The 265449-nt window shown below is 40.0% G+C and overlaps 6 protein-coding genes and 2 long non-coding RNA genes across 14 annotated transcripts in view; 3 read left to right on the forward strand and 5 right to left on the reverse strand.

Moving 5' to 3' along the window:
- Window positions 1-844: 844 nt before the first annotated feature.
- DCTD (dCMP deaminase) lies at window positions 845-60732 on the reverse strand. Of its 3 annotated transcripts, XM_075751950.1 has the most exons (8): window positions 60215-60732; window positions 58809-58987; window positions 45518-45620; window positions 16942-17053; window positions 15409-15544; window positions 5744-5860; window positions 4107-4203; window positions 845-2139 (listed from the first exon to the last, which is right to left on the reverse strand). In XM_075751950.1, the coding sequence occupies exons 2-8, from the start codon at window positions 58825-58827 to the stop codon at window positions 2061-2063; spliced, it is 663 nt and encodes a 220-aa protein (XP_075608065.1). In that variant the 5' UTR covers window positions 58828-58987; window positions 60215-60732; the 3' UTR covers window positions 845-2060. The 3 variants fall into 3 exon arrangements, with proteins under 3 accessions (XP_075608065.1, XP_075608066.1, XP_075608067.1); XM_075751951.1 differs by lacking the exon at window positions 58809-58987 and having other exon boundaries at window positions 60215-60731; XM_075751952.1 differs by lacking the exons at window positions 45518-45620; window positions 58809-58987; window positions 60215-60732 and adding an exon at window positions 21282-21399.
- Window positions 59812-163670, forward strand: WWC2 (WW and C2 domain containing 2). 3 transcript variants are annotated; one of them, XM_075751941.1, is made up of 23 exons: window positions 59812-60308; window positions 95357-95466; window positions 109508-109711; window positions 110703-110779; window positions 115428-115507; window positions 118871-119000; window positions 119654-119800; window positions 120785-120858; window positions 125538-125780; window positions 130759-130848; window positions 132226-132695; window positions 136336-136459; window positions 138986-139066; window positions 139150-139236; window positions 142361-142553; window positions 144234-144398; window positions 145145-145260; window positions 146270-146462; window positions 148412-148576; window positions 151759-151851; window positions 152948-153190; window positions 158862-158989; window positions 160997-163670. In XM_075751941.1, exons 1-23 carry the CDS (start codon window positions 60178-60180, stop codon window positions 161061-161063), a joined length of 3411 nt encoding a protein of 1136 aa, XP_075608056.1. In that variant the 5' UTR covers window positions 59812-60177; the 3' UTR covers window positions 161064-163670. The 3 variants fall into 3 exon arrangements, with proteins under 3 accessions (XP_075608056.1, XP_075608055.1, XP_075608057.1); XM_075751940.1 differs by having other exon boundaries at window positions 59814-60308; window positions 132226-132839; XM_075751942.1 differs by lacking the exon at window positions 59812-60308 and adding an exon at window positions 60825-61010 and having other exon boundaries at window positions 132226-132839.
- An 895-nt stretch (window positions 163671-164565) lies between these two features.
- LOC104637141 (claudin-22-like) lies at window positions 164566-165222 on the reverse strand. The gene has a single exon (XM_010304523.1). The coding sequence runs from the start codon at window positions 165220-165222 to the stop codon at window positions 164566-164568; it is 657 nt and encodes a 218-aa protein (XP_010302825.1).
- Window positions 165223-166449: 1227 nt separating this feature from the next.
- Window positions 166450-167103, reverse strand: LOC104637133 (claudin-24). The gene has a single exon (XM_010304513.1). The coding sequence runs from the start codon at window positions 167101-167103 to the stop codon at window positions 166450-166452; it is 654 nt and encodes a 217-aa protein (XP_010302815.1).
- Window positions 167104-218449: 51346 nt separating this feature from the next.
- Window positions 218450-223500, forward strand: CDKN2AIP (CDKN2A interacting protein). 2 transcript variants are annotated; one of them, XM_075751935.1, is made up of 4 exons: window positions 218450-218797; window positions 218912-219042; window positions 219746-220111; window positions 220154-223500. In XM_075751935.1, exons 1-4 carry the CDS (start codon window positions 218574-218576, stop codon window positions 221395-221397), a joined length of 1965 nt encoding a protein of 654 aa, XP_075608050.1. In that variant the 5' UTR covers window positions 218450-218573; the 3' UTR covers window positions 221398-223500. The 2 variants fall into 2 exon arrangements, with proteins under 2 accessions (XP_075608050.1, XP_075608049.1); XM_075751934.1 differs by having other exon boundaries at window positions 219746-223500.
- A 12419-nt stretch (window positions 223501-235919) lies between these two features.
- On the forward strand, window positions 235920-241218 carry ING2 (inhibitor of growth family member 2). Its single transcript, XM_075751936.1, has 2 exons — window positions 235920-236358; window positions 239949-241218. The coding sequence occupies exons 1-2, from the start codon at window positions 236169-236171 to the stop codon at window positions 240617-240619; spliced, it is 861 nt and encodes a 286-aa protein (XP_075608051.1). The 5' UTR covers window positions 235920-236168; the 3' UTR covers window positions 240620-241218.
- A 4005-nt stretch (window positions 241219-245223) lies between these two features.
- LOC142601747 (uncharacterized) lies at window positions 245224-253033 on the reverse strand. The gene is made up of 4 exons (XR_012835336.1): window positions 252869-253033; window positions 251055-251145; window positions 247582-247706; window positions 245224-245311 (listed from the first exon to the last, which is right to left on the reverse strand). It is a non-coding gene; the product is annotated as an uncharacterized LOC142601747 (long non-coding RNA).
- Window positions 253034-256748: 3715 nt separating this feature from the next.
- Window positions 256749-265449, reverse strand: part of LOC142601748 (uncharacterized) — a 20967-nt gene continuing 12266 nt past the window's right edge. Inside the window, exons 9-10 of one of the 2 annotated variants that reach the window (XR_012835337.1) lie at window positions 265013-265218; window positions 264086-264294 (exon numbers count right to left, since the gene is read on the reverse strand). This is a non-coding gene — a long non-coding RNA (uncharacterized LOC142601748). Of the gene's footprint in view, window positions 257300-264085; window positions 264295-265012; window positions 265219-265449 lie in introns of those variants that run through there. The other variant, XR_012835338.1, reaches the window with a different exon arrangement.

Here is a 265449-nt window from a genome sequence, read left to right on the forward strand (position 1 = left end):
ATATGCTTTTTCCCTTTCTATAAAGTTGCCCTGGAAATCAGAGCCCACTTACTAGCCTGAGTCAATTGACAATTACTCTGAAAGCTTGTATATGTGGCTCTGTCACATCAAAAACTGATCAGAAGAAATCTAAAATCCTGTAATATTCTCCAGTACTGCTCTTTTGTTACAGAAACAGGAAAGTCCTGGGGAAAAAAAATCATTATAAACCCCCAGTACATTCCTAAAAAACACCTGGACATTGGTTCAAAAAACTCCTGAGTTTTTATGCACATTATACATTCTATTATCCAAGGCCTGACATAAAATACTTAAAGTAACCAGAATCACAATGCATATATCTTTTAAGTCTGACTTAGATCAGCAATTATCTATGGAGAAAACAGCAGTTTTTCTGCCAAAACCAAAAATTCTGCTTCTCTTCTTCCCCTCTGTCCCATTGTCAGACCAGTATAACTCAAAATCCTTCTACTTATTAATTCAGGCCAAAGAAAAAGATGTGCATAAGCTGTTTTAGTGACATTTTATTAAAGTAATTTTTCAGGTTTCACCCTCCCTCTCCACATATGTGCAAATTTTTCTTCTGGCAGTAAGCCACAGACCAATTTTGAGGTGGAGAAACAGTGTAGGAAAAAAAGAGAAAGTCAGAAAATTACTTTATAAATGGACACATCTTATAGTACATTACAATGCTCCCTTTAGTAGCCAAATGGTTCATGAACATTATACTTTATGTAATATCACAAATGCACAAAATATGCTTTGCATATGATTGCAAAAACAGCAGCACTCTGGAGCCAAGCACACAGCTTAATATTATAATAATGAGTCTACTTCAATGTAGTGGATTTTAATAAGACTTTAATAATACTGGTATGAAGCCAAATTACATAATGTCCCAAAATATGAAACAAAGCTTTTATAGAGAAAATAAAAGCTCATTGAAGTACAACTACATTTAAAAAAAAACCAAACCAACAACCACCACCAATGTTATCTAAACAAAGCCATTAGGCATATTTAATTTAAAAAAATCAAATTAGAGAAAAGAAATTCAAATGTATTCCCAGATCTCAAGATAAAATTAAAAAGGATATTATTTTAGGCAACATTTATGAAAATGAAGGTACTACGCCAGGCACTGGGAAACAAGCTAACATCATAATTACCTCTTTTGGCACAGATATGGATATGGGTTGACTATCTCCAATTTCTCTCAAAGGACAAAAATTATTCAGTTACCTTACAGGTTGACTGAGCTATGTTGGATTGTCTTGCAACAGCTTAGACCAATAAAATAATTTCCTTCTGCACATGAAAACCAACTCCAAGTAAGAGTCCCAAAGGTAAAGAGCCAATGATTTCCTCCTTCAACTCTACAATTCTGGGGCCTTGGGGAAAACAAGGACTTGAAAGCACCTGTAAAGCTCGGTCTGGCAGAGACCATTCTCAGAACAACTGTCCTCTCTCACCCCTCCTCAGCAATTAAAAGAAAAAATACAGTATTTAATTTGTTGGATAATGCATGCAGAATATGCCACATTCTTTAAGCTGTATAACCTTATAAATACTAGTGTTATGCCAGTTGGAAGATTATATTTGCATGGATAACATTTTTGTCCTTTATTAGGATCAACTATTTAGATCCATGTATCCAATAGAGAGATCAACAGTAATTAGCGTATTGCAATGTACTACTGGCTACAATAAGTACCACTGTTAAACCAGGTATAAATCAATGCTGACAGCCTATCAGAGCATGTGGCGATGAATACAGCAAGAATCAGAACAGTTTTCTTTACATACATTATATTGTCTCATCTACACGTCTCTAGACTTTTTAAGCAGTTTTGATAAAGGCATTAAAAAAATGTAAGTAGATTTAGATTCCACATGACAAGATGAAGTAAGGGGGACATTTTATGCCTTGGATTTCTTAGAAGTCTTACTTTAGCTACAGAAGCCATTAAAAAAGTTGCTAGTAACTTCAAGATGAAAGGCATTAGCAGCTTTTTAGAAAAGGATAATCACAGTCTTCTAGAGACTTAATGAGACTTAAATCACAGAAGCTTTTGACTTGGTCTGCTGTTAATTGAATCAAAGTCGATGATGATCTTGTTACACTTTGGCTTGAATTCCCTAAAATAAAGAAAAAACCCAGATATTAGTTAGTGAGTAGTTAAAACATTTTGCTTGCTTTAGCTCCAGCTAAATTTTTGAAGGAATAAAAAAAAAAAAAAAAAACCCCCTCCTTGGATTCACCTAGTTTTTATCTCTATGGAGCCAATTCATAGTGCACCACACTGAGAGAAACCTGGACAAGAAAGACTAAGACAAAAAGACACATGGGGTTGGGTTAGCCTGTACATTCTTCAGCTATTGGAGTTCATAAATTACCCAGGAGTCAAAGGACTTTTAACAACTCAGCTGCAGGTGGTGGCATCATGTTACCGAGGGCTGGGATTTTTTGTTCATATATACTTGTATTTCAAATAGTTTATATATATTTACAGATACAGGTACACATATATGTATCTATAAATATATACTGGATATGTATTATATAAACACATATATGTATATGTGTGTATATAATATAATGATAGTTGGAATATATTTTTGATAAATATTTTGATCACTTTTTTCCTGCCAAGTTTTCAAAGAACACTTTCCAAAACTTTGCCTCAATATATTAAAATTATTTTTTTGTGCTAGGGGAATAGATCACATTATGCATCATACTGGGGAAAACCCAAACTAGTTAAGAGGAAATAATTTGAAATTTTTAACTTTAGAACTGTAAAATTAATACTGCCACAAAATGTTTCCTTTTATTATCATTACAGCATCTGCTACAGCAATTAGCAAAGAAGGTATTTGGGGACCGAGCACATATTTTCCAGTCTTCCAGTAACAAAGGATTATGTAAATATTGTGGATTTAGTGCCTAATTAAGCTCTGCAGTTCAGTTCAAGAGATTCATTAAGTACCACCTACATCCTTAATAATCAATACAAGAATGAATAACAGTCAACACAGAAAAGCACATGCTGCTGACCATAGAAGCTCTGAATACTTTGTCCAGAATAGCCAATCTGAAATGCAAGAAACATTTCTCACCCTGGAGAAGTTACAAGATTTGACTTGCAAGAGAATGATTTATGCCTCTTGGTCAAATAGTCTTAGTAGACAGGAAATACACTGAAGGACTAAAACTAAGTTTCAAGTACTGCTGTGTTTTTCCATGGAAGTTTCTTAGCCCAGTAGGTAGCTTTCATCCTAAAATTCTATCTGTCAGAATTGTTATGTTTGCAAATTTTTCAAAGTCTTTATATTAATATTGTAAAACTTTTTTGAGTTGCAAAGCCTCCCTGACTGCATAATTAGCCTCACCCACAGCATGTTATTGCCATCAAACTAGCTGTTGAACAGATTGTCTTTAGGAATCTCTGTCAGTGTCTGTAAAAACCCCACTCTTCAAACATTTTTCAGATTCTTATTACTTTAGGCAAATATTCCAAGTTTTATCCTTTTCTCACAAGAAAAGCTGACCAAAGAAGACTGGACAGCTATAGGCACCAAGAATTAATTATGGGTGGCTGGTTTGACACCTTCCCAAGTTGACTGCAACAAAAAGATACTAAACTTTCAATAAGGATCAGGTAATCAAAAAAAAAAAAAAAATCAAGTCGTCATTTCAGTCCAACTCATAGGTTAATTCAGGTTGTCAGGGGCATCAGGAGGTCATCTAGTCTAACCTCCTGCTCATAGCAGGGTCATCAATGACTCTCCCAAGTACAATGTAACAAATAACCATCACATTAACAATTTCACCTGCAGTTCAGGAATGAAATTAATATTCCAAATGGACCATTTTCTCATACAAATATTATGAAATTGAAATTTAATCACACACATGGCAAAAAGAATGGTGCAACAATCTGTCAATCCAGTATCTTTTGCAGGCATACAGAGCAAGCCACCTACAAACACTACCAAAGAATAAAACACAAAGAAGAAAAAAATTTGCCCTGCAGTTGGTCTCTTTCACACACCATTTTCTTTCTTTCCAAAATAAAAATAAAGTTAATGCAAAGTTCTCTTACCTGTATATAATACCTGCTAAATCAAACATCCGCCGTGCAGCTGTCATTTCCATAGTGTCATGATACTTGTCAGACATAAAAATAACTTCTTTTATGCCTAAAAAACTCATATAGAAAAAATGTTAGAATTACACTCAAAAAAAAAAGGTAATGTCATATAAGAACTAGTGCACAAAATCAGAAAAGGCAGCATTCATCCACATACTCTAGAACTCCTTTGTACACCCCTACTTCCCAAAATACTATAGATTGTACTTGAGAATAAGGCTAAGAGCTGTTTTGGAAGACAGTTCTTTCAAAAATGTTGGAAGATTTTTTTTCCAGTTTCACCTAAGTTTAACTCGGAAAACCAGAACAAAAACCTCGCAGTCAAAACCACAAGATAGACAGACTAGAAATTAAGCGTTTTTGCAAAAGTAATTGAAAACTTACCTTTCTACCTCTCTAATATAGATAAACCCCTCTCCACAAAGAATTTAAACCCCAAATCCTGTTCCCTTTCCCAACGCACAGCTATAAAAGGATGCTTTTTCCTTTTGTTCTCTGTTTTATAAATAACTCCCAATCCTAGGTTCAAATCCTCATAAATGCATGCTGTCTCAAATTGTTGAATGATCTAAACTACTACTTAAGCAGGAGAGAAGTGTAAAGGCTGACCCAAGAGAATTCACAAGTGTTTCAAAGCCTATCAACATCTTACTGTATTTACCAGACAACATAAATATCAATACATTGCAATTTAGTGCATACTGAAGTGCATAAGGATGAGTGACTACAATGAGAACTAGCAGACAATCTACCTTGAAGACCGTTGGATTTTGACTCTGTAAATAAATGCAGCACAAATACAGAATACCATCATCATTCCCCCTTCACCTCTCCATTTCAAACCTTACTGACCAAAATGAAGCAACATTCTGTTTGCTCCCTTTTCCTAGATCCCCATAGCCACTAGTGGTGAAAGAAACTCCCCAGAACAGCAATCCATGCCAAGATCACAAGTCTTTACTCAATGAGCAAAATATATGCTACCTTAAGCAGAGATTTTTACGGAACTGAAGCCTGCTGCAGATATGCCTAATCTGAAAAAAAGGCAACACATTTAGGCCAGCACACTTGCTGCAGTGGCACAGATTTATAACAATTATAATGAAAGACATAATTAAAGTAGGATCATAGAAGTCTTGTGACATTTATGAGCAAAGATATTTTAAAATCTTCAAATATCTACCATGCATCACATTCAAATTAAAATTTCATGTATATACTCCCAATGGACCTTTTGTCATGCAGAAGTTTATTTCTTTCTGCCCTACTCTATTCAATGTGTCAGAGCACAGTAAAATTGACAGTAATTATATGCAAAGCCTGTGTTGTTCTTTGGCAGCTCCTGGTCTAAGAAGTTACAAACCTAAATTAGAAGCACGCTTAGAATCACAGAAGATGCAATTAGCACTGGAAGAATTTGGCACCATTCAGATGCAAAAAAAAACCCCACAAGTAGCATCTTATGAAGTTGACAGTGCAATTAATTTAGATCTAACAGCAGCAATTTAACATCAAATACATCCGTGATAAGATATCAAGGAGCAGGCAGCACTGCAACCCTGACAAATCAAGCTGGCACTACTCCTTACCTGCCTGGATGATGAGCTTTGCACATTCATTACATGGAAATAAGGCAACATACATGCTGCAGCCTTTCACATCAGCCGAGTTTTTGTTCATGATGGCATTCAATTCGGCGTGGCACACTGATTCAAAAAAAAAAAAAAAAAAAAATTCATAATACCATTCATTAAAATAAATCAGTCAAACTAAAATTAAAGTGTTACAATATAACTGCTTACATCCTTTCAAAGGCAAATAGCTTGCACAGCTTGTCATAAAGGGCAGAGGACGAAATAAAAGCAGAAATACCAAGATCAATGAAGGTCAATTGTTCTGACCAGGCTGCCGATTAGTAATGATATCATTAAGCGCATTAGCATTGCCATTTGCTAACACCTATTGCAGGCAACAAAGCCGTAGGCTGTGGGCCAAGTAGTTGCAACTACCCTAAGTGAAGCAATATCTCACAGCTTCACAACTCTCTAGAGTATCTAATTGCCAGTATAAAACAGCTCATTTATGTGTTTACATGCACAGATAGGAACAGTCTTATGGTTATAAGAGTGCACTGTGCGCTCTTAAAGGCAGGAGAATCGCAAAGTAAAACTGAGCCACTCTGTCCTCTGGGTCTCAGAACGGCTCAGCACTGCTGCATGATTCTCTCACCCCAAAAATACACAAGACACACTCAACCATAAAAATGTCCCAGCTTTAATATTAAATTGAGTTTACTGCTCATTAAAAGGTGCCAGACTTCCCAAGCAGGAAAACAAAGTCCTCTATGTCTCCATGGATTTGAGATAGGCCAGGTAGCAACAGACTACCCTGCCTTATTCCACCATAACACAACAGCTCTTTCTGGACAGATCGCCCCTTAGGGTTTAAGTTTTTATGCTGTACACATCAGATTATCTAATGTGTTACCAACACAGGTGAGAAGAGCACAGTTTCTGTCATCCACCATGAACCTCTGAAAAAAACATCAGGATCTCAGAGAGAACTTCCTGTTTACTCCTAGGAATGACAGCAAGTTGCATAATTTATATACCTACCTACTAAGAAACTGCCTGCTGCCCTGACTTACTTCATAAACAGGTGCTGAAGTGTGGTGTGGGTTTGAGCGCATCTAGAGACCTGCATGTGCAGGCAACATTAAGAGGTTTTCCACTGTTTTTTTTGAAGAATGGATTTGAAAAAAAAAAAGTTTTCCTCTCCCCTGCATACATGGGAAAATTAAAATAGGCAAAGTTATGAGCACAAGTTCATAGTATACTCGCTACTATGTACTGACCTCTGTGTGAATGATCTCACCACACAAAGAATAACTGAGTGCAGTACATTCAACACGCAGGAATCCTTGCTGAACGGAAATGTTTTCCGTATGCGCTAAATGTCTACATGGAATTTTCTATATAGTGGCTAATGCACTATAAATTTACAACCTAACTTACAGAACACAAGCTTTCCCATGTAGGCAAGTCACAAAGGACCAAACACTTGCTAAAGAAAGCTATCGACTTCTACAAGCAGTCCCCAGCAGCACCATGCTGTCCACGTACTTTCTCATAAACAGTAAAGCCAGAAACTAACATAAAAAATAGGAAATTAACAACAAAAAAACCCCACCTCAAGCACTAGCACTTCAAGGTTTCTATTACTACTATTATTGTTTCTATTGCAACTGTAATTGGGTCACACTATTTTAACCATATGCCATTAAGCATATGGGATGTGCAATTATATGAACCTATACATTTAGAAAATCCAGAAAATACATTTAGCTCCAAGTACATTACTGAGTTGCACTAATCTTATGTAGCCTTCGCAATAAATAGTCAGAGAATTATTTTTCTGGGGTTACAGAGGATTGAGTGAAAAAGAGTGTCATTATTTCCACAACTGGAAGTAGGTTATGTCAACAGGACAGAAACATTACTTTTAAGTTTCTTTGAACAATATACTTATGTTCTAGGCAGCAGGCTAAAATATGGAAAGCCTCCAGAAAGAAGGATGAAGGAATGGTTTCAAAGGCTCACTGAACTAAAAAAAAAAAAAACAACCAACCCTAATTCCTTCAGTAAATATTTTTCCTTCACTAAAACTCAGAAATCTTCAGCCATAAAACCAGACAACTTTCATTATTTGTACTGCAACAAGTTTCCTTCCTGCGCTGATGAGAAAGAAAGCCTCTTTCTGCAGATTTCTACAAACTTTCAACAACAAACCTCTTCCCAAGCAAAAACAAGTTCAGGCCAAAAATAACTTATAGAAGATAATCAGCTGGAGCGAGGGAAGGGAGAAATTTTGCTTCCTGATCATCTTAACACAATCTGAAATTAAGAACAATTACGACTTTCCAGTGCAGAAAGAAGACACAGAGACAGTTAATAAGGAAGAAACAGAGACTAATCATTCCGAGACAAAACGTAGTGGGATCTCTCTGACAAACCCAGCAGGCTTTCATTTCAAAACCAAAAGGAGGTAGGTTTTTCATGCACACTGTAGCCTGACGAAGTATTTCTTACTGCACTGCAGAAAGTAGTAAGGGACTAGAAGCTTGCATTGATTCCACAAGCCATCTTTTTCCTTCCAATATTTCTTTTTTTTTTTTTGTCTACTGGGTTATTAAATACAAACCTATTTTGGCTCATTTGTTGGAACTTGGAAGAATATTCTGGGGAACTATCATTACATGTGTCTTTGTTTTATACATTTCCCTAGACATCTGCTACTGGCCCCTGTAAGGGATATTATGCTAGATGATCCTTAAGAAGGTATTTTTAGGCTTTGTCCCATCACTCTTCATTCCCTCTTCCTCATATTCCCCTCTCTCTGGCAGATAAGCATTGACTCTCAACCGATTTACAGACAAGATAGTCTATTATCCCCAGATTTTTCTTACAGATCTGCCCAGTTTTGTACAGAGTATTAATGTGAGACAGAAAACAAATCCAGGAGTCCGAAATCCCTCATGTTAATAACTAAGTAGTTCACATTTGGGGTGTTATGAAGTTTTCTAACCTGTTAAGAGCTCCTACTAATAGTTACGTGTTGTTCTCTCTCAGACAGTAAGAAGCTAATTTAAAATAACCTTTCACAGGTGCACAGTATTCAGAATTCTGAAAACCATATATTTAAATAGACTAGTAAAACTAAGAATTTTTACAATACCCTATGGGGACCCCTGGTGTTTTGGTTTTTTAAAAAATAATATTCACATATAGCCAACATAATATTAAGTCTGCAACTCTGGTTTCCATTCTGGAAAAGTGGCTTGAAAAGTATTCTCGAAAGACTTCATTAGCCGAAGAAATAACCGTGCAATGAGAAGTTAGTGTGTGCTCTGACATTCCCACCAGCTGCTACTATATTCACGAGAGGGGAAAAAAACCCCCAAAACAGAGGAATGACTGCTTTATTACTGGTAGTATTAATTGCTAGGGTTTCTATCTTTTCTCATTGCATGCTGCTTTGTGTTGCATGTATGAGGAAGGACTCACCCTTAAGTCAACCTGTAAATAAGAACCCCCTACTTACCCTATTAATGGTCATTTTTCAGGATTAACCACTTAACATGAACATGCTCTTACTGGGTTGCAAAGTCAGAAGTACTATTCCACCTACTAAAAGTGTTCTGACTAGTGATTTTATAAGAACCACAGGACTAGTCAAAGTGTTTCTTAACACTGTTTAAAGGCTTAGATGCTTGAAGAAGAGTTTGGAGTAGGGACCACCATAACATGTCACCTTTTAAGAAGCAACCAAAGGAGGGGCTGGGAGGAGTGACCTTTCTATGTGATCAATTACTAACTGAGCCAGACTAAGAATTTTGAGAAATTATGCACTAAATATGGTGTTACATTCAAAAGAATACATTTAAATGCATATAGATTGTCATGCAGCAAGTTTTGACTTATTTAAGTTTTTATACTGCCAAGTTAACCACCTTGACAAATATTACGGGTTCCCAATGCAGATATATGGAAATAGCACTACTATTATATATAAACCTGCACAAGAAATGGATACAGGGAGTTCTGTAATTTGGCCCACTTCCCAGTTTTTTGGTAAAATCTTCACCTTTACCTTGTTCATCCTTTGTCCATCTCATCTTTGTCCAAGCTCCACCTACCAGTTTTCCTTTACTCACTGGACCCCTGACACTGGACATAGCAAGGATCACAGAAAGGACCAAAATATTGAAAGGAATGGGGGTCTGGAGTGACAACCACTGCGGACAGTGGCTGACAAATCTGGAATCTGTAGAATGACATCAATCTTTTTCCAACTTTTGTGAAAGTGTGAGGATGGTTGCTGGTCACTGCATTTAGGGGAAGGCAGGACACTGATGTTGGGGGTGACACTTTCCTCAGCCATTCCTGCTGCTCTCTTTCTGGCTCTGCAAGCTGGAGGAAGAGCAGTTGCTGTGGTCAGGGCAGGGAAGCAAGGATAACACCATGTCATGGTTTAACCTGGCTGGCAGCTAAAACAACCACACAGCCGTTCGCTCACTCCCCCTCTCTAGTGGGATGGGGGAAGAGAATTGAAAAGAAAAAGGTAAAACTCGTGGGTTGAGGTAAAGACAGTTTCATAGGACAAAAAAGGAAGATAATAAAAAAAATCACTGGAGTCCTAGCCTCTTCAGATTGCTGTCAGAAAAAGGGACCAGCCCCAGCCTCACTGCTTTCTTCTGTGAAAAAGAACCAGGAAGTGAAGATGGGAACCACTCAGCCCATTTATGAACATCACAAAATCTGCTGAGGGCAGACCAGAGGAGCCCTTCTCAAAACCTGAGAAGCATTAGCTAATCCATGCTATTTCCCAGTTCCTCCCATCCTGTTCCAAGTTTGTTCTACTCTCAGCAGAACACAGAGGCGTTTCTTAGTGGGCAAGCAGAACAAGAGAAATTATTCTTGGTGTTTCCAAATCTGCAAACTTTCTAGAGATTTGATGTATGACACCACGATTGGACAGAAATCCATGCAGGACAGGAGTGAATGGCTGTAGGTGGAGACTATATCCTATAGTTCCCCTTTCCAGCTGAAGCCTAAGCTTTGCACTGCCAATTGGAGAGAGAGCATCACGCTTCTTCATAGTGCCTTATCAAGTTTTGTGCTGTCAAAATAACAGCTTCTACAAAAGTAACATTTGCCTGAATATCTTTGAGTGTTCATCTCTCTAAAAAATTGACAAAAAGCTCAGAATCCTAACATGAGGAAATGTTGATAACAGTTTGTTTCATTTTACACAGCAGGTACTGTTCAATTAGAGCACACTTTTTGCCACAGCACATATTTTATCGTATCTGAACCTGTATAAATATTTGTAAGCATATTTACTCAATATTTTCTCTATTGCTCAGAGGTTTCTAAATTTGCCAGTCATTTTAATTTAAAACTCTCTTAATTAGAGACTGGTTGTCAAATGGATGTTCTTAGATTACAGTGGAGACAGAGGGCATAACAGGAGCACAGCAACTAGCACTAGTGGGAAGACTCGTGTTAATAGGAGAAAAATGTAGTATTTTAAATGATGGGTGAGAGGAAACTGAGCATCATCAAATCCTTGGATTCATCTAACAGAAACAGAGGGCACTCACTTTTGACTCTGAAAGCCAGAATTTTGTCTAATTATTAAGAAGCTTCTGCACACGGTACTGAACACAATACTTAGGAAGAGCTTTTAATAACATCTCAGTAAAGTAGGTATTCAAAACCGGCCTTCCATTTCTCTCATGCACAGAAACATCCTGTCACTGACTGGCAGCCTGGAAAGAGCCAGTTCCAACATAACAAAAGCCCAGTTTTGTGCTTTGAAAAATGGCATTCTGCAAAACACCCAGTGCTTTCTGACATAACAAGGCTATACTACTAAATTGTTAAAATATACACTACAGCTAGACAGAAAAAAGTTTTAATATCTGCTTCAAGAGTCTCATAAAGAATGCATAGTATCAATACAGGTGATCCACATCACTATTCCTGTAATATCCAAATGCCTTGCAAACATTTGCATCCTCTAAGGTAAAATGAGAATTATCTACCACATTTTGATGCTTTCTTTCAGTAGCAACTCAGGTTACACTTTGATATGGGTAAATACAAATTTTTTAACCAAGCATGACCCTTTCCCTAACATTGATTTGAGCAGAACCCACTCTTGAGGGTGCAGGTTAGATATGTACAGTATTTTGCAGCATAGATAACTGAAACACTGGTGAATTCCAAGCCAACAAGTTTCAAGGTACAGTAAAATTTAAGAGTGACAGGACTTGTTTAGCCTTACAACAAAAGTTCAAAAGGTTATTGTTATCAGTCAATGCACAGAGGAAGGGGGGAAAGGAGGAAGGGTTAATCACAGTGAATAAGAAAAGCTAAAAGAACAATGCCAGCATGTACAAGAATGTATAAACTAAACACAAATAAATTTAGGGTGAAAACTGGAAGTTTTCTAGCCATGAAAGAGTGAATCTGATCAGAGCTGTGGGATAAATGCATCCATCTGTTCTGCTGGAGCTCAATAAATTTATTACAGGATCATCTAATACACTTCTGCAAAGATAGCCTCTGGGTCCAATCCCTTGCTATGTCTATGCTGCTAAACACAGACAGGGCCAGGGACTGACCCTTGGCCCTGAGGCCAACTGGTGTAGACTGGCACATGTTCATCTTACTCAGGGCTCCATCAGCATTACATAGCACTTGGCCCTGGGTTTCCTCAAGGCTCCACGTGTCAAGAGTTCCACAGCACCACATACTTATTTTGTATGTCTCAGTTCAAAGTGCATAAAGAAGTGAGATGACTTCTTTGCAGCCCACCAGAGTGGTATTTTCACAGCATGAAACAGAGTATGTGTTGCATATCCTCCTGTATGGCCTGAGGGAGGGAGGAGGGTTAAGCATACAGTCTCAGTAGGCTTTGCGTTATAGGACTATACAGGATGACAGCCTTCTTACAGCCTTTTTTCCACCCGGCCCTCTGGAGCAGTCTTTGAGTGAGCCATTTGAAGAGCAATACTCAGGCTTTGTTCTGGGGAAAGCTAGTCTGTGGTCCAAAACAGATGGGAAGTGAGCTGATGTTTATGCCTAACCTACAACAGTACATAAAGCCAGGAGGTCAGCATTCAGATCCACGCCCAGCCCTTTTCTGTAGCTCTGCAGATGCACAAAGTAGCTCTAGAAGACATCGTCCAAGTTAGCGTTCATGCACAAGTACCATCAGCTTTACCTAATAAACTACATTGCAGCTCTAGTGATGAAGGTGCCAGCATTCCCATGATAAGCTAATGGAGCACACAGTAAGATTGTACCATCTCTGAACAAGCTAGTCAGGAAAAAACAAGGATAAAAAGTTAATTTACACAAATGCTGTGATGATTAGCAAAAGCGGAAAGGAAAACATGACAGTTTAATGAGATTGTAGCAGCAATTCTATGTGTCTCTGCATCTACCAGAATTTTTTAAAGCAGAAGATTTTTTTTTTTATATATACTTGTCTGGTCTGTCAACTGTGCTATCAAGATTAATAAGAAACTGCTAGAGTTTAAATGATCTGTGAATTACAAAATAGGTCGTTTATTCATCACAGCAGACACTTTATGTTACAAAGTTGTGATTTTTTTAATGAGGTGAAGATTCCTGGGGGGAAGGGCAGTAGTTAAACCAACTCCTAGAAATGAACTCCTCTCTCCAAGCTGTTAGATTGGTTAGTGCAGTTTTAAACATCACATATTAGAGATTTTTACTTTACTCCACATCTTCTGGAGTCAACTAAAAACATAAATAAATTCTCAGGTCATCTTGTACAAAGATTCCTCACAAATTCACACAGCATTTTTAGTTTAAATTGGCCAGCTTAGATTTGAGTGCCTGGAACACGCTCAGGTCCCAGAGAACACCCGCACTGATCTTAGTTCAGAACTGAGACCTTACAGCAGCATAAAGATACAACCAAAATCAATATTCTGTTTTCAGTACTTTATATTTAATCAATGGGGTAACACTTGTTTCCTCACCCTATAAATAACAAGCAGTCATACCAAGTTGTACCATTATGGTACCGTCATTATATGTAAAACCAGTGCTTCTGTGCTTTGCAGCAGACTTAAAATTTGGCAGGAGCTGGCCCTTGTATTGGGAATACATCTCTCACGAAAAATATTATGAAACTGTCTCAAGCTTAAGAGTTAACGTTAGAGGTTTTATTATAAATTGGTAAAGTGAACAAGGACAAAGTACCAGGTTTTTAACTCAAATATGAAACTGATGAATTATGTGCTGAGCCACTGCATATCATCTTTCACTTCAATGCTATGGGAAACCAGAAAATGTAATGCTGGTTTTTAGAGAGCTCTAGGTGAACACAGGGAACGTCAAAACTCATGGAAGTCTAATTTCTGTATCAGACCAATTGTTAGAAGTTACAAGTAAAAAATAGAATTAGTAAGCAGAGATAAATACTGTACACTGGAAAAGACTCAGTATCTCTTCACAGAAGCTGAACTCTGGTGCTCATTTCCCCCCACCCATGCAGGGGGAATGGAAATTTTTTCAGAGCACTTGTTCAGTTTTGTAATTCTTCCCCCCGCCATTCCTGAGCCCAGGACAGGCCTGAGATGCAGGACAGGATGAAGGAGCTCCTAATACCCATTTTTCATGTGCCCATGGCTCCTGCTATGTTGGTCTCACCCCACAGAGGAGCAGCCAGAGCAGGTGTGGAAGCAGAAAGATGAAGGGGGGTTTAAGAGAGCATACACTCTCTGCCTCCTTATCAGTCCTAACCACAATTTCCCCCCAACATCAGCCATTGCGGGCCACAAGGCACCTCTCAATTTCATTCCCACATCCAGCAGACAACACTCATGGCATGAAGCCTGAGGCAGCCCAGCAAGTTGTCTCCTTGATTCCTGCAAACCACGCCTGGCCCAGAGGAGTAACTGTACAGCCCTTTTGATAGGTGCACCAAGATTCAGAGAGGACCCTTCAAAGCAGGCTTGGAGAAGGCCAAACTACGCTGCTGCAAAGACAAAGGATCCAAAGCAGCACTCAGCCACATTTACCATGAAACTGTCCTTGCTTTTCATTCCTTTTGCCCATTTAGTAAATGTGAATCAAATCAGAGGCTGAAGTAAACAATCACCTCACCCATAGCAGGGTAGACGCACTGCACACCAGATGAGGCAAAAATTACTTGGAATGACAGAATGTAATCACATACTTTAAGACAAACAAAATTCAGCTCCTTAATAATACGTATTGCTTATGCCATCACCACCTGAACACTGGAATTTCCCACAACCACTGGAGTTTACAATTTGAATACCTGTATTTTAGACCCAATTATTTGTTTTGCATATACATGCTCTCTGTAATTTCTGTGGAGATGAACACGCAGAAGCAGCAATCATCTGCATACACTGCAACTGTGTGCTAATGAGCACACAGTTAAAAAAGTTTAAAAGTTTTCACTCACAATCCAAAATGGCTAATCATTTATGAACATACTTCACCAGGAAGTCAGTCCTTCATACTGTTCTCATTTCAGAGCTGTGATTTTTAACCTGATGTGCCACATATGGGCACATTAACAAAATCAGGTGAGTGCAAGAAAAAAACTGATCAATATTTTACCAGCTGAACTTTCACATATACAGACATGACAAGTCTGACTCATCAACCACAAGAAGCCTTACCATAAGGATATTTCGTGTCTAGTCTATGTGCTGCTGTTCTTGTCCAGGGTAGCGCATCATCGCTGCAGCCATTAGGCATCCCATTGTATCCAATTCCAACAATCTTGTTTTCTGAATTTACAATGCAGGCACCAACCTAAGTAAAATCAGATTTATATAGTACCAATAGCATGCAAAGTGATGTATCAACAAGAAAGATGAGACCTGAAAAGTCAGTGCTATGATTTTCATTTAAGAGACACAAGCTTCACGTCATATTAAGCCACACCATCTAGTAAGCAAGGCTACAATTGTACCTAACCGGTGGAGTTTTAAAATAAATTGGGGCAGATGCAACCCTACTACTCCTCTGGTCATGCAGTCCCCATCCCAGCCTGCCAGCACTGTTCCCTGGCCGACTATGAAGTGAACCTAGTTCAGAGAGCAGAACCGGGACAGAACTAACCCTACTAAACATCAGTTTTCTGTCAGTTCAACTCCCCAAACTAACTTTTCCAGCAGCAGTACAAGCAGCAGCAGCAAAAGAAAAGGTATGGAAGATGGAACAGAAATGCAGTAGTGTTGACCGAGGCAGAGACAGGCTCACAAACCTTTGTGGCTTGTTTACACAAATGTGCACCAAAATACCAGACCCTTTAACTCCCACTCTTTATTACTTCAATTCAAGTCTGCACAGGAACCTTTCTTACAGAATGATGAAGTGTCCCATTTTTATGTTTTCTGCCTATATTTTAGATTTATTGAAATGGCAATAATACTGATTTTAATTCACATAATGTGTGAATTTATCAACCAGCTCTTGGGTAACAAAAATTTAGCCCTAAGTGAATAATCTTTGGAGAACTAAGAGCCATCATGTACAGAAGCCAGCGAGTAATTGAGCAGACTGTTAACAAGCATTTTACGCCATGGCTTTGCTGGGATTTGCTTCCTGAACTTTTTCACACAAAGGAAGACTAACAGGACGACTGGGTCCTGCAGAACAGCATGTTTCTGAAAACATATCAATTGCCTCAAAACAATATTCAACAGAGGCACACGAAAGAAGCAAAGAATAGGGACAGACAGGGAAGAGGAGGAAGGGGAACCTGTGGGAGGAACCAAACTAGAAGAAAACTTCAGTCAACCCAAGAACAAACAAAAGGAATTTTTATACTCTTAGAGGTGAGGAAAAAGAAGTTATAAAATGCTGTGTCTTAAAAAATTACAATCTAAAACTTTCAGTAGTTTACCCTCCTCTAACAGTAACTATATTTACTGGAAAAAAGAGAGAAAATGCATGTGTTATTTTAACCTCCAGATGAAAAGAAGATTTACGAAACTCTAAGCCACAAATGTACACACAGAATTATACACATCAGGTCAGGCCCAATAAGAGAATTCCTGTACCAAAAAGTGCTGACTGTATCAAAAATTGAATAGCTATATACTGAAATAACTTTTAATAAGAAATCCCTGAAAGTGCTACATGTGCATCTGATGTGATGTGCAATACAGATTAGGTTATGTTATTCTTATATGTTGCTTTCTTACCTGAGAACTTGGATCCTTGCTTCTTTGTGCTGACAAAAAAGCTACTGCCATAAAATATTCAGGCCATTCCAAATAATCCTCTCGTTTTTTGCAGGATGCTTCATTGCCGAAACTATAGTTTATGGAAAAAACCAGCCATCAGCAAACAACACATAGCTAGAGTTATTACAGATTGTATTCTTTTAAGGTGCACAAGTTTAAAGTAACCAGGATCAGAATCTGGCTAAGAAGACGGCACATTCACTAATATTTTAACAGTAAAACCATCAGTGTTATGTGCTTTCCAGGAACTTATATATGCAACATTTCCTTTCAGGGGAAAGGCATCCAAGCGAGGTTGCAAATTTCAGTTTTAGATAAGGCAGCTGAGCTATTCAGAGCACTGAGCTATTCAAAGACAGAGCAATTTATCCTTTATAGATAACACCTTCTATATTTCTTAAGATTCAGGTATATCATGTACTGGCATTCTTTTCAACCAAACAACATAATCTTTTTTATGATGACTGCAATAACTGCAAGCCTCTAATCTAAGCTATTTTGTACTTCTGCCTACGACAAGTGCTCACTAGATTTCTATTTGGTAGCTTCCTGTGCAGTCATTTGCTTCTGCCTGTACAGTTATTGCCATGAGTTTGCCTCTCATTGCAACACTTACCAGCAAAAATCTGAGGCCATTCTGATAGTCCCCTGCTAAATTTCTCTTGAGATTATGTCCTATGAAAGCCCTCTAAAAACAGAGAGGAGATGGGTTCAAGAACTTCTCCCTTAGATATAATCTAAAAAAGTAGCACAAAAGGTTGCTTCTTTCCCTGCACTGGGGGATTTATTTGAGGGAAGGAGGGAGGTAGGGGGAAGTGATGCATCATTTTCTCTTGCCTGCTTATGGTTGAAAGACTGCTCAGACAGTGTAAGATGCAACATGGGAATTTCTGTGCTTTTCAGCTCAAAGAGAGGAAAGACAGACATCACTCTCTCCCTCCCCCCTGCCCCCCAACATATTTAAGCTTTGCAAATTTCAAGGAAAAGATCAAATTCAAATAAATTTCCCCAAACTCTCACCTATCATTGCTACACTTGAAAACCAAAACAACGGAACATCTCAAATACAGTAATTAGCCTATCAAAATACAAGGGGCACAGTACTTTTCTTGGGCTCCTCTTACCAAGGACTACAGCTTAAGACTGAGATGCCCTTCTAGCAATGTACAGCCACACAGGAAAATACATTCTAGGTAGCTGCAAGCAGCAAGACATCTCCTAGCAACACTAGTACCAGCACCTTCAGAGGACAAATAAATATTAGAAGACAAGAATTTTGTTAATTATTATTTTTATAACCAAACCCACATATTAGAGGCTTGCAGTTAACTTGTCATAAAGAGGTTACGCTATTTGAGTGAAGACAGTGTCAGCACATGCTAAAAGCGTACTTTAGAAACCTACAGGGTGCTGTTTACCAAAGGCAAATTGCTGGATTTGAATAGTTCATATATGGCATGTTACAAGTTAGCAATTTTGGTTTGTTCTTGGAATGAATGAGGATCATCTTTAAGGCCATCATTTCAACCCACGGAGGGAGAAACATACACTCTTGGTGTAACCAGCACACCTCACTCACACTTTGACAACATTGTAAATAGTGCCCAGAACTGTCAATTGTCAAAGCAAACACACAAATCAAGTATGTGATTCTGGGAGTGCCCAAACTGGCTTGAATCATTGTAACTAAAGGGTTGGGGCTATATCATACTAAGGAAAGTGTTCTTCAGCAGGAAGAAGAAATTAAAGATATGCCCTCATACCTCTCCGTGCCAAATTGCACTTTGACAGGTTAACTGAAATGCCAAGAACATGCTTCAGCTAATTCAAGTGATTATTTAAAATATCTCACAAAAGCAGATTTACAAAATCCAAAACACCACCAGACTTTAAATGATCTAATACATTCCTGACTATGTGACATTCACAGTGATGTCTTTGCAGAGGTACACAACACACAATGCAGAACTACACCGAATAAAACATTCTGGGGAAAGGGCTCCAGAAAGACAATAGTACTCTGAACTAGAGGTCATAAGATCTCCTTTTGTTAAATTATTCCCTAGCAACCCTATTTATTCAAAACACAACAAAAGCTACTATTTACTTTTCTCATAAATACAGAACTGTATGTAAGTGGAGGTCCCTCAGAGTACCAAATTCACAGGGAGAAGAGCATATCTGAAAAATGAGCAGAAGGCTTAGATCAAAAAGAACATAAAAAATCCCCTATTTAATTACTTCTACTTAACGTCACCGTGTTTGGCAAGATAATTCCCTCAAGTCAGTGCACAGGAACGCAAGAGTGTGAAATGGGTATAAAACACTTAATTTCTGATTGAGCAGAAGCCAAGGCCTTGGCTAGCAGTCAAGCACACACAGGAAAATTAAGTTGATGGATTTGGGGCAGTTGATCATCTTCCTTAGCTCATTTGTAAGTTCTAGAATTGCATGAATGAAGGCTACTCCAGAATATTATAGCTAGCTATAAAATAAGCAAATAAGGCTTATCCTTGTGATAACTCATAAGAATTTACGAATAAAAATAATGGGAACTGAAAGCCATAAAGATAACACTGCTCAGGAAGAAAGGGAAAAAAATATCCTTAAATTCTGGAGCGATTAGCAGTCTGTAGAAAAGTCTGCATAAACAGTATTTCAAAGGAAAATAGAGAAAAGGATTCTGCAATTAGAGGACAATGCCTCCCTTTTCAGTTCTTTTTCATGCATCTAGGCTTCAAGTAAGCTGTAACATAATCGGAAAAAACAAATTTCATTCAGCTACTAAAAAAAAGTCTATCTTAATGAAAAATTTAGTTGAGAATCCTAAAACAGAACACATCACCTCAAATCTTTTCATAGGACAATTATGATGGTCAGCTACACAACAAAATAGTACAACTGGGGAACTGGTGGGTATCAGACTTTTTTCTCTTCTCCCTCTTTTTCCTGTTTCCTTATCTCCTTAAGTTTTTTTTTTTTCCTTAAGTTTTTCCTGTTTTTTTATCTCTGGTGTCATGTGCATTATGTCCCTACTGTATTGTAGCAGTTTTTTTCCCCAGTATGAAGTATGCTACTGAAGATCAACTACCAATATTTTGTCACTCAACTCAAAGAATTTAAGGTAACAAAAAGAGGTAGAGCACATATTAAGAATAAAAATAAAACATTTTCAGCAATGCTTTTGTTCCCCAAAAGCTAAACAGCATATGTGTTCTTGATGACTTTCAATACTAGCTTCTTTTTTTAGTCTCATAATTTTGTTTATGATTGCTAGTATGTCAAATGAACGTGGCATTTGTTTACTTGAGTCTTGTGATCTTTCCCCTCGTATAGGTACTGAGATACGGTCATTACCTATTCCTTACTGGAAGGTAAGGTTTTGTGAGAGAGAGAGAGAAAAATCAACCTGAAAGATAACCCACCAAGCCTGTAAATATAAACACTTTGTGGAAATACAGAGCCCGAACTGAGCAGTACAAGAATATTTACCTTTATTGAATGTATTTCGCTTTTACAGCATCACTTCTTTGACTTTAATAAACCTCATATTGCTCATGCCGGTCTCCATTTCAGGAAATAATACAAGATATCCTACCTGCTTTTTTTCCTATCCCCATGATTACAAAAAATAACTAGAACAGGCCATACCCTCACGACAGGGCCTTCAGAGGCTTCACGAAACGCCTCCCCGCGGCGTTTCCCCCCGCACGGCCACAGCCGGCGCCGCCCGGGCCGCCCCCACGCACGGGGAGCCCCTTTGCACCGCGGAGCCTGACCTCCACGGGGAGCCTTCCCACAGCAGCCAGGCGCGGGGTAAGCGCCCGGCTGCCTCTCCCGTTCCACCCTGCCCCGCTTAGAGCCCCCCAGCCAAGACCGAACCCGCTGCGCGGCTGCCGGAGGAAACCAGCTTCCTCGAAAGCAGCCGGACGGTGCCCGCGGCGGATGCCGCCGCTCCCCACCACCCCCCCGCCGGGGCCGGCCACGTGGCACAGGCCGCAGCCGGCGGGACCGTGGGCCCGCCGGCGTGGCTGCCGGCCCCCCGCCATCAGGGGTGAAGCCCCCCAGGCGGGAGCGGCTCGGCCCAGGAGGGAGAAAATTTAGTCAGTCAGGAGTGCGAGAGGGAGCACGGTGCCAGTGGAACCGGGAACCGCCAGCTGACGGGCGAGAAAAGCTTGGAAACGGCATCACGCGGGCCCCCCCACGCACCCGCGGCCCCGCCATGCCGCTGCCCCCTCAGAGTAGCCCTCGGCGGCAAGGAGGCGAGCCCATGCGCGGGCCGGGCCCGGGCAGCGTACCCGTTAAGGTGACGGCTGGGGTGATGGCCGCTCATCCCGTCGCGGCCCCGATCTCTTTCGCCGCTTGGCGCCAAAGCGGCAGCGGGCGGGGAAAGGGGCGGACGGCGGGGAGGAGCGCAGCGGGGGGGGGGGGGGGGGGGGGGCAGGAGGGTGCCGCGCCGCCATGTCGCGCCGCGGCCCCCGGGTGAGGGCGGGCGTGGGGACACCGACGGCCCCCGGGCCCCGACAAGCGGGTGGGAGGCCGGCGGGCCCGTTTTAATGCACCTGCAGTGCCCGGGAACTGATGTCGCTGACCTAGGGGAGGCCACTTTAACCCCTCGGCTTCGGCGAGCCCCCGCAGTACTTTAAATGAAGTTACTTTAATACACGTTCGCGTCGTTTTCAGTTTTCTGACAGATGCCGCTTCAAACGTTATGCTTTGACACAAGAATGCAGGTTTTCGCCCAGCTCACGCTCTTGAAGTAAATGCTATTTATTAAAATTTGGCATTAACATATTAAAATGTCCAAAAATCTTTTTTTCTCTGGATATGAAATCGATGTGGAAAGTGAGTAATGGTATATTAATACCTCCAGCTGCTGCCAGGTTTTAGAAGTCTCCCAGGATGCTCAGGTAGCTGAACATATATATATATACAGCCCACTACAGTGCAAAATAAGTGGTATAATAATAAATGTTGTGGTGTGTTTGTGGCATGGTGTGTTTGTCCTCCTTCTGTGAGGAGCTGCCTACCCTGGCTGGCTGGTTGCCACAGGGGCCTGCCTTTATGGAAGCACTCAAATGGCACAAAGGTACAGATGTTTGCTCCACGGGACTGCAAGACATCAGGTGAAGACTGCCCAAACCCAGCCGTACGTGTCCGATTCGGTTCCCACTGGAGGCAGTGACAGGTGCAACAAATTCGATGCGAGCAACGATGGACAAAAGGAAAACACTTTGTCTTTGAGAGCATCCCTGAGAGGGATTTGTGCGCACAAGCCGTGCAGCTCGCACTTGCATGTGTGCTGCACCATTGATCTGAACGTGGTCACCAGATGTGGCTGAGATAATGGTTTCCTGCAGCCTGGTCAAAAATCTTCCTCTTCATCTAGGAGGATGCTTCGGGTTAGGAAAAAGGACATTTTTGGGAAACTGGGCACACAGTAGTCCTCTCAGAGAAGCTGTCTTTATAGTTCCCCCTTGCTGGCCAGGTGCACAAGTGAGTACACCAGGTAAATTAGTACACCAACATGTGTGCAAGACGGCTAAGTCAAGGAACTGGCCATGCTCATAGCTATTCTTGATGCTATGCCAAAAGAAGCCTTGCAGTGATGAAAACAGAGGAACACACTGCTAATACATTTTCATATTTAGATTGCTGTATCAGCTATCTTTTTTCTTTTTGAAACTGACAAACCATCTAGTATGAAAATGTTACTTTATTTCACAGATACTCCTATTCAGTTGTAACCAGAAAACTTGGCAAAAGCAGCCTGTTACAGTTCAACTGACAAGTTTTCCAGCCCTCAGAGTGGGAAAACATATAGCTATTTCAGTTTGCAAGTCTTCTATTACCACAATTTCATATGGACAACAAATGTTCATGTACGGTTTGTTAATGAATGAAAAGGAACAATTTAAATGCAAGAAAAAGAAAAGAAATTTAATGAAAGTAGCATCACTCAGGAAAGCATAAGCCTGAAGGTGAAATGAAAGGCCTGATTATGGTTGATCACGAAGAGAGTTAAAGAGCACTCATTTAATTAATCTGGAGAAAAAAAATAGCATAATTCAGTTCAAAAAGTTTTCTACTATCTGAATATGTTTCTGCACTCTTGAAATATGAATTAAAATTAATAGTGCTACAATTACCGATGCCAAATTTGTTATTTTTCATAATTAAGATTGTGAGAACAAACCGTAACAACTACTAACCTTTAAAAAGCAGAGCTTATATGCTCATACATGGTGAATGACGGATTTTCTATTCTGTGAACACTGATTAGGAGTTCTTACAAACTATTCCCTTCCTCTGAATTTATCATGTTTTCCAGCTAATATCTATAAATTAGCCAGAACAAAATTCAAAATAATACAATCCCCATTTCTCAAGAAGAAACCAAACTAAGATTCTTGTTCCCTTCTCCTTCTCTCCTATCATAGAAGAAAAAAATATACAATGCAAAATAACTGCTTATATTAGTAAGCCACGAGGTTTTAAATTTTGGAGTGTGGTTTTTAACTTTCTATAAAATTATGTAAGATTTATATTATTTTTGAAATGCAAAACTTAAATGCTTTCGTTATGCTTAGCAAATAAGTTTCCATGATAATTTGAAACTACTCTTATAGCTCCATCTGTTAAGTCCACAACTGTATAATCTTTTAATCTTTCAAATGTTATTGACTCTTCTATCTTGTTCTTCCTCAAAAATCAGACCAACAACATTCAGCATTTCTAATAATGCAGCAGTGATATACAGCCTGAGAAGGAAAACTTTTGGTGAAATTTGAGTTACTAGACTCCTATAGTGTTGCTAAATGACACATTTTCTGGAAACATAGCTACATTTTGGGTTTCTCCTGGTTTTTTTTCAGAATTATACTGAAAACTCTTGTGGCCAAGTTGTGACTGCTCTTCTGGCAATGTCCTGTGGAAGCGGTACCTGGCAGGACATGCACACATCAGAAGTAGATTATATGACTACAGATATCTAGAGAAAGTTACACCTGGATTAGGTGAGATTTAGACCAGGATCCTGTGGTCTAAACATAGGGTTGCACTGAGGGCAGGTAGCTTGACTCGCTACAGGTGTGGGGCAAAGTCCTGCTGCCTGACAGGTTCCATAAGACTTCTCTGGCAGCTGTCTGCTTTGCAAAAGCAGCAGCTCCTCTGGATCTGCTGTTTGAATCCTCCTCTCCATTAATTCTGTCTTACACTGCAATCTAAAAGATAATTTGCACCCTTCACCTGTCTCAGGACCATTCAGGTCTCTGTGACAGAACTGGAGTGCTCTGACTCAAAGCCCCGGTTAAGACAAGCATGCACTCCAATAGGCTGAATTTCTTTTAATTTTGTATCTGACACTCTAGCCCTGTCCTTCCACATTCCTCTTTTATTCCACAAAAGGAGGATGTAGGTGAAGAAGCATGGAATGCCTCAGGTAGTCTTTTATAGGTTATTTTTGTTTGTCCCTCATTTCCTAGCTGAAAGTCCCAAGCATGGATTACCATGACCTTGTTGTATAGATGTCAATAAACAATCTGAGATGATTAGAAATATTTTAGATGCTTTTATTAATGAGAAGGGATACAAGTTTGAAAGACATCCTAAATATATAACCATCTGTCAAGATGCTTATATTTTTAGCTTATTGCTTATGAAATTTTCACATCATCTACCTTTTGTCAACGTTGATAAAAGCAACCTAAGTTGAGTTTGGGCAACCCCCAGGTTTCAGACTCCCTCCTCACTTTCTTGCTGCTTGCCAACAAACTCTTTTGACTTTGTTGGCAAGCAAGATCTCTCCCCAAATGTGTAAGTTGTCACTCAGAGAGTAATGTTTGCTATTTGCCAGGATATGGAGTATGCAATTTGGTAGACCACCCTGAAATCACTCTCAAAACTTAAAGGAAAGTAAAAAGCAATTGCTAATGAGCTGATGTCTTTTTCTCTGATAGAATTAATTTTTTAGGAACTAATTACTGGATTTGAAGAGAAAGACAAATAAATAAATATGACAGTGTCTTTATATCTTAACATCTGGTTCTTATCTGTCTTTCAGAGAAGTATTGCTCGCTGACAGGATAATTTTCATAGTCAGAGAAAGCAAGTCTCATCTTCCAAATACTTTTCCAAATAGGAACTTCTACTTGAGTTAAACTTTTCCTCCTATACTTGCTTACACACTGAGAACATATTAAGTACAAATGCAGCTGCTGGTATATGCCACAGTTCTCAAATTCTATAGTTAATTTAATCAAGAATATGAATTTGTGGCCTCCTCACTGATCAAATGACATTTGTTGCAATGTCAGGCTTTGTTCTGTGAACAAAGGCCTATTGATGGAACCCTCTCCTCTCCTCTCCTCTCCTCTCCTCTCCTCTCCTCTCCTCTCCTCTCCTCTCCTCTCCTCTCCTCTCCTCTCCTCTCCTCTCCTCTCCTCTCCTCTCCTCTCCTCTCCTCTCCTCTCCTCTCCTCTCCTCTCCTCTCCTCTCCTCTCCTCTCCTCTCCTCTCCTCTCCCCTCCCCTCCCCTCCCCTCCCCTCCCCTCCCCTCCCCTCCCCTCCCCTCCCCTCCCCTCCCCTCCCCTCCCCTCCCCTCCCCTCCCCTCCCCTCCTCTCCTCTCCTCTCCTCTCCTCTCCTCTCCTCTCCTCTCCTCTCCTCTCCTCTCCTCTCCTCTCCTCTCCTCTCCTCTCCTCTCCTCTCCTCTCCTCTCCTCTCCTCTTTCCTCTTAGATTTCAACGGCTTATGTATTACCTTGCCTTTCTATAGCAACTGTTCTTGAAAACCAGAATCAAGTGCTGGATTTAAGTTTTCTTCCTGTCCAAGTTAAGACACTATTTTGAGTATCACATTCTGTCTTCCAGACTCAAAATTTTCTACAGATTACTAACTCCCTAAATCAAAGACTCCCTAAATCCCGCTTCTCACCTTGGTGAACAGCAATTAGCGTTTTCTCTGAGAGCTGTCTTTTATTTGCACTTTATTCTGACTGGGGTCACAAATGAGTATATAAATAATACTCTTTAAACAGTCTTCTATTCCATTTTTAACATTACAGCTATTTTTCATCTCTGCTGAAGTTTTTATAAACATATTTGTTTTCCTAATTTTGACTGTTTTCTTCTTTTATTTATACTGACGGTTCTAATTATAGGCAAATATTATCTTCCCAGTACCCTGATCACCTCGCCATTTCTTTGATACCAGTATATTCTCCACCTAGATTTGTTCTTTCTCTATGTTATTTGCTGATGCTTTCTCTGTTTGTTTTTTTAATGTTTGTATCTATGTCTCTGACCAGTCCTCTACTTCTGAAACTCCTTCTTCCATTTATACCTGCTCTTGCATCCAAATTCCCTGTTTTATGCAAGCTAGTACAATTGACAGGACAAAGACAAGTGCTAGAAAAACAGAAGATATTGCACATGATCTTTTCTCCACCCAGGACTGGAAATCCCAGATAACCTTGCTAAGTTGTCCTTTGGAAAGTAACCTGAGACATAAAGTCTCAGTCTGCAAGTCTTCTGGAAGCTCAAGTGTTTTCTTCCAAAATATGAATTACCTTCTTTGCCCACCCATAGTAGTCATGATCACAGCTATTCCCTAATAAGAAGTGAGAAATTAATTTTCTGCATTCAGTATAAAATTTCACTCTTGGCATGCTGCTTCTGTACTCAGCACCTGCCTACATACTTCACAGCTTTCTATTTCTTCTGTTACCTTCCCCTGATTTTTCAAGGCTATTTTTAATAGCTAAGAAGATAATTTTCTATTTCCATCCCCTCTGATTCGGCATGATTTTCCTATCATGATGCAGTAGCTTTTCACATTACTTCCATAAACTTTCCCTAACTCCCACCATCTGTTGCAGTGTATCAATTTGCAAAAACTCCAACTGGACAGTAACATTACCTATAATCGCTACAGACACATTCTGAAGAAAGAAACCTTTACTCCTCCATTACACACATATAATGTTGAATAGATGTATCCTTTCATATCTGGGCAACTAGTTTGTTCTTTGCAGTCTTTTTTTTTTTCTTTCCTTCTTGTGCTGATACAAATTCCTTTTATGCTTGTCTCCTTTAACCTCAGTGGAGTTTCTCTCCAAGTTTCTTCTTGCTCCTTTCAAATTTTTCTTTGTGTATGATAAGCTTTAGATTTCTTCTATAGAGAGTTTTCCTATTTTTATGTATAATTTCCTGTCATTTATTTTAGCTGTATCTTTAGATTTTGTTATTATGGTGTGATAATACTTAAATCTTCATATAAGAGCTGATACACAGAATCATTTTCTTACATCTTTATATGGGATTTAGTATGGAAGGTTTTAAGTAAACGCGCTAAATCCATTCTGCAATAAGAGATGAATTGCCCTTTCAGCTAACCTGTGGATTGGGGTAAAAAATAAAAATAAAAAGACCCAATCACCCTGCTTTTGTCCTGTATCTCACACCTCAGCATGAGGAGATCCCTTTGACCTACTTGCCTTTGAAGTTTGCCAATACTCCCATTTCCCCAAATACCCACTGGCACCAAAGACATTTTCCTTCCTCAGTAATAACTGCTCCATTCCTAGGATGTAGCACCAAGAGAACTGTGAAACAGGCGGCACCAAGCCTTCGTTTTGTAACATCCTGAGTGTTAGCTTGGCAGCAGGGCAGAGGGAGCTCAGGTGCCGCTATCATATACTATGTGACTTCTTTTCATCTCTTCCGACTAAGTTCTGGCTGTTTCCTACATTCATTGAACTAATTACAGAAGAGCAGCTAACGGGCATGCTGCTTTAACTTATCAATAATGAAAAGTGAGCTGGAGCTGTCAGGAAATACATTTGACATCCCAACGTCTAAGAACAGGAACTCTGTGCTCCCTCTGTAGATATGAGGGGAAATATAATCATTAGTAAACCTAATTTATTTCATAAGCAGAGTTGGCAGTGTGATTCCTTTTCAAGATTTGCTGGCACTTTCCTATTATGAGATTCTGCTTTTAGTTGTCTACATCAGACAAACATGATTTGTTCAGACTGAAATAACCCAAGCTGAGCATTTGCTTCTACTAAGATTATTTTTTATCTTTCAGGTTGTATCCATATTTTTTATGCTATTGTAACTTTAAAACCATTATAAATAAAAGCATATTCACATTAGGAAGGTATCGACTCAGATGGCACAGACAGTATATGGTAAAAGAGGAATTCTAGCATGGAGCCAGAGCAGCTTTGTGCTATAGAAAACAGATGATTAGGTAAAGAAGGCAAAGAGCGGGATGTGATCTTTGAAGCAGGAATCATTAAGGAATTCAAAGGTGGACGGGCTATAGAGTATGGAAAGAGAAGACAGACATTAGTTAAATATTTCCAATTCTTATTTCTCAAAATACAACAGAATATTGTTAGGATTCAAAGTACTGAAGAAAATTGTCTTTTGAAGCCAGCCTTCACGGCAGCCTAGAGAGATAAATTAAATAACAGATGCACTTTATTTTTTTTTTAAACTGAGGAAGCAAAAGGGAACTGAAATGTGATATTCTTCATTTAGAGGAAAGTAAACTAAAAAACTCCTTATTACTCCTACAAAAAACCAGTGGCTTCCATAGGGACAGTAACAAGGAGAACTGGTTATTCTTATTAGTACAACTTTTTACGATAAAAATGTTTCCATGCAAAGAGTCTGTTAAATTGACTTTAATGTTTTTTAAAAGGATTAGAAAACAGAGGATTCTTGTTGGGAGATATTATATGGGTCATTTTGTTTGTGCATTTTGCGTTAGAAAATTCTTCAAGGTTTTAAACAGTGCTTCAGCTGATTTGCAGTATGAGAACCTCAAATTAGCTAGCTCAGTGCAATCAATATCGAGCAGTATTTTGTCTCTGAAAGAAATTCAGTCTGACAGAGAAGAGTAGGAGCAGTGTAAGGAAACCGAGAATCTGACTAAAAAGCTGGATACAGAAATTCCCTGTAAAGCAGTACAAATTAGTTGATGTCACCAGAGCAAGAAAACCATAGTGACAGAATAAAATGTTATCCAGGTTCCAGAATACTTTATTATCACCACCTTAGGTCACTAAGCTTCACAAGCTATATCCATCAAGTTTGATAGCAGTATATATACTCACAGCTGAAGCTGGAAGGTGCAGTGCTTTAATGTACTAACGATTTACATTAAGGCACCTGGGTTCAAAGTCAGTTTATGACAAGAACAAAATGGGTTTGTTGGTCACAGCCTGCTCTCTAGTGGACAATTGCACATAAACCTAGCCCTGAGAAGAATCCCAAGAATTAGATTTGTTGGCCAAGACATATGGTGAAATTAATATTCTCTGAACAACACTATTAAAAATAAAATTAAACTGGATATCTGTGCTTTCTGTGCTATTCTGACACACTGTAAGATGAGACATTTCCATCAGCATCTCTTAAATACTGTATTCAGTATTCTTGTTACCAGGATCTGAAAGGATACAACAGAAGGGGAAATAGTATAATGGAAGGCAGCAAAGGCAATTAGATGCTTCCATGTTAGGGGAAAATGAAGATAAGATGACACACTGCTATAACAGACATTTATAATGTTTATGGCTAGGTAAAATACTTGTCTTTACCCTTTTTCATAACACAAGACACTGAGAAACAAAAAAATTGACACACATAATAATGATAAACAGAAATATTTTCTTGATACATAATTAACCTATAAACTCATGTCTGAAAGACATCTTAGAAACAAGAACTAAATAGGACTTAAAAAAAGATTATCCTATTATATGAATAAGAATAGCAAGAGTTATGTTAGATAGTATTAAAATGTATGAGGGATATAAACTCTCATGATTCAAGATATAAACCAAACATAAATCGCCTAGAGCATGGGAAGAAACTACACCCACAGATGTTTTATTTCATTAGTGTATCATTCCATACAATGGTTATATTCATTTCAGCAGGCAGGCAGTAGAATGCTGGAGTCTTAGATTTGTGTAGTCTGCGGGATTTCCTAGGCTTCCAAGATAAGTTCCTTAGTGACTCATTTGCAGAAATCAGCTGCAAAAAATTGTCTGGAACTCTGACCCCATTTCAGGTTATTATCCTTTACATTGTTTAACCTTTTATTAGTCAAGAGAACAATACTCATTGATATCCAAGCATTTACAATTACAATCATATGCCAACTAGAGAGGCCAAGTAAACATTTTATTGAGTTAAAGTTTCTTCAAAACTTTTTTAAAATATAAAAAAATTATGTTAGTTATCACTAGTTTATAATTGACCATTACATATTTTATATATGTATATATAAAAAAATTAACATATATATACACTAGATTAACACAGTTTTTTACAGTCTTGTGGTTTATCCTAGTCTAAACTGACCATTCCATTATTTTTCATCATGTCAACTACCTCATTTATTTGCAGAAATGTTCGAACACTTCTGCATTTTACAAGCCTACATTTCAAGCTCAAGATAAATATAAAATTCAATTCTTATCCAAATAAAGTTCATCTTATGGAGTGGCTACTGTTTACCATGTTCAAAATACTGTATTTCTAGATTTTACATAGTGATGATGATGATGATAATAACAACAACAGTCTCTTTTTCAGTCTCTTAATGTCAGAGCAGCCTGACATTGATTCCAAATTTAGAGATTCATCATTTTTTCTAAGAAAATAGTTTTGCCTTCAATTTTGCAAAGAAATGCAACTCCAGATAGACTTTAAAGTGCAATTTATCAAACATTAATTTCCATTGCTCTCTCAATTACTAATTATACTATTAGTTTATCAAAGCTCTTCTTTCTATGGTGCTTTCATAATTACCACTTCTGATTATTTTATTTCCCATCTTCTGATAGTGGATGGTTTACTTAAAGGTTGAGCCAATAAATGCTAGTGTGAAAATGTGAGCTATCATTTACAGAAAAACGTTTTTTTTTTAGACTTGGTAGATAAAAAGTGAATTTTAACTACTTTTTAGAAGTGAACTAAGTGAATCTGAAAGGCTCTAAAATCACAAGGCAAATAAAGTCCAATCTTAATTTACTGGAGAAGGGAGCTGACTCATAATCTCTGCTTATGTGACTATGACAATATGCTTCGATGAGTAAATTCTCACTCCAAAATTATGTATTTATGGAATAGCTTGACAAGTATAATTTCATTGAAGATAAAAAAAAATAATTAGAAATGTTAAATAGGACCTAAATTTGTCAAGCATAATGCAGAGGAATGAAACAGCTAAGACTCATATAACTTCAAAAGAATTTGAATTATGCATTTAAATTCAGACTTGTGGCATGAACTAAGATAATTACCAGGAAAATAGCAGCTTTTGCAGTCAATAACAGACACTGGTTTGAGTTTGTCAATTTTTCTGAGCTGACAAATGAAAGATGATGGCTGCAGAAATGAGCTGCAGATTATATGAAAACTACTATGGTCCATAAGAGCTAATGATTTTATTCTCAAAGCCTGGAGCAGTAAGAAATATTAATAAAGCTATTTATATTTAGCTAGTTGTAGTGTATCAGGTACCCAGTAAAGAAAGGTTTCTTGATGGAGGTAGTCTTCTGTTTCCACTTGGCATCAAACACAGCTTTCTAAAAATGTTTTCCTGCTCTAATCTCCTGATAATTCAACAGCAGTAGCACCAAGAAACCCCTGTCAGAGTACTGACTGCTTGCACAGAATTTCTGTTGTACTCATGACCACCTGCTGGCAAGTACTAATGCACAGAACAAAAATAAGTAAGATGGCTATAGCTCAAAATGGATAGTGCTGGAAATGGGATATAGCAAGTGTCCTGGTGAAGGAGAACTCCCACCTATAATAGTGGTGCGTCACTGCTAGAGGACAAATAAATAAAAACCAGTATTTATGCTATGCACGATATTAATCTTGATTTGTGATCTTACAAAAGAGCTTAAAATCCTTTACTTTCTGCAGAGCAGAGATCTGTGCACACTAAAGGAGGAACATACTGTAACCATGACTATGTATTACACGGATATAAATCACTGAATGACAGCTCAGGATCAGCCAAAGCTGATCAAAGCCTCAGGAATCTTATCTCCCAACTTCCGTGGGAGCCCATGGTGACAAGCTTATCTCTGATCCCAAATTTAGAATATGTCAGAATGGGTTAATCCTACATGTTTATTTTCATATTTGACAATATTTTTTAAATTGAAGTGGTAGGCAGGACCTGAGCTTTCAATTTTCTCACTGGTTTCTATCACTTGGAAAGTGCCATGGCAGGAAGGAAAGTTCTAACTTTTGGATTTCAGCTGAAATCTTTTCAGCTTTTCCTCAGCTCTTCTTCAAAAGGTTTCTGAACTGGGTTGCAGAGAAACATGAGTAGCAAAGAACCTTAGAAGTCTGAAAAAGTACCTTAGGAAGTGAGAAGAATCCCAGTCTGTTGTTATTTTTACACCTCATTATTTTTAAAAGTTATTGATTTTGAATGCCATAATTGAAGTCTCTTAGCCATGATACAGATTTCCCAGAGCAGACAGCCAGTTCCGCTATACTAAGAGGTATGGTACACTATACAAGCGGACTATCACCCTAAGCAATGGACCTTCCCACTAGCCTGACCGGCGGCTGAGTTACCTGAGATATGCAAGGTCCCTTGTGTGAGGCTGATGAGAGGAGAGCCCTACACCTTCCTTCTGCACAATCTTGTAATCATTCACTGCAATCATCACAACTGACTTCTACAAAGAGGCTTCAATACTGAGCCATTCCCTTTGGTTCTGCTGACCCAATATGCACAAGACTCACGAAACAGCTAGGTCACTGAACAGATAGCGTGACGAGTTGTCCCTCCTGCCTTAGCAGGAAAGCTCAAGGCACATGCTACTATATGTAGCCTTACTGTGCAGAGCATCACTCTACCATTGTCATTCCAGATATGATGTCAGAGAAGTCCAGTCGCTCCCCACTGCCATGATCCCAAAACATCAGTAAGAGTGCCACAAAAATACAAATAGGGACAACTGTTTACTGAAACCAATAGTGGTATGGGGGACAGAAGCACAGGGCAGCTGCATGAATTAATTATCCATAAGAGTAGGGGAAAAAGCAAGGGCAGGTAAGAACACAGAACGTCCTAGAAGTGCACATGCACATGTCACCCCATATCCCCCCACATTTTTATTTCTTCATTCTTTACAGACCCAGCTCTGAGGAAGGGAACCCTGCCAGGAATCTCCAACAACTTCTAGACTAGATAGATCATGGTGAAGGAACAGCTGGGGCTTACACCCAGGCACTTCTTCCCTACAGTTTTGGTTTAATTCGAAAAAGAGTAATGAAGTTAAGAAAGAAGAAATTTGTTAAAATGAAGTGAAGGGCAGCTCAAAGTCTCAACTCTGTACAGACACCAAGGAACCTATTTAAGGATATTGTAGTAGAAATACATACTTTCTCTTAAGAAAGACTTCAGAGAGGGCAGAAGGAAGCTGGTGTACCAGCAGGGTAAGTGAAGTTGTTAGAAGCAAAAATACATCTTTGAAAATGCTGAAGTCATGTTCAAATGACACAAGAAGAAAGACTTACAAACTCTGGCAGGTTAAATGTGAAAACATAATAAGGCAGACCAAAAAGCATCTGAAGAATAACTAACAAAGGAATCAAAACTAATAATCCTTTTCTCTACAAAACACATCAGGAGCAGGAAGTTTGCCAGAATCTGTAAGGCCAGTTGGTTTTCAGGGCATAAAAGAGTACTCGGAGAAGACAAGGTCGTTGCAGAGAAGCTAAGTGAACTCTTTGCATTGGTGTTCACTGTGGAAGGGACTGAGAAGATTCCAAAACCAGAACCCTTCTTGGCAGGGGACTCATCTGAAGATCAGTCTGAAATTGAAATTACTGTAGAAGAGATTATGGAATAAATAGATGAAGTGAAAATCACCAGGACTGTATAGAATTCACTCCAAATTTCTAAAGGAACTCAAGGACGAAAGAGCTGAATTACTCACAGCAGGGTGTAACCTATTGCTTAAAATTGCCTTGCTTCTGGAAGGCAGCGGATGCGACATCAATTCTTTAAAAAGGTTTCAGAGAAAATCTGGGTAATGGTAGGAATGTAAGGCTGATGTGTACTGGGCAAATTACTAGCAACCATGATAAGGAAACAGAATTAGGGTACTCCTGGATAGATCTGATTTGTTTGGGAAGAGTTAGCATTCTGTTGAGGAAAATACTGCTTTACAATTCTGATAAAAGCTTTCCAAAGGAGCTAAAAAGGATATGGATAATAAGGGGGTGATGATGTTGATACAGTCTACTTTGATTTCCAGAAGACATGAGTTCAGGTTAGAATTAGGGTTTGCTAAACTGGTATGTGTACAGGGATGGTGAGACTGAAGGTAGAAGAAAGACCACTGAGGAAGTGCAAGGCAGGACTCGGACAGGGGTTAGAGGGAGAACATTATGGGAGGGCATCCTAAGTGTGTTCAGCCTGGCCTGGCATTAGCCTTGGGGCAAGACTGAGGAGAAGTAGTTGGAAAGAGCATGGCATTTGTTCCCAGATGGATGAAAAGGCCCAGAAAAGCACAGATCTCTTACTGGTAAAATGAGACACTATTCATTATGTTATTCTTTTCAGTGCATTCAGATATAGTTCAGTAAATACGATTTTGCCAAAACTATTAAAAAGGCCAGAGACTCCACAGTGACCTGACAGTGCAAGGTCTCAGGAGTTGTCTGGGCTTGTCCTGACCTGAGCTGATTTTAATTTGGTTTTTTTCTGTGTATGACAAGTGGGTATTGCCTAGCTGGGTTGAGCTTGGTCTGTGGATACTTTATATGGTAAAAGCCTAACTACTCCATTGTAACAGTGGATCTTTACATTGAAAGGGGCTGTGGGAGGCTATGGGGCAAATTTCAGACTTTAGCAATGAGAAGAATGTAGACTGTAGTAAGAAAACACAAGCAGAGCCCAAAACAGAGGGGAAAGAAACTCCAACTGTGAACATCAAACTCTTCCCAGCAAAGGACACAGGAGGCCAATGACTCATAACACCTCCATTTCTGATGTAATCTTTTTAAGGAAGATGGAAGTTGTCAACCTTAGGACCCAGTGGGACATCCAGAATGTGAGCACAGCACCAGAGAAACTGAGTAGAAACAAAGAAGTTTATATACATCAATTTTAACTGTATTGTTAATGTATTCTTTCTGTATTAATAGGGTAATTTGTACCATTAGTTGTTAAAACATTAATGGGACTAACAGTACATTCTTACCTCCTCCTTTAAGGCATGATCCCTTTAGCCCATCACAGGATTTGAAACCTTGGGTTAGGGCTAGTCCTAAGGGCTAGGGTTAAGGTTTGAAAAACCAGAAAGCTTACAGGGGGTGATGAGACTGATGGTAGAAAAAGGACTCCAAGGAAGTGCAGGGCAGGTGTCCACAGGGTTCCCAGGGAGAACATGATACAAGAAGCCTTAAGCATACTATGAGGCTTCAACCTAAGTCTAGTGTTAGCCTTTGTCAAAGTTCAGAAAAGGTAGTTGAAAAGAGTGTGCTTCTTGAGTCAACATGGAAGAAAATGTCTAGAAAACAGAAAAGACCTATCACAGCTAAATTCCAAGACAGTATCTGCTATATTACTCTTTTGGGGGCATTTAAACCTGAGCTCTGACTAGGTTATGATAATGTTTGTTTCAGTGCAATGCTGACAGGGCTGGTGGGACTGAGAGTAAGAACTGGAACTCATGGGAGTGGAGGGCAGGCCTTAAGAGCTTCCTCAGGGACAATATTAGACTAGGGGATCCCGAACATATCTAAACAATGAGGGCATAAATGGGAAGCTTCTTGCCTGGATAAATAGTTGTTTAAAAATAAAAAAGAGAGCGTCAGAGTAAATGGTCAGTTTTCATAGTGGAGGAGGTCACAAGTAGAGATTCACAGTGGTCTGCCTGAGATACATTCTTCAGCATATTCATATATTTCTTTGAAATGGAAGCCAATAATGAGATGACAGTGTGGGCTGCTGATAGCATAAAATTAATGGTTAGAGGGACAAAGGTTTGTTGTGAAGAACTGCTGAAGTTCCAGAGACTGGTAAAGTCCCTAACATACAATACAAGCTATGTCTCATCTTTGAAGGGAGCGGAAGAGAACATGCTAGGAAGGATACCCACTGGTCCAAGATTATGTAGAGGGAGATGTCAAGTCCGTCACTTCACTATTTGGCCCCACAGTTACAACTATATCTAGAGTGGTTCAGGAGCCTTTGGGCTTGCGTGGTCCAAGAGATCAATTGTCATGATGGACAATCACCAGGGGCCAGAAAACCTCAAGAAGCAATGGTAGAACACAGCCAGTGTGGTAAAAGCATTAAGTCATGTGAATGGCTAGAGAACCAGTCCTCTCTGCTAGAGTCTGAGGCTGACTACCAATTTGTGAAGTTGGCTGTAGTGGTCAAGTTTATGGGACCATGTTTTGCATATGGAACACGACTATGTTCTCTCTGCATGGAGAGTCACAAACTCAGGCTTTGGTCTTCTGATTTCATGCAGCCAAAGAAAAGATGCTCACATTTTTCTGTTTCTTTCTTGTCATTATTTAAAATCCATATAAATTAATAAAGCACAAAAAAAAAGAAGTATGAAGTATGTAAGGGAAAAAAAAATGTTAACAAAAGTCTATATTGCCCTCAGTGTGCCCACAAAATTTTCAGTGAAGTCAAAAGAACAGCATATGGCAAAAGTCTCAAATCAGCCTTTTTTTTCCACCATGAATCCCTGTTGAATTCATAGGGGTTTCAGTGGCAAGGAATTTTAAAGGAATTCCAGTTCTAAATATATAACAGACTAAAAGGTTGGAACAGTAATTCTTCTTCCATCAAATTTAATGGGTACTTTTTAGATTTAATGTGTTTGTGACATTTTTGCAGACTCATATTTCCTTTGTTGTCTTCACATTGCTACAAAGTCGCACCCCAGGGTACTTTATGAGACTGTAACTGATGTAAAAACTTGATTGGCAGATTTTTGTGTGTAAAGTATATGTTTCATGGCATTTTAAAGTCTTGATGAAATCTACTTTGTTCTCTATTAGGCTGTAGTTCCTTTCTGTTATGTGAAAATGTATTTTTGCATTGGGTACAATACCAAATACATTGCTTTATGTACTGCCAGTAAAATGTTAAATATTGCTTATGGCATTATGACAGATATCTAACAATACAAAAGGAACATTTCTATTTTGGTAAACTGCCCAGATCTTCCATGCAAATAGAATTTTTAAAATTTTGGTGTGAAGACTGCCAAAATGGAAATAATGCACAACAAACTAACTTAATTTCTTTGAGGAAATGACAATAAAAGTAGACCACAGTAAAGAAGTATGTATTATTCACTTGGATTCCACGGAAGCTTTTAATCCAGTACCAAATATGTTATTAATGAATAGAGTAGGAAGGTAAGGAAGTAATACTCAACTGGATAACAAACTGGCTTGCTTACAAAGCCAAGGAATGACCCTAAAATGTAAAAGGAAGATGACAAATGCAATGCCACAGAGCTTAGATTTAGGTCCTCATCTTTGTTATACTAATGAACTGGAAAACTGGCAGAGCTTCAAGGTGTACAATGTGATGTCTCAGGAATACAGGTAACAGCTGGTCATGAACAAAAAGGAGGAAAATATAGTTCAAACTGATTAGAAAAAGAAGTGGATATGTATATGCCACAGAAGTGAAAAGTTAAAATATATAAAAATAAGCGTAAGGCAGTTAAGTAACAGAGATTATGCCCTAAATTATAGGCTGCACTGAGCATGTCAAAGGCCTGGGAGTGTTCAATACAAAGTTTAAAACATCAGGTAATTAGATAAATGATTATATTAAATTATGTTCAAACCATTTGGTAAGAATTTAAAATACAGCACAAATACAATTAGCCATTCGATATCTGGCAGCAGCTAGAAATGACAAAAAATATATGCGGAAGATGGAGAATGCTAAATCCAGTCTCATAGTACAAAGGAGTGTGAAAAGAATCGAAAACTAGAGTATTAGTTTGAATCTGTCCCAGGAAGATAAAGATTAACAGTTCTTTCCATCCGTTGACTTGTTTGGCAGTCTTTGTGCAGTGAACTGGTAATTATGCCAGCAGACACATTAGTGAGTGACAGAATTGCAAAGTGAATTTTTCTCTTGTCTTCCAGTTATTCTCAGAAAATCAGGAGGAGGTATATAGGTAGACAACAGTACTTGCTGGAAGACTGCTGTGATACTTCTGGGAATAAAGAGGGATTTAGTGCACGGTATTTCAAAAGTGCACATATCGAGCACTAAGTGACGTTCTTCATTGCAATGCTTTCTAACTAGTGCAGTATATGCTAAATTCATCACTGCTGTGCTCTCCTTGCACTTTGAGTGTTGCAGCTGGAGTTCCCCCTCCCCCCAAAGGTGCACACTCAAGAACAGGGAGTGGAAGCAGTGCTGTTGCTAACAAATCCTCCATTTACATCAGTCACATGGAGGTTTAGTCTCCCACCTGCCTTTTCAGTTTCCAAATGCAACCTTTAGGAGAAACAGTTGCACAAGATTAACAAGCTACACTTCACCACATGTGCTGGTTTTGGCTGGGACAGTTTATTTTCTTCCTAGCAGCTGGTATGGGACTGTGTTTTGGATTTGTGCTGAAAACAGTGTCCATAATACAGGGATGTTTTCATTACTGCCAAGCAGCCCTTACACAGAGCCAAGGCCTTTGCTGCTCCTCACACCACCCCACCAGCGAGTAGGCTGGGGGTGCACAAGAAGTTGGGAGGGGACACAGCTGGGACAGCTGACCCCAACTGACCAAAGGGATATTCCATACCATATGGCATCATGCTCAGCTTGTAAGTTAGGGGAAGAAGAAGGAAGAGGAGGATGTTCAGAGTGATGGCATTTGTCTTCCCAAGTACCTGTTACACATGATGGAGCCCTACTTTCCTGGGGATGGCCGAACACCTGCCTGCCCATGGGAAGTGGTGAATGAATTCCTTGTCTTGCTTTGCTTCCATGTGTGGCTTTTGCTTTACCTATTGAACTGTCTTTATCTCAACCCATGAGTTTTCTCACTCCTACTCTTCCAATTCTCTCCCCCATCCCTCTGCAGGGGAGTGAGCGAGCAGCTACGTGGTGCTTAGTTGCCAGCTGGGGTTAAACCACAGCACTGCATCTGACCATAATCATCAGCATCAAGATGGCTTATTCTTTTGACAACAGCAGCTCACAAATAAACATTTGGCTGAAGTTGAATCAAAGAAATAAGTGATGCTACTTGAAGAGCTCAGAGAGGCACTATGTCTACTCTGACTGAAAATACAAAACCGTAAGTGGCCAACTCAGTCCATAATTAGAGACTGTGGATTCTTACATCTTTGCATCTGGGACTAACACTTGTTTGCAGGCAGTTGTCTGTTGAACTGCGCTAGATGACGATCTTGCTTTATTATTCATACTTCAGTTACCTAGATTACAGCAAAGCAGTGTGAAACTTGCAGCTCTCCAGAAGCTCTAACCTGTTACTCATCTTCTGAGAATCAGCATCAAGTCTGGACACATAAAACTCATTCTCCACTCTCTGTATAGCTTCTTTATAGATTTGAAGTCTGAAGATCTGAGATCTCAGTATTCTGCAGCCTCGAGCCAAGATAACAGAAAGCTAGAGGATGAAGAATGTGAGGTTATGGCTTGACAGAGTTGCTTCTTTGTCAGCCTCTATCAGGATAACATCTACCTGTATGACAGACAAAATTCTGGAGGGACTGAGGGTAGGGGGAAGAAGAAAATATAGAATCAATTCTTGCAGAAAGAAAAGACTATCACACAGGGTCACCACCTTCTGTTTCATGTGCAAGACCAACTAAACCATAAAACAGACCCCTCCTCAACAAAGTAAAACTAAAAGATGACTAGTTTCCCTAGTATTCTTAGGACAGAGGTTAAATGAGGATAGTCATCTCACCTCATTATTGGAAGGAATTAAAATAGTAAGACAGTAAATGCACCATAAGAAAATTAATAGAAGTAGAATAAATAGGTCTTTTTTTCACAGTTAGTTCTAACCTTTACTACCTAGACCAGTAGAGCTGCCTTCCTACTGATATCAGATGCCTATGGAGAAAATAGGACTGAAAGCAGTGATTGTGGGGGATCCTTTCTCAGAAGCTTTTGTGCTGGTAATCAAGGTACTGAGAAGAAAATAAATCTCCTTGCCCCATCTGAATCCTTCTCACAGCAAGGGGATGAACTAATCTTTGCCATGCTGGCCTGTTCTGTGTTGGTCTTTGTAAATCCTCTGCGTTATTAAATCTTTCTAAGTCAGTATGGAGAGTGTTCATGGTTTTCTTTTATGATTCTCTTGCCTATGGCTGTTCTTGCTTAATTCTTAACATATCTCAGATATTTTCATCATCTTACTGGGTGATGGTAGTATAAAGGTGCTGTCAAACTCTCTGATGAATCTTAGATCTATACTCATATCTAATATTTTCATAAAGAATTTTTCCTCAAAGACATTCAGATATCCACCTTTGGTAGATTTCCAGATTTTGTATCCACATATTAAGATGCAAATTATCCCTACTCTCCATCCTTAAAGCAATATCCTAATGCTTCTTTTCATAATATCGTCAGTTTCTAACTTTTGAATGCACCGTTTTGCAATACTAAAGACCCTTTTTGGTAGAATATGCAAAATAGGGCAATCTGCTGTTAGCAAGACTGGCATCAGTGGTATTATTCCTACTCTTTGAGAGCACAATGATGAACAGAAATAGGCCCAATGCATTCAAGAATATTTTCTTGGGAACCTGTTCTGTATTTACATTTAATTGTTTCTTTTACAAAGCTTTCAAGACATCCAGAAATTTTTTGTAAGTCTTTCTAATAGGTTGGAAGAAATATAATAATGTTTTTAATAGGCATGTAGTGAATGAAGCTATGAAAATGAAATGAGGGTAGAAGCAAAAATGGAAGCAATCTTACAACTGTACTCTAAAAAAGGGACTTACTGCGAGTTCTTTGCTTTATGTTATTATATGGAGAAGAATTAATATATCAAACGTACTTATTGGTAGCTCATTTATAACTAAATGGTCATCAGCTATGGTCTATATGGTGGTCTTGAAGACTGTATTTTATATTCTCTACTTTTATGAACAATCTGTTTCATCCCTTTAAACCATAATTGACAAAAAAGATGTTTCATCCATGATGTTTGCAATAAAAATAATATGGCTTCAGGCATCAACTAACAACATTACTTTCCGAGCACAGGGGAATCATTAATCTTGAGAGACAATCAACTGCTAAATCAATTATAAAAATATAGGTGCTTTCAGTTAGCTTTAATTGTTCATTATAACAAGAAACTCAAACACTTGGTATAGCTGCCTAAGGCACCAGATAAGCAAACCTATGATGAAGTTCCAATAGTTTGCATGAAAGTGAAGCTAAAATATTTGAGTAAATCTTATCTAGGAACAAATTAATAAAGCATGGGTTGCCATACCCATCATAGCTACATCCAACCTCTATTAGCCTCCTCCATTTCTTAATTCCACTGAATTTTGAAGCACTGAAATGTAGTGGTAGGTCCTATTCATAGCATTACCATAGTAATGGTTTTCCATAGACCTGCCTCACTTTATTCTTGTGGTCCACCTCCCTCCCCTAGGAAAGAAAAAGCACCACCCACCAAAACCAAAAAACAAGCCAGAAATGCAAAGGAAGAAAAAATTAGCTGATGTGGATGGGGCATTACCAAGTCCCTGTGAAGTCTATAGGCCGCACCTCAGCCTGCTGTACAAGATATTCTAGTTGCAAGCAATACTGAATGAATTTTTCCAAACATTACTGCAAATCACAATATTCCCTTTAGATTATCACTGACAGAATTTTAAAATATTTACATTATTTATCAGCTCCTGCATCTCCTCATCTAAATGTAAGCTGTAATCAATAAATCATCAATACCTCACTACTGCTTTATTCTGTGGGATCTAAATTATGCAGCTTTCCATTGTTTATATATATGTGTGTGTGTATGTAATGCCCAGCATTTCCAAATCCATCAGAAATAAACTTATTTTTAATCAATAAAGGTGCACCTGTCATTTGGGAGCTGTGACTACTTCTATATACCGAGTAATGAATTTAAATAGCATAGGATAAAATGGCAGAAGTTGTTTATGCATTCCAACCCTGCTCAGCCTTACTACTTTGAAGATGAACAGAACTAGGTCCAATGCTTAGCCAATGATTTTACTTTATTGTGAATTGTACACTTCTAGCTCTCCTCATGTGTCCTGAGAATCAAGAGGGCTCAAGATCTCACTCTAAGACAGAGAATAGAATAGAATAGAATAGAATAGAATAGAATAGAATAGAATAGAATAGAATAGAATAGAATAGAATAGAATAGAATAGAATAGAATAGAATAGAAGTTAAATCTCTCTCAATTTCTGCAGTGGTTTTAAAATGATAGAATTGTGGGATGTATTACTACCACAAAGTATCTTCCCCTTCCTGATTGTGTAAGCTTTGAAGTGATTAATAAGGAATGGTAAAACTTAATAAAAACAGAGTCTTTGTTTTTCAGTAAAATGCTTCCTTCAGGAAAGGTGAGATGGTTAATGAAGCAAAAGTAAATGTTGAAAATATAGCTTGGCATACTTTCTATAGTGGAAGTCATGCGAGGCTTGTATAGGCATTATGCGGCTTTTTTGAGTACAGCTATACTTCACCCACAGACTTGAACGGAAGTTCAGTTTACTTAGGAATCTAATTAACTTTATTTGAAACCACAGGGGAAAAAACCTTTAAAACTTCTTACTATTACCCTCAAACTTATTTTAAAGGTGTCTTTTGATAAGAAAAACTAACCCATTAATCTGAATGACAATTATTACTGTTCTCAAAACTAAACCACTTAAAGAGTCTGGGAGTTCTTATGGAAAAGTTTAAAACTATTGTACTTCAAATTAAATTTGAAGGTATTGCATATTGAGTTGCCTTTTTTTCCCTCCCATTGTTTTTAATTACTAGTACATTTGCATGAAAATAGGATCTTTATTTCTTGAAAGCTCATCTGCTCCTGCTGCTTATTCTTCATTGAAGATGTCACATGCAAAGGGTTAGATCTTCAGGTGAGGTAGAAGCAAGAGCAGATGTGCTTAGAAGAAATGCAAATATTATTTTTAATAAAACAGAAAAAAATATTGAAAATACATGCTCTGAAAGCAAAATTCCAATCTTTCTTCCAGGAGATACCGATTTCCCTCCAAACAAATGTAATTCTGAACTTTAAAACTGAATATAGAACATGAAAATACAATATGAAACCCTAAAGTTTCACTAGATCGCTCTTTATTCAAAAAAGCCCCCTAATTTGACCCTCATGCTCTGACAGTACAATAAGGAAATACAAGGCCCAGGCAGTCAGGTTCCTTTAAGCCCTCAAAATAAGACTTTTCCTATACAAAAGTTTCTAAATTTTGATGGTCTTTTCTGAAACAAATGGCTGATTTCTACTTGAAGAGAGGCAATCGTATCGTAAAAATCAACCAGTGAAATACTTATGCCTTAGTGTGAACAAACCATGAGCAGCCAATACTGAATGAACATGAACTACCTGTTGGCTCCTCCATGTGCAGAGCCAGTTGAATTACAACGATGCAACGCTTTGAGGGAGTTTGCACCACCATGTGTCTGTGCTTTCAAAGAGAACTGAAGGTATTTAACACCGTATTTAATATACGACCCCTGCTTATATTTCTTGATAATATAGCTTCATTCCAGCTACCAACAAAATTCAGTACATGAAAATAGTAATGAGAGCCTGGGCTGTATTAGAAGTACGAAAAAAGCCATCAAAGACTCACACACGAAAATAAAACTGTTCTCCTTTAAAAGAGCTATTGTGCTCTACCAAATGTTATTGAAGATTAACTGGTGTTCAGATGGCTGTGCCCAGTTAGGTAATAAATGTGGTGGTTATGTTTGACGGTCATTGCAACTGCCTGCTGCCTATCTGGGAAGCATTCTGAAGTTCATCATACTCTGGGCACCAGGCTGGTGATGGCAGTAAATGAGCTGGTTTTTATCAAGTGTTCCAAAACTGTACACAAAAATTTGGCTGTGTAAATAATGTTTTGGAATGACAAAATGGCACTAATGATTTCCATGGTCAGATCACCAGTCCGTGTAGGGTAAACTAGAGGCAGTGCTGCCTTTCTGCTGAAAGGGGGCACCACTTCATTTGGGAAGGGAAGGGAAGGGAAGGGAAGGGAAGGGAAGGGAAGGGAAGGGAAGGGAAGGGAAGGGAAGGGAAGGGAAGGGAAGGGAAGGGAAGGGAAGGGAAAAGAGGGTTGGGTTTATAACGTGAGTCCTGCTAAGAAAAATACAGCTCTGACAAAGCTCCAGAAGTGGTATTTGACCTCATTTCTTCTGGTACAGAAAATGCCACAGAGGCAGAGGTGAGCCCAGAGAGTATTTTACCTGCAGCCAGGAAAAATTGACAGTGCACTCAGATACTCAGATTCAAATCTGCAATACAAATGAATTGCTACTAATAAAAACAAAGCACAGAGTCCCTTTTACATTGTTTTATCCTGTTTAAAAGACAAACATTTGCACACTGCAAGCCTCAAATGGATAAAAGCTACCATGAGAACTTATAAGCCATCTGCTAGCTTCCTAATGAAGCCAGTAACTATTATTGTTTACAGTTGAACACCGGGGGTCATGTGTATTTGCTGTAATGAAAGAATCAATGCATCACTGCAGATGCTAAAAGAGAACTTTTTTTTTTCCAGACGGCTAATTATAAATACAATAAAATAGCAAATTAAAAAAAAATCTGTTCATCTCCATAGAGGAACAGTGCTTGGCACACCAAACACAAAATGCAGCACTGTTCTGTTTTCTAGTAGTCTCTGCTTGACAGACTCGGCTTACAGAAACATAATCACAAGAAGTTACTCTTCAATACTTAACAAATAGCTGATCACCAAGGAATGTTTAGCCCCTAATTCTCTAATCTTTACAAACCTCCTACATTATTTAATTGTATTGTTTATCTGAATGTAATGATGAAGTGTGCATTAGCAGATATCTCTCTGTTGCTGTTTCACACTGTTTCTCTTGATTTAAGAAGACACCATGGCATATGAAAACTTGAGCTATTAAAAATGTTCTGAATTTTCTTGGATTTCTCAAATGTCGGTTAAAGAGAAGCTGATACATGGCAGTGATACAATCGATTTCTGGCTTACTATTTCATCACTTAATATACTTACAAAAATACACAAAAACTTACACAGTAATATTAATTCCCAACATTTAGCAAAAACAAATAATGATAATAATTGGGTCTCTGTACCTGATGGAATTCTTAAATTTACTGAAAACAAGCCATTCATTTTGAAATCTTGTTAATGGCCTTTATTTGCTGTAAAAAAAAAAGTGACTTAATTTCAGGAAATTTCCTAAAGCCTCTAAATCAAGAGAGCTTACTTGCTTTGCTGAGTCGCAACACTGCAAATAACTCCTTGTTGTCCTCTGATACTGCCAGGGCCATGGCGCAACCTTCTTGCAGCTCGTACTCTCCTCATTCCACCTGCAGCATACACGGAGGTACATAGCTATCATATAGCTAAAATGCAGCATAACATTGTAGCTACATGGGTTGCAGTAGACAGGAAAGCTGTATTATTGTAGGTAACAAATCAGTAAACCCATAGGAAAGGGAACAAACAATATTCCTCTTTTACAATAATAAACTTATAGCAAGTTGTACTCAAGGCAGAAATAAAGCAAGCCGTCAGCAGGAGAATACTGCTTTTTTAAATTTTGTCTTCATATTGTGGTGATGGCCAGGGAGAGTTAACACCAGGTAAACCAGAGTGAGCAGAGTCCATTCGCGAGGTCAGAGCACAGAGGAGCATCCCTGGGAGAGACCTACTAAGTAACCCTGCTGCTAAACCTCCTGCATGTCACCCGTTCCCTGCTCCTGGTCCCACACGCCTGCATTGTTGGATGTGACCGCCTGTATGTGGTGCAGGGGCTGGAAGCAACCCCTTGCTGCGGCCCCCTCCTTATCCGATGGCCGCGCGCCCGTGGACAGCATGCAGGGGCAAACCTGTCGTGTGAACCGCCGCACGTCTTCCGGAGGTATGCAGCTGCCATGAGCCAGTGGCCTCAGACCACGGGTAAAGAGAAGACGGAGGGACCTGCTTAGCATCCAAAGCTTTGCTTTGTTTTGGCGGACCTGGCTGGACCCCTCCAGAGAAAATCAGTGAAAGAGCCGAGTGACTGGGGTACAAAAGAGGATGAGGAGAATAATATTGTTTCAGTTCCTACTTGGACCAGGTTTCCATCTTTGTGGAACTAAGTGAATAACTTAATTTATATGTCTTAATTCTCTGTTTCATAAAATGTCTGAGATATAATATTTTCTTCCCTAAACCACAGGCAAACATGTATGAATATACTGGCTTCCCCAAATTACAGGGGAGTTGCAAGAATTAATTAGTTAATGTTTGCAAAGTGCTTTTAAGGCAGAAAGCAGTCTATAAATGCTAATTATTAAATCAAAGGTTTATCTGACTTTATTACTAAACCACTAATAAAATAAGTTACATAGCTGTTGCAGGATGGAAAAGGCACTTTTACTGTCTAAAAGATATAAAGGTTTTAATTAGCAAATGTTTTGAAAGCGCTTTGCTGAGGGAAAAAATGCTAACTGTTAATAAAGGTTTTCCCTAATGAAAACAGCTACAAAATATGAACTCCTGGATGCTACTGTAACTTCTGCATATATTATCTAAAGTTTTGTCCCATGACAACAATATTTTTATTTCAGGCACAATTTTTGTAATATTGATGAAAAAAATTGTGGTTATGTTTGTCAAATAAATGTTCAGATGCAGCAAGAGATTAAAGGTATCATTCTTACCAGAGAACAGCAAAACCTAATGTATTGTCAAATTATACATATATACACATACCATTACTTTTGCTATTTAACTTAAAGTTGTATTTTGCTAAGCTTCCAAGCTTCTGCTAATTTACAAGGTTCAGCTCTTCCAAACACTCTACTGTACCTGCACATCAGTGACCTGTTATCTACATGTTATCTTAAAACCTAAGCATGCAAACAGATTTTAAACTTTTACGCAGAGGCAGTTAGAAAGACTGAATTCTGAAAGTGCCTTAAGCCTTCTGAAACACCGTGGATCTTTAGGTTCGCATACTTTCATCCTGCCAGGAGAAACGTTTTGTTCACCTGTTTGTGACACACGTTTCCCCTCTGGATTTAATAATATAAACCCGGGTATAATAATATGAACATGTTGATTTATTGATATGAGTATAATAATTAATGTATTAACATAATTGGTTCTGATTCATCCCCTTCCTACATACATTTTAGATATAAACTTGCTTTTAGAGCCTTCCAGAGTCATATTATTATTATTTCAAAATTATCAGACGGTAACCAGTATTTCTCAAGTGCCTAGGCTAGTTGTTTGAAAAGAAGTTTGAAAGTAGATCTTGATACGCTTAATACCTGTTGTAATGTCTGCCTGTGGCTGTAGAAAACATGAAACCTTGAGCAATAAGAAAAGTCCTATCAATCTGCTTTGCTGAGAGGCATGCCAGCATCCTCCCTACTTAAAGCTGTGCTGATGGTGGGAGGATGAGGATGCAATCAGCCAGGCCCGCTCAGTGAAGCAATGCAGCCTGGCTGCCAAGGCAGAAGCTGCCCGTGTCCAGGAGAAAAAAATACCTCGTGCTGTCCCTAGTGCTCCCAGCAGGAAGGAAAGGTCCAGGTGGTGCTCCTACAGAAACCAAAGGGCTCTGCTGCTTTCGGATGTCACAGACCAGTGGCTCCAAAAGGTCCCTCTCAAACACCCCTGGGGGAGGCGGTAGTATGTGTTCATTAATTTGAGCCATAAATCGCAATTTCATATGGCAGGAAAATGTCCAGAAGATGATATGCTACAGGAAGGGGTTATGTCCATTTCTGTGCTCTTACTATAGCTCTTCCAGGCAGATGGGCAGAGTCAGAGCAGCAGCAGGAGTGATAAACCTTTATCACTGCACCGATTTGTCAAGCTGTCCCTGAAGAAAAGATGACTGAGATTTTGTGGAAAGGGGGCAGGGTTCAGGGCTGGGGACAGGAAGGGCCATCTAGGAATAGATGGGAAATGAAAAGTGTTCAGGAGACTTCTTAAAATGTCAAATGGGTCTTCAGCAGAAAAAACTCAAGATTACTGAATTTCTCTAAGCCCAGGGTTTTTTGAATATTTTCTTGGGTTGCAAACTTATCTTAGAAAAGCATAATTATTATATCTTTACAAAACAATTCCAGACTAATAAACAGAGAGTCCAAATTATTTTGTAGTTAGTGTAAAATTACACATTGTGAAATAAAGTACCATGACATAAAGCAAGAGCAGTAGTGCTGAAGTAAGGTCCTGAATGACATTTTTGTTGTTATCATAACTATTAGCCCTTGTTTTTTAAAAATTATAGGAAACTGCATGGCCTTTCTGGAGAACATTTATAGATTTTAAGTTTAATGGATAGTATTAACATTATGCTACATTAATTAAATCAAAATGGATTCTGCTAAAATAAATGTATACATAAATCCTTGTTTGGAAAACCTTAAAATGTATGTCAACTCCCACAGAATAATTTTGATGGAATCAGAGCTCAAAAAGACAGGTCTACCTTCAGTCCTGTATTTTGACTTTGTGTAGTTTAGCTTTTCACATTCTGATATCACCAGTGGTACTGGTCCATTCACGGATGGTAACAAAAGAATTAGAAATAATGAAAAAAAAAAAAGCAGACATCCTTAAGATATACTTCTGGCTTGTAGCTGGGGAATAGGCACATTAAGCATTAATAAAATACGCCAGTTATCTTTAGAGGACAGTGGCCTTAGTCCTGGGAATCCCTGTCACAGAAGAACAGCTTAGGTCACAGTAGCAATCCTTGGACACAAGTCCCAGTGAGGTGCTGCGGCAGAAGGAGATAATCCAATTTATGGCCAAAAAACTGTGGAAACTATAGTAGAAGTGGATAGATGCCACATATCCCTATACTTGGCATTAGTGTGACTATGGCTGGGAAGTTAGTTCTATTTCACAGAATCACAGAATGGTTTGGGTTGGAAGGGACCTTAAAGATCATCTAGTTCCAACCCCCATGCCATGGGCAGGGACACCCTCCACTAGACTATTTCTGCTATTTCAAACTGAAGAGAGACCTCCTTTAACTGGAGCAGAGTCAGAGAAGAGAAATTAAAATGATTAAGGGACTGGAAAGTGAGCTCTATAGTGAAAACTTACCAAAGAGGAGATAAAGAAGTGATTTGATCATATTATGTACATTTGCAAAATAGAAATAGTCATTTGCACTTGTGCAAGATGAGATATAAACACATCTGATAAAATACAAGAGTAAAGAATTCTGACATGGAAACATTTACCTCTTTTCTATAGCTATGCTTAATTCTGCTATGTATGGAGCACTAAAATTAAAATCCCATATTTGAAGAGGATGCCAAAATCACCTGCTTGACTTGCTTCAAATAAAAATTCAACAGTTACTAACATTCAGGTCTTTGGGTTTCCTGCAATCATTTGAAGGCAACCCTAACAATGATTTTTTCTATTTGGTTAGGTATTCCATTATCCTTGCTTACTTTAGTAATGTAGTTTTCTTCCTACCTGCTATGTGCTTGCTTTCAGTAAAGTCTGATCCTGTGACTTGTGCCAGAACAATTTGCTTATACAGGTAGACAGATTAAAAATACAAATAAGCCTAGCTACACATTGAGACAATCTCACATCTCAGAAATCATGTGTAACAGTCCACGTAGATTATATCCCCGTGCTGATGAGGAAAAGCAAGGCTTTGCAGAGGTGAAGAAGCCCTGTCATACCCCCTAACTGACACTGTTTGCCCTGTACTCGGCTAGATAGCATTTGGAATAGGGGATCATGTGAAGACTTTAAATCATTGGACCAACAGGACTTCACTTGGTGCTGCAAAAGTTATCAACTGTCAAGTAAAGCAGCAGAGAAAACATAAAGTTTTGACATGCTTATTACAGATTGTCTTTCATCCATCATTGTTTGGCTTTGGGGGTTTTTGCTGTTTCTTAGTTTTCTGCAGGTCCTTTAGTTCAGTATTTGACATTGTTTCAAAAAATATGACATGACAAGACATCTTAATAAGTCTGTCATGATGATTTGGTGTATTTGAACATATGAATCCTCTGTAAATAAAGTGAAGGGATATGAAAGAGAATTTTAGCTCTGCAAGTCTGGTTTAAGGCCTTTGATTTTACTTTGATTTGGAAATGTCATGGTTCACTGCAAGCTCACCAGAGTGAGTTTAATGGATTAGAATATGTTATTAAAATGAGATTGCTGGAGAAGCGTATTCCACAGATGTGGAATACTGAGAAGGGAGATTAAACAACATGAGTGGCGAAAGGCCTCCGCTGCATTAAAGGGCAGTATACACTACTTTTTCTTTCTTGCCTTACAGGATAAAGGGCAGGAGGAGGTTCACCACAGCAAAGTTTTCTCTATTTTCAGCTTCTCTTCATTGACGTTGATAATATCAAAAAATCTCTTAAAGATACATACAGAAAAACATTCATCTTTCATGTGGTGTTATGGACACAAAATGTGCATATACGTGCCTTTGAGCTTTTTTTTAATGTTCGAGATTTTTTTTTCTGAAACATGAAGTTGAGCCCAGGAAGAAGGGAGGGCTGGGGGAAGATGTTCTAAGATTTGGGTTTAGATCTCATTACTCTGATTTGATTAGTAATAAATTAAATTCATTTTCCCAAGTTGAGTTCGTTTTACCTGTGATGGTAATTGGTGAGTGATCTCTCCCTGCCCTTATCTTGACCCACGAGCCTTTCATTGTATTTTCTCTTTGGTGGGCACCTGCCATCCAGCCAGGGTCAACCCACCACAGCGTAACTTGACAACGGCTCTTTCCCTGCAACTAGTGTAGAAGGCACATCGCTTCCAGGGGCGATGATGGCCCTCAACCTCCAGTTCCTTCTTATTCTTCTTTCAGCTCTCACCAGATGGAGCTGCTGATGTGGCTATTGGTGTTTCAAGGCCACCCAAGGACATGCAGCATATTCATCTCTGCTCAGAGTCCCTCCTGAGCAGAATCCAGGGGTGAGCACTCCTGGTTTGGCTTTGAGCCTATTTTGCTGTCTCACAGGAGTGGGATGGTTTGAGTGGCAACCCCAGCCACTGATTCTAACAGCAGCTGTCATCGTTGGCAGCGTGATCCTTTGCTGGCTATTCACAGCAACAGGTATTACTACAGCCAGACAAGACCATTCCAAGGAGTGGGGCTGTGGGATGTTCCGGACAAGGGAGCAGCATGGTTGATGTAGGTATGACAGCAAACATTGGGGAGTGCAGCTGCGTGAAGTAAGTCAGATCCATTAGCGTTCACTCTGCTGTGGCCCTGGCCCTGGCAGATCAGAGCTGATGGCTGCAGAGCATTAGGGAGGGCAGGTGTAAGAAGACAGGAGGTAGGAAGGGAAAGACAAGGAAAAGAGCAGGAGCCAGCACCTGCCACAGAAGGTGACAGTACCTTTCCTGCCCGCACCCCCACCAGTGATATATCAAAAATTACCATGAATCTTGATTTAAGTATATGGGGTGAAACTAGATGGAAGCTGTAGAACAACTAACCCCCGTTGTGCTAGATTTTGAAGATACACTCCACTCTACTTCCTCTGGTTGAAAGGCCTAATTCTGCAATCTGAAAAAAAGCCCAAATGAATTGTTTCCGAGTTCCTGGAGTGGGAAGCAGGCTGACACATAAGAGTATTGTACTTCTTTCACATTTGTTGTTCTGAAAAAAAAGTATCAATGGTTAAGTAATCAGAGTGTTTCTGACCTAGTGTTTGAAAACACCATTTTTCTTCTTTATATAAACAAACACTTTTATTTGTTTCTATTATTGAAAGGTGGCATATTGAGTTGTACAAACATGTATTAATGCTTCCATAGAAGAATCAAGGTCTTTCGTGAGTGATGATGTCCACAATACCACTGAAGGCTGCAGAGACTGCAGTCCTGAGGAGGTTTCTCTCGTTTGGATTGTCTAGCGAGACTAAAGGGCGTCACTGATTCTAAACACCCGGCTGCTTGCTTGCAGGGGCACCTCTGGTCTAGAGTTAAAGGAGCAGTTTGCAGTGTAGTAGTTTCTTTGTTTTGGTATGTTTGAATTACGTGGCACGCTTTTGTGCTCTTCAAAGATGTGGAGAAACAGCAAACAGGAATCTCATGAAATTCAACAAAGAGAAATGGCAATGTCCTGCGCCTGGGGAGGAATAACCTCATGCACCAGTACGCGTTCCAAGCCAACTGGCTGGAAAGCATCTTTGCAGAAAAAGACCTGGTGGACACAAAACTGATCATGACCCAGTAAAGTACCCTTGCAGCAAAGGCAGCCAGCTGCATTCTGGATTAGTAGTGTTGCTGAGGTGATTCTTGGTGATCGAGGGAAGTGATTCTTGCCCTCTACTCACCACTGGCGAGGCCACACCTGGAGTGCTGGGTCCAATTCTGGGCTTCCCCCTACAAGGGACATGGACATGACATACTGGAGAGAGTCCAACAAAGGCCCGCAAGGATGACTAAGGGACTGGAGCACCTCACGTATGAGGGAAGGCTGAGAGAGCTGGGACTGTTCAGCCTGGAGAAGACAAGGCTCAGCAGTATCTCATCAATATATGTAAATACCTAAAGGGAAGGTGCAAACAAGATGGAGCCAGGGTCTTTTCAGTGGTGCCCAGCGACATTACCAGGGGCAACAGGCACAAAATGAAACAAAGACGCTCCCTCTGAACACCAGGAAACACTTTTTTCCTGGGAGGGTGACCAAGAACTGGAGCAGATTGCCCTGAGAGGTTGTGGAATCTCCGTCCTTGGAGACACTAAAAAACTATCTGGACGTGGTCCTGGGCAACTGGCTTTAGGTGGCCCTGCTTAACCAGGGGGGGTTGAACAAGATGACCTCCAGAGGTCCCATCCAACCTCAACCATTCTGTGATTCCTTTGGTATAAGCATCAGCTATATATCCTTTGGCTTTACATTCACACCTTTACAGAACAGCTGATTATCAGCAACAGCTCTGGCATTTCATAGTCTGAGGATTATGTTTTAATACTTAAATTCTGCAGACTTTGCCTAGCTTCAAATTATTTTCTTTGAATTATTGTTTAGTGTAATCTTTTTATGCTATTGGAGGTTGTTTCTTTATTAGTGTGTTTTATTTATGAACACACAAGTACAGCTAACTACAATTTATGCTTTTGCTGTGTTTCTCCACCAAGAAATTAAAAGGAGAGAGCTGTTGAAATACTGTCATGTGTCTCATATGTGGACCTAAGTATTTCATAACATATGCTTGACCATATGGAATTGATAACTTTTATACATGACATTTTACCTGGAAATGAGATACTGAATAAAAAGGAATTTTTGTATGAATTATAATCTTTTCCTTGCGATAAGAAAACTTACCCCAAGTATTTCTGAGACCACATATTGAAATAATAAAAATGATACAATGCAGTTCAACAGATTCAGCTCAGGAGCTGAAAGCATCCTATGTTCTAATTTCTATCCTAGTTCATTTAGGTATTTTTTACTCCATCAAGTCACTTAACACATTTTTTTTTTATGTCCACTGCAAAGCAGACATAATAATATCATGCTGTGTTCTTTCATTGTTTTTCAGTCCTCCAAAAAAGTGCACACATTGGGATTGTGGGTGTTGGATAACTGGACTAGAATGAAAATTGCCATGGAATGATTCATACAATTTAGCAACATCTCTAGCAGTCTAGCAGTACGAAATCTTGGTATTGATGCATTAGTCCTATTTTTGCTATAAATGCACAGGTTCAGATTTTATTTTTGCAGCATGGTTTTTAGCCTCAGCTAGAATAAGACAGGACTGAGGTTCCTTTGTTGTTGGCTAGGATAGATGTCAAAGTATTTCGCATTCACGCAAAGAAACTGTACTTTTTTGAGGGGAAAGAAAAGATGGAAAGTGTGAAAGAGAAAAGCAGCTTTTTTTTCTTTTCATGTTATAGTTAGGCAGGTTTGTACCTGTTTTGTGTTTCAAATATGATTTTTCATTTGTTAAAAGCAAGGTTCCCTAAGCCTCTTTATCAGAGGATCTTTTTTTTTTTTTTTTTTTTAAAAAATGCAGGTGTGAAACACTCAGTCAGTTAGTCCAGTCTACTTAATTTACTGCATTGTGTTTCTGAAAGTACATGGATGATACAGAAAAGAAAGGTACTTCACGATGTTGTTGCTAGTACATTCTTTTGTATTTCATCTGTTGCTCCCTTAGATACAACACAGCAGATGTACATTAAGTCCTTTCTTCTGGCTGTGGTGGGAGCACTTACTCCCTGCACCAGTAGAGAGGGACTATTAAAAGCATTAGCTCTATAAACCTGTGTACTTGTGTACTACTTGATGGTGTATTTTAAATACTTGAAGAAATTAATCACTGTTCTCCACCAAAGGAGCTGTTATTGAGAAACTCCTTCATTCTTCCCTCCCTACTGATGAGCAGAAACCCTCTATTGCTGGCCTACTTCCATCTTACATGCAGCCAAGAGAGAAGACCAGGCTCTTGGGAACCTTCTTGGCTTACCAGGCATGCTTTTGTGGTTCTCCAAATTCATTAGACACCACTGAATAGACGCTGCAATTCCACAGATATAGTGAAAAGTAGGAAAGTTAAATTTATGTCTACAAGTATCAGAGATATATTAAAAAATACAGGGAGACTGTTTCTATGGAAGATGTATCATCAAGACAACATACGAAGACTGCATCAAGATATTCTGTGGGAATATGCCTCAGAGGCTAATTTGGACCTCATCAACCCTCAGGTTTTTGGAACAACCAAAATTCTCCATCTTCTTTTTTCTTTGTCCACAGAAATATCAGCAGTATGAATCAGAGTTAACAGAACAGAATGCAAAGTGAGTTTAATGAGTGGTTTAGGGTCAGTCTGAGATGTTACCATGAAAAACATTACTCACATTTCCATAGTTAGGTTTGAGGCAAAGCTCTTACCACATCATTTCCACTCTACCCTAAACTTTTAATCAGACTAACAATCAGTTAAAATTGTTCTGTGCACTTATTTTCAGATTTATAGGATTAGAATTATGTCTGCAAGGACTTTAAATGTGTAATTGGTCATTACTTTCTCCTATGCATGCCTGAAGGCAAAAATAAGGCAAAAAATCGGGGTGGGGGGGAAGCTAGTCATATTAATTTGAAGCAGAACCTGGTATGGTCTTTTTCACTGATAGTCTGAGAAGTCTTTGTATGACATCCTAATTTAGCAGCAAGCTGTCCAATTGAGTATCAGTGGGAAGAGCTTGGAGTAAAGAGAAAAGCTGAATGAGCATAAACCTTATCAAAGATGTTCTCTGGCTCCATCGCTTCTGCAGAGCTTCATCACAAATTCAACCAGAAACAATATAATTCAAAGATCTCTTACTCTCAAATGTATACATGCATCAGAAGCTGACAACAGTATAAGTAGCACTCCTCCTCCTTTCCTTTCTCATGCACATACACTGTTTTTCTTTACAAGGACTTTTTAAACCTTTTTTAAAACTAAAAATCTCACAGCATAAAGGAGTCCTATTTTTTGGTGGCTTTTTTTTTAATGGAAAATATAGCTGTCATAAAATTAACTGTTGTTAAATAAATAAATATTTATAATGCTGAAAATACTAACTATTTTTTAGAGTTCTACAGTAGCTATATGTGAGGGAAGTCAGACTTGTCCATATTTGGACAACAATAAACACTGTTTTAGTGTCTAAAGAAATCCAACATAACCAATATATATTTTCAAACATTTTTGTCAGATGTTTTTAGAAATTAATTCTGTCACAACACCTCATAATTCATTTTGCACCCAAATTCTGTTTGAAAGCAGTGGAGGCTGAACTATGTAGATTTTCAGGGAGACAGCTGTGGCTTTTGATTCAGAGCCATTTGTGGATAGTACAAGTTAAGAGTTGTAACAGCTGTAAATTTCTTCAGGGATGTCACTCTAGTGGATAATCAAGTTAAGGGAGTCTCTTGTTATAGAAGGACAGGGTAAAAACTTGCCTTTTTTGATCACAGTCAGTCCCAAGAACAGATTTACTGTGAAAAAAGAAGCAAGCAGAGAGTATCAGGAGATTAACTAGACTAGTACAGACAGTAGGGTATGCTTCTTGTTATGTGACGGGGCACAACCATTTGCTTTTGCAGACCCCCCTTCTGGATTCAGCCACTTCCACACTTGTGTTTCAAATTTTCACCTAAACATTTTTTCTCCTAGCTGATAACATTAAGTAGAAAGGACACAAAATAGTTATGATTTTAACTCATTCCTTTAACTATGCACTACTTATAACGTGAACTTCTCCAGACCGGTTAAAAATGCATATGCAAAGAAAAAAGAGAGGAACAATTAGCTCCTTTTTGTTGAGCATTATCTTTTTATTTATCATACTTACTGATAAATACTTAAGTCATGCCATAGCTACATCGTTCCATGCTTTTGGACAACTCCTTCATATGCACCCTTCTGTGTTTTGAATAAAGCATGCTTACATCTTCTGAACTATGCTGTCTTATGCAATTAAGCCAAACAATCTGTGGTATGCTGTCAGCTGACAGCGTCAGCACAAAATGCTAGGCAGGTTATCAGTTGAGATGTAGGAGGTATACTTGCAAAACCACTTTTAGTTAGAATTTATAGCATATTTTAGGCTAAAAAGGATCATTATTAACATGTTCTGCCTTCCTATATTAGACATACGAAAAAATACTAAAGTATAGTGGAAGAAATTATCTCCTACCAGTCCAAATTGCAAAAGAGCAAAAACCAAGAGGATAATTGGATTCTGTTTCGTACAACTGCAGTCCTTCAAAGCTAAATGTTCTCACTGGTAATATTAAAGGTCTGGCATTTATTTACACAAATATTACCTTAATTTTTGTCAGTCTGACTTCAAACTATTGTCATTCCTAAGTAGCCTTAAACTGGCATTCTGGACTGTAGACTAACTATAAATACAAACACAATGAAGTACTCAAACAATGGAAAATGGAGGGAGGAAGGGGAGAGCCTAACACTTACCATGCAACAGTTTATATTTAAGTGTAAGTACATCTGTATATGCACACACAAGCATATATATAGAAATCAGATAATTATGCAATGAACTTAGTATATTTATTTCCAAAAATTAAGAACTGCAATTTTGATCTATTTATGCAAATGAAGACATTGACCTTTTCTGATGAGAATTTCTACCCTGGTAAAGATGGTTGTAGTGGGTCTCATCTGACCAATAAACAAAGATGTGGTTCTGACTGCCTTGGTGGTGACACAAGTGTTTGGTATTACCTCAGGTGTCATAATTAACTTCAGGGGAAGTACTGACATAAATGAGGTTTGGTTTGTATCACAGATTGGTATTACAGATTTTTCTAATCTCATTCTTTTGTGTGGATTATTTAGAGAGTAGGAGTATAGGAGCGCTGCTGTATAACAGGCCTGCTTTTTCAGGATGAAGAAGGCTGTATCATTACAAAAACTCCCTGTTAATACCAAAGATAAGTAACTGGCAGCTAGTTTCAGAAAGAAAAGTGTATCTTCTATAGCTTTTTATCAGCTTACATAACAAAATGTCTTACTGATAACTCAAACTGAACTTTAAAAAGGAGAAGAAAATCCAATTTATCCTGCCCTACAACTGCCACATGGACTTTCTCACCTATAAACAAGATTGTAAAATTACGGTAGACAATTTAAAAGGACACAAATGTAAAGTGCTTTTTTTACACTAATGGAAAACAAGACTGGACTTTATAAACCAAGCAGCTCATTGAAACTTAAATATTCTCAATGAAAATAAATGAGTCTGTCACTTTAATAGGCAATGATTCTGTTGCTTTCCCTAAGTCACTGAACTCTTACAGATAACCAGAAGTTAGAATGGCTCAGTTTTTCTCCACTGTTAACCACCGGGGCTTTACTTCATGTATGTAGCTTCATGGCACATTACCTTAATGCAACACATATAAAATAAAATCTTCAAGATAGTCTGGAGCTCAACATACAGGTATTTTGGGGAGGCATATGAGCCATTTACAGAGATAGTGTTACAGAATAAGTAGAATGATTAAAATAATAATAGTCTTAGCTCTACCAGATTGGCAATTAGCTAAATTAAATCATATCTTGCTGGTACTTTTTTCTATTTAGAAGCAGATGAAACAATGGAACTTAGATACCTGTAAATTAGTTACTGGAATGCCTGTCAGCTATACAGCCTCTGAAGTGGAATCCAAAAACTTGTTATAGACTGAACAAGTCCAGTACTTAGTACATGTAAATTGTCTCAGAAGAATAAATCATAGAGCTGAATGCTAAAGATAACTATAACAGAGTAGATAACCATATTAAAAAAACAAGGACAGCTCTGGGACTTCCTTTCCCACAAAAATTTTATTATTTTAAACCAGTAACTTGAAGTGAAAAAGAAATAAAACATTCTAAGAAACAGGGACTAAAAATTGGGTTACCTAGGAGTCTTAGCCACTAGACTAAGGAGTCATATTCCCCCACAGATGCTCTACTTCTGGTGCCAAATCTTGGGAATCAGATACACATGCAAATTAATAGAGCTCATTAGGTTACCTTCTATCAGTTGAACCATGGTAACCAGCCTGGAGTACTCTTCTGTAGCAAATGCGAGATAAACGCACAGTAATTCACACCTGTTTTCTATACTTAATGTGACTTAGCTTGCCTGCTTTTTAGGCCAGAACAATTCAGGGCACAAATGGGGTGTGTGCATGTATTCTCCACTGGTGCTTCTGTTAATAAAAAAAAAAAAAAGGCAGTAAGTTTATGTATTTCCAGGGTTAAAGAAGGCTTCCCTTTTTTATTTAAATTTTGAACTCGGATATTTTAAATGTCAAGGTCCTTTCTAGGAACCCTTGAGCCTCGCTGGAGTTTAGCGGGAGTTCACAAGGATGTGAAGCAAGGGTAGTGAGACCTGAACGCAAGGGAAAGGAAACTCTCTCACACCGCCACGATTGACGGCATGGAGGTAGGGGTAAAACTGCCCTTTTCCGCGACAAGTTCCCCGTGCCCCCCAGGGCAGGACATCCCCCACGTCAAAGTCTCCTCCGCCACCTGATGCGGGGCCGGCAGCAAGTTCGCAGACAAAGGGACGCGCCGCCGGTCGGTCACTGGGCCGGCAGCCCTTACGCCGAGGCGCTGCTTCCCTCGCCTCACCGCGCCGCAGCCTTTTTCGCGCTGCTCTCCCCCAGTGGTGGTGGCGGCGGGGGGGGAGGGAGATAGATGTGCTCCTGTACCCTCCCAGCTGCCCAAAAAAGTCGCGGGGACGTGGCTGGAGTGCTTAAGCGCTAAAGGCGCGGGGGCGCCGGCGGTTGGCAGTCTGGCCTGCGAGGCCGCCGTTCCTCTCAGGTGGTTGTTTCCTACCGCCACACCGGCCGAGCCCCGGCGCGCCGCAGGCAGCGCTCGTTTGGAGGCAGTGAGGAGCACCCCCCCTGCCGCTTTCCACCCCCTTTCCTGCCCCCTGCCCTCCGGCCTGGCCCGCGCCCTGCCCCGCTGGACGTTTTCCGTCCCGGATCCACGGCCCGGGCCTGCCCAGCCCGGCGGCGGCAGCGCCGGCAGGGTTAACCCTGAGGAATGCGGCGGGAGGAATGTGCATGCAGATGAGATGGATGCTAATCTCATGCTAATGAGCGGCGGCCGCCTGGGGCTCAGCCGGGCTCCCCGCGCCCAGACGGCAGCTGGGCTCCGCCGGCAACCCTGACCCGGGCTGCCGCGGCGCGGGCAAGGCGGCAGCCTAGGCATGGTGGACTGAGACCCGGCCGCGGAGGAGGGTTTTCCTAAGCTTCCGCGAGAGGCCCGCTGCGTGCTCCCCCCTCTCCAGTTCCCGCTCCCGGCCCCTTCCCCGTCCACCCGGCTCGGGTGGGGGCTTTTCCCGCTTCTCGTCTTTCTGTCCCTATGGAGCAGCTACCCCCGCCACCCGACCATGCCTAGGAAAGCGGGGAATGGGCAGCTCCCCTTACCCGATGGCTGGGAGGAGGCGAGGGATTACGACGGTAAAGTCTTCTACATCGACCACAACACCAAGCAGACCAGCTGGATCGACCCTCGGGACAGGTGGGTGCGCGGGCAGGGAGATGGCGAGGCCCGGGGGGGGGGGTGGTCAGACCGGCGCTGCCGGGCCCCTCGCCGCTGGGACAGCTCCGGCGCGGAGGGACGGGACAGGGCGGGGGGGGGAGGCGCTGGAGAGTGCTCCTCTCGGGACTGGTGAGCGGTAGGAGGGCAGGAGAAGACCCAGTTCGCAGCCGGGCACGCCGTGCCCTCCTTCCCATCAGCGTGGGTACAACCTGTTTTCAAGCCTGCTGCGAGAGTTGGTATTGGGGGTAGGAAAGCCTGTAGAGTTCTTCCCGGAGGCGACGGGGGTCCCTGGCGTTTGGGGAGTTCCCGACAGGTACCGAAGTTTGCGAGTCTCTCCCAGACCAGAGGCGCTGGCTCTTCGCCATCCCTCTACCCCGGGCGCCGCGGTGCGGGGCCGCGTCCCTCCCGGCGCAGCCTCCCGGCCGCCTGTCCCTCCCGTGCCCTCCCCCCCTCCAGCCCCTGGGACCGCCTGCCCCGCGGCCGGCCCGGCCGTCCGGAGAGGTCTGCGCAGCTGGCAGAGAAGGAGCTGGGGCTGCAGGAGGCCTCGTGTGCTCGCTAGGCCTCAGCAAGCCCAAATCCTCTCAGCCCCCCGCCAGTCGGAGCTCGGAGTGTTTGCTGCCCTTTCCAGGTCTATGCGCCGTAAATCGGCAAACCTCCTTTGAAAGCGCTTCGGTGAGCGAGGTAACCAGCTCAGAGGCTTCTCGCCCAGAAGTCACCAGGGCAGGTCTTTGTACTGGGGAGGGATTCAGCTCTTTGGGTGACAGACGCCCAAGATATGTATTGTAAAACGTATATTTTGTCCAAAGTGGTCCTGAAAAGTAATTAAAACCCAAAACTTTGTGTGTATTATAAAACACAATGTTGCTATTGAAAACAGTGCTGTCTAATTATCAAAAACTTTTAAAAGACATTGTAAATTTATGGCACAAGCTGCATTGAATTATATATGAAGGCCTTGGTTTATATTTCTCTGGTGAAATTAGAAAAGGTAGTCGTGACAAAGCTTGATGGCTGTTAAGTTGCATAGGAAAAGTTGTGACAAGCATCATATGCTGTGTTAGGCCTACTTCTCTGTCCTACTTGCTATAGCAGCAAATTCCAGCAATGACAAACTTAATACCTAAATTCCTTTGTATTTCAAAACATGTTAAATACCTTGTAAACATTAGCGAGGTGGTAAAGTATATAGGACAGTGTTATTTATTGCACCTGGCTTTCTTGGGTGATTTTCTTCTTTTTTTTTTTTTTACCGCAGACAATAAAAACTTCCATTTTTACTGTCTCTAGATATAGTGGACTTGAAGTTTTGGACTTTTAATTTGTGTTTGCAAAGCAGAATACAAGATTGTACAATTGAGGTAAAGGAAAAAGTGACGTTGGTGTGTACTTGTTACAATACCACCTCATGAGTATACTAATTTAAAATTTTTTTTACACATTTTGTAGTTCTGAAAAGTTCAAGAGTATTCACGTTTGGTGGTAAAATTTGAGTCTTCGCTCTCATTAACAGACTAGACAGCTAAGTGAGTAATACTTGCGTGTTTGCCATCCTATAGGGATAGGATAAATATTATTTCATTAATATCTTGATTACAAGTGAGAGGGAAATCAAGCCCTGAGACTTGATAGCTTGTAATGAGAACTAAGAAAGTAAAGACCTTTTTCAGAAAGAGTGGTGTTTGAAATAATTGTTAACCGATGTCAGTTATGCAAAACAAACAGATTTTGCTGTAGGTGCTTGAGAAAATCCATGCTTTAGTGTATGTGGCTCAACTGTGAAGCTGAATTGCCTGCACAGAAGAGACTGGCAAGTCCATTTAATGTGCAGGTTACAGTATTTGTATTTACAATATCCATATTTAAAGTCTGTATTTTTATTGATGACCTGGTTTGGAAAAGTGAATAAGAAATATGTGAAAGTCTCCTGATGACTTTGCTCTAGATTCCATTGTGTCTTCCAGGTATTATCTTAAATTGTCAAAATGAAGATAAGGGATGCTACAGAAAGACTGAAAACACGATCCCTTGTTTGATGATATTTTAGGCCTTCTTCTCTGCCCCCCCCCCCCCCCCAACTATTTTCTCTGATGGAGGTCATAAAGTTTTCATAATGTCCTTGTGGAATATAATAGTACATGGTCTCCTAAAATCTTTCATTGGTAAAGCAAGTGTAGAATAGTTAAGTTTTTACCAACAATATTCCTTCTGCTGCTGTTACACTGCATTCCCTGGATGATTACACAGAAAAGTCACACTTGATGTTTTGAAATAATTTTTATCCTCTTTGATTTAGAAGATACAAATACTGAAGACTAGTGCTATGAGACGACAGCCATATGTCTGTGGGTTGCCAGGTGTGTTTGAACACAATTAGGAACCTCTTTGTTCCTGGTTTAAAGTATGTGTGTCTAGAAATAAGCTGATGCTTGAAAATACCATATTTCAAAGCTGCTTAGAAAATTCTGTGTGGGGTTGTTTGATTTATTTATTTTTTAAACATAGTGATGCTTTTTCTTACGCGTTTTTCTAGACTGTTCTGATAGTACGTGTATTTGTTACTGCTTATGTGGTGCAGGTCTGTTAATATAATGATACCCTTGTGTACAGCTGTGAAGAAAACCTCACATCAGCTTCAAGCTTGGGGCTCAGTTTTCAGTTTTGTCCACTTCATTTATCTGAGTAATCCCATTGACATTAGAGGACCTCACACTTGTAAGGGCAAGAGTGACTTGGCTTGTTGTGTTTTAGAAGTGTTGTGGAAGCTATTTGAATTGCTCTGTTCTTCAGGAGATTTTAATGTTTTGCACTATTCAAAAGTAATTTCTCTCTCCAACCACTTCGGGTACCACGTTGATTTGTTTTGAAGACTGGTGGCCCAAAAGAGAGGGTACTTTAAGATACAAAGTCTGAGAGAAATGTAAAGGCAAGAATGTGGGAGTTGTAGTAACATTTTCACTTGCTATATAGATGTTATTTCTTTGTTTATGACTCCTCCAAGCTACAGAAACTGAGAACTCATTGATCTTGACAGTTCTTCTGAAACTAGTTTATTGTACAAAGGGAAATAGCCTAAAATATAAATTGTATCTTGCAACTACTTACAAAGTTATAAAACTATGGTCATAACTATGGACCGAAGAGGACAAGCCAGATAAAAAAGTGAGAAAGGTTAGAGGAATTCATACTTCTCTTTGAAGTTCCCTTGAAACTCTTTCAAGTTCCTGGGATACTGAGTTACAGTAAGGTGTTAGTGTGAGTTTTTTGGGTTTTCTTCTGATAGACAGTTAAGAGGGCCTTGGGCTGGAGACAGAAATTTGAAAAGGAAAATTTTTTTGTTTTTCCATCATTCAACGCATTTGAAGTAGGCCTTGTGTTTGTTATATTTCTTAGTGGAACCAACAGACTAGAGCACCGAGGAGGAGTGGAATAGGAGATAGGAATCTCAGTACCCTCAAACCTTCAGCAGCTGGATGATGTTTGGGTTTCTCACCAGGAATGCGGGGCTTCTCATGTCTTGTTACTACACAGTAAATTGTCCATGCTCCACTACTGATCACCACTGACCCAAAACAGATTTTTTTTTTTTATAGCTTGCCTACAGGTGATCTTTATTTAAATGTTTATCTGCACTCCTGTCAGAGTGGTAAGAAATGAACTGCTAGGAAAACAAAACTGTCCTTTCTTTCTGCTCCCTTTTCACTTCTCTTTCCACTGAGGAGAAAAATCTGTTTAAAATATATTTGGATATTTGAAGTAGTTCATAGTATACTTTTGCTAGAAGGTTTTTAGAGTACTTGCTAACTATATAACCAAGAAAGTGCTTGAGAAAGACTGGATGTGCAGAAACCAGAGAACTTTCTAAGTTAAGAGATTGTGAAAGAGTTTTCTTTGTGGTGATGTGGAGAGGGAATGCAGTTTCCATTGCTGCTTTCATCTTTTGGGGAGGTGAAAACACTACAATTTTTTTTTTCATGGAATTCTGTAACTTGTGCAAGATTTGTCTGAATTAGAACCTTTATTAGGTTTCAGCAATTAAATATTGTATGTCCTTTTCCCTTAGAAAGGAAGGACACTCTGTTCCTTACTTTTTCACTGGAACTTGTTTTCTCTTATTCTGTGAGCAGCAGAGGCTGTGAGGAGGGAAGATGCTGAGGTTGAAGTTACTTGAGCAGGGGGACTCTCGTCCTGTCTCTTTCCTGGGCACTAGGGTAGCTCAGGGTGTGTGGTAGAGGGCTTCTGGTCACAGTGGAGACTTGGAGAAATAGCAGGCATATAAGATACTGTTTTGGTACAAGTTAAAGGCAGCAAATAAGAGGCGAGCAGAAAAGGGAATAGCGTGATGGGAGGTATCATCAGAGGTTGGAAAATACATTTGAATTGATTCTTTTTTGCGTGGAAGTAAGCTGTGTTGTGACAGATGAGTAGAATACCTTTTTACTATCTGAAGTGGCTGCTGTCTGAGACAAGTACAGTTCTGTGTGAAATTGGGGATTGCAGGACTTCAGCTAAAGCAGGAAAAAATTCTGAAATGTTAAAACTTCTGGGTAGGTGGGAGGGAACAAAATTTAGGCAAGCAATAGGAGTAGGATTCGTCTGTCCTTTGAAGAATAATAATGTTTAATTGAAGTGTTAGTCATTACATTTTGAAAGGGATGGATCTTAATCTGGTTTCAAAGTGCAAATCTCAACATTGCTGATTTAAGGTTCAACTAGAGCAACTACCTGATGAATCCTTTCTTTAGGTTGCTGCTTGCCAAAAATGAATTTAATGCCAAATCATCACTGAAAGTTTCCCTTTCTATTTTCCCTTGCATCTTCTTTGTTTGCTAGTAGCTGAGGGGGGAGGGGGACTTTTATGTTTTCCATGGCGTGGAGTTGTTAAATGATTGTCTCAAGATACCTTAGGAAATTCCGAGCTTAATAAGAAATAGTCACCTGCCTGTTTTGGAAAATGAGTAGAGGAGCATTTCATGACACTCCAAGGTGTACAACCTGCAATAATCCTTTAGGGAGCTAGAACAATGATTTTTTTTTCCCCAAAAATATCTTTTTCTGCCTTGTTTAATCCTGTAGTATCATTTGCTGGTTTTTATCCTAACTCCACATAATTTCTTCCTGTCTCCTTGTCTGCTCAGGAATGTGCATATTCCCTGTGAAACTGTCTGGTATCTCATTCTGGTTTCAGGTTGGGAACTGCTTTTACTTAATTGATGTATATTTATTCAAAATAAAACCTGTGATGCAAGTACGGAACTCACAATGAAACACTAGCTGTGTCTGAACTTCTGACACCTTCATTTGTTTATCTAATATAAAGCAGAATTCTAATATTACAGTGCTAATATAGCTGTGATAGCATCAGACAGTGTTAAAATACGTGGTGGTGATTGTGTATGTGGGGTTTTTAACCAGTCTGTCATTCGCTTGGGGCTATGTGTTGTTGATTTTAGCATTAGTGAAAATGACTATGGTAACTCTGAGATAACACCTTTATTCTTCATTTCTATGGGAGTGATTGGCCTGCACTATATCTTTCATCTTGGAGCATGCAAAGTTAACAAGTCAGGAAATGCTGCAGAGTATTTGCTTATGTGTGGAAAGTATGTACCATTGGTTAAAGCCAAGGACTGTGACCTGGTATGTAAAGTGGGGCGAGTGGTCTAGATTGTGGTTTATCCAGACCCATGTCTGTAGTACTTGCCTACTGGAGCTATTTCAATTAAAACCTATCTTGACTTACAAGATAGTATTACTGTAGTTGTCGTGTACATTACAACATTTAATGAAGTTGTATGCATGAAGGAAAATAGACCTTTTCTCAAATGAACAGAGCTGATCTGTTTGCTAGAGATCTACCATTTGTTCTACCACAATATGGTTAAATGAAGGAATCCTTCAGAACTATCTTGTATCTTCAGAGAAGGGGAACTGGCTTTACTTTGAAGTAATGGCTGTGAAGAAGCTTTCATTTTTACAGGTAAGGCTCAATATAGAGATCAAATAGGACAAATTATTTACAATTTTAGAGATCTATACAGATCAGATTTGTTTTCCTCCAGTTAAATAACTTGTCTTCAACCCTTTGGTTAAAATTCTATGCTTTGAACATCTTACTAGAGTAAGATAAGAGAATTTTTTCTACTTCCACTTACTAATGTTTGTAACGTCTAGGGACAAGTTGAATTTTGTGAAATAGGTTTTGGTTTGGTTTTCTTGCTACTCTTTTCTTTTTAGCCTAAAAAAAAATGTTATAGGTATTTGAGATTTCACGATTTTTGTATCACAGATGACTAAAAACTAGAATAATACTTATGGAAGTAATGGAAAAAGATTGAAAATGGACCAACATACAGTAATATTTCCATGGTAACACATTTTCAGAAAGGCACAAATAGAAACAATGCCGAGATTCAACAACTGTTATGCTGGGATGTGTAAATTCTTATTACAGTGACCTGTAAGGGAAGTGGAAAAGGGTTGCAGAGTCCGCTGAGTCTGGACTGTGTCATGGTTCTGTTTACCTGTCCCTCTCCTGCCACCAAATAGTAAACTGACCCCAGGAGAGGATTTGGCTAAAATGAAATCCCTTGGGTTTAGGGTTGTTTTCCAGCAGAACTGGCTCATTGTGTCACTGAATGGTTACTAGTGCTGCTGTGAGACAGGAGTCTAGAGCTGCGAGCAAAACGGGAGAGCGGTGCTGTAGAAACCAAGATGCAGATCACTCCTAGCTGCTATGGAACTGTATTCTTAGGTGCCCATTTCTTTTCCTGGGTTTCTCCATTGTTTTATTGTGTGTGTCTTTGTGTTCACCTTTACTGCTGGCTCACAGCAAAGGACAACTGTCACAGACATCTTGATCCTAAACATGTGTTCTGTCACCAAGAAACCTTTATGATGTTACAAACTTTTTACTGACTTTTAAAAAGTTTGTTACTGTGAAGCTCTTGTTGCAAACAAATTTTGTCATTGCACAGTTGCAGAATTAGATCCTGTTTTCCAGGAATATGCTGCTGTTGACAGTATGCTTGTGAATAATTTCTACTGTGTGTGAAAGTAGATCAGAAACTCTTTGACTTTGGTGCATTTTTTTCCTAATTATTCATAAAATGTGTTTTAGACTCTGATGCAAAGTATCTCGCCAGAATGATGGTGTAATTCAAGACTTTGTTTTGTGTCATACTTTTTATTGTATAAAGCAAACTGGAGTCATTTGTCCTCATGTATTTGAGGGAGTCATCTGTATGGACAAATTGACTTGTCCTTCATTTGGAAGGAGCAGCTAGTGGCTGAAAAGAGGAGTGATACAGTAGATATGGTTTCCCTTTTGTGTTGCTTAAGTATTTTGTAGGGTTTTGCTTTGTAGGTGTGGGGCTTGGGTCTTTTTAAATAGCACATTTTGAGTGTTGCTGAATACTATTGCTCTTTCCAGTGACTTTTTCTGTGCAAAACCATTAGTGATGGTGAAGTTCCTACCTGATGAAGTCAATTTCTGGCTCTTGTTTGTAAAAGGTAATGAAGGACTTTGAGGGACAGAGTGCTTTTCTCTTCCCCCTCCCCTTCTTTAACTGTACCTTTTTTAAGGCTAATTTGCTTTTGGAATTTTTTTCTTGGTGAGGACTTCTGGGCTAGAGGCAGTCTGTCAGTGGTATGAATGTATTCTGTCAACTGAAACAATCATTTGCATCTCATAGAACAAGATCAGATGCTATCCTTTGAACTTGGATACTGTTTGTACTTGAAGAAAGGCAACTTTATCTCATCAACTCTGAATGCATATTGTATTCAAAGTAATTGAGTATGTAAAGACATATTGTCTTGGGACAGCAAACTCAAATTTCTGCATACTCTTGCTGCATGCTATACAATACTGTATGTTGGACCTGCTTTGGTATGTCTGTGCTATTTTTCTCAATTCATTAAATCAAACTTCAATCTTTATTTGAAAAACAAAGAACAACCATACTGGGATGCCTTCCACAATATGCTGTTTGTTCTGATAATTGGGCTTTCAGTGACTAGAAATAACAGTTTAATTTTTTTTTTCCTTTCAGTATAGAGGAAAAGATCTAGAAGAATCTGTATTTTAACTAAATCCTGCTAGGACACTGTCTTTGTATTAGCAACTTTATTGTGTTGTTAATGAAGGAACAGTACTTGATACACCTATTGTTTTTTTTAAAAGTACTTTTAAGTGCAGATAAGTGTATCTTTCAGCCTATAGGTCAGACCTGTGAAGAATTCTTACTCAGATCAAATGCCTTGTCTTTCGCTCTTACAAGCTTACTTCCCTCATAGAGCTGGGAATGTCTGACAAAGATGCGGGTATTTTTAATCATGTGGCAGATGAACTTTTGATATTCTGCAGCTTGTATACAAGCACGTCGTGCCATATGGCCGTAAGTATGCCCAACACATGATGAATGGCTCCTGCCTTTTAGCTGTGTGGCAGGCGTATGTCGTTGTAGCATCTTGTCAAGTAACAGCGTTTGACCAAAGCACAGGTGTCCCCTGTCATATAGCTGCATGGCAGTGTTTTTATTGGAATCACACTGTGGAGGAACAATTCTGGTTGCTTCTGTTTGTCACTCTCTGTGAGACTTCTGGTCATCAGAAGACAGGGTGATTTGCTATGTGATTCTCTAACACTTCCAGAAGAGGAGGTATGGCCCACTTTAGCTGAAAAAGTGGGCACTGTAATCTCACTCACTGTCTGTGGTGGATTGCAGAAAATTGTTAGGGAAAGACATTTATTTGTTCTTGTTGAGGAAACAGTGGGGTGGGTTTTTTCCTTTGTTTAATACTGTCAATTGTTAAACTCTAGTTTAGTCTAGAAAAGTGTGTCTCAAGGCCTAATGAGATTGAGAAAGGTCTTTCTGATTGAGAAAGAGTACTCTTACTCAAAGCCTAGTGCCTTCATTCTTAATTCACTTTTCCTTGATTATGCTAAAAATGTTTATGTAGACTTCCAACTTTCTTTCTCTTTACCAGTGTAAACAAGATTTCTCTATGAAAACTCTTCATTCTTATTAGAAATAACCCTGTGCAAAACTTCAGTGGGTTAATAAATAGTTACTGTGCATCAGAGAAAGATGTGATTCAGATTTATGAACCAGATTTTTTAAATGCTGTTATTTAGCAGATGATTACAGTCTCATCCTGTGATTCGATTCATGTCCGTGAGAGGTTCTGGCTGCATAGGACCTCTAGGTGGGTGCTGCTGTCCTTGTTGTAGCCTGACCATGGCGTGCTGGTTTTGGCTTCCCTTCCACAAAGGTCCAGTGGAGACCAGTTGTCGTGGAGAAAGATGTGTAGTGTAGTAAGGCTGGAGTAGCTGGGAACTGAACTAGGGAGGAAACATTAGCATGTTTTTCTTCCTTTGGGAGGGCAGTGGGGAAAGCGGGATGTGCGATGGAATCTAATGGACTTTGCTTCTGTGAAATAGTCTGTGGTTACTATTGCTTATAAAGCTCCTTTGACCTGTATTTAGTCTTTCATGTTTTTGTCCGAGATGTGTATGATACAAAATTTCCTCGTGAGCTAAGTGACATTTCTTTTCCATAAATTGTCCATTATTCAAGTGTACTTGTACTTCTCTTGTGAAATGCGTGTTCTTAATTGGGGTTTGGTTTGTATTTTAAAACATTTTGGCTGTCTTGAGTTACACTGTGAACACCCAGCTTGATGTATCTTTGTATATATCGTTTTTTGGTACAGCACTGAATAATGTAATTTAAATTTTTTATTATTTTGAAGAGATACGGCAAGAATCCTGTGAGAAACTCATGACCCTTCAAATGTTTAGGAGCTTAGTATCTTACTTTCTTTAGCAAGTGATGGGTAGGAACGCATTAACATTACTTCTGTTCTTAATATGTTGTTAAAACTTTGACAGAAGTTAGGTCATGTCCTGCCTTAAAGACTGTATGGGACTTAATTATGCTTTTTCTATACTCTTGGGTATGTATTCCTAGGTGTACCTAAGCCCACTGTCCATCCAAATATGACCCCCCCCATATTCCCAAGACCTATACAATGTGTACTCCGTGTATTCACATATTGCAAAAAAGAAAAATCAAGTCCTTTTCAGCTCATTCTGTCAGTGCTGTCTTAACACATTATGCCATCTTGTACAGCAGTTTGTGATAACTTTTCAAGTATGACCTTGCAAATGTTATGTATGATTGTATTTTTTCTGAGGCATTGCATTGATTTTAATCACATTCCCAGTAATGGACAGCTGTATTGTCTGTATGATCTGACCCAAATGGTATTTTGTTTTTCTGTTTCTTGAGACTTTTAGTGCAAAGCGCAAAGACTTACCCTTACTTTTTAGTTTGGACAGAGTTGTACAGTGGTGAATGATTCTAGTTTGGAGTGCTGTGGACTTCTGAGACTTGCAAAATAAGCTATGATATGAGTTTAAGGCACAAAACTATTCAGTACTAAACTCTGCAGTGAACAGTGACAAAGTGCCAAAATTTGAATTGGAATGTCCATAGAGTTGGAGTGAAATAGAGACAACAGGATACTGCTCAGATGATGTGATCTCTGAGGGTCTGACTTGAATTTCACCTTTCTGAAGTAACTAATAGTGTTCTCTTTTATTTACTGGGTTGGAATGTAGACATGTAGAGAAGTCACAGAAATTGAGGTCTTTTCTTCTATGTTTCTGTATCTTAATGTTCATGGACAGAGGGAGTTTTGCCATAGTTTTTCATACTTCCCACATTCTTTTGCAGTTGCCAGCTTTGTTTTGCGCAGAAGTGGCAGGCTGAGGTGGTGTTTTAGTGGGTTACAGCATGAAGAAGGATCGTTTGGAATGGAAATACTAAATATTTAAAATATATTTTGGTGAAGGATCCGGTAGTAAATGATTGTACATAAGAGGTTACAATTCAAGACAGCAATCTGACAAGGAGTAAAGACCTCTTTCTGTCATGTTGTGAGTATTGCAATGTTTGAAATGAACTGTTAACACATTTACAATAATTCAGTGAATAGTAGAATGCTATGGATGTGAATAATTATCTGAGACCCTGCAGGACATTCCTGAAATAGTGTTCAAATGACTAGAGAAATTATGGGATGCAGCAAAGCACACAAACATCGTAAGCCTTTTAGTCAGGCTAGTGTAGTCAGTGGTTTACTACTGCAGTAAGTAAGGCTTAAGATGCAGGAACTTACATGGTAAACAAGTTTCTGAGCTTGGCACGTTCTTTTCTGGTTTTCTTCGGTTATTTGTAATTCCTAGGCTCTCTTTGTATCTACTCTTTGAGAGAAAGACTTCAGTGAACTAATGTTTGAGATTTGCTAAGGAGTTGCTAATTGATTACACTTCTGTGTTAGCTAAATTAATGATACTGTGGTCTAGAAGGCAAATTGCTTATACAGAAACAAATTATTATGGTGATACGGATTAGGCTTTTTTGGTTCTTGCTTATGTTCGTTTTCTTGTCTGGTGGCTGTTCTGCCTCACTTGCTAGCATGCCTTATGATGATCTAAAATGAGCCATGGACTTATGTGCTGTGGCAGGTTGCTGATTTGCATTCAGCACCTGGCTGGCCCTTTTGCTCAGAATACATGAAAGCCATCAAAACTTTATTTTATTGCCAAAATCTTGCCTGGAAAAATAAGCTTTGAGGACAAAGTTAGAACAGTTAAGGGTTTTGTCTTAAAAGTCTTTAGAACCTTCTATACTTGATATTTCATGTCCTGTCAGTCAGATTTTGCTGAAAAGTTGTAAAGTATCTTCTTTCTGGTCATAGTTGTGGTACCTAATGTGGCTAGTATTTTAAAAATGTATGAAGAGTATTAGAAAAAAAAAAAAGGGAAAAAACGGAGTAGTATTTCCATAACTGACACTTCATTTTTAATTTTATTCTTGATTTGGCAGGTGTACTAGATAGTTAAGCAGCTTTAGCTAGCTGCCCGAAGTTCTTGTGCAGAACTTTCACTGGAGGTGTCTGGTGTTGAGGGGTGACAGTACTTATCAGAGGACACTCCTTGTGGCAGTACTTTCATTGCTTGTTAAGGTAGTAGGTTTCTAACAGATTTTTAGGGAATAAGCTCTCATTAATAACTACTTTGTAATACTTTACTTGAAAAGCTTTTTAAAATGGCCGGTATTCGAACTTTATCTGAGTGCTCTCTCTTTCCTTAGGCGTGAATAGTACCATCCATTTGAGACACTCAGTGACGTTTAAAACTGATGTTGCAGTGGTGATGAACACAGTAATGTTCAGATACCTTGAAAAGATTTCATGTGGCCTTGGTGATGGTGATGCCTTGATGGGGGGTATTTTGATTGCATGAAAAACTATAGAAAAACTTAATATTTAACTTTAAACATAGGATGATTGGATACTTGCAAAAATTTTGAAGGACAATAAGCTTAAAGGAAGTCCTTACTATTTCTCAGCCTTTTAGACCAATACATGGAATTCATCCCTCTGTTGGAAGTCACCTGTGCAGATGCTTTATTAAAAGCAAACTATATTGTAAGCAAAGGAACTTGTGAAACCTGATACACTTTTTTCCTGTAGATGTATTCTTTGTGCTAGATTGCAAGTTCTGATTGGAGGTATTCCACTGCAGAATGTTTATAAACTACTTTCTTGGGCTCTCTTCTTCCACTTTTCATGTCACGTGAATACTCTGAACTAGTAAAAGTTGAACTAGCTGGTTTTATACTCTTGATAAGAGAGTTACAGGGACAGAGAGACTAAAATGTGCTATATTGGAATGGGAATTATGAGGGTAGTGTGAGGTTACTAGTGGTATTTTGCAGTATGACAACAGTAACTCAACCACTGTCCACTTTAGTAGTGTCCATAAAATGATCTAAAGCTTTGTTTTGCTCTAGCTATCCATCCTACAAGCAAAAGTATAGAAATTAAATTTCTTCCTCACTTTGAAGACCAGCTGTGCTCTATATGGTATTGATATAGATCTCCAACACCCAGGAGTTAGCATGTACTCCTAATAACTTGAATTTTAGAATTTGATGAGGAAAATGCATATTACATCTAGTGACTGGTTTATTAAAGATACCTGTGTATGGGCTATGTTATTTGCAGTGTAATGTTAAAGTTACTACTACTAAATGGACTAGAAGCATCTAGTTACGATTCTTTTTTCCTGTTCCTTCAAATGTGACTTTGTAAGGGACATTTTAAAGTTTGTTCCAGAAGGCACTTTCAGAGATGGATGATTGAAAACAATTCTCCTGAATGGCACCTTGCTGTACTTCACAGATCATAACAGCTTTTATTCACCACTGTGATTGTTTTTTAAATTACTACCTGTGGATGCATATGTGAAAGAATTGGCCTGCTGGCTGCATATTTGGTTTGATTTGGGGCTATCTTGAAGTTGCCTTTAAATTACATGGGGTTCTTGATGATCCTAGCATTTTCTAATCTTTTGTACTGCATGGTTTGTTTTGTTTCTTAGATTCTTGCAATTTTACGAAGAATTGTAATTCTATCTTAAATTTTTTTCTTGTTTGAAAAAAAGTGTGTCATTTCAAACTAAGATATATAGAGATGCTTCTTTTAAAAGTGATAAAGATGCTGCTTATTTTGCATTATTCTTCCACTGGAAGCCTTAAATTATGTAATGAATAATTATTATACTAATAGTTGCTGACAGACTGGAAACTAATTTATAAGAAATACATCTGTCCCGGGGAAGGCTCCAAGTGACATCCATAAGTGGTGTACAAAAGTAATACTGTTTCAATACTTTATTGAAAATACCAATATTGCAGTAGTCTGCCACATGTTTTTCCACAGGTGGATATTTCATTGGACTGTCACTAAAAAGACAGGCAGAAGAAAAGAAAGAAAATTAATGTCATAAGACAAAGTGACAGTTGAAGTTGGTTGAAATACTTGAATAAAAAACTTTTTTTAGAAGTTGCAGTTGATAAGTCTGTATAAAATGTTCCAATTTTCTGTTTTGATGAAAAAAGTTTTGTCAGAGGCCCTTTTGGGAGTGTAACACTGGGAAGATTTTTTTGCTTGTTAGTCAGGGTACTTGTCTGGAATGTGAAAGAATCAGATTCCAGTCCCTTTCCTGGCTCAGCATGACTTGGTGCTATTGAAAAGCCATCTTCCCTGAATGAATGAGACCAAGAGGTACCTGAACATCCCAGGCCTGTTTCCTGAACTGGCGTAACCCAAAGCAACAGGAAAATCTAGGTTTCAGTTCTGAATATGGAACACTTTGTTTTTCCCCCCAGAAAATTTTACATGAGTAAAACAAAACAATGCTGTAGAAATTCCGGTGAAATGTAATTGTTGTCCTCTAGATAGCATTGAGAGGTGTGCCTATCACTAGAAATATTTAACCAATCAAAGACTATCTGTAATCTCAAAAATCTGAGAGGAATTTATGATCAACAGCAGTTCCCAGCTTCAGTTGCCATGTCCTGTGTGCCCTCTGTTCCTAGAATTTGATCGTTTCTCTTTTCATTCAGAAAATAGCTCGAGTGAATAGGCAGAAGATAGCAGTGTGATGGAAAGAGTGGGTCTTAGTGTGTTCAAATATATCACTCCATCTGTATGAATAGTATGGAATAAAAGGTAGGTAAGAGTGATGGCAGCAGGAGAATGCAACATTTTTCAATGCCCCGAAGTCCACAATACATTTTAGCTTGTTGGGCAGCTTAACAACACAACTAGGATTGTTAGCGACTGGCAGGAGGAGCATTATTTGCTCTGTACAGTTTGTGTTAGTTCTGCCCCAGGCCACAAAGACATGCTTAGCCAGGCCTTCCCAAAAACAGAGTTCAGAAGTCCCTAACTACGTTTTGGGCTACCTTTTGCCCTTGGAAATTGCCTTCCCTCTTCTGTTTTTTCTCTTCCCCTTTTTCGGCCCCCCCCCCCCCCCCCCCCCCTTTTTTTTCCCCTGAGGCTTATAGCACCTGAAGGAAGCAAATCAGAAGGAAACAAAGACATGAATGTCAGGATTGGAGTGTTTCAGTCCTTGTATTGTCTTAGTGGGGAGTTTGCAGGCTACAGACATTCCCCCATACCTCAGCTGAGGGATTTCTCTGACCATTCTCTTCCTCATTCTGTACCTAGCGACTGCAAATCATACTCTGCAAGCTATACTCTGTTCCACTTTGCTCTACTGACAGACTTAACAGTCTCTGCCTAACGTGAGTATCACAGGAGCGTCATGCCGCATGAATCATTTTGCCTGTGTACCTACTGCCTGAAGCAGTTATCCATACTGCAGCAGGCTCTCAGTTACAACCCATTCACAAGTATTTGGGCCACCCATAAAGGACTTTGATCATAGCCTAAGCATAGTGAGTATCAGTACAGTAAAGGTCCTTTGGACATCAATTAAGCTTCCTAGTCAGGTTTGTGAAAGGAAGAGATTTTGTCTTTCCAGAGCCCAGTAAAATGATCAAAAATTGCTCTGGCCTGCTTTTTTCAGCTGGCACAGTGGATTGCCATGCTCTATCAACCAGACTAATTCTTTGGCTGCCAGTGAGGGTCACCAAGCACTGCTGCTTCTTTGCGTATCTCCCAGCAGCTGGCTTTAGAGGGACAACAGGAAGAACGATCCAGGCATGGAAAAAAAAGACAACATTGTTAAGTTACTTTGCAAAGGCCATGTATTTCTTCTGCAGGCTCTGGTCAAACAAAGCCAAATGTCATTATCAAAACCTAAATGTGACAGGTTTTTTAGGGGTTTTGTTGTGGTTATGGATACTAGGATTCCACGTAAAAGATGTCTGCTGTTACAATTAGATTCTTGAAGGCAGAAATCACTTCTATGTGGTATGTCTTGTATGTGTTGATGCAGAAATGCTAATAATGGTGGAAATACTGCAATGTTAAGAAATGAGGAGTACTGTTGCTCCACTGGTACCCAGAGACCCAGGATATCTCTAGTTCTTCAAAGTGATATTGCTACTTATGTAAGTTTATATAAACCAAACCAGAGACCTTGTTACAATCTGTTTATTATAAATACAAGTGAATAGGAATACAATGACTTTAACACAGAGAAAGTAGTAAGGTGAAGGAGAGAAAATGTGATAGGCAAAGTTAAATGCTTTTTGTATCTTTTGCATGAAGCAGTGAAGTCAGCAAAAAAAGATAGACCCTTTCACCTGGACTTCCAATAAAGAACAGCCTTTTCTACTATTTGTTCAGTGTAAAACCGATGAAACACAGGAGTTGGGTAGGGAGAGGATAGAATTACTATATACTGAAAAAGTTAGCGAAGAGCTATGCAGATCACCTTTAGGAAGGAATACAAGTGCTTTATTTTATTGCAAAACTCTACCTTTCTTCCTTACTGTTTTTGCCTGTAAAAATTCAGTTCTTTATAGCATGGCACAAAAAAAGATGCTTGGTATACGGACAACTGGAAGCATGAAATTATCAGTCCACAAGTGGGTTGAAAGTGTTTAGAACTAAATGTAGAAGAATGGAATTTTCATTAAGCAAGCATGCAACACTGATGATTCCTCTTAACTTCTACCATTTCAAAGACTTGACAGAAGATCAAATCTCTCTTTTTATGGCTGATTTAAATCAATCATTGTTCTGTCCGGCAAAATTCCAAGCCCACATTTGAAAGCTCTTTTGAGAATTATTCTTCCCCCACCCTAGGCTCTATCTGCCAGATCAGGAAATTCCAGCTGCTTCTCTTAAACTTGCTATGGAATCCCCAGAGTCTGAAACACAGAAAACAGATTTTTTGCTGGACTGTGTATAATCACGATCCTCTCTTTCTTCCCTAACCTTTTCACATACTTTCTAAAATAGAATTTTAGCCATGTGTAGTGCCTGCAGATAAGCTAAAATAGAATTGCATGGACTGTCATGAACTTGGAAATCTGTCCTCTTGTTAGGTCAGACTCCATGCTTGTACACATTCTGACTGACTGTTAATTTTTATTCTGTTTGTTCTCATTGCTTTACTTAATATACTGTAGAGCACAGAAATGCATGCAGGCACCTAATGGCATTTTCAACAGATTAGAAGTTTGACTCCTATTTAATTACAGTGCACCTACTTTTAAGGTTTCCAGTGCTTCTGGAAATTGTTTTAGATGACTGATTTTTATAGGAGGAGAGTCAGAAGTCTTGCCTCCAAATAGATACGTTTTGTTTTAAAAGCTTGAATGATACATGAAGTAATTTCCCAAAGGAACCTAAGGATATCATGTAGAATTGGAGGAAAAATAGTATTTCAAAGTATTAATATTTATGTTAAAGATTTTTCACAAAAGCAACTGATGTAGATTGATTTATGAGAGATAGCAAGAGACCTCCATTGAGAAGTTTAAAGAGATTACATAAGTAATTGGATAGTAGAGATTTCTATCTGGACTATCTCCTAAGAGCAATCTTCTCTATTCAGTTTAAAAGAATAATAAGTGGCAAATGGAGATGTAATGCTTATTTTGGCAAGGAGCAACTGCATATTCCACAGCGTGAGCTAATGTTGAGGTTTTTCATTACTCAAACTGTTTAAAAACTTTACATCTAACAAAATACTTAGTGATTTTTATGAAGTAATCATTTAAAAAGACTGTGTCTAAGAAATTCCACAATTCTGTGAAATTGCAGTTTTCTAGTCAGCTGAATTTGTTGAAACATTGCTTATATGGCAACTTGCCTCTTCCAGTACAAAAGATATATACAGCATGGGAGATTACTGTTTAATCAATTGTTTATGCTTAGGTTTTGTTTTTCTATGAAAGTGCCTCTGCTCAGTATTTGAGACAGTATTGTAGTTTTCAGTGTCATTAGCAATTGTTTTTAAACTCTCTACACTAGAGCCTCAATAAGGAACTAGTTTTGGCTAAAAACGTCAAAATGGCGAAAGTAAAGCCTCTCACAGAAGGACAAAATATTTTTTTTAGATTTTATTTTGGCAAATGTGAGAAAAGTCAGGTAACTAAAAGTATTAGTCACATACAACTTTGCTTCTATCCTTGTTGAAGGCAATGGCAAGGCTGCCTTTGACTTTGGTGTAGAGGGAGGCTGCACGTGCAAAGTCTCCTTGGCTTGTTCTGTGAAGTTGTGTATCTGCAGGATCGGGCACTTCACTGATTTATATTGTTCTAATTTGAAATTCAAGTAGCCAGTAGATGAAGGTATTGCAATAAATAGAAATTTTCCTAATTGCCCAAGCATTTCCATTTCATAATATAACAGGAATTAAACTCTGTTCTCTGTAAGTCCTTCCCTTTTCTCAGAAATAGGGCTTTGCAACCAGTTAAGGTTCATTGTTGGTCCAAAAAACCCTCAACCTACAAAAATCAGTCTCCTAACTTCCACCACATAAAAACTGCACAGGTAGTTAAGCCCTTCTTCAATTTTGCATACTTAGTCTTATCTGTCTGTTTTAATAGCTTAATTGTAAGGTGGAGGAGGAGTAATCATGTGTATTACAGTACTGCCTACAATCTCCATCGAGAACCACGGTTTCAGTGTTTGTTAGGAACTCTGTTTTATGACTAGTTCATGCAAATCTGAATTGGGACTGCAAGTGGTTCCACCCTGTCTCTTTCATTGGCATTCGTACCAGTAGTGAACTGGTTAGGCAGCTAGACTGGTTTGACAAAAAAAAAAAACCAAAACCCAAAACATTCAATCTCTGCTACTAGTTTATTTCTTTGAACTGACTTAATATGGAGTGAAATGAGTGCTAGCACAAGTAGAAGAGAGGAGACACGAACAGGTAGAGGAAGAGCAGAACTGTGATAGTCGGGTTAGATCCACTTAAATTGTTCTGGAACCTCAGTATTTGGTGTGATATAGGCAAGTAACAAAGATTATTTTTCGGTAGCCAAGATACACAGTTATGGGGTTCTAAGCTCTGAGAAACAGAAGGCAAGGCAGGAGTGAGTATATATGTATGTATATGTGTGCACATGGTTTGCAAGTGTAGAGATAGCAAAGATTTGAAAATGATATGCAAAAAGCGTGGTCAGCTGTGAGATCAGAGTTACTCAGGTTAGCTTGTGCCACCACGTGCCTGTCCTCATGGTAATTTTTTTTTTTCCTTATATCCAGTTGTTTCAATTTATGCCCACTCCTGCAAAGGGCCTGACACAGTCATCTTGAAAACTTCCTCATAGGTAGACCTCATAGGTCTGCTGTTGCATCCCCCTGAAGCTGCCTCTTCTCCAGTCTGAATAAACCCCAGTCCCTTAATCTTTCCTTACAGGGCAAGTGCTCCAGCTCCCAACCGTCCTGGTGGTCTTCCCCTGGACTTGCTCCAGTTCGTTGAAGTTTTTCTTGCCTTAGGAGACCAGAACTGGATGCAGTGTTTGAGATGCAGTGTGATGAGTGCACGGTAGGGGGGGTAATCACTTCCCTTGATCTACTGGCCACTCTCTTGCAGATACAGGAGGCTGTTGGCCTTCTCTGCAGCCAGGGCACTGGATCACTGCCAGCTCACCGCCCACCAGCACCCCAGAGCTTCTTCCCAGCAGATCAGTCCCAGTCTGTATTGCTGTATGGGCCATTTCCTTCCTGGATTGCAGGACTTTGCATTTGTTGTTGCTGAATCTCTGAAGGTTCCTGTTGGCCTTCTGAAGTCCTTCTGAATGGTGGTCATGTCCTTGACAGTGTTGATTGTTGCCCCCCAGTTTGGTGTCATCTGCAAGTCTGATGAGAGTGCACTCTGATGCCTCCTCCAAATCATTGATTCAGATGTTAAACAGGAGAGGTTCCTCCAATAATCCACTTCTTACTGGCTTCCGGGTAGAATACAACCTCTCACCCAAAAGAAGGCAAGCCTGGACTGCAGGCTGCTGTTACAAAACCAGGACAGATTAAGAGAATTGGCACCATGTTTTTAGTCAAGAGTGGAGACTGGCTATGACTTCTTTCTTTCAACTCAAGGTGGAACCTGTTGCTGTGAGATTTGTGGGAGCTGTACTGCGGAAGTAACTTGTAACTCTCGACTAGGTTAGCTTTCCAGTTTTTCTAAAATTCAATATTGACTGTACATTATTTGCCATAAATGGGATTATTGTAAATCTAAGAAATGTCAACTTTAATATTTTGTCTTAAAAAAAAATATCCTTTGTGACTGTAACTCAACGGAAGAAAAAAGTTAAGAAAAGCTCTAGTAACTTATTATAAAATGTTAAATAACTAAATGTTTATTAAATAAGAATATATTAAGGGGACTTCAAAGATACCTTTGCTTATGAGTTGCAGTAGCTCTGTAATGCTCTCTGTAGTGAGGTGAAGTATGTGCACAAGGCCAAAGTCTTTTTTTTTTTTTTTTCTTTTTTCTTCCCGCTAGGAAGCATTCTCTTCACTTTCATCATTGTAAATTAACTTTAGGATTTGTCTATTATGTGTTCCTTTCTGTTGCCAAAGAATAAAGATTGTGGCATACTGTTGAGCTTTGCTGTTATTTTAGTAGTTATCTTGAAAAGTATCACCTCTGTTTTTTTGTGTTTGTTTTGTTAGTTTTGTTGGGGTTTTTTTAATCATTAATGTAAAGGTCAGTGTCTTCTGTGTAACTAGAGTCTTTTCTTTGAATTTAAGATGAGGTACTGTATCTGATGTGGTTTCTGTCTTTGGAATTCCCATTTCCAGTCATAACAGGATGGGGAAAGGAAGGAGAGGCAGATTTCATTGATCTTTCTGCATGTGCTAGAAGAAGAGTGAATTTAGAATAGAAACTCGAGTAGGAAGATGATTACATCTGGAATATTGTGTTTACTGTCACTGTTGATCTATTCTCTGTATTTTTTTAACTCTGGTTTTGAAAGCAGTTGCAGTTTTGACCTCAACAAAGTGCTGTGGCAGTGAGGTCCAGATATGATTGTGTGTGTACAGAACTTTGTTTTGAACCTGCTCTTCTGTACTTTCTGCATGTACCTCCTCTGCATGTACCTCCTTGTAGTGTGAGAAATAGAGAATAAGTGCTGCTTGTTCCTTTCCTTGTATATAATATTTCCACTCTGTAAGCAACTTCCAAGATGAATAATCTTTAATCTGTTCAGTTACACATACATTCTATATCCTGATTACCATTGCCTGCTTTTCTGTGTATCTTGGTCCATGGTTTTACTTTGTAGATGATGTTGTGGTGTGTTCAAGTACAGGGCTGTCAGAGCTGAATGGAGTATTAAAATATATCACACAATAGCTTTATAGAAATTATATGGTGATGTTTTCTGTTTTGTTTTATATTTCTTTGCTCATAACTTGTAAATAAGCTGTTTAGTGTTTTGGCTTCTGATAAATGTTGAGCTGATTCGAAGAGCCATCCACAAGTTGAATGACTTGTGGTGTTGACAAAAATACTTAATGTCTTTTGTTCCAGTTAAAAGTAATTCAGTGGTACAAAATCTCTTCATAGATTTTTGTGCATAACCTCTTCCCTTTTTAAATTTTGAGTTTCTAAGTGCTAGCTTAAGCAATTAAATTTGAAAATGTGCAAAATAACCTTGTTCTGGTGTTCTCATCTTCTTTCCACTTGTTGCATAAACTTTCACAGACAGGAGTGTTAAAACGTTGCTGTTACCTACTCCTGGGAGTATTGTTACTATTGTTTTCATGTTTGTACTCTTATTTGAAGAAATTATGATAATTTACTCTATGCTATTAGAGACCACAGCCAGGGACTAGGTTTTAATATGTACTGCGTTCTCTGAAGTAATTATTTAACCTGGATTAGAATAATCTTTTTAAACCAGTGATGCAAACTGCTAATAAACTGAAGAGAGTGCATTTCACATGTGGGAAAGGTAGACAGCTCTATTCTAGTCTGGTAAGTAGAGCATTAGCTCATCTGGCAGCTCCAGGCTCCCTTTTACAGTGTCTCATAGAATTCCTCAGCAATTTTGCAAATTACTGCCTTGGAAGTATTTCCCCTGACTCTGAACAACTGTTTGTGCCAAATGCAAAGAGGGATGTATGATAAGCAATTGTATGCTGGGGGTAGAGGAAGGGCTTATAAGGGTTCAGTACTTTGCCTTTCCCCCCCCCCCCCCCAAATAGCCATCCTGCAATAAATTGTGTATGTGCTGTATTCCTGCTAGTGACTACTAGAAAATTTACCACATTTATTACAGGTTTTGGGGTGTTTTTTTTAAAGGCAGTTTCTGGGAGTGGGTGTGTGGGCAGGAAGTCACAGCAGAACACTTAGATGTTTCCTGTTGGATAATTGTTGCATATTTCCCATTCCTCAAACCTTACTGCCACTGGGAATAAATGTAATCTAAAACTTGAATGCAATTAATATTGTGAATAAAGAAATCTACAAAATGTAGAGGTGCATTGATTTTGTTTAATACTATTTTGGGAGTGTCTTGGAATATACAAAGAAAGGCAGTTTAAGTTTAATAAGAGCATTGTGAACTATCATTATAGAATCATAGAATGAATCATAGAATGGTTTGGGTTGGAAGGGACCTCAAAGATCATCTAGTTCCAACCCGCCTGCGGGCAGGGACACCCTCCACTAGACCAGGTTGCCCAACACCTCATCTACAGTTCTACATATTAAAATAATTAGTGGGAGGGATTAAATGTAGGCCAGAACATCTCTGAAATCTTACAATTGTATTGTTACAATACTGTGATTTTTGCAGTACTCTGATACTTCAGCATCTTGCACATTTAAGTTCAATGTTAGATTTGTATGAAGCAAACATACTTGCTACAATTCTTACTTGTTATTTCAGTTTTGTCTAGTTTTACTAATATAGACGTCAGGCTGTGGCTTCCATCTCTCTGCTCTCAAGAATGTAAAGATTTTTCTAGTGGCTGTATTCTATGAAAGCATAGCTGATTTTTTTTGAGGGAACTTTCTGAGCTGTTTGCACCAGGATTGGTGGACTTTTTTATGGTCTCTTATTAAAATACAGATATAACTTCCTGTTCCTTTTTAAATATTATTTTGCTGCTTGCAGCCATATAAAATCAGTGATGTGTTTGTTCCTTATCTATGTAAAAAATTGTTAATACATTTAAAGATTTCTCATACTCCTGTAGCATCTGGAAATAGAGTTTACCAGTGCCCAGAGGTTGGCCAAGCATTTGAGCTCTGATCTAGCTCAGTCTTTTTGCAACAGGAGCTGCAGTGTACTGCAAAACATGTAATGATTTAATAAAGTATGCATTGAAAATTGTTACAAAACAAGCGATTGGATGCTAGCCTAGAAATTGGGACATAAAGAAATTCAGTACTGAGAATAACAGAGTGGGGTGCTGTGTCCCCTTGGGCACAGTTTGTAACTGCATTGCAGTGACCTTGGACAGTTAAGTTTGCTCTTCCCTGCTTCTGGAATGATTGGTGTACTTGGCTGGAGTGCTTCACAGTGCTGAAGTTGAATGTTTGTGAGGTTATTTGAGATGTTCAGATGGATGGTACTTTTCAAAAGTGCTTGTCACAGATTTAAGTTTCCTGCTACTGAAATTGGTAACACTCCTGCTGACTTCAGTGGGAGCAGAGTTAGGTGAGGAGAGTCTTTAAATATCCTGTCTATAAACCCAAAGGTTCCTTGCAGTGTAAGCGTTTGTTTGCAGGAGTGAAGGGGAGTTCACAGAACAAAATTTTCAAAATCATTTTCTATAGCTGATGAGGTGAGTAGTGGGGTGATTTGGCGTGTATATGAAATTACAGAAAGCAGGATGGGGAAGGGTTAGGGATAGGGAAGATCTTTTACTGCAGACCTTAACTATCATGATTGTTTTCTGGTTTGGACTGCGTTCTTTCTTTGAATTTAATTTCTCTTTCCCAGATTTAATTTTCACACTACAGAAATCTCCTATATTTAACCCTTTAGTAGTTAACTATCTGCCATGAAGTCTGCTTTTGATACTTAGTGCCTGACAGATAGCCAAGCTGACAAATCATCCAAAATAACAGAATAAATGTTTTAATCATTTATTATAAGTCTATTTTGATTTATTCTAATAAAGTATTCAAATCTATGGACATTTTCCTCTCATTGTTTTTTATATCATGGTTCAATTAAATGGTAAGCGTTTGGGGACAGCTGTTGCTCCTGCTTGCATATGGAAATTATTGTAGTTTGTGCCTTTTTTGAATTTCACAAACCAATGTTTGACTGGGTTTGGTTTTGGGGGTTTTTTTGGGTTGTGGGTTTTGGTTTTTTGTTTGTTGTTGTTTTTTTTTTTTTTAACTTGTGTATTTGTAAGGGTACATCTTCCTATTGTAGAGGAATAGCTTGACAATAGATGTGTGAAATCAGAAGCAGAGTGGTACAAGACAGGTAAAGGAAACATTTCCAAGTTAAGTTTGCAGGTAGAGATTGTAGGATTTGGAACACTTGAAATTACTGGAAAAATATCATGGTGTTTATGCACTTAGATTAAGACTAATAGCTAAGGTTTTCTTAACAGTGTTCTCAATTGATGACAACGTGGTTTCCCTCTATCAACAGTGTACAGTCATGTATATACAAATAACCTATAGCAACACTGCACATAATAGCCTTTTCATAATGTCACTGTATTTGAGCTTTTCCGAGGGAAAGCTCAAAGGTCATGTCGTTGGTTTACGGCTGTGGAATTATCCCTGTGCTAGGGTATGGTTATCAGACATTCCTCACATTCCAGGTGTCTAATATTATAGTGCTTACACGCCAGCGCAGGACCAACTGCTGTGTCAAAGAAAAACGCGGGAGAAAACATTCATGGCATTACCCATTTCACTCCTCTGCCCCCCTCTCTTGCCCCCTAACCTTTCAAAATGTCATCTTTGCATTGAACTTGGCAATGTTAAAGGGATAAACAAATTACAAGTAGTGATTTGGTTGGGGATTTTTTGCCCTACAAAAACAAATAGCTTAGTGTGCTGAGCTGGAAAATATTGGTTCTCCTTTTCACTTAAATATTTTGTTTCTTTCGGTACCTTCAATGATAAAATGATGTAGAAAAATGTATAGCTGTATTCAGTGTGGGCTTTCCTTCACCGATGGTAATTAAGTGGAAAGCCAAAACAGTTTATCATAATCAAAATAAAAAGGAAACAAAAACTCCATGTCAGCAGGCAGTTTGACCTGGTCCTGCAACCAGTGGGTGTGGGTCCCTTCCTTCCAAAAAGCATTCTTCCCCTTCTGGGTCTCAGCTATTCAGTTTGTGTGCCTTTTCAGAAGCACCTGTGAAGGGACAGAGTGAACTGACATTGAGCTAATATTAACCCCTTTGTAACCGGGAAGAGGCAATTACGGCTCTGCTATCACGTATGTTATGGCAGTCATTAACACCCACGTAGGGTCTTGTGGTAAGCTGGATGGAAGGTAGCATATTCCCTCTGCGCTCACCTCCCGCTGTCTTCTACCTCCTGTACTGAAGTCTTAGGCTGGGTGTGCTCTGCTTGCTTCCTTTTGTGTGTGTGTGCATGTGAGAAGGACGTCGGTTCCTCATTTTGGGTTTCTTCTGTGGAGGAAACAGGCAAGATCTTCAGAGGATCTGAAGATTTCCATCCTTAACTTTCCTGTATAGCATACAGCTTGGGGAGTTTGGGGATGTGTGGGATTTTTGAGTGTTTAAGATAAGTCTTTTAAAATAAATACATTAAAAGGATAATATTTTTTTAATATATTGCAAGTGCTTAATTGCTGATGATTTTACAGGACACTTGCAAAACTTTGAAGTAGGAAGGTGGTTTTTGGCAAAGCTGTGTGTGTTCTACCATATAAGATTTTTTCTTAATTTGTTTTGTTTGAATTTTTTTCCTCATTTGGTTACTTGGTGGTTTTCTTGGGTTTTAGTTTGGTTCAGTACTTTTGTAGATTTTACTGGCCCCTCTAAGACAAAAATCCTCAAATATATGCCATTTATTTGTCTAAAGAGATAGCATTCATTCTGGGGGTTTTTTTGTTCAGATATTTTTATTATCAGGTTGTGTTTTTTAAGACTTACTTTTGCTGTATTAGAATAAGTGGACTCAAATTCTTTGCAATTATAAGTAGATTTTTGTTATAAAGAACTTGTACAGTGCATCTTTTCTAGTAAATACGTGGCTGTATTGGCTTAAAGTGGTCAGTTAGTAATAGATATTGGAACCTAAGAATTTTTGTGAGATTTCTGGTTTTTGATGTTGTACAAGTTTAGTAAGTGATGTATAAATATATTGAATTTAGGATTCTTTCGTTGTAATGAGGTTGTAGAAAGGATGGAATGTTTTCATCCTTGCCCTGGCAGTTCAATGTTTAACTAAATTCAAGGAGAGTAGTTCCTGGAAACATTTCAGGAATGGAGAACAGTTTTCTACTGTAGCTAGTGCTTGTCTCCCAAACCAGTCATTGGGGAGGTTATCAGTTTGTTGTTTCTAAGCAGTGCTTACTGAATATGGTGAGCAGTTGTGTGCCATGGTACAGTGTATGAAACTCTGAATTGGCCTTCAGGAAGGCCTTTTGCAGTAGCAGTCAGGACCGACAATGGGCTGATACTGCCATTTCACATGGTAGTATTAATGCAACTGTCTCTCTAAAGAGCTCTCTAACAGAGAACTGAGACACCATTCAGCACACTGCCCTTTGCAGCAAAGCATTTCAAAGCAGCCTTGAGTACTTTGCCGAAATTACAGAGAAGAAACACCTTACTGAGTACTCTAAAATGGTTTAAAAAGCCCCAAACCCTATGAGGATGGAAAATTATTAGATTATCGGTTTTGCTTGATCTTTGTGTGCTTCCTGAACACAATATTGTGTTCACCTGGGCTGCTGGCTAGCTAGACAAGAGTCTTTTAATGGAAATTGTATTTTTCAAAGTCTTAGATGTTCCCTGAAACGTCATTGAATGCAGTCTAGTCCTATCTACGTGAACCCACAGCTCACTTGTAACGTGGGAAAAGTTGTAAGTCACTGACAGTACAAATTCAGTACTGGACACTAAGTTTTTGAGCTTGTAGAATAGTTGTGAGAGCCCATTATCCCAGTAGTATACACCCAAATAATGTCTAGCTATTTGTGTTGCTGTAAGGTGGTGAACTTGTGTATGTCTCTTAGTATAACCCCCTATCTGCATGTGTGTACATTTTCATTTGCCAAGAAAACCCTCCAAAACCCAAGAAGTGTATTTCTTTAAGGTCTGCTGCCTGTCATAGGCATTCAAGACATTAAAAGAATCATAGGAAAGAAATTGCAGGCTATTAAGAATGATACTATACCTGTGTGGTTGTTTTTTTAGAAAACTAGAATCAGTGCCCAAATATCTCAAGTTTCCATTCTTTTGATAAAAATTCAACCATTTTACCTATCTTTGTATTACCAGGAGCAAAATGATCTGAAATCTGGAGAACAGGTGAAAATTCATTAAATGTATCCAGGAAATACTTGCTGATGGAGTTGTTAAATCTTTGTTTCCTAGAAGTGTATAACTCCACTGTGACTTTATTCTCTGCAGTTAGTTTTTGAGTATCCAGTTATGGTGCAAAAAGGTGAAGGTATGGTACTATCAGTGTACTGGTGACTGCTATGTGTAAATGCTAGGACCGTGGCTAGGAATGTGCAACTGTAAACCTATACTGCTGTGTGCATGCGTGTGTAATGCAAAACAAGCAGCTGAATGGTGCACGTGCTAGTGGCTATAGGCATAAAGCAGCGTAATTTAATTTTATTGAGAATTTTTCATCGTTAAATAATGGAGTGACGTTTAGTTTGAACCTCTTAGTAATTCTGTATTGGTGTGGAATAGGTAACATGCATGTTTATAGTCTTAAATACAGATATTTGTTAATGTTTGGTTGCACGCATCTTGTGAACAGGGTAAATGGATGCGTGACCTTACCACCATTTATTTTATACCACTATTCTAAAACAGGGGCTGCCACCATGCTACTCCTTATTTGCTGTGTTCTAATGTGATACTGACATTCACTTAGTTACTCTTTCAAAATAATACCTTTATACTTTATTACAAATAAAGTGGCAGTATATCTTAATAATACCCTTATTAAAAGAGAATGTACCTAAGCAGTACAAAGGTTGTACATAATGTTTTGGCCTGAACGGGAGGCACTACTGTGTTAAGAACATGGTGTTTAGGAGCTGAAATCCTGTCAACAGACTTATGAATGAGCATTTTGGAGAGAGAGAAAAGGTGTGTGGGATTTGCTAGTTCATACAATTGAATGAACAAAGAATATGGCAAAAGGGTGTTTTATGGGCATGCAAATTCTGCCCCTTTCTACAGGTAACTGGCCCGCTTACCACTTTTGAAGTTAGGAAAGTGACAGCAATATTATTAGTAGAAAGTAAATGCATGTTGTTGCAGCTTCTGTAATTTGTAGAAGAGAAAATTGTCTTCCTGATGTAATTGTAACTTTCATGCTGTTAATGGATACTGACCTCAGCTATAGGTAGCAGCAATGCCTCTCTTTAACTCTGACCTGCAACGTGGAGCTACAGCTTGATCTCTTCTGCCATTCTATAATCATTCTCTTGTCTGGTACAGTATTCATCCTGCTCTAAATTTAGTTATCTTGTATAGGCTAAGGAGCATTGCATTCAGACTTCTTCTATAGTCACTAGAAAAAGAGGGAAACCTTCAATGTGATTTATCTTCAGTCTAAACAGATGTGCTGAATCAACCTCTCTAGGGAACCTAAAGGAGTAGTTCAGGTTAGATAACTAACTTTTGAAGTTAATGAGATTAATTGCACCCCTGAGTTTTATATAAGAAATCCATCTTGGGTGCCTGAAGTGAGTAAAATCCATGTTTGGGAGGATATTTAGGATGGGATTAGAAAACATGTTTATAGATCCTTCAAAGTCACAATGCCTATAATATTAGAAAGTTGGGTAAGAATTGAATTGATTTTAAGATCTAAATTGAGAACTAAATTCAGGAGTTCTAGTGAAGAATTTTAGAACATTTTTCTTCTTCTATTTATACATTCCTTTCCCTGATCAGTTGATTGAAAGTTTTGCGTTTGATGGTCTTGAGCTACTGGATCAAAATAAGAATTAAATACTTCCAGTCGTCCTTTTGCAAAATAAGAAATTAGCTGACGCTGACCATACGTTCCTAGTCTGTGTCATTGTGCTAACTGAAAATATTTGTGGGGAAGTGCTCAGAGGAAATTTTTTGTGTTACTGTTGTATTATGGTTTTGGTAAGTCATCTGTGCACCCTTCTGTAATGGTGTATGTAGTTAAATGAGCCAGATTCCAGGTAAGTGTGCGTATGGTCCTTCCATCATTGAGTTTCTTCTGTTATGTTTTAATAAATGCTCATTCCTGCACATCTAAATAGTAACTTATGTTTTGTCTTCTCAATTTCTTCTCCTGTGGAGAAGAGGTATATTTTTCGGAACAATTCTTGTCTAGAAAAAGTAATAGGGAGTACTGCATTGTAAGAGAAAATAAATAATGTGTAACCTACATCATTATATATGAGAATTAATGGATGTAAAATTTAATCAGTACAACACTTCATGTAGGTGTCACACAAGATCTTGCTACATGGCAAAGAACATGAAGTCATTTTGGGTAGGGGAGAATTAGAATTTGGAGAAAGTTTTCAAATGCATGTTGAAGTTGCTGTAGAACCTGAGCATTGACCCTAGCTATAATTGAATTCAAAACTCTACATCTTGACTGTAGGTCAAGCACCACACAGCAAAGGATGTATTCTTGCAAGTAACTTTGAAAGAGATTAAGATGAACCTGTTCATAATTCTCAGGTATTTATGTACCCTCTTACGAAGCTGCATTTTCTTCCTTTCTAATTGAGGAAAAGAAGTCTCAGGTTTGTTGTGGGCTTGTTTAGGGTTTTTTTGTTGGAGGTTGGTTGGTTGGTTTGGTCTTGGTTGGTTTAGGGTTTGGTTTTGGTTTTGTTTTGTTTTTTTTTTTTTTAATGTCTCTCATGCCCCTCTTCCCCATCCCATTTTCTGAGATCTACCTACTGTCACCTTTCTCTCTTCCCCACACCCTCCACCACATATATTATAAATCACAAGAAATCAGTCTTACAAAATTGATGCAGATAGTTCTACCTAAGGAAAATATGTCAAGCTGTACTCACCTAGTCCTTCAGAGTGTGGATAAAATCAGGTCTTGAAGTATGCTAAGGAGATCAGTGATGCTGGTATCAGCTGAGTTTAGAAGAGAGTGGACACTGAAGTCCAGAGTTTCCTGTTGATAAAGTAGAGTCCTAATCATAATATGGATAACCTTTTGTTCAATGTTACAATTTATTTAATCCTGAACGGATATTGGAGAGGAAAAAAAGGAGTCAGAGAAGGAATGTGGCAGAATGCAGCATTACTCTTGCGTAGAAAAATGTGTTGAAAATTGTGTGTGTATACATACATATGCATACATGTTTTTAAGCACATACACATTGATAATCTCAAATCACAGAAGTGTGAAATACCGTGGGTTGTCCGTATCTTGACAGAAAGATAGCATTCACTAGTAAATTTATCATTCTTGTGGACCCTGACTTTAGGGAGAAACCTTTCTTGTATGTATTTGTGTGGTCTAGGGAGTACATCAAGCAAGAAAGTGCACAAAGTTGTCCGAATGGAACAATACTGCACTGGCAATCCATCAGTCTGTAGTTATGTTTCCATTTTAGAGTGTCATCAGCCTCTTTATTAATTTTAGATGCATATACAGAATTACAGGCATGGCTGCAGGTGCAATAGCAACTTGATGATAACACATATATCATTGTAGAGTCTGCATTTTAAGATCTTGGCTAACTTTTTAAAACTTAAAAATGTGGCTTTGAGGTGGTAATACAGCTTCTCATTTTGTAAACTGTATTTGTCTCCTAGGTTTCCCAGGGCAGCTGTGAAGTGATTGGCAATAACATAATTATATACTGTTTACATAATGGAATTACAGATTGCTTCCTGGTTTTCTTAAGAGTAGCCACTTCTCGTTACACACACCTTCTTCTTGTTCTTTTGGTCCGGGGAGTACACTTCAAGCCGTATGCTGAAATCGGAGTGTTGCAGCCATGTAAGGTTGAGTAGATAAAAATGTTATATATGAGCTAAAGGCTAATAAATTAGTCTGCACTTGGAAGGAGTTCTGTAAGGTTAAAAAAACTGAAAAAGTGCCCATAGGTGAGAATACTTGAGCTTAATGATATGCATTAACCCCCCCCATCTTTTGTTAACTAATTAAACTTCATAGTATGCTAAATGTGGACTATAAGTCATCCTTTTTAGAGTATTGGCATTCTTTTAAGAACATGTAAATTGATGACTACAAACTGAGAAAGTATTATAAACTACCTCAGAATATCAGTGCCTTGAGATGCACCACTTAATCCTCTGTTACAGTGCAATAAACCTCATTTTTCTTGGGTCACAGTTAATGAATGTAATGGCAGTTTGTCTATCATAGGTTATTATGTCACAGATAATGATCTTGACACAGGCAAGATTCCTTCGGTCTTGCTCCTAGGTATTATTTCCTTTCCAATTGCATCTAGTAACTCTCTTTGCTTTCATATTTTCTCTTGCAAATTTTCTCTTGCATTTTACTTATCTTCATGTCATGTTAATCTCATCCACTTGCTGTATGTATTTTGAAAGTAAATATTGTTTATGTTGGGACAGTTCTGAGGGCGTAAAGCGGTCTAATATAATCTTGTCCTGATTGTTGCTCAACTGTAAAAGTCCATGTCAGGCTTAAAAATCTTACCCTATTAAAAGACTCTGGAACAAAAGAGATTACCGTGGGGATGTAACACTCTTGAGTAATTGTGATCTTGTTATGTACAAACCTTTTCATGTTTTAAAGATCTAGTCAGGAGCAGTTCTCCTGACATAGTTCAGATCTTAAGGCTGCAAAATGTCCAAGCATGATCCAGCAGAGCAGAATTTGTCCAGTACTGCCTGTATTTCAGGGCCTCTGTCTTCCTCTTCTTCTGTTTAAGGTCCAGAGTGGGTCACTCAAGTAGTTTTCCACAGTTTTTTAGAGTTGCTTTAATTTATGGATTGTCCAGGATGAGAGAGCGGCTGCTATTCATTCTCATGGTGTCTGATTTCTGACAGGTGATAACACCTGGACAGAACATCCACATGGCCAGTGTGATCTGCAGTCTAACCTACAGAATGAGCTATAATAGTAAGAAGTCAGTATTTGATTAAAAATAAAATTGGTATGGAGTACAGATGAGAAGTCAGGGTAATACTGGGATTATATCCTTCCTGTAGAAGTGGTTTGAAAATCACATCTTGTGATTGTTCCTAACTGTGGTGTGTATCTTTGAAAATATTGAATGCATATGCGGAGTTCTAAATTAATTTATTAGACACCATCTGGGCATGTTTATACTAGTTTGTAATGATTCCTACTTTGCTATATAGTATTTCAAATATTTTTACTACTTGAACACAAGGCTTGTGTTTTGAGTTAATATTATAACATTAAGGATGACATTGAGTTTTGATTTTTATTCAGTTTAAGAAATATTTTATGAAAATCCACATTTGTAATCTAATTTGAGGTGGGACTTTCTTCACAGCAAGATGCGCCCTAGTAGTTGGCACAGGTTCATGACTAACGAAACTCACCAAAGGGGCTGATGCTTTTACGTGATTGATGCTTCCTCTGAGCAGTAGTGGCCTGGGACTCTCTGACACAGGTACCCTGTGTTCAGTCCACTGCATGCTGCGGACAGCCTGGCTGAAGCTGTGGTTGTGTGCATTATCCTGGTGTTGAAAGGTTTCTTCTGCTTTCGTAAGAACTATCTCTTTCTGTCTAGCTGTTACTATTTGCAAAACAATAATCTTTGAAGTGATGCTAGTAATTATGTATAGGTAGCACTTGGGCAGGTGTATTTGATATGGCAGTGCTAGGCAGCTGCAGCTTTGCAGGTCATCTGGTAGCCTGCTGAGCTGCGTAGCAGCCATCCTGGCCACGGCAGCACAGCTTCTGCTGCCCTGAGAGGAGGAGGAGGAGGGTGAGGAACAGAGTAGCAGGTCTCAGCTGGGGCTTCTGGAGAGCTCCTTCTGAGAGCAGCCTCACTCAGAGCAGTGCTGTGTCTGGATTTAAAAATGTATGTTAGCAGTGGGAGAGGATCCAACAGGTAGGCTTGGCTTACTACAGACCTGGTCTCTCCCTGGAGATCGCTGGGCAGCTTACCCCAGTCAGCTTCAGTGGGATGTCCTCTCCTGCATTGTAATGAGGAGGATGGGTCATGTCCATTTAAGATTTCCTTCAGAAAAGGAGCTCTTGGACTCTGAGTCAGCATATAGTGGGTTAAGGTTGAGAACGAGAACAGGTACTACAGAAGCTGCTACACCTTGTCACTCAACTGAGAAAAGGGTCTGTGGCTGGCCATTTTCGTGGAGAATCTCTCCCAGTAAACAGAAGTTTTGTCACAGCTTGCTTGTGCTGCTTATAATCCATATTTTATATCCTAGTGATCCAGATGTAATTCCACATCGGTAATCTCACCTGAATTTTCTAAGAGCTGTCAGTGTGTTTACTGGTTTTGCATAGCAGTTTCTAAGTGGCAATAAAATAGTGAACTTATTTGTGAATTTGTTCAGGACCTCAAAATTAAGCATTAGTAGCCTTCATAGGATTATGTTGTAAACTTTGAAGAAATAGGAGGAAGTGGATTCATGCTTATGATTTAAAGAAATAAATCTATCCACACTCTGCTGAGATTTTGGATTGTAAGAGATTGGTTCTTTGTAATTTCTGCAATCCTAGTTTGGAGGAATAAAGTGTTGCCCTACTTAAAGAATTGATAGGTCAGATCCATCGATAGTAATAATATGTATTTGTGACACAATGATTTCTAAATCAAACTTGTACTCAAATTTCTATTTTCTCAGCTGTAAGAAAAATTTGATTCTGTAGTTTTGAAAGGTGTTTTCTGTGCAGCATTTTCTGCACAAGAAAACCCATTCATTTTGTACAAAGTACAAAAGTAAAATGTACTATTCTTTTTTCTTTCATTCCTCACAAAAATGTTGATAAACCAGTTTCTTTTGGTCACAAACTAATTGAAGAAAAATACTGAAACACAAAAAAGCATATGTGAATTGGATTGTTAGCTTTTTATTTGTATAGAAAGATGAGAGATGAAAAAACAGTCTTAGGTGATAGAACTTAAGCGGCAGTGAGCGAAGGAGGTGATGCTCGTGTGTCCCACAAAGTGCTCTTGATAATCCTACTCTGAGGATTTTTTTTTTTAAACTCTGGAGGTGTACTAATCTTACTGTCACTGTGGTGACAATACAACCTTAAATCTCTTGTTCTTCCTATTAAATATGTTGGCATTTCAGACATGGCATTTATTTGTGGGTTTATCAACAGGAAACTCCAATATTAATTTGGTTTTTTTAAAAAGGCAAAAATATGATGATGTAAAGCTTTGCTCAGCTTCAGTTGTAAAAAAGTCCATGTATTATTGTTATCAATCTATTTCTTGTAACAGATAGTTGCTCCATTATTAAAATGAAAAACTTTAATTGTCTGTCTTCCTAAAAAGGCACCATGTGAACATTTGAAGGCCCATTAAATGTTACTTATAAAATGTCTACTCTATGTACTCTTCCACACTGGTGCTTATTTTATTCAAGTAGGTGTATTGGTAAGTGCTGCTAACTGCATCTTATATGATTGTATTGTCTTTTCTGAGTTTCCTGCCTATGGTCATTAGAGAAGACGACCTTGAAAGTGCTCTCATCACAGACTCAAGATTGAAGGGTCCAGTTCTTCTGGAGAGAAATAGGAGTGTAGTGGGTTGTTTGGTTTGGGTTTTTTACAAGCTATTGGTTATTGTTTAATTTTAAACTGTCAGATGTGAAAGATGTTGCAGCGAATTTCTCGCTTGAGTGCCTGTACTGAAAAATGTTTGCAATAATTTATATTCTTGGAGTTAATGAATTCAGAAGGACGGAATAGGGGAAAAAACAATCAAGAGCCCAAACTTTAAGAGGGAGAAAACAACTTGCTCTCCTTTCTCCCTGCTATCTTTCTTTGGCTTCTGTCATATGAGGAATTGATATGAATAACAAACATATGCACAAAAGAGAGAAGAACTATACCATTAACTTGTTTCTTTTGGTTTTAGGTTAACAAAGCCCTTGTCATTTGCGGATTGTGTTGGGGATGAACTGCCATGGGGATGGGAAGCTGCATATGATCCTCAGATTGGTGTATATTATATTGATCACATCAACCGTAAGTGTATTCTCAATTTCCTATATTGATTATATAAGAAGGCTCATCATGGTTAGACTTTCCTAAGAAGCTTTTAAAGCATGACTGAGAGTAGGGAAACATTGATCATGAGAGAAGTGTAGTTAAAGTAACAATTTCTGATTTTTCAGTAGACAAATTATCCTGTTTGCGTGCATGGGTTTGTTGGGGGTGGTTGCAGATGTATTATGGCTCAAAATTACTCATATGACTCTTCATCTTTTCCTGCGGAAGAAGTCCATGTTACATTTAGTAAATAAAGATGCCTTACATTTGTTGGTATCTGTAAAGTGTATGGTGTTTGGTGGCTATTAAATATGCGGCATTGCACACAGGTAGAGACGGTCAGATGCAAATAACAAAAACTGGCTTCAGTCTAATTACTGAAAGGAGCTATTGTAGATGAGGTAGTATGGAGTAGAGGGGGTATTTGTAATGTGTATGTGAGGTCTGGCAAATGTACTGTAGTTCTAAGAATGTCGTAGAATACATTTCAGACTATAAGTAATGCTATATTTTGTAGTAATTGGAAAGTGAATGGGGAATCAAAATGCTGGGGAAAATTGCCCTTTGGTATAACATTATTGGCTTTAAAAGGCTTACAAGAAAATCTGCTGATACAAGATGACTACATCTGTTTCTACATATATTTTTAATTGCATGGGAATTATGTCTAAACCATACAAAACTATAGCAAAATTTGAAACACAGTGCTTGTTTGACTTAATGAATATATTCCTGAAAGCTTTTCTATCTTTTTATGTGTTCATGACTTCATATTAATTGATACCTTTTGCTATGTCCTCAGAAATAATTTTTAATAACCTAATAGAAGTGATTCCATTTGAGATCAATACCTGATTATAGGTGCCTGTATCTGTGCTAGCAGTGCTGTGTACTTACTTAAAAAATAGTAAGGTGTCTATGGCCTTTTGAAATGCTTTAGGTTAGCAGGTCACACAAGGTCAGTAAATATGGCATGGACAGTAAGAGACCAATGCTATTCTGGAACAAAGATGAAGATGAGGCTTGTTACCCTGTGGCATCTCAAATGTATGGGCGAGTGAATCAACTCTTGAGATGTTTAAGCTGCCTTTGTAGTCAATAGGTATCTAGTCAACACACCCAATGTAATGTAAAGTGTGATGTAGCTGCCTGGTTGAGTGTCTGAGGATGAGCTGATCTAAGCTCCTTTGGTTGGGTTGGACTGAAACTCTGATAACTAGAATGAGATGTTAGACATTACTGTTCTTATTGAACACCTGCAGATAGACACCTAATCTTGAACTGAATCCCATCCAGTAACCTCAATTGGGATTTTATAGGCCTGCTTTACTGGAATAACCGTGAGAGTCCTGATCTTATGTGTAGCATTTCTGAACTTAAAAAATTAGACACATACCTGATTGAATTCAAAAGATGAAGAAAGAAGTTAACAGGATGATGAGTTGCATCAATGAGGGCATTACCAGCAGAGATAAGAAGTCATTATCCCATTCTACTCAGTGCTTATCAGGCAACACCTGGAATACTGTGTTCAGTTTTGGTCTCTGCTATACAAGAAAGATATGGACAGGCTGGAGAGAGTCCAGAGGAGGGCCACCAGGATGATCAAAGGACTGGGAAGCCTGCTGTATGAGGAACGGCTGAGAGAACTGGGTTTGTTCAGCCTTGAGAATAGAAGGCTTAGTGGAGACCTCATCACCATGTTTCCAGTACTTAAAGGGTGACTACAAAGAAGATGGAGATTCCCTTTTTACAAGGAGTCACATGAAAAAGACGAAGGGTAATAGATGCAAGTTACTCCTGGGGAGATGCCAATTGGACTCTAGAGGAAAATTTTTCACAATGAGAACAATCAACCATTGGAATAATCTCCCCAGGGAAGTGATGGATTCCCCAACATCGACCACTTTAAAGATTTGGCTGAACAGGGTGCTGGGCCATCTTGTCTAGACTGTGCTTTTGTCTAAACAGAGCTTTTGCCAAGAAAGGTTGGACCAGATGATCCTTGAGGTCCCTTACAACATGTATTCAAAAGAAAAAAGAAAGATTTGCTTCTGAATCTAAACGCTATTATAAGAGGAAACTGGTCTTTAACTTCTGTTTTGGCCAAAACTGGAAAACTTAGAGCTATAAAATTTTGAGCAGGCAATCCACATTTCCGGGTGTTTTGAGAGTACTGCTCTGATAATCATGCTCTTTTATTCCATACATACTCAAAATTTTTAATCAGTTCTAAAAGTCTCAGCCTTTTAGTTTTGTTGCCTTTTTTTTTGGAAAGAGATTAAATATTTTCCTTATGTTTAAATGCTATTTGTGTGCATATTTGTGAATATTATAGCTGTTTGTGAGTTGAAGTTCTGCTTCTCACATGTGTAAAATGTTGAGGCCTGGACAGCATTGACCTGGAATTCTGTTGACAATTGTTATTATACCGCAAACACTAATGCTTCACTTCATAGAGAAGAGTTGTGTATATCCATCTGTACATGTGTCTTTCTGTGGCCGGGGCAAATAAGTGTGATTAGCTAGGTTTCTGTATATTATATTAGTGTGTATGATGGATGACAAAGTGATGTGCTTTGGTATACTTAAAATGGTTTCCATCCATTGTTCAGTAGTGCATTTCGTTTCTGTTATAGTAATGTATGTGTTGCTTTGTAGCAATTTCAGTCAAACTTCTTATTTCGTAAAGTGGTATATTTTAGTTTTGTATACTGTATTTTGTGCAGTGTTTTGGTGAGTGTACTCTTGAGCTGCTGGGAGGTAAACTGCCTAAGTGTCTTATAAGCAGGTCATTTGTCTGATGTGCCAAAAGTGGAGATTATAACTTCTACCTTATCTGACTGGAGTGCATGTGTTTTGATGGCATTGAAGTCTCTAGTATGGATGTCGCTAATAATTAGGGAGGAAAAAGCCTTTCTAGAAAGCAGGTTTTGCACCCGCTTATGGCTTTATTGGCAGTGTAATAATTCAGATGTGTTGAATATGCTTTTTGGATTTGAAACTGTTGAAATTCTGTCAGGACAGTGGATATGATAAAGACGACTCCTTTACTCTTTCATCTGTATAGATTATAATTTTGTTAATTCTCTCTTTTACTGAACAAAGAAAAACTGCACCTACTGCTAGGAGGACTAAATGGATAGACGCCTGAAAAACAAATTGGATAGTGGGATTTCAGGACCCGTAAATGGCAGCTTGAGGTGATAGTGCCTTGGGAAGAAATCTGCTCCCGTGTATTGAGAAGGGAGAGATGACTAAAGTTTCATGTTCAGTGCCTTCTGGCTGGATTTATTTCAGCAAAATGTTTGAGGGAAGGCCCATTGATTCTCTCCTCTTGCGTACCATAATTAATTATTCTGAGCAGCTTCTCTATCTGTCCTCTTTTTCATTCCTTTTTCTAGTATTGTTCCTATTCAGTGCCTCTGTACACAGCTACATTTGATGCAACTGTGAAGTTTCAGGTTGTCCACAGAACTTGGAGCTGTTGTAGTAACACTGGCTAATCTTGTTAGATTTCTCAAACAATGAGCAGCAGGCTAGACCTTAGCACCATAGACTGTAAATTCAGATGGTCTTACTCATGGTTGTTCCCTCCTTTTCTGTTAAAAACTGAAGGCTGCAAATGCTAAGGTGAAATTTACATTAGTGTTCAGTGTGGGACTTAGTCTACTCATCCTGAAGGTATTGGTAGAACTCCCACTGATTTCAAGGAAACAGTACTAGACTGGAGCTTGCAAAGTTCTAAAAATTCTACCAAATCTCTATAATGAAAGGTTAAATTCTTCAAAAATTGTTTAAATCAATTTTTTTAAAATTAATTATATAGATAGCCGAAATATTTATCTTAGTCCTTTACTTTCCCTTCTCCCATACAGACCTGAGAAAAGCCTACTTTCCTTAGCTGCTGGTGGAAACTCAATTTCTCCTCCACAGAGGGGTAAGAGTTGGCTGTGAGCAGTCTGCAATTGTAAACACTCCTTCAGATTTGAGGAACTTGCTTTTGGTGTCAATATGTTTAAGTATAATTTTGGTTTTATTATCATCACACATTTTCTATAATGTTATATATTTTTGAGTGTTTTTCAAATACAGAGTTTTTTTCCCTAGCTCTTACTGATTGCCTTAGAGCTTTCGCATGATCCTTTTGGATGATGTAACCCATTTTGAGAAACACTAACTGAGGTCATTACTTTATGAATATATTACCCCAATTAGGAGTTTTAATGTGATGCTTTCAGCTTCAAGGGAGACCAGATTACAGGCCATCTGGCAAGGCAGAACATGCATATGATGTGGGTAGCTAATACCATAAGAATCTAAATACTTACCTCGTGGTTCAGTAGCACGCTTTGTTAGAGGGATGACTGAAGGGATATTATTTGGTGATCAGGGACTGAGGAGTTTCTTTATTGCAGGTTCCTCTCACTGTGGTTTGGGAGAGTCCAAAGATCTCAGAGCTTATGCTGTTCACTCTTAGAATCGTTATTGCATATATGTACTCATGTATTCATCTACTTCAGCTGTCCAGTTTACTAACATTTACTAATTTTGCTAAATAACATGATTAGGAACTCAAGGCAATACCGAAAATAACACAAACGTATAACTCTATTTCATGTATCTACAGGCAAAGTCATCACTTTCACATTTTTCCACTTCTTCTGCAGGGTTTTCAACGTCAGGCATTAAGTGGCTGACATGCAAACATTTATACTCCTAGAGCTTGGATCTGCAAACACTTTTAAGCTGATATAATCTCTGAAAGAATTGGTCCTGCTCTATTGCTACCTCTGGCCTTTTGTTCTGTCCTTGCAATGTTTTTGCTTATACTGGCGTGAACATTTGCGTGGCCAGACAGTGAATCAGATCAGGGAGCTGATTCGAGTTGAAACTAATCCGGTATGGGGGAAAAAAAAAAAGTTGCTATTTGTTCTCCTTTCCACACCCTTATTTATGCAAGCATGAGGGGGAAGGTGACCTGGGGATATGAATGAACAGTCAGGTGGAAGAGACGGGGGACAGCTGCTTTTCATGGTAGCACTGGTTAAAGATACTTTGAAATGACACCCTTGAACTTTCATCTGTTCTGTGCCCTGTGCAGGCTTGCCAGGAAACAGTTTTGACTCTGAGGCCATGATTTCCAGGTGTACTTCTCAAGTGGTGGTGGCAGCTGAAGTAGCAGTCATTGCTAGCTCTGATTCCTGTTCCCACGTTGTATCAGCATGATGATATGTGGTAAATATGGACAATGGGGAAGCGCTCCCCTTCTTGAGGTGTGTGAGTTGTCGTTCCCCACCTCCTCTTCCTTCCCCCAGATGCTTAGGTTTTTGGATCTGGATTGTTGCATGGGGTGTGTGTGGGTGAGCAGCTGTGGACGTAATGGGAGCAAGAAAGGGAAACTTCTACTTCTGGCTTGACATGAATAGTCTGAGGGAATCCTGGGCTGGAACAAGTTCTGCCTTGCCTTCAGCAAGTTATATTCCTAAACAACTTAGCCATTTTACTTCCAGTTTTTATTTTCAGGCTCAGGAATAACCAGGCAAGTGGTTGTTTTCTTCATTGCATCTGGTTATCCTATGAAACACGTACTCTTCTTGTAGTAATGTAACAGAAAGGAACTGAATGACAGCATTTAAAAGATAAGGATAGGAAGGAGTAACTACTTCCAGCCCAGTAGTATTTGAGACCATCACATCACTTTCTTTTTGCCGCTCTGTACTTTGTATTCAATATGATGGTTTTTTCCCTGCCCTCCGTTCCAGGCACTTTTCTTCAAAACAGAGTTGGACATCTACCTTCTCTGTTTCTGCAGCTCCTCCTTACTTAGTTTTAATTGTCCAGTTTGGAAGCATGAATGCTCCTTTCTCAGAGACTGCTTTCTACTACTGTTTCATCCACAAAGAAAAAGAAAATTGAGTCAGAGTAATGCTAACGCATCAGGAAATATGGAGGTAGAGGGATTTGTGTCTGCTTAGCTTGAGAATAGGTTTCACTGGAGGTTTCTATTTCCTACTTGGTTTCCTTCCTTCTTAAAGTTTCAAAGCCTAGCTATTTACCCACACTGTGTGACACTTACAATATTTTAACTACAGGTATTCTATTTCTTGTTGTAATCTTAGACTTTCATGCCAGTTTACCCTGTGCAACTGGTTTATCTAACACAGGGATTTTTATGGATAGACTGACTCTTCCCTGAAGCCTGGGACTCTAGCACATCTGCATCTATGAAAGTATGCCAGACTGTATTTTCAGACAAGGAAGAAGTCTGAAAATCCCACCATGAGTCTGCAATTACCATTAGCTTGAGGGAATCAAATGGTGTATCACGATCATAAATGTGCAGTTTGTTCCCATGACCCATCACCATCTTCTAAGCAAGTGGTGACTTGCAAGCATTTGGGAAACAACTTTGAAGACTCTTTACTGTCAGCAAACGCACATGGTGAAAACCCAAGTGCAGTATATCTTATCTTGAATCTTGTTTATAGGTATCTTCTCTGCACCCTAGCTATAGGAAGGGATTAGAGTAATCTGGTGCATGCTGGCTACAGAAGGAGGGCTTGAGCAATGAAGGCTCTGAATTAAAGATGATTTTAGCTGCTGACTTATGGAAAGATCATACTTGCATATTTTTCTGTCTTAGTTCTGATAGCCATAGCAGTAGAACGTTACCTACTTACTGGGTAATGTAAAGCAAAATGCTTAGAAGTTTCTACTGCATTTGAGATATAAAAGCATATGCTACCTGGTATATAGAGGAAACTAATGTGCCATAAGGATAACATGTTCAATATTTCTTTTGTAGAAATCTCTGAATAAATATTTCTTGGAAATCTGCTCATGCTTGCACAGTATATCTGGAAAACATTCTCATTTTCTCTCATTACTCAAATTCAAGCGCAGAATTATTTTATGGAAAAGTGAACAAGACTTCTGGAAGAGAGGAGGCATTTTTTGTGTGCAAGTTCTATGGCAAGAAACAAACTGTAGAGAGCTCGTTTCAGAGCATACTCTGAATAACTTTATTTTCCTCCACGTCTCTCTTTAGAACCTATATTATATCTTATTATGTGGTAGAATGTGATTTTCTTTGAGTATCCAGTAATGTTTTAGATCATTTTTAAGACACTGTATATGTCATCTTGTTGGACTGCATGGTCTTACTGACACTGCTCACTTTATTTTTATGTACCTATTGAACAAATATATCAGTGTGAAATGATGTAATGTTTGTGAATTTTTCCTCAAATTTTGGGGTACAAATTACTTTTATTGTGGGTTGAATTGTCTGTATTTTTAAAAGCAGAGGGGAAAAAGGAATAAGAAAAAAAAAATGCATTCAGAAAGCCTTGGGTATGTAAACACTAAAGTACATTCCTTAAGCCAGTCTAGTAACACTTGATTATTTTCCCTGGAACTAGTGCTAGTACATTTGCTCATTTGCTGTTCATTAAGACTTGCATTGTAGTTGACTGCAATATTTGTTATGCCAGTTGAAATACAATGAATACTAGGACTCTTTTTTTTCCCCTAAGTGTATTTTTGTCTGATTGCAGGCAAAAGTACTGGAGCCTTGAAAGCCAGTTTGTTTATCAATTAAAATGGGATCTACTTGTAGAATAATCATATCCATAGTGATTATGTAATGTTGTTGATAAAATTGCTTTCACCACCCACCACTAAGCTAACTTGTGTTATCCTGTGATGGTTGACATCAGGCACCATTTTTCCTCTTCTGATGTTGTATGTCGAAGGGTTGTTGATTTTGTTTGTGCCATCTTGAGGTGTTTTTGTGCAAGATAACATTGAAATCTTGACTCTCCTTTGCTGCGGCTGCCCCCAGTTCAGCTTGCCTGCAGCCCTTTTCCAGGGGCTTGCCCTCAGCATATGGTAGACTGCTTTCCAGGTATCCCCTCCTTCTCAGACCACCTCTGTGGAGTAGGATGTAATCCTATCACAGCAAAGGCATTGGAGACTGTTCAAAAAAACCAGTCAGGATTTTGCTTGCATGTTTTATTCAGCCGCTGGGGTTCAGGGTAAGCACTAGTGATGAGGGATCCTGCACGTAGTCAGCTATTGGGTTTGGGGTTTTGAGGCCTGTGTTACTCTCTTGAAGGTGGCGTTCTGTTTGGTTGGAGGTAGCAGTCCTGCAATTATTATGCAAGATAACCAGAGATGTCGTGTAATGGAGTTATCTTTTCATCACTTACTATTTCAGGCAGAGAAATTACCACCCTGACACAGAGTGTCTAGCTGAGTTGTGACATGGTGCAGCCCAGAGCACAGCCAGCTGTGCACGGCACACTTCTGCGTTGGTCAGAAACACTCTATTTTCAGGCTCAGCCGCTGCAGTTTTGCCGCCTCTTGTCTTGTATCGTAGTCCTGGTTTCCACATCTGGAAACTCGCCTGTAAGTTAGTATGTGAAGGAGAAAGCACATGGTATTGATGAATAGATCCATGCATGAGTAGATCCACAAAGTAGACTTGCTGCTGCCAAAAAAGGATGTCTAGTTCCTTCCCCAGCTGGGTTCTCCTTCCTCCTTTATACTGGCTCATTGGACCTCTGGTAACATGGCACAACTCATAACCTGCCAGAACATGATATATGTGCTTTTATGTTATCTTCCTGGAGCCGGTGAGTGTTTGGCTGGGTTTAGTGCATCAAATAGGGTTTGTGCTGTGTTGAGTGAGCACCAGAGACTGTGCAAAAGAGAACATGTGAATGTGTAGCGTTGGGGAACGTGGGTTGAGGTGACATGGTGGAAACCATCACTACCAAAAAGGAGGGCTATTACAGCAGCTCCAGCTGTGGCACACAACGTCCCCCTGCTCTCCTCCCTACAGATCTCGGGCCTCTGGTCCTCATTTCTAGCCTGGTCAACTAGTTTCCTTTGGAATAGCCTCTCTTCTGAGATAGTGATTCTGCTACATTTACAAACTGGAATAATATGGGCATGTGTTTAAACAGATGAGAGTTCTCTCTTTGGGATGAAAAGTATAATGTCATGATTTTGTCTCCTCTTGCTATGTATGTGTCCTTCTCAAGTACCAATCTAGCATCTCTGGCATTCTTTTTAGTGGGACCTCTTGAGAGGACTTGTTCTCTGTGTTGCCTAAATGCAGTGTGTCTGACTGAAGGCAGCTTACATGTGGGTCATTCTAGAGCAAATCAACGCTATTATTTTGTTTGGCATGGGGAGATGTTGGAAAACTATTGCTTCCATGTATTGTTAATCCTGTAGTAAAATGTCCAATTCTCTCATGTCTAGCAGTAGGGCATCAGGGAGCCATTCCCTTCCCTGTGGGATTTTTCTAGTGGGATTTTAATTTCATGTATTTTAGGGAAATACGATCTACTGCTGATAAGGTAATAGTTTCCTTCTGTTCAAGCAGACTGTAAAAATTTGGCAGAGCTTCTTGATAGCAGACAGGAACACAACATATGAAAATAACTTGTTTTTAAAAAATGGCATGCCTGACTATTGCCTGTATCCTATATATAATATGTATCTTATGTATATTTACACAGGGCATGCATAACATTGCTGCCCTTGAAGCAAGTTCTAGCCAAAGGAATAAACAAAACTTTCAAGGTGTAAAGTCAGTCCTGGCATTTTGGTTTTTGAATTATTGTTTAAGTGCATCAAACCTGGCTGGCAGTGAGCCAGGAAGAGCGTGTTTCTTGAACAGCAATATGATTAAAGCCAGCGCAGCTTGCTCTTCTGCGTTACAGGGCTGTGATCATTTCAGTGCACAGGAACGTCCTTGGGTGGAGTGTGCCATACTGCTGCTTGTGCGGTTCCGCTGGGTGAGACCTCAAGTGTTTTGTGTCTCTCAGAATTTCCCCCCAGCATGGCTTGTCACTCAGATCTTTAAAAATAGGAGGAAATAAATTGCTTATTTTTTTTATAAATGTATTAACTATGCACTTGCAGTAATTTGTTTAAAGTTAAATTAATTGGGTTTAAATCAAGATCTCTTAATAGAATTGAGTAATTTTGATTTGCAAGTGACTTTGCCAAATTACACTAAAACCAAGTCAAATTAGGAATGTGTAGCCTGAATATTAGGTGTACCACCACCTCCCTCATTCTGTTACTATGGATCATTATTTTGCATTGTGATTGGTCAGAGGAAGCTGATACGTGAAGATTTTTTTAAAATCTAAGCAGTGGTCTTGATAGAGCCTGATGTACAACAACTCTTAGTTGTTTAAAGATCCATTTAAAGGAGATTACTTCCGATCTAAGTTTATGCCATGGAAAATGTTGGCCGGTTTCTTAATTTTCCCTACAAGAAACAGCTGAAGTCTAGAATTTCACTATCTGGTGATGCAGAAAGTGTTGGAGAGGTCATGCTCAGGGAGGTGGTTTGTTCGTTCTCTACTGCTGATGATTGAAGTCCAGCTGGTGTTTCCTAGAACAGGTACAACCCTACAGCTCTGTGTGGTGTTCATAACCAGCGCTTACTCCTTACCTGACCAGCAGAAATAACATCTCCCCATCTGCCTAGCTACCGATCTCTTTGTTGCATGATTTGTATCTGCTACAGGCAAGGTTGTAAGGTATCCTGTTGCAGTCACCAGTGGAAACATTTATCTGCCCTAAAAAAGGAATGAGATCTCCCAAGTTTATTTTACATCACATGTTGAATTATAAGGGTAGGAAAATGTTTGGATGTTCTTTGTGGTTTAAATCTCAGTCTTCGGTTTAAGCATGAAGGGCTTCACATCTCATTTTCAAATGTTCAGCAAGCTGCTCCTGCAATGACGTGTATATAACTATCCCAATAATATTCTTGTATATACAAGTTTGACCTGAACAGCAGGTGCTTAAAACGTTCTTGTCCAAGGAAAAAAAAATCCTTATCTTTTTGAGGCTTTACCCTGAGAAGTATAAATATTTGGTTTTGAAAGGAGAACTCTGCTTTTTCAAAAAAAATTTATTGGCTCTTGGAAGGTACATGTGCTCAAATGAACGTACTTTTCAAAATGCAGCACTACAGTACCAGAAATATTATCCATAGTTCTTTGTTTTTTTTCTCTGTGGGGAAAACCTACTGATTGAAATTGAGATAACTGAAAATTATAGATGATCAAGCATATGGTGCTGTTACAAAGGCACACACTTTTATATATATATACACACACATACACGTATATAAAAAAAAATACGTTAACAACTTGCCAAATGATTGATACCATTTTTTGAGTTTTCCACTTCATAATATTTAAGAAAACAGAGTAAAAAATACTCCAGAGTCTTCTCTGCTTGGTGAAAGTTGAGTAACAATTCTGGGGTAGTCATTCAGTGCTGGTTTGCGTTTTTGAGGATTATGTATTTTCCTGACTAAGCGTTCGTTCTGGAATAAATACATGCAGATAGAATTGGCTGAGAATAGTTTGGCCAGACAATGTACCTACACAGTCAAATACCCAAACCTCAGTAAGCTGAAGTTACAGTGTGCAATTTTTAAAATGCAGGGTCACTTTTAACTCGTTTATGACTATCAGTATAAAAGGTGTCAGCTCATATAATCATAGTATTGTTTTGCACATGCAGCTTGGAGAGGCAAAAAGAAAATATTTGATTGTATTTGTCAGCAATACGAAATAATCTGCTGATGATCAGCTTTGTCCTTCTCTTGCAGTCACAAGGACAGGGCATCTGTAGGCCACATTTTAGGACTCTGCAGGCTACATTTGGTCTTTGGGCTACATGTTGAGCAATCCTCACTTAAAACCTACAAGGCAATTACCTGCAACATGATCGAAGATGAGACCTTCCAATCTTGTAAGATTATTCGGTGGCTGCTGGTTTCACTCTTAAAACACAATCACATCATTACATTCTTCTAAAAAACCAGCATAACTGCATTTATCCTATTTGATCATTGACCCATGAGAATCCTGCTTCATGCTCTTCATCCTGCTTCACAAAAAAGGACACCTCTGGAAACCAGCACTTCTTGTCTTGTGTAAATAACTGTGAATGTGGAGGTGTGTTAAAGCACAACAGCAATAAGTGGCTGCAGATAGGGACATATGTTGACCGTTTAGGAGAGAAAAGGTATCGATTTGCTGCTTTGTGTGCTGATATCTTTGTGGAAAAGAACAGGTAGCTATAAACATGGATATATGTGTGTGTTGGTAGCTATAGGTAGCTTTTTGGAGAGAGTGTTCCTGTTGGGGTTATTGGAAAACCAACTGTGTATAAAGCCTCTCTGCTTTAATCTTTTATACACCGCACTTGGGTTTGTGAGTTATACTCTCTGTGCATCCATTGTGTACATATAAGAAACACCTTTCCCAAGTAGAAATACAAAAGCTTGTCATGTTTGTAAATGGTGGAGGGGGTCACCAGCATGGGGGAGGGTGTGTATGTGTATTTATGTTTTTAAAAGCATCAGTAGTTCTGTAGACATTGTCAGTTTAGGATTCTACGGGGTTACTTTTATGGGATGGTTCCTTTTATTTGCATGTCTTTTAGTTTGTGATACCAAAAAAGGCTTTGAAAAAACTGATAGTCAGTGTGGGAAATAGTTATTAAACAAAACCTGTCCATATCAGCTTTTGCTGTTAGAAAAATCTGTTTTCATATATGGAGTTGAAAGATTGCCTTCTCCTCAAGAGTGCACTTCAGCTACAGTTTAGAGCAATCAGGTTGGTTCAGCTGCAGTTCTTCCCCCCACTGCCATGTCTTCAGCCATGTGTTCCCATTTTTTCAACTCAGAGAACTAAAGTGGCAGAACTCTAACCCAGAGAATAAAATTAGTTCCTCCTTTTTGCAGAAAAATTCTGAAGTAAATACTTTGCACTTAAATACATTGGTACTGAATGTTACTTTTTATCTTTGAGATCTATGTAGATTTACAGTATGTAACTTACAAAGAAAATGGTGTCATGCATGTTTGCATTTAGATTTCAAACTTTTCATGTCTTATGAGAATGTTTGGTTTTGTACTTAGTGCAGCTTTAAAGGAAGAATACTCATTGTACAGCTTCAAAAAGTGCTGAACTAAGTCAGGATATACTAAGATAAGATTGAACATTCAGCCTTCTTCCTCTTTGCATATTTACATTTTAAAAAAAAATCTTAATACCTACAATTAGATTGATCTCATCACATACTTTCTTAATATATACCACTGTGTTACGTCTGATCCTCTTGTCAGCACGTTCTATGCAAGTCTGTCATCTGTGTGGCTGCTGGAGTTAAAATAGTTGACCTGAAGCCCTCTGTGAATTAAGAGCCTGTTCCAGTCTACTCATTTATATTACCTGGGCAGTCACTGGAAAGAAGTAGACACCTCAAAAAGGCAGTTTGGTCCCCTGTATCTTTGGGTTCCTGTCTTCGATGGAGTGAAGTGCCCTCTGAGGGGGCTCTCTCTGTTGACCATAAAAGGAAGTTGTATCTTGGATCAAATGCCTAGCAGGAATGGGGATAGAGTTAGGTGAGATGATCTGGAGAGTTAATGTTCTGTTAGTTCAGTTACAGGGGAAAAATAAAACTCTTTTCCTAGAGGGAAAGGAGAAAGAGAACCACCATAAAACATGAATAACATATGACTGTAAAAATTAATGAAGTGGGGAGGAGGGGGGGTTGAAAAAATGTAATAGCTGAGATTACTTCTCACTTTTGGTCACAAATGCATTTAATTTTAAGATGTTATCAAAAGACTTTATTGATCCAATTATTTCCGAATACTCTGATGCAAAAAATAGGGGTTTTTTTCTTGAGTTAGGATATTATTAAGTCAAGGGATGTGGAATGATCTAAATAATCATTTACCTATTGTACCCTCATTCCTGATTTTGCAACTGATCTCTTAAATACTGTTTCTTACACTGTTGTGGCAAAGAAAAACTTAAATAAAATTGAGCATCTGCTTAGTAACCAAAGACAAGCTATGGTTTACAATTCTATAACTGTGGATTACAGGCAAAGAAACAATTTAGTTGTCAACAGATTTCAGCAGAGGTCTCTTTAAATCCTTTCTTTTTCTCCTATAAAGAAACAACACAAATAGAAGATCCCAGGAAACAATGGAGGCAAGAACAAGAGAGAATGTTAAAAGATTATCTTATGGTAGCCCAGGATGCTCTCAGTACTCAGAAGGAACTGTACCAGGTGAAAGAACAGAGGCTAGCACTTGCACTGGATGAGTATGTACGGTTGAATGATGCCTACAAAGAAAAATCAAGCTCTCGTACAAGCTGTAAGTACAGTAGAGAATACAATGTAACTTCTTTGATCTTGTGCCTTGCAGGGGATCCTGTTTCTCTTTAGGATGAGTTTTCAAGGTTTGCTATGAACACCTTGTACTCTGGCTTTTTTAGAGGTAGCATCCCTACTTTTTTTTTTTCATAAAAAAATTTTCTGCTGGAGAGAATCCTCTTCCCTCTGATACAATTGAACTCCTTTGAGTTGTGGTTTAGAGCAGTTGCTTCTGAAATCTATGTTGTCATGCAGTTTGTCAGAACAAAATTCTGTCAAATCTTGGTTCAAAGCAAATAGGATCTCTTGCACCTTTTGGCTGCATACTGAAATGATCCTACTGTGTTGATGGGTGTCTGCAGTAGACCAAGAAGGAAGTTTGTTGCTGCTTTATAAAAATAGCATACAATAATTTTGTATCCCATGTACAGTGATCAGTGGTGAAGTAGAGATACATCTTACAATGTTGGACAAGGAATTGGCATGCAGTAAAGTGCTGTGAGAGGCCTGTCGTTGGCCAAACATCTCTCTTAGAAGTAGATGGTGTGATAAAAGTAACATGTACAGCTGTGGAAAAACTGACTGGCAGACCTCTGAGGCTTCTCAATAAATCTTCTTCTGCTTTCCAACAATCTCCTTAGAAATTACAACTTCCAGGAAGAGGTGATCACAAGATGGCTCAGCTAGAAGAATGGGGACAGGGATAGAAAGCCAGGGAGAATGAGGTGCTACATTAGGATCCTGGGATAGGCAAAGGAGGAGAGATGCCAAATAGTGGTAGGGGAAAAAAAGGGGAAAGTTTTGTTTATTCCTTAATTATTGCCATCCTGCAATACTGACTACTCTAAAAGGATATAGGGGTTTTTTTTAAAGTACTATATGTTTTTCTGCACTTTGTAGTTTAGATCAATGTGGATTCATTGAGGAAGGGGCTAATTAATGATTTAGAAGCACTTCAAATATTTGTCCTTTTTTGTCTTTTTTTAAAAAAGTATTCTCAGGTTCCTCATCAAGCACAAAGTATGACCCTGACATTCTGAAGGCTGAAATCTCCACTACAAGATTAAGGGTAAGAGTGCTTAACTCATATTCATTTCTATTCTGTGTGCAAAGTTTATGACTATAGAATGCAAAGCTTGAACTAGCAGAGGTATCTTGTACCCTGATACTGAAACCTCCTGATACTCTCATTAAATACCATTCTGAGGTTTTTAATGAGTTTTTAAAGCTGTCTGTTACTTTCAGATAACACATTTTTGGGAAACTTTGACAGATACTCTAATTAGAAGTGGGCTTAAATAATCTGATAACTATTTTCACTTGTATGCTTTTGTTTTTAAATAGAAGAGTAAAAAACTTCAGGTGAAAACAGAATAGCAGTAGGCTATTCTGTGAGCTGCAGCTGCAGCTAGATGACTGTTTCTACACTGTCTTCTGTGAGAAACGTACCATTAGCTACATGAACTGCCTCACAAATTTCTGTTGGTTTAAAAAACACTTTTCAATAATGGTGTGAAACTTTGCTCTGTTTTCTCAAAATGGAACAGTTCAGATCAAGAATGAAGGTTTGTGTTAGCATTTAGAAATTGCTAGCGAGCAAAAATCCATTATTTGGTCAACTGTTCAGTATGGTCACTAACACTCCATGTAGGAACTTTCATTCACAGATTAGTCGCTACTGAATTAATCTTGTATAAGAAGAAATAACGTGTAAGAGATTTTAAATCTAGGGAGTTCATTTATTTAAGCTGTGGCATACAATGCTCTGTGGATAGCCTGGGCTTTCTGCAGTTAGTAATGAAAAAAATTAGATCAAACCACACAGGTTAAAAAGACAGCACCTCACAGCATAGTCCTTCGATGAGGGCTGGAATATAGACTCGGAGGGAGCAGAATCAGCACAAGCGACAGCAGTTACTCAGCTCTTCCATTGCCCCCTCCTGGTTTCCACACAGAGCAGCACTCATAGAAGCCTCCCAGAGTAACATCCTCTTTCACCTGCAGTAAGAGTTATGGTTAGGAGTCTAAACAACTAATGTTTAAAAAGAACTGTGGAATAGGTCATTAAAATTTTAAATCCCAGTATAAATCAGGGATGGAAAACACTGTAAAACTGGTGTCCGGATGTTGCCCTCCTGACTGTACACCTGTTCATCCTTTCCAATCTCAATTTGTAGTCCCTTATCCCTTAAGAAGAAGGGAAGGCAGTTAGTGAGAGAACTTATTTCCACCCTGGAGGAGGTGGGAGGAAAAATTTTGGAAGTTTAGTAGGGAGAATCAACAGCAGTAAGGACCCTGTCAGGAGCAAGAATGAAAAGACAAGGTGAAAGCCTCTTTCTAAAATGAGTGGAGCAGTAACAGATGTTCCCTTTGGCAAGGGGATCACGGGTATATTGGGGAAATTAACAGTGTTGTTGAAGAACAAAACACATGACCAAATTTAAATATAGTCACCTACAAGTTAAAGAGGAGAAAATTCAGACATGGTCCTGTGCTCAGTGTTTCCTGTTACTTAGCTCTTATCACCTCCCAGCTGAAGATGCAGAAACACTGAATCACCTCTTGGCTATACATGTACAATTCATCCACTCTCTGAGGAGAGAGGCAGATGCTTTAATCACAGTAACTCATTTTTTGGAGGTGCTGTCCTCTCTTCGTTGTTTCTCAGAGTCAAGGATCCTAACATCCTGCTGGTTCCCAACATCTGATTTATTGGCATTGCAAAGTCCAAATGGCATACATGCCTAAAATAGGTGACCTGAATCTTGTCTGCAGAGTTTAGAAGGGTGCAGTCCAAGAATATCTGTATCAGCACAAAGTGTGTTGTCATCCAAAGCCACTGGATATGAAAATCATTGAGATAAGAAAAAATGAAGCCCTGTGATGCTAGGGCTGGGAAGTGGTTTTCATGGAAGATGGCAAGAGAGGTATGAATGTTATCATAGTTTACCCTTATTTGAATGTTTGAAGATGCTTGCTAATATGCCACCTTTTTGGCATTTTACAGTATATGCATGTGTGGGCTTAATGGGAAACAAAGTTAGTCATTAGTAAGCTGCTAGCCAGCTAGTTAGAATTTGGACATTGTTTAGTGACAGTTAGGTCAGATGTACTAAACCTGTTTCTCTCTCTCACTGGCTGGGGCTTACTGGTATCATCAGGTTAATGGTGGCTGGAGGGGGAAACTCAGCATTCGAGGAAGTTCTGAATTGGCCTTTGGCCTTCTCCTTGTTAACTGTGCTTAGTACCTGCATGTGGAGCCTTTTGGATACATGGAATCACCCATTGCACAATAGGTCATAGAGAAAATCTGACAGAAATCGGAGAGCTGTTAAAGGAAATAAGCAGGAAAAGAAAGACCTTTCTCACAATATTAAAATTGAAGGATCTGATCCTCCAGTGGACTCTGAGTGGGGCCATTTGGGGTCTTAATTACTCTATCAGTAAGATAATTAAACAATACAAAGCATGTGTGATCACAGTATGTTTTATGCATATGCAGTGAGTAGGGGATGCACCGTTATAAAACAGCAAGAGGGTTTTTATGTCATTGTTCCATTAGTACTCGAGTGCTGGGAATAGAAGGGGGTTAGCAGAGGAGCCTGCTTGAAGGTGCAGTTAGAAGGAGGAAGCAAGAGACCTGTCAGGTGACTTAAGATGATGTACAGAAGCAGTAGGAAGGAGGTGAAGGGTAAAACAAATGAAGAGTTGTGGAAAAAAAAGGGAATTACATGGAAGTTTTGAAGGAGAAGACAAGGAGCACAAGAATAGTTTAATGCCAGTATAGTGCAGTAAACACAGAGTCTATATTATGATGTAGGTCACGTCCTAGGATAATGTGCCTAACTCACATTTCTTGATAATGAAATGATGATGAATTACAGCAGAGGACACTCAGAAGATGATCTTGAGGAAAAATGTAAGGGGTTTCTGAGAGATCCAATCCTTTAAGTTGAAATCAAGTGTGCCTTCAGCTATTACTATAAATTCACATTTCTGATTTTAAAAAAAAAGTTTAGCCATTCTGTTTCTCAGAGAAGTTGAGACTTCTTTCATATTCTACACATTACTTTCCCTGGAACATAGAGATGATGTCTGTTCATTTTCTATAACCTTGACTGGAATGCTTGAGAGATTATTCTTGAGGTTTTTGTGCTAGTCAGGGAAGAAATAGTTAAGGAGCGCTGAATGCGTACTTAGAGTCATTGCCTGTATTTATCATGCTAACTATTCATTATGGTCAAAAGAAAAACAGTTTTCTGTCAAGTAAAGCAACTAGCGATGATATTTTCCAAAAGCCTGAGTCTAACCCCTCATCTAGAGAACAGATTGTGCTTTGGAGAAAATGGAGATTGAAAGCATTTTATTTCTGTCACAGAAAATTCATTAGCCAGAAGCTACAAACTTGAATGTCTAAGTATCATTCACAAACCCATGTGAGGAACCCCGCAAATCACTGGAAATTTTAGATGTACAAAGCATTTTAAGTCTCTTGTAAAGCTACAGCAGCTGCTGATGCTCAGTACTTTTAGTCACATCTTTTAGTCACCTGACATGTTGGGAATCTCACTGGGGTTTTTAAACTTTTTTTTATTTGAAGAATAGCACTAAGAAGTCTTAAGGGGATTTGGATGCAAAAAGTCTTGGAGACATATTGAAATTAATTTCAGTTTAAGCAGTCAAAATTCTTCATTTTAATATAATCCACTTTTCAAAAGAGTTGAATATCTGAGGACCTATATGAAAACAAGCAAGAATTTCACAGTGGTAGGCGAGAGCAGAGGACTTCCAGCAGGCTTTTCCTTTTTTTCCACTTTACTGATTGGAAAGTTAAAAAGCCTAACAATATCTGGCTAGTATGTAGAGTGCAAATGAGCCAGATATAGATGTATAAATACCAAAATTTGGGACTCCACATTTCTGTCTCTTTGTGTATGCTGAGGATTAATTTTAATGTGTTAAAGTACACTCCTTTATAGGTGGTCCAGAAACTTTGTTTTAGTATATTTGGGAAGTATGACATAACTTAAGTGGAGGAATTTTTATTTAATTTTGATTCATAAATATTCTGTAGTGTACTTATATTTGCTAACATCTGAAATAGCAATATTAAAAAGCAATTGAGCATGCAAATTTAGGGAAAGTAGGGAATGTTTTGCCAAAGACATTTCTGTTAGACACATATATTTGCAATCCAAATGTGTTTAGTGATTGTCATCTTTGAATTAATGAATGTGAATTATATATTTAAGGATCCAGTTTCTTTAAAGCTTTATAAGAAAGGATGGAGTAGGGAAAAAAGAGTCCACACTGTCTTTTACAGTGCAGATGACTTGAGAGCTTCCTGGAATGAAAAAGTGAAAATATAATAAGCCTAAAAATAAACAGGCACGTCCCTGTAGGACAGTTGGAATGCATGCTTAACAAGTGAGAAGTAAATTACTTGTTAAAGTTCTCTCAGGTTTAATAACACAGTGTGGTATCAGTACAAATAAGGAATGTGATTTAATCTGCTTGTGTCCCTTTAATACTAAAGCATGTTGCCCGTAGACATCAGGAAGAGAACAGATCCTTTTGTTTTTAATATGTGTCAATAGAGCAATTTACTCTCTTTTTTTGTCTCATCTGATGTAGGGAATACATTAATTGTTCAAAGCTATGTGTTACGCCATTTAAAAGAAGAATTTTCTAACTCTTGCTTTGATTTAACACACAAGGTTAAGAAGCTGAAGAGGGAACTCTCTCAGATGAAGCAAGAGCTGCTGTACAAGGAGCAGGGCTTTGAAACACTGCAACAGTGAGTAAAAAAAAAAAGTTGGAACCAACTTAATTCAGTCACCTGATTTCTTTTTTTTGGAATGGAATTGAATCCATCTTATGTGAGAGAATTATTGGGGGGGGAAAATGAGAATCTAATAATTCTTTTTTGTTGTAGTTAGGAAGCAGGAAATCTGTAGAAATGGCAAACCTATTGTGCAAGTGTTAACATGAGAAATCTGTTCCCCCTGCTATTTTTTTTTTTCCCATGAGATAGCTTGTGCTGCAAAGAGGCAGAAAGAAAGGCAGTGGTTAAGGGTCCCAAGGAAGCATGTAGCTGCTTTGCATGTCCCATTTAAAAAAATTGAAAAAAAATGAAAAAGTAATTAGGTCTTTCCTCCTTTCCCACCTCTGAGCTCAAAAGAGAGAAGGGTGCTGTTATCTGAGGTATAAATGGTGCACAACTGTGCAGAGTTTGAAAGGAGTCATAATTTGAGGATTAGAGACCTGACTTTGTTCCAGTTGCTGAGATGCCTGGTGTCCAAAGGGCTGATGCTGAACTAGGTGAGTGTTCTGGGTATTTAACCAGTTGGATTATTAGGGAGTGATTTATTTATTTATTTATTTTTCAGTCCGAGCACTCCCTGCTGCTCCTGACTTAAAGTTGGGCCCTAACAAATTAAGCATTACTGGAACTGTCACCGCAGAGAACTTGCTGCAGAGGAAACCTTGCTAACAAGCATGTTTTTCTTGACTAATGTTAACAGAAAATTTATTAATGCTAGTTGTTTACTGTATTGTGGTATGTACCCATACCTTAAGGATACATCTACACAGTAAAACGCTGAGCTGTGTGTTCTTAGTACACTAGTTCCAGTAGCAGAAACAATGTTGCAGCATTAATGTAATATTGCCTGGATTCATTTACCTTTTTTCTCAGGACCTCCTGTGTATGGCAGTGTACTGTCAAATAAGTAATAATCTCTATCCTGGAGAGCTTGCAGAATATGTAGGGAAGATGGACAAAAGGTGGGAGAAGGGAAGTGTATTTCCATCTTCCAGGTAGAGTACTAAAATGCAGAGAAGTAATTTGCAAATGATGACAGAGCATCTGTTTGGAGCTGAGAGATTGGAGTTCAGTTCCCAGTTCTAACCAAAACATCTTGTAGGCTATTGCCTCTGTAATTTAGTAGCTCATTTCTATACAGAAGGAATTTTTTTAAGTGGGGGGAAAATATTCTGGTCCAAGAAGTGGCCAATCATAATTAGAGACCTGTCAAAATGGATGAAAAAATTTTTTTTCTGGTATGAAGAGTTTGAAGTCAATTGGGAACTGAAAACCCTCAGCACCTTAGGAGGATGTCAGTCAAGTCTCTATCCTCCTTCATTTTGACTAAAACAGAATTGTAAGATTTGTTTGTTATTTAAATATTTAAAGACTAGCAAGGAGTGAAGGGAGAAAAGAATAGTTGATTGAATTTATTTAACCATAAATCAGATTTCATTTGAAGCAAAATTTAGAAGAAAGACGTATTGATTCTAAAGCTTAAGGTAATAAAAACTCATGCTGCTGTCCCAGGATTAAAGGTTAGCCAATCATGCTGGTTTTATTATATTAATTCAACAATGAAGTATTGTTTCAAAGCAGCTTGCTCACAAGCCATTTTGATAGGAATCCAAAGCATGTTTCAGAAACTGTCAACAGCATTCCACAGAAACACAATGGACGTTTGTTTTTAAAATTCAGTCAGCCACTTTCAAACAGTACTAATCCCATTAATTTAAAACAGGAAGATGGAATATCTTATATGTCAGAGATCCTTCTTGTCCATCTTAATTATATACAGAATAAAGCAGTTGTGATTTGAATGTGGCACATCATATTACTAGGCAGCATGTGGTGTATTACCCAACTGTTCATTCACAATTGCAATTGTTGGCATATCTGTATCTATTTGACCTTAGCAACCTGATAAGTTACAAAAATTGAGTGTTGTCAGACAGTAAGTGTGTGCCTACTTATGAAAGAGTTTGAGGAACTTTCAAGCTGAAACAAATATTTCTTTGAATAGGAATCTGAGTGCTGAGTCACATAGGTAATTTTCTTACACAAATGCAGTTCTGGTTTGCACAAAAATTGAAATGTGGAGAAAGGAAAATAGACGTGCTCAGATCTTTAAAGACCACTTTAGAACCTTGCTATCTTTGTGCACAAAACTGGAAATAGAATACTGTTACAGGTGTTTTGTGCAAGTTTGTATTCTTGCAGGAGATGCTCAAGATAACTTCTATTCATTAAAATGTTTGTTCATTCCTCACAAGGTTAATGTCTTCTAGCAAAGATGATGGATGATGATAAAAACAGAAAACCAATTGCCTTATAAAAGAGTGTATTCTCTACTAGACGCTTGACTTTTGTGAAGATGGCTGTTTAAATTTTGCAAAGCACAGTTGCAGTCATTTCTATGATGCTATGAAATACTCAGTTGAACTAGAGATTGGAGAAATGTGTTTACAAACTGTATTTCTTGACATAAATATGTTATGAAATATCTTTTTCTAAGTTTGAGGGCTTTTTTGGTTTGTTACTTTCACGTTACAGTTTTTTAAATCATTGATAGTCCAGGAATTTAATACATTGTCTGATGTATGACATATGGTATTAATTATCCAGAGATTTTGTGAATAAAGAGAGTCTGGTGACTGGCTGAGCAGAACAGCTGTTCTAGACTGTTAATGCCTAGGATTAGGGTAAATAAGAGGGAAGTTGAGACAAGAATGGAGCTGGTTATGTTTCTTCTCTGCAAGGCTGATTAGTACCAAGAAGCCTGCCTGTCTGCCCACGTCATGATGTGGTTCTTGGGAGAGGAATACTAGTACTAATAAACTCTGCTTCTGTAATGATCACAGGTTAATAGTATGAAAGGTGTACCCAAAAGCTGTTTCTATGCTGCAAAGAGTTATGGTGGGGATGGGAATTTTGACAGCGTTATCAGCCGTACTGCAATACTGCTGATTGTGTAGGAGTCTTTAGTGCTCTGTGCCCCTTATGTCTTTAAGACTGGATCAACTAGAATTGCTTGTGGAATCTCTGCCTTTGGTAAGGCCCCCATGGTTTTTAGCCGAGGTGGTTTTAAAGCCAACAGAACTATTTTTCCTGATGTCAGCAAAACCCATCCACTGGGCACTGTGTATGTGTTTGACATTTTTGCCGAGGATTTAGTAGTAAATACCTTAATGGAGACTTCAATGTCCTTTTTTCCTCTTTGCATGTCTGTTATAGGAAATGGTGTCTCTTATCTCCTTCCCTTCTGTTCTCTAACTATGCTTCTGCCTGAAGCAGAACAGCAGATATGTTAGTATTATTTTCTGTATCCAGTATTAATACTTTCTCTTTCCACAGAATTGACCAAAAAATGTCTGGAGGCCAGAGTGGGTATGAATTATGTGAGGCCAAAGCCATCCTGAGTGAACTGAAGTCCATCAGAAAGGCGATAAGCTCAGGGGAGAGAGAAAAACAAGATTTAATGAAGGTATTTTGAACAATTGACGTAAGTTTTGTGTGGATTTGTTTTAACATGAGTAATTTTCCTGATTATAAATACTCTGCATTTTATACTTTTTAAGGGGTTCTCAAAACTCTTTGAGCCAAACTGGTATTAAAATTAATTTTCAGAAGCAGCAACTGAAGTCTGTGACTTTCCTAATTCAGAAAGCCACTGTATGTCAGTCAGACAATATAGATTTTGAACTTGTATGTAAGGTAAAATGCAGATATTCTGTCAAAACCACAATTTAAAATATTAAATGGTCAAAAGTGAGAGATATGTTTTTGAGATGCAAGGCCATTTTTTAAATTGGTGAAAGTTTTCCAAATCTAAATTGCCCTATTTCCTTTTCTGAAAGCAGATCTTCTTTTTATCAGTCAAGTATTTAATGGGTTGACAAGTTAAACAAAAACAAGAGAGACAAAACCACATGAGTAGTTTTTATATTGTCACAGGTGTTGGTCACCCTTAATGTCACCTACCAAGTGCTTGGCTGAAAGGATAATTTGCTTAATGTGAAGTAAACCCAGAATTTTTGTACTGGAGTCTTCATGTAAACAGCTTTTGGAGATAAACTGGTATAAATAAGGTAAAGTGCAAAGGAACTTTAACACCACGTCCTTCTGTTTCCTGGACAGAGTCTTGCTAAGCTGAGAGAGAAATTCAGTCTTGACCAGACCATTGGAACATCTGAACCAGACTTGAGTTCCAGCTCTCTGAACTCCCGGCTGTGTTTTTCTAGACAAACTCTGGATGCAGGGTCTCAGACTGACATTTCTGGTGAGGTGAGCTTTTTTCCATTTTATGAAATGTAAAGAGAAATTGAATCAGAATGCTGCGGTTAATGGAATTGGAATCAAATGGTTGTTTACTGTTGCTGATGGGGGGGTGTGTGTGTGTGTGTATATATATATACACACACACGTTTAAAAGCAAATTACTTAGGATCAGTTATCTGATTTCCCCCCCCCCCCCCTTTGAATTTTAAGTCAAGATTCTGATGAAATTTGTTTGGCATGAAGCATTTATGACAATTTGATTTAATCAAACAGTTTCAGTACAGTGAAGATCAGCATAAGTAGATAGTATATTTTGAATTTGTCTATAGGATATGTTTTACCGTACAGACTTAATTCAATATGAAGATGTTTTTAATTTTCAGAAATAAGATCTTGGAATTTAAATGTGCACTTTAATTTCATGCAGCTGAAAAACGGTTAGTGGAACTACTTGTTCAGTGATTCATTAAAATTTTCTCCCTTTCACTGATGGTGTATTTACATACACAGAAAGCTGTGCTTAATTTTGGTACCTTTTTTGAAGTTCTGTGAGCTAAGTTAATAAGGAAGAGACTGTACAAGGTTTTCCAAACAAAGAGCTAAGTTTGTGTTTTGTAGCAAATTTACTGAAGTCTTTAAAATGCACTTAGTTCTAAATTCTGAATTCAGCGGAGTTCAAAGTACGAGATCAAAATTTTGGGTGCAATCACTGCAAGACTTTTTTGAAAATGCTTTTGATTTACTCTGATGGAATACGGGCAGTTGGTGGTACAGTAGTTAAATATAGATGAACTGGATCAGAAGAAAACAGCATTCTTCTGTACATCTGAGTAGATTCCTAATTAGGCATTTAACAGCAAGTATGTGGCTGCAGGTGAGTGTGGTTTTATTTTTTAAAGTCATAATTTTTCTAGCCTGTGCATAGGTTTTATTGACTGTTACCAGTTTTAGACAATAAAAAAAGCTAATTTATTTTTTTTTCCTCAACAGGCTGGAGCAAGAAGTAGATCAAATTTAGCAGAGAAGGTCAGACTCAGTCTTCAATATGAGGAGGCAAAAAGAAGGTAATAGTGTTAGTTGCTTTGCTGAGTTATGGTCGAGTTGGGCAGGTGTCCGACCTCTGCAGCACTAACACCGTGCTCGCAGTGACATCTAGTGGACGGCTCTCTGGAGGCACCGTGGGCGTTACTAGCGTCAGTCTTTTCCTTCAGAATGCAAGCAGACTTTCAGGAGCAGTCGGTGCTTTTGAACAGTAGGTTTGACATTTAATGCGAAGTTAAATGTGTTAAGAAAGAAAATGCAGACAGTGACAAATTAATGGCAGTTCCAGGATTCATAGAATTGTTTAGGTTGGAAAAGACCTTTAAGATCATCAAATCCAACTGACCTAGCATTGCCAAGTCCACCTCTAAACCGTGTCCCTAAGCACCACATGTACATGTCTTTTAAATACCACCAGGGATGGTGACTCAACCACTTCCCTGGGCAGCCTGTTCCAGTGCTTGACAACCCTTTTGGTGAAGAATTTTTTCCTAATACCCAATCTAAACCTCCCCTGACACAACTTTAGGCTGTTTCCTCTTGTCCTGTCACTTGTTACTTGGGAGAAAAGACTGACACCTCCCTCACTACAACCTCCTTTCAAGTAACTGTAGAGAGCGATAAGGTCTCCCCTCAGCCTCCTTTTCTCCAGGCTAAACAACCCCAGTTCCCTCAGTGGCTCCTCATAAGACTTGTGCTCCAGACCCTTCACCAGCTTCTTGCCCTTCTATGGATTAAGGGAATAGAATGAGCTGGCGTTCCACTGAAAGGAGTCGCTGGGTTATTTATGTCCATTATATCCTTTGGGAATCGTCATTTCAGTTTACTATACCACTGAAGGCTCTTCAATTTTAGAGTTGCTTCAGATTTCTAGTGCAGATTTACTAGGCTTAATTATTTCTTTTTTCCCTGGACTTTTGATAATTTAAATACTTGTTATCACTATGGGGTTGCTTGTTTTAATGAATTTAACCTGAGGAGAAAAGAAATCAGGAACTGCTCCACTGATGAATGTGGAATACCTTTTAAATGAAGTTCTGCAGTGGTAGCTCATGAAAGCGGTGCCATTTTGATGAATTGCCACAGCACTGAAGAATGGGCATCAGAAAGCAGAACATTCAGGGTTACGATGACATGTCTTTCGGTGCACCAGAAGTGCTGCATAATATAGGGGGAAGATTTATTACTTAAAAAAAAAAAATGGGGAGGGGATATCTCTCTATTAATAATGTATTACTTGTGTTGTATTATTTTCTAATACTTTTCACAAAGTTAGGTGTCAGCTATTCAGAAACCTTACAGGATTTATTATGAAGGTGCTTTGTAATTTAAAGGAAATAGAAATCTCAAACGTTACCCCACACCCAAAGTTCTTTTTTTACTATAAAGAACTAAACAAGACAATAAAATAAAAATAGCACTTTCCCCCACATGAAAACTGTGCCTAAAATGCCGTTTAACCTGAGATTTAAGTATTATTTCAGTTGGAGTACTGTGGCATGGTCAATTAGAAAACTAGGAAAAGAAATTTGCAGCTTATAAGTACAAAGTAAAGACATAATTAATTTTTGTGTTATAAAGGCAGGAGGCTGCACAACCAACACTTTTTGCCTAATTTGAAATATATACGCTCCTCATGCAGAGTAGTAGCTACTATCCTCACCAGTAGCAACAGTAATCCTTTATATTCTCATTACGAGTCATAAAACTTTACTATATAATCAATGCATTCAACAGAGTGCTATGGCTATTGTGTTTGTTCAGGATTGAACATGTATGATTTTGGTTCAGAATCATCGTGTACATAATTATAAATGTCAGCTGGTGTTTTAGATGCAGATAGATGGCATCTTTTTCTTAGACATAATTGATCCAAAACAGATCATCTTCTGTTTTGACTATGCCTTGATACCAAGAAGTCCCAGCATTGTGTTTTATCTCTCCTTTATAGGAACAAAAAATTTCTGGCAGTAAGTCAGTTTACAACTTCTATCTTAAAAACAAATACAAACAAACAAAACAGTGTTCAGAGTGTGGAGTACTGCAGCACAAGATCTCACTTTTTCACAAATTAGCTAAGAACGCGGGTCGAAATTTCAGTAGCTCATGTACTTACCTTTGCATAACTACATATTTCTTCTATATAACATTAGTGTGTTTCAAGGTTAAACTATCTCATTTTAAATAGTATCTTTATTCAGTTTTACCTGAAAACTGCCCACTAATGAATATTCTTTTCAGCGTTGAATAAGACAATCATACACCCTGAAGACACCCTTGAAGTCTTTAAAGTGTTTGCACATACTGGTTTTATCAGTCACTACAGGGTTAACTTAATAAAGCGTACATATCTTGGAATAATGAAGATACATACCAGTTTGCACATAAAGTTCAGTACCTAATTATGTGCCCCCTAATTATTACGGTCATTGTAATCATCACTATAATAAGTATCAACCATCTTTTCTGACATACTAAATTCTTAGTTGTTTTGTGTAAAACTAACTAAGAGAGAGGATCTTGTAAGTGAACTTCTCCACTTGAAAATTATCAGATAATTTTGTATGTTGCGTATTTTATGTTGCTTAGCCAGCAGAATGTCTTGAAGAGGTGGAATGTTGATGTTAACTATGCTAAATTCAGTTGCAATTGTTATTTAAAAGGATCTGATAGGGCATGCTGGGTAGGACAATCCTACTTTCCTGATGTGGTGAAGAGCTGGCTAATATTCCTTGTTGACCTGTTGAGCAAGGACTTCCTCAAAAGAGTGAGACCAGTTCAGTTTTCCTATCCATTTAGTCCTCTGCCTGATGAAGCAGCTGAAAGGACTGTCAGTTATGGTAGCAGAGAGTTGTCTGTAGCAGAGGGAGCAAAAGAACTGTTTGGAGACCACCATCCCATCCTATAAGCCATCGAACAGCTGTCAGTAGCAGCAACTTCCAGAACAAGGTTAGCTAGAACCAGTGACCTGGAGATGAAACTCTTAGCGTTTCATTATCCAGCTGAAATTAGTCGGCTGTTTTCCCTCTGAGTACTGCTCCTCTAAAGGACTGTTGAACATAAATGATGTATGGAACAGCTGCAAAGTATGTTGAAATGCTTCATTTCATCCCACCATTTGGTTATGGCAGCACTGCTGATTATATTTCTGTTTATTTTACATTGTTTTTCTATGAAAATACCCAGAGTCAAACTTGTTCTTGCAGGGGTTTGGTGGGAGTATGGATTCATTTCATTTTTGAAGCTGTTGTTTTTTCATTGAGGTGCAGATGAGAAGGAAATGTTACCTATGGAAAAAACAAGGGGGGTGGTTCCCCTTAAGTTGCTAGTATAAGCAATGGGATAGTTAGAGTCAACATTAACTATTTTTAGCTTTGACGATAAATGTCTTAATGTGCTGTAAAATTAATACTGGCAATGCAACATAAGCATGATGCTAATAGTTTTGTTAATCACAGAAAACAAACTGGAAAGAAGAAAAAAGATTTCCCAGAAATCTGTCAGAACCGCAGAAAGATTATACATACCAAATTATCTGTGTGTACTTATGAAGTATGGCATGGGTCATCACCTCAGGTAGTGCCTGGTAACATTGAAGTTGCACAGACTTTTAACAGTTGTTGAGCTGACTTAGGTGTATTTTACTCTGGCAGTTACAATTAAATGTAACAAATCAGTTCCTCTTGCTCTAGATTGTATAGGAACATCTTTCTATTTTGACTTCTCCTTCCTCAGCCTTTTTTCCCAGGCTACAACGGAGAGGTGCAGAAGGCTAGGAGCTGTTACATAGCTCAGAGCTTCCATACCTTTAGCTATACAGCTGGTTCAGGTGTGGCTAAGGCTGGAAGTGACTGAAAGTTACCATCTTGTTAGATATGTGGCACCTATAACGGGAATTTTTAGGTTTTCCCAGTGGACAACGATCTTTATTGCAAAACATGCACTTTTTAAGCTATGCTGCTGAGCCCATAGACAGAATGATTATGGAGACTGGAAATAACCTGTCTTGATCAGGACTGAGCTATAGTACAATAATGATGTAAGGGAGTTTCTGTTTCCATTAGATGCATGTATCTGTGCAATATGTATGGATAACAAAGTCTTGGGTGCCATAGCTCTGTGATTTGACATCTGCAATGGGAACAGCAGTTGCACAAACTCAAACTTTTGAGTTAATCTCCTTTCTCTTTAGGTAGCCACTGTCCTATTGGTTTTTATTTTAATCACATAGAGCAGTGCTTTTTGCCTTTTAAGATTTGCATACATGCATGCTGCTGAAGTGAGCGCCTTGCTATGGTGCACATTCTTTCACGATGGTCATTAGTGTTTCTGAGGAGCAGTCAGCCTCCAACATCTTAGGAGAAATCCATCATACTCCTCAATGAGTAAAGTGTAGTGCCACTACTATGTTACCAGACAGATCACTTTCAATAAAGCTTGTATTAATGTTGTGACTTCAGCTCAGCATTGGAACAGGAGCGACTCATTTTTAATGCAAATGCATATTGCTGTTGGCCAGGATAGGCGGCTTGCTTTTCTAGCGTAGTCTGCATTCTTGTGAAGCAAAACTAATTATAAGTATGACTTTGAGTAGAAAATGTTGTTATATCCTGATACCTTTCAAAATACTGTATCGCTTCTCTCTTTCCTGGGATTTGTGTGCTGTGCTGGGCTCAGACAAATCTGCTGTATTTTATTTTAGCATGGCTAACTTGAAGATTGAACTCTCTAAGCTAGATAGTGAAGCCTGGCCTGGGGCACTGGATGTGGAAAAGGAAAAACTGATGTTAATCAATGAAAAAGAAGAGCTTTTAAAGGAACTCCAGTTTATTACACCACGCAAACGTACTCAAGATGAGCTTGAGCAGCTAGAAGCAGAAAGGAAAAGGCTTGAAGAAGAGCTGCTGTCTGTAAAAAGCACACCTAGTCAAGCACTTGCTGAAAGGTGAGCGGTTGTCTTTTACTAATATTAAATGCTGCTTTCTGGAATCTAACCTTTGTACTCATTACAGACCCTGAACTATGCCTTGATGGGCTGTTTTCTTTCAGTAACTATTCTATGTAGAACTCAATTAAATTTGTTATTAGCCCACTGAGCAGAAACACAAAGAAGTCTTCTGTACTGTGAGAGAATCGGAACACCCTATATGTGCTCTGCAGTATCAGTTGCTCTGTGTTTGTTACCAGCATGAAAATGCCTGTGACAGATGTTGAATAACTGAGGAATGTCAACATACCAGCAGGAGGGCAATACATCGTTCACTCATTTCTGATAATAGCTGTAAACTATTTGAACTCAGGTTACAAAGATTGTCTTGATTGTTGCAATATCTGAAGCCTTTCATTGTGAGTTTTATTACATACAAAAATGCAACCAAAAGGGGAAAAAAAATAAGTTCAGAGGAGAAGTGTAATTGCTGCAAAACTTTCCTAACTTGCTGCTACCTAACTGGTAACCGAAGCAACTCCCACAATAAATTGTTTTAGCCAGACTGAGTTCAAGAAGATCAAAGGTGACTGTCACAAATGGACTTTTCATCAGCTGTAAGTGGAAATAAATTTATGGGGACCTCTAGCACACATAAAATGCAATAACTACAAAATATCATTGGGTGTATTGGTGTAGTATGCCTTATTGAAGTAATATAATCAGCACTGTAAGCCTTTTCTACTTCCCTCTGCTAGGAAACACCTGCCGTTGCTCCGGTTTCACTGAATGGCAAAATTCCTGTTAGTAGCATTAGAAGCTGGGTCCCAAATTGTAGCTGAGTAGTGAGGAAATTTTTTTGTTTACAAAGTATGTATGTGTGTATTAGGCATGATTTTTTAAACATATTTGTACACTTTAGAATAGTTTAAACTGCATTATGTTGATAATCCAAACGTGCTTTAGAAAAAGGGTTATGACCTACTGGAACTATATTTTTACAGAAGTTACCTGTTTGTGTTAGTAGTACCTAAAGTACCATGGCTCCGTTGCTTTCTGACTTCCATTAATAAATGGAGAATAAGGGGTCAAAAATAAAATTACAGTCACAAATAAGTAATTTGAATCTAAGATTTTGATAATATGCTGTTGTAAGTAATAGCTAAACCTTGATTCATGCTGTAAATAGGTAGCTTAGTCTTGTGTTTTGGATTTGCTTGTTTAGTGCCAAAGAATATTCTGTACCTCATCGTTTTCTCATACATGTCAGATGCCAAACTTGGAGTACCAAGGGCAAGTAAAACTGTCTTCCACTGTCAAGAAGAAATTAAACAGATTATTGAAATGAACTATAAGCAATTATATATGATTATAAGAAATGAAGCAGGTTATTTTTCCATGTATAGTGGCACAGCTAGTTCTTAGAACTTAATTTTTCCCCCTCTATTTTCTGCAAATTTTTCTCCTTTTGATTTTTATTCCTGAAAATGTGGAATTTTTTTCTGAGGTTACTGTAAGATTTCATGTCATACACTGCTGATTGAGGTAGTATTTATGGTGGCTTGTGGTTTGCTTTTTTTGCTATCCAGTGCATCTCCAGTGAATTTCTACCTGCCACTGTTTATTATATTAAACCTGTCTCCCTTGATGACTTCAAAGCATATCAATTCTTTCACACCAGGCTATTTTGAGGATTATTTCTGGTGTGTCTGCTATAAACATAAAGAGAATCTTCATTTTGTAGAAGGGTTGAGATGGTGAAACTTTTCCTGAAGTGTTAATTTGCGAAAAGGATACATTTACTTGTATCTGATCCACGATCAGCATTTTGTTTCTTGGAGATGAGGAAGATTCTTCTCCCCATTATCAGTGGAGGAGGCACACCATCTTCAAACTGCTGCACTGTTGTTGCATTATTATTTTCTTTCATGAAGTTTCGTGAATGCCTTAGGTTTCCAGTGTTTTCACAGGTACTGATAATGAAGCAACAGTGTAAGAAGCTATGGATTGTGTCAGAGCTTGATGTCACAAGGGTTTATTGTTTTGGTTTGGGTTTTGGGGGGGGGGGGGGGTTGTTGGGTCGTTTTGGGGGGTTTTTGTTGGAGTTTATTTTTTTTCTAAAGGGGGAAGAAACAGAAGACTGACTTAAAAACATGATAGCATAGCCCTGGGTTATTTTGGAGTAGGATGCTGAAATTGCCACTAGTAGATGTACTCAGAATCAATTTACAGGAGGATGGTATAAATCATAACTTATCAGCTTCAAAAAAGCAGAGACAGAGCATACTCCAATTGCTTTAAGAAGCCTTCCAGCAACTATATAGAAATAACTGGGTTGTGGAACTGCTGAAGAACTGTTTGGTACTTTTACCTCTGTGTTCATGTCAGGGAGATTCCATTACTGCTTTAGTCCTTGGCAAATTTTTCTAAGTAATCATAGGCTTTTAAACAGATGCATGATTTACCTACTTGATTGTGCTGCAAAACTGACCCCTGCTCTTGTGTCTGTCGTAAACATGTCCATGTAAGTTTGCATTGAAAGGTGAGATACGTGCATGTAAACTTTTTAATGTATTTTTTTAAGATTCTATGCCCCTCTCAGCAATGTTACAATTTAAGATCAAAACTGGAGAAAGCTATGTGTCTCGTGCTCAAGTTACTCCTGCAACAAGTAATAGGTTAATTTAGATAGGTGGGATACAAGCAGGAGAAATTGAGAGATGCCCATGTCAGAACAGATAACATGATGGTTGTTTAGGTGTTTACGTGGTTTGGGGGATATTAAAATTCCTGCTTATGCTATAAAGAAGGAAGGTTCATTGTTTGAAAGTTTGGGTTTTTTTCATTCTACATCAGGCCGAATTTAAAAAACCAAACAAAACCCCCAAAATTTCCTTGAATCTCAGTTTGTTGTGAAATAGTAAAATTATTTCCTGCATGTCTTGGACTCTCCAGGATTTCATCATCTAGCTTGTCTTTATGACTTGTGACTAACATCTTTCTGAAATTTACCTTACAGGTATTAATACTACTTCTTTAATTACTAGTATATCAAATTACATCCAGGAAAGAATTTTTTTTCAGGAGCGAAATTATGTGGGATAAATTACATTTTATCAACCTCCTTAAAATAATAAAGGAAAACAAATTTTTGCTTGTGCTTTGGAGAAGAAAAACCCAAACAAGCCTTTTAGTTTAATAGTACAAATTCAGTAGAACAAGTATAGGTGTCTGTTTTGAGGACTCCAATCAGAGAAGTTCCTAGGCTTTTAATTTTCTTTCTTGCCTTTTGCTATTAGTAGTTGAACACATACAGCATTTTTTCTGTCCCTTCCTTGAAAATAAAATGATAGTTCACTATTGAAAAGCTACAAAAGAGTTAGTGAAGAGCACTTTTGCTTGGGAGAAGCAGGATAGATTAGACTTTAAGACAGAAGGCATTGATAAATAGTAAAATGGTAGGAAAGAATGTCTGATACCATAGATGAGCATAATTCTTGGTTTTGGAAACCTGTGTCTGTCTTCCTGAGCAAAGAGTGAAATACCATGTATGCTTTTAACAGTCCTAGCAGGTATTGGCAGATGAACACATTATTGCAGTGTAAGAGCACACGCAGCACAGGCAGTGGAGTGAAAGTTCACACCCTGGCTGACCTCGGAGTAACTTATTCACCTTTGCATAACCCAGATTTGCTCGCTGAATAAGCATGGGTGTAAGCAAGTGCTTTTCATGCTTTGCTGAATTGAGGACTTAATGTCTTTTTACTGGTATCTGACACTCAAAGAGACTGAATTCTGGGAACTCTCGAGTATTTCATTCAGTTTGCATAAGAAAGCAATGGTTCATTTTGGTTTTTGTTCTTTGAAGTGTTCTCTGCATTTGAAATTTAATTTATACATCCTTAAGATGCCAGAAGGGCCAAAGGAAGGGTTTCTGAGAATGAATATCAACTTTGTTTGTTTTTTGTTTAAGGAGAGGAGGTAATTTCTTGTCTCTAGATTAGTTGCTTGAGAACTTGTGACATGCATCAGTTGACTGAGCAAGGGTTAGAGGAGAATATACTAATCCACAGCTACAGGAGAGTTTTAGCTGAATCCACTGAGGGAAAGCAATTTATTTGGTGTTGTAAATGGACTGATAAAAGGGAATTATAAAAGGAAAAAAAAATCACTGTAAAGGTTAGTGAATCCTTTCTACTATCAGCCAGCGAAAAGGAATGGGAGAGTTCCACAGCTTGTGGTTTTAGGGCTACGCTGGGTAATGGTGCAGGAGAAAATAAATCCTGCTTTTTCATAAAGGTTAATCTTGATAATGAGCATTACAATGCTGTGTGGCTTTGAGGTGATGACAAACCTGTTGGGGATGTAGAAATCTTTAGCAAGGACTCCTAAATATGGTCCATCATCTGCGAGCCTTGAGCTGCTTTGATTTACAGAGCTCTGTCTCTGTATGAAGACTCTGAAATCAAAGACTCTGAAATCAAAAATTAAAAAATTTTAATTTAACTTCCTGCAGTGCTATCGCAAGTTCTTGTATTATCAGAACCAATACTGGTATTGGTGTGGTTTTGGTTTTGTTTTTTTTCTTCTGAAACTATGTTAAGTGGGGAGCCAGTGTACAGCATGGCTTTTTAAAACTGTATTGGTGCAGATCTTATTTTCCTGAAGTTGCAGCTATTTTCCCAGTGCTCATCTGTTACTCTTTTATTGGGTGCATTTTCCCTTCAGTACAGTGTGAATGTACCAACACTCAGCAGGTTTGTTACAGTGCTTAGTATTCTGCAGGTAAAGTCACTCTGCTGAAGTGGTTAGGGTTTTATGATAGGACTGAGAGCTAACACAGTCTCTTGGATTTTAACTAAGCTAACTTAGTCTCCTGGCAACCAGATGAAAATATGAGGGATCTTCACTTTGTTTTTGTCTTATCCGTAAAGTATTCTAGCCTCCAGATTATTTTGTAATGCTTTCCTATACTTATATGTACGTCTCTTCCCAGATTGAAATTGGAAGAGAGAAGAAAAGAGTTGGTACAGAAACTTGAAGAAACTACGAAGTTAACTACTTATTTGCATTCACAACTTAGGAGGTGAGACTGTATTGTGTAATGTAAAACCTGTTTTCAGCAACAATCTAGTGGGCCTGGATGTCTCAACTTTGTTCTTAGGTTTTTCTCTGTCAGTCCTGACAGTCATGATTCAAATCTGACTCTGGGTTTATGAAGCTCATAGTGATAACAAAAAAGTAATCAGTTACAGCAACTATGAACTCAAAAGTCATTGCTCTGATGGGAGTTCTAATATTTAATGATACATGTAACTGGTCCTAGGGAAGAGTTTCTTTCGCTTCTGGGCTATTACCCTGGGCTACCAAACCATGTGTCCATTATATTTATTTAGAAAATCCTGAATTTTCTGGCATATCCCAGTGAGATACACCATTAAAGTTACACTACATTAAAGTTTACCTATTCTCTCAGAAATCAAAATGGGGCTTTAGAGAAAAAATGTTTTTAAGCATTCTGTAAAGGTCCCCTTACAATAAGTCATACCATCCTATTCCTGGGATCTAGGCTGACTTAACTATTTCAGCCAGATCCCATAAGTTGCATCTTGATTGGTGATTAGTTAGGGAAAAAGTCTTTTAAATAATTTTCTCAAATATTTTGTGCTTGTGTTTGGACCTTTGGGAGTCTCTTTGTCCTATTAAAGCAGTTTTCTAGCCCAGTGGCAAAATTTTTGAAGTTGATAGCTCTGTTCAGTAAACATCTTTTAAGCATTTAGAAGGGCCTGCCTTGAATTATTTTTTCTGATGTTTTTTCCCAGCAGAGTTCTGAGCCAAGGCAGTGACGCTCAGTTTCTCTGGTCTGGCAGGGCTCCTTATCTCCTGTTGTTAACAGGAGAAGATTGCATGTTACGGCTTCTGCCATGCTTATGTAGTTGGGTTTACTGTGCATATAGAGTGTGTGTTGTCTTATGAATGGGAAGCAGTTCTGCTATAAGTTGTCTCCTACCTGCCATCTTTCCCAGGTGTTTGGGCAGAGGGCAGGCTGCATAAACTGCTCTAGAGGTGGCAGCACTCCTCTGCTGCTATAACCTCCTTCCTGGGGATCCCTTTCCTGTCACATTGACCCCATGAGTGCCCACATCAGAGTGGAGCAGGTCTTTGAGGGATGTAGCAGCTGAGAAGGCTGCTGTTACTGCCAGAGCAGTTTGTTAAATCTGGAGTCTTCTCTAGAAGAAAAGGGGCTTTGGCAACAGGCCATAAGCTGCATAAATTGCCCTGATTGTGTGCAGGTTGGGCACACTAAGTCAAGTGTGGGTGCTTAAAAAACATAATGCCCCAAGCAGCATTCAGTTGTAGATCATTAGAGTGCGGCTCCCAGTCAATCTTACCTCTTGCTTGTACTGTTTTGTGCTGTTTTAGTTTAGTAACATCGGTGTACATGTTTGTGCTTTCCTTACAGCCTCTCAGCTAGTACGTTATCTGTGTCTTCAGGGAGCAGTTTGGGATCTCTGGCATCCAGCCGGGGATCTCTGAATACGTCGAGCAGAGGGTCACTAAACTCGCTCAGCTCCACAGATCTCTACTATAACCAAGGCGATCAAATAACAGATTTGGACTATCAGTATAAACTCGACTTCATACTACAAGAAAAAAGTGGTTACATTCCTTCGGGGCCTATCACTACTATTCATGAAAATGAAGTGGTCAGTTCCCATGGGAGACCGGGTTACAGTGACTCTCCTTCAGCTGCAGACCATCCCAAATTGACTGAACCTCCCAAATCTGTGACATCACTGTCTTCCAGATCCTCACTGTCCTCCTTGTCCCCCCCAGGCTCCCCTTTGGTTTTAGAAGCTGCATTTTCAATGTCAGCTCAAAATTCCCCTCTGCATCACCTCACTACGGACTTTGAAGACTGTGACCTTTCAGGTGATTTTGCAGGCTTTAGTCTCTGTGAGAACCAAATATTATTGGACTCTGAAGTCAGAGCAGGATCTCAGATACCTACAGATGCTAAAGATCTTAATGAAGGCATTAGGCAGCCTCTGCCTTCTCGACATGAAGGAAGTTCAGGTAATAAAATGAAATGTCAAATGTATATGTTACATGAAAATTTTGAACTAGGAGCTGGCTCTTGCATAGGTAGGTACCTCACGTAACTGAAGAATATCTTGATCAGCACACATTTGCCAAGGTGGGCAGTCAGTAAATCTGAAGGATGTTACATAACTTCTAGTTCTGGGTACAGAGAGCTATGATCACCCCAATTCCATCTACATTTTTCAATCGCTCTCTCAGAAGGAAAGTTTGTATAATGCAAACTCTCATGAAAAAATAACAGAAAAACCTGAAGCTGGATCTTGAAGACAAAGAGGATGTGCATGGTGTTCCTAGGTATTGTCAGGATGTACGGGGATAGAGTAAAAACACTCTCTGCTGTTTTTTGGTAACTTGACCTCAGGTACTTTGTTTCTCACCGAAGAATAAGTTAGACTGACATCCTCAGTAAAAGACATTTCTGGACTTAGAATTTTTATGTGTATCTAGTTATTTGAACCTGCTGTCACTGAAAGATCTGTAGTTAATTTTATGTGAGTCAAGACAGACAAGTAAGCACAAGCCACGTCTGCATATTTTTAACATGGATTTCATAGCTTTTAGCTTTTTATCCATCTGAGAACAGAGCTCCTGAGCTAGTCTAGGCTCCTCCTGCAGTCTATGAGTAACTTCCAGAAGGATGAGTTGTCTTACCCTAAAACATACTTCCCTTTAAGGAAGATGGAAAAAATGGCCCTGTGAGTTATCGAGGTGTCCTTGGTAACTAGTTAGCATTAACGTTGAGATGGCTGAACTAGGTGAAATGAATTCCACTTCCAGGCTGCAGTAAAAGCCATGCAGTGTACTTAGTTGTCTTATATTGTCAAAGCCGTTGGCAGAGTCAGAACTTAAGAAATCCTAGCTGTCAAGAATTGACAGCTTGTCCTCAGTCTTAGAGTGTTGATTTTGCTGCCTTTTGTTAGGGTTGACAGTATGTTGTGCGTTCTCTGGGCATTTATTGACTTTTCCTAGTGTAATTCTGTGTCGTAGTCTTTAAGTATCTTGCAAACCATTTGTGTGTTTATGTTACACAGTGGCTCTGTTTTCCCAAGGAAGAACTGAGGAAGCCAGATTTCCACTAGTCCTGAGCACTGGCAGCCCTATTTGAAACCTGATCAGCACATAGCATTCCCAGGTCCACATTTCTGGGCCTGAGTCTACAGTGAAGCAGCTAACTGGGGAGTTTGGGTCTCTTAGAATAAATGCAGCCTAGCTCTAGAGAGTGCATCGTCCAGATTTGTTGCCAAGCTTGAACCCTTGTGTCTGAGGTTTGCCAGTTTTTAATACAAGTACCCAGACATATTGATACAGTCATATATTTTAATGAGAAATTTGCTTTTATTTATATATAAATCTATCTCAAGGAATTGTTGTAACATCTGTTGGTTAGTCACATTAGCTTACTCCAGTACTGTAGTAATTTCAATATTGACCAGAGCAATGTGGCACCAGAAGAAAAAAGTGTGGTATACATAGTATGGGCTGGGAGTCTCCCCTCTGCTCAACTGTGCAGAAAGAAAAAAAAAAAGAAATCAACTGATGTCCTAAACCTGTGAAATGCAAAGTGGAAAAACATGAAAAGAGAGTTGGGGGTGAGGGGGTCACTTTGTCCTTTTCAGTCTAGTATAACATAGTAGTTACTTTGCTTTAGAGCCATATTATAAAAGATAGGGAAAAAACCCTCAGTTGTCCTGTCCATATTTCAGCAGCATATCGTTCCCAAATTAACAACTACTTTCAGTCAGTCTGCAATTCATCTAGTCTGAGAAGTGAATTTAAAAGATGGTTTGGAATTGGGGAACACAGGGATATGAGGAATCAGAATTATTTTTTAGAAACTTATTTCTTTAGATCATTATTTTCAAAGGCATTATGTGGTTGTCTAAGATTTTTTCAGCTTTTTTGAGGACCTGTTATTCTGGATAGTGTCAGGCTGTCTTTTAAGTCTGTAAGTAGTTAAGGTTTTAAAATAGAAATTCCTCCTGTGGTGGTTCATACTGATACTTCCTCATGTAGTGTCATATATATGATACAAATGATCTTTAAATCTGTATTAAGACTGCCAAAACAAGCACTGAAATTTTGAAAAGCCAGATATTAATTAATTATGCTTCAGTACCTCTAGTTTTTTCCAGTAAAATGGGCCTTGTGGTAAGGCTTCAGTACATTAGCAGTGAGACAGAGACCTGGGGTTGGTCCAGTGTTTCTACTCCAATTCTGTCCTTGGAACCGCTGTGAAGCGGAATGGGAAGGTTTTCAACAAACTCAGCTGGAGGCATAAAATCTGCATGGAAAATTTCAGCCCACACACTTAAGTTTTACAAGACTACAGATCTGAATACTGCTGAATCTTAATACGGAGGTAGACAAATATGCCTGGAGACAGTATAGCTACTATTTTCATGTAATAATCTGTATTGGCTCTTTAGATGCAGCGCTCACCTGCTTCTCTGTCTGTCTTTGACTTGTCTGTACAGGTGAACCATACAGATATTTGCTCCTCTGCACATGTCCCTGCTGTCAGAAACCAAGTTGGAATATCATGTAGTTCTTCCACAGTCAGTCTCTGTCATTGTCAAAGTCAATTCAGGCTGCTGTGGTAATTCCTAAGGGTAATCAATAAATCATGTCATCACCTTCACCCCTCACGTGTTGGGGGGAAGGGAAAGAGCACTTCATCATCAAGGAAAAAGCATTCCTGCTGCCATAAATAAAAGCACGAATGCAGCAATCAATCATCTAATCTGAAGCCTTAAATTTTAAACATCTTAACAAGATGTAAAGTCATGATTCAGGTGGGGACGATATTGCATATCAATATCCTCACCCCTTGGCAGATAAAAGTACTGCATAGGCCCGCAACTTACTATGCTGCAGAACGTGGCTTTCCATGAATGCTGCTTCTTCCCTGCATGACACTAGCGTATGAATGCGGGTTGAAGATTAAAGCTAAGTAGTAGTTGATAGTAAAGAGACTGTAGCATAAACATTTTTGATGACAGTAAACCAGAGGGGATCTTTCATTTCTACCAGTTACATCACTGCAGAGGTTGTGTCTGTCTGACTTGTGAATATTTAATAAACAGGAGGCAATCACTTTGCATGTAGCCAAAGTGTTACTACACTGCAGAATGTCAACATGGCAAATACAGGTTTAAAGATCAGGATAATGAGGGTTGATAATGAAGGATAATAACTAGCTCAACAGATACAAGTGATGATAGGAGCCTGTATCTCTGAGAAGGAATAATAGTTGTACATTTTCAAGTTCATCAGTTTGGTTATATCCCTAGCCAGAATATGTGATAACAGCAGTACAGTCTCAGAATGTTTAATGATGTGGAACAAAACTACTCTGTGATACTCAGTTAAGGGTCACTGCTTTCAACTTGACAACTTCCCAAGCTATGTCTTTCTCTCTTTCTGACTATTAATCTCTTGGACTAATTTTCATTCTTCTTTCTTTTTGTAGATGTTGACTTACCACGAAGAACAGCTAGTCACCTGCTTGAGGAGAAAACAGCTTGTGTATCTGCTGCTGTGTCTGATGAGTCTGTAGCTGGAGATAGTGGTGTATATGAAGCTTCTGTGAAACAGTAGGTTTGAGAAATAACGCAATGATCTTTCCACCAAAAATTTAAATATATCTATAAGCAGTTATATAATACCAGCATAAGCAGTTTATCAGTCTTGCCTTTTTTATAAATATTTTGTCCTTTCATATTGAAAGGAAAGCACATTTGCCAAACAATGAAGTTTGATTACTTTTTTTAAGCTAATAAATTTGCATAAAAGCGCTTGTATAGTTTGGCTCAGTAGCATTAGTACGCTGCCTTCTAATCCTAGTTTGGATTCTTTTTTTCTTGCTACAAGTTTTCCTAGGAGAAAAGCTTTATTTAAACTATACAGGTTCTGCCATGTTGCTGTATTGACTCTATTCAGTGTGGCTCTTGTTACTTCTTGTTTTGCTTAGAGGCAATCTTAAGATTGCATAGCATTTTGCTTGAGTATTTTCCTTTTTTTAAAAAGGAGGATATAGGGAAGATAAGAAAATCCTCAGTTGTAATGTTGGTATAAAAATAATCCAGGTTAGGGTTTAATATTCATGTTTCACTGTGGCAAACAGGATACAAGAAATGTATTTGCTGTTGCTGCTTTTTCGCAAGACGTAACTTGTACAGGATTCTTCATAGTAGTTTATATAGTATTGTCTGCTTTCTGGCAGTGAGAACAATGAACTTTAGACTGCATAACAGAAGACCATTGCAAACTGAGAGAGAAACTAAAATCTTTATTTTCCACCTCAGTTTTGGCGAGTTCTTCGCATTTAAGAATTTTTTGTCCTTCTGAATACTCAGACATTTTAGCAGGATGCTTACAAAGATGTAGATGCATGTCTTGTGTTGCCAGGCTAAATACTTTTCTATTAGGACAGGTAAAGGTGCATTATGGTATCATAAATGGGTTTTACTGGCCTCTGATAAAATTACTTCTACTTGTCAAGGTCTTTCACAAATTAAAAGGTAATAGATGAGACCAAATAAAAAGCTGAAATACAAAAGGGATTTTCTCCTGAAGTGTTACAGTGGCCATTCAATCTCATCTTAGGTCGTGCACCCATATTTCACCCTGAACTCTGAATCCTAGTATTAGGTTGCTCCATGTCTTCAGTTAGACCTGATGCAACTTCTCAGGCTGAAATAAACTCTGTCTATTAAAAACTCAGCCTTCACTTGGCTGTTGACTGTGTAGTTGACTGTGTATTTTGGTTCAGTAACCACTGTTGTCTTTCCATTTTGTTTCAGTTCTGATCCACTGTGATCAAATCTTATCCTCTACTGTAGTTACAAGCCCAGTGGATAGAAATGAACATACATTGGACCAAAAGCCATGGATGTTCTCTGGAGAAAGCCTTTAGCTGCCCTTTCCAATGGCTGCAAGTGGTGGGATAGCTGGAAAGCAGAACAAATTCCTGTCATCTTCCTGTCTTTATTCATGAAAAGACGAAAGATGACAGTTACAGCCCCTAAGCCTGTGTACAAAAGGAAACGATTGCCATTTGTGCAAGCTGAGGTTTACGGACACTAGTTATTCTGTGATAGCTCCAGGTGTGGGTACTCTTAATTCTTACTGAGTAGGAAATAGTGAAGAGGTAATGAGTGTCTCTGAGTTGCTTATGTTTAGTAGAAGTGTCTTTTTAAACACTGTATATGGAATAACTTTTAATTTGTCAGTGTGCTCCTGAAGTTACAGTACAGTAACTTCTACTGTATAGACCAGTCCATTGTATTGAGTAATTTAAGGCAGGGGAGGAAATAAATACACACTATCAAGTTAGCCATCAGTCAGGAAATTAATAGTAAAACAGAAACCTCTAAATGCAGAGTCTTAAAATAATGCTGTCATGTCTTGATAAGGCATGGGATGTCTGTGTCGTTCTCCACATTTCCTATCTTGACATTTCCTATCTTGATCTTGTTTATTGATCCCAACAGTCTAGTTTTAAAAATCAGTGAAACACATTAATACCATATCCTCACTCAAACACAAAATGCCTGGAAATTGTTTCGCCACATGGATTCTCTGTAATTCCATTCAACACTAGAGTTGCTCTTCAGCTGCAAGACTTGAGTCCCGTTGGTTCTTTGAATGCTTCTGAAAACAGGCTCAGAGGAAAGGTGCTTCTTGCTTGCACAAAAACCTCTTTCCAGAGCTTCTGCTTCTCAAATATTCTCCAAAGCAGTATTTCATAGCCAGTTTGCATGTGGTCTGAAGTTTATTAGAAACTATAATTTCCAATTTTGTATTCAAGCGGTAAAGAAATACTAAGTATGTATAGGGAAATGTCATGAGTTTTTTCTCTTGCCTGTCAGTCTGGCCTCCTTCAGTAATCAGCCTAGGGCTTTTCCAACTCATTACTGGAGTTGTCAAACTGTTCAGGCAGTCACTGTCCCTAAAACAGGCATTGCTATTGTATAAGCTCTGAAACTCTCACTTGGACTGCATGCTGTAATTAAATCAGCCTGTCTAGGAGAATGTATATACATTCTCTGTATGCATACCTTAATTGTTCTTAAAAGCTAATTATATTTTTCCTAAATTTATTTGTCTGTTTGCCCTAGACCAAATGAAACTGAGGACATTGTATATAGTGAAGATGATGCAACAACTCTAGAGGCTGCCCAGGTACAAATAGGACTCAGGTAAGTGACCAGCAAAGGGAGTATTTCTGTTCATACATAAATGTGAATAGTAAATTTCCTTCATGTTGTCCTTTCTTTAACAGATATGACCACGGCAATTCCAGTTTTGTGATAATCGTACTACGGCTCAGAAATTTTCCAGCATTTTCTGTCCCCCATGGCCTTAAAGTGTAAGTAAAACAATCACTGAGCAGTAGTGTTGAAATATGAGGTGATAATACTAAATTGTACAAATTCTCAAGGAATGGATTGATTTAACCTGCTTAACAGTGGTAAAATATGTATAAAACTTTTCAAAGTGTGGTAGTACTTAGCTTTTAAATATTCCAGTAATGCCGCGAGTAAAAGAAGTTATTGGGAAATTTTGTATGTTCCACTAAAGTGGAACAAAAAGGATTATTTTAGATGATGCTTCATCTAGTGTTTTTAAACATTCTGTAGCTTTGCAAGTGCAGAACAGCTATTCTGTAGTTACTAAACCCATTCTTTTCATAGTTTGCCATTCTTTCAGCTCAGAATGTTGGCTTTTTACATTTATGTGGCATTTTGATATAAAATGATGTTAAAATAGTATGTGTCTTTTAAGTGAGCTTTTAAAGGTAAGGGCTAATTTGATAAATTGCAGGTGGACAAGCACAGCCACACTGAGATACACCTTCCCTAACAAGTGGAGCTTGGAGGTCTGTTAAGAATTAGTTCTTGTGGTGAATTGGACAGAAAAGGCCTAAAAGTAATTTCAGTGAAAATCGTATGTGGGAAATGAACAAAAATGCCCGAATAAGAAAATGTTCCCACTGAGATTCTAATCCAAAACTGGCAAGCTGTACAAATAAGTTCAGCGTGCCTCGGCTCCTTGGGGACACTTTTACTTCAGTGAGCTTTTTTAGACTATCTTGAACTGTTGAGAAGCTTAATAAGATTGGAGAAGAACATAATCAATTCTTGGAAAATTTGGTTTTCTTGCTGGTTTCCTTCCCCCTGTCCCCCATCACCTTGAATTCAGATCAATAAGAAGCCACTGAATATGGAAAGGATGTATAGGGATCCAGGCCTGGGTGCTTGTTGGATTTTTTCTGTTTGGTTTTGTTTGTTTTTAATAACAAATGGTTGTCTGCTACCACCCTTCCTTCTCTGACCTCCATCTTTCCCCTGCTGACCTTCCAAGTCTACCAGCATTTAGCCAAGAATATAGAAAAACTGTAGAAGAATAAACTGACAGCTGAGAGGAAAAGTAGATAATGTAGAATATAAAAAGAATTTCAACAAAATGTTCGGTAAGGTAAAGTTAGGTCATAGCTGGCATCTTTTTAGGAATGAAAGTATGAAGTTGTAATTGGTAGTCAGGTGTCTTCAGTGCAGAAGTCCAGACCTGCTGCTGCTAAAAAGATTTAATAAAACTGAAGCTACACAAAACAAAGAGGAAGAAAGGACAGGGTAAAGGACCTTGCAAATGGCATTTTTTCTGTCACTTGCCATTGTGTGCATATGTGTATATACTGTACAGGTAAGTGCAATGATAAAAATTGGGTCTGGAAAATGCTATGTTATTATAACAGTGTTTTCTAGAACATTAAATTGGATAGATTAGTACTTTATTGAACCTTAACACACAGAGGAATAGATTTTACATGAGGTCTTACTGATACCTGTTCCCACGCTGTTTGTAAAAGCTGTTCGCTTTTAGAGTAGGTAGAGCCTAACTGAATACTTGTTATTTGTGTCAGGATCAATTTTTCATCAGTTGAGACATCATAGGTTTGTCACAGCAAAATCTGAGGCATTGGCTGAGTTTTTAACTTTTATAATTAAAAGGAAAGTAAGCACTCTCTAAAACAAAGCCAGTGAGCAGTTTATCTTTTACTGCTCTGTTTACCCCTCTTTCTGGCCTGACGCCAATTAATTGGCTAACAGTTATTAAAAGAAAGCTCCAATGAACCACCTTTTAAACATACTTTTAATACACTTTATCTTCTGTTCTTACCTTTTTTCTAAACATTTCCTAATTGTTTAATCTACTAAAATGGCTGTTTTCAGTAGACCATGCAAATTGCTCAGCTACATTTATGTGAATGCAGCAGCAGCATTACTGGAATTACATTACTGCTTAACGTTGGGATTGATTTGTCAAAACGCTGGATACCTGCTATCCCGACTATACATGCGAAGCAAACTACTTAAGATCTTACTCTTTATCCCAAGAAGTTTGGCATAATTGGGGAATAAAAGCGATGCCCAAATTCAAATAACAAAATTGAATTTCTCACAGGCCTAATTTCTTTTGGGTTAATTAATGTAAAACTAAGTTTTTAATAACAGTAACAACAGTATGTGTGAAGTAATTACCAGAAAATATAGTAACAGTACTATAAATTTTGGGAGAACAAGTTTTTTTCCAGAATAATTTCCTTGGTCCACTTTTTTCTTCTTGCGTTAGCTGGCTTCATTGCGTTCTATTCTACAGTGAATGTCAACTATATTTAAAGCCAATGGCAGAAATAGGCTAATGCATAGACACAGAAAAGACCTAAAACAATTACTGTGCTCATTCATGTGTACGAGAAACTGTGCAATAGGTAAATAACATGTACAATTGCATTAGGAATGTCTTTATCAAGCTACTACTACAGTGAGATGTGCAGGTTATCAAGTATTACCTTTATTCATATAATACCCATTCATGTTTGCTCTATAAAAAGAATGCAGCTGCGTAACAATTTCAAGTTATTCCCGGTGCTTAAATTTAGGTTTGCAAGATGCATTTTTCTAAGTTTCATTTAATATATTAAGAATTGATCTTAAGCAGCTGTGGGCCCTAGCTATTTTCTTCCTCATTTTCCTTAGTTTTCTGGTTTCTTTGGAGGTTTTGTTTTATTTCTTTAAAAGACGTTACTGCTTTTCAGTGCTGTTCACATCATTCTAAGAGTTTAATTTTATATCCACCCAAATTTATCTCATTTTTGTAATTAAGATCATGTTTCCTTCCATCTGTGACATGATCTTCAGTGTTCACAGTACTAAAGCAGAGGATAAATTTGGATGGAGACAGAAATAGCTACCTCTCTTGCTACTACCTTAGCAGGCACAGAAATTCCTTTTTGGGAAATGTTTGTACAAGGGGCAGGAGGAGTTCCTCCCTCCTCTCTTTCACCTCTTTTTTTCCATTCCACCTCTGATTTGTTGCCATTTCATTTTTCTTGCTATGCAGCCCTTTAGTCAATGGGGTTAACTTCTATCATGTGTCACCAGCAAGTGCTAGTTTAAATACAGGTAAAGATTTTGTTTTGTTTCTGGCAGGTATATTAGAGTAGCCGTACTTCCGTCCTCAACTGATATCAGCTGTCTGTTCCGCACAAAAGTTCATCCTGCCACGGAAACCATTTTATTCAACGAGATATTCAGAGTAGCCATTTCCCAAGTAACACTGCTACAGAAGACGCTCAGATTAGATGTTTGTGCTGTCAGTAGAAGTCGTCGGGAAGAATGCTTGGTATGCAGTTTTATTTCTGACTTTTTTTGGGCATGTATTTGTTTATAGTGTCCCCTCTTATTTTGATGGTCAAAGCTGCTAAAATTCCACAGTACTTGGAGACAAACTCTGAAGCATAACTTGGTTGTTGCTATAGTACTTAAAATACTACCTTTCTTTGAAATGCCAGATACAGAATCTAATCCTGGATGGAAGTTTTAGGAGGTGTTTTGGTAATTCTAACACTGCATTACCTTAACCCCTTACTTAGATTGATATTCCATCTTTGCAGTTTTATACATAAAAAAAACCAATAAATGTCCTTGCAATGTTATTCTAACACTAGATTTTAGAGTAAAAGATGAATAAGAGCCACAGTATGTCCAAAAAAAAAAAAAAAAAAGGCAAACCCTCATTATCACGACTTGTTATAACTTAGAGCAAACTAAATGGCATTTGTGCAGGTTGTTGTAGATTGTATGATGTCCACCTATGTCCACCTATTTAGTCTTCTTGATCTGTAGAAATAATAAAAAGGGACAACCTTCGTAGACCAGCCTATTTGAAACTGGCACTTTTTAAATTTTGTTGTTAATTGTGGTCATCACCTAATTAGTGATGCTTCATTTACTTTCAGATTGCTTTTGCACAGTCTGGTTGGTACAACTCAGTTTAGTTTTTTCACCATGACTCTGACTTAGTAACACAGCAAGATTTTTAGTTACAACACACTGAAGAGATGCTAGAATCTGGTGAGGTTCATCAGCCCTGACTACTGGGAACAGCCTCTCGCTTTCAAAAACATGGAAGTTAACTTAATTCCTGGGGAATGTTTTGGCGTTTTTGACTATGTAAGAGGTTTCCCCTCAGGTAAGGGAGGGGCAGAACAAAAATGCAACAGAAGGCAGGATACAAAGGTGAAGGGAAAAAAATCAACAACAACAAAAAAACCAAACCCAAAGACATAAGGGTTAATCACCAGATCAAAAAACAAGAGTTGGGACTACCACCCCCAGCAGAAGGGCCTGGGCAACATGACCAGAGTCTTGGCAAGAGTTACGTGTGCAGCCCAGTGGCTGTGAAGATGATTTGATTTGCCAAAGAACAGAGGATTTTAATCTCCAAGGCACAGCCCAAACACGAGTACTTTGTAAGTTTTCCCAGAGTGCCAACTCAGTGGATGTCAGTGCTTGTCCAAATGAAATGGTTTCCTAATCTCTTTTCCTGTCTTTTCATCTGCTTCTTCACTGTTCAGAGCAAACAAGGTCATCCGTTATTGTTTGCTGTATTGATGATTTTTGTGGTGGAACAACTGAAAAATTGACTGAAACTTGCTGCTTCATGAGTTGATGCTGCAGGTTTCATTGACAGTTTTTCATTATTGAATGCTATAGGAAGCAGACATGTGCATTACAGTGATCTAGAGGGTCTTGTTGTGGCATGCGGGGAGAAATTCTGCAGACTGAAATAAAAGATGGCAGAATGGACAATGTGAAGGACCTTTCCAGATACTTCTATTTGTTTATTTTAAGAAGTGGAGGGAAGTAGACAATTGTACGGTTAAAAAGGGAATTAAGAATTCATGTCAAATTTGTGCTGCCTGTTTTACATGATAAGTACCATATAATTTATTTTCAGCTGTCTTGCAGGAAAAAAAAACAAATTTTAAACAATTTTCTTCCCCTTTCTTATTTTGTGCAGGCTGGGACTCAGATCAGTCTGGCAGATTTATCATTTTCTGATGAGATTTGTACTCTGTGGTACAGCCTGTTGCCTTGCAAGCAAATTCCTGGCAAAAAAAGCAGGGAACAAAATGAAGAACCCATGTTTCTGTTAAGCAAGCAGTCATCGGACTCATTGGACTTGGTGAGCAATGTGTTGGCTATTACTGTAATACCAAGAAAAAAGCCATAGACTCGAATTGTGCCATTGCATTGTGGTTATTTGAATATGTGAATCGTCCTCCCCTGAAGGTCCGAGGCCCTGTTGTCTCGCAGGCACTGGTGTCTATAGTGACCATGTCTGTGAGTAGGCCCTATACAGGGTTTCAGGCTTGTTAGCAAGTGTGGATAGGCCTGATGCTTCTTAGTGGGATACAAAATTGCACTCCAATTTGAAACACTTCAGCTGTGTTTCATTTAAAAAGAATGGTACTGAAGAGCTTCCTTAAGTTTACCATTTTCATATGTACACATTAAAAATGTCTGTTTATAAATTATTTGAATTTGCATATTTAAAGCCATTGCACTGAAAATGTTGTTTATGTAGAACTAATTCTACATAAACATGCTAATTCGTCTGGTTAAATAAGCTTTTCTGCTTTAATACCTCCTGTAGAGAATACATTAAAATGTAACTTTTAAGAACAACCTTTTTTTACCTAGGGATATTCCAAGTATGAGAGGGAAAGAGAGACATTAAGGGATGACAGGAGCATGTTTGATTGCGCTGTTATTTTACAGTCTATTTTTGATTGGGGTTTACTTTGTATAAAAACAATCAGTTAATGTGCTACACACTGACAATTCAAACCCCTTATACTTGTGATCTGAGTCATGTTTTTGGTGGCATCAGGGTAATTCTGGTTTCATCTCCTCTTTCCTTGTGAGCAGGATGCTGTGTCAGCTCTGCTGGAGAGGACATCTGCTGAGCTGGAAGCAGTAGAACAAGAGCTTGATGAAGATGAGGAGGAGGAGGAACAGGAGCAAAGGGCCTCTGAGGAAGACTGGTAAAGCCACTTTTCCTTCCTCACTGTTCACACTTGAATGATTCCACTCGTTCCTCCTATTCATAGACAAATGAAAGGGCTATACTTCTGGAGGAGATCACAGTGGTTTGGGTTGGAAGGGACCTTTAAAGACCATCTAGTTCCAACCCCCCTGCCATGGGCAGGGACACCCTTCACTAGACCAGGTTGCCCAAAGCCCCATCCAACCTGGCCTTGAACACTTCCAGGGAGGGGGCATTCACAGCTTCTCTGGGCAACCTGTTCCAGTGCCTCACCACCACTGGAATTGGGGTAAAGTCTCGTTCTCTTGTATGGTCAATTCATTCACCTTCTTTTAGGTTTACGGTGTCTTGGCTGCTCTGTTAACTACTACTGCTGATGTTCCTCCAGTCTGTGTACATCTTCCTGTGAAACCACTTGGGGAGTCTAAGCCACTGGAGGTGTAATAATGTGTCTCATAGCAAATATTAGTTGCATTAACTATAATAAGCAGCTAATAGGATTTGAAAAGAGAGCTGCTGTCTGACAAAGTCAGTGTGTATGTGCTTCCACTGATGGTCTTGTTTTTGAAGAAGTTGTGAGTTTTCGCAAGAAAACAGATTTCTTGCTAAATTGCTACGTTGAGTTCTGTTCCTGTGCAATTCCTTAGCTGCAGTGTAGAAATAAATACATGCTTTATTATGGGGGAAGGGGAGACTCGCTCGTTTGTTTTATGAATTTATTGCAATCAAAGTCCTTCGACGTTACCAACATACAGCTATTGAATGTAGTGCAGTGGTGTTGTAATGATCTCGAAGGTGAACTGTAGTAGAGCTTGCTGGGTTTTACTGGAGCATAGAATTAAATGTGCCTTCACACAAACTTAATGGAAACGTTTGGGTCATAGTCTTGTTCTCCCCGTCAGGAAATGCGTATGTTATGCATGGGTGAAGGCCTAGGCCTTCTGATAGCTTTCTCTGGTGGGCTTTTTCCATTTGAGAGTAAGCCTGGGCTACTTCTGTTCATACAGGTTAGAAAGGCTCGCAGAAGCCTCTGATGAAATTGTGGATGAAGAGGAAGATGGTGTCAAGCTGGCAGGAGAAGGCAGCTGTACTGATGACGTGGGGTTACTCATTGATACACCAGAAACAAATGAAGACAAGGACAGGGAGAACAGTGATGAGGCCCATGAAAGCCAGCAAGCTGCTGCAATACTAACATTGGTGAATATCTTGAAATACGCTTTCCTACGGTATCTTACTGTGTCTGAAGATCTATTTCTGAGCAGTTAATGTAGAAGTCTGCTGCATCTGAGCATTTACGATTTGATGTGGCCTTTGCTCTAGCACTTGTCAGTGTGTACTTTTAATGGCATCAGTGTGGTCACTTCTGAACTATGAAGAGGGCACCTAACACATGCTAGGCAGAACTTCCAGGTTCAAAGACAATTAACTAAAAGTGTGCATCTTCACTTTTTTGTTACATAGGGAGAATATTCAAAATACAAATGCAGTTCAACAGCTTCAACTTGTGCATATTTAAAATATTTCTGAGTGTTTCATTGTTTCATCTTTTTTTTTTCTGATTCATCTGATAAACAGGGGAAGGACAGAAGAGGGGTCAAGATCTTTAAACAAATGAGAGGATTTTCTTATTTCTTCCCTTTATTTTAGAGTGTGAAATACAAAAACTGGCTTAGCAGAGGAAAAAAGATTAATGAACAGAAAATTTCAAAATGTGTATTAAACTTTGTACTATTGAACTACCCAGATACTGCACATAACAAATTCTAATTCCCTGTTCTTGTTAACTGTTGGCTTTAAATTATATTCTACCTTTCTGAAAGCACTTTCAGTAACTTTGTAGTAAACATATCCCTGATGTGGTAGTGCATACTCCAGAAATTAAATTTTTAGAACACCTTTCTGCATCTTAATGAAAACACTGTTGCATGCATTAAACCCACAGATTCTGTAAAATAGCCAAGGTAAAAACGCAAAGAATGACATCTCATTTCCTCAAGTTTGTGACAATTCAAAAGTTCAACACCTCAGTGGACTTGCTGGAAACTGTAATTAACTTCCAGTTAATGTGGCAAGATGCCAAATGAGCTAAGGCCATCGTATAAAAGGACTGACAGTCTGCTGGGTAGCAAGCAAATACAGATCAAAGCCCTAACTCGGCAAGGGGAGGCATCAAGGACAACAACTGAAGGTTAGGGGTACGCACACGAGTGTTTTGCTAAGCCTGGGCTGGCCCAGCCTGGACAGTGAACGAAAGGCATAGCGGGCCTGACTGTAAAGCCACCACAGTATAGATCTTCCTGTGCCAGATCCTCTCAGGGTTGTGGTTGTGCAATTTAGGTCTTTGTATTTATCACCTCCACATTGAAAACCACGAACCTCATTAAATTACCCAAGCTGAAGAAAATACCCTAGTGCACATCAGTAACATCAGATGTGCCAGCTGCCGCGGGGCCTGTTCTGGCCGGGCTGTCAAGATGATTGCTGTGTGTAAGGAGAGGCTGTGGCACCTGCGGTGATGTGGCACCTGAGGCTCCCTGAGGCTTGTGTGGGGCAACTGCAGTAGGCAGCAGGCCTTGCTGGGGGACAGCAGCCAGCACTGTCTTTTCCCTGGGTTCACGAGGTGGGTGCAGCTCTGCAGATTGGCGTAAAGCAGCCTCGCTGCTGGGGCTCGGGGGATGTACGACAGGACGTGTGGAAGAACCTGGGCGATGTAACTTGCCCAGCTGCCCCTTTCAGTGTGCATAGGCACCCTCTCTAGCATGGCAGAACCTTGCTGTTCTGCAAATGCAGAACAAAATAAATATAAATACGCAATAATAATAATGTCTGCAAATGGCAAAGTAAAATATTTGTTGTGCCATGGTTGCATCAGACCATCTGCAGGGCAGCAAAGGCCTTTCTGCAAAAGCTTTGGTTTTATTGGATACAAAGAGTGCCTTCGAAATCTCCATGCGCACAGTTAAATGTTTTGGGAATTTTGTTTACTTTGCATAGCTTCTCTGTATGTGCAAGATGCTTTTCGCTGCTGGGTTTTTTCCATCTGCTGCAAGGTAACAAGAATGCTTGTAAAATCCAAAGGCACAAAAGCTATGTAGTGACATGTGTCTGGATATAGTAGTTCTTATAAACTAAATTTCTTTCCATAGGTTGATAAAGAGACTAACACTGAGGAATCAGTTAACGAGAACGCAGCAGTTCGACCCAAGGACAGAGCCAGCTGGAGCTCAAGACAGCGTCCTTTTGTCAGGAACAGCATGATAGTGCGCTCACAAACCTTCTCTCCAGGCGAGCGGAACCAATACATCTGTAGGGTAAGAGGAAAAACACTTGGAATGAAGAGCTATTAACTTAAGAGTCATTTAACTTGTTGGGAATGATGCATTAATGACAGTTGAGTCATGTACCAATTTTCCCTGCAAGAGGCGCAGAGCCTGTGCTTTCTCTAGGTTCTTTCTTTCCCGAACTGACCTGATGCATAGTAGAATTGACTTTCAGCAGAGTTGTATAGTCTTGCAAAACACCTTCACCAAGGCAAAAATACATCCTATTGGAGAGAAGTAACACAGATTCCTGTGCTGGCTGTCTGCAAAAGGCCTGTTTCGCTGCATGTCAGCAACTACAGCTCTCACACAGCAAAATAATTTGTGAAAATGTAGAGTAGACTTCACTGTAAACTGCCATTGCATTACCATATTTTAATAATGTAGCCATTTAAGGGTAACAGTGCGGAAAGAGCTCAGTCATCAATTTTAAATCTCACTTTGTATCTCAACTGGTTTTAAACTTGGGCGGCCCAAATCCTGCTGTAATTACATCTTTGAAAGACGTGTGAGCGCTGCCTAGGGGCTGAGTTTTAAACATGGCTTTGGCAACAAAGTTCTCCAGTCTCTCTAGATCTATGGTAGCAGGGGAAAGGAAAAAAAAAAAAAAAAAAAGATTTAAATTATCAGCCCTGTTGCTGCTAAACTAACTGTGAAAATCATGTGTTTAAAAATTTAAGCATGGATTACCAGCTCTATAGATTTTAATTACACCCTAGAAAAGGCAGTTTGGTTTGGTCTTTAGTTTTTACAAGTATGACTTGTAAAAAAACATGTATGCCTTAATTCTTCTCCAGTTCAGTTAGAGGTGGTTGCCTTAATCATTTGGGAACATTAAAGTTGATCACTTCTCTGTGATTACCATTGGCTTAAAAACAAAATAAATCTATAATTAGTATCTACATACATAAATAATTATTCCATCTACCCTCCAGAATCAGCAGATCGTTTTGTAACAATTTTTACATAATTTGGATAGATTATTGGCTGAATGCAGAACCTAGCCTTCACCTTCATTCCTGTACACTGGAAATTAGTTGTATTGGCAAAAAAGTGTAGCCTTAGCTTAGTGCCCGTGGAGGTCTTTGACAGGAAGTAACACTAGTTGCTGTGATAGTTTAGTTAGTATAAATTCCTGAGGTTTTTGCATGTGGAAAAGTACTGGGCTTTTGTAGCTTTGGATATTGCTATGTACCTGCTGCCACAAGCCAAAAGCTAAAAAAGCATAGCTTGAATAAACTCTTCTCTTTCTCGTTGTGTGCAGTATTTCCTGGAAGCAAAGTCACCTAGGAAAAACCCACATTTGCACAGATGAATCTTTTGCAGCTTTAGAAATACTGTGTGGAGAGGGCTGAACAATGTGGGTCTCCCCAGTCCTAGTCCTCCGCTTGCACCGCAAGCAAGTCCAGCCTTGCATGTTTGTGGTGCTGTACTAGAGGAAAGTATCTGTTGCTACGCTCTGGCTAACTGCCTGCTGCTCTCTTCTCAGAAGAGATGGCCTAGCTTTTGGAAAGCACCTACTCTCATATGATGATACAGCAAACGCAAAGATTTTTGAGGCCCAAAGTCTGTTGGCGCCTTTGAAAATATCCCTTGAAAAGTGCTGTCATGGTTTAACCCCAGGCAGTAACTGAGCACCACGCAGCTGCTCGCTCACCCTCTCCCTCCAGCAAGGAGATGGGGAGGAGAATGGGGGGGGGGGGGGGGGGGAACCACCATTGTGAGTTGAGATAAAGACAGTTTAATAGGATAACAAAGGAAGAGAATAATAATAGTAATAATAATAATAATCATATATATAAAACAAGTGATGCACAAATGCAATTGCTCACCACGTGTGTAAGGGAAAAACAAAACCCGGTGCCCAGTCTGTTTCCAAGCAGCAATCCTGCCTCCCAGCTAGCTTCCCCAGTTATATCTGGAGCATGATGTCATATGGCAGGGAATATCCCTTTGGCCAGTCTGGGTCAGCGGTCCTGGCTGTGCTCTCCCAGCTTCTAGGGCACCTGGCAGGGCGTGGGAAGCTGAAAAGTCCTTAACTTAGTGTAGGGACTACAACTACCTAGCAACAACTAAAAACATCAGTTCGTTACCAACATTATTCTCATCCTAAATCCAAAACACAGCACTATACCAGCTACTAGAAAGAAAAATAACAATGTGAGCCAAAACCAGAACAAGTGCTTAGAATGTCGGTGATGACAGCCACCTGGGCATAGCCATGGGTGAGCTCCTGGTAGTGGCTCCGTGGTGAAAAGAGAGATTTGTGTCTCAAGAGGTGTATTCATATTGCAAGATGTTGTATTTCTCATCCCCAACTCCCAGTCAGTCCTGTGTAAGCATGCTTCAGGGCTCTGGCTTTGGTTATTGAAACGTTAGCAGAATGATTCTTTTTTGTCTGTCCTTTTCGGAAGAGGTGAAATAAATATCCTGTAGAGAGAGGCTTCTGTTTTCTTTGAAGGTTACCACTATGCATGCTGATGCATCTAATGATCAGTCTGCACTGATGTATGTGGAACTAATGCTATAATTAAGAAGAAACTACTGCCAAGCTGTGGTACATATTTTTGAGAAGAAGGAAGCGCTTCTGAAGGAAGCTGTAGGCACACCTATACTTGTTACAAATAATAACACCACAAAAATATCATTTGTTGGACAGGTGCATGTCTACAGTAATTTACCTTCCCTGCAGTAAATTTGTTAAAAGCCTGCCCCAGGTAAATGAAATCCATAGTTTATAATGTGCAGTCACAGCCAAGCCAGACAGTGATTTGGCAGTACTTAATAACCATAGTTACCTTCCTTGCATTCCTAAAGAGTCTACTTACTATTCAGTCAGTCAGATCAATGATGCCCTGTCCCTGGAAACATTCAAGGTCAGGTTGGGTGAGGCTCTGAGCAAACCTGACCTAGTTGAAGATGTCCCTGCCCATGGCAGGGGCGGTTCAACTAGATGACCTTTAAAGGTCCCTTCCAACACAAACCGTTCTGTGGTTCTATGAATGGTTGTCTTGGTTTAGGAATAGAATTGTATTCTAGTTTAAAAAGTTTTTACTTTGTACTAAGAATGACCTACACATATATCAACACTGAGGTTTTCTGACTAGTTATATCACGAAAGATGTATTTGTATATGAAGATGCTTTATGTCTCTGTTATGTACATTTTCACAGTTGAATCGAAGTGACAGCGACAGCTCAACGCTAGCCAAAAAGTCTCTGTTTGTGAGAAATGCCACAGAACGGCGGAGCCTAAGAGTTAAACGGGTATGTGCTACGTTACCTGGATGTGGTTTAAAACAAAGTATGTGGAGAGAGGGAATGATAAACAACTTAAGCCATATGCTTTATTTCAAGTATATCAGCAAAAGCAATGCAAGTACCACTTGTTAGACCTGTAGTTTCAGGTTGAAATCAACACAGTGGTCTCAGTCCTATGTCTTCCCCCACCAAAAAAGCTGAAGTTGTTCTAGTTGTGGCCGATGCCAGCAGCAAGACGCTGGTGCTCAGCATCGTGACATTGAACTTCAGTGCGTTACTGTCAGAGGGATCTGGGTTAAAGAACCCAGATATTACAAAATGACCCAAGGTGGCTTTTGCTGCACAAAAAGCAACACCAGCAACATATCTTGAGCAAATTTTAGTGGAAATTTCAAGGATTCAGATGTTCTTTTAAAGAGGATTTATTCTTCTAGGAGTGTTTTGAGTAGCAAAAGGATTGAAGGACACGAGTAAGATTGTATTTCTCTTGCATGTTCATTCTTATATAAGTTGAGAGACTTAGGTTTTAATCTGGATTGTAACTAAAAAACCACTTCTGCAGAAGGATTGTTTCCAGGTAGCGGGATTACATTTGGCATAAGAAAGAAATACTGATTATTCTGGGATGGCTTCTCCTGCCTGACTTACTCATGTGAAAAGTCACTGTGAAAGGACAGTAAATAATGTGAAATATACTAAAGAAATGCATGTTTACAGAGTTCATAGCTATGTGTTTGCTTAGGCCTTGAAAAAGCAAATGTTTATAAAAATAAATAATGTAGTTAAAATCTATGGGGAAGTCTGAGTAGTGCTGATCTCCTTGCATTGTGTTGCCCTGGGGATTGGAACATTTTTGTTTGTGTTTTTTAAACCTGTAAATATATCATTGTACAACTGGCTGGAGAAACTTTTGCATTTATTTTTAGCTAGTGACTGAAGAAAAATTCTAGAATAGATGAATTTTTGGACTTTGGATCTTAACAGAGCAGCTTTCTGCTAAAGAAAAAAAAATATTTGACCTCTTCTGACTGTATTATGTCAAACCCCATATTAGCCTCTGTAGATACTAATTTTTTATTGTTCCATCTCCCAAATGCTTCAGCCTGTTTGCCAACCAATCATGCAAAGAGCTACGCAAGAGTGCCCCATCCGCACTTCTCTTGACTTGGAGCTGGACCTCCAGGCATCACGCACAAGACAGAATCGTCTGAATGATGAGCTTCAGGCCTTGCGGGATCTGAAACGAAAGCTTGAAGAAATGAAAGGCAGAGGAGAGACAGACCTTCCCCTGTGTGTGCTAGAGGATGAACGATTCCAGAAACTCTTGAAACAAGCTGAAAAACAGGTATGAGCAGCATACAGATAATGTGTGAAAGAATATGCTTATGCCCCTACCTCTTCTATAAATTTGTTAAAGAATTCAGTCTATCATGTTAAAAACTTTTACAGAAGCTTATTATATAGTGTAAACAATATTTCTTTATTAGTCAATACTACAGCATTTAAACCTAGAATTTGAGGTGGTATTTTTCTAGTGCCCTCTAAATACTTCAGTAATTCAGAGGAAAAATTCTGTTATTTGAAGAAATAGTTGTGGTTGGTGTAGTAAAATAGCATTTACTTCAAAGTTAATTTAAAATTCTCATGTCCCAGCTGTCCTTCTACAAATGTTCATATGCTTTTTGTCCCTCAGCATGAGGTGATTTGTAGTCTGCGCAGAACTTGTAGCCAAAAGATCTTTGTAAGAGGTAAAGAGAGGCAAGGACCATTACTTACAGTGGTAGGGCTGTGTGGGAAGGGCAGTACTTCTGCTGTGGCTTATTTCCTTATGCAGGACACAATTGTTCTAGTTTTGGCAAAGAAAAGCCAAATTCTGTTCTGTGTGTGATGGTCTCTAAAACAAGTATATATTCACTGTTTTCAAACTGCCATAAGATAAGATGGGATGCCCTCACGTGGCTAAAATACAAGAAATAGGATAGCAGGAGCGAGAGGCAACAGTGACAAGCTGGAACATGGAAAATTCCAACAAGATGCATGAATAAATTGGATGTTGTGGTGGTTTTGTTCTGTTTTGGGGAGGGTGGGTTTTTTTAAATTGTGAGGGTGATCAAACACAGGAATAGGGGCCCAACCTCCATGGCTGGAGATACTCAGAACCTAACTGGACAAGACCCTGAGTACCCAGCTCTAGCTTCATAGAATCATAGAATGGTTTGGGTTGGAAGGGACCTTAAAGATCATCTAGTTCCAACCTCCCTGCTGTGGGCAGGGACACCCTCCACTAGACCACGTTGCCCAAAGCCTCGTCCAACCTGGTCTTAAACACTTCCAGGGATGGGGCCTCCACAACCTCTCTGGGCTACCTGTGCCAGTGCCTCACCACTCTAACAGTAAAGAATTTCTTCCTAACATCTAATCTAAATCGACCCTCCTTCAGCTTGAACCCATTACCCCTTGTCCTGTCACTACACTCCCTGATAAACAGTCCCTCACCATCTTTCCTGTAGGCCCCCTTCATGTACTGGTAAGCTGCAATTAGATCTCCCTGGAGTCTTCTTTTCTCTAGGCTGCAGGAGGTTGGAGCAGATGCCCTCTGGAGTCTCCTTCCCATCTATATCTGTCACTGTACATCAGGTTTCAATGAGGGGAGGTTGCTAGTGACATCCAGGAGAGATTTGTACTCTTCTGCTATTTATGGTTGATAGAGATGAGTGTTTTGGTGACACCAGTTATTCAGAGTCACAAAAATGGAAAGCAGTTTTAACAAGGTGCAGAGGACCTCCTAATATGTAAGCAACAGTTGTTTGGGTGGTTTTGGTTTTTAAAAAAGCTAAATGTCAGTAAATAGCCTCATGTAGAGGAGGGAAGGGATGATCCTCATATTTACGTGTACAGAGCGGAACTGTGAATTAGGAATTAGATACTCTGGATAGAAGAAACAAAACTATCATAGTCAGCAGATGTCAAAAAGCAAGTAAGACAGGAATTACTAAGAAAAGAAATTGGAACAAAACAAATCATGGGTTTATGATATAAATACATGTTATGCCTTTAACTTAAGCATTGTTCAGTTCTGGTTCCTCTTCTTAAAGTGGATAATGAAACTACAGAGGGTTGACAAGGATGGTCAAAGGAGGAAACAGCTTCCATGTAAGCAGTGGCTAAGTAGCTACAACTGAAGTCCATAAAACCATGAGTGAGGTGGAAGACAGCAATTAATCGTTGTCTTTTATAATACAGGAAGCAGGGAATTGAAGAGGTGGCAGGTTAAATGCAAGCAAACATAGCACAACGTTTAGAAGCTGTAAAAATTGTTTTCCACAGAACACTGAGTGCTGCAAGTTTGCATAGGTTCAAAAAGCAGTTAGATACATTCATGGAAGAAAAATCCATCAGAGGTCATTAACCATAATGGTATCACTTACTTCAAGAAGTCCTTGACCATCTGATAGCTCAGGAAACAAAACCTTTTCCTAGTATGTTCTGTTTATGCCCTGTTCTGTCCTCTCTATCTTCCTGTCTCTCTTTCTTTGGCATGGTGGCGTTCTGTAATCGCTATAAAATATTACCCAAGTTTAGGCTAAGCATTGACAAGTGTTGTGACAAACCCTTGGGCAAAATGGGATGAGACAGCACAACATTTAAACATCACACAGTGTAACTGTGTGGGGTTTTTACCACACAAATTCATTGTATGAATTTGATCTTTCTAAGTTCTAACCCATAAAAGTAGTGGGCTTTATAATAGAGGCATAGCTAAATTTATTTAGAAGTTAATAGTTTATATCTAATGCTGGATGCAGAATAGAAATGTTAATTTTTAATTGTTTATTTAATTTAAAATTACACCAAATCTAAAGCTATTCCCACTGGAGTATGTCTCTGCAACATTTTATATTATAAATCCTTTGGATTTGTGCTTTCTTATTTCATCTGTTTCTTTCAAGGCAGTAGATAGGTTTGTCATATTTTATATCTCTGATGTCAGTGATCAACACCATGATATACACCGTGATGAGGAATAAGGGTAATAATATATGTTCCTAAAATACATGCAGGCTGCAACACAACATGTAAGTCCTCTTTTCCAAGCTAAAAGAACAATGATCACAGCCAGTTCATCTCTTCGAAGAGTGCTTACAAAGTTTCTAGAAATATTTTTACCCTTAAAATCATTGCCGCCTTCCCCTGTGGAGCTGAACAACTCTGAGAATGCTGTACTCTGCTGTCAATGTTTCCTCTTGAGTTAGCAAAACACAGCAGCCTAGAGAACATTGTCATAGATTATTTTTTAGATCCTGCAGGCATTATAATGGTGCAGACTAATGCAGCAGCTGGAAGTGCCAGAGAAATTGAGTCTCAAGTGAAAAATGAAACCACAGATGTGGGGGATGTTGAAAATCAGTGGCTGCTTGCTAGCACACAGTTACTCTGCTTGAAGCCAAATACACAGACTCCATATCTTCCCTTCCTACCACACCTTCCTACGTACAGCAAGTACGTAAAGCCCGCTGATACCTGCAGATCAGAAAACAGTAGTTGATTCTGCGCACCAGAAGCATTTTCTCTTGTTTAGATTGCATTTTTGTGAGAAATCGTGCAGTATTTCAAAGTTTGAGTCTTAAATCATCATACAACTAAGTTTTCAGATACGTACTGTCTGTCCTCTGAAGTACTTTGGCTTTGTGTCCAAAAGAGATTCCTGTGAATATCTGTAAAGATCTTTATTTCTTTTCAGTACATCTTCTCTGTAGAGGTAATCTGTAATTATGTCATTAATACCACAAATATGTCCTTGTTCAGTGTGTTGGGGTTTAGCACAGTTACCAGCTTTTCTTTAGATTCACTTTCTTCTACACAAAAACTACAGAAGAACAAGACAGGAATTAGTGTTTCAGCTTTAATTTTGATAGTGTTTCTTCTTTATCTCATGCTTAAGCCAAGCGCAGATTCAGAGATTCCTATCTGACACTTATTTTTGGCACTTACTGAACTTATGGCAAATGTATTAGTGTACTTTTCTGCATTTTGTATAGATGGAGGATTCATTATCTTTGTAAATCACTCAAGAAACATGATGTAACTATAAACCTGATTGTGTACATACCTTATCACGTGCATACTCTTAGAGACATTGGGCTGAAATCAAAGTTTTTCTTGAAAGCATCCTGAAAAAAAAAAAAGGATTACAAAAATGAAAAAGGAGTATATGGTAATAGTGTTAAAACAAATAAGTCATCTATGCTGCTAACCTGAAATGCAGCAGTCAGAAGAATCTCATGTGTAGGTAGGGAAAAGATAAAATTAAGAAATTTTGAAATATTGTATGTTTAGTGCTTTGATAATAAATATTAACTAGGGGAGCTGATAAACATTATGGCTAGTGACATATGTAAAATTAATACATTCCCAGTTGTAGATTGCAAATTTACATTCTCTAATAACAAAACCAATATTTATAGGTTAATTTCATTTTAAAATCATAGCTATTTTGGATTTGGGGGCTGAAGAAGTTAACAGCAGTACAAGCTGACTGGATTTTGAGTGAGTTTGTGAAAGAGTGGTGCTCTTTCATGTAAAACACTTTCATATAAACCAGTAGACAAAGGGTACCACTATCCTGCTGTGAACAGATTTCTATAAATACCTGCTATGAAACTGACAGTATGGACTAACTTTTTGAATTTGTTTTATTGTTTGGGGAGTCTACTGGGCTAAATTCAGACCTGGAGATGTGAACTCCTAAGTTACAAACTAACTGTGTTTTAATTTGAGGTAACAGAACAGCATTTTCAAGTCCCAGTGCCTAAAATTAAGCATCAAAAATTGTTTAAGAACGCGAACTGCTTCTATTAAATCTTGATGGCTGGCAAAATCCAAAATGCAGTAAATAACACTTGTCTGACAGTCCCTGCAGTCTAGAAGTGCACACAATGGTGTGCAAGGTGGCATTGCCTGTGCCATGCACCCCACACAGGATAGGGGTGATAATGTATGTGCTATGGGACTCATCTGCATATGAATGGTGGCTGTTTCTCTAAGAAATCCAGGTGACTGCCCACCTAAAAAGAGCCGCTGCTCAAATTATTGGGCATTCAGAAACTCTTGATAAAGCTTTTTTTTAAAAAAAAAACAAAAACCACACAACTCTTAGTAGCAGTCTATTGCCAAAATGGCAGGTGGTACAGCTGCGCAATTGTCCTGTTGATGTGGCAGAGCTTGGAAAAGACATCTGTAATACAGCCAGCAATACTGAGGTACGGAAATACTCTTAACTTACTGGTGGGTTTGTAGCTGCTCAACAATGGTCACATCAAGAAAGATCCTTGATCTCTCATTACTACTGGTGTTCTGTTCACTCGCCTTGGCTTTTACACTGCTGCAATGCAAATGAAAGAGGTGAGTCCCATGTGAAAAACAAATGTCGCATCATGAATAAAAGCACAAGAGTTCATAAATATGAACTTTGCTAACAAGGTCAACAAAACTTGAAAGTGTATTTTGAGAGCACACCTTTGCTATTTTTTTTGTCTGTCATTTTAGATTAGGTATAGGCAGCTTTCCTGAGAGCTTTCATATTAGGAGATACAAGTATTTTACATGGGAAAAGAATCGCTGTCTCCTTGTTCCAAAAAGATATTTGGATAGACATTTGTTCATACAAATTTGGGTATTTTCTAACTATAGCCCTAAGAAATCTCTCATCAAACTTTATAACACGTAATAGCCACCTGTGATGGCATGGGATTTGCTTTATCAGGATTTGCTTTATTATTTTTTCTGCTGTCTTACTTCGTGCCCCTGACTGAGGCTTGTGATGTCAGTCTTTTGTCTTGCTGACCCTTTGTATAGAGATTTTCATAGAAAGCATAGAGTCATTTAGGTTGGAAAAGACCTTGAAGATCACTAAGCCCAACCATAGACCTAACACTGCCAAGTGTTGAATGTTGTGTCTTTGAAATGAGTAGTTGTTCACTATTAGCATAACACAGTTGTTTTTTCCCCACTTACAGGCTGAACAGTCAAAAGAAGAACAGAAACAAGGTTTAAGTGCTGAGAAATTGATGAGGAAAGCTTCTAAGGATGTATGCCGGTTACGGGAGCAGAGCCAGAAAGTGCCACTGCAGGTGCAGTCTTTCAGGTATGGCCTGTTCTGCTTTTCATGCTCTTTTTAACACAGTGAAGTAACATGAATTATTTCTAAATATAATCAGACGTGCCCTGTAACATCGGTCAAAAATCCACACGCCTTGGAATTGCAAGAAACATCATACGTTTCTAACAGAGCTCAAAGTTGGAGTTTCAAAGGACCGGACCTCTGTAACTTACTCATGTGGCAGAAGTGGCAGCTGCGTGGTGGTGGTGAGAAAGCAGAGTGAAAAGCATCAGACCACTACATGGCATCCGCTGTGGGCAAGCATATGTGTGACCATTGCTGTGGCTCACCTCATCCACTGCAGATTGACAGTAGGCTTTAAGTAATGGGATCTTTTCTGGTGAGGGCAGGTACCAAAAGCAAATAGCTCCTCAGGAGAAGAACAGTATACATCTCATCAGGAAGGTGATTAACCACTACTTGTGCCTTGCTCAATGCTTATTGTTATTAAAGGGATACCTTGAATCCCTCCTCCTTTTTGTTTCCATCCTCCTTTTGGTTGTGGGAACAACAACCGATTACATGGAGCAATTAATCAAGTGTTCTTGCTTAGTATAAGCCAGAATGAACACTTTCTGTCTCAAACCTTAGTCCTAACTGGTTTGAATTCCTAAAAGGCTGGGCAGCAGGTTACAGGCTAGCAGCCCAAAGGCCACACTTCTATACCAAAATAAATGTAAAACTGTTGATTAAAAAATATAATGTTTACTCTTCCACATAGAAGCGGTACTGCAAGCTTATTTAATCTGTTTTGTCACTAACACATGTTTTTAAAGTTTGATTTCTGAATTCCTGTAGAGGAAACTTAAGTTAGCTGTTAATATGTGTGAGGACTTTTTTCCCTTTTTTGACCTATTGTGAGCAGCTTGAGAAGTCCGTAAGCCCAGAAGGGCCTGTGAGGCAGATGTTGCAAACCACAACTGCAAGTGATGCAGAATCAAAGCAAGAGAGAAAGGAAAGGGGTACCTCAGCAAAGAAGCAATACAGCTGAGTTGTTTATCTTCAGTATGAAAGTTAGAGCGTCTTCAAACAGTTTTCACTTTTTGTGCAAGTCTGGAGAAAGTTTTGGTCAGTGCTGGTCATTTAACAGTCACCACAGACAGACTGCTACACCAGTTTACAGGAACAAGTAATGGTGCTCAAGACATCGTTCCCCTGCAAGAAGGGTATCGTAAGACTCTATTCTCCTTGATCTCCTAATCACCGCACAATTAGCCGAGGAATCCAGTTTACTGTTCCTGATGGGAACTCAAGTCTCACCAGTCAAAAACATGGTTTAGTCGACTGGACAAAGAGTTGCCTCCTAAGGCTGAATTGTACTTGCCCTGCTAGCTGCGCTTGTTACAGTACCACAGCCTCACAGACTAACCCCACAAAGGCATTTTTGAAGCTCTCAAGAAGAATGACTCTTCTGAGCTTTAATTTTTTAAGCCCCCAATACTTATAATCTGCTTTTTAGGCTGCTGGCAGACAAGCTTGTGTAAACTTGTTATGCTTCAGTAACCTCTCAGTTCATAGAAGACAGAAATGGTACAGCACAGGGGAAGCAACTAGAGAATGGGTTGACAATTCTGCTTCTCTGAGTCTTGCCCAGACCCAATTATTTTATTTTTTCCTTTCCCTTTTCCCAAGTCAGGATAAAATGTTTTGCCTTTCACATCCCCCCACTGAAATATCATCATAGACAATTCAGTGACTAGATCAATACGTCAGTCCCATCGTTGCCGTTATTAATGAAATACTGATTTTTTTTTTCTTTTTTCAAAATTGGAGCTGCTTTTTACGTAAGTCTGCCTAAGAAGGGAAGTATGTCGGAATGCTCTGGTAACTGCATTTGTTGTAAATAAATTCACTGTGTATTTTCCTCACTGTATGTTTTCCAAACCTGTATTTTAAAGAACTATGCTGTAACACTGGCAACTGTACAGCAGATGACATTGGAGTCATGCCATAAATAGTAAAATAACAGCTTGTTTTCTTTTCTAATTTCAGGGAGAAGATTGCGTACTTCACAAGAGCAAAGATCAGTATACCAGCCCTTCCAGCTGATGATGTATAATTACGCATTTTCATTGAAGTGTTTTTCCACTTGCTCATCTCTTTTCAGATGAACTTTGTAGTTCCAGTGACCTGCTTTTGAAGATCTTCTATTTTACATTCACTATTGATATGTTTATTTGTAAAATACAGTGAATTGAATTGTTGTATGCTTAAAAAATGGCAAAACCCCCCAACAACCAGAAAACCAAAGTAGATTAATTTTGGTATACTGATGCTGATTTTGTACAGTTTGTATGTATTGCATGTGTGTTTATTTTGTAAAGATGGAACAAAGGAACAAAGGCAGTACTAAGCATGTATCCTGTTGAACTGCACTGTGTTGAGAAATATTATGTTCAACAGATGATTATCTTTTCACTATTTTCATGTGAGCAGACTGTGAAGATGGCTGTTTTGCCATGCAATATTTTTGTACAAGAGTGTGACTTTTATAGTTTAAAGTTAACCACAAGTGTAAGCTCCCTTCCAAAACATCAAGGCTGCCTCCCAACAGCTGCTAATTAGATTTATCACCCATGTTGGAATTTTGTTTCCAAAACCAAATTTCTTCTGGTTTTGTTCTTTAATACTTTGTAGGAAGAGACAGAGTTCGGAGTTTAGTTTTGTGAATGTACAGTACTTTAACCTGCACTAAAAGGTTTCTTGCATCTGCAGAAGAGTGAGAAAGGCAAGGCAGACAAGTAACCCTAAAAACTTATTATAATGACACTACCACAAGGGGCAGCTGCTTTCTGAACTAGAAGCTGAATCAAATTCACAATACCAACATTGACATGGGAATAATTATATCCGCTGTACACTTAAATATGAGAGTTTCTCTGCGTTATTCTTTTGTCCTAGAGGCTGTCGTATTGCCAGCTAGGAATACATGAAAGTGGGTGTTAGGTTTTACAGATACAAAAATGTTTTCATTCAAGTAATTTGCACCAAGAGAAAAATCTGTCACGTACTAACTGGTAAGTAAACCCTTTTTGAAAAGAAAAGTTCCTGACTTGAGGTCTTCACCTATTTCAGTACAATAAATAACATTATTTTTAAAAATACACAGTTGACCTGTTATGCAGTTGAGGGTGCACAAGTTTAATAAATAGATATGAATGGCATGTTTCAATTTGTCTTATGTGACATATTCTGCCAGGAAGCAGCATCAACTTGGATTCATTGGGTAAGAAATCCAGAACATCAGATGTAGATGTTTAAGCAGCCCAGTCTGGGGAGAGCAGTTGGGGTCTGACCTTCTGCAAGTACGGTGTAAGTAGGTGGATATTGCAGCTAACACAATTATTTCATTTTTCTACTTAATATGTTGCACTCATATGTATTTAATTCATTGGCTAACATTTTCTTCCCCAAACAACAAGCCACATATGCATGGACTTCATCTTTCAAAAAGGCTATAATTACTTGGTGAGAAAATGGAAGCAAGTATAACCACAATATGGTAGCAGCTGTCTCAAATTCAAAGTGACAGTTCTGTGAGGAGAGAGGTCTGTGTGACACCCAAGGGTTTCCTTCTGCACAAATACATCAGTTCACTTAAATGTATAGCCAAACATGCTATTTTGGGCAAGATGACTGATTGAACATCCTTTATGAATGCCCCATTTGTTTTATATTTCTTGGGTTTGACATAACATTCAAGTTTGAAAGGTCAATTTTAAAAAAAACAAATCTGGAATTATTTAATGTAGAGGTGAAATGAAGTTTGACAGTTTCAACTTCTCAATTATATAAGTTGTTTGTAGAATGATGTTTAGAGGTGTACGTTATGATTTTTCTTTTATTTATTTACAGTCTTATTTATGTTCTGCTTAATATAGTTCAGTTCTGGCCATAAAAATATTTGACATTAAGGATGCTATTGTGAAAAATATTTAGAGCTGTCTAAATTCTTGCCAGATTAGCTGTTTCTCCTCACATACTGAGCAATTTTCAAAAAAAAGTATCGTCTGATTTGTAAGTGTGAGGTGAGGTCAAAAATGAAAGTATTTCCTGACTTTAGTTTGCAAAACTCATTTTTAAATGACTTAAACATATTCATCCTCCTCATTTTCCAAATTGGTAAAGTAAAGTAGAACATATTTATAGGCAGCTTTAACACTTCTGGATTTGGAGTTTTGGGGGTTTTTTACTAATTCAGATTATTCACACTTGAAACTCAATAGAATAAGCTAAAACAATACATACAAATAAACCCCTATCAGTTTAGAATTATAAATATTACTCTTGAAGTGGAATTTACTCTGCACAGCAGGGTGTAATGAATGTAATTAGTTCTATTTCCAGGTACCAATCTCACTGCAGTTGCATATATAAAAATTTAAGTATTACTGGTACAAGACTATTTAGCCAAATGAGCAAAGTTTAGCAGAAATCATAATAGAACACAAATCAAATAAGATTTTTTTTTTTACTATTGCTATGTTTATACTGTATTAAATATCAAATGCTCAGGACTGAACTAAGTATTTAATCAGGTTATATTTGGAATGTGTTTCTGTTCTAATTTTGTCTGTAAGAGTATGCAAATGCATCACATAGATTAACTTTTGTCTCTGCACTTTCCCTGTGTTTCAGTGATTGGAAAATACATTTTTTTAACAAAGCTCTTTTCTAGACCAGTGTGTTAATTCTTTTATTGCTGTTCTATGTCTTTATGTGCTCTTTGTGGAACCAGATGGCTGCTACAGCTTTTGTCACTGTAAAATCATCGCAATTTATAGAAAGTCTAATCAATCACTGACAAGTCTTAGGATAAGTTCTATAGAAAGTGATTCATGTACTTGAAGTTAGTTCTTTACATTCATTAAGTAAAAACTGCAATAGCAATGAACATAGTCAGCTCTGCACTGGGCAACATCCCAGTATTATTATTCAGAAATACTGCCTTTCCTTAGAGATTATGCAGGGATACATTCAGTCATATATTCACACACACGCGCGTGCATGCATGCATGATGGAGAATCTGGTATGACACGACATTTATGCCTCAAAACATTTTGTTTATGCTAGTGTAAGTGATAGAGGTCCAGGGGATGTCATTCAGGGTTGTACTGTATTAGGGTTTTGTAATGCTGGTTGAACTGGCACTACAACTGCTTCAGAACTTACAAAAAACAGTAGTAGTTTAAAAAAGACATTGTTTAAAGCAGCCCCAGTAGGAGTTCTGCCATTTAAAAGATGGTCAACTCTCTATGCATGCTTAGAGATGAAAGATTATTATACTCACTTATGCTAAGAAAAAACAAACAAACAAATCACACTACAAAACCAAAATCTACAATTGATCACATCTTAGAGAAGTACAGTGGTGACTCAGATCTCCATAGCTCACCAATCAGTGTAATTAAAATTGAAGGTAAGTAGTGATTAAAAGAACTATTTAGTAAGAAACAATCCCTCCCCCCCAATCTTGTAAGCAGTAACCTGTCTGTACAGTAAACCTTTCTTACTCTTCCATTACAGTAAGAAATGTGAAAACCTGATATCTACCCTTTTTTTAAAGTCTTCTACTTCCAATTTCCAGATGTTGATGGGTGTCTTGCATATCTGCCATTGCATACTGCTCTGGTAATTGATGGTCAGATGATAAGCAGATAGGGGAGAGGAGTAGAGATCCTCCGAGAATTATAAAAAATCCACCAAACCAACCACTGAACAGTGCATCCCCTATTTCCCATCTGGGCACAATCTCTGGGAGGTCTTTATCCCAAAATTCCTGGATTATTGTATGGGCAACCCAAGAAACAGGGACTAAGGCCAGAACACCAGACATCCACAGGAGTATTCCTCCAAGTAGTAACAGCTGTTTCTTTAGCTTCTGCTCTGTATTCTCCATCTTTAGGCAGTCCAAACCGAGACTAGAGATTACAAGGCTCAGAAGTCCTAGTCCATTTGCTGTAGATACTAAAATCCTGGAAATCTTGAATTCTAGAGGCAAAGCTAGGAAAGAATCAAAATCTTTACACTGTGTTCCTCCTACATCTTGGACTATACAGGTTTGCCAGAGTCCCATGGTCCAAAGCTCCAGTAGGTTTAAGTCTAAACTGAGATTTTTCCAGTCTGGTAAATAGCTACAGGTACCAGTTAAAATCCATCCTAGTACAGACAACAGAAATCCAACTAACTGTAGACTGCATCTGTAGACCAAGTTCATTTTTAAGCAGTCACAGAAGCTCTAAACTCGCTTTTGCAGCCTCTGTTCTGCTCAATTCTTTGTCATTCTGAACAAAAAAGGTAAAACAATGCTTTATAAAGCATGAAATACCCCTTCCCCTCCCACTTTGTGGTGCCATGTGTGGTGTTTGGGGGACTGGGAGGCAGGGTGATAAACCAGTCGCTGAAGGGAGTGGCCACAGCAGGGCTCACCTTTTGTTAGTTTTGGGGTTGGCTTTTTTTTTCTTTTTGTAAGAAAAATATATACTTTGCTTTCCATCAATCTGCTAACACATTACAGCAGTTCTGCTAGTTTTGGCATCTCACAGTTTGCTTTAAAATTTAAGTTTCAATACATTCCTACTGCCAGCAAGTGAAGGTGTCCACTTTGTAGTCAGTTAAAGATCATTTGCTTAAAGGTCACAGTACCATGTTCTGACTGTGGAAGTGAACAGAGCTTAAGGAGCCTTTGACAGGATGCATTATGCCTCAATACCTGTCTCAGAAGAAGATAGTGTGAGTATTTTTTTACAGCAGCATTTCTCAGCCTGGTTTTGGTGCATACAGAAGGCAGGAGCCAGAAACACTTAGAATAACTTGTATGGGCAGCTTAATGTGCTAGACAGGGAAAACACAGCTGCTTGGCTACAAAGCACCCGCCCCACAACACCCCATGCACAGAGAGACATCTGCAAGGCTTGCTAGATTTTTCAGAAATCTACGGTTTTCTTAGCATAACGCTTCCCGAGCACAGAGAAAAACAGTTTGATGCAATGCATGTATTTAGACTGTTTAGGATGTGAAAACTCTCGAGTTTGTACGTCATTGTATTAGGCAAGTGGAAAATTGCAACAGGGAGTCAAGCTTTGAGGCTGATTTAATTGGTTACATATGAAAAGGAAGCATATTTTGGTTAAAAGCCATGCTGTAAGGGAACATGCATATTCATTTTCAGGATTTTACAGTGCAGTTGAGAAAGCAAAAGCACCTTTTCTGCGCACTCTATGAAAACTTCAGCCTTCTGCTGTGCAACAAAGTTCTAAACAGTTCTGCAGGTGAGAAAACACACCACCTTCCAATACCAGTTATGGAGAAAACAGACATAAGTTTAGGAAATCAGCTAGGTAACAAAGAGTCCTTTGAATTACTACTGGAACAAGCTTCTGGCTTGCACTAGGGTTTTGAAAAGGACAGGGCAGTCTTTCTGTTCCGCTTAAACCCTTCCATTTTAAGGCCTAGTTTCAGTTTCCAAGTGTTGACATTGATCTTGCTGTTCTGCTACTGCATAATGGACCGAAGATAGATGGACTTCAGTTGAACAGACTGTGCAATTAAGTAAGGATCCTCCTAATACAAGACAAAATCCAGCAAGCCAGCCAACAAATAATGCTTCCCCAAAGTCCCACCTGGGAACAATATCTGGTATATTCTCATCCCAAAATTCCTGGACTGTGGAATGGGCAACCCAAGAAACTGGGACAATAGCTGTAATCCCCGACATCCAGAAGAGCATTCCGCCAAACAGCAACAGCCGTTTCTTTTGTTCCTGTTGTCTTTCACCAATTTTCAAACAGTCCAACCCACATCCTGAGAGCAAGAGGCCCAAAAGCCCCGATCCATTGGAAAAAAACATCAAAATCCTAGAAATCCTGAGCTCTGGAGGCAAAGCTAGGAAAGAATCGAAGTCCTTGCACTGCATTCCCCCTTCTTCCTGGACAACACAAGCTTGCCAGAGTCCCATGGTCCAGATCTCCAGTTCGTTCAGTTCCAAATTAAGATTTTTCCACTGGGGTAAGTAGGTCGTGAGACAGGACAGGACCCATCCCAACAGAGAGAACAGCATGCCACTGAACTGCATCATTGGTCGGTAGACCAAGGCCATTATAGGAGCGGAGCCCTAAAAACTTGAGGAGGAAGGTCTCCCCAGCAGTTCTGCTACCTTGAGTGATGGTGGAAGCTATGATGATTTTAGTTCTCTGCTGCCCCAAATATAAGCCCTTGCTATTAACCCTTTGTAGGCTCTGAAACACTTTTTTGTTCTTCCCAAATATAAAGTTTCACATAAAGGACGAAGGACTTCACTAAACCATGAGTTAGGCTTTCCGATAAGGATTTGATCTGTTACCTTCCAATTTGCTTGGTAAAATTATATCCCAATGCCTGATGATTACAAGCCTGAGGATGAACAAAGAGGGCTCTATGACCCCTCACCCTAAAACACAACAGAAATCTTTGTGCTTCAATACGGATTAATTAGATTTTAAGTGGTGATAAAAAGTCAGCTCTGTGTGCAACAGGACTTCATTGTAATAGCTAAATTTGAGATTTCAGGGATGTAAATCAAGGCCTTGTAAAGAAAGGTAGACTGTTTGCCCATAATCTTTATTCTTAGACTTCCTCAACATACATAATGGCTTATCTTCCACTGCCCTGTTTTATGTCCCCAGCACTGTAAAAGACGCTTTGTAAAAGATCCTTATGTTTCACATTTTCTACATTCATTTCTTTTAAAATGGGCTTTGTTTTGACCGACTCTTAAGGGGAAAAGGAGACGGGTATGGTGAAAGTACCGTAGAAAATGAAATCCTAGACATCCCTCCACCATAATGAACCCAGGCAGATCATCAGCCAGCATAAACTTTACCTGCCCCGGGACTTCAGCAACACCATGGTAGCAGCTTACACCAGCTCAGTGTCGCCTTTCCTAGAGCCCACGTCCCAGATGGCACAGAGCATATACACTTAGTGTCTAACAACATTTGGCACTCAATGCTCCCAGGCCAGGAATGCCTAGTACCTTTCTGATCAAAGCAAGATACCATTATGCCATTACCCCACTAGGAACCCCCGCTTTTTTCTTGCTCTCATGTCAGCTACACTTGTGCTTGTCTGCAGGGTCAGCAAGGAGAAGGTTTATCTGCTATTTCCCTCCACAGATGTATCAGCACAGCCTGTACGGGAAGGAGCTGAGCAGCGTGAACACATGCACACGTGTATGACCCAGAGATGTTTTCCAGTCTTTCTTGACTTCATTTCCTAGACGCAATAACGTACCCATCTGCATATTTTATTTCTCAGCTACTTAAAATGGGTTATCAGGTGATGGAAAAACGTAAACACTGCTTTTGAAGGTTTCCAAAATCCTGAAGGGTATCATTAAGAAATTTCACTATGAGAAGATCTCCTCTTCCTCGTTTCTGTATTGAGTCTTAATTTCTAACCCTTGTGTTTTTCCTGTCACAAGCTACAAAGAGCCAACACAAGGAAAGATGACCCATTTCCCTTTGCTGGTGTGCCAACCCAGTCCAATGGCTTACACCTGGTCAAAAAATTACCATGCACAAGAGCAGAATCACCAGGGATATTACTGACAACACTGGGAACAAACTGATGCAAGCAAAGCTCTAACTTTGGCCATCCACTAGGCAAAAGAAGAAAAAAGACCAACCCTGCATTCATTCAAACCCCAGATTGTATTTTCAGATTTGGCAGTGTCGTTTCTCTCCCCTTTCTCAGTTCAGAGCAAGAATGCTAGTTCTGGAAACCATCGCAACATTCAATGAGAAACTCCATGTCATTTGAATAAGTTTTCAGATAAACAACTACACTTCAGGAGTGCTTCTGCTCATTCACGGGCTACATGCTTATTTCACTTTAAAATCATGGTTACTGCCAGACTGTTACTGGAAGCCTGCTGTGCTTGTCTTGTCTGCGAAGATTTAACATTTTCTTCTCTGCTTTTAATTCCAACAGTGTGAGAGCACAAGGTCAGGCATGCGAAGTCCATTCATTTTGCTAACGTTGACCACAGCTGGAGCAGTATGTCAGCCTTTAAATTTTAGCAATCAGAAGCATTCAGACCACTGCATCAGTAAGATCTGCCAATTAAGTTCTGCAACTCACTATTAACCATGCACTAACTTAAAGCAAGCAAAGCTTCCTTATACTATCCTGTGCAAGATCATAAAAGAATCCTTGTTCTTCCAGTTGGGGCGGAGGGGGGATTGGTAAGACTTGCCTTGTTGCCAGGATAGTAACAAGGTCTGAATTGCCTTTACTTGGAACTTACTGATCTTATGAAAATTTCAGGAAACCCATGAACAAAAAGAGATCTTCCAGCTGAACTGAGATACATAAGTTCTTGGCTCAGTAACTGGCTTAGTCCCATCTCCCTTGTCCTTTTACACTTTTCCTCTGCACTGTTCTTTCTCTCATATCTAAAAAGTCTCATTACCCGAATAATTTTATTTTGATAGACTTGTGCCTACACAGAAGGCAAGATGCCAGAGTTGCTGCAAAGCCTAAGGGCTAGAATTGGGCTCCCATCAGTTTCTGCCCTACTGCTCAGAGCAATATGAAACATAAACCCAGGGTGCCCTGTTATATTGCAATGACAAAACACATCTGCTGACATCTGCACAGCTTGAAACAACAGATCATCTCAAAGTTTCAGTGGAGATGAAACCAGTGGGGCAAGGAAGCTGCCTGCCAGGGACCTCCGGAGCCAGCCAGTGCCACGGGACCCACGCACAGGCGAGCTGCTCCAGGACAATTCTGCCCCTTCTCCTTCCCCTTCTTGCCTTGCCAGCCTCTGCAGCAGGGACTGTGCTCGTCTAACACAAGCTTGTCAAGAAAAGGAAGAGTGGGTCCAGCTATGACTGACCAGTGTGCTTTCTGGTAAGGAATGTGAGGATGAATTTAGGTTTTGACTGGGTTTAGAGCATTTATTATTTTTTTTCCCCTATAGACTTGAAAGCCTGATGTACGTAACATTCAGGAATACCATCCTACAGAGGCTTAAGCATCTAAAAACAATCTCGGCATATGAGGAACTGAGCTGCAGAGAAGAGAGATGTCTGGTCACTTTGCTGGTGCCTGCCTCATGCAGGAGCCAACACAGGCTCTCGGGGGCATCAGCCCTGCTGAAGCCAAGCACTTGCCACAGACACACAGTTTGGTACATCTTACACTTGCTGCTCTTGCCATGTCACTGTTGCAGCAGCCAGTTCTGTGAGACATTGAGCTTTTGTACCTCTCATTACAGATGATGCCCATGAAGAATATAGTGCAGGCCACGATCAGGTTCCTACAGTTTCAGTAATACTGTTTAAAGCACTGGAGATCACATCATTCATTCAAACTAACTCCAAGCATCATTTTGCAAACTGATTTTGACTAGACTAAAGCAGAATGAGGGTGGTCAGCATGCGTATCATTTTATGCAGGTAAGTGCATTAGTTTTTTACTCCCCATAAAACCATTTCAGGCTGAACACAAGGATTCTTATTGCAAGTAATAGATATTTTCTTTAAAAGTTTTAGCACTACACTAACTCTTCTGGGAACCCCCATGGCCAGAGATAGATACACTAATACTTTAGCCCCTGCAAAGAGTATTCGGGAATTGTCTTTACACAGCTCTGCAGCCCACGCAATTACCCAAATGTTTTATGTTCAGCATAAGCAGAAAGAACTATCAGGTGCAGCACTTTGGGAGCTGATTAGGCAATTTAATCCCACAAAAGCAGTCAGTGTATTGTAAGAGACTGAATCTTTCCTATACTTTCAGTTCCTTCGTAAGGTGTAAGCATGTTCATGTTGTGGGCTTGTTTATTATCCTCCAGCAGTCCAAAAGTCTGCTTGTTCGTGGGGTACAGTTGTCTCAAATAATGCTCCCCAGACACTACCATTATTTTTTCTAATATGAAGATAGTCACGGAGTTCCCCAAATATTTTCCGTTGCTCATTTAAATACCTATTATTTTCATGAATCATTCACAGGTCTCTCTTATCTTTAGATTCCCATCTTATAGATACATATGCAAAAGATGGAAATAAGAGCCAGTGTATAGATTTTCTATAACTGAATCTTAGTTACAGCCAGTAAAACATAGCTGCTGTCAGAAGTTGGCAGGTAGTGTCTTCAGCATCTTACAAGAGAGTTAATTCATTCAGCTTAGCAGTCATTTGCTTTCTGCTTTATTCCCTGAACTGGAAGTTGTGGGAGTTCGCATTTGCTTACCCAACTTTGTGATGCTGGAGCACCTTTTGGTTTTGCATATCCAATGTGCCCTTCAATGAAGCCAAACATCAAGCAATGAAACACAGCTCATACTGCTGTCCGTATTGACCAACTCTAGCCTGTATTTAAGTGAAATTTGACAAAAATAATGATTTGTATTGGTAAATCCTGAAGTTTCAGGGTGCTTCAGAGAACATCACAGTAGGGAGAGGTTGACTTTTCCCTGAATAGTTATCTGTGTGTGTCCAGCCACTGAGAGTCATAAACTTTGCAACAGAGCGATAGCAGCTACATTCTGGCCTGCTAATGAAGTGGACTGATCTGAATTTTATTTATTACTAAAGTTATTATGGTTCTTCTGTTTGATTGCCTCCTTGTTTCCCCCATTGAAATTACAGTACCAAGTTAGACACAGCCTCAGTTAGAGGTGGAAGGGTCGATGTAGCACTCATGTGAGAAGCCCAGTGAATCAAACGGACACAACATCCACAAATAATCCAGTGTACAAGTGGCACTGGTTGTCATATACCTGGTGGAACCCTAGTGCGATCCACAGCAGCAAATCTTAATTATGGGCACTTGGAGGCCATTGTGAAAGCAGGGAAGAGAGGCAGTATGGAAAGGGGTATGCTGGTGATGAAGATAATGGCAATTTCCATTTTGAAAGGGGGAAAAAAAAAGTAAACACATACACACAGTAAGCTCGTGGTGTCATTACACTTTCATAAAACATCTAACTCAATATTTAGAGGTGATGATTTATGAGACTACATTATTTGTTCCTGTAGATAGTGCCGCTCAATGAATGCTAGGACACTGCTAAAGCAAAGTCATCACAAAACAAACAACTGAGTATTTTGTGGAGAAGTTACAGCAGAAGGTGACAGCCCAGCAGAGATGAAACAAATCATCACAAAGGCCGCATCATCTCTTCTGATCCACCCTCCCCGATGCAGGCAGAGAATACACCCCAGTAGCACAGCCACTGCTGATGATTCCACGCTGCTGGTGCACCAGGGCCGGCTTGCAGAGAGCAAGGGAAAGCTGGGGCAAGGACTCAGCGAGCACATGCCACCTCAGCACCTTCAGAAGAGCCAGGAAAGGGCTGCAGAACCTTCTCACGTGGGAAGAGGGCACAGCCATCGCTGGCCCTCTGAATAGCACCTCCGTCCTCAAATGGGCATATTCCCAGCTTCTCAGTATTGCAGGGACTGCCCAACCCTGCATACCTTCCCTCTTTAAAACACTGGATGTAATTCATTAAACAACTTTAAGAAGGGCCTATTACGTATGCAAAAGAAATGTACTTCTGGGATTGAAAGACCTTGCTAACAGTTTCACTTCTTTAAGATTAATCAAAAACTTGAAATAAGATGTCATGCAAAATTAATGGCAGCTGGACAAGATCTAGAAGGGAAATGCACTGAAAGAGTTAAGCACAGCAAGGTGAAAAACTGCCTATTTCTGCTTTAGGGACTTATTCAAAAGATTGAAATGAGAGAGGGTAAATTTGCCATCATTATACTGGAAGAATAAAGAATGCTCTAAGGCTCAGTACTTCAACGTTTGCAGAAACTTTTCCATCACCGTCCCAATCCAGACTTCAAAGTGAGGGTTGGCTGGATTAGAAAATTAGCCTTATTCTTCAGGGAACTATATTTGATGTACTGTCAATACAGGAGATTATTGTAAGTATGAAAACTCATGTCACTTCAACAGTGATTGGAATGTGATTTCCTTGAATGATGGAAGTCTAAGAAATTAATTTCTGAGCTGTGAAATGTGTAGGTTTCTTTATCATTATCCATCTCTTATTATGAGATTCTGGTTTAATAGAGTGTTACATATTTCTATAATGCTCTTCATTTAACACCTGCAAACAATTATTATAATAAGCTTTCTCTCATTCCTTAAGATGCATTTCTTATTATCAGTAAACTTATGAGAAATTATTTGTAGTACCCAGTTGAACCTACATGGGGAATTGTTATTGCATGACAATAGGGATTACAAAGATAATATGGACTCATTAACCGTAAGTTAGAAGACTGCCACATACCTTTTAACATCAAGCTAGCCAGAGTGTTAAATGAGCTGTGAGAATTTCTAACAAGTGAAGGAAGTGAGGGACACCTGTGGCGTTTTGCTTATCTGCCATAACTGAGATTTGGGAGGGAAGGGAGAAAAAGATGCTGAACAAATTTTTGGTAGTAATTTGAAAATATGGTGGTTGTTCAGATTTTAGTGGGTTAAACTGTTTTAGTGTTTTACCTTTTAAGGTGCAGGAAGCTAGGAGATGCAGAAAGGGGAGGTCTTTCCTAGGAAGCAACTGTTCTAACATTACAGATCTTTTTGGCCACCAGAAAAAGGTTTTCTTCCCTCCCAGGATTTAAACATCCCCACCTCCTCCACTTAAAAGAAAAAAAAAAATCTAAGCAGGCTTATAGTTTAAAGGGTTCATGACATCCTGTCATTAACAAAATTAAACCATTAAATTTGTCAGTACTAGTTAAAACTTAAATATACACCTTACTGTCATCTTCTGTCATATTCATCCCCACCCCTTCTCTCTACTCCCTCTCACTTTCCCTACTTTACATCAAAAAAGCTAAAAGGCCTCTATCTATTCAGGTTCCTTCAGGGGGGTAGCAAGGAGGGAGTCAAGTAGAGATGCCTATGGCTACTCCTGAGGAAGGGGTGGGTGCAGGGAGGGAAGGAGGAACAGCAGTTTCCTCCCTTCACTTTCCCCTGTCCCTCCCACCGACTGCAGCCACCCAGCAGCACCCTCAGAATCCACTAACACATCCAATGCATGATGTATTGCAAAATACAGTAGAGCTGAGATCAGTGAGACTGCAGGAGTTCTGATTAATTCTGCATCAGTAGATTGAGATAAAGCCTACCCATATTCAATATCAACCCAGAGAGAGAGAACTGCTGAAGACTTCCAATATCATGCCTCTGCAATAGTAACATGATAGTTATGTCTGTTTTAACTAATTGATGATGACAACTGCATATTGGAAAGGTACTAAGAATCTTCTGCAAAGTACCACACACTTTCTAAACACGCTTGCACAGAGGTGAGGGCTACCTTCATACCATAGATTCAAACATTTAAACGGAGAATGCTTTATCCTAAATGAAAGACAGCGAAGAGGCTTAGGTTCTGACTGCAAGAAAACAATTGTGAAGGTGGTTACAATTGGTATTGCCCAATATAAAGATAACCTGCATTCACTTGAGGAGACACATGCCTCGAATTCTCTGGTCAGCCACAGAGTCTACTTTTTCTTTAATATGGTACCCAGCAAGAGATACTGGGAAAGTGACTATTCTGCAATATACTCAAGTCTTTGTTGTATTTTGTACAAAATCCCATGTACACAAAAGGTAGCAACTGCATAAGTTAAGAGGAATGTATAAAGATAATGCAGACATACATGGTACTGAGCTTGGTATACATTTGCAAAGCTGCATTCACTAATACAAGAATGGCAGTACTAGGCCAGGCCAAGCCAAAAGTTTATCTAGCCCAGCAGGAAAAGAATATAGCAACGTGGTAAGGATAGATAGATGTTGTCTCCGTCCTACAGTATAAAGGTCCCTGAGCCTGTACTTAAAGGCTACTAAACATGATGATGTAGACTTAGATGGACTCTTCCCCTATGAATTTGCTCCTAAAGCACACACTTAGTGCAGCCAAAGCACCTTGTAACAATAACTTCCACAGTTTAATTTTTTAGTTTAATAACATTCCAATTTAATTTTGCCTTGCATAATTTTATCCCTTGTAATTATAAACTCACTACTAGATGATTTTATCTACTAGTCCCTAGTTCTTATGTTATGTTCACTATTCTTCCTAATTCACTATCTCAAAACTATTCTTTTTGTATATACCTCTCTAATATCCTTATGCAGAGGTCTTGTCCATGCTAATCCTACCTTAATATATATCTGTTTAGAGATAATACATATAATATCTCTAAACAGATGAAAGAGCAGTGATCTCTCTTGTGGTGATCCTACCTTTCCAGTGTCGGGATTCAATACAGTGTGCATGCTATAATTCCATAAGAGAATTAATGTGGGAAAATAAACCTCTCTTCTTTCACACCATTACGATCATGATTGCCATAGTTATGTTCCTGTTCACCATACTTTAGGACAAAAAAAAAATGTTAAAGTCTTTCCTGAAGTTGGAAATATTGTGAATAGCACCATCTTGTTGGTATATTGGTATCTGCATTTTGCCATTTTGGGAAAATAGGAACTCAAGATCAAGAAATAAAATGGCAAAAAACTAATTCTCTCAACAGTAGTCTGCTTGAAATCTAGTATGTTCCACTGTAAGATATGATCTAAAAACGGGTTGTTTTTTTAAACAGGAAGGATACACTCCCAAGTGGATGTACAAATGAGTTTCCTGTAATATTCTGCCAGAAGCACAGATGGCATGAGATTAGGAAAGTGCTTCTGGCACCAAGTGCATGATGATTTTCATAAAGTAAAGGTTCAGTGGATGAGAGTAATACATCTGTATTCATGTGAAAACCCTTTCTGCTACAGTATATTATCATGCTTTCTCTTTACCTAATTATCACTTCTCTGCAGGACAACGATCACAGAATTTGCTGCTATTGTGGTAGAGGGAAAAAATGGGGCATTATATCCCTCAAGGAGTACAAGTGAGCTTCTCTGACCCATACATCCATTTACACCAACCACAACCCACAGGAACACCACTGACAGCACGGTACAAAAATATTTTTAACCTGGGGAGTTTCCCCACAGAGGTGGAATGAAATTACATGTAGTTTCCATATAAATTTAAAGCAGCATGAAAAGTCTTTTGTGTCCATCTTTTTCTTACAAGACAAAACAAATCAAACCTAGACTAACAGACAGTTACTTAGCTTTTCTTTAAAAATCTCTGCTGAGAGATAAAGCACAGCATTCCTAAGCAACCTGTTCTAATGAAGCCCTGGAATACAGATCATTTTTCCTAAGGCCACATTCTTGTTCTCCCTTTTGTCCTCCTTTCTTAGCACGTCACAGAGATGGACATTGTCTGCTGTCTTACAAACAACGTTCCTCTTGTTGCAGTACCTAAAAGGAAGCAGCTTCTTGTTGTTATTGACGCCATCAGTAAATCACATTCAGTGTATGATTTGCTATAATTTTGAATTCTGGTATGATGTTCATGTTCCTTGCAGCACGCGCATTCTGTATTCTGATGATATTGAGAGGACAGAGACCTTTCCCAGCACACGTATAGAAGAAGATGAGGGATGACAAGCATTCCCCTTCCTCTACTCCCTGCTAGATATGATGGGGAACATGCAGGTGTCTCTCCATGTAGCCCTAACAGAAAAGCCTTTCTCTCTCACCTCTGTAAGTGGTTTGCTTTCAGAAATGTTTGATCACCAGAGCTCCCTGCTGAGCTCTTATTACATCTCCACAAATGCAAGAAAGCAGCAGTTTTTTTCAGATTTCTGAATCAGAATCAAACTATGTCCAAATTGTGAAAGACTGGGAGTGGGGTGACTTGAGGAAAGGGAATGGAAAGGAACATCTTGTTAAAGATCTGGAGCTCAGTTCCCAAATACTGTGCCCATATGAGGCATACTACATATTAGAAAAAAAGGTGAGTCAGTGTGTAGCTTTGGCATTTCCTCCCTCTTAAGTACAGAACAGTCACATCTCTTGGATTATTTTCTAGGTCACAGAAAACATTAGTGTGCTCAAATCATCTCACAGCTACCATGCAGAACCTTTACCTTTCTTGTCATCAGACCACGTTCCACAAAGCATAGCAAATAATCTGGCTTCTCAGACTTGTACAGGAAAACACAGTTCTATCTCTGGGTGATCTGGGATAGCCAAGCTGCAAAGCAAGCAATCCTCATGGGGCTGAGGAGACCAGTTGTGATGAAGGAGGAAGGAACAGCTTTTTATCAGTTGTTCTGGTTTCAGCTGGGATAGAGTTAATTTTCTTTCTAGTAGCCAGTATAGTGCTGTGTTTTGGATTTAGTATGACAGTAACTATAACACAATGATGTTTTTTGTTGTTGCTAGGTAGTTGTAGTGTCTACACTAAATCAAGGACTTTCAGCATCCTGTACCCCACCAGGTGCACAAGAAGCTGGGAGAGCACAGCCAGGACAGCTGACCCAGACTGGCCAAAGGGATATTCCCTACCATATGACATCATGCTCCAGATATAACTGGGGAAGCTAGCCAGGAGGTGGGAACACTGCTCAGAAGCAGACTGGGCATCAAGAGGTTTTTTGCATGTTGTGAGTAATTGCATTTGTGCATCACTTGTTTTATATATTATTCTCTTCCTTTATTATCCAATTAAACTGTCTATCTCAACCCAAGTTGTTGGTTTTTTCCCTCATTCTCCTCCCCATTCCCTTGCAGGAGGGGAGAGGGAAGAGGTGAACGAGCACCTGTGTGGTGCTTAGTTACCACCTGGGGTTAAGCCATGATATCAGCATAGAGCAATAGTGCTGCATCACAGTCCTGAATACAATGCAACAGGATCTTCTGACCCACTGTTGACTACAGAGCTACATTATTTGTGCAAGATAGGAGAAGCGGGCCAGGGAAGAGTCTGGGAGCTCTCGCGGCAAAGAGGTAACAAAAATCCTGGCTCCTTTGTCTTTTATGTGATTTAGTATTCTGTATCAGGCAACAGCAGGAGGAAAATACATTGTTGGAGCCTAGTTAGCGACCTAAACAACCAATAACAGATAAAAAGACCTTGGAGTGTGATGGAAGGAAGGTTAAGTTTCAGTAGAAGGATCTACAGTGTCAAGTACTGCAGCACAGCCTGGGACTGCCACAATCCCCAATGCCTCTTGGAACAGGAATTAAGGGCAGAAATGAATTACTCTTGCAAATGAAGCAGGAGCTACAGATGCATAATTTGGGAGTTTCCAACAGCTCAGGGAAGCAGCAGTAGCTGACAGAAAGCTGAGAGCTGCCTACTAACATTTCAGCAGTAAAGGCAACAAAGATTTACAGTCAGCTGGGCAAACTGGGACAAGAAGTTTTCTTTGAGAGTGTGCCTCACAGAAATGCTGCAAACTAAAGCATAAAAAGATCTTTGAAATGCTATGTGTATTAAGTATTAGATAATTAATATAGAAAACTTGAGACTCTGCTCTGCCATGAGCATCTGATACAGAAAAAAACCTAATTTATAAAGGCATATCTAGGACCCTGAAGGCAAAAAAATGAAATAATTTAGATTGTAAAGCAAAGAAACCCCATTGTTAGAATTTGATATGGGAAGCAGTCAAGGAGGTGGGTTGTCACAGGATTCAAAAGGCAGTTTGTATCTAAACACATCTTGAACTGTCTTTGACTCTCTTGCTTTACTTTGTTTTTAAATGAGTGTGAGGAATCAGTTATTTACTAGAGCTCAGAGAGGTCCAACTGAAAACATACTGACAGCCCCAAACAATAAAAAAAGTCTTCTGTTGCCCAGACATACACAGATCATGCCAAATCCAAGAAGGTGCATTAAAAGCACAGGTTACAGCCATACACCAAAGCACTGCTTAGCCAGTATCCTGTTTCTGTCAGGGGCTGATAGTAGATGCTAGGAAACAGCAGAAGAACAGGGCAAGCAGATAGTGCTATTTTCTCAAGATGTTTTCCAGCATCCACCTAAATGCAGGTCAGGGGCTTCCAAAGTGTAGAGGTGGTGTCTTTGCATTCAATAGACCTACGCTGTTCTTTCATCAGTTTTTCCAAGCACTTACTGAAATCATGTTCAGCTACAAAAAATACTTCTCATCTCATCCCAAACCTACAGAAAACTCTTGCCAGTGAGACACTGTTAGCTTGTGATGAAAGTTGATCCCTTCCCCCTCTTTTTAAAATCAGCACCTAAGTTTTTCTGCTTGTACAGCTTATTCCCTTTTGAGGGAATAAAACACATTAGGCAAAAAGACAAAACAGACAGGTTTTCTAGTTCAGATATCCTAGCAAGCCTATTCTAGCCTTTAGAAAAATAGCCAGATGACAGAAATATATATTTAAATGTTTAATTTCTGTGGGCACTGTTAAATATAAACATGCATATTCCTTTTGGTATTTCATCTATCTATCTATCAAATTTAAAAAAAAAGATGCCAAGCTGTTCCAAATTTCATTTTCTGTGAATCAAAAGCTTATGCTTTACTTTCAGAAACTGAATGCTGTTCCCAATTGCCTCATCTCATCTACCCTTAAAGCATAATACTTACGCTACAAACTATTTCTTGAGGCTCTGGAATAACTGAACAGTGTTTTATGCCTTCTCTTTGTTTTGTTATGTGCAAACTAAACACTAATCCCCTCCAAGAAAAAACAGACTTACTGGTTCTATGGAAGTGACAAGAATCTCAAAGATAGCATAAAGTTATTGTACAACAGTAATCAGAACTGTAAGTCAGTTTTAATGCATTGAAATAAGCAGAGAAATCCCAAAACCACTTTCACAAGTAGAGCTTACATGAGTGGTCATAAGAAGACCTGAGCTCGAGTTTTGATATCCACACAAACTGGATTGCTGACAAATAATCGCAATTCACAGTTTCGTAATATTGTCTGGACTCAGTGGCTCTCTAGCCCATGCAAAGCAGTATATAACATGCAGAAAAAGGAACATGACCAAGGGCTGGAAAGTCAGGCTCTGGTCTTTTTCTCAACTCTGATCATAGAATGGTTTGGGTTGGAAGGGACCTTAAAGATCATCTAGTTCCAACCCCCCTGCTGTGGGCAGGGACACCCTCCACTAGACCACATTGCCCAAAGCCTCATCCAACCTGGTCTTAAACACTTCCAGGGATGGGGCCTCCACAAACCTCTCTGGGCAACCTGTGCCAGTGCCTCACCACTCTAACAGTAAAGAATTTCTTTCTAACATCTAATCTAAATTGACCCTCCTTCAGCTTGAACCCATTACCCCTTGTCCTGTCACTACACTCCCTGATAAACAGTCCCTCACCATCTTTCCTGTAGGCCCCCTTCAGGTACTGGTAAGCCACCATTAGATCTCCCCGGAGCCTTCTCTTCTCCAGGCTGAACAATCCCAACTCTCTCAGCCTGTCTTCACAGGAGAGGTGCTCCAGCCCTCTGAGCATCTTCGTGGCCCTCCTCTGGACTCTCTCCAACAGCTCCATGTCTCTCCTGTACTGGGGACCCCAGAGCTGGACACAGTACTCCAGGTGGGGTCTCACAAGAGCAGAGTAGAGGGGCAGGATCACCTCCCTCGACCTGCTGGTCACACCTCCTCTTTTGATGCAGCCCAGGACACGGTTGGCTTTCTGGGCTGCAAGCACACACTGCTGGCTCATGCTGAGCTTCTCATCAATCAATACCCCCAAGTCCTTCTCCTCAGGGCTGCCCTCAATCCATTCCTCACCCAGCCTATAGTCGTGCTTGGGATTGCACTGATCCACATGCAAGACCTTGCACTTGGCCTTGTTGAACTTCATGCAGTTCGCACAGGCCCACCTCTCCAGCCTGTCAGAGTCCCTCTGGATGGCATCCCTTCCCTCCAGCATGTCGACCACACCACACAGCTTGGTGTCGTTGGCAAACTTGCTGAGGGTGTGCTCAATCCCATTGTCCATGTTGCCAACAAACATGTTAAACAGTACTGGTCCCAGTACTGACCCCTGAGGAATGCCACTCATCACTGTTCTCCACTTGGACATTGAACCATTGACCACAACTCTTTGAGTGCGACCATCCAGCCAATTCCTTATCCACCAAGTGGTCCATCCATCGAATCCATGTCTCTCCAATTTAGAGACAAGGATGTTATGGGGGACAGTGTCAAATGCCTTGCACAAGTCCAGGCAGATAACGTCAGCTGCCCTTCCCTTATCCACTGACGCTGTAACCCCATCATAGAAGGCCACCAAGTTTGTCAGGCACGATTTGCCCCTAGTGAAGCTGTGTTGGCTGTCCCCAATCACCTCCTTATTTACCATGGGCCTGAGTATAGTCTCCAGGAGGGTCTGCTCCATAATCTTGCCAGGCACAGAGGTGAGACTGACTGGCCTGTAGTTCCCTGGGTCTTCCTTTTTACCTTTCTTAAAAGTGGGGGTTATGTTCCCCTCTTCCAGTTGGCGGGAACTTCACCAGACTGCCAGGACTTCTCAAATATGATGGTGAGTGGCCTGGCCTGTTCATCCGCCAGTTCCCTCAAGACCCGTGGATGCATCTCATCAGGTCCCATGGACTTGTGCACCTTCAGGTTCCTTAGATATTCTCGAACCTGATCTTCTCCTACAGTGGGCAGTTCTGCATTCTCCCAGTCCCTGCCTTCTGCGACCGGGGCAGTGTGGCTCAAGCATTTGCCAGTGAAGACTGAGGCAAAGAAGTCGTTGAGTACCTCAGCCTTCTCCATATCCTGGGTAACTAGGTCACCCGTTTCATTCTGGAGGGGACCCACATTTTCCCTCATCCTCCTTTTCTAACGTACCTATAGAAGCTTTTCTTGTTGTCCCTGACATCCCTGGCCAGACTAATTTCTATCAGGGCTTTGGCTTTCCTAACCTGCTCCCTGGCGGCTCGGACAGTTTCTCTGTATTCTTCCCAGGCTACCTGCCCTTGCTTCCACCCTCTGTAGGCCTCTTTTTTTGTTTGACTTTGCCCAGGAGCTCCTTGTTCATCCATGGGGTCCTCTTGGTGGTTTTGCTTGACTTCCTCTGTGTTGGGATGCATTGCTCCTGAGCTTGGAGGAGGTGACCCTTGAATATTAGCCAGCTGTCTTGGGCCCCTCTTCCTTCCAGGGCTTTATCCCATGGTATTCTGTCAAGCAGATCCCCGAAGAGGCCAAAGTCTGCTCTCCTGAAGTCCAGGATAGCGAGCTTGCTGCGCGCCCTCCTCGCTGCCCTAAGGACCCTGAATTCCACCATTTCGTGGTCACTGCAGCCAAGGCTGTCCTTGAGCTTGACAACCCCTACCAGGCCCTCCTTATTGGTGAGAATAAGGTCCAGCATGGCACCTCTCCTTGTGGGCTCCTTTATCACTTGGAGGAGAAAGTTGTCATTGACACATTCCAGGAACTTCTGGATCGCTCACACTCAGCTGCGTTGTCCCTCCAACACATGTCAGGGTGGCTGAAGTCCCCCATAAGGACCAGGGCTTGTGAGTGTGAGGCTGCTATGATAATAGACTTACTTTTCAGAAGCAATTTAACTACATTTTCTGTAAGTACTTTGCTTTTCTTCACCTATAAAATGGGATTCAGAGCAGGAAAAAAAACGCCAAACAAAACAACCAGAACTACTGCAGATCTAAGGTGGCCAGAAAGAACAAAAGAGATACTGTGTAAGATATTTGTACAAGAAGCAGTCTAATTTGCATATTTCTAAGGCAAATCATTTCACATTCAAAACAAAAAAGGCTATATTGGATGAACATTTCGGTGCACAGCACATTTATGAATAAGTCTAGCAGTGTCAGTATTCTGATGAGGAAAGTGGTCCTAAGGGTTGATACATCTTACAACTATAGGAGAATTGATAGTAGAAGAAAATTCTTTGATGTTTTATTTAAAAGTTTTGCTCAATAATTCAATAAAGAGATCCGTTATAAATCAGGAAAGAGTAAGAACGTGCCATGAGTACAATCCAGTAATGAATAAAAAAACCCCAAACCAACACAAGGATAGCAAGTATCTATGATTTAAGAAGCATAAAATTCACTATTTAACCCTACCAAATTAAGTTACCTGGGGTATAAACCATCATAGAGTACTGGATCTAAACAGTGACCCTACTGTAACTCCCTCATCTTGCAAGAGTGAATAGATGAGAATTACGCAGCAGCTCCACTGTTTTTATTAACAGACATGCAATGGTCTAGCTTTTTGATCACCTATTGATGCCAGATTTTTTTTTCAGGATTCCAGGTGAGGCAAACATAAAAACGAAAAGTAAGATGTATGTGTTTTGTTACTTGTATCTTTCCCTCTCATCCCTGAACAAGTACTGTCAGGTCAGTTAGATACTGCAATGCCTATTAATTAATCAAAACTCTTGCGCACAAATCCCAAGAACAGGATTCATCCAAAAAAAGAGGATTTACCTTTACTTCATAGAAAGATAAGCTGCCTTAGTGCTCCCAAGTGTCAAAAAGAACACGTGGCACAACAGGATTGGATTTCTAGAATTTCTGGTGGACGCACCTTCATGGACACCTCATTTCCCCTTCAAGCTGCCTGTATTAAGTCTCACATGCAGAAGATTAAAAATACTAATTTCTTACATTCCCACATACCTTGCCATTCTGTATTTTCTAGCAGGAGCTACAGAATTATTTTACATAACCTCACAAGGAATCTGCTAGCAGCAAGGAAGCCAAACCAAATTAGGAAATGCATTTCCACAAAAAGTCTTCCATCAAAACACAGCAAATACGGAAATTTCCAACAACTCAGCATGTTGCTACATTGCCATTTGCCCATAAATTACAATAATACATAGCTCTGGAATCCCATTAGCATCCTAGAGAGTGAATAACAAGTGAGCTATAAATCTCACACCCTATAATCACAGTCAGGGCTACCTATCCCCAAATCTTTGAATCCAAAAATATTTTTTAAAATTGCATTAGCTATTTCTATTTTATTTTGTGCCAAAATAAGCAATTCTGAACTGAATGACACCTTTCATTGACTTCATCTCTAACCCTGCCATCTATAACCACTCTGTCTAAACAAGATATCCAGGTAGAGGGGGAAAAAAAAATTTAAAAAATCTCGACTTCAGGATCTACTATTACAGCAGCAACATCACAACCAGATAGATAAGGCTAAGCACTTTCTGCTTCCTTCCTTCCCAGGAAGTAATATTTCTACCTCTTGCTATTCTTTCTTGTATCCACAGCCCGCCCCCCCCCCCCAACCTCCCCCCCCCCATACCTATTTATTCCAGATAGTCCTGATTGTCCCTTCAGAATACATTGTAATTTGTCCCAGATGCTCCTCTGTAGGTATTGATTAAAATAATAATAATAATAGCCGTATTTCTTCCTGACCTATGTACCACTGAGGCGCTCAAGGTCAATATCAACACAAGCCGGAACTTAGCAGGACATGACAGTTTGCTAGGAAACAGACATTTTGCAAGGAAACAAGATCTTGCTTTAATCAGTCTCCTGCTGCTTTATATTCCTAATCTGAAGGCAAATGCCACTAGGTTGATATGCCTTCAGGTAAAGCATAGCTGCCTTAATTTTATTATCCTAACAGGATTGTGGAGGAAAAAAAAAAACAACAATCCATGTCTCAAAAAGATTACTTAGGAACAAGCTCTGAGAATTATATAAACCTTCCTTACACTGTGATGCCAGGCATAAATGGAGAGCCAGAAGAAATGGGAAACATAAGCCTGAAGAACTAAATGCAAGTGAAGCAGAACTAAACCACCTCCCCTGAAGCCTCTATTCTGTTTCTCTTTCTGAGTTTTGGAAAGCTGTAGAAGAACTCTGTTCCTTCACAGACACCTCATAAGTATTCAACTGTAAAACTTCTCAGATTGCGTACTAAGTCTTAACCTGAGGCATGGGCTTACGTATATGGCAATGAAAATTAGAATTAGCTATACTTGCCATTATTTACATTCTTAAAAGTCAGATCTGGCAGTCATCAAAATTATGTTAAAAGCTCAACACTAAAAAGGTATGTGTTGTAAAGGGTTGTGGTACCATTTTTAAGCTTATCTGTAGAATAGGGGTGTTACGCTTATGCTGCTACTGTCTCTACGTATTCACTTTCAAGAAGGCTAGAATTCTTTACTGTACCATAAACTTGCCCTGACTTGCCAGATTTACCTCTTTTTAAGTAAGGCTTGTTGTTTTAAACAAATTACATAAAAAGTTATTGACATACACAATGTTTTCTGTTGCTATGTATATTAATATCCTTTGATAAGAGTACAATTTTTAAACAAGCAAAATGTAAAAGTGTATTTCTGAAAATTCATGATCAAATAGTAGTAAAGTGATTAACAACTGTTCCAGAGAGTTTCCCCACAACAAAGTTTCCTCTCCAGTTAAGTGACAGACATTTAGAGGGTTATTTCCAGACACAGTTTACGTGTATTCATAAACCAAACCAACTGGTTATCATAGACTCATAGAATGGTTTGGATTGGAAGGGACCTTAAAGACCATCTAGTTCCAACCCCCCTGCCATGGGCAGGGACACCCTCCACTAGACCAGGTTGCCCAAAGCCCCATCCAACCTGGCCTTGAACACTTCCAGGGATGGGGCATACACAACTTCTCTGGGCAACCTGTTCCAATACCTCACCACCCACAACAGACTATTGATTAACATTATACTTACCTCTCTTACAACTTCTCTAATGTTACGACCTGAGCTGACGGTGTTTTTAGAGATTACGTTTTCAATTAAATGCAGCTTGAGTTCTTCAGCATCTGAGACTAACTGCTAAATGTCCTTATTACATAGCTTACAAACATTTTAACACTAGTGCAATAATGTTCGACAAGTTGATTGTTACTGTTCTAACATAAGAAAGGGCATATGGTTTCTGTCAGACTATTCTGTTTATTTCTTTCTTACAGCTGTTGCGGAAGCAAATAGAAATTTTAGGTAGACCTCTCAAAACTTTAATTGCTTTCTGTATGCATAGCTATTTATGCTAAAAGCTTTCATTTAAACAAATATCTTAGTGCAGTTAGCACAACACAAGAGCAATTGAGACTCATTCACCATTTGTTTTTCCTTTCATTATACGACTACTCAGTGATCCTAGGCACAAATGGAGCAGTGCTGCAAGACGCGCTATGACAGTATACAAAATGTTAGTGCCTGGTCCTGAAGGACTTTCAGTCAAAAAAAGATTAAAATCTTCTAAAATAGTTTCCCTGCAGGCCTGATGAAAAAGCCAGATTTAATATTATTGCAAAAGTTCACTGAGACTCCAACCAGTGCACAATAAAACTAGATTCTGTGCTAAGCAACACCACTTGCCTCAACTTTCTTTCTCTGCTCTTAAGTTGGGTCCCCATTCTTACCAGGGGCACAGCCCATAATCAGACGGGCAGCCTGGGGCTAGTTAAAGAAAACATTTATTCTCCTCAGCTCTCCGACAGCTTTTAAACAGTTGTTTAAAACTGCTTCCCATTTTGGAACATTAGAAATGGTCTCAGTAAAAACAGATCTGTAAGGCACAGAAAGCTGCCAGCACTGAGAAACATTGAATCAATGAAATTTACTACCTCTCCATCTGATGGAAGCTAACACATCTCTTCAGACTGTAGCAAATACATGAAATTATGTTCTAGTCCAACAAAATATTTATTTCATCACATCTGGAAAGATTATAGCATTGTCCGTTTCCCTACCAGCAAATAAAAAAAGCAGCCTAGCAGCATAGGCAGAGTAGATTCACGCCTGGAATACCAGCTTAAGGAGTCCTGCAATTTCATCCAAATCTATGCTTCCAGTTTTTGATCATCGAACACAGCAATGCATGCCTGAATATGCGGAAAGCCTAATTCAATTACTGTGGCAAACCCAAATCACTTCTTGACTGTGCATGGGTTGTAACCTTATGGCCCACTGCTAGACCTATAGAACATGCCTGCCTCCCAAAACAGATCTGTACATATACAACGGGCTCAGCCAAACTTGTTGCTCTATGGTCCATATATTATGTTTCTCTAAAGTCGGCTTGCTATTGCTCCCAACACAGCTCTACAGGGACATTTGGAAACACAGAGGCGCCTCACGGCTTGCTGTATAATCAAGTTTCTAGGACAGAACGCTCTTACAAATTTGAGCATGTCCAGCAATATTCTGGGTGCACTTGTCATTAGCACATATCTAGCAAGCAAACAAATCCTATGAAAACACATCTGCGCCCAGAGAGTAGTGTTAATAACCAGGAGGAATAAACGTGCTTCACATTCCTATTAGTAATGTATTATCTCGCTGTAAATATTAACTTTGCTGTAGTTTAGACAGCTAAATGCAAATTAATGGAAAGCTTATGGGAACATAAAGAGACTATGCTCTTAATGATCTTAATGCTACCTTTCAGCATACCAGTGGGAATTATGGAGAGATGCATTGTGAGATATTATTTCTAGTGCCATTAAAGCCTTAAGACACACAGACAAAAGTATAAGATGACATAAGTATGCATAAGGAGGATTTTAGTGACTTTTTAAATAACTTCTTAATCATAGAAGTGTTTCTAATACAATTGTTTCCAGCATGTAATTTAAATTGAAAGTTAATGTTTAACAGTAATAGATGTAATGAACCAGTTTCAGTAGGATTTCTTATTATAATACCTCAGTTTTGCCAATTAGCAGAAGCTAACATTTTAATATTATACACTGCTACGGTAGAAGACAAAAGCTCTGAACAAGACAAATAGCACTGCTTCTTTGTTCAGCCCTGTTTTGTGATAGAAACCAGACACAATTTCTAATATATGCCACTTAAAAGCATTGAGGGTAAAGAGAGAAAACTCCCATTTATACGTTAGTAGGGGAAAAGCAGCTGAGAACCTTTATATAGCAAGACAAAATACATATCATAGCTACAGGGAGACTTTTTTTTTTCCTCCCTACAAAAAGAGACAATTGCTCAAGACAAGATTGGGATAGATCTTCTGTAAATCAATTAAATGCTTCTCCTTTAAGCAAAGTAACTTCTAAATGGAAACAGAAGAATCTAATAAAGCTCCGCTGGCTAATGTGTGAGTTCAAGACAGTAGCCCTTGAGACTACCTTGACAGATTTGCTGAATTTAGACCTGCCCTGTGCAAGAGTTTTGCGACAAGATTCAGCTCTTACACCACACCAGTATGATGCAACACATGCTCTGTGTCACCAGCTGTAAACTCTATGGCTACAAAAAGGCCTCAGGTAAGCTATAGATTTCCTCACAATGTCATTATAGATACAACTAATTAGCTTAAGAGAAAATCTTGCATCATTTGTGTCTCTTGAAGGTTGAAGCTAGTTAGAACTATACGGGGAGGGGGGGAGAGCAGGCTTCCTTGCTTGCCTTGACTGATAGAGTATATAGGGGGGTATACCACCAGCCCTATTAAGTCACACATGCCAGGTTCAGGTAGGCCTATGAAGTAAACAAGTCCTACAGTCCAAAAACTCCCAGTGGTAATGACCAGTCTGTCAGCGATGCTGCTCATACCTTTTCTGGAAAGTTAAGTTTCAAAAGCCTCTATCTCAAGCATTAGAAAGAAATTCATAAGCAGTCATTCTATACATCTGGATGTTGCCAGACATTCACATTGAGGTGACAGACAGAACATTGTTTATGAACGCCAGGAAACAACTGGAAAAAGCACTGCCTCAGAAACATGAATACCAAAGCTACAGCAGCACCCACTGCCCTGCCACAGGCATGCATAGACCTTGCTACATCTTTTTTCAGAGAGGGAAAAGGTTAATTTGTGGGCAAGTCAAAAGTATCAGCCTCTTTCCAAGGAACCACTCAACATTTCCCTTTGCTCAGTCTAATCTCTATCTGCAAACAACAACTTTCCACACCAGTATTGCCATACAAATCCTGCTGGACTGTGCAAACTGGAGCTCCAGTCAGGATTTAAGCACAAGCACCCCAAAAACCCCAAACCAACCACTTCAGGGTGCTCAGCAACACCTTGCTGCAGCACTTCTCCTCACAAGGGAGCACAGCCTTCTCAGCTCTCGCACCCCCTGCTAAACACCACTGCAGAGCAAGTGAGTCTGCCCCTCTCACAGCACAGTGCTCTGCAGAGCTCCCACTTAATCCCAGCCTTCCCCCATTCAAAGCACAGACCATAAACATAAATTTCTGCTCCTACCTGGGCTCCTCCAGCGCCCTGTTTCCTTTTTCAGTTCACAAGGATCCTCTAACTTTCTTGCAGCTAAGCAGCACCCCACAGAGAGGTTTCTCTCCTCTTGTGGATCCTTCCTGTCTACCTCCCCTGCTGCAACCACAAGTTCCTCACACCCCTGGGCACAGCTGAGGGCTAATTAAGTACTCAGACCCCATTAAGCCTCCTTCCTGCTAATTCAGGGTTATACCTCTGCATGGGGTCAATCCCACAACTTCCCATCCCTATGGCACAAGGGTCAGCCTCTGTTGTGTACAAAAGACATTGAGGAGCTTTTGGGTTGCTTTTTACTTGGAACAAGGCAGGAAACAGACTGCTTTCCGCCATTACAAAGATTTGCAGTGGTTTCAGAAAAATATCTTGTTTTGAAATTGACCTGTGCAGTTTAAAAACCTACAGGAATAAAATGAGATAGGCCCGCTCACTCCAGAAGAGTAAACAGTTTTGGTTGTTCAGATGAGATCAAAGAGACTCTATTCAAACTGATTTTGACCTTTGTCCCTTAGATTTCAAATGAGCGTCCGAGTCGCTTGGGTACACTCACAGGTGTACTTGCTTTTGACTAGGAATGCCATTTGTGCTGGAGAAGTTTTTGGTGAATGGGTATGTTCTTGTAGAAACTGCTGAGTTACCAAACAAGCACTTTCTAGAGACAAACAAACCATCCAACCAACCCACTTCCCTCCCCCACAAAACATGGAGATTTTTGCCTTTAACGCAGCCAAACTGAACACAAAGTACTCTCACCACCATGCTCCATCAGGTTCAGGAACAGCGGTGAGGAGCTGTTCCCCAACCATTGTGAAAATACTCAATTGAATGGCCCATTTTTAATTTTTGCATGTAAAGAGAGAAACCTCTAGAGCCTGGTGGTTAGATCTGCACGAGGGACGACATATGGATTTCAGTCCCTCTTTTGGCAATTGTCCTACACTAATTATTCGTAAGAACCAGAACCCTCCACCTTCCCTTTTCTTTAGGAGTGCTGTCACCACCAAGTGACACACTCACTCTTCCTGATCCAAAGCATATTTCATTATTCCATGCAAAACTTCACTAAAGAGAATTCAGTAAGCAGAATACTAGAACACTTCCTAGCCTGGCAATTAGGGCACTGCCTTTCAAATTCCTGCAAGCAGTGAATGAAATGGACTTGGGGTACCTACTGTCCACATGAATGCTCTAATCATTAAGCCCTTGGATAAACAAGGGGAGAGCATAGGCCACTCTTACCTTTTTACCAGCCTAAGATAAAAAATAAAACTTTTCTATCTCAACTTTATTTTAAACACAAACAAAAAATATCCATAGCATGTCAACCCACCAAGCAGCAAAACATTCTCTCTACCCTTTCTCTACCTGACCCTTCAGGCCAGAGTGTAGGAATGGGCCACTGTCACGGAGGGTGACCTGGATACCCACACCCACTGAATATCCATCCTTTCCAGAGACACTCAGTTTTACACCACCCACTTCTCTTTCTGGACTGGTATCCCATTTACACAGTTGAGTTGAATCAGGCACCCACTGGTTGTTTTATTAAGTGTTATGGCTGTTCTCCCAGGCCTATAGAGTACCCTTTCCTCCACATTTTCTCTCCTAAGAGGTACCACTGCCTGTTCCTGAGATGATAGCTGTGTTTTGCATGGAGCCTGTGCTCGTTAGGTCCAGAATGACAGCTGGATTAATTTCTGTACATGAAGGAGGTACGTCATCTATGAATCTCAATGGAACCTGTATAGATGAGAGAGGCCCAGAGCTCTCCAGCACCACCAAGTCTGAGACACCTCTGGGCATGGCGCGTGCTATGTGGGAACTTTACTGGAGAAGCAGGCACTGGTGGATTACAGATCCTTCAATGCAAAATTGCAACAGAGTGTATATTTTAACCTCACATACATAAATACCACTTAAATCCATTTGTGGATCTAACCTTTAGGCCTTTTTAAAATAAAACTAACCTCAGCAGGTATATTTCTCTCTGCTACTTTTCTCTTTCCCATCTAACCTGGGAATTAAAAGAGCCAACCAGTTTACAACAAGGCTACAAACCGTAGTTTGGAAATAAAAAAGACAGAAGGCGAATTTGTTTAACATCTACCTCACTCAAATGAACCCCAAGTCCGTTGGGCATTTATCCTTAAAACACACTTGACAATGGAGCAACACGATGCTGAAATGCTCAGAGGCAAAACTGTTCTGGGATAATCTGTTTATGCACATGCACAGAGTGTGCCACTCATTGTATGCCCAATACAAACCCCTCTTCTGTGCTAAAAGACAGAAGGGCTCTGGGGGTTTACTGGTTGTGAACAAGAAGTCTCGCTCTATATCGCAATATAAGCTAGCAAATGTCTCATGAAGCTGTGCCAACGCATTTCAGTGCAGGATAAAATAAAAAACATATCAAGATACCTCTCTAAACCAATGCAGACTATAAATTCACAGGATAGTTCCTTCCCAGATACTGAAAATATGGGCTAAATGCTAGTTTCAAATCTGTGCAGCAGGATCCTTGACTAACATTTGGCTCTCAATAAAGAGATTACTGTAGGATTAAGCTTTACCTTGGGAGGTAGAGAAGAAACAAATCTCTAATTATCTCTACTCTTGTACTCTGGGCATGATTTCTTTTTCTCTGGGGAAAAATAAGCTTTGTATTGTCTAAAGTTTAATGTGTGTATTCTTTCAGTTAGTTTTAATATATTTTAAAGTATTAATAAGGTAACTTGTAACTTTTATTTTCTAGTTATTGCATGCACTTTTTAATAGGAATATTTTTTGTAGTTGGTCTTGCAGCATATACATATGTTCATGCTAAAAGGCCCTCTTTTAAATATTTTACTCTATAACCTGAAATTGCCTTTTATGTATGACCCAAACCACTTGAACTACAGGAGAAGGAATTTTGGATTTGCAATCAAACAGTTTACTTTTTGTTACTATTTAACTAAACTATTGACAAATATTTGCAAAGCAAACTCTCTTTGTTAATGACTAAACACCATCAAGAACAGAAATAACCTTCCTCATTTAGAGAGGAATGCCATCCAAGTGGCAAAATTTACTATCTTATTCTTCCTCCTAGGGGCAAAGTTGAAGTTGGAAGAAAAGTAACTGAGGAAAAACCCAAAGTCTTGATCTAGAAAAAGAAAATCATGGCTCTGGTGAGTGAAGACGGAAGGAAACGGAAGGACCTGCTTTCTAACAATGTGAAAGAGAACATAACAGGACCTGCAGTTTAAAATAACTTTAGAAAAGTACATGAGATAGTGCTTTTGGTGAATTTGGTGAAGAGGAAAGAGAAAGATGAGTGCAGAGAAGAAAAGATGTATGGAAATGAGGGAAACTGACAAGACATCACAGGGACGTACAGGAAGAAAGTAAGGAAAAAGCATGAGGAAGATGTGAGAGAAAAACACGGATTGTTGCATGAGAGGGAAAACCAGGATAAGTACTGATGTTGCACATGCAGAAGAAATTAAAATTACCGGGAAAATTCACTAAGTTACACTAAAGAAACAGGAGCTAGAAAAGGAAAAAACCCCAATCAAACCAAACAAACATGAAAAATTAAGAAAACCCTAAGTTATCTGTCATTTTCTCATTTGTACTAAACCTAATCTAAATTACACACACTTTTGTTTGATTTAGAGGAAATAAGGAAAGCTCTACAAAATGGGTTTTTTTCCCCAGAATATGAAGCATCCAAATCACAATTTTCCTGAAATGTTTCTATTCTGTTAGGAAAAGTAGAACAAACTATGTCATTCTGAGTTAAGTTTGCCTAACCAATCAAAACCCCTCATTTGGGGTTAATCTATAACTAAACTTTTCCTGTGTGAATTGTTGTAGGGTTTCTGGGGAGTTATTGTTCAACTACCACTTTCTATTCAATGGATTAATTTTCCCAAGGAGGATTGCAGCTTCCCATCTGCCAAAACTGTTACCTTATACACTACTTGCAGGAAAACCAGTATGTCACGGGAGACATCGCCTAACAAACACCTAGTCTAGAGACGAAAATGGGAATAAAGCACAGAACTGTTTCTTTCATAGACCCCCCCCCTTCCCACTTGTACTCATTATTTTCTTCCAGTCCACAGCCTTATTATGGTTTTCTATGTCCTACCCTGAACTCCTCTCACACCCAAAGATATTTCTTCTGCACTCCGCGCTCTTACCACTACTACCACTCTCTTTCCACATTACTGCTGCCTTCTCTCTGCCCCCATCCTCATTCACTAGACACTTTCTGCTACGAAGACTAGTACGTCTGCTATGAAAAGTAATATGCTCTCCTTGGTATTTTGGGCACATCAGCCTGTCCAGGAATCTTCATTCTTAAATGGCTGTCACTCAGACCATTTTCATGAGCCCAGAAACAAGCCTCTTAGCCGATGCTAGTTAAGGGGTTGATGGAGGATGTGAGTGTGTTTGTAAAACATGACGTCCTTGGTGTGTGCTGGCACAAAGGATCCATATTTATAGGCCAGGGAAAAAAAAAGACTCAGTACCAACAAAGAATTTCAAGCATAAAAGAGAGAACATTTTTCAATTATGTGTTGTGATGTATATGCCCAGGGGTGTAACATGTATGTGCACAATAGGTGTGTTGATGATAAGAAATGTTTGCAGCACCTGCTGATTTTTTCCTTACCCGTAGGACTTGTTATAGAAGAAAACAGACTTCCAAAAATCTATTACAAAAAATATGGTAAGATAGTTGCATTTAAGATGTACAAAAGAAATTTTGGCTTGGATCACAGTTCAATTGTAACTAGATTTCATCTGGATTTTTTAAAGACAGCAACTTCATATATTTTACAAACTAAATAAGCTTATATGCAAAATTAACTGCTATGTATTGCAAATTTGTAAGACATTTTAGCCTTTCCTTCTGGAATCAACTAACTTCACTGATAAGTCACACAGGAAAAATCCTTTTCAAAGCTTCCCTCCAAAGAACATTTGTTTCTGAATTATGAGAGACCTAAAGGATGAACCAGTCAAATATTCTCCAAATCCTGAGTAAATCAATTCTGTGTTGGAGAGGAGTTATCTTCCACCCCCACAAAGGAATTTCAAAGGTGTGAGTTACTCAATGTACTTGTATTTTTCAACAGAAATAACAGATGTTCTCAAGTTTCTCCAAGCTGTGACTCCAACTGTTGTGCTGAAAAAAGTCATGACCCAGCTTCTACAAACATATTAAAACTGATTTTATTTCACTTTACATTTTATTAGCCAGTTGCTCTGTCTATTTATAACATTAAACATGATGCTTTCAACGACAAAGGGACTCATCACACACTAATTGAAACCAATGTCAGCACTCCAACTGGGAGCCAGAGTCCTTTACAAACATTGGCAAGCATAAAAAAGTCCAAACTTTGCATAATCTCGAATGTCTGGTGGTATTCAGAATACCAAAATAATAGGCATGGGAACCAAAGCAGTTTGTCAAGAATATGTCCCTTTCTAGTTACATCCCAAAACCATACAGTCTATTTTATAAAAGAGGTATTATTAGATGCCTGCTTGAATAAAACACATATGAATCAATGATACAACCATGGTATAAAGCTCACAAACTGCTAATTTAGTGCAGGGCAGGACTAAATCAAGTTCACAGTGGATAAGTCTACCTTTAAAAATACACAACTATCATTTGCATTTACTCTTTAGTCCACCTCATTCTCTACCTGCAAGTTTGACAAGAGGTAGCAGATGATGTTCAATTTCTGAATTAGGCATATACCAACTGGTCATCTAGCATACCTTAGGGAAATGGTAACAGCTGAGCTCCTTCCAAAACCTTTTCACCATGGGAGCCCTCATGTGAGTTTCTCTCTACCCACCTGTCAATATTCACAAAACTTGCAGGATTCCAAGTGGGTTTGATATTTAAATATAATTTTCTTCTCAAACTTGGTAGAAACTGGTCCATAGATTCAAAACTTGTTACAGACAGATTGATAGACAAAGAGCATGAAACCAGGTAAAATAGTAGTATTGCACAAAATTAGTGCAGCCCATGCTGAATACATTAAAATTGCCTGATTGACAGACCCTAGAAAGTAATTACCATGGTGAAATCATTAACTACTACTGTGTCAACTCTGTGGAGCTCTGCAAACAAAGATTCTCTTTTAGTTTGTCAGTGACCTAAGAGAATAGTATCTTTCTCTTTGGGATTTATGGGCTGAAATACTAAGAGTTTGTTATCCAAGCCAGACAAGTCGATCACAGTAAAGCCTTCACTTAAAATCTCTGTTGATAACACTAGTTGCTTGTTACAGCCATATTCATAATCCCAAGAAACTTTCTTAAGCACAATCCAGGTTGCACTTTGTTACTGTAGGAGATATCAGATGATTACAAGCCACTAAAGAGTATATTTAATTTTGCCTCTCTCATAGCAAATTACACAATTTTTAGTTTAATAAAGTCAGATAAAGAATGCCTGTCTTCTTACAGCATTGTCTCAGTCAGAATATACTTTTGAAAAAAAAAAAAAGTTTTGACTGCTGACAATTGAACTGATTTTATACAAAATAATTGCTCTAGTGCCTTGTTCCTACACACACCAGACAAATATTCAGAGCCCCCACTCTCTACACGTTCATGGCTAAAAAGACATGAATGCATAGCCTTTGAGACTTTTTCACATAAAGAAGGAGGGAGCCTTCCTTACCTGTAGTCAGAGAGGTTTTGCCTGTGCATGGTTTATTCATATAGTGTGTACATTATTTGAATGACTTAAATCAACGGCCTTTTTACTATGTACCTGCTAGAATCAATACTTAACATCCAGATGATTAATAGGGTTTGCAGCTTGGGAATCAAGTCTTCCTGAATACTAAAGAGTCAAATATCTAGTGGTGTTTATTGGGTGTATAATCAACCTTTTAAAAGCATAAATATTCTGAAACTTCATGGCCTGTCACCTTAATTAGCCAAACTACTAGACAATTAAAGAGACATTTTATTATCAGTGTTTTTTGTTCCTGAGTGCTAAAAAAAAATCAGTTTTACCCTTTGTTGCCTGCATGGAGAAATTACTAAGAAATATACTGGGAATTGTGCTGAGAATTGTACTGAAATCTCCGAGATTAAACGCCATATAACTTAGTACCAGCGAATGGCATCAGGGACTGATTGCCATCCTAGAGGGACTGAAGCCCTCTACTCTCAACTGGCACGTGTGTTCACACTATTGGGGCTCCGGTCTTACTGAGGGCTTTGAGAGTAGTTTTTGCCCCTTCACTATTCAATCCATAAACTCTCTTGCGATTAGTTCAACAGCATGCAAATGATAGCTGGATATTTTTAAAGGTGTATATATATATCCACTGTGAACTGGATTGAGTCATGCCCTGCACTGGGCTCATTTTAAATCAGCAGTTCATGAGCTTTATTCCATGGTTGCATCACTGATTCATATGTGGTTTATTCAAGTAGGAATCTGATGATACTTATTTTATAAAACAAAGAAGATAGGTCTACCTAGTTTTGGGGTGTAACTAGAAAAGGGCAGATCCTTGACAAACTGCTTTGGTTCCTGTACCCATTAATTGGTATTCTGAATACTTCAGGATGCTAGAGATTATGCAAAGACTGGACCTCTTTAAACTACAGGCATTATGAGGTAATAAAGTCATGAAAAACACGGAAAGAAGGCAGGCTTACTGCAGGCAGCTGTGACATAGCAAAAAACTGTATAGAAAAACAGGTTTAATTTGTTTGCTTCCCATACATCTATTTTATGCAAGCTGCCATACAGAATAAAACAAATGCCCTACATAAACTCTAGTGTATTATGTCAATAGAGTCATCTTTATCAAATGTACTTGTAATCTTGCCAGAGAACAATATCAAAGTTGTTTGACAAGACCCATTTTTCCCAAATAAAACAGGCATGTTTATGGTCATGAATGAAAATGTGATATTCTAGCTGCTAAATATTGAAAGCATATAGATCTCACAGTTCCCTAGCTTTCTGTCCACCTCTCAGTGATATCTTAACTCTCTAAGAATCTTAAATTCCATACCCTGGTGTGTTGGTTTTGCGTGGCAAGGTTTTGGTAGCGGGGGGGCTACAGGGGTGGCTTCTGTGAGAAGCTGCTAGAAGCTTCCCCTGTGTCTGACAGAGCCAATGCCAGCCGGCTCCAAGACAGACCCGCCGCTGGCCAAGGCCAAGCCAATCAGCGCCTCTGTGATAACATATTTAAGAAAGAGAAAAAAACAGTTAGAGAGCGCTTTTGCACCCAGAGAGAGGAGTGAGAAGATGTAAGAACATCTGCAGACACCAAGGTCAGTGAAGAAGGAGGGGGAGGAGGTGCTCCAGGCGCCGGAGCAAGATTCCCCTGCAGCCCGTGGTGAGGACCATGGTGAAGCAGGCTGTCCCCCTGCAGCCCATGGAGGGAGGATGAGGGGGTGTAGAGATTCCACCTGCAGCCCGTGGAGGACCCCACGCTGGAGCAGGTGGAGACACCTGAAGGAGGCTGTGGCCCCGTGGGAAGCCCGTGCTGGAGCAAGCTCCTGGCAGGACCTGTGGATCCGTGGAGAGAGGAGCCCACGCCAGAGCAGGTTTGCTGACAGGACTTGTGACCCCGTGGGGGACCCACGCTGGAGCAGTTTGCTCCTGAAGGTCTGCACCCCGTGGAGGAGACTCACGTTGGAGAAGGCCGTGAAGGACTGTCTCCCGTGAGAGGGACCCCACGCTGGAGCAGGGGAACAATGAGTCCTCCCCCTGAGGATGAAGAAGCGGCAGAAACACCGCGTGAGGAACTGACCGTAACCCCCACTCCCCGTCCCCCTGTGCCGCTGAGGGGGGGCGGAGGTTGAAGCCGGGAGTGAAGTTGAGCCCGGGAAGATGGGAGGGGTGGGGGGAGGTGTTTTAAGATTTTGGTTTTATTTCTCATTCCTCTGCTCTGTTTTGCTTAGTAATAAATAAGATGAATTCCCTCTCTAAGTTCGGTCTGTTTTGCTCGTGATGATAATTAGAGAATGATCTCTCCCTGTCCTTATCTCGACCCGTAAGTTTTACCTTTTCTCCCCTGTCTAATGAAAGAGGGGAGTGATAGAGCGGCTCTGGTGGGCACCTGGCCCTCAGCCAGGGTCAACCCACCACAGTTCTTTTTGGCGCCCAACGTGGGGCCCAAGAAAATCGAGATAAGGATAGTAATTGGAAGAGGTAACAGGCAAAACATTGACTGAACGTAACTTGAGAGTGATATAGTGGTGAAGGGACTAGAGGTAGATTTTGTGTGTAGTTTGTCCACTCTTGTTTGGTGTTGTGATAGTGTTGTTTTGATTTTGGTGTGGGGAATTCTTTTTCTTTTCCTTTGTTGATGTGATTAGTGTTTGTGAAGTTTTGTGTTGAATATATATTTTAATGATAATTCTTAAATATGTGATTCACAGAGGCGAGGGGTGGAATGTGTTGGTTTTGCGTGGCAAGGTTTTGGTAGCGGGGGGGCTACAGGGGTGGCTTCTGTGAGAAGCTGCTAGAAGCTTCCCCTGTGTCTGACAGAGCCAATGCCAGCCGGCTCCAAGACAGACCCGCCGCTGGCCAAGGCCAAGCCAATCAGCGCCTCTGTGATAACATATTTAAGAAAGAGAAAAAAACAGTTAGAGAGCGCTTTTGCACCCAGAGAGAGGAGTGAGAAGATGTAAGAACATCTGCAGACACCAAGGTCAGTGAAGAAGGAGGGGGAGGAGGTGCTCCAGGCGCCGGAGCAAGATTCCCCTGCAGCCCGTGGTGAGGACCATGGTGAAGCAGGCTGTCCCCCTGCAGCCCATGGAGGGAGGATGAGGGGGTGTAGAGATTCCACCTGCAGCCCGTGGAGGACCCCACGCTGGAGCAGGTGGAGACACCTGAAGGAGGCTGTGGCCCCGTGGGAAGCCCGTGCTGGAGCAAGCTCCTGGCAGGACCTGTGGATCCGTGGAGAGAGGAGCCCACGCCAGAGCAGGTTTGCTGACAGGACTTGTGACCCCGTGGGGGACCCACGCTGGAGCAGTTTGCTCCTGAAGGTCTGCACCCCGTGGAGGAGACTCACGTTGGAGAAGGCCGTGAAGGACTGTCTCCCGTGAGAGGGACCCCACGCTGGAGCAGGGGAACAATGAGTCCTCCCCCTGAGGATGAAGAAGCGGCAGAAACACCGCGTGAGGAACTGACCGTAACCCCCACTCCCCGTCCCCCTGTGCCGCTGAGGGGGGGCGGAGGTTGAAGCCGGGAGTGAAGTTGAGCCCGGGAAGATGGGAGGGGTGGGGGGAGGTGTTTTAAGATTTTGGTTTTATTTCTCATTCCTCTGCTCTGTTTTGCTTAGTAATAAATAAGATGAATTCCCTCTCTAAGTTCGGTCTGTTTTGCTCGTGATGATAATTAGAGAATGATCTCTCCCTGTCCTTATCTCGACCCGTAAGTTTTACCTTTTCTCCCCTGTCTAATGAAAGAGGGGAGTGATAGAGCGGCTCTGGTGGGCACCTGGCCCTCAGCCAGGGTCAACCCACCACACCTGGTTATTAGCCTAAATTCTGCTCCAGTCTCATCACTTCCAATTGCTTTTTGGAAGGTATAACTTACAACAGAATATTCATTTTTCTCTACCTACACATGAGATGATAAAATAACAGAATTTCCAAAAGGAACAGAAACAGGGAAAATGCCATTTTATATTAGGTCTCCATAAAACAGAATTGTGCAGAACCACGTTAGCCCCATTCTAAAACCAATTCTAAACAGATGTGGCCAGATGTTTGTCCAGTCAGCATTGTGGGTGAATTTGATTGTGATGCTGGTAAGGGACCTGTAAAAAACACCGGTGTGCCCACGTTGCACTGTCTTGAGCACGACGAACAAGGTGACTACAGTCCCTCAGGATGCAGTCTGGTAATACTACTAGGCCAGTTACAGTCATCTGCCACAAAAGCCACAGTCCCAGTTCCCCTCTTTCTCTCCTAATCCCTGTGATAAATTTGATCCTGGAATCAACAGATTTAAGCAACTTTGGTATGGCAAATTAAACATCCTATGTTGGAGCTACTTCCTGGAAGTTTGTTACAGACTTATAAACAAGACTAATAATGATGTGTACTCTGTTTTTATTATTAATACTGCTCTTGAAATTACACCTAAAATCACCCTCATTGTAGCTTGCACTGTACAGACATAAAACAAAGACACTGTTTTGACTCTAAAGTGCTTATTATTTATTACTAGGCTTATAGAGAGAAGATGAGCAGGAAGAAGATGTGATACCAGTTCACATGAAAAAGGATATCTAGCAAAACAGCTATTCTCAGACTCTGACAAACCTTGGGGCAGAGATGAGATTCTTGAAAAAGCAGAGGAAGATGGGCTTAGGGGTATTTACACAGATTTTGTCCTATGCATAATCAGCAGCATGGGTGAAAGCATGAAAATGAATGTACAAGAGTGCTTTAAAAGTCTGGCATTTATGTAAAGGCAGTGAGGGACTACTTCTTGGTTTTGTAGCTGAGACATGGCTTGAAAAGTAAAGAGAAATCATTTGTACTTCACACAATGAAGAAAAGGGAGCCAATGGCATTGCGCAAAAAAGAGGAGTGACAGGACGGAGACAAGAAGCCAAGAAAACAACCTTTGCAATTGGATTGAAAGACGATGGAAGTGTTGTTAAAGTGCATATGTGTTATGCATATAGCTCCCAGCAGGTTTTTCTAGGGGTGGGGAGACTGGAGGCCATGGGAGCTGAGAAGGTAAGCAAGACATACCTAAAAAAGATAAAAAGCAGTAACAGGACAGAAATCAACTGTTGAAAACAGACTAGAGCCCATAGATTAACAACTTGAACAGCTGGTTTGGATGAGACAAGAGCCAGCACAAGTTCATCCATTAAGTGTCCTGTAATTAAAGGTTAGAAATATTTTGTAAGAAATTCATACAAATCTGAGAGTGCAGTCTGGAAAGCAGCAGTAATGAAAACTGTAACTCAGAAACAGTGTTAGTCCTGAAATGCTTAAGCACATGCTGAACTTCAGGTATACTGGACAGTACTTGGTGTTTGCTTTCTTAAAACAGAGGTGAGCCTCGATTAAGTTTAAAGCAATTGCATTATAGTTACTGTCTTTCTCCTAGCGTCTCTACAGTTTTCCCACTAGGGCTTAAAAACTGTGAGCAAGCAGAGATGAAGGATGAGTCTTAAGAAAAGGCCCGTCTCCTGCCAGAACTCTTGAGCACTGATTTGAGGATACAAAGAAGATGCAGATTTGGATTAGCAGGCTACCCATGGATTCTCCCAGCATACTGAATTCCCCTGGATTGTAAGGAACTGGGAATAGCATAAACAGTAAAGCAGTTCCTGCTTTGTCCAAAAAAACCCCTTCATTTTCTCATTCTGTCCAGGTGTTGTTGTGCCAGGAAAAAGGGATTTGCTGTAAGCCTTTAAGTGTTGTACACTGACCAAATTCTATATTAAAAAGTTCCATGTGGACAAATCAGAGTACAGCACACATTTAGGGAGACTTGGGAGACCTACAGGAGTACTTTCATGTAGTGATAGCAAAGAATACTCTGACAGCTAGCAAAATTCAGCTGTGAGCTGCTAATTATCATGTGCTCCAAACCTCTTTCCACAGAATAAACCCTCTGCAGTTGAAGCTCTGCAGTCTCTGAAAAGCTTATCTGGAGTTTATCCTCTGGAGGCTGTGGGGAGAAGGGGAGTGACCCTTCCCTGACTAATTATGTAGCTTTATCTGCCTTCTCAGACGGAAGATGAAATTTCAATTTTGAAGGCTTTTATATAGTCTTGCCATATTTTTTGCTACTTTTAAAAAATAGTTACTCAGTTTTGCGCTTATCGAAACAAATGCTTTTTGAGGTATAGGGCTCTAAGAAATGATCGGTCACCCTTTTCCAAGGAGGAGAAAAAGTTGCCCTGATATAATCAATGCCTCTTTCTGTGCCTGCATACATCCTGGTGTTTTGAGCTCAAGCTGTATCCAGCCTGGAAAGAAATGGTACCACCGCGAGGTTGCCTTATAGTGGGCAGATGTGCCACCTTTCCAGCATGGCCTGTGAGGAATCAAAGATGGGATTACCCTGTGCTATGAGCTCACAGCACTAACAATATGAAATAGCCCTGTAAATCTTTAATATTCTGCATCCTATGCCTTGTTAGGGTTTTCCGCCTTTCCTTTTCTAGGACTAGAATCATTTTGTGTTTCGTTCTGATCTACAAGTCTATGAACTTCTAAATACACAGCCATCAGGTCTTTCAATCAGACAGTTCTTTATGCCACTCCGTCTGGGTTGTCTGGCAGGCTTTCACATGACACTGTCTTCTCAGCATAGTAATGTTTCATCTGGCCTTTGGTGGAACACAGATAGTTTTGAAAACTTTGTTCATTATCTGCTAAATGCATTTACTGAGCAACACTTCTTACCTAAATAAAAGCATAGCTCTACATTTGGCATTCATTTCTTACCAACAGATTCCCTCTTATTGAATTGTGGAATGGTTACATTGTTTTAATTCTCTCTATATAGTTTTCAGCTGTAGTGTTTTTCTTTAAGAAAGGGGGTTGGTTTCCTCACTCTTGGTAGATTAAATCTGATGACTTTTAAGCCACTGTTCTGCATTTAAATATGAGGACAAGAAAAGAGAACTACCCTTCTACAAACTCATCAGGAGTCTACATCTTGCAGATCATTTATCTTATTGTTTTACTGTATTCAGCAAATAGAAAACCACAAGATTGTGCTTATGGTATCAGCACTCAAGGCTCTGGCTTATAAATAAAATTAACACGGTAGCCATAAGTTTAATATTTTGCTTGTGTTGTTGCCAGCTCCCTCTTGTTTGTGTAAATGATTTCCATGCATTCACTGTAGAAGAAAACCTCTGGTGCTGGCCCAGAATAAGAATTTCTTTGATTTTTTTGCCACAGTGTTAGATTTTGAGTTCCTGTCTACAGTAATTAATTATAAACCATCGCTCCCAGGCCTTCTTCTCTATTACTGTTTTCTAAACAGCAGCTCCTGATTTTGTATATATAATGATTATTATTTCTTCCCAGGTGTATTACCTTACATTTATCTATATTAAATCTCATTTCTCTTTTTTCGCTGTCCATTTCTCAAAAGTTGCCCCTAACCTTATTCTCCCGTGAGGAGAGATCCTTTCTCCGAGCTGCTTTGTTTACGGGATGCATTGCTGGAAGGGCGTAATAGGTAAAATAATTGCGTAGCTTTTCTAGACTTTTCATTTCCTCTTTTCTGCATTCCAATTCTGCTCCCTCTGATGTAGTCATTGACTTCAATTCAATCAAGAACAAGCATTTAAAGAGTTGGCCCATTGTCTGGATAATGGCAGTAGTCCAGTTATTGAAATTTCTTAATCCTTTGTTTGGATTAAATTTCTTGTTCTCTTCTGAAACAGGCATGGGGGATGAGAGAAGAGATTAAACTATATTGCACTGCATCCCAAGCCTACAAAAAATATTTCATAAAAGCAACTTGTAAATACTCTCAGTGTCTGCTGTTTTTCTGCACCTGAAGGAAGTTGTTTAATTTCGTGCCAGCACTTTCATTTTGGCCTGTTTGAATTCAGTTGTGTCTCTACTGGACTTAAGTTTGATTTTTAGCTGACAGATTTTTAGTTCTGGTCTAGCTTTTGGAACAGTGGCCCCAGTACTGTACATCATCATTGATTTGTACCCTGATGTCTCTCAAGTCTTCTGTAATTCTCTCTACATATCAGCAAAATGAAGATGAACTAGCTGAGAGCAACCCTTCAGGTTTTAGATAGCCTTTGACAAAGTCTGGCCCAGGAAGTAGATTTGCCTGATCCCAGCCAGCGGCCTAACTGAATCTGGGCAAGTCCCTCATACAGATGAGAAAGTGAATCTTTTCCACCAGTGTCACTTGAAATGTTCTTGAAATGCTGTATAGATGCCAGCAGTTGCTGGAGTAGCCTACTCAGGGGTTTGGGAGTTCCTGCTCCCTTCCTGGCTTTGGCACTAATGATCATGCAGTCCCGCAGGGAGTCAGCTCAGCCATGATGCTAATTAATTACTGCAGACAGGAGCTCAAAATGTAACGTTGTTGAAAAAATCAAACGCCTGCGCTGTTTTGTCTGCAGCTGGTCTCTAATGGCTGCGTTTGGGAAAATCTTTAGTACAGCTAAGAGCAAAAGCTCTTTTGCTCTCTCTCACTCTGCTGTTAAAGAAAAATAGTAGTGAAGGACAGAATAGTAGCAAATGCAACAAATTAGCAAGTGGCTAAAGTAAAATACAGGATAAAGAAATAATAGTTTTTACCAGTTTTAACAGTAGGGTGCTCTTAGGAAGGATACTGCTAGAAACATAAGACTGGAAGAGACCATCTGGGTTACTGAGTCAGTCCCTGCAAACACAAGCTGTCATTCAACAATCACTGAGTCCAGAATGATCCACAGGATATTGACTCTGCATGCCTCCATACACAACAGGCCTCTTTCAACATCTTACAATAATTGTAAGACCTACTGTGAACACAAAAAGTCACATCAATAATGTGCTTCAGGAAAAGAACAAGTGAAATCATAGACATTGTCAGTGTCTGAGGACACAGATTCACGATCCAGCCTTTCTCCCTTCCCCTTCTCACCACATGTACCAGCACACTGCATCAGATCAGGTCGCAAGTTTGGCTGAAAATTCACTGTATAAAATACTGATTCATTTTCAGGCACATCAACTCCCTGAAACCAGCCGAGAATGCGCAGCCTTTTTTTTTTTTTGGCAAGCTTAGCTCTTGACTGGAAAGCTCCCTGGACCAACCTGCTGCTCAGCTGCACAAATACCAGGAGGGACCATGGTAGCTCTGACTTAGATAAGGATAAACTGCTATGGAACTGCACTCCAGAGATGAAATTTCTCATTGCAGCAATGCCAACCAAATGGCTAGCTGCCACTGAAAGGAGCAGTTCCATACAAGTCTGCCCCAATTGGCACTGCTACTCAATAAACCATTCAATAACTACTTACTTTTTATTGTGAGGTTTGTTTTCCTCTAGTTCAGCTCACCATGGCCACCAGAAAAGTGGAAATGCATGGCCAAGAAGGAGGGGGAGAAGTAGAACGACCTCCCTTTTTTGTACTGGCAACCTGCTAGAGTTGTGTGGTCACATTGCAAAGCTGTGCTGCACAAGCAGTTTCATTTGAGTGCTCATATCTGCTCCTGCACAATTTGTGTGCCAGCATCCATAGTCATACAGCCTTGTGATGGACAGGATCAAGCACCTAATTAAACTCAAGAAGTCTGGAGAAAAAAGTGCATTTTTTTCAGCCAGGGGTGTTCCCTAATTGAGTTCACATTAGAGCTGAACAAGATTTGCCTGCCTGATGGCAGAACAAGAAAAAGTGGATAGCTGTAGTAGATAAGGAGTTAGAGGAGCTGTGGACAAATTGTTCATATGATCTAAGGAGGTCCATTCCCAAGCAAGTGTTGCTGATAGCCTGCTTCAAGCACAGAGCTGGACTAGATGACTTTCAGACGTTCCTCCCAAACAACATTTCTTCCATTTTATAATTCCCTACTACAGGAATTAAGAGCCATACACCAGTATTCACAGCAGATTTTGTACATGTGCTAAATGAACTATACTACTAAGTGTATTTTAAACCTGCACAAGCTATTAATGACAATGTTTCTCTTACCAGTTTTTCATGTATCCAGATTAAAGCCAGCCAGCTCTGTTAAATTTCAGCTCTTCTTGGAAAAAACTCCTAACTGGGTGCTATTTCCACGCTCCTGCTGCCCAGGAAAGCAGCCACTCAGAGCTTTCACACAAGACTGCCACTGCACTCTCTCAGTGCTTCTTTGCCCATATTCCTCCCTAAATTCTTCTACTGTGAGGACAGCAATAGAATAGTTCCTCTGCTTCTCTTCCTAATGTAGGACCTCTCCTACAAGAAGGACAGAATTCACTCTTTACAATGTAGCCTTTCCCTCTTTATTTAGAAAATGTGGGATTACAATTTATATGTATTAGTAGGATTTATGGATCACCTAAGTAGCAAAAAGGGACATAATATGACAGAAGACTGGCATTGTTCCTTTAATTCACAGCACACGTTAGGATATTGCAAACACACATTCAGAGAGCAAGTGTCACACCTCTGCACTTCTAGGAACTGTATCTACCAATCTATCAATACATGAAATGTATCCAGCAAATGTCAGCTGTAATATATAATAATTGTTTATTGGCTGTATGAAAAAAGGTAATAACTATTAGGATGTGGCCTTGCTCTACACACAGCATCAAAAAAAATCCACCAGTGCCCATGATTCAAGAAGGATATGTAAACCCGAGAAAAAATTCAGACAGAGGGCAGCAAAAATGATCCAGAGGTTGAAAAATAATCTCTAGGATATAAGGTTTAAGAAATCTATTAAATCTATCAGAGAAGAGTGGTGACGGGATGACTGTGCACAGATATATACATATGGAAAAGATACTTGACAGTAGGGGGGGCTTTTCAGACTTGCAGATAGAAACAAGATCTAACAACTTGAAACTGGAGTTAGACAAATTCAAGATTGAACTAAGATGCAATTTTTTAGCAGTGGGGTAATTAAACACTGGAACAACTTACCAGGGGAGGTGGTAGTGTCACAATTGCTTGGAGTCTTTAAGGCAAAATGAGGTATTTTCCCAGGAGACATGCTTCAGTCCAGCCTCTAGGAAAAATCCTGAAGGAGATTAGGCAAAAAGATCACAAAGGTTGCTTATAGCCTTCTAGCCAGGAAGCCTTTTCATACAAGTCTATGAGTGCACCCCAACAGAGTGTTTGCTGTGCTGTGTGAGTTGGGGAACTAAAGCTGGGCCTACACCATCAAATTTATAATGTCCCTTCTGGAAGAAATAGTGCCCTCGTATCCCAGGCACAAATTTGATCTAAATATTTATCATCTGCTAGCAGCAGATGGATTTTTTAAATTAAAAAAAAAAAAAGAAAACAAAACAGAAATCAAACATATACTGCCTGTAAATATTTACGTAATTTTCATGGATAATGTTGGCTTTTGTGTATCTCTCCTTAAAAGCATTTTCCTAAGTGCCATGACTTTAAAATTCAGAGATATCTAGCTGTGCATGCATAAATTTTCCTGGCAGACACAGTGGAAAAAAACCCAATTGAAGATAGCATCAAAAAGGATTTAAAAAATGAAAAAAAAACAAACAAACTTCATTTTCTTGACTACTTACTTTGTGTGTGCCTTTTGCTTAGCAATATTATTTTTTTTTAAATCTATGTTCCTGCTCTTGTGTGCTCACTATCACTGTCATACTTTGGATAAAAAAAATAGGTTGATGACATTATAAAGTTTACAATGATTGATCAAATCTTCAGGGAACTAGATCCCTCTCTGTGACATTAAACAATTTACAAAACACCAGGAACAACTATTCCAATATCAAGAAGCTATTAATTTTCATCATTTTCATAATTTCACAGGTGTCAAATCTTAATCTATTATGCCCAAGTATATTATGCTGCATAGTTCCTCACTGACTTGCCATGGGCTAATTATTGATGGTTCACTACATTCTAATAAAAACTCTCTCTCATCTGTCTGTCAAATGGAAATGAAATAACAGAGAAAAGTTGCCCAAATGACTACTTGAGACCCTTTAAAAAATATGCAAGAGGACAAAGGTGTTCCATTACCCTCCATCCCATAGGTCATTCTGAACACTGCCTCTTGAACAATGTTTTTGTTTTGCTTCTCCAGTTTACCTTTTTCTTGCTAATAAGCACCAGCCTTCATACAAACATCAACTTGAATCTTCAAATTATTTTGAAAGAACGCTATGTTTATGGAACTATTAATCAGTTATTTGGGAAGACAGCAATTCTGCAGTCAGTGCTTTGGGAATACACTTGCCACCCAGTTACACAGACACAGAATTGATGCTGTAGTTGTGATCGTATCTCTAACCTGAAACATTACTTTGCCTTGCTGAAGGGGGAAGGTATGTCTCCTGATAAATGTACTGGGGGAGACTGTGCTTTGCTCTTTACCATACTGCTGTCTGCCTCCATGACCTTGCAGTAGAGTCACAATTTCTATAAAGTTATGGTGGCTGAAAAAATTACCATCCTCATCTTTCCTGCTCCTCTGTCAGCACTTACTATCTTAATTAAGAAGTAAAACAGAACAGTTTTAAGAAGCAGCTACGTTGGATGTCCGTTATTCCACAGCAACAACTCATAGCCTGAAATACACGCTTAAAAGGGCATCTTGTATTTTTACCAAGAGGGAGGTAATCCCTGGCACAAAGCCTTATCTGACACCTGTATGTGACAAATGCATCTGTTACTGCAGCTAAACCCTACAGGGGTAATGAACAAGAGGCCACAGGCAAACAATTTCTCTCTCTGGATGTGCACATATGGCTTGATGGAGCAGTATCTGCAGAATCCTCCAGCCAGGTCTGAGCCAGAGTCACAGGCACTGTGTATTTGCGTGACCACAGTGTTGTATCTAACCTAATTAGCACCATGTCCAACCTAATTAGCACCACCTACCAACAGGGTTAAGTACTTTGGGTGCAGCAGCACTCATACGCAACTCTACAGCTGCTGTTTCCTATTCTGCAACTAAATGAGTATGTGGTCTGTTAAGTCCTGTGCTCTGCTGCATGGTGTAGAGGTGCCCTTTGTCATGTTTTTTTTAAAACAGCAAACACAGATAATTTTATTTTATTGCTTCCAAGGCAATGTGAAGCTTTACTCACTGCTGTTTTTCCATACATTTGCTATTTAACTGAATAGGGCAAAAATGCTTAGCATACCAAAATACTAGGATGAAATATGTTTAGGATACGCTTCTATGTGTGTCTAAAAAGAACCCAAACAATGAAAACAACTAGGTCAAAAGAAATCCCTAAGTCTCTATGCTCAGCTGCTCATGTAAGCGCTGACTCTCTGCTATCTCGTCTCTGGGGCACTAATTTACAATTCTGTAAGATGTTACTGTAAACTGCTTAGTAGCAATGCTATGTCCATTTGCACCAGCATGAATGATGATCCAAAGTGTGAAGCAAAAGAAAATCTGCCTCTGGTATTTATATATGACCTTAGGGAAGTACATCTCCTTCATGGCATAGCTTTGGGAATTTTTGTTTTCCAGAAAAAGATTCTGTGGCAGTTTAATGCCTTTTAACATCTCAAATAAACTGATAGAGTATGCCCATTTCAAGCTAATACATGGACACATTATGTGTCGTAATGAAATCCAAAATTCCTACAAGCAACTAAACTGGGCATTATCAGTTGGCAGTTTACCATATGTGTCATGGTAGAACAAATCTTGAGAGATTTGAAGGATGCAGTGATTGCTTCAGGGAGGGTATTCCATATGTTGAGGGTGACCAAAAGGACATCATTAACACAGTGATGAGAAAAGCAGATGGAGCAGACATGGAGACTGAGGGAGAAGGAAAGAGAAGAGCAGAGCAGATGACAGGAAAAGGCAAAGTTGTCAAGTGTTCTGGTGCAATTGAGAATGCAGCTGAGCTGATAGAGCACCCAGATGCTGCTGAGCGAGTGGCTCCATGGGCACTTGGCAGAACAACCAGGCAAACCCTTACAAGAAGTGAACACCTCTGTGCCAGGTTAGCTCCCACAACTGGCTCACCAGGGTGAGCTAAGCACCAGCGTTGGTACCAGGGAAGTGCTAGGAACCAACCCATGATGAAAGGTGAGGAAGGAGGCGCAGCACTACCCTTTCAGCAGCAGCTAGCTATTAGCTTGGCTTAGCTCTATCATCAAAATCAGGTCACGGCTCAACAGCTAGCAACAGCGCTACATAAACCAGCATAAGCCACCGCTGCTCTGCAGCCCTGCGTCTCTCACCACTTGTCTCTGCCCCAGACCCAGCCTCTCAGTTGCACCAGCAGAAGCGCTGCCTGATAGACTGGATTGGAGAAATAAGCTAGTTGAAAAAGGTGCCTCTCCTCCCTCACTCATGCTGCTTTTCAGCCAAATCAGGTTCCTAATCTGGTTTACCACACAGCTGAACAAAACAACTGTGCCAGCAAACTAGTGGGCATATCAAAGAGACAAGAGCGAACGGCTGGGAGCAGAACTGTCTTAGGCCAGCACAGCTGCCAAAAAAAATTGTCAAATTGCACTCTCAGAGGGCTTGTGGAGACAGGGAAATCTATGGAGATATACTAAAGAGGTAAGTACAAAAAGGAGCCACAGAAATAGGCCAGGGAGATAAGTGCAAGAATAGTGTTTCAAGGGACCTTTTTGACAGGTCAGGTCAGGCATAGGGAAATAAGCTGTCATAAGCAGGATGAGAGATAACAAAAGCCTGAAAAAAGCGTATCTGTGATGTGGACAGAGATAAGAAGAGACTTTAGAGAAGAGAAGAAAAGGAAACAAAATTCATATACATCAAGATAAACAGGTCAAAAAAGAGAGTGGAGGAGCAGAGTCGAAGATGACTCCCAGATTGTAGGTCTGATTGACAGAGAGTAATTGTGTGTCTTCCAGGCAGGATCACAAAGTCCCTGCCCAGGAAAAAACAGGGGTCCTTGTGCGGGGACTGTAGATGGAGTTTCAAGTCGGGAGGTTCACTGAAACACTATACATTTCCTCAACAGGTGGAAGCTTTTAATTCTGAATGAATTCCTATGTAGTTTTTTTCAAATGAGCTTAAAAGCTAACATACTTGCACTTGCTCAAAATGGTAGGAGTGGCCAGTATCAACAGTACTGCCATGGAGGACAGGGACCAAAAATTCTTCAGATATTTTGTAAACCTTCACATAAGAATCCAGAATGGGCCAAAGCCACATCTTTTAGCCTTTACCTTTTTGAGGGGATAAGGGATATTCAGATTCAGAAGTCTTGACTCTGCCTCCACTGCAATTTTGCTACTGTCAAAACCTAGAACTACAGCTAGGAGTGTTTAAGAGCTGGTTTTGATGATGAATTATTACATCAGGATGGAAAATGAGTCCACATTTGTCTATTTCAGTAATGGAATGAAAAAGTAAGGCACTCTCACTTTTCGGAGTTATATTCAACTTGTGGAGATATTTCCATGCAATCTTGTCTCCTTCAGTGCCATCCAGTGGAATTAATGTGAAATATCATGCCTATGCACAGGGAGGATATACAAAAATACCACAGCACACAAAACAGCTCTATATTTTCAGGAGTTGCTGTTCATACCAGGTAAATTGCAGGTTGTCAGGGATATTGGTATAACAATAATGAAAAACAGAACCATGATTTTCAATAGCAATAATTCAAATTAGATCTGACATTGTTGCCTGGACTCTCAGGAAAGCTCCTTATATCATTTCTAAAATAGTTATTTGTGTCTGCAAAATATGTAGCACATACAAAATTCATAGTGTACAGCATGGTATAAAGATTTAATAGCACCCATTTGTGTAATGCACCTATCCACAACCCAAGCCAATAAAATATTAGTTGTAATTTTTCTTTCCCTCCAAGGCATGAATAGTTTGACTGAAGGAGCAGGGATATCTAGATTTATAGGTACTTACACTCTCAACAATACAAGCATTTTTAAAACATGCACACATATCTATATTGTATTACATATAAGTGTGTATGTAGGCATGCATATATGTGGTATACATATATATGCACACACACAAATAAAAGTTCAGTATGTTATAGCCTCATAACAGATTCTTTTTTCAGATAAGACCTCCTTGCCCTTTTAGTGTTTTCCTGAATTCTCCTGAATTACAATGAACTCATGCCAATATTTGCATTAAGATTCCTAAGGCTGTTTTCTTGCTTTTTCCAACTCTAGGGTAGAGCTGTCTGCCAAAGGTCTAAGGCTTCCTACCTAAAAACTCCTTAAAGGTGGCTTGCAAGATGGATTTCTGCAAACAAATGGATTTCTACCTCTTTTGTTCCTTTATAGCACACAGAAAAGACAAGAAAATATCTTACACTAAATTAGAACAGCAGAATATTTTCTTGGTCTTACTTACCCTAGCAGATGCCTGCTGCAATGGAAAAAACCAAAACAACAGAAATGCTAATGTCTCTGTGTTCGCTGAGTTTTAACTTTCCTTTCTCTAAGTCTCTGTTCAAATCCCAGTGGTTCCTCTGTCAATGCTCCCCTTCCCATCACAGCCTGTCCTTTGCTCAGAGACAAGACTTGATTCTGTTTGATTTTGTCTGCTCTGTCAATGTGCTTTCATTCTTCTGGTTTCCTCACTGGTTTCCACATATACCCTCTCACATTTCTCTTAGTCCTAGGCTCCTGGCATACAGTCCCTCTCTGATTCCTCTTCTATATGTACTTGTCCCCTTGCCTTGAACTCATTTTCCTTCATTTCTCCTTAAGAATTTAATTTCCTTCCTCACCTAATCCCAGTATCCTATCCCTATTACTCTCATTTTAAGCTTTTTTACGCCCTAGTTAATTTCAGTCTCACCATATCTCCTGCCTCCATACTTACTGTTTCCCTCCCCTCAGTCCTTGTGAGGGGACTTGTCCCCTCACCATTTCTATCAGACACACTCAAGCGCCTGTGAAGAGGAGAAAAGAGCAGCTTTTGAGGAGCACAGGGGATGGTCTCCGTAGCCTCACTCTCAGTCCAGAGACCCACCCCAGTCCATACTGGCAAACAGAGGACACCTTTGGGCCCTGCAGCCCACAACTGGGGTACACGCAACTGCGGTAGCAGCAAGGATGGTGGAGACACGTGCTAAGTCAGGAATATGGAAAATTAATTTCTTGAAAAGCTTATAAATTATGCTATGCGTAGTCAGAATATTGGACACCTCCCTCCCAATTCGGTTTTTAATGACAAATTCCAAGTCTGCCATAGAGCATAAAGGCATTTAAACGCTTCAAAGATAAGAACTCCACAATATTTTATACTAGACAAAGCCTTTTTTTCCTTGCCTTTGTTCTTGGATCATGTTTGGTCGCAGTAACATCATCCTAAACTTCCATCCTCAGTATGGAAAATTTCATTCCAAGCCATGGACATTCAGCAAGTGGTACGCTACCTAAAGCATAGTTTAGCAAGCAAAATTTAGCAAGTGGTATGCTACCTTTAGCTGTAGATAAAGCTTAACAAACTCATTTAAAGAAAAACAAATGACAACTCTATTGTAGGCATTGTTATATATTTCAAGTATAACATATTACTAAATATGTTATATAAAAGTCCTGCACTTGGGTCACAACAACCCCAAGCAATGCTACAGGCTTGGGGAAGAGTGGCTGCAAAGCTGCCTAGCAGCTTTCATAGGACCTCAGGGTGTTGGGTGACAGCCGGCTGAATATGAGCCGGCAGTGTGCCCAGGTGGCCAAGAAGGCCAACAGCATCCTGGCTTGTATCAGAAATAGTGTGGCCAGCAGGACCAGGGAAGTGATCATCCCCCTGTACTTGGCACTGGTGAGGCCGCACCCCAAGTACTGTGTTCAGTTTTGGGCCCCTCACTACAAGAAAGACATCAAGGTGCTGGAGCGTGTCCAGAGAAGGGCAAGAAGCTGGTGAAGGGTCTGGAGCACAAGTCTTATGAGGAGCAGCTGAGGGAACTGGGGTTGTTTAGCCTGGAGAAAAGGAGGCTGAGGGGAGACCTTATTGCTCTCTACAGCTACCTGAAAGGAGATTGTAGCCAGGTGGGTCTTGGTCTCTTCTCCCAAGTAACAAGTGACAGGACAAGAGGAAACAGCCTTGAATTGCTCCAGGGGAAGTTTAGGTTGGATATTAGGAAAAATTTCTTCACCAAAAGGGTTGTCAAGCACTGGAACAGGCTGCCCAGGGAAATGGTTGAGTCACCATCCCTGGAGGTATTTAAAAGACATGTAGATGTGGTGCTTAGGGACATGGTTTAGTGGTGGACTTGGCAGTGCTACATTAATGGTTGGACTTGATGATCTTAAAGGTCTTTTCCAACCTAAATGATTCTATGATTCTAAATGCAAAATAGTATTTAAGCTAGTAATAAAAGCACATACATGTAAAGAAAAATTATTATCAATTAACCTCATCATTTTTACCTTTAGTTTTATCCACTGCAATTACACAATACATTTTCCTCAGTTGAGAAATCTCAGAAGAGTGGATGATTTTGTAATCCAGAGCTGCTTACAGTAGCATAACAAGTCATGTAACTGTGGCAAAATAGAAACATAAACTTACTCTAACTTCCCTTCCATTGACAAGCCTCCATAGTCATTAATGCTCTTTTACCAAGTATTTTCTTTTATTCCAAGGACTAGTTTACTGAACAGTAAGGACTGGCTACCTTAGCACATGCAGGCATGTCTCCCTGGAAGTGCTGTCCCTTGCCTGGCTAGGAGACCTTCAATGATCTGCTCCATCAGAATGCGTACATTATCTTAGGAAACAGCAAAATGTCTCTTCCCCACCATTCTCCAAGTTGCATTTCTAATGAACTTAAGCCAGGGCTCTCAAGTGTTTACTTACTACTTACAACAAGGACCAACCAACAGATAGTATCTAGAGGATTTATTGTGCCAGGCCAGTAAGATCCCACTGTTACTGCCTTTCTATGGCAATAACTCTGAGCTTTATCTTTGCATCACTGTGATGTTAAGGGCACACTTCTCATATTAAGCTGAATAAAGAGTGTCACTATATATTAACCTTAACTGCACAGAACATAATTGAACTCAATGGGGCTACTGCCCTCTGTATTTCAGCGGGACTTGACTTTGAAGAAATAATAATTCACTAGTTTACAAAGGCAGAAATAAACTTTCTTTATTATACAGGAAGTGCAGGTGCAATACTGTGATTATAGACACTGGCATGATTCACCTTGAGATTTTAGTTATATCTTGCCAAAGGAAGCTATTATCAAGCCCAAATGATTCTAACAACACTACTGTCAATGTGGCATTTAGAAGTTCCTTCCCTAGTGGGAACAAAAACATCTCTTTTCTTCCAATGTTGAAAATTAAATGCACAGTATTAGCACCATCAATGAGGTGTTTAACTTCAAAATTGCCTTTCCTGGTGAGAATGAAAACGCTACTTGTTTCTTTTTTTTTTAAATTAACAGCAGTGTTTTTTCTTTTTTCTACTACCCACACTTGTTTAATCAACCCAAGACACAGTATGTCTCTAGTGCTCAGAAAGCATTGCGGGTGTACACCTATGTTTGTCTGTGCATGCACATGCGTGACATCCCATGCTCCGGGGCTGGGATCTAGCCTGTTTCCAGTATGATTCAAGCACATAATACTAAAGTAGAAAGAATATGTCTGGAAAAAACCAGGTAGGGTAGACAAAAGGCTCGATTTTGGTTTCAGTCATCTTTGTACCAACAGCAAGGCTATGTTGATGCAGAAGGTGCATTAGGGAAAATTAACCCCAAATTAACGGCATAAGGTGCCAGAAAGGTACCAGATGATACAAGTTGCTTGCTACAGCCAAAAATGGTTGTGAGCCATTCCAGAAGTCTGCACAACTGCCCTCTGACTTTTCTCCAGCTGTCACCTATGTTTGTGTTCACACATGTATGGTCAGCAGGCAAAAAGGTGAAATGGCTCTCAGTTCATCTGTCCTCTAAACTTGGGCAAGAAAAAGTTCTCATCAGTCCTTGAGCCACTCTAGGACCAGATAATGTATTAGGCTCTGTAGCTGTGCTGAGTCTCCAACACTCCCTAGAATGATGCTTTTGAAGGAGCCCAGGACTCACAGGTGAGTCCATGTAATCTTATGCACCTGGGGTGACCAAGAGCGGACACAAAGCTCTGAGATGTGGAGGCCTACCTCTGATGTTTGGCATCAGGAGCTGTCATTCACCCAGCAACACCAGAATATGACTTCCAGGGATCCCCCTGAGTGTACGGGATTGGCACCATCACCCTCTGGAGACTAACCCTCCCCAGCTCCTACTCTTACCTGGTATATGACCAGCTCAACATGGACTAGTCCTTAGTCACTTCACTTGGCAGCTCAGATGGTTGTGGAGGAGGACAGGGCATTCAAGGCTGTGCTCTTTGCTCTGCTACCTTTGCAAAAGTACAGGTGGTCCTGCTACAGCTACTCAGGCCTGGTTGAATTACTACTGTCCCTGAGGGGCAGATTTCAAGCCTGGGCAAGTCCCAGCTGGCTTTGTCAGAAAGCAAACTGGTTCACTAAGAGTGTGAACAAACAGGCTGGCAGCATGGACAATCTTGGCTGGAGTGCAAACTCAAACCTGTTTGCCAGGGATTCTGCTCACCCTTCCCTTCTAGGGTCTGTATTGACCATGAAGTCAATGGCATCACAGACTCAGAGGACTAGGAGACAGGCCCACCTCGTTTCTAGGTGGAAACCCTAGTATGACAGATCATGCCCTTCATACATTTGAGCCTACATTACCAGATAACCATGTGCAGGACTGATACAACTAATGCCTGGAAACAGATGGGTAACACTACACTGGCGGTGACCACGGTGCTGTTTCTAAACAAACCCATTGCTCCAGGACACCCACACTAGAGAGTATACAAACTTTCTGCCCTCTTCTTCCTCTACATGCAAATACAAAACAATAGTGAGTCTGTCGGGTCCCATCCCACTCATTACTGTTCACTTGCTCTCTGTCACTGAATTATTCTTGCCAATGCACAAAATAACATCGTGTGGGCTAACCAAGGAAGTGAAGGAAAAGCACTTCTACTCTAACAATGGATACAGAAAAAAAGGGCGTTGGACTATTTTTTCTGGCTTAGTTTCCTTAATCACTTCGTTTTGCACCATAGAGATACTACAAGTTAAACCACTACATAATAATTTCTGTGAAGTAAGACATTAAAGTCACTTAAGGAGAAACAGTTCTTCCTTAAACGCAATCTATCTTGTAGTTCACTTCACGATGACATGTAGGTGTTAAAAATTGCAAACTTAAGCAAACACAGACTTCTAATTCAGCAGGAAAAATCAATACAGCTCTCCTGGGACAGACCTTCAGAATTCAAAACTCTCTCCTCTGTTGCACTAATTCAGCAAGCACCATCTCAGCAGACCGAAGCTTGTGGGGGCCTACAAGAAAGCTGAAGAGGGACTGTTTGCAAGGGCATGTAATGACAGGGGAAAGGATAATGGCTTTAAGTTGAAAGAGGGTAGATTTAGATTACTTATAAGGAAGAAATTCTCTACTGTGAGGGTGGTGAGGAACTGGCACAGGTTGCCCAGTGAAGCTGTGGCTGCCCCCTCCCTGGAAGTGTTCAAGGCCAGGTTGGATGGGGCTTTGGGCAACCTGGTCTAGTGGAGGGTGTCCCTGCCCATGGCAGGGGGGTTGGAACTAGATGGTCTTTGAGGTCCCTTCCAACCCAAACCATTCTATGGTTCTACAATATTTTCACAGCGTGCTTATTACTTTTTCACACAGAATTCTCCAACTTGTTCTGAATCAAATTCTAGGGTAAACTTTTGCAACATAAAGACAGCCTACCGAGTTGCATGAGCAATTATCTGAACCCTTTGTAGCCAGCAGCCCTCATACTTAGAACCCCTGATTTAATGTTTCCTCCAAAATGCTACAACAACCCATTATCCTTGCCACTACCTTCCTATCACACGCCAGGGAAGTAAAAACACAAATTGATTCCATGAACTCCGACCTCAGCAAGGATGGAACGAATGTCAACAGAATGATGAAACAAAAGTAATGCTTTTATCAGGCAGAATATAAAGTGGGTAACCATGTCCATACCATCTCTTTTCCCCTAGCATCCCAAAAATCTGAGAGAACGATGGGGAAACAGGCACTCTCTCATAGGCTCAAGGGCTGAGGATGGCAGGTGAGCAGTGCTACAGAAGCTGACACTCCTACGAGCCTGAACGCAACAGTTTGTGTGCGGTATGCACACGCGCACTGTGAGAAATCTCAGGCTTCATCTAGAGTGGAAAAAAAAAAAAAAAAAAAGAAAAAAGAAAAAAAAGCCAAACCGAACCCAATCCGTGGGCTGTATTCAAACGCCTATAACGGAGTACGCTCAAACGGCAGGGAAGCGAGGTATCTGACTGAGGGGCAGCGTGCTCGCCCCGACCCCATCGCCAGCGGGCGACCCTGTCCGGGCGACCCTGTCCTGGCTCCCCTCCCGCCACCCGGCCACCGCCTCGCCGCGCCCTGAGGCACCGCCCCAGCCCTCCGCCGCCTGTTGACCGTTAGGGCGGGGTCAGGGCGCGCGCAGTTCCCCCTCCGGCCGTTAGCGGCACGAACGCACCCTCGCCCCGCCCCCTCGCGCGCCGCAAAGCAGCCTAGGGCGGCAGCGGCAGGCTATTGTGCGCGCCGGTTGTGAGGTCATCCCGCGCGGCCGGAAGAAGTAGAGCGGAGCGGTTGTTTCCGTTGGCGGGGGGGCGGAGGAAGGCCCCGCGCGCGGAGCCGGGGCAGGCGCGGCGCGGGCAGCGGCGGCGGCCATGGCGGCGGGAAAGGCGGCTGCCGAGCCCCTGGGGCGGACGGCGGAAGAGGTGGCTTGGGCGGAGGCGCTGCGCGGGGCCTGCGAGCCCGAGCACCACTGGCGGCACCGCCGGGAGTTCCTGCTGCGCAATGTGGGGGAGCTGCCGGCGGCGGGCAGCGCCCAGCTCCAGCGCCTGGTGTCCCTCTCCATGGTGTGGGCCAACCACGTCTTCCTGGGCTGCCGGTGAGTGCGGGCCGGGGCGGCGGGCCCTGCGGGGTGTGTGTGTGTGGGGGGGTGGGGTGCGGCGCGGCCGGCTGACGGCGCCCTTCCCCTCCTCTGCTGTTATCGCCCCGCCAGGTACCCGTCGCAGGTCATGGAGAAGGCGCTGGAAATGGCCGAAGGCATCCAGGTGACCGGCGCGCCTGTCCGCACCACGAGAGATGAACTGGTTGCCAAGGTGAAGAAAAGAGGCATATCAAGTAGCAATGGTTAGCAGATCATAGCTGTGACAATACATAGGAGTCTAGAAAATGTTGTTTTTTAATGTTCTTGGTGTACCTCGGGCTTAGGAAGTAGTCAAAATAATTTACTTTTTAAATTCTTTGTTAATCGTTTGCCTTCTCTGTGCTGTCTTTTCTCATATAGTACCTGTAAACGCATAAATAATGTAACGCATAAATAATCTGTTGGTAACGTAGAGCTCTTGTTTTGTATTTCTACAATTGGTGCACTTCAAGCTGATTATTTTTTAATACATTGTAGACCATTGTACTCCAGGTTAAATGTATTCTACTTACTTTGCCTTTAACACTAGTCAGACATTGCTTTATGAGAAACTTAGTTTCTCAAAGAAATTCTTAATGTGGTATTTTAAAAGATGTTTTTAGTATATTAGGAGACAAAATACACTTTTTTTAGAGTTAGATAGTTTACGTAATGTACTTTGGTCATTTTTGGTTTGGACCCAAACCAAAACCTGAGATCTTGCACCAGAGTATTTTTAGGTTTTTGTCAAAAAATACTGAAATATTCTGAAATAGTAGGATAACACTTGAAATTACAGCCAAACTGTATTCCTAACATCTACCTTTTAAATTGCTAGAAGTTTTTAGAAAATAGAGAAATTGTCTCTAGATGTATATTTCATAGTGCAGAAATTAAAGAGGATAACATACTTTACTTGTTTTGCAGAAGGGGTAGAGGAGCCCTCCAAGAAGCGAGCTGTTGAGAAAAGCAAAGATTCTAAGGATACTGGAAAGGATATGAAAACAACCAAGGCAGAAGCCATGAAGGAAACAGAGAGCACATTGCCAAAAAAGCAGGAAAAAGATACTACAAGCAAAGATCCAGAAAGCTCCCGGTCAACTTGCAGTTCAAATCAAGAAATGGTCACAGCATCAGACATAGAAACAGAAGGAAAACCTGCTAATGCTGAAAATACTACTGAGCAAAATCCATCTGCATCTGAAAAACAGTCAGGAGAGAAGCCTTGCTCATATCCACTTAAGGAAAGCAAATGTGAAAATGTGCCGTCACCTGAAAAGAAAACAACAGTAAGTGCGGTGCCACCGGCTGCCAAGAGTGCCCCGCAGGCGGCAGCAGCAGTGCCACCGGCTGCCAAGAGCGCCGTGCAGGCAGAGGCGGTGGCAGCAGCAGTGCCACCGGCTGCCAAGAGCGCCGCGCAGGCAGAGGCAGTGGCAGCAGCGGTGCCACCAGCTGCCAAGAGCACCCCACAGGCAGAAGGGGTGGCAGCAACGGTGCCACCGGCTGCCAAGAGCACCCTACAGGCAGAGGCAGCGGCAGCAACGGTGCCACCAGCCGCCAAGAGCAGCTCGCAGGCAGCAGCAGTGCCGCCAACCACCAAGAGCAACCCGCAAGCAGCAGCAGTGCCACCAGCTGCCAAGAGCACCCCACAGACAAGTGCTACGTTGCTGTCTTCCAAAACCCAAGCGAGTGCCCCACCATCAGTGTCCAAGAGTGGCGCTCAGGCGGGCACCTCCCTGCTGCTGGCACCCAAGAGTGGCACTCAAGCGGGCACCTCCCTGCTGCTGGCCTCCAAGGGCACTGCGAAGGCGGGCTCCTCGCTCCTGGCCTCCAAGAGCAGCGCTGAGGTGGCTGCCTCGTTGCTGGCTGCTCGGAGTGGTGCTCAGCAGGGATCTTCATTGCTGACTTCCAAGAGCAGCGCTCAGGTGGCTGCCTCGCTGCTGGCTGCTCGGAGTGGTGCTCAGCAAGGTCCCTCGTCACTGGCCTCCCGGGGTGGAGCTCAGGCAGGTGCTTCCCTGCTGGCCTCCAAGGGTGGCGTGCAGGCAGGTTCACCGCAGCTTGCCTCCAAGAGTGGTTCACAGGCAGGTGAGAGCCCTGCTAAGGCTTTGTGCAAACCGTTAACCAGCGAAGACGCAAAGGAAAGACAACCCTTTTTCAACAGACTATACAAAGCTGTAGCCTGGAAACTGGTTGCTGTTGGAGGCTTCAGTCCTAATGTAAATCACGTAGAACTTCTAAACTCATCTATTCAGTCTGTTAAAGCTACATTAGATGTTGCTTTCGTTCCCCTGAAGGAACTTGCAGACTTGCCTCAAAATAAGAGCTCTCTAGAAAATATTGTTTGTGAACTGAGGTGCAAGTCTGTCTACTTGGGTACTGGCTGTGGTAAAAGTATGGAAAATGCCAAAGCGATTGCTTCGAGAGAAGCTCTGAAATTATTCCTCAAGAAGAAAGTTATTGTGAAGATATGTAAAAGAAAATACAAAGGTAGTGAAATTGAAGATTTGGTACTTCTGGATGAAGAATCAAAACCTTCGAATTTACCTCCAGCTTTAAGAAATCCTCGTGAGATCTTGTAGGAGAGAATCGCTGTTTGTACCGTGTATAGTATTTCAAGATAAGGACTGAGGGTTAATTTTGTACTTTAAAAATGTAGGCTTCCAGGTATTTTGTATTTCTTTCTCAGTTTTGCAAGACAATGATAGTCCTTTCACTTGGTAGCAATTGTATAAAACTTGTTAGATGACAAGTGCGCGTTTAAAGGTATGCCTTAATACATAGCACAGTAGTGTGCTGTTTTATTTGCAAAATAGTCTACCTAATTCTTCTATTTTTAATTAAATGATTAAGGTACAATTTGCTGTTTAAAACCTGACAGTTTTGTAATTCTTACGATTTGATGGCAGTGTGCTCAATTGTCTACCATGTCTTTTTTAGCCACATAGAACTATGTATATAGGGACCATAATACTTGAATGATTGAAAGTTGTTTAAAAATTTCAGTCAAAAAGTTGAATCATCTGTTTCAGGCGTGTTGCTCATAATGTTCACTGTTCCTCATATTAGGAGAGAAAATAGTTGGTTGGCTATTTTTATGGGATGTTTCCATAACACTCGCAATATAAATGACACCCTGATCCCATTTAACGTTATACTAGCAGGTTAGATCCCGTTTAGCGTTATACTGGTAATTTACCAATTAGCAGTCATGTCACAGCTGCTTCAGCCACCAAAACTCTGTAAGCAGATTTAATTTATATTGTGAAATATAATTACAGTTTTTTCAAATAAACATGGATTTCTATACTAAGCATATTTTGACTGCTACTAAAACAAAACCTCTGGGATATGCTTTTATAGTACTTTGGTTTTGGCTATCAAATATTCCAGCCATTTCAATAACTTTGTAACACCTTAAGAAAAGCTTTACTTGAAGTGGCTTCAAGGTGTAAATCCCACAAGGGTGAGTTGTTTTCTTTGGATGCGTAGCTGTAATACTGTAAAACTGATAGAGTGGACCTATACGATTCCTATTTCTACATTGATAACACTTGCCAAGATAAGCAAAATGAAGATGCTGCTGTCTGCTAGAGACAGCAAGTGCATTGTAAATTGTTCACACTAATTGAGCCTGCCCTTTGCTCCCTTTTTATGCCATGTACTGCATGGTTTGAAGCAAAGAAAGTGGGAGATTATATTTTATTTTCAATGTTACTGAAATACCTGCACAAACTGCATGTTTTGATATATTGGATAATGACATGTAATTGTAAAAACATAATGTCTCCAGTGCTCTTTGGAATTAATCTTGTCCGATTACAGTAGTAGCATCATTTAATGAAGACCTTACACTTGACTGACAGATCTGTTGACTGAGTACTACAGGAGTGAATAGGAATTCCTGGGATCTTGGTAGTATATGTATATATATATCCACTTAAAGACTTCCAAGTTCTTTTGTGATTTTGGGACTAAACCACAATGACATTGTTACACTGTACCCTGCGTGATTTTGAACAGCAGCGGCTGTCCAGTCTGTAGAAGCCTGCGAGGCTCTCGCACTTCCTGATGGCTGGTGAACTTCCTCCGTCTGACCCCTGTGCTCCTCTGCCCTCGGTCGCCCTTCGCTCTGGTTCGGTTTCTCAGGAGTTCCCCCTCGGTGTTTCTGGAGCACTGCCTGATATTTGGAATGCAATATGTTAAATTCCATCTCACACAGCTTAGGAATCGGTGCGTGCTTCTAGCGTGCTTTTAGCGTGGAGCGAGTTTTGTGCTGTATTCAGGAGTTGTGTTCATGCCAGGAAGGGTGAGATCTGTTTTCAAATCCTCACCCTGGTCAGCTGGAGACACAGAATGACTGTTTTTGCGGGGCAGGTAATCGGGTCCTGTGCCTGCCGGAGTACAGCTTTTCCAGCTGTTTGGGCATCTCCAGTTGAGAATTGCAGCGTGTGTTGCAGTGTGAAAACCTGTGTTTCCCCTCTGTAAAGCAAAGCTCGCGGTATTTACTGACCTCAAGGGGTGTTAGGGTAACTGTGTTAAAAGGCTGAGGTGCTAGATTCCTTTTTTTAAAGTCCTGACTTAAGCTTACTTTTTAAAAAGTTTTTTGAATGTTATTCCTCTTTGATGTTTGGTTGTGATTCATTAAAGGATGAGTCTGTAGCTACTCTTAATAGAAACTGAAAGTTGAAGTGTGTTATTTTTATTTCACATTCTGCATGGAAAGCAGCTCAACGAGCAGATTCTAACGTGCCAGTAAATAAGCATTATTAACATTTCATTACCCCCAGAGGAAGAAAGAAAGAATTCTGAAGAACTGGCTGTGCCAAGAAGAGTGTGTGCAGTCCTGTCAGTTCTGAAACCTCTGGGTCTCCCTTCCAGGTACTGTCCTGGTCTGTAGCGATTGGGATGGCGGGCTTTAATTGTCTGACCTTGCTGATGAGGACCAGTTGTCTCAGGGGGACAAATGAAACCAAAAGAAAAACTGACCCGGTTTTTACTGCGGGAGCACAGGAAATCCCCGTCATTAGAAATGACTCCCGTTTCCTCTGAGGGCTGCTAGAACAGCTTAAGTACGTGACGTCAGTTCCCCACGGAGAGCTGCCGCCGTTAGCAGGTTACAAGGTACGTACGTACCAATTGCGGCTTGGAGGGGAACCACGTGACGCGAGGGGGGTCCCAGCGCTACAGTGGGGCGCTGGCCACAAGGCGGCGCTATGGCGTCCCGCCGGCGGGACTTCCGCCCTGCGCCCCGCCCCCCGCCCTGCGCAGGCGCTGCCGGCCGTGCCGCGGAGGGCGTGGCTTCGTAGCCAGCAGCCCTCGAGCTGCCCGACTCGGGGGTGGAGCCTCGGCGCTTAATTTGCTTAATATATTCCCGGGGCGGTGCCACGGCGGCGTCCCCTCGGTGGGACCGGTATCACGGCCACCCGGAGCCGCGCCGCTCATCTGGGGGCGGCTGGATGGCCTCCCAGTCTGTGCACCGTCTGCGGGGATCAACCAAGGGAGAAACGGGGCAGCGAGCAGCCCCTCGCTCTGCCCTAGAAGTTTTCCTGGGGGCCGCCTCATATAAGGCGGCGGCGGACGCACCACGAGGGCGGGATGCTCTGAAGACCTGCTCGCTAGGCCACGCACGGAGGACACTGGTTCCTCACGGGCCCCGCGCCCGCCTAGGGGAAAGTCCCCGGACCGCCGGCAGAGAGTGCCGGGCGCTGCCGGCGCCCCCGCCCGCCCCCATCTCACACATTTACACCGCTGAGACGCCTCCGGGCTGAGCGGGTGAGGGCGGGGCGGGCGCTCGTCACGGTCACAGACACGCAGGTAGTGCGCAACCGCACCAACAGAACGGGGCTCACTCTCAGGCCATCCCCTTTTACCGGCTCCGGCCCTTTTTTGGGCGCCCCCGCGGCGGGGCGGGCTGGACTCCCGCGGCGGCGGAGCACCTCGGGGGAAACTTAACTGCTGCGTGGGAACTTCCCCGGTGCAACAGAGCTGTTTGCAGGAAAAGCAAAACACGCGTGGGAACACACCATGTCCCCGGCAGTGGCTCTGGCTGGCAGGACGCGCTGTGCCGTGCCCCCTTATCTCCTCATACCCGCTGGGTTTCAGGGCGCCTCCTGACGTACAGGCTGTCAGGGAGGCACTCGCCTGACGCAGCTCCTGTCCCTGCCCGAAAAGGCTTTCCTTCCTTCCCGGCTCCAGGAAGAAGCAAGAGTATCTTGTCACGTTCCTTTGCCCACACAGAAGTTAAACATCAAACGCAAGAGAGTGTGACGCGTATCGGAGTGACAGCACGAAAGCTGACAAACACCACGCTTCTCCAGCGCAGCAGGCACTACGCACACGCAGCTGGTTTCCCCTGCTCACCTGGGGCTCCTCAGAGAAGGCTGGCACCGCTGGCCGTGAGTGCCACCAGTTACCTGCCCGCTCTAGGCGGATTCTCATGCTTACGCTCCCTGACGCTACGCAAGATGCTGCTGCTTGCAGCAATCACGCACATAAGTATAAACTGATAGGCTGATAAACTGAATTCATTTCGCAGGCAGTGCCATTCTTGCCTCTAGAATGTCAAGCAAATAAAATATCACTGTGCTTGGCTCCATGGAATTAAGCCCTGTGCTGCCCTTCAGTCGTGTCTGGGTACCCAAACAGCACCCAAGCAGCCCAGGGCCAACTCTTCCTTCTGGTTCATGCTCTTCTATTTGTGAAGCTCCTGCGGTGAGCCCAGGCCTGCCAAACTAGCAACGTCTCTCTTTTTGGTGGAGCTGCAGGCCCACAGCCTGTATGTAGCACAGTACAGTTCGCAAACCCCACTGGTTTCCAACATCTGCTGTTCTTTCAGCAATATCCTCATGGTGACGTGTTTTCAGCCATGACAGACCCCTGTGCCAAGCACACCAGACCAGTGTGCAGAGCGGGGAGTAGCTCTGCACAGAACTAGCTACAACAGCTCTGACTGCTTCACGTGGGAGCTTTGAAAGGATGTGCAAAGGGCTGACAAACCACCATGCTTGTGCTGTCATTTTGGTTGCTGCCTTAGCCACTTGAACTACTTGAGTGTCTTTCTTTTCTCCCATAACTTTTCATGTGATCAGGTATATGTAGGTGGGGAAAACAGAGATTTCAAATTAAAATGCTATCAAAGAACCCATCCCAAAAGAAACAACTAAACTAGGGCACAGCTCTATGAGGTTCTCTGTTTTTGGTTGAGAAACTGTAATGAAATCTCAGTGTCCTAGTTTCATCTGCTAAGAAGGATATATCTAAGGCTCTATGAAGCTAACATGTTATGAGCTGTCACCCCTCTGTAGTGCAGGTAGCACCTGCAGTACAGGCTGATGACTGCAGACAACCTTGTGTAGACAAGCTGAAGCTTGTGCAGTGATTGATGTGGGGTTTTTTGTTTGGTGGTTGGGTTTTTTTACCCTAAAGATTGCACTGTAGCACCTTAACATTTTGGGCTGTTTTTCTCTGTGTGTGGACAAAATTCTTTCACTTGTAGTTTATGGTAAATGTTAGTGTTCAAATTTGTTAAAAAGAAAGAATACATCGAAAAATCAAACCCATCTCAACTATAGATGACGATGAGACATGATCTACTGGTCCAGAGACTGGGGGGGAAAAAACCACACATTGAAAGAGTTTTGATGCTCTCCCTCTCTCTTTCACAAGGCAGATCTATCCCTCAGCTTTCTAAGTTGCAAACTGCAGAGAAAATAACAGCAGTATCTGCTTTGTAGAATATTTTTAAGCTTTTCTTTCAGCTAAAACAAGCATTTTTGCTATGTTTTGCATAGTGTATAATATGCCAAACTCTTTGTCCACTTAACAACAATTAATTTGTATTTGTGTGCCTTCTAGATGGTTCTGTTAGCTGCCACTGCCAGAGCAAAGGTATTGCCATCAGCAAGATTATGTGTTTTTAAAGAAAATATTGTCATTTATGCTGGCTACCGCTGCACCACCCCCCATTTTAAATCTGCTGTCAGGAAGTATCAATTTTTAGGCTGTGATTAATTCCACTTCTCTTCCTTGCATGCATTTAAACCTGTGCAATTTTACTGAAGCCCTGTGATTACAGGAAAACAGTTAGTGCATGTGGCTGAGCTAGGATACCTGCCAATGTAGAGCTGGCCTGAGTGGAGCGTTACCAGTGTTTGCATGTGACTATCCAGACGTATGGCTGGCCTTTTGTAAATGACAGCAGAGGTTTCCATCTACACTGAAGACATATTCATGTATCAGTGTTCAGAAAAATGGGTTTTATGTTGATACCTGGTCATCATTTCAAATATGTTGTAGGTTAATTTGAAAATGGCACACGATAATTTCGGAGCACAACTGCCTGTTGCTAAGGCAATGGAAGATTGGGTTCTAGTGGTTACCAGTTAGGTATTTTCTTTCTCCAGTAACATTCCTGCAACTAAAAATGCATTGTTCAGCTCTGACAGCTGAACCTACAGGCCTTTAAAGTTTGAATTGTCACTGATGGTCAAGTAACATTAATTGTTAGGCCCAAGTAGACTGTGGAACTACATGTTTTAAATGCCATTGTCAGAAATTAATCACATGGGCAAAAGATACTTTGTCATGAGGAAGAAAGCCGATCTGATGTTTGCCCCATTTTCTAAATCCTCTGGTGTTTTACGTTTTTACATATTGTATTTTACATATACAACTGCAGTCTAAGAGACAAAATATATTCAGTCAGATGCTGCCTATATTTTAACAACAGCCTTCTACCCCAAAACCTTCCTTAGTTTGGAGCAAATGTCACATTTCTGTTTATTTTGGGAAAGAGGCAATTATGATTGAGAGGGTAAAGATCTGTTCATCTTGTTTAACCAATAATTTTTCTCACAATTACAACTGAATGATAGAGCAAATGTAAACTCTGTCATTTCTTGGAAAAATGTGTACTTCGGTCATATGTTAGTAGTATAGAATAATACTAATTTTTGGCAACGAAGTAAGTGGTGGCACTGAAAAATGTGCATAGAGCAGCACCCCTAAGAAACACAAAATGCAGATGACTTGGTGCTACAGTTATTTTGAAGATATGAAATTACTCTCTGGTGCTATGTGCAGTGACTTTTCAGTTGCACTAGAGATTAATCATTATACTGGGTTTGGATAAGCAGATTCCAGAGGAAAAAAGAAAAATCCACACTAGGAGGGAAATGAAATGAGGCTTCCTCCTGTTTGGTGCGGAGTTTTAATGATGTATGCCAAAACTCTCCTCAAGTCTTCAGGGGAACTTGGAAACTATGGTTTTCTGTAACTATAGGCATGTAATCACCCCATTTCTGCACATGGAGTGGAATTCATTTCTCTGACATCTATGACAACAGACCTGGGCTCCCCTCACAGTCAATGGAGACATTTTTAGGGCAAGACCTATTTATACTAAGATTCTCTCTCATTTGACATATTTGGCTCAATGACTCCCACCTTTATTTAGAGGTGGAAAGGAAAATTAACATCCACATACAGGAGAATATTATGAATCTCTTAAACCATTGACTATTGAAACTTCCTGCAGGTGCACTGCCTGCCCTCATTTCACAATCGTGATTACAAAGGTGCAATTGTGTATGTTTTATTCCTCACAAGAGGAAGAAGAACGTGTTTTTCACATGACCTGTGCTGAGCAGCAGAATCACAGACACACAGGATGCATGTTAGCGTTTAGCTCAGGTAAGAGCACATAAAAAATCCTTTTTTTATTGTGGGCAAAAGGGGCTCAGTTCTTTTCCATTAAAGTCACCTGGATTCTTCTATATTTACTTGAATGGAAGAGGATCAAGCTTCAGGGCTCAAGTAAGACAATAAAGATGGTTGCCACATATTTGCATAAGATTAACTTGTTACCATTCCTCACCTGGCTTCCCTAAACATCATCTGCACACTTCCTGAGTTCTTTGGCATGGTGATTGGCTCTGGAGGTAGAAAGCAAATCCACTGATTGTTTATGCTTTAAAACAGCAGGTGAAGAGGAAGAGTCACAGTCTGAAAGCTGTTCCCTGGAGAGGAAAAGAGGGACAGACGTGTTACTTCAGCCGCGAGCAGACAGATCCGTGTCGTAAATGATGGGGAATGATCTGCGCAGCTCTACTCGTCGAAGCAGCCAGATGCTGCCCCTCAGCTGGTGAGGAGTGTCCCCCTCCTCTAAGGAGCTGCAGTTTGTATGCCAGCCAGCATGCTCCATAGCACCTGTGAAAAGTGGGTGTTGTCCAGCTCCTGCTGACTTCCAGAGGGCATTCTGAACAGAGTGGATACTCTCAAAAAGAAGCAGTGCGATTCTGCTCAAAACAAAGTGACAATATGTCAGTATGCTCTGATGGAAGCAATGATGTCATATAAAAGTGAATTCCTTAACATCTCCCACCTTGGGCCTATCAACTTCTCAAAACACTTTTGGGTACAGCCATGGGATTAAAGTATGGAAGCTGAATGGGAAGAACTGTAAAAAATAGATAAACAGTTATTGCAAAACAAAGCACAAAGTAAATTTCGTTTGCACATTGTCCTGGTTTCGGCAGGGATAGAGTTAATTTTCTTCCTAGCAGCTGGTACAGTGCTGTGTTTGGGATTTAGGATGAGAAGAATGTTGGTAACACACCGATGTTTTTAGTTGTTGCCAAACAGTCAAGGACTTTTCAGCTTCTCATACTGCCCTGCTAATGAGAAGGCAGGGGGCACCCACAGAAGCTGGGAGGGGACACAGCCAGGACAGCTGACCCCAACTGGCCAGAGGGATATTCCATACCGTACCATGACATGCTCAGTATGTAACTCGGGGGGTGGGCTGGGAGGCAGTTCAGCTTGAGAACTAGCTGAGCATTGGTTTCAGGTGGTAAGCAATTGTGCTGTGCATCACTTGCTTTGTATATTCTTTTTTCATTATTTATTATCATCATCATTTTCCTCTTCTGTCCTATTAAACTGTCTTTATCTCAACCCACGAGTTTCACTTTTTTTTTTTTTTAATTTCAATTGTGTTCCCCATCCCACTAGGGGGGTGAGGGGAATGAGCGAATGGTTCTGTGGCTGTTTTAGCTGCCAGCCGGGTTAAACTATGACATACTTTACTCCATTTTTCACTCTGCTCTGAGATAACCAGAACCCATCAGTCTGAAGAAAAAAGATGAGCTAGATATTGCAGCTGCTTTCTTCCCCATGTTAATGCAAGCCAACTGATCACTAATTTGGGCTCAGGAAGAAGTTTTCTTTTAGAGTTTACTGGCAGAAAACGTGGAACTTCTCCAGTTTTTGAACAAATGTTTGCATTTGGATGAGGAAGAACATACATCTCCTGAACAGTGCAGGATGTTTGTTACTTGGTGCTAGAGAGCTCTTTGATACAAATGAGGATGAGGCTAGCTGGGTAAAAAAAACACATGCCAGTGTTTTCAGGAAATGTACTGGTTTAGTTTATCACCTTACTGAAATGATCTGATGTTAGCCCATGTCTTATTTTTAGGTGTCTTACACTTGTGTAAATGAAAGAGAAAAATAATAATGGTTGTGACCATATGATTTGTGTTCCACCAGATAAATCAAGCCTAATATTTACGGAAAGTCAAAAGTGATGACATCTGCCATTGCAGGGAAGTATCTTTTTTGGATGACCTGATGTTAGAGAAGTTTTCAAGAATAGCTTACCTGGACAAACACTATCTCTGTAGCTCTGGCAAGGATAGCCTCTTCCTGGAATATCACCTATACAAAAGTCAACTATGGCCTTCCTATGGCCTATAGCTTTCTTCAGCTGACTTTTTAAAAAGCCCATCTGGCCTGTACTCATTCTTTCTCTCCTTTGTGTTTCTTTTTTTGGTATCTTGGAGAATTCTTCATCCTCCTCATCCTATGGAACCAGAGAAGCATACCTGCCAAGAAATATATATTGTCAAAAATCTGTTCTCTTCCATTTGCTTAAAAGAAGCATCCTGTTACCATCCTTTGAGCATTTCCACTAAATGCTAAGTAGGTCTTTCACAATTACATCCCCTTATGGACTTGTCCTCATCAATAGTGCTGCTTTTCATTATTTTTTCCACAGACTGAAACTCTTCCTGGGCATTCAATGGAAAGCTGAAAAAAAATCTAACCAACTTGTGTATTATTAGGTGAAACAGGACAGGAATCAGCTATGATTTGAGGATGTGTACTGGTTTTGGCTGGGATAGAGTTAATTTTCCTCATAATAGCTGGTATGCAGCTATGTTTTGGATTTGTACTGAAAATAAATAGTGTTGATAAAGCAGAGATGTTTTCCTAATTGCTGAGCAGTGCTTACACAGAGCCAAGGCCTTTTCTGCTGCTCACACCACCCCACCAGCGAGTAGGCTGGGGGTGCACCAGAAGCTGGGAGAGCACAGCCAGGACAGCTGACCTAGACTGGCCAAAGGGATATTCCATACCATATGATGTCATGCTCAGCATATAACTGGGGAAGCTAGCTGGGAGGCAGGATCACTGCTTGGAAACAGACTGGGCATCGGGGTTTTTTTCTCCGCAGGTGGTAAGCAATTGCGTTTGTGCATCACTTGTGGGTTTTTTTTGTTGGTTTTGGTTTTATTTTATTTTTATTCTCATTATTATTCTCTTCCTTTGTTATTCTATTAAACCGTCTTTATCTCAACCCACAAGGTTGGGGTTTTTTTCCATTCTCCTCCCCATCTCCTTGGGGTGGAGGAGAGGTGAGCAAGTGGCTGCGTGGTGCCCAGTTACCCACTGGGGTTAAACCACAGCAGGATGTAAAATCAGGATTATGACAGATGAGAAGCAAAACTGCAAATGGGAAAAATAAGATTTGGATTAAACATATGGAAATATTTTATCATAGTAAAATCTATAATATAATGAAATAATCTTTCACAAGAAGAAGGGGAATACTCTGATTGGGACTCCTAAAAAACTGTACCGGGAAATGATAAAGAAACATAACTGTTGGGATCTATTCTCCATGAAAAGTGGGGGTAGTTTAGAGACATATAAATAAATCTAAATAAAATCAGTATAGGACTTCTGTGTATTATTTACTCCTGGAAGACAACCATTGAAGCAGGTTTTATGCAATACACCCTAATAACACATGCCTGATACCACTGCAAATGTCAACCTCAAGCTGACAGTTCTCCATTTAGTGGAGAGTGTTGGTGGAAATGTATAGTCATTCTGCCTGTCCATCTCTACAAACAGCAGGGCTTTGCTCTACCATGTCTTTTGTTATCTCCAGATTATTCTCACAGTCATCGAAAGAAAAAACATAGTTGGGGTCGCAGAGGCTATCAACCTGCAAACTAGAGTCCAATACATCAAAATTCTCCTACCCATTTTGAGGCAGGATCAAACCAGAGAATTCAGCCTGCTATTCTTGCTTTTCTCCCCTCTGCGGCTTCAAACATGCAGCAAGCTAAGGCTTCTTTTTCCTAGGGAAATCTGCTCTAATGTTACTGTGCAATCTTAAAACTACTCAAAATTTAAATCTTTATTTTAGTGTTTGAAAGCAGCAGGCAACATTTAAATTCAGGAAATGTTAATTGATCTCTGCTGTACCTTAGATACTGCTTCCCCCACAGTGACAAATAGCAAGTAGTTCTTTGCACAGAAACCACCTGCAACAAGTATTACAAATTCTTCTAAAAAAGACTTTTTTGGCTATTTCTTTACAAATGGTACATACATACTTAGTACATACATAGTTTCTAGTTGGAAAAAAAGTTATGCCAAAATTCTATTTTAAAATTAACATTTAATCATAATTAACATTTTATTTTAAATAACGTTAATTTTTAATGAACATTTTTGGTTTGTTTTTCTGCTCTGTAAGGGAAATCTCTATTTCTCAGCTTCACGAGATTCAAACTTATTATAAGCAGAAACACAATCCCTCAAAACAGCCAACATCTTTCTAAAGAATATTGTATCACTTATATTAATCCAGATCCTTTTGCACTGGTATACAGGTAGTGCTTTTTGCCTGTATGGTAAGTGTTATCTATTAATATTATATGAAAGAATTCAATTGATGAGGCTTCAGTTACTCAGAAGTGACAGCAGTGAACAGATAAAGTTTCAGCTGTTTACTGCTGATGGAAGTGAAGGTAACTAGGTTATTTTCACTTTCTATTTGTGCAAAAATGAGACAAGTAGCATAAAATTATCTGAGGTTTTGCTTCATTAATCTGAGCTGTCACAATAAGCAATATTAAAAAGCAGGTGGTTTTACTAGTGTTACGGATTTTAAGATGACGCTGTCCTCAAGAACATGAACACACTGAGTTGCAGACTTCCTGTTTTTTTTGGCCAGAGTGACATCAGTGTAATAAAGAATGTTTTGAAAGTACTGCCTACAACTTTGTTTTCATTCATTTTTATGAACTTGCCAACACACTGCTGACTCGGGCAAAGCCATCCATCTACAGCTACAATTACTCAACATCTTAGACACAGACGTATGGAAATCACTGTCATGTAGGATACCAGCTTAGCAGCTGCACGAGTTGGAAGTTAAGAATGTGTTTATATACTTTCATGAACTAGGGTCTTAAGAAAATAATACTTGCAGACTGCCATCACGTGAGATGCTGATCTGCAGGCTGATCAGATGAAGTCAGCAAGGTTCAACACACTAATTTTGTTGTAGGACTAGCCGTGGAGCCATCTGGCAGAGATTGTGTATTCACAGAATTGTAGAAAAAAAGTAGGCTGGAAGGGATCCTCTCGAGGGCATCAAAGCAGAGCCAGCTTCACAGCCAGATCAGGTTGTGGCAGGCCTCATCCAGTTAGGCTCCGAAAATATCCAAGGATGGAGACTATACAACCTCTCTGTGCAACCTGTGCTGCTGCTGCTGCTTAACCACTACTCTAGATCACACCACCTTGAAATGTTATCTACAGGATTAGTATGGGTACTCTTTTAGTGCTGGCCACTTACCTATAGGTAGGAATGTAAGACAGAAGGGGGTTTTGGGGTCTGGTTTTTGGTTTGGTGTTTTTTTTTTTTTTTTTTTAATTTACCCTTGAATTCAATCATCTCTGATGCTGGTTTTTTTCTAAGTTTGCCAGATGTCATATTTTTCCCCACCTTTTTTTCCAAGTTCCTGAAACATAAATGCAACATACTGCAAAATGTACAGGTCTCCTCAGGATGTTTCAAGACCCCACAGGATTATTTTTTTCCTGATGCTTACCAATTATTATTCACGTAGTAAAGATCAGAAAACTGTCTGAAAGAGAGGTAGGGATGAAATCTCAACCATTTAGTAATTCTATCTGCTTTATATCATCTTCCCAGTAGAAAAATGTATATAGCTAAAAAGTGTATTTCTACTTTTGTTTCCTACTGTATTTGCTGTGGCCAACATTTCATACAAATTCTGGAACAGCCTTGGGAAAGACAGGGTACTGTGTCAAAACTGGGAGATTTGTTGGCAGGTAAGTGGGTTTTAAAAGGTTAAACTTCTTTGACGCCTTGTTTAAAATTCTCTGTAATGATTTCTCAGGATAAAATGTCACTCAGCTTCCCTAAGTAATAGTTTATCACAAATCATTTTGCTTTTATTTAAAAGCTAAATCAGGTAGCTGTTATGATGGGCAAGAGCAGTCTAAACTACTGCTTTTTACAGTTGGAGGATATGAATTAATTAGATGCCTCACCCTATCAACTGCTGCAGGGAGAAAAGCTTGACTATGGAGCACACTGTTGTGTACCAGACAGCAACTTGCCTTCCCTGCACACAGCCTGTCACTACGCTGTGTGACTACAAACCTCACCTCATGATGAAAATTGCTCTTCAGGAATAAGTTGTTGCAGATATAGCTCACAACAGTGTTTGGGAAAGAAATACGCAAGCCATCTGCAAACAATTTAATGCATATGTACATTTTATTGCAGTAAGACTTACCCACATTCCCCTCCTGTCAGGCACAATGCCCTTAGAAAGGTGCGTTTCAAGAGATTTAGTGCCGTCAGTGCTGGCAGGTTATTTAGTATGGCAAAATATTCCAAGAAAAAGAGAGGATGGTGCAAAGGGTAAGGTTTCAGCATCAAATGTAAAACTTCTGCACTTTTCTGCTCACTCAAATAGCTTTTGCGTTATCTCCTGAAAACGTGGGTTCAGGATCGTGACTGAAAATAGAGTGCAGAGTTTCACGGCCTACATAAAGGAGCAAAAGTAACCCATGGCAGCCACAACACGTCCTCGAGATAAACTCCTCAACGACTCCGGGACAGAGTATGTTTGAGGAAGAACAGATACACGCGGGTGGGGGCTGACCGAAGAAGGGCGTTAATCAGTGCTAATAAACACACCCCACGAGAGCAGGAGGCGGCACGACCGAGGACCCTCGTGGATCCCTCCCCGCACCCCCCCGAGACACTCGCGGTCCTCAGAGCCAGGTCACAGCGCCGCTCCCCGCCCTGCCAACAACCCCGCAGCGGCAGACGCTGACTGAACACTGGAGGTAAACCGGCGCTACTCACACCTGGCCGTCATTTCTGCTCTCTTCACCTTCACCTCACAGAGGTGCAACAGGGTACACACGCCGGCCACGGCTGCCCCTCGGGGAAGGCGGAAAGCCGATGGCGAGGGGCCGGCACCGGTCCGCGGGCTGCTCGGTGAGGCTGGGGGCAGAGGTGGCGGGCACAGGGGCAAACGCACCCGGCCGTTGGGGGAACAGTCGTTGGGGGAGCCCCCGCCCCGCCTCCGCAACGACCGACCGCTCCCCGCCCACACATGGGCGCCGCTGGGGCACCTGGTGCGGGGGGGGGGCGGCGGGGGGCGGGGCGGGGCAGGGAGGGGCGGGGCGAGCTGCTCGGTCGCAACCGAGTCGTTGCGGTCCGCCGTCGGGCTGCGGAGCGTGAGTGGCTCCCTACGGCGGCTGCCTCCATCAGACGGCGACCCCACACCGGCCAGGCGCGGAAACAGCGGACGTGTGCGCCTTTAAGGGAGGTTCCGCCTCCGCGCTGGCTCCCGCCCCTTTCCGCGCGCCGAGCCAGTAGGAACGGGCGAGAGGGGAAGGCGGGAGAATGCGAACCCCTTGCAGCGCCGCCAGCCGCGCCTTATAAGGGCAGGGCCTCGCGCATGCGTGCAGCCCAGCGGCCAGGGGCGGGGGCTCCGAGTGGGTTTTGCTTCGGCGGCGGCACCGCGGCGGGAAGGGGCGCGGGACCCCGCGAAGGCGCGGCCCAGCCCGGCCCGGCGGTGCATTTACCCCCCTATCGCAGCGCCTCGGCCCGGCCCGCGCGGCTAAGCCCCCCGGCGGGCAGAGGGGCGGCGGCAGCGGGAGGGAGCGGAGCGGGGCCGCCGCGGGGACCCCGCGCCCGGTGCGGGCGGCGCGGAGGCGGCGGCGGATGTGCTGCTGGCGCGGGGGAATGATGCTGGCGGGGCTGCAGCTGGTAGCGGGGCCGGCGGCGCCGGGCGGGGAGCGGGCCCGGCTGCTCTCGCTCTACGTGCAGGACTACCTGGAATGCGTGGAGTCGCTGCCGCTGGACATCCAGCGGAACGCCTCGCTGCTGCGGGAGATGGACACCCAGTGCCAAGGTGGGCGCCGCCGCGGGACGCGGCCTCTGCCACAGGGCACCGGGCGGGGGAGAAGGGGGGGGGCCCTGTCGTCCGCCCGCCGCACATGCGCTCGGCGCAGAGGGGCCGGAGCCGGGGCGGGCCCAGCGGAGGGGGGTGGGCGCCGAGGTGGGCCCCCTGACGAGGCCTGCGCGGGGCTGAGCCCGCGGCGGTGCGGGGCGCAGCGCTCGGTGTTTGCCGGAGCGGGTGGCGGGCGATCCCTCCCGGGGTAGGGCGCCCTGCGATGGCGGTGGCCCCGCCTCGGGGGCGATGGGAGCCGGCGGTTTCTCGCTGCCCGGAGCTAGGCCCCGGCTCCGCTCCACCGTGTGGAGCCGCTCCCGCCCCGCTTTCCCCCACCGGGCAGCCCCGCTGATTGAACTGGCGGCGGTGCTGCTGGAGGTAGGAGCACGAGAATCGGTTTTACAGGTCCCTCTGCCCGCCGCGGTGTGCGGTGCCGCGTCCCGGCGGAGCCGTGTCCCAGTCCCACGGTAAATAGCTGCTCTCCGGACCGTCCCGCCGGGCGCTGACCCGGGGCGCTGAGCGAGGAGGCTGCGTAATGTGTTCGCAGTGTCCCTCTGGTAACGGAGAGGGTCCGTGAAGCGGGAAGTTCCTCCGAACTTCAGTCAAAGACGTGGCTTCTTCCGAAGTGCAGGTTAAACGTCAATTACATCCATCACGCCTCGCATTCTTGGGCTGCAGAGCTGTGGTGTCTTTCACTTCTAATTACTGCCCTACCGCCTAATGGTAAGGTGGGACTTGCTCCTGAAAAACATTACTGCTTGAACTCGGCGGCGGAGGCCGAGTGCCCCGGCAGGAGGGGGGGGCGGGGGCGGGGGTTGGCCCCGCGGAGCAGGAACTGGAGCCGTGTGTCCCTCCGTCACGGCAGGCATTCCCTCTCTGGGGCAGAGGGGACCCTCGAGGCCTTTCAGGCGTTGAACGGGTCACCTCGGAACACAGCTATTGTAAACGGATTCTTTCAATTATCTTTCTAATTACCCAGGAAGATAGATAAGAACAGGCTTTTGTGAGTTTTCTGTGTTTTTAAGGTCTGAAGGGCTAGACTTGTCTGCAGCGTTTTGAATTGTTAGTCAAGGCTGGACTGCCTAGCAGGCCCCTTACCTGATCTGTGGTGACAATACTCTAGATCTGTCTTGAATAGATTCAATCTTTTATTTAGGCTGTACCTCCCGTATATACTCCTCCAGCCACTAATACAGTACTGGCCCAAAGCAGAGGTTTGTTGCTAGCTTTACCAAAGTCTTCAACTGTTTAAAAAAAAAAAAAAAAAGAAACCCAAAGCCCTAAAAATGTGATTAAAGTATTTTAGGCCTGAGTCTGAAGATGTAAAAGCAGTGCTAAATAATTTTAGCTAACTTAAAAGGTAGCGATAGTTCATGCAGGAGGGACAAAGGCACTCCTGTGCTCAGAAAACTGGAAATCCTTTTAGCTTTATTAGCTCCACCAAACTTAATCAGATTATCTGTAATGAACGTTTGGCCCTGGTTTGTGTTGTGTTTGGTTTATTGCGTTTTGTTTTTTTTTTTAAACATGTTTCAGAGCTATTTAAGTTGTGTGTATGGATGCTTTTTCTAATCTTAAGACCCAACAAGGAGTTTTGTTAACTTGCATCTCTGACAACCTGAAGGTTCTTTCCTCTTGTTAATAGATGGTGATCCATTTAAAGTGTGCGGCATACCTTCACGAGCTGCACCCAGGAAATAAGCAGCATAGGGTGAATGTTGTTCTCTGTCGCCATGTGAAAAAGCAAACAGTTACTGCTTGGGGTCCTTCTGGGCAGGGCATTCCCAATATGGGAAATCTGTGTAACTACACCTACACTTCCCCCCCCCCCCCCCCCCAATAAAAAAAAAAGACTGGGTGGGAGATAATGTGGCTGCAGAATATTGTATTCTGGTTATGCCTTTCTAGTTCAACAGGCCACAAAGTACCTTACTCCACCCTTTTCAGGAGCAGAGAGTAAGATTTTTTTTTTTTTTATTCCCCCCCTCCTCCAGTCAGGGCAACAGGCAAGCGGTGTAGCTGAAGGTGCAGGGAAACAAAGCCTGTGTTTTTTAACGGCAGCTGGAATGCTAGTATTGAGAAAAAAAATAGATTGAGTTATTGGACAGGCCGAGTAGTGATTCTTATCTTCCCCTAGTGAAAGTCTGGAACAGAACAAAATACTGTTGGCTCCTGTTGTCATACAGGTTTTCAGACTATATAGTAAAAAACGGCTGTTCACACTTAAGCTACTGTTTCAAGATGTCAGTAGCAAAAAAAGTCACTGAACAATGTTGAGATAATATCTATGGCTTCCATTTAGCACAAGCTTGAATCATTTTGGAACTGTACAATGCAGACAAATTCTTTAAAAATGAAAGCCAGTTTGTGAAATGCGGGTCTTTAGGAAGAGATAGATTGTACTGCATACCTTCTCGCTTTAGAAGTAAATAGTTTAGTGTCATTCATAAATTCCCTTGCCTGTTCAAATAAAATCCTTAAGTTGTTTCTGAAGGAACCAGAACTGTATCTAATGCTGTGCAGCAGGTTTCACTGTCAGTTCTGCTCATCTATTTCCTTACACGTTAGCAATTTCTGTCTCTTATGTATAGATCTAGTTTAACTTTAGGTCTGGAAATATTATTTTAAAATCCAGCAATATAGAACAATAGACTAAAGACTAAGACTGGCTTATAAGGCATTTGTTAATCTCGTATTTGGGTTCATTAAACTTGCTTCTAAGAACTAGATTTTATGAAAGATTTACAGCAATCCCTGCAGTTATTTTGCATGACTTGCAAGAAGAAAACTTAGAAGTCAAACTGTGAGCCACTCGTTACTAGTTGCTTAAAAATATCCTGTGATGCACTAAGCAGTAGGTCACCTATTCTGTAAAGTTCAGCCTCGATTTAAAATACAACTTGCAGTAATTTGTCTTGGTAATAGGAAAAGCATTTTGAGTGGTTTAAATTTATTTAAATCCTGATTGTAAATTTGCTATTGTGTAACTTAAGTTGTCGTACTCCTTCTATCACTATGTCTACTTGAAAGTGTAATACCAAACCTTTAGATGAATAAGAAGGGGAAGGCAGAGGACCTGGATATCCTAATTTTGGAGTGTTATGTATCATGATATATAATAATTATATGAATTCTAAGTTTCTTCCTGTGATATAATAAGCTATTGCTTTGGTTTGTAGGCAGGAGTCTGCCTTACCACTACTGTGGTAAGGACTCTCAACAGAAATTCTTGCTTTTTCAGATGGAGGCAGGATCTGGACTATCTGTGCTCCAGCAGCTATGGTTCCCTTTCTTGGGTTATCCTTTCTTTTTCCAGTGGCTTAAATAAGCTTGCTTTTTCTTAGAACTTAAGATTTTTTTCTTGCAACAGATTGTGATCTTAAACACTGATTTGATGACCACGTGCAACTTGAATAAAATATCTGATCTAGCCCACTAGGGTATACGATGATTAAAATTTGTACTATTTCTCATCAGTTAGAAATACATTTCTATATTTTCTTGAGCGTGTTCCATATTGTGTAATTATTCCTATTATCTTTATTTTATAGAAGCGTTAAAAGAAATAGATGATGTCTATGAAAAATACAAGTCAGAAAATGATCCTGTTCAGAAGAAACGCTTGCAGCAGCATCTTCAGCGTGCATTAATCAACAGCCAAGAACTTGGAGATGAAAAAATTCAAATAGTTACTCAGATGCTAGAACTGGTGGAGAACAGAGCCCGGCAAATGGAAACACATTCTCAGTGTTTTCAAGATCTGTCTGAGAATGAAAAGCCTCTAGAAAAGGCAAAGATGGAGTCCTGCCAGCCAGAGAGATCTTCGCGTAGACCTCGTCGCCAGCGAACCAGCGAAAGCCGTGATCTGTGCCATATAGCAAATGGTATTGATGACTGCGATGATCAGCCACCTAAAGAAAAAAGATCTAAGTCTTCCAAGAAGAAAAAACGCTCCAAAGCCAAACAAGAGAGGGAGGTTTCACCTGTAGAATTTGCAATTGATCCCAATGAACCAACTTACTGCTTATGCAACCAAGTGTCTTACGGTGAAATGATAGGATGTGATAACGAACAGTGTCCTATTGAGTGGTTCCACTTTTCATGTGTTGGACTCACCTACAAACCAAAGGGGAAATGGTATTGCCCCAAGTGCAGAGGAGACAATGAGAAAACAATGGACAAATGTACTGACAAATCAAAAAAGGATAGAAGATCGAGGTAGTGAAAGCAATTCATGTTTTAAAGAGTTGCTCCTTTTATATTAAAATGTTTAATTTCCAGAGAACGCTGTTTTAGGAAATGCATAAGACTATGCAATAATTTTTAATCTATAATATTAATGGAGTATTAAAAGCTGTTATACCTTCTGTGATCTTTAACTTTCTGCACTGAATAACCAAATAATTGAAACAGGGTGGCTTCAGACCTTCACAGGAGACATTACAAGCATATGGCGCTTGGTTTCAATTTAACCCCATTAGTATTTTAAAGAACCTTGTAAATCTTGAAATAATGGTGGTGGGAAAGATACTGAAGAACTTTTCATCTTATGGGAAGGGCATTGAAAGGCCTCACGTAACTGCTAGAATCTTGACAACTGAATTTGTTCTTTATCCCAGGTCTGAAGTTTTCAGTTTTTGTGTTAACATCACACACTTGGAATTAGGGTTTTTGAATTCAGCTGTAACTGTAAAAGTCTTCCGAGCTAAAAGCAGACCTCTTCAGTGACTTTCATATGACCAGTGTGTTATTTCAAGGAAGAAAATACCACTAACTTAAGCTTTTTTTTGTCAATATTAAACTCTTGTCTTTGTGACTTTACACTTGGGAGTCAATTTTTGGATATGATGGAATTATGGTGTATATGCAGTTTTGGATAGTTTTAGTAGGTTTTGTTGTGGTTCTCTTGAGCATCCTGATGTGGTCTTTACTGTTTAAAACGTTATCTCTAATGCCAAAACTATTTCCTTGATTGTTTATGTTTTGCCACTGCCTATATAAGCCTTGAAGTGGTAGAAGGATCCCTTGAGAGGAGGGGATATTGACATCTCAGGGAACAGAAATTGCAAATGTGATGAAATCATCATCATCATAATCTCTAGAGAGCAGAAACATGACTGGTATTCTCTAGGATGTAAACTTCACTTTTCCTTAAATGTTATTTGTATATGTTTGCGGCCACACCTGGGTTTAGGTACAGCACCACAGTTCTTGGACTTGGGTGACTATCTAAAAAGCCTGAAGGCAAAAGCTTTCAATGAAAGTTTTGATAGATAATAGAAAACGAAACATAAGCATGACTGGCACAGAGCCAGTAGACAATTCCCAACAGGTTTCTGACAGGTTAGGTAACAGTGTTGTCCTTAAGTATGCCGGTAGTGTCTAAACACTACTAGGGTGGTAGTTAAAAGTGAACTTCCTCACCCCTGTGCCTTAGAGGAGGTAGAAAAAAGATGAAAACAGCTGTTCCTGCCCCTTTGCAATGGGAGATGCTAATAGAGAAGTGGTGTACCAAAGCTTGGACCTAGAGTTCCTGCTCAACAATGTTCTCCCTTGTGCCCTAGTGGGCTGGGCAAGGCAGACAGAGCAGCTCTGCAGGGATGGGGGGATGGGGGAGGGGGGGAAGTTCTCTCTAGCTGGGCTGCAAGTGCACGGAAGTCCTGAAAGACCTGTGCTCTTTGTTGCTGAGGTCTCCCTTGACAGCACAGAGGGAGAAGTGACACTTATCTCTGGCTAAGCCTGGTAGAAGAGCAGTTGTGCTGAGTTGAGAGCAGCCCAGAAGGCAGATGAGCAAAAGCAAGCCACGGTGGATGAATGCCATCAAAACTCCCTCCTGCGTTTCCACTAGAGGGCTGTGACGGCTGGGGCTGGATGAACTGCACTTGGCATAAAGAAAGCCTCTGTGCTGTTGGGCCAGATGGTATGAATCAATGCGCAGGACTCTAAATATTATAAGCTACGTAAAATACTCAGCCAGTTACCACAGTTAATGATCTGATTCTGTAACAGGATTTAGCATTTACAAGTAATACTAGTTAACATATGGCAGGGGAGTGAGAAGCTAGTGTTCTCAACTTTTGCTCTAAAATTGTAGGTTTATTAAGTGGACTAGCTCCACTGGGGATGTACCATCAGCGGGGTAGGCGAGAAGATAAACCTTATCCGAAGGCCCTATCTTGCTTTCCAGGCCTAGTGGCTAATCTGAGGTGGCAAAGATAAGCTTCTTGAGGGGGCTGGATCATGGCAACTGATGGAGAATGATCAACACTGTTGGAGACAAGTGTTGTAAGTCCTCCTCTGTGCATTTTACTCCTTTTTCTATTTGTTACAGCTAATGAATCTTAAATTTCCTTCTTGGGAAGACTGGTTGGAAGCCATGGGTTGGGGATTGTATCAACATCTAACACCTACCTAAAATGGCAATGCTCCCTAGTATTAAAAAGCAAATATTACTTAACACTGAAGTTGCAGAACAAAGTACAAGTGAAATTGTAACTATAAACATTACTAATTTATCTTGAAAAGTATTGCTTGAATTTCTACTGGCTAAATCAAGAATATTTTTTTCCCCAAGGCAGAGGAGAAAGCTGGGAGCCTTATATAATTGTTCATCTGGAATAATTGCTAAAGTAGGAAGTGTATGTTGCGGTGTTACAGAAAGAAAATTTTAGATTCTGAAAGTGGTACAGATAAATCTCTAATGCAGGGATGCTTTCTTTTATGGCAACGGCCCTTCTAGTGAGGAAAATGAATTCTCAAGGTTTCCAGTGAAGATATTGCTGGGGAAATGGTTCTTGCTTGCCTAATACAGGAAATTGCTGAAATGCAGAAATAATTCAGTTCATAAGCAGATTAGCAGTGTGCCCCAAATATACATGGGTACATCTAAAATTACCTCTTTTAAATACTCTGGCTAATTGGTTGTTAAAACGTACGTGAGAAAAGATCTGATGTTATCTGGCACTTAGCATGTCACCACCTTTTTTTTTTTAACCAAACCCAGATTTTGTGGTTTTGCATCCATTTTCATAGAAGGTCAATGGTAATTGCTGAAGACACTCATAAGATGCTAGTATGAAATCAGAAAGGTAAGTAAAGAACTCTTAGGTTGCTTCTTAATGTTGAGTTCCTTTTCTTAAAGGGATGAACCTCACTAGTGAAGTGTGAATGAAAAGTAAACACTGTTGAAACAGTTCATCTTCAAGATATGTATTGACTGTCATGAAGTCTAGCTTCTTGGAAAGAAAAAAACAAAACCCCCAAAAATCTGGGCAACAAACACTTTGGAAGCTGATATGTAACTACATGGAAACTGCTTCCTCTTTGTGAAAATTGATGCTACATCCTAATTCAGCGTAGGTTACATTTTATTTTCTTGAAGCTTAATGAAACTGTGGTGCGCTTCTAAGTTCTTGCTTTTTGCTTTGCAGTTTTGAAGTAATGCAAGTTCAGCAGTAGCAAAAGGTCCCCATAAACTATTTAAAAGGAATGGTATTGGAGCACGAGTGTTTCTTGACCATTGTCCCATGGACCAGTTTGATTAATCTTGACAAAATAATTATTTAATCAAGCCAAACTTTAAAGCAAAGCAAAAAATACACCTAATAGAAAGCTTATTGTTTTGAAAACTCAACAAGCAATTTAGTAATATTTGCTGTCTACATTATAATGCCATCTTGCTATCTCCAGCAGTTACTGCTTTTTTTTTTTTCTTTTTTTGACTGGAATTCTGGCAAGTCTGGAATAGCAGCAATTGCCACACCAGCAAGTTAAAGAGCTTAGAGTTCTTTCTCCCTCTTACCCACGTATGTATTTATTAAGAGGTCTCATCTATAGTAGCTTTGCAAGTCTTTGACGTCAGCACCTCAGGCTAGAAAAAATACTGCAGGTTTCATAGAAAAGCCCAACTTGCTTTAAATGCTGCAATCTAATCTAGACTTTTTTTCCATACACACCTGAATCTAATAGAACAATGATAAAAGCCCCTGCAAATCATGAAGATACTTTATCACATCACATAATATGTCTGAAGTTCTAGTGCATATTTCAAAGCTAATACTATCTTGGTAGCTACTGCTTGCTGAAGCCTGCTTTAAACTCAAATGACAGATGTAGTAGTCCTGAAAGGCAGCCTACCTACTCCGTGAGTCTCAGCAAATGTATTGTGGGCAAAGAAAAAGTAACTTGTTTGTGCTACAGCTTAGAAGTAGCATGTCTTCCTCTGTCAGGACTAGCAACCCTGCCTAGTCTGTGCAGAGGAGACTTGAGGCACGGCAAGCATGGTTTGACCTGTGGAATGCTACAGACCAAATGAACTGAGACGTACGTTGGGAAGGAAGTGCACTAGACCAGTCAGATGAGGATAGGAAAGTAGTGGCGGTTGCTGTTTTCTGAGAGTTTCCTACAGGAGCCTAAATCAAGAAGGGTTGAAAACCTCGAATGGAGATGTGTATCTCCGTGCAATTCAGAGTAAAGCATCTGTTCTTGAAGATAGGCACTTCTTACCTTACTCACCTCACCTCTCAAAAGTTCTTTTGAGCCACTTTAAGCAGCTTCCTTGACCACTGCAGCTTTCTGAATTCTATTCAAATGCATAGCTTTTCCTGGGCACAGTGAACAGTTATGTCTCTGAATAGCTAAGAGGCTTGACATGTTCCTTGTGTCCTTAATCATCGGACAGTCTAGTTTTCTTCAGGTTCTTCCTGGCTGCTAGCAGATACTTCTCCAAAGAAGTCTTTTTTTCGGTGGAATGAACAGTTGGTTTTGCATCTGATCCTCTCAAGATGATGAGCGGGGCTGTCACTCAAACCCACAAGAATTGTTTTTCTGTCTAGTGCTAGTTAGGTAAGACATTTTACTGTCAGTAGTAAAACCAGATGTTACTGTGCAACTGTTCAAGTCCCACAAACTTTTCCTAGAAGAAAAAGATGTTTATTTTTCACTATTATCATGCCTCTTTTATAATACATGCCATGAAAGAGTTGAAATCCTGTCTTTTGTGCCAGTTTTCTGATTACCTTCCAGTCTTTGGAACAGCTCAAGGATTATAGATTTCCACTATCCATTAGCTGGCCACTAAACAGTTCTGTTTAGTGAAAATTCTGGCAAATTTTTCATTAAATGAAGCTGTCATTTGCCTTTGAATCCAAGTTTCTTCTTAAGATCAAGCTCATATTGCATCTGAATCCTTTCTAATTTTTGGCTGGGGTAGGGTAAAAGTTCTAAAAGCATATTTTGACAAATTCTGCATTTTTTTCCACCTATTTCTGCATTCTTTTGGTTTACCTGGTAGGGCAAGTTCAGTTTGAAGTCAGCAATATTTTAACTGCAAGTATTAGACTGGACTGCATCTCAGTTCTGCTGCAACTGTGTTCTAGCAGAACATTGCTGACTGTAGCGTGGCCCATTTTGTATTTCTCAGAGATGCATTTCATGCATTGCAGGGTTCTCTTTTTCTCAAATACACATCAAGGAAGTTATAAGTAGCATACACACAGATTCAAACTGCAATTACTTCTGTTCCAAAGGCCTGTTCTCCAGTGTAAGGATTAGTGCTTAGCAGGGCACATAGCAAAACTTTGGGGAGGATTTTATTTTCTTCTGCATGTTTACGGAGTATCTCCACTGAAAATGGTAAAACTGGTAGATGAATTTCACTACAGTGATTAGCTGCGCACATTAAGACTAGTAGAAAGTTACAGTTTATAGGTGCAGGAGTAGGGCAGAAGCAACTTGGGTACTTCTGTAGCTGACTGTAGTGTGATTTAAGAAGCCTAAAAGGAAACTTTTATGTCCTGCTGAGAAACAGAATTAAATAAAAAGAGTTCTAGAACATTTGAGAACAACTTTCAGCAGATGAATTAGGATAAAATCCTGTTCCAATTTAAATAAAATTCCGTTGAGCAGGGTTCTACCCAGCATACAGATTTCCAGCTTCCTTTGACTAAAGCCTAAAAAAAGATTAAAGCTCCATGGCAACTGCTATCTTAACTCCTGACAGCCGTAGTATAAATTACATCTTGGAAAAACCTAATACTGAAAGTTTTATTTAGGTCACCAGTCAAGCTAGGAAATGGCAGGCTTACACATACAACCCCAAACTTCATTTTGCCCCTGCATGGTCTCAGTGAGGCAGAGATTTCTGTGGAAGGCAAACTGGATGCTATATGCAGTATGAGTTTAAAAACCTGACAAATTTTAGGTGTGTAAATTTGTTTCATAGTTTTGGGGAAAAGAGAGCAATTTACTTGCAACTGTATCCTTCCAGTGAGGAATACAGCAAGGTTCATCTGGGAGACAGCAGCCGGGACAGGTACTATGTGAGGTTGCCACAGTAGCTGCATTTTCTGGCAGTGGAGGAGGAACAGTACTGTTTGGTTGGTTTATTTATTTATTTAGGGAGATGGGCAGAGGTTGCACAATTAATTCATTTGCCCACAGGGGCCCCAGCGTTCATATTTGTGGCACCAAAGCTACGTGTCCCTTTTGGGGTTATATGGAGATACTGCTTTCTTGCTGTTTGATGTTAACAATGAAGAGGTTATTATTTTGAGTGGTGGAGATGAACATAAATGGACATTAAAAGTCTAGAGTAAAGGGCACCTGTGGTAAACAACAACAAAGCCCCCCAGATTTCTGCTATCTGCATGAAGATTATCTGGTACTGTTATTTCCTTAGTTCTGCTTTCTTGTTCTTTGACTATTTTTGACCCTGTCCTCTCTGGACTATGTTCTTTTCAGGCCACGAAGAATGCCTTTAATTGTTGTCTGAGGAACACTTTATCAGAGCCATTAAAATAGCCTTGTACCTGAGACAGGGAGGGATTGGTAACCAGGATCATCAACCCTGCTCTCCAGCACAGGGGCAAAAAGGGGGGCTGCGTGTTCCCTAGTCTGTCAGCTGCTGGGCAAACATAGAATTACTCCGAGGCTCTTTTTGACCTCAGGAGATAGCAAAGTTTAAGTCCTCAATATCCCATTTAAAAGGAGAAAGTACTCATCTTTTCTCAAATAAAAATAAATCCAAGATAATATCAAAACCCTACTAGAGTTGCAGCCCACTATATACTGGCATTGCCTACTTAGAAATTTTGTCTTGTAAATGTTTAATACCATCTATTACTGGAGAAGGATGAGAAACAGAATTGTAGAAGCATTACCAATATAATAATTGGTTTTACAGACCTGCAAGTAGGACTGCTTTTGCCCTTTTCTCCAGCAGCTGGAGTTTGCTGATCACAGTATGATGTACACCTTCATAACCAGGAATAGTGGTATGCTGGTTTTCAAATCGATTGCAAACTTTTAGCCTATGGACAGATAACAAAAACATACTCAAATACATATAGATAGTGAATTCTATAAGAAAAATACTTTTTTTTTTTTTTTTCCCCTCAGAGGTGTAATATCGAGATCCTAGCAATCAATTGTATTGCCAGTTGAAGACAGTGCATTGTACGAGTTAACCAGTAGAGCTGGGACACAGATTACAAGATAATCTCACTGCTAAATGGCTTTTGGGAGAGTTCTTAAGAAGTTTAAAAAACAGTAAATGACTTGGATTTCTGAGTATCAGATCATTAGAATTTCTGCATCGGTGAAGAACTCTTCATATTAATTTCATAGAACTTGGAAATGTTGAATAATAATTGAAATCATACAGAAACAGACCACTGAGCATTTTCTAAATAAAAATACATGCTTTGGCTATGATTTTTCAATGCAGCAATCTGTAATCTAATCATAGTATACACCAGAGTGGCAAATTCATCTACATTATGATTATATTTTATTTTACAGTAGAAGGTAAAAATAATTTTGAGTCTTTCCCCTCTTACACTATTAAAATATTTATAGTAAACTGCAAAGATACTTCTGGATGATTTTAAGTAAAGAACATTGCAATAAAATTTGTGATTATCATACAAGAGCTATTCTAAACTCAACTCCAGAAGACACACCTCCCCATTGCCAAAGCACTGCCAGATCAGGTAAGTTAACGGAGTATGTGTTCATTCTTATGCCTGTGCAAGCAGTTGGCCCTGCTTGCCCTGGGGAGTGTACTTAATGCCTTAGCCAGTGACGTTTTACAGGCCACAAGGTTTGTCTTCCTGTAAACATGCTATGCACTTTTGAAACCTTCTTGAGGATAAAATATGATGCTTCTGTGAAAAAGTGACATTTTAAGTATTTAAATTTTTCTTTAGAGAAATCCTGAATGTTTTGTCACACACTTGTGGCTGTTGCCACGGAGACAGAATTGGTTTTGGGGAAGCAGGTCAGACATAAGTCTCATATTTAATAAAGTTTTTTTGCTAACACCTCTCTCTTGTATTTAATGACTTGTCATCTGTATTTCCTGGCATGAGGTACAACAGCACCCACAGATTTCAAAGGCTTGACTTTGTGAAGTGCACCAGAGTAACTGAACTGCAGCTTTGGTAACTGCCAACTGTAAAAAGCTGTTAAAACTTAGGAGAACTAAATCAACTGAGAAGAAATTTAAAACTTTTTGTACTAAATCATGCAAGTCTCTCACAGGAGGAACAGCCTGACCATAACCAGAAACATTCCTGCATCTATTCTGTCTCTGGATGAAGGGCTAAAAAAAAACCAAACCAACAAACCAAAAACAACCTAATATTTTGGAATACAGCCTCTAGACAGAAATTTATTCAAAAAACTTAGTAGGAAAAAGTTGTTCTTAAATCAAGATCATGCTAAGGCTCCTTCTTGAACCTTATGGCTCGCCAAAGTAAATCTGCATATAAAAATACATAAAATGCATCCAGATTATAGTCCTGGATCTCTTTCTCACTAAATTAAGCACAGCTTCTAAATGGAATTATCTGATGAATACAAAAATTACATACTTCCATTCAATTCTTTATAGCTGAAGCCAAGTTCTTTAGGCTGACTGTGCTTTCAACCATGTTTTATTTTCCCAGTGATATAAACTGATATTTAACAGCTTGCACCTTTCCTCTCTGCCCATTTCTCCAAAGGTGGTGTGCAAACGTGCTCTTCAGCACATGCTTCATCTCCTATTCAACAGCCTGAATAACTGATAAGACCGCAGTGCAATTTTAAATCATGGCAAAATACAAAATCTGCACAAAGCAGGTTCTGTCTCTGTTCAAAAGCTGGCTCTATTAAAAAAAAAAAGCACCATGAATACATAATACTGTTGAAACTGTTTATTTTTGCCTTGCATAGCAAAAATGATGAGGGACACTGGGGATGAGCTCCTGAACTAAAGCCAGTCATGCAAATACTGACTAATGAGATGGCACTAAGCTTGTTCCTGTAAGATACTGCTTGTGTGTGTTTGCAGCAAAATGCCCAAGTTTCTACTGAAGGCTTAAGTGCATCAACTGAAGCATCTACCTAAGGTACCATAGTTGAAGTCATCTAACTCGAGACTCTAAACCATGGCTAACCTTCCACTGGGTCAGGGTTCTTAACACTCCATAGGAAGTAACTGAAGCAGTAACTGTGGTATTGCTATTTCTGCCATGCCTTTGAACTATGCAGGAAGATAGAATATTTAATGGAGTGTTATGAGTTTCAGCTGAAGATGGTGCTGATTGATATAAACAACTCCATTACAATAGACTGTATAATAGTTTTGGCATAGTTTTATTTCAATGTAGCATTTCAAGCAGATCTCTGCTTAACCCTTAAATAAAACCCATTAGAGGGGTTTGTATGTGTATGCTATTATACTTGGAAAGATCATGAAACAGCACAACTATAGAGGCTGACTGGACTTCCAAAAGCTCTAAATAAATGGCATTTCTCAGTTGTCTCTCATTACAACTGTGCAAGCCTTAAAAACACTAAGTTTCTTCTAAGTCTTATTTTGATATGAATATAGGCACTGGAATCCTGTCACCTTCTACTGGACACTCAATGGGCAGCTGGGGATGGAGGGCTGCCTTTATCACTAAATTTTCCCTAGATCCCTTTATTTTGTTTGATGCTTGGGTTTCTGAATTGTACCTTTTCAGCCCAGAGTCTCCTTGTGTTGTTTGTGTCACTGTGATTAGATTTTTACTCCAGAGTGGCATGATCATCATCATCTACTTCAGCTAGGAAAAGCGGGGGGAGAGTCACAAATAGTCGTACTTAAAACCTGAGTGAGTGCCATATAAAGAGAGCACTGCTTAATAAAGATGACACACACAAAAAGCCTAATTTCAAACAAATCATGCAACGACTGCCCAACGTTCCTCCTCATTTCCAGTTTAGAAGATCAGAACATGTAAGCAGAAACTAGTATATTTGTCATTCTAAACCATTGGTTATCTGTTTGTCTCATTTTTTATGTAGCAAAAAACCTGGCGAGATGACCAACTATAGTTTTATCATACTTAGTGAAAGGATGCAAGTGAGTGGAAGAAAATTATGTAAGAATCATTTTGTTTGAAAAGATTACTCAAAGAAATTTTTACAAATGTGCAAAATCCTTGAATTATCAGCAGAAGCACAAAAACCTATTAACTTATTCTTTGCATTTCATGAAGTTACTTTATCAGCATTAGCCAGCTTCCTCATTTTTCCTTTCTGAGCAAGTGATTCAGTAGAGGAACTTGATGATTGTGGAGTGTACCATTCATGTAATAACAAAAGGGGAACATATTCAGGAGATTACCCACTTTCCTTCATGACTCCAAAACCAATTCTACTGGCATCATCTGTAACTGTCAAGTAGTACACATCTGGCTCATTTTTCAACAATTTTTAAACCTAAAATTTAGAAAAATAGTGATTTTCATTATCTGTCAGATAAACACCTCTATTATTAATTTGATATTAGTCTTAAGGAATAACACTTTAATGATTATTTAATACAGTACAATAATCAACGACAATAAAAACCTCCTAGGATTTGAAGAGAGTAAGATCAACATGTCACTAATTTTGCACCATTGCAAAAAACCAAAATCTTGTGAAATGAATAAACAGGAATGCTGTTTTAAGACATGGTAAATAATTATATGCTATTCAGTTCTGGAAACCAGAGTTAAGGGTGGAGGGAGTTCAAATAAGCAACAAGATAGAGGTGTGGAAGACAATGACTTCTAATGAAAAATAGAACAAAGCCTAGAAACAAGAGGACTGAGGTCAGTAGTCCTCAGTAATGTGGAAGTTTGCTTCCAAGAGGAAAGGGGCAATCCATCTAAGTGAAAAGGACAATAATTAATGTCCTTCAGATGGAGCACTGAAGGTTTAAATAAGATACTAGGGAGAAAACAGAACAAAAAAAGAATTGTCCAACAATAATGACAATTAAACACTGGAATATATTGCTTTGGAAAGTAAAGATCTCTAGTGACAAAGATGCTACAAGACAGGCTAGACAATCATGTCAGCATTGGTTTAATTATAACTGATCCTGCCCTTGGCCACAGAAAATGGATTGGATCAGCAGTTCTTGAGCACTGACATATCCTTGGAGGCCCAGAAAATGGTCCAGGAAAATTTAATCTGATATTTCTCCTTATTCCTACCTTTCCCCCTAAAAGTTCTCTCTGAAAATAATTTGAAGAATGTAGTATTTACTCTCAGCCAGCAGGACAGGAGAGGAGCAGAGCCATCAGATCCACCCTCCCTAAGGGCACATTTTGAGCATCACCATTGGCCAGCTGGGTGGACACTTGCTGCACGCTCCTTGCATTCCCCTGGCAAAAGTGAGCTGAACTGTCTTGAAGGTTATGCTACCACAGCAGCACAAAGTCCATGGGGAAGGCTGACGCTACTCTTCCCAGTGAAATCCAGATCCACAACTGAGGAACATTTAAAGGCATAAGATGTGAGGAATGGTGCAATTTTCCAGGGGCATCAAGACTAGGATCAGTGAGAGGAAGCTTCTAATGATACCTGGCGATTCAGGCGACGGCTGCAGAACACAACTACCCAGGGACAAGATTCCAGCCGTTGTACAGAAGTACCACCTATTTGCTGGAGTAAAAATAGGGATGTTTGTATATATGAAGGGCCTATCCTATTACAATAGAAAGATATGCCCAATAATAATAAATTTCAGTACCGTTGAAATAAATGACCTCCTAAATGTGTTTCCAGCTCTAGTTTCTACTTGTTGCATATGTAATTAATTAATAAAATAATTATATTTTCCACACTCATAGAAAATGTGATAGATGTTCAGGTATTTTAAGCAGCAAACCAGGATACTATGCTTTGGTTGCTACCTTTTCAAGAAACACTGGAATAATGTTTCACAGTATTTTCTTTGATAAGTGTTAATTTTTGATGGAAGGGACTGGCAAAATGAGCACACGAATTTTTAGCAACTACAGAACATGTTCAGTAAGTAATTCTTACTGTGCTCATCATTTCTGAGTAGTTTCAGGCAAATATTCACCATCCAAACTCTTGGCTATTTTTATAAATACCACATCTAGCAGTCAACATGAAAAGTGCATTTAAGCTTATGAAAAATACCTACCATTCCAGTTTCTAAGTTCCACAGGATGATATAGTTGATTTTCTCTTCTTCAGTGCAGCTGGGAAGCACCACGTAGTGGCCAACGTAGGTCAAGCCAGTAGTGTATTGAAAGAGGAGAGATGTGCTGGTTTCAAGAAGATGAAATTGGCACAGAGATGGTGCACGTGGTATATGTACCTTTTCTCAATCTTTACGTATTTATTTATATATAAGTAGTTAAGTGACGTTGGTGTTGGTCAATTAACCTTAAAACCAGATGAGTCTCTAGGCATCAGTCCTTTCATGTCGACATATAAATAATTGTGTATGTACACATGTGCACTTGTAATAACTGCTCCAGATGATCTGTCTGTTGATCCAATGCATTGATGACTGAGAAAATCAAGGTAAATCATGGCAAATGAACACAGGGCTGAGACTATCTACAGTAAGTCAGATGGGGAAACTGTTCATAGTAAAGCCAAACACAGCACACCAGTGATACTTTATACATGCAGATGACAGTAAGTAGCAAAGATTATCAAGAAACTTTGGAATTCTGGTTACAACACAATGAAACTGTAAAATTCTTATTGCAATTTAACATTTGATCTTTAGGAAGAAAAACTAGAGAATTTACGATTAGAAAATTAATCTTCAGTGTAAATTAAGCAATCAAAAGGTGGACTTAATTATAATTATGACCTCAGAGCACTTACCTATTTGATACCTTCCTGATACCAGATCATAACGGAAACTATGGAGTGAAAACAAGGTAGAAATAAGTGACATAATAAAAGGAATACAAAGTAGGACAAAATAGCTTCTCAGCATTCTAACAGTTGTTTCATAACATATCCATCAGCAAGCAGAACAATATTTTCAGATTTGAGAGAAACTGTATAAACATTATACATTAGGATGTTGTTTCTCACCTTTTCACCTCCACTAAGCAAGTACTGATCAATGGCATTATGTTTTTCACTAGTAGGTTCCTTTTTTCCCCATTTCTTGTTCTACCTTCTTCTCCAGTCTCCTTTCCTAATTTCCTTGCACCTTTCCCATGGGGTCCAAAGTTCTGAAAAAATATTGATGTTTGTCACCTGATACAACCTTTTGATTACATTCATTGCAGCAAAATTCCTCAGAAGGAAAGATGCACAATTTCCTTAATAGGTGATCACTACGGTCTTAAGAATTCTGAAAAACCTGCTTCCTTCTCATCTTTTGTATGTTTTAAGCAGGTGGTGATAGACTGCAACTTAAATAACAACCGTGAACAGCAATGGTAGATTCAAGATAAATTCCTTGCATTTACTCAGAAGTCAAAATAGGCTGTCTACAACTCCAGACTTTAAGAGGTGAATGGAAAGTAGTGAGGAAAACTGCCAGTATGCTGACCTTCCATCCACCCAGGACTGCCTCGCCAGTGGACAGAACATACTGGTTACAGATGGAAAAAAGATTGGAAACCACTGGTTTAGACTGATGTCTAGAGAGATAATAATGCTACTTCGATAGTATTTAAGTAAGCATAGTCACAATTCCTCCTTCCCACTTCTCAGGTAGCTAGGGTCACTAATTCTTGCAGTTGGAGGAATATAATATTTGTACATCAGTCTGGTCTTCATCTCTTTGATCTCCCTGCTTCTAGACAAGGACACTCTGGCTTTAAGGAAGGTTACAATGACCTCAGTTATTTATTCCAATAATTCATATTTCAGTGCAAATCCATGGCCTGGACAAACAATATTTCAGCTCCAGCTCTGCAATGCTCAAGAAGTTAAAGCTGCTCCCGTGCTCATTCTCCTTTTGAGTGGAGTCTCCTGATACAGGTCCCTGGTGGCTTTTGACAGAAGATGGCCTGCCAGAATAGGTTGCTCAGGAGTTTTCTTTGTATTCTGGCTCAGCCAGCCCTTTACAAACCCAGTCTCTAAATTCCCAATGACAAAAAGGTCCCTGGCAAAACATCAGGATTCTTTGATATCACATGAACCATGTTCTGGGAACAGCACCAAAAGATCTTATCCAAACATTTCTCACAGATCTCACAAACGCTAGGGAAAACCAACTCAGTCCAACAGGCGCAGCGAAGAATGAGTTGCATCTTTCTGCTCCAGTGAGGTCTTTATTACTGTTAGAGGGTTTTATCCCCAGAAAGTGACTTCTTTTGTCTTCCTCCATTTCTGGAAAAGGGAGCCTTAGCTCACAGTTTGGGCACTAAGCACAGCAGACCTTAACTAGACTTAAAGTTTCCACTCAGGTACACAATATACTGTAAAGAATTGCTTATTTTCAGATTTTAACTTTTGTTTAACTTTTATTTACACTTCCATGAGTATCTGATGGATTTTAAGAGAATGCACTTTATGCGAATGACTATTGTGACTCAAGAAAATAAAAAAAAATATTAAGATGGTTGACTGAACAATCATTCTATTTAAAAGTATTTAGCAGTTATTTGTATGGACATGAACATATGATTTGTTTTATATGTAAAACTTTGTCAATGATGCACTCAGTGCCAGAGACAAACTCTTACGTATTCTCAGAGAGTCCAAGAAGTAGCCCTCCCTTAAGAATCCTGTATTCTTTACTTTGCCAAGGAACGACATAATGACCTGACTGTTTCTTCACATACTTCTTTCTCAAAAGGTCATAAGTTAACAGAGTCTAGTAAAAATATAAAAAACCCACCTTGCCTTCTTTGTGTAATTAATTATCTGTTATGGTTTAACCCCAGATGGCAGGTAAGCACCACACAGCTGCTCGCTCACTTCCCCCTCAGTGGGATGGAGGAGAGAATTGCAAGGGTGAAAGTGACAAAACTCATTGGTTGAGATAAAGACAGCTTAATAGGGAAAGTAAAACCTGCACATGCAAGCAAAGGAAGACAAGGAATTCATTCACCACTTCCCATGGGCAGGCAGGTGGCCAGCCATCCCCAGGAAAGCAGGGCTCCATCATGCGTAACAGGTACTTGGGAAGACAAATACCATCACTCTGAACATCCCCCCCTTTTCTTTTTCTTCCTCCAGCTTTATATACTGAGCATGATGTCATATGGTATGGAATATCCCTTTGGTCAGCTGTCCTGGCTGTGTCCCCTCCCAACTTCATGTGCACACCCAGCCTACTCGCTGGTGGGGTGGTGTAAGGAGCAGAAAAGGCCTTGGCTCTGTGTAAGCACTGCTGAGCAGTAATGAAAACATCTCTGCATTATCAATGCTGGTTTCAGCACAAACCCAAAACACAGCACCATACCAGCTACTAGGAAGAAAATTAACTCTATCCCAGCCAAAACCAGCACATTATCAAAGTAAATCTCTCGTTTAATTACATTTTACAGAAATGTAAAAAAAAAAAAAATATATATATATATCCATGCACCCCCCAACTTACTTTCTGAATAAATTTGCATTTAGTATCTGAAAAATGAGCATCAGAGAATCCATAAGAGAGGCCAATCCCTTGTAGGGGGTTGTAAAGACAGAGTTTTGTATCCCTCACCAGCACAATTGCAATGCTTTCTACAAGTCCCTTTTCCATTCTAACACCATGGCATTTTGATTTTACTGTGTTCCACACTGTAATCACTCCAGCACTGAGATTCCTGCATATATAGAGATATGTTGTATTTCTGTTTCTAGACAGAAAAAAAAACCCCAAACCCCAAAACACTCACCAATCTATGACTAGTAATTATTCTGCCTTTGGAGTTGTCACTGTTATGTTTTAAAGTTTGAAGTGGCTTGGTTTATGAATCTTCTGAACGCTCCCATGGCAGTGACCTCCAATGCCCCATCATAGATATATATGTATCCGGTTGCAACATAGGGCTGAAATCCTGGCCTCACTGAAACCACTGGGAATCAGGAGTTCACGTTTGGAGTTCTGAGCTTTCATCATTAAAAAAAAATATTTTTCTTCATTTTTTTTGCCATAATTTGGTTGACACATTGTAAAAAATTCTCCCCATCAAGTTGTTGCAAGGATGAGTCCTTTGGCTAACTCTTTACGTTCAATTTAACTGGATAATTCCAGCAGTGCTCAGCATTGTGTTCATTTATGATAGTTCTGAATCAAGCCCTTCGCAATGTGTAAACTACTTCAGAAACAGGCACGGCAATTCAGGCACAAATTTCAGAAATTAGTATATTTTGTCAGTTCTTTTTGGCAGAACCACTTTTTTAAAGGTTTCAGTCATGTTTTCAAATGCAACATTGTGCCTGTCGTTGCTTTGTCTGCTACCTGTCCTAATCTGAAAGAAAAGGAATGTTTAAACATCAAATACCTGTGTATTTTGAACTTGCCTGGGACAATTCTGCATAGCCACAATGTCTCAAATTCCATTTGTGTCTTTTCCCTTGTTTGTAGTAACAGTAAAAAACTGGTCATTGATCTTTGCAGCAAAGTTCCACATTTGAAGGTAGTTCTCTCCACCACAAAAGCCTAAACAAAGAAGTTCAGGACAAACACCTTCATATTTAAGGTTAAATTAAAAAAAAAAAAAAAAAAAGAAGAAAAGAAGTGCATTTGTAGCACAGGAATAGAATATTCTGCAATTAACACGTGTCTGTGGTTGTTCTACTAGGACTATCTTGTGAGGCTGCTTGAAAAGTCTACCTGAATTTTGCTGTCCATCTTTTTGGTAAGTACACAAAGGCCAGGTACACAAACGTCTGCACTGGTGATCATTTCACTTTCTAGGTAAAATACAGGGTGATGATCACTATGCATAAAGCCTGATGTGATCTGGCTTACAGAGAATGTAGAAATCCGCAAAATTTTCTCTCTGCAACTGTCTTATCACAACAGCTGTGCTCAGAAGGAATGTTTCCAGGTATCTTTTCCTGAGCTAAGCTGCACAGGATTTAAAGACTTGGACATTTTTTAGAATAAGCCACTGTTTGGCTTTAATGCCATCAAATATACACTTGAATCTCATTATTTATAGGAAGATATAAAACCGTATATCCAATTATAGATCTTAGATAATAGTATTCAGTTTACTGATACAGTATTGAGATAGCAACAGAAGCTTGAATTCAACACTGAAAATCATATATTTGGTTTCCAGAACGTGGAGATTTTAAAGATTAGAGAGTACCTTTCAGTGATAAGGAGCAATCATAAATAATCCTTGGAATGTAATTTAACTTCTCTTAAAGTTCCATGAAATTTGCATGAAATTTGGTTCAGATGTCTTGTATTGTTACAAGAATGAATACACTTTGTTCACCACTTAAGCCCATCTTGTTTGTCACGATTGATTTCAGAGCACTCAGGTCACTTAGTATTAATTTTTTTAACCACATAACACACCATTTTTCATTGCAACCTTGTTACAGGTGTTCATGTGAAACAGTAGGAAATTAAATAATGTACCATGGCAAAGTGTAAGAGATTATTGAAATAGAATACGGAATGACAATATCGACAGTTTCAAATTTCCGTTTGCATGATCCTTTCAGAAATGAATCAATCCAAAGAAACAATTCTCCTTTATTTAACAAATGGCAACAGAAATGAAACCACTCACCTCCAAGGCAAACTGAAGGTAACTTGGCCACATGCCTGTGGTCTTCAGATTCCACAGTAGTATCTTAGTGGTATTAGTGCCTGGAATATGGCTGAATGCCACGAGATGATAGCCCGGACGATTAATGAAGCAGGTGCAAAGAAAGTCATTGCAGCAACCCTGAAGAGTGCAAGACTAGGCAAAGGCGCTAACACTGAAAGGTTCTACCTGCATAACAGCCGGCTGCCCTGTAAGGAACAGGAGAGCTGTTCATAGCAAGAGAGAGGTTTCTACTACACCGCTACAGGCACTTCTAAACCAGCAGTTGTTTTTAAATCTGTAACACTATCTGAAAAGAAAATATGCTCCCTCAAGAATATTTTAGGGTCAAACTCACTTCAGTGTAAAGTAAGGGCAGCCCTGCTGACCCTTCTGAAAGTAATGAAGTAATACAGAATTTGCTCTTGGAACAGCTGCCAGGCTTGATAGGATGCAGGTACCAGAATCTGGAAGGTTTAATGGAGGCATGAGAGACCTGAAACCTCCTGCCTTCAGATGGAACAGAGCTGGGTGAAAAAATTAAGGGTAAAAGCCCAGATTTTTAGGAGGAATTAGGCACCTAAAGCTGCTGGAAGGCTGCCAGCGTGATTTTCAAAAACTCCAGAATAATTTAGAAAAGATGCTCTGGAAGACCTCACGGCCACCCAAATATTTTTAAAAATTGGGCACAACTTCCTTTTCTGGAGAAGCAAGAATATAGTTTCTAAACATTCATTACCTAAAGATGACAAGGAAGCAGTCATTAGTTACAGCTTCTCCCTGAACAACGACCACAGAGCCTTGGTGTATCACAACCACATTTCCTTTGCTACCACTGAACACCATGGCTTCTTTCTATTCCTGTGCAAAAGAAGAGTCAATTAAACCAGAGAAAACATACCTATAACCTTATTCTGTCACACTACTAAATAAAACCTGAAGACTAAGTGCATGTACAAGGAAGACTGAATTGTTTCCAGATGTGTATGCACAACTCAGTGCAAGAGATATATGACAACATCAGGTCTATACTGTCAGAATCAACTAGATGACCAAGGTACAGAATAAACCCCAGATGCTCTGATGCAGCCTGATTTGGACTTTTTATATCAACTACGATATGGCTGGGAGGGGGAGGTTTGGAAGGGCTATGCTGCTCTGGCAGTGGCAGTTCAGGAATAAAAACCTATCAGATTACCAAATATGCTAGTTAACTGCACATTTTAATTGTATAAAAGATTGTCATGTACAGTAGTTGGGATTGTTAGTGTGGTTTGATTTTGCTTCTTTTGAAATATTTTGCCCCCATCTCTGCCTGCATGGAATCTAGATGCAGCATACATTATGATTTGCTGTGCTCCCAACATCATTACCATCTGTAAATCTAGCTTTAAACCCTTCAGACATAGCAGTGATAAAATATGGGACTGAATAAGGACATCAACATACACTTTGGATGATTCTCTTCATAATCTCTTTTCTGTATGGCCTATTGCTTCCTTCCCCTTTCATCAATTTTCTTTCTAACACTTTGTCTTACCTCCTTGTTGCTGGATTTGCCTTTGCAAACTAATTTTGTCTTTGATACAGAATATTGCCAGTGCCATTTAAAAATCAAATTAATGTGAGTGGCAGACACTGGACTTCTAAACCTCATCATTCAAATCCTGTCAAACACACTGCATAAGTAATTATGACTATCCTTCCCTACCACTATATGCTACAGAAGTGGACTAGTCACGCCCTAAAAACTGTATCATTTTTTTTATGATGTCACTGCAGAATTTACACAGAACAAAGATGAATAACAAAATCCCAGCTGATACTGGGAGTAGGACACCAACTGAGAGAACACTCCTGCACTGCACTAGCACAAGTCTTGGTCTCAGAAATTTCAGTTTGACAATCTCAACGAACATTGCATAAGGCTGCATGCTGGACTGGTGTATCAAACCAGGAAAGAATGCCCTTCAACTTCTGTTTGGAAGAAGTACTTGAGTAGCAGTTTGTTAGTGGAAAATATTAGTAGGTTATTGAAGGGATGAGGGCAATCATAGCTACAAAATGTACTTAGGATTAATCCCTTATAACCTTTGGATTATATAATGACAATACATCAATTATAGAGCAACGGACTAAATATAAAGAAATTATTAACAGACCTGACTGTCACAAAAATGCAATGATAGAAGGCTGCTATTCAGCTGAGTTATGAAGAGGATTTTTTTAATCCTAAATTCTCAAAGGTGAAAAATAGTTCCTACTACTCTAGAATATAATCTTGCACTGAATTTCTTGAGATAAGTATGGAGCAATCCCTGTGTATAGGGGTATCTGCTGAAGAAATGTGTATTTCATGCAGCAACTGGCATGAGTCCATAAGATCAAACCCCTGAAATAATGAAAGTACACGTTCAAACACAGAGCTGAGCATATTTCCCGAGTCTGCAGCTGGCATATATTCCTTTCCCTTCCCTGACCTCAGAATAAAGTATGAGGCAATAAAATTCTGAGGGGAAGTCAAATGTGAAAACAAAGAATATGAAAGTATCACCCCCATACAAAGCAAGAGAGAAAAATAAACCCAAACAAGAAAGAGAACTGAAACAAAAATTGAAATGACAGCAAGAATGAAGTGCAGAGACAGAAGAAAAAAAGCTGTCAGAAATAATTAGGAAGAATGTAAAAAGTAATCCAAGAAAACTAAAAAAAAAGAGAAGTGCAGGGTCATTTTATAGCTAGTTAACTGCATCTGAAAGAAATTATAATGTATCTCCTCTTCCAAAAAAGTTGTAAGATTTTCTCCCCTTCTATTTTCTTTAATTAAGAAAATCCTAAAGTGCACATTCAAAGTCTCATACAGCACTGTAATTTATCCAACAGGCGCTGCTGAGGAGGTACAATTGTAAATTGCATAATTTAAGGTTTGGTTTGGGTTTCAAATTTATGAGTCTCCTGCTAATCTTTTTGAAATTTTTCCATTTCTCTTTATTTACTACATTTGACAGATTAATTCTCATTGAAATGTTGGAAAATGCCTATTAAAAATCCTGACAAGTTATGCCATTATTTAACTAAATTGACAGCAAAATAAATACAGAAATAAATCCTTCTCTCTGAAATGTAGTTAATGAGCCCTTTGTAAGTTAGATAGGACCCAGGCATTAAAAAAAAATAAATCTATTAAAACCTCGTACTCCAGTATATAAGGCAACTTCTAACTGAGGAAGCCATAAAGCAAAGTCCATTAGACAGCAATTTGATATAAACTGTCTTGCACCTTCCTTGGAAGGACATGACAAAATACTGTCAAGAAACAGAAAGCTGAGCTGAAATTGAGGTTATTTGATGTGACTGTTATTTTTGTATGACAAGACTTTGAATTTGAAAAAAACCATCCCATAGGAGGTCTAATAGGCTAACGGTTTACACACAGTTGGTGGTGTAGAAAGCAAATTTGACTATTACCTAGGGAAGTTTCAATGTCTCACATCGGTCATAATTCTTATGACCAATAGACTAATGGTTTTGCAGAAGTCAAAGGATGCCACAGCACTGAAAACTACAAATTACTTGAGCAAGTAGCAAGCAGCTTAGAGGCAATAAGGACCAGCTTTATATATGATTGCTCACCTATAATTGTGTGAGCTTTCCTGCATTTTGTAGTACAAAGAAGTCAACTCCACCTATTCCTGAAGACTATTTATGTTCATATGGTCAGCTACAGCTCAGAAATGGTATAAGAAGCTGTTCCTTACCAGCTTTCAGCTGTTAATCTCCATGTCTCAACATCTACTTATTTCTCTGTGGATGACTTATTCCAAGTGCAGAAGGAAACATGTGGGAAGAATCTCATTTATCCAGAAGGACCAGCACTCCTTCCATCCTCTAAGTCAAAGGAAGCTTTTTATTAAAAGTTGATGAAATATAAATTGATCTTATGACTTAACGAACAGAAAGAAAACCAAAGAAACCCTCTCACCTTGACCAATTGGTTACCATAAAAAAAAACCCACAAGATGTTCCCTGTTCATTGTCCTTGTCAGTACTGGCATACCCAAGGCAAGGAGATGTATGTGTTAATTCCTCATGTTTATTGATAAATAAATTAGCTATATCAACATTCTCCAGATTTTATTTTTAATTGCTTTTTATGGGACTTGTCAGGCTCCTAACCTGTTCACCACAGCACTAAGTCTTAATTTTAAATCATTTTAGAGGTCTGGGGTTTTTGGATATAATAATGTAAACATAGCTTGATACAATTTAGAAATGGCTTGAATTTTGACAAGTTTCTATCAACATATGTTTAAGAAACTACTGCAGTTGAGTTGGATAAAAAATTGGCTGAGTAAAAAAATCAGAACATTCTTCAGTAGATCGTGAATTAGGATAAATTGGAATATGTCAAAATACTGTGATTTTTAAGGAAAAATGAAGATATTTAAGTCTGGAAACACTTAAACATTTAGCTCCAAAATTCTCCGTCAAAATAAACACTTTAGATCCTTGACACATATTTCTGTGCTGAACAAATTAAAACCACATAATATGCATGAACTACACCTTCTATCCTTTTTCAGCCAATTTATTTCTTGATAAACAAAATGTCAGTTTAATATACAGCAGAAATAACCTCCAACGTATTTGTAGTCAGGAATTTTGAGAGATTTCTTTTAGAGACATGGATAACATAGTCACCCTTGCTTCTACCTGGCCTAATTTTCTCAGGGATAACTAGTTTACTCTCAAAGTTACTTCTCTTTTATACAATTTTGGTGTCCTTATTCATGTTACAAAGAATGGCATACATAAAACCCAAAGAATGATGACATGTACATCACGAGGTTTACTTTGTTTGCTTTGACACTGAAGTGATGGTTCCCAAAAGAGGTCATAACTTAGTATATATATGGAGGTGTACTGATTTCCTATCCAGTCTCCATCTGCTCCCAAGCTAACTTGAGGACAGATGCCCAAATCCAAAGCCCTGTAAAGTGTAAGAGAGGACTTTCACCAGGGAAGCCCCTGGCAACTGAAAGGTCAACTCAAGTTGTGCTGGGGGAGGTTTAGATTGGATATTAGGAAAAATTTCTTCACCGAAAGGGTTGTCAAGCATTGGAACAGGCTGCCCAGGGAAGTGGTTAAGTCACCATGCTTGGAGGTATTTAAAAGACATGTAGATGTGGCGCTTAGGGACATGGTTTAGTGGTGGACTTGGCAGTGCTAGGTTAGCAGTTGGACTTAATGATCTTACCTGACTTTTCCAACCTAAATGCTTCTATGAAAATCTGACAGGTCTTGGCTTTGGCTCCCTCTGGTGGGTAATGCACACTCCAGAGAACAGCAACTACTGGTAAAGGTAAGCACCATGAAACAAAACAACATGCTGGTTGCTATATTCTTCTGAAAGTATACAGCAATACACCAGCTGAGTAATGTTTATAACTGAGATCAGAGCTTTAAGCTGCAACTTTACAAATTCATCCCGAGAGGAGGAAGATACAAGGTTCCTGCCAGAACTGGACTCCCTTCAAATTCAGAGAAAAAAAAGACATGGTCCAGGTGGAAATCTATTTTCAGCACTTAATGTTGATTAAAATAAAATAAAATAAGGAACTAGTTAAACACTATTCTTTTTGATGAGAACATTGGTTTGGATTTCTGTTCTTGACTGACACTTTGAGGCCTAAAGTTTGATGTCCTTTCTCAAAAACATTTTGTTTCAAGATTCAGAAAATATTCATTATTTCACAAATCTTACACCCCAAAGATTCTTTACTTGTTACAAGGAGGTTAGTTCCAATGGAAAAGAAAAACATACTTTTAAATCTGTGATATCTTACCTATACACCATGCATGTCCACACACTTACCAGCTGAAACAACTGAAAATTCAAGCATATTTTATAATTTATATTTTTGGGCACAAACCTAAGTCCTTCCACAAGAAGGATTTGCACACTGTAATGCAGTATCCCAAATACATGGGTTATGTTAATGGCAATTTGTGACAATTATAATATTAAATAAGCACCAGTAAAATCTGCACTACAAAATAGTACTGAAATTTTGGTTACTTCAGAAAAATGCATGGAAATTTTTCAAATATCAGCAATCTGATAGAAGAGGCTTAGAGTTAATCATACTTTTCTGCTTTCATCAGTGGCACCAATAAATCAAATTGTAACTCTTGCAGCCCTGTGTTAATTTTTTTTTTCTTTCAAAAGCTTACTTGTTGATCTCAAACAGATACTGACAGTTGTTTTGTTGGAAAAATAACCACGTTCCCAAAAGAAAACAGTAATTGTGTGTGAGAACATTTGGGGTAAGAATGGTCACATGTGTTCATGTTCTTCAGTGAACCAATCCATATTGTTCAGGCATAGGACCAACTGAAACAGCTGCATAGTCTATTCATTAAATTGCTTATGGAGTTACATCATATTTGAAGACAACTTGGTGGATGAAAAGCTGGATGTGAGCCAGCAATGTGTGCTCACAGCCCAGAAGGCCAACCATATTCTGGGCTGCGTTAAAAGAAGCATGACCAGGAGGTCAAGGGAGGTTACTCTTCCCCTCTACTCTGCTCTGGTGAGACCCTACCTGGAGTACTGCGTCCAGCTCTGGGGTCCCCAACATGAGAACAACATGGACCTGTTGGAGTGAGTCCAGAGGAGGGCCATGAAGACGATCAGAGGGCTGGAGCACCTCTCTAGTGAAGACAGGCTGAGAGAGTTGGGGTTGTTCAGCCTGGAGAAGAGAAGGTTCTGGGGAGACCTTATTGCAGCCTTTCAGTAGTTAAAGAAGGCCTGTAGGAAAGATGGGGACAAACTTTTAGCAGGACCTGTTGCAACAGGACAAGGGGTAATGGTTTTAAACGGAAACAGGGTAGATTTAGACTAGATATAAGGAATACATTTTTAACAATGAGGGTGGTGAAACACTGGAACAGGTTGCCCAGAAAGGTGGTAGATGCTCTGTCCCTGGAAACATTCAAGGTTAGGTTGGATGGGGCTTTGAGCAACCTGATGTAGTAGAAG

Source organism: Balearica regulorum, chromosome 4 (genome assembly GCF_011004875.1).
Source record: "Balearica regulorum gibbericeps isolate bBalReg1 chromosome 4, bBalReg1.pri, whole genome shotgun sequence".
Classification (NCBI taxonomy): domain Eukaryota; kingdom Metazoa; phylum Chordata; class Aves; order Gruiformes; family Gruidae; genus Balearica; species Balearica regulorum.

Bases quoted from the DNA above. Each gene is read 5' to 3' on its own strand.
- ING2 (XM_075751936.1), top strand. From the start codon at position 236,169: ATGTGCTGCTGGCGCGGGGGAATGATGCTGGCGGGGCTGCAGCTGGTA. The intron at 236,359-239,948 runs GTGGGCGCCGCC...TTTATTTTATAG, and splicing joins GATGGACACCCAGTGCCAAG to AAGCGTTAAAAGAAATAGAT.
- LOC104637141 (XM_010304523.1), bottom strand. From the start codon at position 165,222: ATGAACTTGGTCTACAGATGCAGTCTACAGTTAGTTGGATTTCTGTTG.
- CDKN2AIP (XM_075751934.1), top strand. From the start codon at position 218,574: ATGGCGGCGGGAAAGGCGGCTGCCGAGCCCCTGGGGCGGACGGCGGAA. The intron at 218,798-218,911 runs GTGAGTGCGGGC...TCGCCCCGCCAG, and splicing joins CACGTCTTCCTGGGCTGCCG to GTACCCGTCGCAGGTCATGG. The intron at 219,043-219,745 runs GTTAGCAGATCA...CTTGTTTTGCAG, and splicing joins AGGCATATCAAGTAGCAATG to AAGGGGTAGAGGAGCCCTCC.
- DCTD (XM_075751950.1), bottom strand. The intron at 17,054-45,517 runs GTAAGCTCTCTT...CATAAACTATAG, and splicing joins GTTGCGACTCAGCAAAGCAA to TTTCGGCAATGAAGCATCCT. The intron at 15,545-16,941 runs GTAAGAAAGCAA...GATTTTACTTAG, and splicing joins GCAAGGATCCAAGTTCTCAG to GTTGGTGCCTGCATTGTAAA.
- LOC104637133 (XM_010304513.1), bottom strand. From the start codon at position 167,103: ATGGCCTTGGTCTACCGACCAATGATGCAGTTCAGTGGCATGCTGTTC.
- WWC2 (XM_075751940.1), top strand. From the start codon at position 60,178: ATGCCTAGGAAAGCGGGGAATGGGCAGCTCCCCTTACCCGATGGCTGG. The intron at 130,849-132,225 runs GTGAGACTGTAT...CTTTCCTTACAG, and splicing joins TTGCATTCACAACTTAGGAG to CCTCTCAGCTAGTACGTTAT. The intron at 146,463-148,411 runs GTGAATATCTTG...TTCTTTCCATAG, and splicing joins CTGCTGCAATACTAACATTG to GTTGATAAAGAGACTAACAC.